The sequence below is a fragment of the Cyrtonyx montezumae genome, unplaced genomic scaffold, assembly GCF_038088225.1.
Source record: "Cyrtonyx montezumae isolate F1298 unplaced genomic scaffold, pur_monq_1.0 scaffold_11, whole genome shotgun sequence".
In the NCBI taxonomy this organism is placed as follows: domain Eukaryota; kingdom Metazoa; phylum Chordata; class Aves; order Galliformes; family Odontophoridae; genus Cyrtonyx; species Cyrtonyx montezumae.
This window is the reverse complement of record NW_027071837.1, coordinates 5,489,166-5,777,523: the sequence shown is the minus strand read 5'-3', so window position 1 is coordinate 5,777,523 and position 288,358 is coordinate 5,489,166. Positions and strand designations below refer to the sequence as shown.

Sequence of the window (288,358 nt, the reverse complement as noted above, 5' to 3'; positions counted from 1 at the left end):
AGTATGAAATTAAATATCTAAAGTAGCACATATTTTCTAATAATCTCATACTTGAAATAATCTCTGTCAAGTTCATGAATCATTGTTTGCTTATTTTAGAAGTCTGCTGGGAAGCAAACATCCATGTGGCATACCTTGTTTCTCACAAATGGTGGAACCAATAAGAGGCTATCTGGGCAGAACAAACTAGATGAACGCCATCAACTCCAGTTTAAAATATGACCTTGCTTTGTGGATAAGTTTTTATTTGATTATCATGAATTGATTCACCTGGTATCATCAGTTCTCTGCCTGGTCACAGTGATATTATTGAACCTTTGTTTAAAACATTGAAGTAAAATTGATTTCATGATTACTGAATAAATATAGTTTTAAGGTCACCCTATAAAATTACAAATACTCTCCAAGTTCTAACGACTATCAAATTAATTTTGAAACAATGGACTATCCTGTTCCAGAATTTTCATTGGTGAGCTCACCTACCCACTTAACTGTAAGATTAATAGCATCTTAATAGCATATATAAATATGATACAGCATATATAGCATATATCAATATAATATCCTCTTAGCATATAAAAATAGGAATTGCTTATCTTCTCACAGTATTGTTACAATAGTTCCTCAGATCTGCTTTTTTTTCCTTCTCCAGAGTTCCTAACTTCTATCAGCTGCCTCTTCTCCTATTTTCATTCAATAGTCACATTATTTACCTGTGGCTCTGTTATTGGCAAGCCTAGGAAGATATCTGAAAAACATTTTGTAGTTTTTCTGATTTCGTAGCAGTCTTCACTGCAAATCAAAAAGAACCCACACTGATTAAGACCACATAATACAACAATCAAGTCAATAAAGCTACTGAAATGCAAGTTAACATTAACTCAAATTCTGTATCATATTGTTCTTATTGCCACAGCTTCTGGCTGGTTTAGTGTTGACCTGGCAGACAATCTAATTGCCTGTACAGCACAGGAGAGATCTGATTTATCTTCTGTTCATTATCTGAAGCCAACTACAGAACCTATTGGTAAAAAAGTTACAAACAAAGTAGACGTGAAAAATTAGCTGAAACAAACAAAATTACAATAGTAAAAATACACGTGGTTCTCATCTAAGCTGTGTTCATCCGATTACCATTTTCATTCATATGAGGAGCTCATTTTTGAGGCAAATCTTCTGATTACACTAGAGTTTGTTGGCAACACACCGGCCTCAACATCATGTTCTAGTCTACATATTTATTATTTCTGCTTGCTAACTGAAACAGTCATTTGTTTTCAGAAAGCTGAGCTCTCATTTCTTGCAGAGTCCCCTGGAAAAAGGTTTTATTATCTATTCCACAGTTCCAACTGCCTAACTACCTTTTTCTCCATCTCAGAGATTTTTTTTTTAATATGTCAAGTTCTAGTCAAGGAGAGTCTGAGAGAAAGAGTTAAACTAAAGATGAAAAATATATATCTAATCTGTAGAAGTCTTGAATTCAAGCCTTTATATCAGCGATAACATCATATATACAATCCCCACATTCCAGATGAGTATTAAGCATTTGATTACATGGAATAAGTCTCTTCGTCTACTGTAGAACCAAAAGCATCTTTAAAGGAGTGCAACGATATTAACTGAAAATCATAATAAAATAAAATCTGTTTTAATCTCTGTTCAGTGCTTCTGCTTAATCAAATCATATAGGAAAACATCCACTAAGAATTAAATGGATGTTTAAGTAATCTAAAAGAAACTCCTCATAAAATTTGCCCTAAAATTTTATTTTGCTTCTGCATCTTGGAATAATTTAAAGTTTCTAGGGAAGGTTCAAAAATCAGGTAACATATTTCTCATTTTTCCACTATATTTCTTCACCGTTCCCCTTGTTTTTCCCCTTAAAACAGCCCTACCCCCACTGTTTGCAAGATGTTGTGTGTGCTCATACAAAGCTTTTGTTAAAGGTCAGGATGAAATTCAAAGGCACTGTTATTAAAACAAAGTGAAATATTGCCTAATTTCTATGATCTAAATTCTTTCATTATTTACTACTAACTTACAATCAAAAGGGCAGAATTATTCATGATAATGGAGTAAATTATGGAAGTCATCTTTCAACTAGGTAAACTAATTTAGGCTTGATTCATTTTTCTTGAAAGAGCTAGAACACACTCCTAGAAAAGGTTAACTGTAATTTCCCCATTTGTGATTTCTAAAGAAGTCTGAACTGTATCTTTATGTCACTCTGCAGGAATGCTGATTTGCTGTGTTTCTATGACTAAAACAGATCATTCCAGGTCCTAGTGTCCAAACGTACCCTACAGCAGGATACATTTACATACTGAGTTTTAAAAGACCTCCTACAACCTGTAAGATGGACAAAGGCTGAAAAACCGCAAAAAAACCTTTTCTTAAAGAAGCTCATTTCAGACAGAATGGTCTTCTAATATATGTGAGCTTTCTGATACAAGAAATTGATAAAATCATAAACGCATTCAAGCATAATTTATTTCCCTCATGTGTTTTCTGATTCTGAATAAGCACTCCCATGTTTGCATGCAAATTTCACCTGCAGACATATGCTGCTCTTTTTGGAGGGCTTCTTTTTCTGAAAAAGCATAAGCAAATTAAATTGAATTTGCTTCACTTGACTCTTCATTCAGTACACAACAAGCATGTATTTGGAGTGAAGTTTGATCAGTATATCAAGACGTGTCATGGATAGATTTGGTTTTGGTGTGACAGAGCAATCTCCACTGATTTTGGAAGGTGGCATTTAGTCACATTCCCTGTGGTTCTACTGCTGTAGTAAATACTGCAACCTGAAGAAAATACCTTTTCATATTTAAATACAACTATTCCTATGTAACTAGTAAATAAAGGCTGATTTATTCTACCTGGAGATACACAAACATGTTACTTTCCTCTCTCATTTTCTCCCTCTAATCTCCACTAAAGCCACTTGCAACTCTTCTAGGTCTCCAATTAAAATTCCTCAAAGAAAACAATGGCTGGGATAAAGCTATTCTCAGCAGCAATTAGAGCCTCAACGTTAATGAGGGCTTGGTCTTGTCTTGGAAGATGCATAAAGAAATGCATCCTGAGACACAACCAATGAGAACAAAGACCAGCAAAATCTTGCATCAAAGCAGAGGGAAGGCATCTGAAAAGGTTTTCTCCAGCATGCATGACCTTGACATCGAAGGTCCCTCATTTTCCTGTATCCTATAATAAAATAGTCCCAAAACAAGACCCGCTTAATAAATTACTCACCACACTAGAGTGCTAAAAGATTAAAAAAATTAAAAAGAAAATGTCTTACTTCCTTGAAAATCTCTCCTAAAATTTTTAGGAAGAATAATCATACTCCAGATCTTTCATTCATATGTACTGGAAAAGTTGCTACAGGAATCATCAAGCAAGAAGACACACTTACATACTTGAAATAGATTTTTATTATCTTGTCTCCTCCTCCAACTTCCAAATCAACCCAATGAGATGATTCTCTTGAACCACTAGTAATTTTGATTTTTTTTTTCATTGCCAAAAACAAAGTAATTTCATTACAGAGAACTTCTCTAGAATCTCCCCAACTTAACTTGAGCTATGACAATAATACTCTGCTCGAGATGGAAAATTGGCTTCTGTAAGGTCTTTACAAAAGATATGAAAAAAAATAATGATACTAATAATGTTTTGTGAGTATTTTCAAGATTTCTCATACTGACTCAAAGGTATGTTTCTCTCATGACTTGACCATGATAGTGGCAGAAAGAACAGTAAAATACTACAAAAAGTACTCCAGAGTTGCAGACTATTGGCCGATAAAACCTGCATGGATCTAACAGTCCAGATGTTAATATAAATGTCATATCTATGCATTTGGGTGCTTTTTCTTGAGGTTCTATTAAACAGGTGCAGATCTGTTTCATCACCACAAAACCAGTTCTGAATCAGCCATCTTAATCAGCAAGTCTTAATATTGCTTTCTTTCCTAACAGCCTTGACCACATTGCCTGTCTTGCACATCTAGGAACACAGATGACAAAGAAATAAAGTTTGCATGGTTAGGGTGTGGGGGTGTTGGGAGATCTTTCACAGCATATTTTTTCCCCTTCAACAAAATTCAGTGCCTGTCTATCATAACAGAGGGGGAAAAAAAAACACTAACAAAAATAAAAAGAATAAACTTTTCATGCTGTTTTTTTTTCAATCTGTCAAGAGATTAAAAAAATTGTATCTCACAGTTTTAAATTCAAGCATTTTGGGACGTATAGGTTACTGTTCCACCACAATTGTCAGCCCTGGAATGGAATTTAAAAGCTCCAGGCAAATAGATACTACACAGTAAGACAGAACTGGCAGCATTTTAGTTACTGTCCGTGTGCCAAAATGACAACATCAGCCAGTGAGTCAGCCATAGGCCTCTGTGTTCCCTGGCATGCTAGAAGAGAGAAAAAACACAGATCTACCATTTTTAGTGCTACTATACAGTGATCAGTAAAAATCTTTCTTATACTGTCTTTGTGCTCAAAGTTACATCAATAGCAGGTCAAGTCTTATATTAATTTTGCTGTGTTTCCTTACTTCACCTTCTGTTGTGTGAGGTAGAGCCAAAGAAAGTTGCAACATGGTTTATAAATTCAGCACAGCCAGCGCAGGCTAATACAATAAAGTCAGCACCACAGTGTCACTTGTCACTTTCAGAGCATGAGATGAAATGATGCCATCTGTGAGAGAAAATAAAATGGGGAAGTGAGTCATCGCACACTCTGGTAAAGTGTTGGAGCTGGAGAGAAAATGATGGAGAAAGGGCAATCAGAAAGCTCAGCTCTAGTGATTACCTCTTAACTCATATAAAGACAGCTTGTTTTAGTCTATACAAGTGTCACTTCACAGAGCTGCTAAGCACACCTGCACTTTTATTGTAGTTTCATTACATCAGCTGAATACACCTGCATTTTTATGACTGTGTTTACCTGAAGGCTCTGTAGTAGCAAGGCCAATGATATATTTGGAAAATTAAAAAAACAAAAACCCAACAAGTTCAAATCAGTGTGAACATAATGGATTAATTAGTATTCAATTCACTTCAAAATATGCTACTGAAAAGGTAGTGAATAAAATCAATTCTTTGCTATTTGCAGGTTTTCTGCATCTGAATTGCCCTGTATGAAGTTCTGTCAAAAATGAAAACCTAGCACAATGTTTGTAACTCTGAAGAGCTTCTGATTTTAAGAGGTCTCCAAATTCTACTCACCATTTTTCTTTTTGGCAATCCAATTTTATGTAATGAAATAAACATTTAATGGTATCCAACATGAGGTATAAAATAGACTCCATGTTACTGCAGGGGAAACCTGGCTTTATTTTGCTTGTTTTAACTAACATACCTAAAAAACATGCTGTCACTGTATGGACCAACTTGTTCACAGATACTGAGTTGGTAAGGTGTTATTAATCCTGTTTATAGCCTACGGAAAGTTGCAGCATTAACCTTTATTCACCAGGACTCCAGATCTCTAAAGCAAACTTCTGACGCACTCCCAGCAGTAGTTCAAATGTACAGAATGGTAAAGATATTACCAGTGTAATAAGTAACACAGTCAATCACCAAGCTCAGTTTGTATTATATGACAGTAATTTTTACCATATTGCAATAGGCTGCCAAGGGAAGCATCAGCAACCTATTCATTGCATAAGGTTACTTATGAAGTTTCCATTCCTATGTTGTTTACCAATCAAGTGTCAAAAAAAAAAAAAACAAAACAAAACAATACAACCCTAAACGACGGGGCATTTTTAGTAAAATCTTACAAGCTTCCAGTAACTCCAAAGAAAAATATTTGCACAGTTCTCACTCAACTACATTCACGTCAGGTGATCAAATTCTGTAAAAATCACCTTCTGCTTCTTGCACAGATATTTTATGAATCACTCAATAGCATAAACAGGAATCAGATTACTATGTCATTGCTCGATATTGTAAAGATTTTCTTTTATGTCACGTGGCATTCTTGGCTTACTAGTTTCTTACACAGAAGCACTGAGAAAGTGCTTCCACTCACCTATAATAACTCACACTAGGATATAATTGTATATCTCCCAAACAGGTAAATCCTCTTTTGTATCACAATAATGAACAGTTAAACGAGTTAACACAGATTCTATTTTTTTTTTAATAAGGTTTAATGGCACTCAGTTTTGTTTTCCTCACTTACACCTATTAATTCCATATAATGAAACTACAGGTTTTACTTGTTTAAAATAAAATCAGTAAAACCATCAGTGTTACCAAATGATTCAATCACCTTCGGTGCCATCACCACAGCTAGAAGAGTTGCTGGTACTCAGCTGAGTTTGAGCCAGTTTGAGCCACTCTTCTGCAGAAAGAAGAGTGCTGGCTGATCACTGCAGTGGAGAGGAGCTGACATCAGCTGGCAAGCTGCAACCTAACTTGCAGATAACATTTTTGACTGATGCCAAGTCCTTTTCAACTTCAGATTAAACGTCAAAGCAACAAGAAATAACTGTCCCCTCTACCCAAGATAGCATCAGTTAAATGTCCCTTTTCAATGGCATTATAAGTTCACATTGGATAGGCAAATAACTCAAAAGAAGTTAAGGTAGAAAACAGGAAGGACAGGGAAGAAGTAATTGCACAGGGAAGGTACTGACATATCACAGGTTACCTGGAGCTGTGTGATCAGCTCCACACAGCCAGAAATGAAGACAACTTGGAAGAATTAAAAGTTATTTGAAATACATTTTGAAATACAGTAGAAAACACCAAAAGAAAAAGATCAAAATGAAGACAGAATAAAATTTTGGATTACTAATAAGATTGTAATAGAGTATAACCTGTCATAGAAGGCACAGGTATCTTCATTTCAGAAGCAAAATACTAATCAACTGGACAATTATTTCATGTAGATTAATAGTTAAAAAGTCCTAAATGTTAATACATACTTGAAATTGATATTTACTTGTTCCTCCCAAAAATAAGTCCCCTAATATCTTCCCCAAACACATTTAGAATATAATTAACTTTATTACCAGACTATTTACATTTATTAATGGAGGAATTAGACTCGCAGTAACATTGTATGAAGAACACACGCAATTAAACCAGCGCCTGAACTAGTGGCTTTTATCATTAAGTTTTTCTAATCTCTATCTGCTTATATTAATTGTTTTCTCCTTATCTATAGAAATTGCCTTGGTCACAGACGAGCATTTCTCATCTTTATACAGTCCACAACCAACTTCCTTCTGGCTGCCCGCACCTCCTGTGCTGTGTGTGTGGACCAAAAAAAGAGTTTGCAGAGCACTATCTGTGCTAAACGTCAGGTCTATGCATTCATCTTACTCTTAAAGATTTACCTAAAAAGTCAATTCTACAGCTACAGATTTCTGTGCGTTCCATAACATTTAAATCAGCTGAGAGCACATAAATGAAGTCCACTCAATACTGTAACAACTGCATGAAACACACTTCAATCTTATTTTAGAAATTTCCAGCAGGATTCTAAAACTTGAACTCTCACCTATACCTATATGCCTATCGATTCCCTTACAAAGCCAAAAAAAATACCTATGCCTATTCATAGTAAACTTCAGTAAGTTTCATCTTTGAATTTGCCAAAACCTGCAATTTCAGACAAAGATTTGCTGAAAATCCTGCAAGCTGTGGCAAGGAGAAAGATTGTTAATGAAGAGCATACTCTTTGAGCTACCAAAATCCTCATGTAATTCAGACACTCGTGCCCCAGCTGGGTCTGTCACATGGCAGTGTCTCAGTAAAAATTCACTTTCATATCTCTTTAAAAAATGCTGTTCACCAGCATTAAACATACAAAAGAGCACCAGAAGCATTGCAGCTGCTATCCCTACCAGTATGATCAGTGGTCCCAACCTGCCTACCCCCTGCCCAGTTCGAGTGAATGATTTTCTAAGCAGATGGCTACTGCTGTTAAACAGATAAATTATAGCCAGCAGAAAACATGGACACTGGGATCACTGCCACGGTGAAAAATTGAATCATCAGAAAACAACATTATATATAAATTAAAATTCTATTTAAAAAAAAATACAACTTAAATTTTTAGAGTCCAATATGCTTTACATGAAAGTAAACTATTAAGTTCCCGTTCTTATGCCTAAAGCTTTGCAATCACTATGTTTCTGAACTGTATTTTTCCTCATTAGTCTTCTGGTTCCAAATATAATCTTCTGTCTGGCAGCAAAGACAGCAAAACATTTGTTCCCTCTCAGTACAGCTGCAACCATTTGGATTTAAAAAAAATGGTATTGGAGATACAACAGTTCTCTATCACATTGATTTTTCCAAGGTAATAGGGATGGTTTTTAGGGAGAAATTTAGAAGTAAAAATGTTTCCTGTGTCTCCTTCTTTACCAATTCCCACCTCTCCACACTGATAGACAAGATTTAATTAAACTCCAGAGTAATATGTTATAACTTTCTAATATATAATAATCTATAATTTTCTAATATACTCCTATAAAACAAAGCCTTTTGTCTCTTTTATTCTCCTACATCCAAATATAGTGTGTACCACACCCTGTACTTTTATATAACAAATGCAAGACATATATACTATAGAAAATATAAACACCTGAAATGCTCTTGTCAAAATATAAAACATTTTCATGTGAAAGTACATTGTATTATTTAAAGAAACAGCAAGAACAAATAAACCCCAAACTGTGTCATTACATTTAAACATGAAAACAATACTGGAGAGTCTGTTGTGGTCTTACATAGAATTTCTGAAGTGAAACTAAGCGTATGCGCTCCCTTTTTCCAGATACATAACAACACACTGAAGGTGGAACAATTTACAGCTGAAATATTGCAATTTTTACTTGAGAGAAACAAGTATACAAAACTGTGTGATAAATTACCAAAAGAGTAATAATAGTTCTAGGCTAAAATGCTATTTATGACAAAAAATGTAGACAATCAGAAGGTGAAAAAAGCTTTAACTTCAAACAGGAGATTATATTTTTAGACAGAGTATCAAAGCCAGCATAGTGCACATATTAGTACAAAAACATAGCACAGTATGTACATAATCACATTTAAGTAATGGCAGAAACTGTAAGTTAAAGAGGGAACAAACATACCTGTTTCACGCAGTTTTCCTTTCACATCATCGCTCTACTTCAAATAAAACATCAAGTCCTGAAGGCCTCTCCTCACCTAAACAAGACAGTGTCCTGACAGGACCACAACATGCTGAATGGAGGACCTATTCTGCGTCTGAGTAGTAACCTATGGTGTGCTGTTTCTTCAGCTCACAGTTCAGTGTCCATTTTGCCTTTATTTTTTTTCCGTAAATCACATTATAGGCGAGAGATTCAAGATTTAGATATCACAGCTGCTTTTGTATAGGACTGAATTCCTGTTTTGTAATTTCATTGCATCATTAGTGTACTCCAGGACATGACATTGTTACTAACACACATTATGTGCTATAAAGAGATGAGCAAAATCAAGCTTTACAACGAGCCCTGCAACCTTTAGAACCTTATTAAAATGACATTATTTACTTGACTGCTCATCACCCTCTGCGAAGCCTTATTGCTTCATTAAAATTATTCTACTGTTTGACAACTTCATACAGTTAAGAATACAGTTATAACCTTTTCCCTGGTCTCTTTTCTTCAATTATTGTATTTTGATAGCTCTATGTCATGATGCATTTCTCAAAAATTATTGCCTAATTTGCACAATTCAAATCACTTTGCTTTTTGACCTTGTTCCATGCCCCATAGTAGGAACACACTTCAATTGTCTATAATCATATTCTGTTTGTATTCTGAAATGACAGAAGTTAAATATATGCAAATGGCAATAAAATCCAGAGTCTTCAAAGTGACTACTCAATCTCCTAATTATTTTCACTTCTTTGCTTGCATCCGTCCCTTCCCCCCAGAACCACACACATTCTTGTGACCCTATTCCCCAGCAGAGTATCGGGTACCTAATGAGGTCACAGCGTCAGTGCTCATCCAGTTCTCCTCCCCCAGCATGCTGTCAACCAGATTGTTGGTGTTAGCAAAACAGTAAGCAAGCACTTCTTCAGTTTTCCAGTCCTTCAGAATTAAATTTACTCCATCACGTGTACAATTTCTACAGAAAACCCACGCGGTCATGGTAACAGTCTCTCACACCCTCATTTTCAGTTAGGTTTACCTAGGCTAGAAATATCTTACTGCTACAATTACTGACAAGTTTGCTGTCTGAGCTAAGGCTCTTAGCTTGAGTAACAGTGTTTCGTTCACTACACAAATAAAGTTTGATTCTGCATCCTCAGTATTGTCTTAATAGAAGCAGAACCAAAAGTAGCAGATAAAAGTAGCAGATTCTATCTTCTGTGCACGTCATAATGCAATAAGTGCATTGAGATATTTTCATACTGAAAAAGCAAACTATCTTCAGATGTCATGCTTCAATTTTTAGACAATGAAAATTCTCCTTCAAAATAAGTCATAATGCATTTTTTTCTAAAAATTTCTGGACTGTTAATTTCATTCTGTGTAAGCAAAAGAGATACTTCACTGTAGTTTTGCAAAGAAGTCCAGTTCTACTATTTGAAATACCAAACCAATGTGTCAGACATGAGTAAGCTAACCAGAGAAGGCAAGAGGTGGGATGACAATTTGACTATTACAGTCTAGACGAGCAGAGTTTAACACTCAGTTGAATAATATATCTGAGCAATAAGCAATACCACTAAAATCTGATCATGCTATAGCTATATTTTGCAGATGTTAATGAAAACATACAATCACATCAAAGGAATGCTTTCTGTTTCCAAGAGATAAGCATTTCAAGCTTTATTCTCAATTCAGAACTCTACATGGCAGACAGGACTGACTATGCCATCCAAAGGCAATATCTTTGGTTTAGTTTTGTTGGTTGCTGGGTTGTTTTTTGTTTGTATTTTTATATACAGTGCAACTAGCTAAGGAATAATTATCACCTAATACAATCAACAGAATACAAGGTTATTAATAAATTCTATACTTTCTAAAACTAGTCCAATACAGTCCACTTGAACAGGTTACTTTCCTTAAGGGTTTCTCCAGGACTAATTCTTGAATGAGTATCAGAACATGAAATGCATCCATATCAGAGAGTACATCCTTTCTCTGATATTACTGAAAAACTGAGTATTCTAGAAACCTTCACGCTGTCCCAAGAAGGACAAACTGTACCAAACAAGTAACAGTTGTTAAAAAAAGATGCATTTATTTTTGTACTAAAACAACATTGAGCATCTACAGTCAGATTGCCTTCATAGAGCTCCACAGGACCAATCAAGAAACCTTCCAACAAAAAAAGCAAGTAACCTCATAAACAAGCCAAATTTATCAGTAAAATAGGCGCTAAGCACAGAGACTTGATGCATTGGAATGGTTTCAGAAATGTGAATTATCTGTGCATGATTACCCTGCAGAACTAGATTAAACAGTCCATGTATAAGCAAGGCAAAAAGCCCATATTTATTTGTTTATAAATCAAAACAAGCATATCCAGAACAAGTGATGCTCTTACTTAAACTGCTATGACAACAGGTTCAGCATTTTAAATGAACTGGGTAACATCCAGAGTGTTAAATTATCCAAACTGTTGACACAGATTTGTACCAGCACAACTTAACAACTGTATTTTCCACAGATGCTTTTAAGCACAGAAAGAGGTGTCTAGGGCACCACAGATATCAGTGCGCTGTGTTTAGTACTGCTGTGCTTCCATTTCGATCACATGGACCACACCTCCTTGATCATTCCCACTACAAAATACACATTGGTTCACATCTTGAAACGATCTCAGTGTAATTAAACTGGATTTCATTTGGATGAAATGAAGCCAGAATGTGTGCTCAAGGAATATACCTGATGTATACTAAACCACTATGTGGGTTTTATTTTTATTAGTTTTTGGTTTTTGAATCTACAGAACAAGATTAGAACAAATTTCAAGTAAATATTCCCTTCCCACCCTGTAAATGTATGGATATCATTTGCACTACATTAATGCACTGCTCCTAACTCACCACTATATAGTTGCTAATGGTCACATAGCCGAACTTTGATTGTCTTCTGGAACACCCCCAGGATTTAATTTACTTTATGAGAAACTTGGCACAATTTCTTAAATAAAAGTTAAAAAACAAAAACAAAACAAACAAAAAAAACCAACAAGCCTGCTTCAGCCATCTGGGTGCACTGCAGCAATACATCAACAATTGATGGTAATGCAGTTAAGAACTAAATTGTTTGTAATGGATCTGCTTCATTCACTAATCCTGTGTTGCTAAGGAAAGGTTTTATTATATTATTCCTACTTTCTGCACAAAAACTAGATTTGCATAGAAGATTATCCAAAGAAATGAAGTTGTTTTACACCTTTGTGCTAACAAACCCTTCTTCTATGACCATATTTTTTCACACTCAAGTGCCCCACACTGGGAGGAAAGCTCTGTTCTTTGGAATTACAAACACAACTTGAGTATTTCTTAATTATTTACCTTATTTCCTTGGTCTTTTCTGGAAATGGTTATATATTTTTCTTCCACTAGAAGAGGTCAAAGAGCATAAAATATTTCTTCTCTATTGTAGCCAAAAATATTCAAATTGGGTTAAAATTTCAACATTGGAATGAATCCCCTTCCTCATCTGAGACTGTGGGACTATCCATAAACCCCAAGTGGCTTGCTTGTCAGACTGAAGTATAAATCCCAATAACTGGCAGTCATAAACTGATTCTTTTCCAAAATACCCCAGCTATTAAGTAAGTCCTGTATTGCCACAAGAACAAATATGCAGTCTTCAAAAAGGCTCTTTAACATAATTCCAGTTTGGAAGCATTTTCATTACTTATAAGAAACTTCAGTTACAGTGCCTCTGATATTTTCCCAGGTTTTTATTTTGTGTTGTCACTTCCACAGCAAAACATAGTCTCATCTCTTTGCTTGGGAAAAAACTAAAATCAGTTCTATCTCATCAGTAACGGAGGATTATTCATGCTTTCCCACTCTGTGCACGTTGTATGAGTTTCATTAAATTTACTTTTCATCACAAGGATTTTTATTACATTTACGGTTTCTGAAACAGTTCAACTTCTGACTGATGTTTGCTGTTGAAGTGTTGATATTTCAGTTTGATAGGTCCATCAGTTCTAAAGTTTGTGACATATCAGAATAGGACTTTTGGATTCATATTTTAATACTTGGCTTTGTGTAGCATTTTTAAATTTGAAAACAAGTGTAGCAGTTCAATCAGAGATCGTGTATTCAGTGCGCACTTTTGAGAAGTGAAAGAACATCAGACTATAATGCTGTTCTTTTTCAATAGCAATATGATAACTATTAGTTATCTTGTATGATATTACTCCAATCATTAGCAAAAAAGGATATTTCAATTCACTCTAGTTAATAAATGATTGTTTCACTGCTCGTGATGAAGTTTAAGATAATTTCATCAGTATTTTTCTTACATCAGAAGTGGTAAAATAGACTTTATCAGGCTTTCTCAGAGCAGTAAACTATAAACAACTATTCTTACATTCATAAAGCTCAAATATGTGTTTCTTTTTCCTTATCTGACAAAATGTCTCCCTCCCTGTATTTGGCACTTGTCCTTGCTGACCTACCTGTAGGAAAGAAAACTGCAATGTATTATTACATTCACAGTTTCAGTGATGAACGGTATTATCAATGCATGCATTTCATACCTATGGCATAAAAAAAGCCTGACCCCTTTCCCAAACCACACTGGACAACTCAAAAGCATACCCTACTGCAAAAAATCCTTCACCCTACAGCTGTCACAGATCTATCCTGCCTCACTTCATCAGTGATGGCAGCACTGTTGCCACATAGTGACATTCTTACAGTCTCTGAAACAGTTCTCTAGCAGTACGTGTCACTTAAATGTGAATTTAAAAGCCCCATCATGTTAGAAGGAGCAAATGCTGAAAGTTTTCATTTATTGCATGTTCTCAGAAGAATACTTCAGGAAAAAAAAAAGAAAACACTTGTCAGAGTGTGCACTACTAACCATTTATACGTAATTTTGATTTCTCAGTGAATAGCAATCACTGAAAAACACTTAAATGAAAGAAACTCAGATTCTGTGAAGAGAGAAGCCACAATATTTTAGTGGAACTTAAGTTACAAAACTCCTGACTGTAAATTTCTGAGAAAAAATGCCTGCCTTCCAGCTGCAAGCATAATCTCTGAAACAAATGCCTGTGTATCACTACAGCTTTATTGCTCTGTTGCTGTTATTGTTGTTATTTTTTAAAGGTTTCTTCAAACACTGAGTTCAAACTGTACCATCTTCCTATAATGTGTAAAGTTACCTGTCAGATGATAACTTACAATTTTATAACTGTCTAGGCTCACAGTTCCACTGCTTAAACGCAAATATAAGCTAATGGCTTCAATTTTATGAAGCTTTTGAAAGCAATATCTAATCTCAGTCAACATGGAATTTTCTGGATTGCATTTTTATTTCATTTTCCTCTATATGCATCATTGCTTAGTTTTTGGGTTTTTTTCCAAAGTGGTTTTGTATCTTGCCTCTGCCTTATTTTTTGTATTTGTTTTCTTACAAGAAGTTTCAAGAAGTGAAGAGTGTTTAGAAATGCTTTAAGCTTTGTCTCTCTGAATGCCTGTCTTTTTTCAGTCATCTTTTTTAAACAAAAACAAGAGATGCAAGTTAAATGCTTCCATTAAAACATAAGTTTTGTCTCAATGCTACTTGATGCTTCCACGTTATTTCAAACACTAACTCTTCCAATACGCCTAACAGAGAGAAACTATTTCCTTTATTTAACTTCTTTTCCCTCCAAAACAAAAGTACCTCTACTTACATGCTGCAGGTTCCCTCTAAGCATAATTTAAACTTAATGAACCCAGTGGTATTCAATAATTGCACGTTATTTTCATATTTCTAGCATAAATTGGTTTCTTGTTTATTTGTATACTTGTCAAGTGTACTGACTTATCAGATTGATTCCGAGTATGTTTTCTCTTAATCTATTTATGTAGCTACAGAGATCTGGGAAGAGTAACAAAAAAGACTGAACTAATTTGGATTGTTTTACAAGAAAGAGAAGTCAAGAGAAATATATAAGTGTCTAAATACATAAGGTACTGCTGCTACCAAAAAAAGATATACCTACATTGCCTTTGCACAAAATAAATAGCAAAAATTCACTGCAGAAGTTCAACTCATTAAGGTTAGACAGTGGACTACCTTAATACTTTCCAATATTAACTGTAATCCAGTCCTCAGACAGAACATGGCAGTGCTTTAATCTTTATTGGATATAAATAACAGCCATAGTCCTCAAAGAGGAAAGGCAAGTTTTTTGAGGGTTGTTTAGTGAAATTGACTGCATACTGCATTGTTCTAGAAATATTACCTGGGAGCTCAACTACAAATATATAAACAGTAATTATATTATTCCTCATAAGTGGAATAGTGAAATTTAAGACACCACATCAAACTGTGATAATCAAAACAGTATCAATTAACTTCCAATCAAAGCACAAATAGTTGTCCAGCAATGGGTCCTTCATTATTAGGAAAAGTATGGTCCTTAGTAAACATCTTCCACTTATTGTATGGAATAATTTCATTACGGTGTCTACTGCACATACTTTGAAATCACAGCAATTATAATAAACACCAATTGGCATAGTTTTCTCAAATATATTTGCTTTCCAAGTTTGATACATCATTTCCACTTAAAATGCTAAACATGACCAATCAAGGCCAATTAAAAAAAACCCAACACAATGGAATTTTTAGTAAGAAAGACATTTAAATGTAAAAACAGCTAGAACAGAGTGAAAGTAATGTACCAACCATTTTATGACAGTCACTAAGAATCATAGTACATATGAGAAATCATTTGAAAAAGTTCTTTTTTAGTAAATGCATTATTTTAAATTATACTCTTTTGTATTTGTTGAAAACCTGGAAAGGCGAGTACAATTACGTGGCTTCCTTAAGGACTACACCCGATTATTTCTTTCCTTTAGCTGTGTGAGTAATTCTTTGGCAATAAGCCTTCAAAATTAAAAGGATGAACATTAAATTCTGTGCAGAACAATTTAAAGACCACTCAAGCAGCACACAGGAATGAGAATCTAAAGTAAGAATTTTATTTGGTCTCAGGATTTTAAGTTGTCAGATAACATTCTATCAATTGTTGAATCTGTAGGTGCTCTGCTGCTAAGTGCTTCGTATTATATCCCTTCCACAGACACTCCCCATATTCAGATTTCCATTTAACAGTTTAAAGAGAATTAAACTCTACAGGTTCTTATCACATCATTTTAAACTCCAGATAGACACAGCTTCCATGACAAGAATACAGCCATTTATTATAAACCCCTAGACAAAAAAAAAAAAAAAAACAAGTCAGTTCCATTTTCTACCGCTGTCCTCATTCTATCACTAAAAAAGAAATACACTTCAGGGCTTACACTGAGCAGAAACAGCGACAATTAAACAGTAGGAAAGAGAAAAATTAACTCAACTTCAACAAGAAAAGCAAACAACAAAACATAATACTTGTACATATGCTTAGATGTACTGGGCAAGCTTTTCACATGATATTGTGAGGCTCATCAAAAACATCAAAATACACCTACACCACCATCTAAGTTACACTGTGTGCGTTCATAGAATCATAGGGGTTGGAAAGGACCTCAAGAGATCATCGAGTCCAACCCCCCTGCCAAAGCAGGCTCCCTACACCAGGTTTGTTAACTAAACAGAAGTTGCCTCATGACATATGATAAGAGAATGGTCTTAGGCAGTGTTCTGTACCACTGCTCATTCACAAACACAAAGACTGTGCTACTTCTACACCCCTACAGAAAAGCTGTAAGACTGCCAGCAAGATATAACAGGAATGGAAGTACTTAGTAACATCACTTAAAGTGACATTGTCAAGTAAAAATGGACTTTAAGTATAGAAATAACCTAGAAGTATAAAATGTAGCCTAGTTGTCCATCCTTAACATCATTAGAAAAGGGGGAGAAATTAAGAATTATGTTTATTAATACAGAAAAAAAAAATCAATCATTTGAAGACAAAAAAAGCAGAAAATTTGAGTTGTACATACTTAGTAAGTCACTTAAACACTTAAAATTTAAATGAACAATCACTTCTGATCTTGAAAGAGCAGAGCTCTTTTTATAGTGAGGGATTATTATAATGTTATAATGAGCCATCTGCAAACTTTCTGAAACTTTTCCATTTCTAGACAGATAAGTCTACTAATGCCAAGGAACCTGAAAGCTGGAGATTTCAGGCAGATTATAACAGAATCACAGAGCTTTCCACTTGTATAAAACTGGCTGTGAAGTCACACCATCACTAGGAATGACAGGAGGTCATTATGAAGTCAGGATGTTTCACTGATGAACATGGAACACTTTGGTGGTCTCATTTGCTTGTATCATCTGTAACTCTAATTGGCTCCTGTCTTGGTAGATTCAAATGAACCCAAAGTAATGAACATGGAGACTGAATTGCATTTCATTCATTTGTAGGTAAAGCATTAAAGTCTTCATAACCTGCCTTAGAAATTCTTTTACAGTTTCCAATTTAAAGAAAAAATCTCAAATCTAACACTGATGAATCACACGATTTCACATTATTACCTTTTGCCTAAACCAATATCCAACCCTTCTTTGAAATTCACACAGAATTAGTTTTACCTTCCTCCTACTCTACCTTCTTCCCCCTTTATTACAGAAACATTTGGAATAGATCAAATTATCCCCAGGTTTGCAGAGCAGGGATCAGGGTGGGTAACACCAGTGCTCCCTGTAAAACTATTAAAGAACGGAAAGTTTGTGAAAGTAGCAGTCTTCCTGCTGTCACCATGAAAAGAAAAAAAGACAGAAAAACAAGTTAAAAAAATCACATTATTTCTCAAACTGTGACAAAACGTTTTCACCACAAATAGGGCTGTAATGTCATTTTGACATTTACAGATGCCCAAGATGAAAAACCCTGCATGAAGAGGCAGGTATAATAAGAGTGCTTGTGTTGGAAGACTAATGCAGGAAGTCAGGTCACAGGGAACATCCATCAGCATTCGCTGAGGGTCTGTGGATTGCACAGAGCAGAGAGTTTCTAGGGAAAAAAAAAACAACAAACATCTCCAGAGAAGGAGACTCCACCTCTCTGGGCAGCCTGTTCCAGTGCTCCATCACCTGCACTGCAAAGAAGTTCCTACACATATTTGAGCAGAACTTCCTTTGCTTCAGTTTGTGGCCGTTTCCCCTCATCCTATCACCACACACTTCTGAGAAGCGTTCAGCCTCATCCCTTTCTCTCTTGCACCTTAGATATTTATAGACATGAATCAGATCTCCTCTGAGTCTTCCTTTCTTTAGGCTGAACAGACCCAGGTCTCTCAGCCTTTCCTCATAAGAGAGGTGCTCCAGGCCCTTTTGTGACCCTCCACTGGGTGCTCTTGAGGAGATCCCTGTCTCTTTTAAACCAGGGAGCCCAGAACTAGACACAGTACTCCAGGTGAGGCCTCACCAAGGCAGAGTAGAGGGGGAGGGAGGTGAAATGGAGGAACGATGTTTGTGCAGGATGATGAAAATTTTAGATACAGGAACAGGTGAGGAGAAAAAACTACTCTGAGCTTGCCAGATCTTGTGGGTGACACTGTACACACTTGTGTCATTCCCACGAACAAGGGACAGAAAAAGGTTCATAGGATCAGCCATAAGAAAAGTGCATCTTCCATTTGATGATCCTTGTACTACAGTGGTAGACCTGGCTTCTAGAAATGTGAAATTTAACTGAACTCATCTATTAACTAACCATAAAGCAGCTAACCTAGCCAGCTCTAAATTGCTGCACTTTGCATTATCAAGAGGTTTGTACTGTGAAGAATAACAGCTCCCACCTTCTCTAACACCCACAAAGTCTGAAAATGAATTTATAAGAACTTGCCATTTAGTCAAATCCTTCTGTGAATCTACCTACCTACCTTAAAGAAGTTAGTTATCTATACTACATAGATAACTTTATATTATTATAATTAAAAAGCAGATCAAATAGCATCACATTCAGATAGTGTATTTAAGCGAGATGAAGCAGTAACTCTTCATTTAGCTGGGGAGAATAATACAAACCCCACCACAAAAAAGTGAATACCCTAAAATACATGAGGATCTCTTTACAAATTCAAGCCTTAATTTCCACATTACGCTGTACTTGGTAAGTATGAAGCTCTACAGACCATTTACAAAATTGCTATCATTCTCAGTATGAAAGAAATTATTTTTAGTTTAATCTAATGCAAATTCAAGATTTTTGAGATCTAATCATCAAGGACCAATTTCATAATCTGTGTAAAGAAGTAGATAATGTTATTTCATCCTCAAATTAGCATGATAATTTTTACACCACGTCATACATTTTTTTTTTCTTAAGGTCTCTCTTTTTTGCCCTTTAAAATCTCCTGAGTCTATAGGTAAATAGTCTACAGCTCCTTCAGAAGTTATAGATTGTTATTCACCAGGATTTTAAGTACAAAGAAATTATTCCTAACTGCAAGCAAGCACACACTTGGTAGTTGCACCAGGAAAAAAAAAGCCTTACTCAATAAAAACTACCACAATGACTGCCTCAATATTTTCTTTTAAATTCCAGTGCAAATATTCTGCAGGAAGTATTTGCAACAGCTAGAAAATCATTATAGGCGCATTCAATTTATGAATGTCCAGAGTTACAATGTCCAGATAAATTGCTATGCAGACCAGCTCATTTTTAGAATTTTACTTGTGCAGTTGTCTTCAGGGCTTACAATATGACTGAAATAAGTATTAAATAGGAAATATTTAAGATATTATGTGAATCAAAGTTAGATATGACCACAGTAAGTCAACGTTTCCTATTATTTTCAAAAGTATTCCTCAAGAAAAAGAAATGAATCCTTCATTTAAATATATATTTGAGTAAGGAATGAACATGAAAGAAAATCAGAATTGTGGCAAAGTCCACCATTAAATATGAATCAAAGTTTCTTAAGAGATGAAAGAAAATCCCCAGTCAACTTCATCTTTTATCATGGCTAATTCAAACAGTGAGTTTAGCAGATCCATTTAAAATAATAGATCCCCACTACATAGAATAGTAGCAATCTTTAAAAACCTATGTTAACCTTTTAAGGTTTTGAGTATATAGTTTGAATTTTGTCTCCAGTACAGAAAAAGAAGCAGTCCAAATAAAGGTACTTTTTTCCTCTTAATTTCCCTACAAATATCATGTAATTAATTTAAGAGTAGATGAAGAGCTTTTTGTTTTATTTTTGCTGGATTGTATAAACTACAAACTATACTTTTGTTACCTACCCATGGTTTTTTTTGTGTCTTATAAAGACAACCCTGATTGCTCATGCATGTCAAATGAAGAAAAAGCTTATTCAAGTTGTATATTGTTGACACCCATTGTTGCAAGCATTTCAGCCTCTTCCTCATATGATCTCAATCCTTAATTTCCGTACTATAAATTATACAGCTTGAAATAACTACTAAAGAGAGAAGATTCACATTAGATGTCAGGGAAAAACTTTCCAGCAAGAAAGTGGTAAGGTGCTAGAACAGGCTGCCCAGAGAGGCTGTGGATGCCCCATCCATGGAGGTGTTCAAGACTAGGTTGGATGGGGCCCTGGGCAGCCTGATCTAGTTCTTGATGCAGTGGTTGGCAACCGTGCCTACGCAGGGGGGTTGGAACTTTATAATCCTTGAGTTCCCTTTCAACCTAAGCCATTCTACAATTCTGATTCAATATGAATTTGAGTTCAAGTAATCAATTGTGACACATTTTCCTAATCTTGACTTCTAGTAAATGTCACATTCAGACCTCTCACTGCTCAGCACATACACTGTTTAAGAAGTTTTGAAATTCCAATACACTTTGTCAAGGACTGCTTTATTAACAAAATGGAGAGTCATCACATTGTTTGAGTTATGGGACCTGTAACATCAATCATCTAAATTCAGCTAAGTAATACAGCTGATGAATCAGCCTTTATTGTTTCCAGTTTTAGCCACCAACATAATAATTAAGAAAAAAAATTAACATCAGCCCAGCTTCAATGTAGGTTATATTGTGAAAATAATGTCTCAATAACATGAAGTTTCAAGATAACACCCATACTGAAAATACATTCTTCTTCCCCTTGCACACACTGGAAAAAAAAAAAAAGCTAACACAGAATCATAGGACACTCCCAGGGAAGGAAGCATCCAAAATCTTCCAGGTACATATAGATTTTTTTTTTTTTTTAATCCATCCTCCACTACAGGGAAACAAAGCTCCATTAAGTACTGTGGAAAAAAATGGCAGCCATCTATAAATATAGAGGTTCAGAATTAAGAAGAAATATGCAAGTACGAACTCCAAATATTAATTTCAACACTATTAAACAACAGAATAACAATGCTCAGTATGACCTCCTCAGATTAGAAGACTGTAAAAGACTGTAAAATACAAAGAATGTAAAGTCCCAAATATTGTTATGCCAAATAATTTATTCATTAGCACTCAATGTCTATTAGACACCCAACAGCAAAATTATTCCACTGTATATATCTTGAATTTGAACTATTCACCAGATATTATTTCTAGCCCAAGCTGAACATCACACTGAAACATAAAAATACCTAAATAGAAGGTTTTCTGCATGTCCACCTGATGCCATATTAAGTACTTGCAGCTGTACAGAACGTGCTGTTGTACAGAAAAATACCAGGCTGACAAACCTATCAGATATATTCACTGAACAAAACAAAGCATACAAGAAGCATTTATCAGCCTAGAACTGTACTGAACAATGAATAATACAGAAAAACATATACTACATCCATTGATTCAATGGGAACTGTTGTTACATACCTTACCACTAATTTTGAGCATTTTTTTCCCCAGAGGGTGAGTAAAGTCTCAAAGAAATTTACTGGAAATGCATACACCGAGTTTCAACATCCATAAGCAGTATTAAGGAATTAAGATAAAATCAGAGATGATAAAATATCAAAATAAACCAGATACACAGACATAGTATAGGACCTAAATTCTTAGTTTGTAACTTTAGGCTTAGAAATAACTGTTTTATCCATTGTATACACCAGCCTCATTAGCAAAAGCTGCGAAATGGAAAGATTAAAAACAGTAATAATAAAAATCAAAATCCCTCTATGTGACATATCTGTTATATCTATCACTGCAGAATTTTCACAGCATCACAAGGAAATGCAGCTGTTTTGTACTCATGAAGTTTTAAATCCATGACTTCCTTGTGTGCTACAGCTTAGAAGTTCTATAGTAGAATCCCCTGTTTCAGTATTAGATCTAATAGCATTTACTGTATATTAGTCTGCAAAAATTCAAGAAACAAGTCTGGAGTTTAAAGAACCTAAATTAATGAACGAAGTGTTATTCAGACACGAAATTATATACAGTTTCTGGGCTCTACAGTCTCTAACTGATCATTTCAGCAGCATCAGTAGAGAGAATATTAATTGTTCCAGGACATTATTATTTTTCATGTCATGAAGTGACAAGCATTGCTTCCTTCATTTCTTTAGATAAGGTGACGTATCCACAAGTATGGTTAATCAAAGGGTTAAAGTATTTAGTTCATAAAAACCTCGATACTACCAATCATGTTATGAATGCTGAAGTCAGCAAAGAGGAAAATTTTGATTATCATTTGTAAGAAAAACAATCTTGATGCAATATTTTATCTTTTGCATAATATTCACTTGATATTTCAACTTCAACAGAATAACAATACTTGTATTCTAGTGGGTTCTTATAAACCCAGTGCTATTTCAGAATGTCACTACACAACAAGGCTTTAAACCTCCTCATTATTTTTTCCATAAGACAGACAAGCAGAGTGACATGCATACAGGCATCTGTTCTATAACTATTAGATGCAAAGTAATGTTATTTTCATAAAAAAAGCTGAAGCTAAGTAGCCTCTATTTCATAAACAAAATGGTCTGGTTACAGCTGCCAGGAAAACTATAATCCTAAACAAAAGAGATTTCAATAAATTAGTCCTGTTCTATAGTGACACAACAAAGAGAATTCTTGCTGCTTAGTAATGTTTTAAAAACAAACAAACAATAAACCAAACAACTACAAAAAAAAAAAAGAACCCAACAGAAATCTTAAAACTCCTGAAGTGCAAGCAATCTAAGTCCAAAGGTCAAAGCATTCAAGTTAATTTAAAACAGATTTTTCACAGCCAAAGAGTGCCCTCAGGATTGCTCATTCTCAGACTTACAAACCCCTGATTGAAAAGAAATTCCATCCCACATACTCAAAACCTATAGTTTGCAGCATTCATTTAACTCCTACATATACAGAATGCTGCCATGACAACAACATTAGATACAGGAAGTGAGTTAAATAGTTCATATTCTGCAGTTAGATACAATGTTCTGACATCCAAATATGATTATTTCAACTTACTTAGTGATAAAATCTGCATCCCTGAGAAAAAAAAAACTAGAAGCGAGAGGAAGTTCTCTTCCTCATGAACCCTAGACAGTTGCTGGCATGCTCATGATGTCACTTACTGGATCTGTTACTGTTATTCTAGAGTTACACATCATATCTCTGTTAGCTTGGTCCAAATGAGCCCAGAACGTGTAACAGTAAAACTTCCTGAGTGGGCTCATGGTAGCAGACATGGGTTGCAGATAAGATTTTATGAGATACCCTAACTTCTGGATTGGAACCAGATCTTTCCAGTTTAAAAAAAGCACATCATAACCCCCAACTCAGAAGACCTTAATTTCTTATTCTTCCTAATTTTAAGCTTTTCTGGTATGAAATCTTAGAAGAAAATATATTTAACAACAAAACAAACCACATCTCACACACTACTTCCACAAAAAGATGAAAATTTCCAGCTTTTTTACTTGCAATCTTTAAGCATTAGAATTATAAAATTATAAAAGCTGTAATTATAATGAGAAATGGAAAGGACTATTTGTCTTCACCATGACCTGGTGACAGCTTGAAGTAACTACCAAACACATAAAGGACTTCTCACAATGGAATTTTTATACCTAATCCTTAAGCGCTGGCTGAAACCAAGGTACACACACCAGCTTCATTACATCCCCTCTGAAAAGTGTATTGTTTACAAAAACAGCCACCACCACCAGAAAATATGACCTTGGAAAATAGTTGTCACTTCTTGTGTTGCAAAGCTTTAGCCAAGAAAAGCTGATATCTGATTCTTTGCATCACAACATCAATGGCCTCAATCTCATTCCATCTTTCTGATTTGGGTCAATTAAAGTAAACAGAGTTCTGGTCCAAATTAATTTACAAACTAAGGTAGACCAAATTTTAAGGGCTAAACTATAAGTTTACACCATTGTAATTTAATAAAGGGTAAAGGGCAGATGAAGTTTATTCAACTAAATAGTAATTGCATTATTACACCTTAAATGTTAACAATTTTTGATAGGAAATAAAATTCCACAGACAAAATTTGGAGACAGCAAAAATTTGGACATCTACTATCCTAGACTTCCCTATCCTTTTTAATTGTTATTTCTAAAAAATGATCAGTCTCAACATCTGTAAAACCTGATTAACTATATTGGCTGAAAATTAAGATACACAAGTACTCACTCATGTTATTAGAAACAGTGGGTTTCTACTCTTACACTGGTATTCAAAGCAGCATTGTCAATAGCACAGAAATAGTTCAGTTATCATCTAGAAGAAAATAGCATTGAGCAGACTCAGTGAGCAATGGTGACCAAAGTAACCAACCATAAATAAATTGCCTGAGCGCCATGTGATCTCAGGAAGAGAGCATTACAACAGTAATACAATAACATGATTAAAATCCAAGCTACAGGACCACATGACTAGCTCCTTAATATTGCATTTCTAGATTATCAGTAAGCAGTAAATCCATAACAAGGTCATTTTTTTACATGTAGATATTAGATATCTGACATTAAAAAGATGCTTTTCTTGTATTCCATCCTCCTACCTCCTCCAGAAAGATATTTTCTTACTGAAAGAATTTTAATTTGTCTCAGGCTTTTCACCACACAAAATAATGAGATATTACTGTTCCTATCAACTATCAGAATTGGTTTCTTACCAATTCAAATACACTTTTTAGAAGAGATGGAAAAGCACAAGGTGCTTCAATGAAATAATCGGAAGTTAATTAGACCATTTACCTTTGTCCCTTTTAATTACTCTTGCGATTCTTTCAAACTTCATACAAGTAAGGTACTGAAGCACATTTATCCTTTAGTGTACTCTTGTTCCCATTAAAGTGAATTCAGACATTTGTAGAAACTTTACTATAGCACTGCAAAACTAGCAAGGTATCTTAGAATCAGTTTATATTTCCTTTAATTAGAGAAAACACAGCTACTTCAGAAAAACAAGCAAAGTGCATGATAAAGGATTAAATGCATAACATTAGTCTTTTCCACCTCCATATCAGCAGATAATGAGTGCTTCTGTGAAGTCCAGAATATGTTCTGAGCTACTAGTTTAGTTATTTACTTCTTCTAGCTTAAACTGGTGTATATACAACTAGCCTGAGAAGAAGACAAATAGAGCCTAAAACTTGAACAGTTTTAATCTTTGAATACTGTTTTTTTCTGCCCTTGCAACTCCTTATTACAATAGTTTTGACCGAAACGAAACCCTCAGATATCACATACTATGTAAAAATCTGATACTGTTGGTGAGATGTGAAAACAACACTGTCTGATGCCAGCAAGACAGTGGTACTCAAGTGGGTGAAATGAGGCAGCTATTGATTACAACATGAATAACTCAAGAGTTAACAATGATAATACAATACTCTTTGAACTTCATTCCATATGGCTGCTCCCACCAAAACAGATGGTGCAACAATTTGTTTTCAGTTTACTCCTGATGAACTGTTTTCTGTTAAAATATCTGTGGCTAAACAGTAAGGATGACAGCTGCCCATTCCTGTTCTTTTCCTTGCTGCTTACTGTCTTAAAGCTCAAGAACACTGCTGAAGGAGATTGCTCATATACTGCAGGCTCCTGATTGTTTTGTTTTTTTTTTTTTCCTTTTATCCAGAGCTCCACATTGCAGCAGATTCCCTGAGCCACATATACTTAATGCTGTTTAGGAACAAAGAGAAGACTCCTGAGAAGAGCTAAGGATCTACACATAGCAGGAACCAACCCAAAAATCAAATTCATGAGCTAAGACCTTCTTAGTAACTTGGATAATTTCTGTGCAGCTTTTTTACCCAGACAAAACTACGTTTACATGTGCATAGCAGACTGCACTGACCTTTTGTTCTACTTTTACTCTTCCCTCTATTACTGATGACACTACTTTTTAAAATCATATCAGAAATTGTTTCAATTTTTTTTAAACAAAAAAGAACAATTTTATTATATCCCTTCATAGAAAAGTGATTTTGGAAATCTACCATCTATAGATAGTTAGATGAACACTTTTGAGCATTATTTAACCGTAAATCTTAGTTTTCCTGTTTCTCTATTACAGTTTTTATGTGGCTGACTGAACTACCACTATCTCACACTGTCTGAACTGTATTTGATAGGGCATGACTGTGAATATACACTTCAGTTCCACAAGTTGCTCATAAACGAAAGAAAAAAAAGTTTTAGCCTTTCTTCCAGAGTAAATCTCTTGTTCCTGGACTATCACCAATAATAATAGTTGAAAATAAACAACAACAAAAAAAGAAAGAAAGCAAAAAACAAAAATTAAGACTCTACAAGGTGTCAAACACTTCTGATGACACATATACCATTAGCAAATTATATCAATACTTATTTAAAATAATCCATTTATAATTTCACCATTTGATATAAAAGGACTGAAGAACTTAACAAGCTTGTGAAAGGATATACATGTAATGTATATAGTACATATGTAATCTATAATAACAGGAACTGAAAATGACTTCTTCCTATAACAAAATACAGCACTGCATTCAGTGCAATACGCTGGAACAACAAAGCATGGAGAGGAAACTCCACAGAATCCAAGGGGAGTGAGGATAGCAAAATGAGATGTTCTTCAAAGAAAAAAGGAATTCTGTCTGGCACAATGAAATTGGATTAAGGTCTCCAGTGCACTCCTAAAAATTTCTGTGCAGACATTCAAAAACTGTGACTAAATATAATAGCTATTACTGTGAATAGAATGAACATGAAAAAAGGAACCATCAAACTAGTTCTATTATTAAAGAGACATTAAAAATGCTATTTAAAAATCATCAAGAATGCCAAGACCACATTCTCTGTGAAGAGCTTACCCTAAACTGCCTAAAGTTACTTGAGTGTTGTATATTTAAAACAGACTGTTCAGTTGCTTCAGATAAGAATCTTGCCAAAGAAGAGCATTTTATTAATGAAATAACACTTCTTTTTACAGATATTAAATAAATGACTTTGATGTTGCTGCAGAAAGCTAGATCATTATGTATTTTTGAATATTTTCTGCCCTATATTCTTAAGTCCTCCAGCAACAAATCAAAGGGCCATAGAAAAAAGATGAATTTTCATGTTTTTGTAAAGTAGGGGATACCTGTGCTACTGACATCAGAAGTCAGACTTCTCCACGGCAAGTCAAAGAAAGCCTACAGCATTTTGCCAATAGTTATAAAGGTTAAAACGAACAGATTTAATACATCACTGATATCAAGTGCACCCAGATTTGTCTATCTCCATTCCACGGAAATCATCCAAACTCAAACTTAACTTTGAAGAACAGATTCTTTAAAATTTAAGTGAACATATTGAATTTAGTTTAAAACTTCATCACAAGCTAATAAATTAGTAAAAACAAGCTCTGCAATGCTTATTTTTGGAGCGGTATTAAGAAGTGCTTTTTATGACAGTACTATACAACTTAAATGCTATTGCATGTTTTACTTGAACTATTTATATCGCTTCCCTTGTTAATTAGCTTTCCGGAGAAAAGCTGCAAAATTTAACAAGTATTGCATCCATATACAAAGAACAAAGATATGCTTTCCTGTGCCTTCCATATGCAAATGCATGTGCTAAAGATTATTTTTGTTAAGTATGATCAAGGTAATTAAAACAGATTTGGGTAATGTCTTAACTTTGTTTGCTATACACAAAGGTAAATTATGAGTCATTAAATATTTATGATAATCATTCAGGAACTGTTTTGTAAATCATATTTTTTAAATATTAACATTTCCAGCACAAAGATGTCAATGCCCAGACCACAAGCACAAGGTAAGGGTAAAAAGTAAGCAATTTGTATTCAATTACACTATAAATTCCCTAGTTAGAAGACTAAATTAAGGTATAAGTTATCTTCTTTTGCCAGTACAAAATTAACAACAAACTCACAGATGCTTCACCAAAGTTATACCACTTGCATTTCATACTTTTGGAAAAAGATACTGTTTTCTGAATAATTTAGTTATAGGTAGATTGTGTGCCTCAGGAAATGCTTTACGATTTAAATCTCAAATTGGCTCCTCCTCCATAAAGATGAGATTCATATTTAATTCAAGCTATTCTCAGCCTCTTCCTTCTCCCCCTCAGAAAGGGCATTCTGGCTGCCAAATATCACAGTAACGCAGCAGCAGCAAGCGTTGTGATCCATTACCAGATCGTACTTGGATAATGGATACAAGCATATTTCAGCTGCTCATAAAATGGAGTGGTCTTCACTGAATTTTCAACATGATTTATTTTATTAAATGAGGATCAACCTAGAAATGTGAGAGAACAGAGAGCAATCATTTAAATAAAATATGACAAGAAAGTACATTAATTGATGGTGTAAAAATATATCTTGGGATTATTTCATCCACTTTTCAATCAAGTCATTAACTTTCATTTCTTTATAAGACTCATTTAAAAATCATCCAAATGCCAACATCAAAGTGAAATAAGAATAATGTACTGTTAAATAATAAAACAATCTCCTTAATGTGTAAAAATGAATTCTGCAGGTGAAATTTGTGCAAGTGTGTGTTAGAAAAGCAAAAAAACATTATTCAGTTTCCTGAACATTTCTCACAAGACCTTAAAATTATCTATCACCTACTTATTGAATTCATGTAATTAGCACTGCTGGCAAATGACCCATGCTCACGCCCTACAGCAGTGTCCTATACACAAGTTGATGTTGCTCTCTTGGAATTGAGAGGCTTTTTCCTGCCTGAAACAAAGCAGTGAGCGTGCACTCTTACTAAAAGATTTTGGACAGACACCTCAGCCAAGCACCAAACATTATTATTTTATCACACATACAATAATGTTGTGACCCTAGCAGCAGTGAGAGATAGAAATGCTCACACCTACTGAAGCTTCACTGTCAAATTCAAGCTTTCACAAACAATTTCTCTGTCTACAACCTGGGCTCTCACAGCCCCAACATTAACCTCCTTCACGAGGTATTATATCAAGTATATCACAACTACTCAAACACTTCCAATATCAATTTGATTCTAAAGCTTTCATCATAGCTAAAGAAGTCACCTGTAGGTTAAGTCACCTCAATTCATTCAAAGCACTAAGGAACACTCAGTTGAAAATCCTTGCCTTTCAGATGTTACACATGGCTCTTCACAAGGCATTTTTCTCCTCATCTTTTAGACTTTAATTATCATTTCAAGAATCCAGGTCACTTACTCTGTTGAGGATCCATCTCGGCAACTTCGCTTAGATATCTCTTTTAAATCTCCCATTATCATAATCTGATACTTTGGAACTTAATTTAATGTGCAAGTATTTTTATATTTCAAATAGATTCTGGTTACTCCCTAGGTCCTTCATAGGGTTTCTACCTTAAATGAATATGGAATTTCTTCCACTCAACACTACCATTCACCCTCAGGCACAAAATAAATAAATAAATAAATAGATAGATGAAGTTCATGCTGCATTTGCTATTGTTACAGAGTTCTGTATGCACAAGTTAAGCTACGCTATAAAACACTGCAAAACTATCTGTTGATGTTTTAGACTTCCTGGGTTGAACAAACTGATTCTGTACTGCATCAATATGCAGCATAAATATAATCCAATTTTTGAGTCTCCAGCAGACTTTACCCCCTCCAAAACGATCTATAGTTAATCAAGAATGGCAAGCTAGGTGCGCACCTGCTGCCTGTTTCAATCAGGAAGAACTGATATCTCACTTTTGCTTTGAATTGAATTGCAACTTCAAATATGAAGTAGTAATGGTGCAGCACATACAGTGAGTACTAATCTAGCGGGGCGTAAGCGTTTGCAATTTTTGCAGACACTGAAAGAAGAATAGATATGCTGAAGTTGAACAGTTATTGTCTGAATTACTTCAGTTACTTATGTGCAATGCATGCTGTCACTGGGAAGGTTATGTTTCCTTGGTAACTATCAAATATATTGTTAATGCCCCTGAAGTATCTCTGATCAATAACAATTTGAGTCCTTTAAAGTTTTTTTTTTTAAACTACCTTTCGGGTTAGTTTAATCCTTTCTTCAGATTGTATTTTTAATTATTATTGTCAGTTAGCTGAACATATAGATTTAAAAACCTTTCCTTCATAAATGTCTTTGTTCTTCAAGATGTCAATGAGTAATAAGAATCTACAAGAAACCTACCCAATCTTTTATGACAGAAATCTAGAATCAAACTGGATTATGGTGAGCACATCAATGAAAAACACTAATTCCCATTTATGTCTTTGTCAGAGAACTGCTACATTGAGAACACAAAGAGCACGTGCAGTTTTATTACAGAAATAAGGACAATGATAGCAGATACTGAAGTGGAATGATAAAGAAAATTGCTTTAAATTCAACTGCTTCCCAAGCAACCAAAGAATAATATCTAGAAATTATGAACGCCTCTAAGGTTAATACAGGCCACAGTCAACTGAAAATTAACACTTCATTTTTAACTAAACAATTGAAGTTCCTTATTAAATTTAAACCAAAAATAAAAATAGATGTATAAACTATGATGTGATTAGAGACTCTCAAGCATGAAAACCTCAATTGTGTATTGAAAAAAAAGATTATTCTTGAGAAGCAAGAAAGATGAGAAAGACTTGAAGGACAAAAAGTATTTTACAATCTTATTTGTGGGTTCAAACTTAAGAAGTATTTAGCTTTGTTAGTCATCAATGCTGAGTAAGGAAAAAAACAGGAAGTCAGACTGACATTAGTATCTGAGAGCCTATGAGCACGCGTAAACTGAAAATAATTGTTTTTATCAAAATTATCACATTCTTTAAAAGCAATTGGGAAAACAACAGATGCAATAGGCAGTAGCCATGCTTTAACACGTTCTTCAGACACCAACAGGAGGGAGTTTCTCTTCCTTCTCTATTCCTAAATGTTATTATTACTGTATTAGCAAATAGCTGGACCATTTTTAATAAATCTCATAACTTTTGCCTCTACATGTTACTCGCCTTGATCAACATGAGTTAGAACTGCCTTGATTCACTTAAAGTTTAAAGACAGAAATGAAAGAGCCTGCATACACTAGTACTTCCCACTGGATGCAATAAATCTCAGTGGTCAGCTTCTTCAAAGATTTGATCATAATTTGCTGATTCAAGACTCTCCTGTCACCCTCTATATTATAGTGTCCTTGAACAATGCTGCCATCCCTGTATATGCTTATCCCTTCAGTTATGACAAATACACCTCAATTTGTGTCACACTTCATCAGTTATCAGTTTCCTTTCTTCAGCATCTTCACACAGCTGTTATCCAGGTAAAACCAAGATCTCATTACCTAACTTTTTTGCTGACTTCCTTCAGGTTTAATTTTGCCAATTGTTACTTTTTTGCAAGGTGCACCTTAACCTACACTGATGCAAACGTGGCAATCTGCACAGCTCTTCAATTGTACTCCGTGCCTTTACTACGGAGAACTGCCTCTTAACACAGCCTCCAAAGCAGCCTTCATAATGAAGTTGACAGTGCCTCCTGGAATATCTCTTCTCATATCAGCACACAAGAAATAACACTAAATATCTTTGCATATGTAATCATGTTATTTCTGCAATTAAATCAGACTTCAGAATTGTCATTATTTTCTTTACAATAAGAGTAGGAATGTATCAATTCTAGGACTCTTACTCAAGATGAGAGCTTTCCTGGGATGTTCAGACTTCAGGATATAACTTATGTCATTTTGGACACATCATACTGACAAAAATAAAAGTCTTCATTCTCCCCACTGTAAGCTTTGGTCCCTAATGGGAAACAGAATAACCACAAAATATTACACAAAGATGGGAATTCATAATAACGCTGACAATGACAATAATAATAGGTATTTTTTCCTGTTAGCATTAACTCCAAGAAAATCATCTAGAGAATATACTGTATGTACATTAAAGTCAGTATCCAGAAAAACATACATCTATTTACAGAGTCGTTAATATTTTCTACTGACAAGCAGTAGCAGAAGAGAAGTGTGCAGTAATACTTGCTATGACAACACAGAAATTTACAAGGGAGTTGCAACAACTTCTGTCTGTTTAGGTCCGTTTATTTACTTAATACTGAAGATTTAAATCTACTACACTTTCTCAGTCAAATACCCTACTAGTTTTATGTAACGTGCTCTTTTTCTGGAGTCTAATAAAATAAATTTAAAATTAACAACGCAAAGGAATTAAACAACTGAGCCATTTATTTTAAATTTAACCTCTCCTTATCTAGTAGTAGATGCCTACATGCTACAGAAAATTATTATTCTTTTTGCCCTAAAATGACTAGTATGATCTGCCTTGCCCATCTCAAAACACAAATATCACATAACTGCACTTTTAGTTGATGAATATTAAGATTTCTTTCTGAGGGGGACATTTTACCAATGGACTGATATGATTCACTTGAAGAGATGAGGGTTTTTTTTTTTTTTTTTTTGTAAAGAGTAATCTATAACTGAAACCAGTAGAAGGCAGTCCAGTTTTTTTTTTTCAGAGCTGGTATTTTTCCCTCACATCTAACGATTTGCTGTATTGAAATCCCAGCCAAAAAAATACTTTATAGTAAAAAATAAAAGGAGCAATTGGTTTTGCAATCTATAAAGGTTAAAATACTTCTCTAAAATATTTCCCTTGGAGAGCTTGGAAGCAACCTTTTCCTCCAAAGTTTTATGACAGCTGGTAAAGCAAGTAAACATATGGTTGTTTTTTTGTTTGTTTGTTTAATATTGCCTAAATAAAAATAGCTGATCTGACTTATTAGCACTGATTCTCTAATGACAGAAACAAGAGTTCCCTGCAACCTTACCCACCTTTTACTATACATCAGTAAGATCTACTTTTCAATCTGTATGAAGGATCATTTAAATAATTTAGAAACCATGCTTTTAAATTTATTAGCTTAGTCTGAAACTATTTTTTCTTTGGATTGATAATGATTAACCTGAGCTTTTAAGGCTAGGGAATTAATAAGAAGATCTGATAAGTCATACTTGTGATCACTTCATTCATAAACCAGATGAGTTCAGTCATTTCTGTTTTGAAACAGATCTTAAGATTTTTGCATAAACCTAGACTTCAAAACCAAGGAAGACTGAGGATAGAATAGTTAATCCATAAAAACCTTAACAAGACTAAATCAAGAAACGCATGTTCAAAGAATATCCAAGTGAAAATACATACAGTATATCCATAGAACTATTAGAACTAGCCAGATATTATATCAAATATAACGGGGATAAGGAAGAATATTTACAGTTAACTGTAAATCTTTTGAAAAACTGAGTCTATTAAGTCCTTCTCTAAAATGAAGAAATACAGCACAGTTAGATGTTTCAATTTACGTAGTAATCCTCCTTGCAGTTCAAACTCATGCGTATGCTGAGTACATTCAGTTCTCTAAAAGATATGGTATGTATGGAAGATTATTGACCTAGAAAACAGGAGAGTGTCCAGGCACCCATCTACATCAATTCTCCCACAGTCAGTCAGCTTAGCTCACTGCTGAGTACAGGCCAGAGCAGTACAGTTTGCAAGAATCCTGAGAATAAACAATAGAGCAGAATTAATTTACTCAGTACTTGCAAGCATCCGGAGAATTCTGTGCACGTGAAGGCTGTTATGGCTTGAAATGTACAGTTAATATTAAATGAGGTACGTTTTCCTTTTCAGTAGTTTAAGTCGTGATCTAGAACACACACAGCACTATGTAGACTAAAAGCTTTCATCCCTGTTCAACTACAATGTCTCCTAGGAAGACTACAGATGACCACAAGCAAGTTCAGCAGTTTTACTACAGAAGCTCCAGTATTGAACAGCTCTTCCAACTACTTTAATAGCACAAAAGCAGGATTTCAAAAGGTAGATGCTGAGTCAAACTACACATAGCACATCTTCTCAGAGCAGTTCAACAGCTATGTTCCTATGCTATTTTTAGGCATCTCTTAATTCTTTCTGAAGAATTTTCAGCCCTCTAAATGCTTTCAGATATCAAGTATGGAATTAAAACCAGCATTACCTTTTCCCAGTTTCTCTGCTTTCCTCAGAGTCACAGCACAAACCACAGGCAACGTCCTCATAATCTTGCACTTTGGCAGCCAGCAGAACATTCTGTACAGCTTCAAGTTAAATGAGATTAATAATGCATGAGATTGTCATCTGACAGTATAGGGGAGAGACTAAGCTATGTAAGAACAGGAGAGAAACTAATTTATCACCCTCAAAATTAAGGGCTTGTTTACTTCTCCAAAAGTTAATCTGTGAATGCATTTATGACTGCAGGCTACCCTAGAACTTTCATTAGTTAGTTCAAAAGTTCTATCCAGAGAGCAGTCTCACTGCTTCTTCCAAGCCATAAAATCCCAGAAGAACCAATAAGACTTAATGAAATATCTGTTTTTCATGCTGCATAGGAAAACAGAAGTAAATATGTTGAGGCTTATTACTAAAAGTAGTAAAATTAAAATTTCACCTTTAATGTCTTATGATGGGATGAAAAACGAAGCAGCAGATTACATGAGAACTGGATTGCCCATACTACAGGTGGATGAACAGAACAAATTTCAATAGTTATTTAATGATAATATTGAATCATCAAATTATCATTAGGACTGAAAAAAAAGGAGCATCAGAAAATGATACAAGCTTTAAAAAAGAAGCAGTAGAACTGAAGATTTTAGAAGAAATTAATTGTGCAGCAAATGATCCCGTAATTTCACAGTTCCACAATGTGAAAGATAATACTTTAAATTAAAAAAAAAAAAGTCAACATTGTGGTCTCAAGAATAATAGAAAGGGAGTGAAGTCAAAATATCCAATAACGCTGTTAATTTTCTACAAAGATTAATCCCAGCTAACTCTGAATAAAAGAGAAGGCAACAGGAGAACAGACCTTAATAGGCTTCCTTATAAGTTCATAAGTTCATAAGTTCATAAGGTTGGAAAGGACCTATAAGATCATCTAGTCCAACCATCCTCCTATCACTATCTCTACCCAACTACTAAATTAAGTCCTTTAGCACCTCATCTAAACGCTTCTTGAACAGCGCTAGGGATGGTGCCTCAACCACCTCCCTAGGCAGGCCATTCCAGTGCCTGACCACTCTTTCAGAAAAGAAATGCTTCCTGAGGTCTAATCTAAATCTTCCCTGGCGCAACTTGTGGCCATTCCCTCTCGTCCTGTCATTACTTATCAGGGAGAAGAGGCCTACCCCCTCCTCACCACAACCCCCCTTCAGGAAGTGGTAGAGTGCAATAAGGTCTCCTCTGAGCCTCCTCTTCTCCAGACTAAACAATCCCAGCTCCCTCAGCCGCTCCTCATAAGACTTGTGCTCCAGACCCCTCACCAGTTTTGTTGCCCTTCTCTGAACACGCTCCAGGGCCTCAATGTCCTTCTTGTAGTGAGGGGCCCAAAACTGAACACAGTACTCGAGGTGCGGCCGTACTAGAGCTGAGTACAGGGGGATGATCACCTCCCTGCTCCTGCTGGCTACACTATTTCTAATACAGGCCAGGATGCTGTTGGCCTTCTTAGCCACCTGGGCACACTGCCGGCTCATGTTGAGCCGAGCATCAACCAACACCCCCAGGTCCTTTTCCTCTCTACATTCTTCAAGCCATTCTGCCCCAAGCCTATAGCATTGCATGGGGTTATTGTGGCCAAAGTGCAGGACCCGGCACTTGGTCTTATTGAACCTCATCCCATTTTTCTCAGCCCAGCTGTTCAGCCTATCCAAATCCCTCTGAAGGGCCTCCCTACCCTCAGGCAGTTTGACACATCCTCCCAGCTTTGTGTCATCTGCAAACTTACTGAGGGTACACTCAATTCCCTCGTCTAGGTCATCAATAAAGATATTAAACAAGATGGGCCCCAAAACTGACCCTTGGGGGACACCACTCGTTACAGGACGCCAGCTGGACTTAACTCCATTAACCACTACCCTCTGGGCACGGCCCTCCAGCCAGTTCTCCACCCAGAGAAGAGTGAACCTGTCCACACCACGGGCTGCCAGTTTCCTTAGGAGAATACTGTGGGAGACCGTGTCAAAGGCCTTGCTGAAGTCCAGGTAGACTACATCAACAGCCTTTCCCTCATCTACCTGTCTGGTCACCCAGTCATAGAAGCACACAACTCAAACAAACCAAAAAAATATTTGCTAAGCTCTCATCACACAATAAATTGGGACATAGAACAAAGAAATGTTCTTACTGTAACAGGAAATAAAATGAGCCCCCTCGTTCATAATGAAATTGCTGGTTCACTGCCAGCCAGAGTACCCTTCTACTTCAGAAGAAGAAAATGAACTGTTTTCCTCTTCTACTGCTGAGAAAAACATAGCTTTGTTTTTTTCAGTACTACAGTGCTACTAAATAGAGTCAAGACAGATTTATGTTCATACTTTGTTTTTCACTTTACATAATAAATCTAAGCAATGATCTGAATTCATCTTGCTATGCTTTTCCACATGCAAAATACTATTGCTTGATATGTGATAGAGACCTCCCACTGTGTTCATCACACCAAACACTATTTCCTCCTTGGCTGAAGCCTCACAAAGCTTCATGAAAACAAAAAGGTACTGCAGATGTTATACACTTAATTTTTTACTCTCCTTTGCAGCTTTATGATCATCAGGTACTTGAACCCCACCCACCACCATCACCCTCCCTGCAAGACAAGGTAGTGCATACTCCAGAAGTTCCAAACAATTAGAAAGGATAATTGAAATGAAACCCATAACATATGCACATACATACACGCACAGACACATTAGTAGCACATCCTCACACAGTTCATTCTAAGTCATCATATTTTCCTGTAAAAATATTACAGTGGAATACCCTGTACAGAAAACTGCACAATAGTTACATAGAGTAACTATGGTAACATACCTACATAAGATCAACAGACCAACATCAAATACTGTGCAAGATGTGACCACCATGGAATATTTAACTGGTAATGTCTCAGTGGATAAGAGCAGTCTTTGTAGAAATCTCTTTTACTTAGTAGATCATCTTGCACTAGTCCTCTTGTAGTCTAAGGTTCTAATCTTAGACAACAAAAAACCCTCAATACAGTATCACTTTGATCCTATTTTTGTCCTAAATCTATTACAACAATGCAAAATTTGAAAATAGTTTTAAGTAAAGTTTAAGCTTATAGTGCTTGTATCGTCATTATAACTGGCTTAAGTTGTTGAGATGACATTCGGGGTCAAGTCAGGGTTTTGTTTTTTTTTTCAAGTGTCATTACTTGGAGGTTATCTCAGAATCATTTCTAACCAACAGCTGTATCAGGTACAATTCCTACCAGTTTGTGTACTTGGCTCTTGCAGTATGTCTGCTAGGTTGCCCCTAAGTTAAGTGACTGCCTCTGACTTCAGTGAATTGATCAAAGTGTTGAGCAGAGACTTACTCTTCTTTAGAAACTCCTTTAAATCCTTGTCACTTGCTCAAAATTAAAACCCAACCACCTTTTGAAGTGCTGAGATTTTCCATGGAAAATCATCTAAAACATCCACTCAAAGCAATTTGATTACACTGCCTTGGCAAGCAGACTACGCCATTTGTCACTTTAGACACTTTGAGCAGGTAAAAAAAAAGTTTGTTTTATGACCTATTAAGTCAGTAAAATAACATCACTATTCTTCAAGCCTCTCCCTTCTATAAAGCTGTACAGTCAGTTAATTCATTTTATTATATAACTCTGCTTATCACCTGGGGAATAACTACAGGTCCTGAGGTGCATGCACTGCTCAGTGTATCCTGAGTATACTGCTCAGGATTTCTTTCTTCCAATGTTTGTTTGTTTTTTTTTCCCCGAACTTCAATCCATTGTAACTTTATTCAGGAAGTCTAGAAATCTAAAGTATCCAAACTCTGCAACAAACATACACTAGTAGTAGCTTTAGCTATTTTGAATGACTAGGTGAAATTCTAGAATGCTATGCAGGAAACAGTATTTTCTTGTATATTTTACAGTTACTCAATTGAGAAGAACTTTTTAAAGAAAAACTAGCATTCTTCAGCCATAAAGGACTAGAACAGAAATAACATTGAACACTTCAAGGGTTTCAAATTAGATATTACCAGCCTCCTGTTGCAGATATATTTTCATAATTCTAATATTACTGATCCCTCCTTATATGGAAGGCTGTTTTGGAAAGAGTTTGAATATGGATTACATCAAATAAACAAACCCCAAACATTTAGCAGTAAATGAAGCAGAAGTTGGTAAGTTGGTTTAATTATCAAATGTCAAGAAATCTTATTTTCAAAGAAATATTCACTTCTGTGCAATGGCCATTTTGTCAAAAGTTTTCAGAGAGCATTACTATCTTTGACTGTCCATATTACTCATCTTCTGATGAACTTCACAAACCCACCATCGGATATGTTAGTGCCCTTGAGAGTTCCTGTCAAAGAAAGCTTTTTACTGTGCACTCACAATACCAGCAATCAACCTTACACCTGTTACTACAAGATAATAGTCACGCAAGGGAAATGCAAAGGAAAAAGCTCAATTAACATACAGTCCTGTATGATGACTTTCACTGGATCTCAAGGTAGTCTACCTAAGCAGCCTCTCAGAAGCTCAGATCAATTTAACATTACATTTTAAATGTGAAAAAGGTCTCTAACTGAACTACTCAGCTACAAAAGTGAAGAATCTGCAACACTACATAACATGACAAAGGCAAAATAGCATCATTTAAGGGAAGAAGAAATTGTGTCTTAAATGTACCATTCTCTTACCCACCTGAAAGAACACTATGATATGTAAATACTTTGACAATGTGAGACTTCCATACTTAAGTCAGACTGTACTAGTGTCATTGAATGTTAACCTTAACTAGACTTTTAAGTTAGTAGCTTTTTTCCCCACAGAGGACCTACTACAACCAAAAGTTAAGCATTTATTTTGTTATCTTGCATAGAGTGACTGACTAGGAACTTTCTGCTTTTGGCACTAACTCAGAGAATAAGATTTGTGCTTTGAAGTTCTTAGAAATTAAAAGAGCACCTAAATTCTCCTTTATTACAATTACATAGTTAAACTGAAAGATAAGCTTCAAATACCATTCTAGATGCTATATGGTTCATGGGTTCTGTACTGGATAAAGCTGCTCATCTCAAAATTCAAATGCTTTACTGCACCCTGTCTGTAATCTACTTCTAATACTTAGCATCAGTGTTACTAGTAGACATGAAATGGCTTAAAATATTAATAGGTTTAGTATCTTTTCACTTTCTCAAAATGAACCATTGTAATTTTAGCCACTTTACCAAAGAAAGCTATTTTATGATACAGGTAAAAGATTTAATCCTTTCTGTGTGACTCTAATGTGAACTCTCTTCAGTCCTAAGCATAGGCTTGCTATTTTTCCAAATATTTTTGTTGCATGCCTCACCCTGTAATAGAATCGACTCCTTGTGAGTCAGCCGTTAGAGGGCAGCATCACATCCCCAAATGTAAAATAATGTTAGCATAATTCACCACCACAATTTAGAACGATTTATGATTCAGTACTTTCACAATTAAGCTTTTTAAAGCTATGACTTACTTATATAGGACAGCATAGATGTTGAAACTACTGAAGAATGCTGCAGTTATCTCACTGAGTGATATTTACCATTGGAGCCTGTTGAAGTACTGCTGCATGAAAAGGGAACGGTGCACATAAGGCATGATACAGAAATAAGGGGGTAATTTTTGCATGAATACTTTAATTCTGATTAAGAGGGGAAAGAATTTATTTTTTTCAAACAAAATGCACAAATCTCAATTCTCTCCTGATCACAGAAGCAATTAGAAACATTCAGTGAAACTAATCTATAACTATTCAGCACTTTACTGTTTTGAGCTTAAAATTGGAATTCAGAAGCATAATTAAGAAACATCTCCCTGCCAAATAAATTAAAGCAATAAATTATACTCAGAAATCACGTTAAGTTAGAATTAGTAGAACATGTCTCACAATGCATGAACTTTCCAAGGCAATATCCAGGATTCAACACTTCAAAAATCTGCAAAAAAAAAAAAAATAAAGATTCAAAAATCTACAAAGAGACAGCTTATTTCCATTCTTAAAGGAGGAATAAGGGGAGAATAAACTAGTAAAACAAAACAAGAAAGCGATATTCATTCCACTGAATATACTGAATGTGATTGGCAACCCTTAGTCCGTCATTGATGAGGAACATCAAACTAATGTTCATATGCAAATGAATCTACTCTCAGCTGCTCAGCAAGTAACTTGCTAGTTTTAGTTTTGTGTACAAGATCAACTTTAGGTGAATTTTCATCCTTCATACTCACTACATAGATATCAAATAAGGCTAACTTCCCACGCAAACACTTTTTTTAAACACCAGTTTTCCCAAGAGTTTAATAGGCTGTTTGTTCTGTCTAGCTGCCCAAGGAAGAAAAGCTGTATTCCCAACTCAAAGGGTATATACTTAGCTGAGGATGTTTTATTCCCCAGTGATCACATTCAATCTATTCACCAGATTACTCATTGAGCTACACCCCACCCCCACCCTTCAAGCATTGTAAACTGAACAGCCTGCAGTTTCTTCCCATGTGTTGATAGGACTAACATCCTTGAACTGCTACTTTAAGGATTCAGCTCAGCTCCTATGCCATTAGGAATAACATGAGAATTGCACATTTCTTCTTCTGGACAAGAAGTGGATTTTTTATTTTTTTTTTTGCTGGCAGTTACAGTAAGAATAAATCCACATGGATTTCCCTCATCACATTCCATACAAACCCATATTTGCCAGGAGACCTTTAACTCAACATCAGATACTTTGCTGTTTTGTTTATTTATTCCACAGTAAGTGGATAAGGAAATCAAGCAGCACAAGTCCATCTTGCTCTCCACCCTATCAGCTTTTATATTACAGTGTGAAGGTCATAGGAAGCCATGGGAAAAAGTTTTGTATATTAATGTTAAAGAGTATATATAAGTACAGCAAAATAAAAACATTTAACTCAGCAACATCTCTGCACAAAGTTTTCTTCTTATGTGGAGGTAATGTCATATAATGATAGCCAAATTACACCTCAGAATAATGAATTCTTGTGTTGAGCTAAAGAACTCTTTCATTAACAGATGTGGATATTGCTGTGCATTTATATGGTTCTTAGTACTGTCTTTAGCAAAGAGTCAAGCGGAATAGCCATAGTCAACATCTAGTCATTGATTGTAGCTCAGAAGAGTCACATACCTGACACTGAATTTAGTTAAGGTATTACAATTGCAGTTTGAGCTACCATGTTCATCTAAGTGAGACATAAAATCAGAAATCTCATTTTACAGAGTAACACATGCACATTTCTCCAAATTCAATGAAAAGCTTCACAAATTCAGCAAAAACGTACCACAAGGAACTGCAAATGCAGTCAAGATCTGATAATTACCGATAGATGTTTTCAATATTTGAACTCCTTGACTATCAAGATGAATTTTATGAACTTGCAATGACAGTTAAACAGGTCGAGCTAGATGCTTTCCAAGACCTACAACAGCTGATATAATATCCACTGCAGTAATTATGCTATAGTCCTCCTGTAAATTTGTATCTATGCAACTCTTAAAAAGTTGTTACCAATCTGGGAGAAGAAATGTGAGCTAAATCAACATTTGAAAGAAAAACATTTGAAACAGACCTCATGTCCCTCAACACAATGACTAAACATTTTTTAAATACCTCCAGGGTTGGTGACTCCATCACCTCCCTGGGCAGCCCATTCCAGCATCTGACCACTCAGATCAGAGAAGTACTTGCAAATACAAGCAACAAAACAATTAACTAAGTTTGAACAATGTTTTATTTGTTCATGCTCATTCTTTTCTTTTTTCTTTGGCTTAAAAGTTATTTTTCAATCAAAGAATGCTGAAGAAATCCTGATCACAGCAAAAGATTGCCACGTGTGTTAGCATGGTTGTTTGTTTTTTTCCTGCAAGTTTTCCTTCCTTCCCTTCTCTCTTGAGTACTTATGTTCAATTAAAAAGTCATGTTTAAATCATAATAGTCACCTGGATTATTATCAACAATTATAGCAACCAGATGGGCACAGTAATAAATATATTTTTATCTTTCATAGATTATTTTTCACAGCTTTTTCCTCTAGTTACATACTTATGTTTTTATACAATGTCTGGTTTCCTGTTTCAAAATCACTTCCTTTCAAACAAAGCTCCTGGGGACATAAATCACAGCGCTATCCGTAAATCAGTGTTAACGCTAATATCATCTCTGCAGAGCCAGGAAACAGTGTGGAAATTTCATCCTACTGTTATCCATAATAGCAGACCAAAATTTAAACAAATATATCCTGGATTTCTACACACAGAAGTAAACCAACACACGAAAATCACCATCCTATTTGGTATTTAATTTTATGCTCCTGAAAAGTTTGGGAATTTCCAAAGTCTGGGAATAAAGAAATAAATGGAAAGCTAAAATAAAGTATATTATGTAGATTTCCTAATTCATGCTTATCTCAGCTGTTTTGTAGGAACACCTATTTTACACTACACCAGTAAGACTGCTTTGATCTAAGTAGTTTTGATGAAGGAAAGTATCTAGTGTCATGTCTATGAATTTCCCTATTTAGTATTCTCTGTTACCCTAATAACCAGCATTTGTGCAATTTTATACTCTTAAGACATCTCTGCTTTCTAAGATAAACTTCCCTGCATGTATTCTGAGACCTTGTGGGAGAAGGCCAGAAGATCTTAACTTTGCCCCTTGCCACTGTATAACAGAAAGAGTACCCATAACTTAAAGGTACTATGGAATCATGCATCTGGAATGAAATGATGATCAGTAAATCTTAACTTCTATTTTCAAGTAGGCACGTACAGTCCTACTTCTCTTCCCTACCTGAGGCTACCTAAGCTGCTTTCTTTAAGTTACATATTGAAACACATAGTGAGATACGCTGGCTGAGTTTGTAAGGGACTTAAAACACAAAGAAAGATTTAACTGATGACAATAAAAATGTCTACTCTTCTCCTGTAGAAAAGCTGCCAGAGCATATGTAGGCAGTGGCCTTTGCCCAGCTTGTATCATAACCTGATTTGTGTACTGCAAACAGCATTCTTACTCACAAGCCCATTTCCAGAACTTATTTCATACGGCTTAAAAACTGGATGCTGGTAAAGATCAAATTCAGAATTTCTTCAACAGAAATGAGTGTATTCTTAGAAGAAGGTAAATCTACGTGGGTGAAACATGGACATACTCCTACCTCCCCAGTACAGATATTTTTGTTATCCACTATTACCTCTCTTCAAAGATACATAACCTCTCCAGAATTACACATTGTGTATTACAGCAAGTTTGTGACATACTCTGACAGCAGTTACTCAGCAGCCTCCAAACACCAGACAGCTTTTATTGGAGTCTCAGCTTAATCTTTGATTACCTCACTGACTTTCTAAATACCTAAAGAGGCATTACTGTTTCATACCACTAATTAACTCTATATCATTAACTTGTCTCATGGCTACTTTAGCCTACAAAAAAATAAAGGTGTTTCTTCATTTAGTTACAAGTCAATATTACATGCTGGAAAACAGTACTTCTTAAGTACAGCAGTTTCTAGTAGTGCGTAAAAGTAAAATTACACTGCAAAATAAATAAATAAATACAATTAGTAAAAAAGCATGGAGAATAATGGTAAATTCATAATGTAACTTTTACAGTTTATCTTTAAATCCAGCTCACAGACTTTGGAGTGCCTAACATAAACTGAAGATGACAGTGATCAATCACTAACAGCAGTTTCAAATAATAAAGGAATAGAGCCCTTAAACTGAAAATGAATTAATGCTTACTACATTTAATTGTATTTAGGGCAATTCATTCTTTAATAGAGAGAATCTCTTTCTGAAATTATTCACATCACTAAAATCTGCTACATTACTGCTAGTCTTGCTAGGAAACATGCAAATTTTTCTCAGAAGTAAGGAAAAAGTGTATTTCACTCTATTTTTGCATTCCAGTGTGAAATACTGGACAAGTCTGGAAACACTTTGTGAGAGTTGTACTTCACAGAATTACTAGTACAGCAGTAATGCCCTGTTTATATTTCAGTGTTTACATACAGAGCAACAACTGATAGCAGATCTCAGCCAGAGAAACTGGAGACCCTAATTCTTGAGAAAACTCCACAAGTAAATTATGGGCAAGGAAATTCCAACTAACCTTCCAGACTTAAGAACAAGCTAAGGTATAAGGCTACATAGTTCTGTTTTCCTTTCTGTAGCCACTTCAGCAGTCTATTTGAAAGTCAGTCTTATTTTGTTTAATAGCAGACTTTCACACTCTTGCCTCATCTGTTTCTGAAGAATTAGCAGATAGCTATCTACCACAACTGTGGGACTTCCTCCAGTTGGGAATAAATACTCCGTTCTCAGTAGCAAGCGATACTTATAGTTTAGAAGTTAAGCAGTTTCATATGTAAAATAATGATTAAGATGTCCAGCACTGTTTCTGTATCCTAGTTAACTTCCACCTGAAATCATGGCTGTTACCTAACATCATCATTGTCCAATGTAAACTCGAGAAAGACCTGTGTATATTGAAACACTAGTAATCCACAGTTGATAACTGCAAAATTACTTCAAGTAGGAAGTAAAAATAAAATATAAAATTGCTTTGCAGAATATTTAGGTATATTAATAATGGTTGCTTACTGCAATTGGTTGCTCTGTACCAAGGGATTACTGCTGCACACGGAATTTGCAATTTACATTTCCATATGGCAGAGAGATCTGTTTTGAAAAATTCTAGCACCTGGGACTTTTTTCCAGTGCAAATTATAAATGCATGATATGAAAGTATAAATCATCTGCTATACCTAGTTCAAGTTAGTGATCCAGTGAGTGAGTGCAATCAACATTTTTTTTCTAATTTTAATTTTCAACATTTTCCATGTCATTAAAACATTTTTATCCTAATAACACATGTGCAAATACAAGGTATAATTAGAAATTATTTGATGAACAAGAGAAGAAATTTCAAGTAAAATGAGCAAGCTCACAAGTGAAACAATTCATTTAAGCAGATGTCATATGTTATTATGTTATCCAGTTTCTGTCACAGATAGTGACGTTAGCCACTTGCTAAAGAAATCTTGGTTAATGTGACTCTAAATATCACTGAAACTACTGTCTACAAAACATATACTAATAAGTACCCTACAAAGCACATGAGGTATCTGCAATTACTTGATCAGTTTGAGTATTTACTACCTAAAACTGTAAATGAAGTACTGATATCTGGTACTATACTGAAGTACTGGTATCTACTTTATAGCATGTTTTTCCACAGAAATAGCTGTTATATAGCTATTATATAGCTAGTTATATGTTCTTTTTCAAGAGTGAAATCCATCCATCTGTACTTTTTATAATCAGTATTCCTTATAATAACATCACGTAGGGAACTGGAGTTAGAGAGCTAATGCTGCAGATCTGCAGATCGAGAATAGTTCCAGGTATACCTGTCTCAGAAGAGAAGAAGAGCTACATACCCCAGAGGACTTCATGTTACTTCACATTTTCTTGCATTTTCCACTCAGAGAGAAAGATAAAACCATTGGTAAGTCACAAGATCCCTCTCTTTTCCCTTTTGGATCATCCCAGCAGGGTGTGAGGCCCCTAGCTATCTTGCTTTCAGCATTAGCGTAAGGCCTTCAGCTGTTAGACACTCTCTCTCATTTTATTTGTTTTATAAGCTTTAATTCCAATTATGTTGTATGTTGTATTATATTGTGTTATTTTGCATTCCTTATTTATCTTATTTAGTAAATCAGTTTTCCTCATTTCCACTGTTTTGGAGTGGGTTCCCCCACCCCATTTATCACAGAACCAGGCCAACGCAGTCCATAAACCTTTGACAAAAGTCAAGCAATCTTCACCTCCCCAACAAAAAAGATTTACTTTTTGCTCTCACTGTTTTGTTGGAGAACAATTATTCCTAAGAAACAACATGTCAGCTACTGCCCTTGTCTTCACCTCCTCGTACAGACCCATGCAGTTGACTTTTCATCCTTTTAAAAACCCAAGCAGTACCCTGGTGTAGAATGCTAGCTCAATTTTTTCTTACCTCAATTTTGTCAAAAATCTCAGAAAAAAATGCATGTGAACTTAAAGGAAAGATGACAAGATTTGCAATATTATCTGAGTATTGTAACAAACAATCTAGAATGTTATAAAACAAAATAGGCATGCAAAATATGTGTATAAATATGTGTTGGCTTAAAATAAAACAACTTGATTTTCAAAAACATGTGGAAGCTTTCTACCTACTCATTTTCCATTCAGCTTTAAAACATAAAAGGAGCCATTTATTTTTTCAAAAGGCAAAGATCCCTTCAGATAGGTAGGATAGAAGACACAGAGCTTGAAGTGTAAAACAAAATACCCTCATCCAGCGACCCAGATCTACCCTTTTAATAAGAAGGAGATCATGTTGCTGTCATAACCACATGAATTGTTTACCCAATGTGTTTATTTGTACTATAAATGATACTGTTCCAATTAAGTACTCAGTATTTCAGTATCTCATAATCTTGTTGTACTTACATGGAGTAAGTATCCATTACTACTTGAAGGCTCATTTAGCCTGCTCAACTGACTGCTTAATGAGGTCTGAGAAGTAAAAGCCTTATCTGTAAAAAGCCAGTGAGAGAAGAAGCATGTATGTATGTTCGTTTTCAAAGCAGAGAAAAGTATTTGTTGTCTAACCATGAAAATTAATTAGATTAAGAAGAGCATTCTGAAGCGCATAAATAAAATGACAAAATATAGGATACACCTTTTTTCTAATAATAAAAACAATGCTGTTTTCCATTTGTTGAATATTTTATGCTTAGAAATTTATTTTGCTTTTGTAAATGTCATTAGGCCCTCAAAATAGATTTTGGAAGCTGTGCATTCTCCAATAAGTCATTTAGGAACCCTACACAGCGATAGGTTTACAGCAGCTTTTAATAGCATTTGTGAGTGTTTATAACTCAGATGTGTCTGTTTCAGCTCCAGGAATACAAAACAGGACATCTTCATTCACAAGCTGTACTGATGACTAGTATATTAATTAAATGTTTAAACAATACTGACAGTAAATACTAGCCACCTCCCTTTCACTCAATACTCATTTGTAGGTACCTGCAAAACTCACTCAGCTAAGTTGTTACTGTTAGTCACTGCTCTACCACCAATACCAAATGCAAGTTAAAATATATTTCAATTCAGAGATGCATGAACTGGATCTCAGATAGAAATCTGAAATTTCCATTAAATCACACACATCGTACCAAGTACCTTCTGTGAAAAAGAGTCACCAAGTCAGAGGTTCTCAGCTGCTACTATTTGTTATCTAAAACATTTCAAACTGGTACATAGACCCAACGTGGCAAGAACTGTGTTGATTGACTGGAGAAACTTGTGTTTCTTTTAGAAGAAGCATTCTATAGAAATTATTCATTAGATAACTGAAAGATGCCACTTTAAGCAGGATATATATATATATATATATATTTTTTTTTTTTTTTACAAAGAAATAATTTCAATGCTTTAAGCTAAGTTGATGTCCAGCGATATATTTCGCTGTTTTAGATTCACTATAAAAGAAAAACATTTTCAGCAATCCTGCAGTAAACAGAGCACTTAACCTTTTCTCATACAGAAGCACTTAACCTTTTTTCATTACCTGAAGATCCAGTATACGGCAGTTCTTATATCTGTAGAAAGATACTGCCACTACTCAATGTTTCCTTCTAGTTGTTGTGGGCACAGAACAAGCAACTGAGTAATTGTCAGTGATTCTGATGGGGAAAAGATCAGACTTCTATCATTCTAACAACTGAAACATTTGTTTGTATCCATTTTCCTCAGTGTGCAAAGCTGGGTGTTGCCCTGAACTGACAAATTAATGTTTAAACTTAGTAAAGTATCACCACAAAGCACTCCCTAAAAAAGGAAGTATGACAAAAAGCTGTTTCCTGATTTCTGCAAACTGTGTGGTCACATTATGAAAAATGTATCAAGTACAAGTCTAACTCTGCCTGCAAAGAAAGCACTTGTGTGTGTTGTTTTCACATGCTGAAAGTAAAAATACAAACAAAACACACCAAAACAAGAATACTTATGTAAAAACCACATCCTTTCTTTATCAATACTTGTTCTTTCCACTCATGTAAGTTCAACATGTGCTTATAATATTTTTCATTTGTTCACTTATTTTTTAAGATATCACACCAATCTTCCCTTGCAATTACTTTCTTATCCTCATGACACTAGTTGAAGGCACTCGGTGTGCCAGTTACATGAAGTGAAATGACAGCAGCAGTATGGAGACAAGAAAATTGGCCCAACTGATAGCACAAAACAGCAAAGTCCTTGACCACATGTAAACAGGTAATGCCAGGAGCAGACAAAACCAGGAGAATCTCTGAGCTAGAAAACAAAACCACTGCCAGGTTGCCTAGAAATATATCTTTTATAAAGCAAGGGAGTTGGAGGAAGCCCATATTCCCAAGATAATTAAACTTTCAAAATATTATGTTTTCCCATTCTCCTTATGCTCCTTCTCCATTCTTTCATCATGATTTAGGAAACTACGCATCTGCTGTGAACCAAGTATAACAGGCAGATCGAAAGCACAGAACCCCATCAGCACAGGTCCATTTTTGAAGTAAGCTGTTTCTTCTCACTGGTGAAATTTAAACAGCTTTTAAAAGAAACAAGTCATTACATTTAAGACAAGCATAAACTTTGAGACAAAAAAAACAACTCTGAGATAGTAAACCAATATAACTGTAAAATGTTTCTCATTGGATATTACTCAGACTGTTAGCCTGTTCACAACTACTGCCTATGGACTACTGGGCAGGAAAAAAAAGTAAAAATGTTCTAGAACATGCTCCAGGTAACACTGTGGTAAGAGGTTATAAACAAGCAGCACAAAACTTTCATTACTAATGTCTACCACAGCAAATGTCTTATATTGGCAAGGATTAACCTGAGGATATAGCAACCTAACTCAATTTCTTAGTTAACTGAGAAAATTCTAAGTGAACTAGCCATTCATTAATACAACAGAAATAACGCCCCATATCTGAATACCACTGTCAGCCATCAATAGAAAACAAATGAGAAAGCTAACTAAGTAATAAAAGCCATGGCCTTAAATAATTAATTACCTAAATACTGATGGGATCAGGAATTTCATTTTTACACTTCACTACAGATATAAAACCAAGTAGTGGGAAAAAAACCCACAGACTTATATCCATTCTATCTAATTGTGTTAGTGTGGGAAGAAAAGCGTAGCTATACCAACTGTTCCTAAATCATAGGAAGTCAAAGAGCAGCAAGTGCTCTCCCTAAGCACTAACCTCCTTTGTGCCAATGTTTAATCAGTAGTGCTGACGGACTGTCATCAGAAATCTGAACTAGGAAGAACAGTTGTCAAAGCAGAGAAATACAAATAGTATCAGGAGTAGCAGGAGATATGTGAACAAGGAATAACATGCATTGGAGAAGATGCATCAGTTTCAACAAAAGCTTTCCCATCTTCAGATGGAAGCATCTGGTACCTGACATTCCTGCAATATGAGCACTCATCTTGATGCTTGAAGACCAAATTCTAGCATTCTACTCAAATGAACTCAACTACATATTTTAATCTCCCAGACAATGCTCTACATCAGAAGACATGGGATTTCTGGCTTGCTTTTAAAAACAGTATTCACTTCTAAGTGGTTGTTTATTGTTTTTTCTCTTTTCTAAGAGAAGATAACTGTGAAAGCCTGAAATCAAAGTAATTGGTCAGAAACAAGCAAAGGCTATTTCCTCTATTTCAGCCAAGTGTACAACTGCTTAGCTATTAACAATTCTTGATTCACATCACAGAGGATATCAAGCTTCTTATTAGGCTAGTTCACTTTAAATAGAAAAATAGTTGCACAGAAATGTGAGATTTACACTCAAATGATCAGTTATTTTTCAGTATCAGCATTAGATGAAGGAATTCTAACAAGCAGTTGAAAAATCTCCTTTTGTACTATATTTTTTAAAAATTAACAGACACTAGAGAAGAACATATAGAAGTGACAGGAAATTAAAAAAAAGTTCCTTTTTCTAAGACAGCTGTTATGAGAATAGTACACTTCATAACTTCAACAAAGTAATAGCGATGTTAGGAAATCCTTTACTTACCAGTGTAGTTTCACAACACACTTGCTCCCACTAAAAGAACCGCAATAAAACGATCTCCAAAAATACCATAAAATTATTTAGCTTTAGATTCAGACAACAGTATTTATTCAATAACTTGCCCTTAACTGCTGCTGTTTGTAATGAGATTCACAACACTTGAAATATAGCACTACAAATTTCCAACTTCACCAGGGATTATACTCCAGAAGAATTGTATGACGTAGTTCTTCACTAACAGACCTTTATAAACTTACCACAGTGTAATGCTGTAATGTGATGAAAAATACAGCAATAATAGCAGAGTAGCTCAACCCTAGTCTGCAGCAAATGAGAACAAGCCCAAATACAGCAACCACAAATACAGAAATAAAGGAAGAAAAACCACATACCTTTGGTAGGTAGGGATCTCCAGCCAGATATCCTTGTCTCACCCCTTCCAGTCACTCAGGTGCACTGCATGCACCTGAGCTCCTCTGGGTTGGCCATGTCCTCCCACCAGGTGCTCAATCACTGTTTCAGGCCATGACTTAGTCTTTTCACTACACACACCAAAGACTGAAAACATGGTTTACCAGATCATCAACCTAGAAAGTAAAAAATGAAGATCAAAGATACTGGTATCTGTTCATACAAAGAACAAGAAAATAGCCAATAAAGTTTCACTTATAGCAGAATTATCTGCCAGACTCCTGACTCATAAGCAGCTTGTTGGGTGTATTTAGCAGCAGATTAATGTTTAGTTGATTAGCTCTCTTATAACAAAAAATAGGACGCTACTGAAGTATATAAAACTACAGTTGAGGAATTCAGGGAGTATGACATAACTGAGGTAAAGCTTGAGACAACCAATTAACCAAATGATGTATTACACAACTTAAAATAATGGCTCAGTTGTAAAAAGCACTTGAATTTGTTCTCAGCTACCCTTATTTTCATCACCCTTATCTGAACACTCATATCACTAAAATATTTCAACCATAAACAAATGTCTATGTGACTACATAAACTGATCTAGTGACTCATGTTGCTGAAAAGTCTGATCTCATAAAAGCTACACAGAACAATGGTGCTGTATTATGAAACCTACTTTTTGCAGAGTTGCTTTATGGTCATAAATGAAATCTGTAAAAAAGGACCTGAGATGTTCCAGTATCTGTATATGCATGATATAAAGAAAACTATTCCTAATGTATAAGAAACTTCAATTTACTTTCAAGACACGCACTGTCAGACCTACTCACATCTGATAAATGTCACTCAAGGCTCAACAAGGAAATGGAACTAGTAAATCATCCCCTTACATGGCAACTGCTGAGCCTGAACCTCTGATTGAGCACCTGAAGGAAAGACCTGGTCAGACCTCAGAGCTCAGGTGTAGGCAATTCACCTGTGCCACTAGAAGGGGTAGGGCCAGGCTCAACCCCTCTTAGATCCCCACTTAAGGGCTGACTACCACGAAGGAAGATCTCCTGTTAGAGGTCCCTTTTCTCTGGTGTTTTCTTTTGTGAGCCTCAATCCTTGGAGGTGGGTGAGCACTTTTTTTCCCTTCTTTTGTAACATCTACTTGATTGCACTAGTTCTATTGCCATTATACCGTTGCACCCCTTAAGGAAGTCTGGAAGACTAATAGCTGTACATAGAAGGTAGTACCAGGAGACAAGTAAAGTAACAGATTAAAACAAATAAAATGAAACAGACCAGAGCAGCATCCACTTCATTTAGCACAGGTGGAAACATTTTAAAGAGAAACAGTAGTCTGAACAAAACTCAACAACTTCAAACTAATAACCCCCCATTGAAAGGACTGTATGAATTATATACAGAAAAAAGTAATCTAAGCCATAACAGCAATAACTTCTAACCTAAATGAGCTATTTCTCCACGTAAGCGCTTATTTTTTACTAGCATACATTCCCATACTCTCACGCTCTTTTACTAAAGGCTAATGCCATTTACCAATGAGGGAGAGAAAAATGCAAAAGTTCTTGGAGGACTTAAAGAGACTAAGTTCTTCATGGAATAATAGCAGAAGGCATTCTGTATGCTAGCAATATGGAGAAATTTCTGCTAAAGGCAAAGTTTGGTTAGTTGTATAAATAACACTAAAATACAGCTCATACCACTACAAATGTGTGTTAGAAGCAAAGGGGGAAAAAAACAGAGGTAGTAAATAAGAAACTAACATGTATATCAGAAACTTCATATATCGTGTTTTTTGTGTGTTTATTTAGTTTCACTGTTTATTTTCCACTTTAGGATAAACTCTAAATCAATAAAAGTATTTCCCTTTTTTTTTTTTTGAGTAAATATAATATTTATGTTTTCCTATTTTTTTTATTATCCCATTCTCTGAAGTAATGCTGGGTGATTTTTTCCTATATGTCTTGTTTCTAGTAAACAATAATGGGGCATGAATGTATTTTTTTCTCTTTTTCTTAAAACCTAAAATCACTAAAGACTTGCTTAGATTAAAAAAAAATGTTCTTTTTTTTTAATTAGGCATACCTAAGTTACTTTAATGAATAAAGTGCCTTGACATAAGTGGTCTCTGCACCTTTAATGTATATATCTTATACCAATGCCTAGTTATAGAACTTTAGGTTTTAAATTAGAGCTAGATGTGCTAAGTAAAGGTCAGCTCTAGGTCTTCTGTGACTGGAGGGATCGTTACATTGTCAACCTATTAAACATAAAAATTTTTTTAAACAATAGGTGGCGTGTTGCTAGCTTCCTCTTCCTATAAATAGCTATAGAAAAAACTTGTAAGCTTACTCAAAATTTAAAAACATAAAGCCTTATCAGTGGATTGTTTTGCAGCCTTTTCATAGTTACAAACAAAATGTAACTGTAGACACAGAAAATTAACCTTGTTGAAACAGCTGTGAAGATGCCTAATTTGTAATCCTTATTCACCTACAGAAATGTAGCATAAAACATCATTGTTTTAATGGTCAGTTATGATGCTCCCATAAGATAATGTAAGATATGATGCTCCCGTAAGATAATCCAGGAGGGGCGATTAGAAAATCTGAAGGCAATCTGCAGCATTACAGGAGAAGTGAAAGGATTGTGGTATGTTAATTGTGGTAGAGTGTTGTGCTCAAAATGTAGAATTCTTGGATGAAAAGCTGGGATATGTATCACTGGGTGACTTAGCATCATGTTTTTTCTTTGTGGTTAAGTACAGTATGTATTCTCTTGTAGTAGTATGCAGAACAATTCCTATTAAAAAAAAATAAAAAAAGCCCACCTCCTTCATGCAATCACTCAGTTTGGTGGTTAGGACAAATATTTCGAGTTTGTTAACTTCTTCAATACTAGAAACATAGGGAACAGAACATTTCTCAAGGATTGAAACCTGAAGAGCTGGTTTAGTCACAAGTTGACTTCAGTTGTTTTAGAATTGCTTCTCCACAAACCTATGCCTTTGCTAGTAGATGGAAATTCTGACACTGGATTTATATAATCTCATTTATTTATTTCCCCCATATATTTTTGGAGTATGTGGCTTCTGGAAACTTGCATAGTTGTCTTATTTTTTTTTAAAATATATTTAGAGGAAGAATGTTAGAAACTTAAGTTTTAAATTTCTGGATCAGCCATTCATCTTCAAAAGCTTATTTTGATCAAATCCTGTTAAGATATAAAACAGTTGAGGGACATAACTACCAGTCTACGACCATTTTATATTAAGGTAACTGACTCAGTTGTTGCAGTTAAGTGTTTGACAGAGATTACATTAGAAACGAAGAGGACAAATATATCTACAGAGCAGGAATCTTTTGCAGCTTCATGTTTTTGTCACTGCAAAATTATTTTTGCTAAATGTTGAGCTATAAATCAATTTACTTAGATATGGAGCCAAGTTAAGAATATTTTGCACAGCTACAATTTGTACCCTCAGACCATACCAAATTGCTCTTGGAGATGGGCCAGAACACTGCACTGCAAACTGATTGCCAAAATGATCTGAGGTTTGTTTGTCTGCCTTAAGCTGTTGTGGTTTTCTGACTAATTTGTTTGTGCTTTTTTTTTATTATTATTTTTAGAGGGGGAGGGAGGGAAGGAAGGAGGGACTGTTCTATTTTAATTTTCCCAATTGAGGTAGCTGCATTGTATCACCTCATTCCTTTTGCCTGCAGAATTTATATGCTTGTAAGTTGTTGGTCCATACGTGGAGTACTTTTTGGCCCTCAAATTTGGGGTGGGGTAGAAATAAGAGCACTACAATTCTGGAGTATAGCTAAAAATTTGTATTATTTCATCTGGTATTGAGGATATTCGTGGGGAGCCTCAAGAATTGCTGGATTGCTCAGTGAATCTCAGGCATGCTTTAACCACATGTCAGTACATGTGTATGGAGATGGGAAAAATTACTGTGCAGATGTTGCTTGTGTGTTGAACAAGAAAAGTTCTGTTCTGAAAGATGTGCAAAACTGGGAAACTCTTCGAGAGGATAATGAAATAATAGGTTTGCATGTAAATCCAGGCTCCAAAGATTTTTGGATTGCTCTCGTCCCCTTACAACAGACTGGGATTGTTTCCACGGTTGCTTGGCTGGTCATTTAAACATATGTTCAGCTATATAAAAAGCCTATTTTTCTCTTTTACATAACAATTTTAGGGATACAGGGATATACATGAGGTCCAGCCAAAGGGACTCTATTTCCGACAGAACCACTTCACGCAGTTTCTTCTGATATTATGAACCGTGGAAGCTCAGATTCTGGGGACTGTTCTTCCCAAACTCGAGGGGTAGAAAAGAAAACAGTAACTCAATCTTAAACAACACTTGTTATCCTGTGCACCCGATGTATTTTTAATTACCCGGCACCAACACGGCTCCCTCACTCCTCGCCTTCCTTACGGCAACTTCTGCTCGCGCCCCCCCCGCCGTTTCCGGCCTCCCGCCCTCCTGACGTCACAACCGCCGCACACGCATGGTTTTTACTGACGCTGCGCAAACGCATGCGCAATCATGGTTGAGCGGTCACGCATGCGGGGAGACGTTTAGCGTCTGAGGCGGTCGATTGGGAGTAGGCGTCTTGGTAGGGCAGCACCAGGAACTGCTTTAGCCGTGACGGGGAGACGCCCCGCTGTGCGAGCCGGCTTTATGGAGCCGTAAGAATACGTCCCGGTAGAAAAAAGGGCTTCGTGCCGGACGGAGAGCGTCCGGGAGGATGGAGGATCAGGCGGCTCCTGGCTCTGGGGGCGGCGACGAGCCCCCGGGCCCTAGCAGGATGAGCACGAAACGGAGCGGGCGCTCCTCGGAAGAGGAGAGCCGGAACAAACCGAAGCTGGTGAGTGAGCCGGGGGCGGTGGGCGTCCTGCTGCTCCCCAGGCGGTGATCACGGGGCGGGCTGGGTGCTGCTGGGTTTTCAGGTGGGGTTTAATGATAATCTCTGCGTTTCTGCGACGGTTTGTGGGTTCTCCTCGCTCTCGGGCTGTTGATAGTGGGAGGAGGTGCGGTACCTGTTGCTGCGGCCCTGCCCTGGGTGCAGGAATGGGGAGCTGTGGTGCACGCTGTGTGCTTCGCGGCTCAACTGTTGAGCTGCGGTGAAAACGTTATCAAACATTAGGGAGAGGAGGAGGTGCGTGTGTGTTGTATGAGGATTCTAGAGTTTGTCCAGTTTCTTTGTAAGGAGCAGGTACGTTTTTGAGCGTGGAAAGCCTCCTTAGGCCTGCACGGTTTGTTAATCACAGCTGCTTTTTGTTTTTAAGCAGTATATTTCTTTTTACAAACCTTGTAACGCGCAGCATAGGTGCATTTCAAAACCCACAGTCCTGTGCTGTGTCTCAAATTATGAACGGGAGAGCAGCAAAATTGGTTGATTGTATCAATGTTTACTTTGTTTGCTCCTGTTACCTATGTTTATTTGGTTTAACTTTGAGTGAACTGTTTTTACCCTTGTCATCTGACTGGCTTTCCAGTGAAGCAGTGGAGGCAATACTTCAGAAAACTGACTCTTCACATTGATAAGAGCACTAGTTACAAAGTTTTGGTGTGACTTGTGCAAGGTTTTTCACAGGCAATAGTAAAACTAAGTTAATAGTTACATGCTTCCACCTTAGGTTCCCCTTATTAAGAACAGTGCAGAAGAACCTTGGACTGATTGGCTGAAAACACACTTGGTGAAAATTAATGTGGGGTGCATGTGGGAAAGATGTTTAGTTCATAGTGTATGGGTCATTACAAATGCAGTGAAAGAGCTGATTGTTTAAAAGGATGACAAAATGCTGAATAACTTGAACTCTGCTTGTGTTAAAGGCAATCATGTATATCTTAACACAGCAAAAACAAATACTGTGGTTTATTTTGTTTTGAGCTGCTATTGGAAACAAACTGTGACAGGATAAATGTTTTAAGTACAAGAACTTTGTTACTAACTAGAAAAGCTGCTTGTTGATACCTCTGAGGGAAGTGATTAAAAAAAAAAAGTCTCGTTTTTGGATGCAGGAGAATCCTTTCATTTGAGGCAAAAATTTGGACAAATCTCCTGTTGAAGAGGACTTTGTCTTGATTGAAAGCCAAAATTTTATAAACTTATGTGAATGGGCTCAAAATTGGTTTGATCAGGCTAGCTATTTTTGTTGTATGCTCTCATCAGTTACTCTAGAGTCAGTAGCATTGAATTTTTTGCTACTTTTAATGGGAGAAATATATCCTGTTACTACTTCAGTTTCTATACAGACATATACTTTTGGTTTTTGAGGAGATAATTACAGGCCAGCAACAATGTGAAGATTAATTGTGGTACCTTGCTTTAACTCAGGGCAAATCTGTCTTTTGGAAGGTAAAGTGACTAGCTTCTGGATGGCTGTATTGACTGTGGCAGGAGCTATTTTTTATTTTGGATGTGATGTATACAAACTTTGGATAAAACCGTAATGGTTTTAGTGGGCTGTACCCACCCGGAAAAGGGTGGAATTAAAGTCTATCTGAAGTTGAGGCAGTGGGAGCAGATGTTTATCACAGTGATATTAATTTGTAAGGAAAGAACAAGACTCATCAGGAAAAGGCATCGTTCATTAAATGTAAGATAAAAAAGCAAAACTTTAAAAGATATTAAAACTTTGAATAAGAAATTGGTTCTGTTGAGTCTAGCAGTTTCTTTTGGTTATTGGAGTGCAATCTTGCATGTACTTATCTTTACCGTGCAATTAAGACAGAGGGGTATTTGAGATGTGCAAGTGCTAAATTGTCAATGAATGTGTAAATGAAACAAATTTTGGTGTGGGAATTTCCTTGGTTCAGCTGCACAGCTTATAGTTTACTAAGTTTCAGTGAGGTTATGTAGATGGATCGAGCTGAGGTTGTTGCGTATAATTCTTGGAACTATATGATACACAGGAGTGTGCCTCTTTTCAGTATTTTCAAATATAAAGTGACATACTGAAAGAGACTTTGTGGGAAAGGGTATATAGCTGCATATAATGGCAGATTTATTATTAGTATCTGGCATCAGGCCTTTGAAAGGAGGACAAGGGGAAATTATTTTTTTGTGGTTTGTCATAAAGTTCAAGAAGGCCGGGTATAAATTCTTGCACATGTGGGTTGGGGCAGTCCCCAGCAGAAATGCAGACTGAGTGGAGAAAGGATTGAGGTTAGCTCTGAGGAGAAAGGCTTGGGGGTGTTGCTTGGTGAAAAGCTCAACTTGCTTGCAGCCTGGAAAGCCTAAGGTCTCATGGGCTGTATCAAGAGAAGAATGGCAGCAGGTTAAGGCAGGTGAGGGCTGGAGCACCTCTTCTGTGGAGGCAGGTAGAGAGAGTGGGGGTTATTCTGTTAGGAAAAGAGAAGGCTCAGGGGAGAACTTTCAGTGTCTGAAGAGGATCTACAGAAAGTTGGAAAGGGATCCATTATCAGGGTGTTGATAGGAGAAAGGGTAATGTCTTCAACTGAAATAGGATAGATTCAGGTTAGGCATTAGGAGGGAACTGTACACTGGAAGTATGATGGGGCACTGATACAGGCTGCCTGGAGAAGCTGTGGATGTCTCATCCATGGAAGTGTTCAAGGCCAGGTTCAGTGGGGCTTTGGGCAACCAGATCTAGTGAGAGCTGTCCCCATCTATGGCAGAGGGTTAGAAACAGGCAATCTTTAAGGTCCCAAACAGTTCTATGAGATAGTTTTCTGTAAAACAGCTAAATTGATGCATGTTCTCACACACGATCAAAGTTGAGCTACATTAAACTCCTAATTTGTTTTTTTTTCTAATTTGGATCATTTTGAGAGTCGTGGAAGTCTAATATGATGTTTTGAACTTGACAGAATTGCAGAGTGACAATTTAGCTTCAGTTTTTGTACAAGTAGTATGTAAATTGGAGTATTTTTATGAAAATTCTGTGTTCCAGGACGCATCACTGCTGGAAGAGCTCTGGTATAATTTTTTTTTTTTTGACATAATTTTGTGCTAGTGCGTGGACTGGAGGTGGAAATGAGTGCCTAGTGTTTTTGCCATTATATTTGTTTATAATGGATTGGGCAGGAAAAAAAATAAATTGTTTTGGCAAACAATCATCTGATCACATGCCAGCCCTGAGCGTGGGTTAGCATGAGGCAGCGCTGAACAGCTACATTCTTAACTTGGTTTGGCAACTACTCGTTTTGACTGTGTAAGAGTATGCCTGCTATACTAGGAGAAACAGGATAAATTTAGTTGTCAGGAACATTGCTGAGATTTGTGGGTTTTAGTCCTTAACTTAGATATTGTTTGCTGTATCTAACACAATGTTAAACATGTAGTAACACTAAAGGAAGTATATAATTTTTTTGGCTGCATAGGAAACAAGCGTGTGCTTGAATATGTTGGGTCTCTTCAGATGTGGTTGTCATAGTTCAGCTGAACCCGAAGATTTTTCAAGACTTTTCAGATCTTTTTAGCTTTGGAGCTGAACCCAGGTTTTTTCAGAAGTCTACGTGGTGAGACAGTGGAAAAACTGAAACAAGAGTGGTTCTGACCGGATATTAGGGAAAAAGGTAATTTGAAAGATGATTGCACTGTGGAACTGGTTGGTCAGTTACTGTGTATCTGTCATTGGAGGTATTCGAGGCATGGAAACATGGACAAAGCTTTTAGCAGCCTGGGCTATGTTCTGCGTTGGTTCAGCTTTTTGAGCAGCAGATAGGGCTAGACACCTGAGAGAACTTTCCGATGTCAGTGATGATATGAGTCAGTGCTTGAAAAGAGGTGATTACAACAGGATATGTGGTGCTCCCTACTATTTGAATGCTGCCAAGCTAGTAATATGTTGATATATATATATATATATATTTTTTTTTTTGTCAGAGTCAAGGTTTTATGGTGTATCCTGTTGATTTTCTATGAGCACAAACAGAAGTATTTCTGTGCATGTAATGGCTAGTGCCATGCTAAAACCATGCTTCATTACACCAAGATAATTTCATGTTTTTACAGTAGTTGAGTAGTGATAAGAACTCCACTTAGCTATAACCTTAGTTTTTAGAAGGGGCTCTGGTATAAGTATGATGCTGTCTTTAAAAGGAGACTGAGAGGAAGGGCTTGTAAAAAGTGCTAAAAAACATTAGGGGTAGGAGAGAGATTAGATAGTTGGAATGCAAGTAGATGCAGTGATGTGGATTTGATGATTCATCCCACAAGGAGCAACTCATACTTGAGTTTAAAAACGGAAGTTGTTTATGCTTCATACTGAAGCATTTTAAACTCTCTGAGCTCTGAAATCAATCAAAAACTATGAACCCAAGATTCTGACTAATGTGCCATCAACTCATGTCCAACAGTGGAATTAAAGCTTTTATCAGTTAGCTTATATACAGAAGTAAACTGACTGTGCTTGGCTGATGGGTGGAGCAGCATACTTAAGAAACTTATGTTTGGACAGGAATGCTTTAAATGAGGTGTCACCAGTATTGTACACAGATAGTGTTCTACAGGTCCTATATCACATGGCCTTGTTTAACTTGGGCTGTTGGATGTCACTTTTCTGTGGGGAGGGAATATGCTCTTTACACATAACTCCTTTAGATGTTTGTGTTCTGCATACATGAACTATGAGTCAGGTTAAGCAGATTTTGGCATGTGTATAAAATACGTTACGTTTGAGCTCACAGCATATCTCAGTAAAATCAGTGAATGCCTCAGAAGATTCTTGCTTCAATTATATGGGTTAAGCAAAAGGTGAAATGAAATAATTGTTTTAGAAAACGCTTGGTCAAGCAACTGAAGTTACAGCACAACCATTACTGAAGAGTGATACCTATCTCTTAAGAAAACTTATTGCAGAAAAGGACAGTGATCTGGCTGTAATTCTGTCCTGCGGAGCAGGACATATGGAGTGCTGACTGCTTTAGCTTTTAATGTGAATTGATACTTTTTAAATGAGGTGACAGGGTGATAAGACTATCTGTTTGTGGTAATTTAACTTCCTGAACTACTGCTTGTAAGACAAAACTGTAGAGATATTCTGGATGATACAGAAAGCTTTGCAAGCAAAAGTGATTCAGCAGAGACAATGTGGAAGAGAATTGCAGAGAGAACTGACAGTATGTTTATTAATTAGGAGAGGTGCTTTCTGAGCTTTAGAGGACAAACTTTTGTTTTTATGTTACAAGTAGCCTGTAATACATTAATGATCCTGATTGCTGATGATCCAGTAAAAGGAAAAGATTAAGAAGGTGTGGTGTGCTATAAGAATACTTTTTTTATACTATTTTTTTTATCAATTGCAATTCTTCAGAAGTAAACAGAAATGACCAGTAAAATTCCTGTTATTCTTTTAATTGCTACCCGTACCTAGAGACAGAGTGGAAGGTGTCTGTTGCTGATGAAGCAACTGTTGATTTCAGTTGGTTGTTCGTCAGTTTACTTGTTTAACTTTAAAACCAAAAGAAATTAGGAAGTGACTAAAATGAGTATTTTTAGGTAGTTCTTACAACATGTGCATCCTGGTTATTCTTTTATCATTTAATAAGTTTATTTTGAAGGAAGTAGGCTCACCACTACAACTTTTCATAATGGGAGAGCAGATAATATTTAGAGACCATTAGCAGTTGAAAGTCTTTATTTTTTTTTTGTGCAGCACTTCCAAAGTTGCAGGTAGACAAAACTAATGTGGACCAACTTCATGTTATTTTTTGTATCAAACTTAGTTTTCCTTATGAACGAAGTATTTTTTTTTCCCATGGTATCAATGGAGCCATCATCCCTTGAGCTCCTACTTTCCTGTGTAACTTTCTAATAGTAAAAGTGATAAGTTTGTGAAGCTTTTTAGTTGATAATCCTTTGTATGGGGGAAAACAAATGCTGAAGCAGTCACCTATGTATTCAATTCAGGACACTTAAATAAAGCAGTGCTTGTGATTTTAAACATACTGTGCACTGTTAGCTTAAAATGTTACAGATGGTCTTAGAAATAATTGCTAATAGACAGAGGAGGCTGTCAGCTTTTCTCGGGCAGTAATGCTGGCCTAGTCTTCATGCCCACCTCAAAGCTTTGGTGAGTTTTGTGTTTCAGTGGGACTAATGAGATCAAGAGACAGATGCAGTCAAATGCTCATAAGCAGATCTGAAATGAATTTGCAGTAGAAATTAAATGATGTTGTAATACACATCTTGATATAATCCACAAGCTCATTTGATTTGTATAAGGAAGAAATACCCTGAAAGTTTATTTCAGGAGCAAGCAAGCCTGCCTGGACAACGTTATAGGATTTGATAGAGCCACTAGAGGTGCTGGACCTGACTGGGCGTGGTAATATGTGCTGTTTTGGTGTAGTGCATGCTGTAATATTACCACGCCTTTCCTGTTACATGAAACAAAGGTAAATTCTTACTATTTACTAATATGCAAATAGTCTTCTTATGTGAGACACTTTATTAGCTAACTTCAGATGATTTTACAGAACAGTGAGAGAACAGAAAGTGCAGGGTAATGCTTATTATAGGTGGCATGCTTCCTTGTAAGGTTCACTTCTTGATCCTTTCAGCAGTGTTCAATGATTGGAGATGAGATGGTATGGGAGATATTTGTAGGTCTGCTGAATCTGATGTGTTTGCTGCTTTTGGTGTATTGCTATCAGTTAGGGACGACATCAATGATAGAAAAACGTATTTATTACTAAAAATGTTTCCAGTCTGTCTTTCAGAATAGTTAAGTGTACTTAAACTTGTTTTGAAGGCGTAGAATGTGAGTGTAAAAGCCTCATAAGCTGATTTAAAAAAAAAATAAAAATAAAAAAAAGGAAGGAGGGAGTCTTCCCTTCTGTTCCACGGGGTTATTTTTGTTTTTTCTTCAACAATTCAACTTATACTCCTAGTTGCAGTGGAAATGTTCTCTCTCCACAACAACAAAAAACAAGAAAGTAATATTCTCACACGAAAAGGTAAATTAAATATAAGTGTGAGGCAACTTGAGTAAAGTGGAACTATCAAAGCAATGTTGTCTCTGTTGTCTCTGTCTCTCTCTAGAACAAATTTTGAGTAAAATTATTAAATATGAAACAGTAGATATATAGTACTCTAAAATGTGAACACTTGGGGCTGCAGGACTGGAAACATGCAACTAATGAAGCTGGAGTTGCAATTTTAAGCTATGTTGGCCAATAGAATTGCAGTAAATGTACTGGTGGACATAGGTTGAGCCTTGAAGGCTCATTCTCTCATTTCTTCAGGGTTTAGGTAGTTAAATGCTAATAACTTTGTCCTGTATGAGTTTGCAGTTACAAACAACATCATAATGAATATTTAGGCATAGAAATGAGGAAAAAATGACCTTAAATATTCCTGATGACATCTCTGTGCCACAACTAGTTGGTTATAAATAACCAGCTGTATAGTCTGTATAGTTTATAACCAGCTCTATAGTCATTGGTTCTTCTGATATTTCAGGGAAGATTGTTGAAAGATACAAAATATGTACTTTGGTCAAGGGAAGAGTTAGGTTTACAGTCTTTTCAGTTAGCATGGCAAGACCTAATGATGGTTATTAGAATACTGACATTCAGAGATGCGTGGTTTTTGTTCCTCACAGAGCTGTGTTCATAAGAAAAGTAAGAGCAAGCACTAATACAATGTGAACTTCACTAGATACATGTTATAATAGTTACTTATATAATGTACTTCTTTGCTTTTGTGTTACATTGTGGTTCTTCATACCGTGCTGTGACTTAGTTTCACTTCTATAGGATTTAAGTAACTTCTAAAATAACTGGCTTCATAAGAGATGTGTGCAGGAATATTTGCATTTGATTGTGTGTGAATAAATGAAGATTTGACATATTAATAGTTCAGACAGTTACATACAGCATACCAGTTGCATTAGAATAGGTAACTATTTGCATAAGAAGAGCATATTGATCTGCAGTGGTTGTCAGTAGTGTAAATGAGGAAAATCATCAAATCCTAATCCTTAATGTACTTGAATCATCAAGCTGAGCCATATATTGATGAAACATAGACTTCATTTTTGGACCATATACCCAAAGAGTATTGCATTTATGTTAGGTTTAAATAATTTCATGTTCATTAAGTGGTTTTTCTTGAACAATGATAGTGGGGGAATAAAAAAAAAAATGAGTTCAGGCTCTTGGGTGTCAATTACATTTCATGTTTTCCTTGTTAAGAAAACTGACTTTGTAAGCTACACCTCCTAAACTTCATTTACTAAAACCTTAGTATATTAGAAGTGCATTGAAATAATTTCAAAAATCCTTTCAGATGCATATACAACTTTTTGTACATATATTTCATGCTTGGTGGAGGGAAAAAAAAAAGGAATTCCAGACAGATGTTATTAGAAAATTGTCCATTGAAATTGCTGTTGTACTGGTGTTGTGCAGGATTGCTTGTCAGTGTCAGCATGTTCTTTTTATTGCACCTAAAGCAAGCAAATGAAGTGGTTTAGGTTTGGACGAAGTTTTTTTCCCTTGAGGACAGATTGAAGTCAATCACTTAGTCATTGAATTAACTTCTGGGACTTCATTACAAGTGAATGCAGCATAACTCTAAAGCTGCTAGAGTGGTAGATGGATTGTTTGAATGCTGGTGGGACTGGCTGTGTATCTGTTGATTTTTCTGCCGCCAGTGCCTGTCAGTACATCATTAGGCCCCACATTTCTGCTAGCTGCATTTTTTTCAAAAACACAACTGTTGTACTTCTGAACATTTTTTTAAGAGAAGTTAAAAAACAAAACAAAAGGCAGTTATTGTGAGATGCATTTGAAATAATGTTCTGGATCTCTTATTTTGGAAAAACTATCAGAACAGTTCTTGACTAAAAGTATAGTTCAGTAAAAGTGGTGGGCTTAGTTTGTAAGTGCTTTCTGTCTTGGTGATAATTCTTAACTGAAGGGCCTTGTAGCTCTGGAACGCCTCTTACTTTTGTGGGTAGAATAGTGAAATAAATGTCAGTCTTACTGAACTTTTCTTACCATTTGAGGAAGGAGTTAAACGGGCAGAAAATAGCTGCTGGGAGGGAATTTTTATAATTTACAATAGAACAGAAGACTCATAATAAGTTGCAAAAGTTAACAATGCCCGTTCTGTACAGAGTTCAATGAAATATTGTGAAGTTTCTTAAAAATGAAATATTTTAATTTTGGTAAACTTTAAGAAGAGTAGGGTATTATTTTTAAAAGCAAAACAAACCACCAAACGGAACCCCACCAGCAAAATCAAAGCCTGAAAGGATCTTCTAGCAGGGGAAGGGATGCAGTGAGCCAAAGGAGCTGGAATTCATCTTGAACAGTATTTATTTCACTTATACCCAATAGTGTTGGAATGTATGGTCACAGTGATAATCTCAACAGCTTCTTAGAATATTGTTCTTTGAAGGTGCTTCCTAGCAGATAGCAGATAACTAGAATAGTGTTTGATCCCTTCACAAGTTGTTGGTAGTCATTATTTTTTTTGGACAACAGAACTTGGACAATTGCTGTAGTAGTGGAATTTGTCTTTTCCTCAAAGAATAGAAATTGTAGGTCCAGAAACATTGGCAGATGTTAACTACAGTGCAGCTTAGTAGTGAGAGCAATGACCTAAACTGAATTTACAGCTGCTGTGATATACACAAGGGCTTTCTCCTCCTTTTCCTGTTCTTTCCTGTTTATAGCAGCTTCCTGTGAAAATTCTTTGTCCTCCAGGCAAGAAGGAAATGAAGTAGCATGTGAATAGAGAGGAATTATATTGTACATGGTAATGAGGAAGCCAGTAGTGTCATTTGACTTCAGTACAGGTGGGAGTTCCTGGTAAATAGGAGCAGGAGTTCAGGATCCATGTGCTTGTAATGGACTATGAGGAATGTTAAATGTTACTAAAGGAGGACTAAGCAAGAAGAAATGTATTATTATAATACTGAAATGTGTACTTTAATTACCCATGAATGCTCACATAAATTTTATTAAGTTTCTACCATGAATTCGTAAAACAATTGTTTCTAAATGTTAACTGATAGGATTACTGCTTATCTCAGAAGTCATCCAGGAATTAGTTTGAACCACAGAGTACTGTAAAATAACCTTAATGGAGTTAGAAAGCCAATCTTATGTGCCCAGGCTTTTTACGAAGTTCAAATGTGAACACATAGATTAGGAATTAGAAAGGTCAGGGTTAAATAATAATCAACTTACATGTGGAAACTTCATCACAGCCTACTGCTGTACTTCCACCTCTGTGATTTGGGAATGGCTCTACCATGCTGTAAATAAATTGGGCAATAAAAGTGAAACTCTTCATGAGGGTCGGAGAATGTCATTTTTGAGGGCCAGTGTACAGTATGGTTACTGTGCCACAGTTTTCTCTCCCATCTTATTTAAGAGAAGTGCTCAGTTGCTCCACGTTCCAGCTCCATGGTTTAAGACTTTGCGCCCTTTGCTGTTATTAGTCACCAACCTTGGTGACCCTCTGACTCTCACGTGGAAGTTGTCTGTCTTCTTTTCCTGGTATTGCTCATTCCTGAATGGTCAGTCTCCTTTTGGATGTGGGAAGAAAGTGCAGTAATTGATGTCTTCAGCAAGCTGGGAAAGGATTTATCTCCTTTCATCTTGTAGTGCTGCGGCTGTCTCATAGGTGGCTGAAAGAATAACGCTAGAGGACTGACTACAAAAACTGTGATACCATAAACTTCCTCTTGGGGAGGAAAACTTTTGGTTTCTGTTCTTACACGAGACCAAAAGCAGTAGTTAAAAGAGTGATTTCATTGTTAGCATAAGAGACTGTGAGAACAGTGTGCCAGTGAGAATCTGCTGCCACATAACTGCTTTGCGTCTGCCTCCAGCTAGTATCACTTGCACCTGTTAAATGCGGTGCTTATCTTGAGTAGCTGCAGGCAGCATTGTTGCTTGTGCACTGTAAGGAGTTTTGAGAAGTGAGCTTGAGATGTCTAGGGAAAAAAAGGGTGTGAGGTATCTTGCTTTCATATTCATTATTTTGCCCAGAGGAGTTTGAATGACAGATGCAATATAAATGTAGAGATGGAGTAGATTATCCTGCTGGAAGTTCTGGGAGAGATTGACAGCACTTAAATGAAGGGTGGAAAAGCATATTTCTGGTGGAAGTGACTGCTGAAACATCCTCTGAGTTCCAGAACTTATTGCTTACATAGCTGTCTCAGGTTTGAAGTCTTGGTTGGATATTTTTTCTATAGTTCTTATTGCTCTTCATTTTAGAAAGCCTCATCAGACTTAGGACATCTTAGTTTTAATGTCAAGATTAGAGTATTTTTCTATTAACTTCATACTAAATTTTTGCATTGATAAGAGATGTAGATGGAAGAAACACGTTTGAGATGCAGTTACAAGGGTAGGAGGTTGGTGTCAACCTCTGGATTAGTAAGAGAAATATTATATTCCAGCTGTGTCCAGGGCATGGCTGGGATGGAGTACCTTTTTTTGTAGCAGTGCATATGGTGCTGTTTTCTGAATGAATGACCAAAACAATTTCTGTAACACACCACTGTTTCAGCTTTGGTTAATTAGCACTTTTCCGTTGCCAAAGACCTTTTGTATCTTACAACTCCACAGTCAGTAAGCTGGGGATGAGCAGGGGACTGGGAGGGGACACAGCCAGGACAGCTGAGCCACTCTCTCCAAGGAAATATTCCATGCTGTGCAGTATCATACACAGCTATAAAACCGGGTGGGATTTTTGCCAAAAGTAGCAGTTGCTTAGAGTCTGTGTGGATATTGGCATGTGGGTGGTGAGTTGCATCATTTCTATCTGTTAGGGTTTCTGTTTGTTTTCCTTCACTCATTTAACTCATGAATTTTGTTTTACTATTGCCTGTGTAACGCTGATTCTTTGGGGTGTATGAGTGGACTTTTCCTGCCAGCAAAGGTCCTGAATATGTCTGTATGTTTATTTTTCATTAAAGTTTTTAAGGGTGAACCTGTTATCCCTCCTTCCAATGTTTTTGATGTTAAAATACCTGAAATAGAGACTTATTTATTCTAAAACAGTAGGTAATTTTTTTTCTTTTATTTGTGTGTGTTTTTGTTGTTGTTTTGATAGAATATCCAAATAAAAACTTTGGCAGATGACGTGGTAAGGTCTTTGGAACGTCTTAATTCACAATGATAACTCACACTGCATGCTGCCTTACTTTAAATGTTGTGGACAGTATAACACATTCTTACAAGGATATTAAGTAGTAGATTTTAGAAAATTGAATTATTTATTATTAATTATTTATTTTATTATTTCTGTACTTCAATTTCTTTGTTTGTAGGAACTTGAAGAAAAATACTTAAAGAAGTTTCTCCTGATTGATATCATTAACCATATTCAAAATATTTTGCCAATGCAATGAATGTGTTGGAACTGTTGAGTTATTTCCCAGGGCCTTCTTTTTGATGGAGGAGAATCTACAGTGGTTCTTCAAAATTAGCTGAATGTTCCAAACGGAATTACTTCGGCTAATGAAAATGTGCTGCATTACAAACATTAAGTTGGTGTTCAGAAGTGTTGGTAGTTTTGAATACTTTTGTATACTTCATATTATTTCATACTTTCAAAATAGATTGCAGTAAAATTATCAGCTTCTGGTGGCCATTTAGTTTATATGTACATATTACTTATCTGTGAGATTTTTTTTGTTTTTGAAATGTTCTTACATTGCAGTCCAATTATATTTACTGTTAATGAACTGTATTCGAAACAGATCATAGTATAATGAAAGTAATCTTAAGTGACTTTTTTTTGACTGCTGAAAGGGCACTTATATATAATTGAATGAAGAATAGAACTGCGTTTGATGGCAGTTAATTGTAAATGTAATTGTTAATTTGGCTCCAGTCATTCCAGCATTATTTAGTATTTTGTGGCCTTTTCAGCCCTGATTTCAATTTCAAACCATAAATAAACTATTATTTTAAGAGAAGAATGTGGTTAGAATGTGTTGACTTTTTAAAGTGTTTAGTAATATCCTTTTAGGTAATGTTTTTCTGTCCACAGATTTAAGACTTACTAGAGGGAGGAGAAAAAAAAATTCAACAAACAAAACTCCCTAAGAATTCAGGGGGCAGACAGCTTATCTAGGGATACTCTTTAATCAGACATTTAAAATAAAAAAAAAAAAATTAAATCTCAAAATAAAACGCACACAAAATAACCATGCAAAGAAGACAGCCCACAAATGCAAATCCCAAAGAAGTAAAAAATAAACACCACTTCAATAAAAGAGTAAAAATAAATGAACAACCACTGTAGCCTGTATTCCAGAGTACTTAATCAAATTTCTCCACTACAAATTGGACAAATTTAAAATCTATTTGGATTTTTTAATTTCAGACAAAGTAAATTTTGCTTTATGTGTTGACAGATGTTGTGATAAATGATATGAACAATACTGGTAACTCTACATAAGCTGCTGTTACGTGAAAGCACATCTTAATAGGCTGTTCTGTGCCTGAAACAAATATGCTATTATTTGTTGATGGAAACAGTTTATTTGCTAATTCTTATGTAGACCTATCATTACCAATGTATGTGTGTGTGTATGTTCATGCATATATATTTATCTGTCTACTTAGCTTCTATCTATTAAAGCAGTTTTACTGAAATAATTGTCTAACTTTTTATCTAACTCTTCCCTGAATAGAGTTAGATTTTAAATAACACAGTGACAATTATCCTTGTAAGGAAGGTGGGCTTCTTGCTTGTTTCTAATATTAACAAATTAACTGAATAAGCATGCTTATTAAAAAAAAATAAGGGGTTTGGGTGTAAGGTATATAACAAGTCAACCTTAACCGGTGTCATTGTATGGTATACTTTTACTGATGTCTCTCACGTAACTATGAATAGCTGCTTCTGTGTGCATAATCTGTTACACTGCTTTTGAAAATTGCCTGTTAATTTCAGGAATCTGTGCTCAATAGCACTTCAAAGAATTGTGAGATAGGAGCATTAATTTCTCTACAAACTTTATTTTACTTTGGCAGGATTTTTATTTTTTTATTTTTACTTTTTTAAATCTTATGAACTTGTGAATTCTTCCTTCCTAGCACTGGCTTTTTCAGTTGTCCTCCAAAGGTTTAGAGCTCTAGAAGTGAAGTAATGTTGGACGTGACCCTTGTGGTACCATATTTTCTCATTTCTCAGGATAATTAGAGGGTATTGGGAAAAGATCAACTCAAGATTTTGGAATTTGACATAGATTGTATACTTTTGAAACTGTGAGTAATGGTCATATGCCATTTGCTAAAGTTGAGTTTTTCCTCTGCTGCTGAAATTATTTAAAAAATGTGTGTAGTACATGTGTTGATCTCTGCTTATTTTCACATGGGTATCTTTGCAGCGTGACAGAATATCAAACTTCAGAAAATCAGCAGTGAGAAAAGAGAAACCTCACATTCAGCATCCTATTGACACTCAACCTACTATAAGTGAAATTCCACTTGTCCAAGCACTTGTTGATGAACGTTGCATGAACTTATCAGAAAAAGAAGTTATGGATCTCTTCGAGAAAATGATGGTAAGATGTTTCATGAGATTTTTTTTTTAGTGTTTACTACATAGTAACATCAAAATGCTATCAATTTGAAAGTACTGGCATACAAACAATTGAGTGACTCAGAATATGTAAGTAATTTAAAGATACAGGGTATCTTACACAAAAAATTAAAAAACAAGCTGGTGCTATTGATTATTGTATTAAGATAATCTGCATGTCTCAACTGCGGTAGTTAGACATTCCTGTTGAGAGCTAGTTTTTAAAAGACTAATTATTAAGATGAAGCACACATTTAGGGGAGATATTAGGTTAGATATTAGGAAGAAATTCTTTACTGTGTGGAGTAAAGGAGGAGTGAGGCACTGGCATATGCTGACCAGAAAAGTGAATGCCCCCATCCCTGCAGGTGTTCAGGTTGGATGGGCCTGGACAACCTAATCTGGTGTGGGACAGCCAGCCCACAGCAGCGGTTTGGAAATGCATGGGCTTTTTAAGATCCTCTGATACCTAAACCATTCTATGAGGCATCTATAATTTACACAAATTTTCTTTATCTAGTAGGATGCTTGAATTTTTAAATTTGGTTTAAATGTATTAGTTGGAATTTTGCATCTACCCTTGTTGCCAATTAATAGTCTGTATAATCTTGTCCTTCTGGTTAGAATGTTGTCAGTTTTAATAAGTTTTTTATCTTTATAAGAAACCATAGGAATATGATAGGCTTACTGAACACTTGTTCAATATTCTAGTTTAATTTTTGAGCCAAATTTCATTAATGGCAACTGCTGATAATACATTCATGATCTTGGCTAACTCAGCAGACACTTGAAGGGGCAGAGTTATAGTTTGTAAAATCAGGTAGATAAGAATTAAACAGATTGAAATACAGATATGCTTGAAGAAGTCACTTCTGTTTAAAAATGAGCTGTTTAAATAGGAAAAGGAGTAGGAAATAAAATTAAATAGGAAATTAAATAGGAAAACAACAACAAAAAAAACAACTCACCCTAAAACCGTGAAATTAGAACCCTGATGTCGTGTGGTCTGTTTCTTTACAGGAAGACATGAATCTAAATGAAGAACGTAAAGCTCCTTTGAGAGACAAGGATTTGTCCACAAAACGTGAGATGGTTGTCCAGTACATTTCTGCAACTGCCAAATCTGTAAGTAGTTGCCTGTCCAGGATAGGTGATGATTACTTCCATTTTTGTTTGTTTGTCTGGAAACAAAAAAAAAATAGGGGTGAAGCTGCAGTTTTCTGAACAGTGTGAAAAATAGATGCTATTCTGCAAACCACGAGAAATTATAAATCTACTCATCTAGAGTAATGCATAGATATAGATAATATTATTGTGCAATTTGTTTAATGAATCTTTGGAATGAGAAGGACTTGGAAAGGGCAGCATGACTTTATAGTTTCAGTAATGACATGTGTACAATTTTCAGAGGTAAAGAACAAAAATTTTGAAAGGATTTAAAATGGAAATAAAGTCAGTATTTTAGCGTAATTTCAATATGTTGAGTAGTGGAGCTGGCTTGGAGATAGTGCTAAATATCCAGTAAAGAAATATTCTGAAGGTACATTATATTGTTCCTTTAGTGAAAAGATTGTCTTAAAATACAATTTGAAAATATTTTTTGACTAGAAAATTATATGTTCAGACCTAATTGTGTTGGTCATTCTGTGTACTGAAAATGATAAAATAACCCTTATCTGATGGGTCCTCCATGATGAACTCTTCAAGTTGATCCACTTCAGAGTAATGGAAATGTAATAGGACCATTGTAAGGTTCAGCATTTGTTGAGATGAACAAACGTAATTTCAAATACTGGAGAGCTGTAATTTATTTTCTGCAGTGGAATATTAGTACTAAATAGACATAAAATGAAATGGTTAATGCCTTTTCTGTGCTTACAAAATTGACTATGACAAATATTGTTATTTCTGCATCATAAAAGAATGTGTCACAAAAGTACATGAATGTTGTATGAAACACAAATGCAAATAGATGTTTTGATTTCACCACAAATATGCTGCATCCTGATTTGTGCCTCTATTTGCTGTATGTAGAACTTTAAAGAGCTCAAGCTTGTACTGAATTCTAAGGAACTGAATGAATTGCAGTACTGCTCAAGCTTATCTGCTCTGGGGGCAAGTGGTGGAGGAGAGTAGCTTTTCATAGAGAAGGAGCAGTAATATACTTTATGTGATGAGATCTTGTCAGCGTATTTCTTGATTTAGGTAATGCATATGGATTTATTTAGAAATTAAGGTGAATATATATTTATTTACACTTAACCTTTTATTACAATAATATCTTACAAGAAATTAAGCCTGTTAAGTAGAATAATTCTTCAAATGCCTAACAGCTGCAGTACTTGTGTATCTACATAGCTGAGTCTCCTTAGCAGAAACAGATAACTTTAAATTAAATAATATCTGCTTCTTGATTAAATGAGCTTTTAGCTTTTAAAATCAGCTGGGAGGAGTTAAATTTCAAGAAAAAAAATCAAAACTAGAATCTCATGCAATTATTAAACCTAATTGCTTTGCATTAAAGAATATAAAGTTATATGAGGAAAAACTTCTGCAAATGATGTCTTCTGAGAGTGGTGATATTCCTGCACGTAATTATCTTAAAGTCAGCAGTCTTTTACTCTGTTACATGAGTAATCAGCTGCTTCAAGCATGGTATAGCTAAACGTACAAGTGACTGGAAAACTATTCGAGTTTATGCAGCGAATCTTACAAAATTTTTAATTATTGTACTTTACGATCTCTGAGAACTGTTGCTTGTAAGGTTTTTTATTTATTTGCTAAGCAGTGTTATTTCTCAATTTTTTCTTCATAAATAAATAATTTTGTTTTTAAGCACTAGAAATTTTCACAATGGAAGTACTTGCAATTCTTTCCAAAAAACAGTTAGGAGATGGTGCTCTCTTGTTTGTGATGGTATTGGAATGTAGGCTCCTTGATTACCATGTTACAATAGTAGAGTAAGAAAAGCATGGCTACCATTGCATGTCTAACTGCTGAAAATTTTAACAGACTACAATACTACTACCATGTGAGCTGCAGCATGGGAAAGGTAATAGAATAGAGTATGCCAACTCACTAACAATTGAAGTGGAGAGGGAAGAGGGGAGACAACCAGCTCAACTAAAAATCCCAAATACACAAATATATGCTTTGATCTTAAGTCAGCTCAAGTGCGAATGTTTTATAGATATGGAAAATATTTTTTTCTAATAGAAAAAGGGCTTATATCTAAATTTGTGAACTTGCAATTGAAGCATATTCAAGACTGTTTGGAGACATGAGTGACCTTTTTTATATAACATCTTAATTGAAGTGCAACTTGAGTGTAGAATGTTGATTGGTATCTTATAACAATGCAGAGCTTTGTTTTCATCATCAGTTACGTCTTCTATTGTAGTGAAGCTGCTGTGCTGACTTAGTTGAATTCAAGCCCTAACCTGTTTATACGACATCTTGATTTGGCAAACCTTCTTTTCCTCAGGCTGTCTTCAGCTTTGTCTTGTATGAAAATGCTGACTACATAAGAAATGATGTTTCTTAAAATTTCTCCCTTTCTTTGGTCACAGATAACTATTCATCTTTCTTCTTTTCTGTACTGAAGTTACTTTGGCTTTTTCTTTTGCTTAGAGCTCATGGCTTGTGAAAGACACTGGACAATTTACATGAGTTTTCAGTTCCATTCCATGTTTATTTCAGTTAGAGCTGTTAAGCTCTCTCCACTCATCTGAAATATCATTCATTTGCTCTGGTTGTCTTAACCAAATTTAAAAGTCAGTGCTTCATATTCTTTGCCTTGTATGCCATCTGCAGCACGTTGACCATGCTTTTCTGAAACACTGTGCTGTCCTCAGAGTTCTGAGTGAGAAATAAACTTGATTTTTTTTTTTTTTGATGGATGAAAAAAGCTTTCCTTTTCCTTGGAGGACAGAGGAAACAGGGAAGCTAATAGACTGGATACTTCGATGTCAATACTTATCTGTGGTTGTGATTTCTTCTGTCGTTTGGTAATTGTACTTGGGAAATGGTGAAGGCTCAGAATTCTGTTTCAGAACTGAACTTGTTGACATCTCATGTTGTATTGAGTGACTTGAACACTGATGAGAGAACTCTTTAAATTAGGAAGAAAGATTTCCTGTCTGGTGATGACAGTTCTTCTTGTGCTTCTGGAGGAAGCTTCACTAGCATGAGGAGAGAAGAGGTGATTGTGAAAGACTAGCAAGGACTCTGTTTTTTGAAAGGGTTCCTAAATGAGTAGTGGAAAATACGAGTAGAAAATGAAGCAGGTAGAGGCTGAACAGATTCCATCAAATTCACATCATAGCTAACAGCTGACAAGACCTACAATATTTAGGCAGAAGTCTCTAGTGCTAGATTTTACAGGAGTGTGGTCATTTACACGAAGTGGTATAACAGGGCAGAGATGTGCTGCTTTTCTGCCAAGTGTTAAGTCTGTGTGAAGTCAACTTCTTGTTCATGATTATGCAGAAATGTTGTTTGATGGTAAAAACCAGAAAGTGTCAGTTTGTAAATCACTGGTTAATTATCCATGTAATTAAAAGTATCCATACTGAGTATTTGAAGAAAAATGCCACATGAGATTTTCTGAAATGTGAGTTAGATGTATAACTGTAGGCTATGTTTTTGATTATGAAAACTTAATTAAATTCAATGACATCATCTAAATAGCTCAAAAGTAGCATTGCAGATGAAGTGTTGTATGTACAAGGAAGCCAGTATGGCAATTTTTTCTATCTCTTTCTCAGTGTCATATGTAAAATATCTGACCTGATCATTTTAACAATATGGCATATCTCTTAATCTCTCAAGATGTTGATATTAAGCTATATATTTAGCTATTTGTTTATAAATGTGTAAAATACTGGCAATTCATCAGTGGAACATAATTTCAAATAATTTCTCCTGCAGAAGAAGTACTGTTTTCCTGTTGAGGATCTGTAACTCTTAAACATTTTTATTAAAAAAAAAATAAAAAATAAATATATATATATGTGAATGTACTAATAAGTAAGCACTGAAAAAAAAATTGTGTGATGTTACATCCTACTAAGTACTTTGCTGTTTTTATTTATTTATTATTATTATCTTTTTCACACAATAACTTCTCTTGGCTGACCACTGCATTCAGATAGTCGGAAATAAAGTTCCGGTGAGTATAAACATGATAGTTTTGTTTCCTTCTTACGTTTTGATTTTTAGAGACTAGGTTAGAATAATGTGGACTTCTGTCATGGATTTAAAAGTTCAGTGGGCATTGATGCGTCCTTATTTCATCGAAATAATTATCAACTACCAAAATCAGATTGGCTTTACCACTATAAATTAATTTGTTGCTCTTTGAGGGATCGTTCTCAAGTTTTTAAGGATCTATTTCCAAAGACATGAAACTGAAAATTCATGTTGTTCATCATGAGCAACAAACACAGTTTAGCCTTACCTTGCTTGTTATTGAAGGCAATCATTGGAAACTTTAAGGTAGTCGGTGGCATATTTCATCTGTTTACATGTGGATTTTTGTGATGTTCTAGTTGTTAGCAGTCATGGGTTGCTGTGAAGATGTCAGCTGCTGAATATGAGTGTAAATAGGATTAAAACAGAGGATAAGTAGTTGAAGATGAGGTCACTTGCCACATAGCTTTTCTCCTAATAGTTTCTCTATTTTCTATTGTTATTTAGTAAGATTTCTCCATTTTATATTGTTATTTAGTAAGATTTAGGTTTGTTAAGAAATTGATACTTTGCTTATAGGATAAATCCAGGAAAAAGGATCCAAAGGACTTTCTGGGGATGATTACATACACGATTTAAATGATACCTGAAAGTAGGGGTGGATATACTTTATTTTTAATTGTAGCCAAAGCAGGCTATTCACATGGAGCAGGGTTTACTGCATAGGTCATATTCAGTACTTCTGTTTTACAGTTAACAGAAAAAGTTCCCCAAAAACCAGAACAGCCCCTGACAGAAAACTGCCTCTTACCTCAGAATTTGTTATTAATGTGCAACCAGTTTCAAGTAATTCCTGCTCTCATGTCATGTTCTTATAACATGAATAGATAGGAATAGCTTCTTTGTGACGAGATTAATGAAGAGTGTAGGAGAATGTTTTCATCTGCATGCCTGTTCTTGCTCTTTGTCAGACCTCAAATTAATAGTTACACATTAAAAGCATGTTCTTGCACAAATTTACAAAATAGAAAATAACAAATGCACCTTTTAGTGTATGGCTTCTGCATATTATTCTTTAAATAATGCATGTATCTTGTGCATCTTCTTAGTGTGGTTTTGTTTTATTTGTTTTTTATTGGATTAATCTGCTGGAATCTGAGTGCATCTGTGAGCATTAATGTTGTACTCTGGGAACTAGAATGATAACATTAAAACATAACAGTAAGTAAATACACCTACTGTTTTGTAAGGGTGTCCAGAGAGACTGCTGGGTGACTGACAGCTATCTTGTTCACTTCATTTTTTTTGTTGTGTATATCACGTGTAGTTATTTTCCTGAAGATTTACAGTTCTTATTTTTAGGAATGAGAGGAACCTTGGACTGTTGATGCTGTTACTATTGCAGAGATTGCAGTAGTAATTTTGTGTGACTGCTACAGTTACAGAGAAGAAGTTTGCCTGTTTTGTGCAGAGCACAGTGGTTTAACTTAATTTCAGTTACGGCCGTCATGTGCTGCTGCATGTTTTCCATTGTAGCTGACTATTTAGCTATTTACCTTTCTTGTCTTCTCAGGACAATGATAATTCCATTGAAATGGTGGCTGTAAATACTATGTCTATAAGATACTTAATCTGGAAGTTCTGTGGATGTGGAGTTATAGTGGTGCTTTTTGTAATAGGTTTTCGTGTTTGGCTAAAATGTAAGAGATGAAGTGGGCATGCACTGCATGAAGTCTCAACTTCCAGTATAAGAGATGTTTAGTCATACTTGAATAAAGTTTTTCAAATAAACAGGGCTGCCAGAAAAAAAAATCTTACATAATCTGGCTTCAGTGTTGCATTCTAATTAAAATTTGTTTATTTTCTTACCATATTAGCAGACAATATGTAAAACCTCAATAATTCGCTGTGAGATGGGGGAGAAGGGGAAGTATAATCTACTACTTCTATTTAATTAATTATGCAGGTACCAATTGTTTCTGTAACAGGTATAGTAATTTGAAAGATGCAACAGTTACGACTGTGATAGTTCTGATCTGCACGATCACTTAAATAAACTGTGTCTTTGTAAGCCAAGTAGTCAAAACATCTTGTTCTTGAGCTGAACTCAGCTGTGGTTTGAGATATAATAAGGTCTTAACTCTGGTGTCCCAGAGAGGAGCAGCTTATGCAGTTTATTCTGGTCTCAAACTTCAACTGTTAAAGTCCATCCTTTTGGTGCAGGTTTGCTCCATGCTTGTTTAGCACTGAGGAGACAGAATACTTGCTTATTTCTCAAGAAGTTCAAAATGCTTTTGAGTTCCCCTTTTGTTAGACAGTGGTTTTCAGGCTTGTTCCCAGGCCTCCTTTGGTGACATATTTGAATAGTGTATAAAGTTGGGCACCTTGCAAAGACCCTTCTAATATTTATTAAGTTACTGGTTGAAGAGCTTTTGTGTAGCTAACAGCCTTGAGATCATTTGTTGCCAAAGAGAAGAAAAGTTGTAAATAAAAATTTTACGTCTTTAATTATATTGCCTGATTTTCTAAAGAATAAAAAGTTGTATGGAGACAGAAACATGCTTACGTGTTTCTCAATATGTTCTGTGCTGTAAGCTGTCTGTCCTGTCATTGTTGTCTCTTAAAGCATGAAATATATACAGCACACATTTGAGGTGGTTAGGTTTATGCTCCTTGAGAAAGTAAACTAGGTTTTCTTTTATACATTTGTTTTTCTGTGATACTTCCTTAAATTCTTTAAGCTTGTTTCTTTTCCTTCGAACTTCATAATTTCTAACTTCTTCAAAGAAGTTTTAAATGTGTGGCCCAAGCTTTCATTTGGGTGATTGTGCATGAATCGTGATTTACAGTAATGAATCAATTACATACCTTCATTGTAATACTGAGTGGCTGTAAAGTAAATCAGTGTGAAAATCAGAAGTGTTAGAAATGAATCTCTCCAAGTTCTAGTGTGGGGCCTAGCCATCCGAGTCCCTTTGTACTTCATTTTGTCCTTGATCTTATCAGAAACTCACTCATGGAGCCACATTACTTAACAGAGGCTGTTCTCTCTTCTCCTGCATTATGTTCTCTCTTATTTAAGCCCTTCTTAAATAAGGAAACAGAAGAAAAAGTGCCTGGTTGTAGTACTTCCTTTAGCATGTCTAGAGGAAAGAAGGGTGGAGTGAGACTGAGAAAGTGCTTTCAAAAAATAATCCTGTTAAGCAGCTGAGAATTCTCTAGCATAATTTGGAATATTTGAATGAAAGGCTTTGAGAATGGATTTTGAACCACCTGTTCTGAGGAGGAGGGGGGGATAGAAGAGGAGAGATTTCCTATTGTTATGCAGGTAAAGATGCTTAGTCTTGCCAAGACTGGAGAAGAATACTTGTTCCATACAACGTGATAAGAAGATGTAGAGGATCCTGCTGCCAATTCCTGTAACATAACCTGTTGTTAAATTGCACCTCTTTTTGAGAAGAATCTTAACTATTCTGGGGAAAAAGGAGATGCATAGAAGAGAGGAGGCTACTGATGTCCCAAGTGCCTGTCAAAAGAAAACAAACAGATAAAGCAAACAGGGGTAGCAAGAGCACATCCTGGTTTTAGATATTGAAAGAATCTTACCATTTTCATCTGCACTGGAACTTTCTTTGTGGTTTGTAGCAGAATACAGTGGGAGGGCTTGGTGCAGGAAATAATTTTGTAAAAGCTAAATACCTCTTCCTGTTTCAGGGAGCTTTTTTTAAGTCTAATTTAATATTCATTGACATCTGATAGAAGCTTGTGTTATTTTATTTCTTTGTAGATTTGTGTGACTTACAGCAGTGCTTTTGTGTTGTGATTTTATTTATTTATACACTCTTAGGATTTGGGGAACATCATCTGTTTTCTGAGGTGACAAAAACTGTGTATAATCTTCTCTACGTTTCCATACAGTGGAATGAACAGCATAAAGTTATTTCTGTTTACTAGTTCTTTACACTGTAGTTTTTCAGAGTAATGGTTTTTCTGTGCTATTATGTTTTTTAATATGTAGTACTAGTTCTTCTCTAATTTGAAGCCAGATTTATCTTTCACATAACAGCATCTTTTCATTTAGGAAATTGATAGTGACAGACTGTAGTTCTTTTATATTCCTTTTCTCATCTTTATCTCTATTCTGGTCCTTTCTTGCATAACTGGCACATTTTGATTAGCTAAAGGCACTTCGCATGTCTGCAGCAAACATCTTCAAAAGCTGACTCAAACTTGAGGGCACTCTTGGCTTAAGACATTCATAGTGTCTGCCTGACTGTTTTTGTTAAAATGTTTTGAGAACATTTCAGAGACTAAATTATATGCACTAATACTGGAATATATATTTCAGAATTTCAGTAAAGCAAAACAAACTTGAAATTTTTAGTTCTGTGTGAGGGTCGCAGGTAGATCAAAGATCCTGACAGAAATAAAACCAAATGTAAGTCCTGATTTAGGTCTGAAAGTTTCAATATTGCCTTTACACCCATGACACACCTTTATCAGGTTCTCTTTTGTCAACCGTAGAGAGGTAAGGGGCTTATGGACTGCGTTTACACTTAACTGCTTTTCTTAGATAAAGCTCCTTTTCTACAAATGATCAGAGCTCTACAAAAGTTTAGTTGTAGCTTTTGGTAAAGTGTTTTGCACACTGTCTATGATTTTGAATGATAACTGGTCAACATATATTTTAATAATTTTGTTAATGGTTAGTCTTATGTAACGGCACTACAGCAGGGAGGTGAGCTCTGTGTAAGTTGTTTTTATTGTGTATAATATAGTGTTCTGAAGTAAATGCTACATAAGGTTGTGTACTAAACAGTCAAACGTATAAATACAACTATAAGATAGGAATACATTTTTATATCCAAGATATAGTAAGTGGACTTTGCTCAAAAAAGTAAAAAAGATTCCAGAAAGCTATTTACCCTTATGATGCAAAAGGTAATATTCTATATTTTACAAAAATCAGTCAGGTTTCTTAAGTAGTTGTACTAGGAAAAAGAATGATTTTTGAAATTCATACAGAAATATTGACCTTATATGTTGCCATATTCTTTAATGTTAGCATGATTTACAAAATGTTAAGGAGTATTCTGTCTTCTCTGATAGGGTGGACTGAAAAACAGCAAACATGAGTGCACGCTGTCCTCACAAGAGTACATTCATGAATTGCGGTCTGGGATTGCTGAAGAAAAGCTTCTTAACTGTCTTGAGTCTTTGAGAGTGTCTTTAACCAGCAACCCAGTTAGGTAAGTAATAATTTTTTCTGTGATTTTCATCATGCTGCTTTTGGTTAGCAGTGTAGAGAATTCTGTTGTTTTTTGAAGACAGACTAATAGCAGTAATGCTTAAAAACGATTGTTTTTGAAAGTGATCACATTCCTTGTTTTATTCAAGGAAGGAATTGTATCAGTAGTCTGTAAAGCTGCCAATTGTGATATCTTGTGACACACCTGAAGAATGAAATCTTGTCTTTACCCTGCAAGTGACTTGATTTGTAAAACTAGAAAATTTCTCTTGAGTATGATTCTCAAGATATGTGCTGATGTTTGTCATAGTGCAGTTTTTTAACGTGTAAAGAATTGGCTGCTGGACAGACTTAGTATTTTATTATATCTTCTTGCTTGCAAGAAATATTAGCTGTTAGGCCTTTGTCATATGTGAGAGAACTTAAGGTTTTGATGATTCTGAAGTCATTCAACTTACTGATACCTGGTAAGTTCCGTGATGTTGGGAAATCCTGCGAAGTTGTAGAAAAGTTTTCCTATTTGCATAAGAGGCTTCAAATGAAGATTTGTCTCTCTGCCAGAGGCTTTTTTTAGTTAATGGTTAATGATGTTTTAAAGTGGTTTTATATGAGCTATTGTAGTGTTGTTTTTTTGTTTTGTTTTGTTTAAATGTCCTATTCTGTTACAGTTTTCTGCAAACACCCATTTCTCTGTTGCCCTTTGGCTGTTATTTTTTTCCCATCTTGTACCTATGTATAACAGTTCTAATTAATCCATATTAATACTGATAACTTGTTACAGCTTTAATTGCAGATTGTTTTAAAGTTTCTGCAAAGGAAAATCATCATGATTAAGCTTTGAGTTTTGTGTTACTTTGAGAAGCAATTATTTTTTTCCTGCTTTTCAGTGTTCTACTTTTTCTGAATACAGCATTATAAAATATGCTTCCTCAGAATATATTGGAAAAACTCCATTTGCAGTGGCATAAAACACACCTGTAGTTTAGGCTTACTCTACTGCTACTTCACAGTTCCTTGCATTATGTTCCAAGAATGGTTGCCTAAATTATTTCTGTGATATGCTGTATCCTGCTACAAAGAGTAATGAAAAGAGTACAACTGCTCTATATTAAGAGATGAATAATTGCCTGGATGGTATCTTGACAATCAGCTGCTGTGAAAAGCAGTTTCAGTTAGTAAACCTGATAGTAGAAATCTGTCTCCCTGGTATAATGGATCTCAAGAATGAATTTTATATTGATTGTAATAAATTTTGTTTCTTCTCTGGATGTGAATGTTACAACAATCATATTCAGGCTAGAAAAAAAAAAGATTTTTAAGATAAATTTAAGTTACGAAAATATCTTAATTGATCAGTTTTATTTGAACTTTTTCAAGGTCATAGAATGCATGGTTTAGGACCTTACAGGGAGTGACGAGTTTTAAAGTGATTTTTAGGGGATAGAGTACATTGAGATATGGGCAATTTAAACTTGAATAATTAAGAGAATTTCTTTGAATGTGGGATTACTTTTTCCCATTATTTGCTTCCTGTGAAATACCCATACATGTGCTTATTGGCTCCACAAAGTAGTTCTCAGCCCACTGGGAAACAATAAATGAGTTGCTTGCAGTTGTCTGAAGTATTTTTGTGTTTTGTGTTGGCTCTTAACACGGTTAAAATTTTGGAACTAAGCATTGGTCTTAATGATTGACTGGGTCATTCTGTAAAGTGAGACTTAAAGCACTGTGCCCGAGGAGATGTACTGGCAGTACTGGAGACACAGCGGCATGGCTTTGCAAACTTAGTGTTTGATTAATAAATAGTGAGAAACATTTTTCCTCCTTTTTCCAGCTGGGTTAACAATTTTGGACATGAAGGCCTTGGACTTCTGTTGGATGCCTTGGAAAGGCTTCTGGACAAGAAACAGTAAGAAATTGGATTGTTTGAAGGGATAGCTGGGGTTAGCTAGTGAAGACTGTACTTATGGTATTTCTCTCCTCCTTTTAAAGGCAAGAAAATATTGATAAAAAGAATCAACATAAACTTATCCAGTGCCTCAAAGCATTTATGAACAATAAAGTAAGTAATAGTTTTAATTCAGATACTTTTAGTATGATAGCTTTTCCATTTCAAGATGAATGTAGTATGTTGAATCATTGAAAAGAGAGGAAAACTGATATATCCTTTGTCAGCAGACTTTTTAGGAATGTGGAACTCAAGTTAGTATAACTTTGTTGAGTCTTGTTCACAGACTTGTTGACTTTGTTCAAAGTCTTCCTATTAATTATGGATTGTCTTCATTTTTGTTATTCCTACAATATAAGTACTACTATGTGGCAAATGTGATGAGAGTTTGCACTGAAAGTAAATGGATTTGGAAATTAATTTCCTTGTGGAAGGAAGGAAAAACATTTTGGAGTTACAATTAATGTTTTTGTTAATAAAAAAGATACTTTTCACTTGATCTGAAGTTAGTATAACAACATACTAAGTACTATTTCTAAGTTGGGATGCAGTGGATAAAGAATAAAACAAAGGTTTACAGTAAGTTGAATCTATTTCTAATGTGATTTATTCCTGTTTGAAGTATGACAAATGGTTTTAGAAGTTTACATGTTAAAATTGAGGGTAAAGTAAAATTATACAGATGTTATTGCAATGATTTGTTCTACATCCTTCCATCTTCCCCATAATAAATGTAACTGTGTGTTAATTTTAGTAAGCTGAGTAACATCAGTTGAAATTAAACTCTCAATCACTTACAGATTAGCTGGCTGTATATACTAGATCTTTACTTTTTTTTTACTTTATTTTTTTTAGCCTGTATGATGTAGTGGAAATAGTAAACTTAAATGTCCATGTTTCTTTTTATCCTCATTACTGTTCCTGCACGTACACTGTAGCATCAGTTTGAGATTTGAGTTATCTAACCTGTAGTTAATGAAAATTGAATAATAAAAAAAAAGCCAACTATTTTTTGAGTGATGCTGATCTATAAGGTTTGGGTTGTGTGTTTTTTTTTTTCTTATTCTTATTTTGCTGGTATACAGTAAGTAAGAGGCTATTAGTATTTTACCTCTAATTGTGTGTTGGATGAAATATTTTGACTTAGCCAGAGACTTGTATACTTTTGGATTGCAGGGGTGTGTAAGAGTAGTAGAAATGTAAAAAAAATCAACTTTTTATACTTTTTTCAGATGTAGATTAAAAACAACAACAAAAAAACCCACAAAAAGCTGGTCCCTGGTTTTTATGAGTCTGAGTATCTTTCTTAAGAATTTTTTTTTCCTTGGGGAAAAAGCTTCAAATATGAGACTTGAAGTCGAATTTGCATCCCAAGCAGTAACAGCTAGAAGGCTTTAGTAGAATATGATCATCTTTCATATGAATGTGTGTGTTATATGTGGATACCTAAGGTTCTGAAATCTGATGATGATGAGAATTTGAGGCAAATACTTTCTTTTCACTGTAAGCTTTTTGTTTATTTAAGTATGGATTGCAAAGGATTCTAGGAGATGAAAGAAGTCTCTTACTGTTGTCAAGAGCAGTTGATCCAAAGCAACCACACATGATGACAGAAACAGTGAAAATACTTTCTGCTATCTGCATTGTTGGAGAGGAAAAAGTGTAAGTAAGATATTAAAGCATCATACGTTATTTTGAATACGTGAGATGTTAGTTAGAATGCAGTGAGAAAATTTGTGTATGAAACAAATGTAATCTGTTATATGTTTAGTTTTTTATGCTACTTGTAGTTTAGACTTTCACCTGTTCTGATGCATTAATTCAGTATTAAATCAGAGAAAATCAAATAAGTAGAGAATGAGAAAAAAGACCTATGTGAAAGGTCACAAAGAAATATAATTGCTTACTGTAGAGGAGACTTACTGCACCATAAGTGTTCATAAATAGCTGCTGAAAATAAGCAAATGTAAGTAATTTCATATATCCCTGAGGAATGTGGTCAGGAACTGTAAACTTCCCACAAGGAAATCTATCAGATTTAAAGACAGTTAAGAGCAATGCATGTTTTGTGTAGACAGTGGGCTATATGCTTTTAAAATGACAATGTTGATGGTTATATGTTTTTTGACATTTTACCTTTTTTCTTAGTATAGACAAGCTCTTAGGAGCTATAACAACTGCTGCTGAAAGGAATAATAGAGAACGCTTTTCTCTGGTTCTTGAAGGACTGGAGAATCATGAATTCTTACAACTGCAGGTGGGCTTAGTTTTTGTTTTTTGTTTTTTTTAAATGTGTGCTCACTGATACTTTTGCTGATACTTCTGTTGTTATTTTGAATGAAGAAATCGGTAAGTGTGAGGTTTTCCTTAACCTTCAAAATACTGTTTTTTATAGTGACATTTTCTAGGAACTGCAGCTGAAAGTTTAAATAGCTACAAAGGATTTAGTTAAACTGATAATGATAATTTCAGTTAAACCCTGACTTGTTTCTGATAAATTTATGAGGATTGTATGCGTTGCATTTGAATGGGGATTTTTTTGAGGGTAGTGCAGAAGAGTGGCATTGATGCTTCTGTCAAAAAGAAATGTGGTCTCCCAGGTGAAGTAGTAATTTTATGATACTGATTCCTTTAGTATGTCATGTGTTAATATGCTAATATTTAAGCACTGATGAAGGCTTTTTCTAGTGTCTGTATACACTTGACTCTGTATACACTTGAATAGCTCAGGAATTACTATTAGAATATTTTATTTTCATAGAAATTTCAACTTAGTTCCTTTTTATACCACAGTATTTATATATTTCATATTGTTGAAGGAATGTGATAGAAAGATAAAGAAAGCTAGAAGTCAGGAAGTGCACAAAATTAAACTACAAGGAAGGTATCCTCCATTTTTATAGACTGTGGGTCATCTAGAGTAGTGCTGTAAAAGTTTGGTAAAGCTTTATTCTAATAATCAGGTTTCTAGGGTTCAGGAATGGTGTTTCCGCTCTGCTTCAAAAATTGCCAATTTTGAAAATATCAAACCAGAATTTTTTTATGGAAGTTTGTTAAATTACTCAAAGGTTAGCAATTAAAAATCCTTAGCCAGAAATGTTGTAAAAAAAATTTGCCTATTTGGTAATATAGAGAATCCCACACACAACTCAGTTATACTGGACTCAGTTAACTGTTTATTTCTATTGTTGAAAAGTACAGGAGTAGAGAAGTATGTTATAAAACACTCACATTTTTTTCCCCCAGAGCTTTTAATTATGTTGTCCTAAATAAGCAAATTGTTTTCTAATAATAGCAGTTCAGAAGAAATATAAAATATAGGTGGAAATGCTTGACAAACGCCACCGGTGCATATTGATTTAATGCTAATGTTGTTGCAAATGGCATTTGGTTTGGTGTCACTGACTTTTACCTTGCTATTTTAAAAACAAAACAACAAAAAAAAGAAACATAACTTAGAAACAATACTGGAAAACATCCCAAAATAACAAAAAAAAAAAAAAAAAAAGAAAATACACGTAATAAATATACAATTATATGCAATTGCAAGTCTCATTAACTTGTTTCTGACAAAATTGTTCTTTACATCTGATGTATTAACATAAGCCATTAAGCTAATATCTCTTCAGGGCAAAAGCAATCACAGCAGATGGCACCTTTTCTCTCTGTTTGGGTTGGACACGTACTTTTGGCTTGTTAAGTCATGTCATAGTAGTAGTGTTACAAGAGTCATTCAAGAAGCATGATGATACTACATTATCTGGAGATGTAGCTATTTAAAGGTAGTGCCTTTTAATAGAAATTAGGGCTCTGTAAGGTGTTTCATTAAAACTGAATGGTGAAAGTAGTTAAAATTAGAAGGGTGCATTTATCTGACACTTTTTTCATTGCAGCTATTGTTTGTTTATTTATTTATCTCTACATTAATGCTACTTCTGTTTACACTTAACATCTTTTACTGAACTTGGTATTTCCCTGGAGTCCTATTTTAGTCTTCTAATGTGCATCAGTGCCAAAGCACTGATGGTATTGTCTACCTGTTTTAAAATTAAAGTGCACAGCTGCTCAATTAAAGTATTAGCAGTAGCATGAGACTTCACTCATTTTGCAGGAAATGCCGTAAGAAGTAGACATCTGCTGATGTGAAATAACTAGTGATTTTTTCCCATGATTTCTGATTACTGCAAAACCGGATTTTTTCCTCAGTACTTGCTAATTTGAAAACAGTGCGAGATAAAAGTTTTCTGAAGTTTTATCCTTTACAGCTTAGAAAATTTTGAAGTAGCAGAAGCACTAACATGGAAATAAAATAGTATTTGATGTAGGTTAAACTCGCTGAAGTGATGTGTTGCTTGTGTATGACAGAATGAATAATATCCATCACTTGATATTTGATCTTTACAGAGTAAACTGCTGTAGTCAAAGACAGAGGTACATGCACTCAATACATGCTAAAAGTTTATGCCTCTTTCCAACAACAGGTAGCCTGCATGCAATTTATCAATGCCCTTGTTACATCTCCAGAAGAGCTTGATTTCAGGATTCACTTGAGAAATGAATTTTTACGTTGTGGCCTGAAGAAAATACTGCCTGTAAGTAGTTTGTGTGTAGGAACGGATCACATTGAACTGATTGTGATTGTTGAAGATAACAATGTTGTTTTATGAATGATTTTGGGTGGGGGAGATCCAGCACAGAAGGCCTATCAAACCTCATTTGCTTTTATTCTCCATAGTTGCTCATAGTGTACTTACCTTCAATTATGAGTTAAGATGCCGTAATGTTTTGAAACATGCTAATTTTACTTTATGTGAAAAAGATGATTTAGGCTCTCATTAGCTATGTAAACCAGAATGATAGTTAAAACAAGTCCATATATTAGAAATTAAAGTAGTGATCAGACTGAGCATAATTTGTAATGTATAAATTACAGTATTTACTTGGAGCTCAGATCATTAATTCTGAGGGAAATTACTGTCAAACGTATAGAAGGATTGTTCATTCTTTGTTCCTTTCTGTGCTTAGGGGTTATTTTTCAAGAAACATAACTGTACAAAGATTCTGAAATAAGAAAAATTTAGGAGTATCCGTGTTTCTCTGTATGGATACAGAGTATTCTTCTCTGTTTTTCAAACATTAGTATCAGTATATATTCCATGCAAAATAAATTTAAAACAAAAAATGACATATATAACCGGTTATGATGAATCTGGCACAATTTTCACTTAAATCATGGCGTTCATTCACAGTAGTGCCTTTTGAAATAGTTTTGTTTCTATGATTTCCCTAGTATAAAGTTATACTTGACAATTTTTCAGTGAATTTGTATGCTTATTAAAAAAAAAGTTTGTTTTTTTCCCCCCAACTTAACTTAAGTTTTATGTGTGTTTTTTTAACATGTAAATATATTTTAGTGTACCATAAGTGTTTTTATGCCATAGGTTCATAGGTTCATTGGTTCATAAGGTTGGAAAGGACCTACAAGATCATCTAGTCCAACCATCCTCCTATCACTATCCCTACCCAACTACTAAATCAAATCCCTTAGCACCTCATCTAAACGCTTCTTGAACAGCGCTAGGGATGGTGCCTCAACCACCTCCCTAGGCAGGCCATTCCAGTGCCTGACCACTCTTTCAGAAAAGAAATGTTTCCTCAGGTCTAATCTAAATCTTCCCCGGCGCAACTTGTGGCCATTCCCTCTCGTCCTGTCGTTATTTATCAGGGAGAAGAGGCCCACCCCCTCCTCACCACAACCCCCCTTCAGGAAGTGGTAGAGTGCAATAAGGTCTCCTCTGAGCCTCCTCTTCTCCAGACTAAACAATCCCAGCTCCCTCAGCCGCTCCTCATAAGACTTGTGCTCCAGGCCCCTCACCAGTTTTGTTGCCCTTCTCTGAACACGCTCCAGGGCCTCAATGTCCTTCTTGTAGTGAGGGGCCCAAAACTGAACACAGTACTCGAGGTGTGGCCGTACCAGAGCTGAGTACAGGGGGATGATCACCTCCCTGCTCCTGCTGGCTACACTATTTCTAATACAGGCCAGGATGCTGTTGGCCTTCTTGGCCACCTGGGCACACTGCCGGCTCATGTTAAGCTGAGCATCAACCAACACCCCCAGGTCCTTTTCCTCTCTACATTCTTCAAGCCATTCTGCCCCAAGCCTATAGCATTGCATGGGGTTATTATGGCCAAAGTGCAGGACCTGGCACTTGGTCTTATTGAACCTCATCCCATTGAGCTCAGCCCAGCTGTTCAGCCTGTCCAAATCCCTCTGAAGGGCCTCCCTACCCTCAGGCAGTTTGACACATCCTCCCAACTTGGTGTCATCTGCAAACTTACTGAGGGCACACTCAATTCCCTCGTCTAGTCATCAATAAAGATATTAAACAAGATGGGCCCCAAAACTGACCCTTGGGGGACACCACTCGTAACAGGACGCCAGCTGGACTTAACTTCATTAACCACTACCCTCTGGGCACGGCCCTCCAGCCAGTTCTCCACCCAGAGAAGAGTGAACCTGTCCACACCACGGGCTGCCAGTTTCCTCAGGAGAATACTGTGGGAGACTGTGTCGAAGGCCTTGCTGAAGTCCAGGTAGACTACATCAACAGCCTTTCCCTCATCTACCTGTCTGGTCACCCAGTCATAGAAGGAGATGAGGTTGGACAAGCATGACCTGCCCTCGGTGAACCCGTGCTGGCTGGGTCTGATCCCCTTGTTGCCATGCATGTGTCGTGTGATTTCCGTCAAGATCATCTGTTCCATAACTTTCCCTGATACCGAGGTCAGGCTGACAGGCCTGTAGTTCCCCGGGTCTTCCTTACGGCCTTTCTTGTAGATGGGAGTCACATCGGCAAGCCTCCAATCTTGTGGGACCTCTCCAGATAACCAGGAATTCTGATAGATGGCAGAAAGTGGCTCGGCAGTCACCTCTGCTAGCTCCCTCAGCACCCTTGGGTGGATCCCATCTGGCCCCATGGACTTGTGGCAGTTCAGATGGAGAAGATGATCTCTGACCGTCTCTGCTTGGATCACAGGGGGTACATTATGCGCCCCGTCCCGGACTTCCAGGTCAGGGCAGGTACCCTGTGGACAACTGTTCTGTCTATTAAAGACAGATGTGAAGAAGGCATTGAGAACACATTCCCTGCCTCGTCGAGTAAAGGAGAGAAATTTTCCTTAGTTTTTCTCTTGCTGTTAATATATTTGTAAAAGGGTTTCCTGTTCTCCTTTACAGCAGTAGCCAGTCTAAGTTCAAGCTGGGCTTTAGCATTTCTAACTTTCTGCCTGCAAATCTTGGCCAGTTCTCTGTAGTCACCTCAAGTAGCCTGTCCCATCTTCCAGAGGACATAGACTCTCTTTTTCTCTCAGAGTCTCAACAAAAGTTCCCGGTTCATCCACACTGGTTCTTTTCTCCTCCGGCTCGACTTACGGGACTCTGGGACAGCCTGCTCCTGTGCCTTTAAGATTTCCATCTTGAGGAGCATCCAGGCTTCCTGGACCCCTTTACCCCTCAGGAGCAAGTCCCAAGGGACCCTTGCAACAAGTGTCCTGAACAGGTCAAAGTCTGCCCTCCAGAAGTCCAAGGTAGTAGTTTTGCGAGTCACCCTCTTGACATCACCCAGAATAGCAAACTCCACCATTTCATGGTCACTCTGGCCAAGACAATCTCCAACCTTCACATCTCCTACTAGTCCTTCCCTGTTAGTGAAAAGTAGGTCTAGCAAGGCATCTCCCCTGGTAGGCTCTTGCACCAGCTGTGTCAGGAAGCAATCATCCACGCATTCTAGAAATCTCATGGACTGCTTCCTCTGCACAGTATTATATTTCCAGCATATGTCAGGGAAGTTGAAGTCCCCCATGAGAACGAGTGCTGGCCATCGTGCAACATCTACGAGTTGTTTATAGAACACCTCGTCTATTTCTTCCACCTGACTAGGTGGTCTATAACAGACCCCCACCACGATGTCACTCCTAAAGACTATCCCCCGATCCTTATCCATAGGTACTCTACTTTATCATTTCCAACCTCAAGCTCTTCAACATCAAAACTATGCCACCACCCTTTCTTCCCTGTCTATCCCTTCTGAAGAGCTTGTAGCCATCAATCCCAGTATTCCAGTCATGGGAGAGGTCCCACCATGTTTCCATAATAGCCACAAGGTCATAGTTAGCCTGCCTCACAATGGCTTCAAGCTCTTCTTGTTTATTGCCCATGCTGTGTGCATTGGTATAGATGCACTTCAGCTGAGATATCTGCCTCACCCCTTCCTCCAGCACAGCCTCCTTAGGCTCTTTACTGGTGAGCCCTGTTTTATCCCCTTCCCCTGTCACAGCTAGTTTAAAGCTCTCTCAATGAGTCCAGCTAGCTCCTGTGCTCGGATTCGTTTCCCCCTTTGGGACAGGTGCATCCCATCAACAGATAACTGGCCAGGAGCAGAGTAAACTGCCCCGTGGTCAAAAAACCCAAAATGTCTGTCTCTACACCAACCTCTCAGCCAATTATTCATCACCTGTGTTCTACTAGCCCATTCTGTGTCCTTCACTGCCCCAGAAGGTATGGAAGCAAACACCACTTGTGCTCCCACCCCTTGAACTAATCGCCCTAATCCCCTGAAATCTCTTTTCATAGTTCGCAGACTTCTCTGAGATATTTCATCGCAGTCTGCCTGAACTACGAGTAACGGGTAGTAGTCGGTGGGGCGTATCAAATCCGGGAGTCTTCTAGCAATGTCCCTGATCCGAGCCCCAGGGAGACAGCACACTTCCCTGTGGTTTGGGTCTGGTCTGCAAATGGGGCCCTCAGTTCCCTTTAGAAGGGAGCCACCCACTACAATCACCTTCCTTTTTTTCTTAGTAGTAGCAGTCTCAATGCACGGAGTTGACTGCCTTGCCATTGGTGACCTCCTGCAGGAATCTTCCTGCACTTCACCCCTTATCACCTCTTCAACATCCAATGCTGCAAATCTATTGCTTAGGGGTATCTGGGGACACTGGGGAGGCAGAGGGGGAGATCGCCCACGGTACCGAGCAGGGAATCTATGCCAGCCCTCCCTATCCCTCAGATATCCCCTTTCTGCCCTAGGGGACAGGTCAGGGAGTCCACCACCAACTGTGGGGGATCTCCCCGGTGCCTTTCTCTCTGGCGCTCTAGGGAGCTACTCCACCAGTCAGTCTCCTGCTCACAGTCCCTGATGGCCCTCAGTCTCTCAGCCTCCTCTTTCAGTTCAGCCACCATGCTAAGCAGATCTTCCACCTGCTCACACCTTGCACAGGAGAACTGCTTAGCACCCTCATCCAGCAGTAGCAGGCTCTGGCACTCCTTGCAACCAGAGACCTGTGTAGCCACGCTTCTAGGCAGACCTTCTGTCTGGGTCGCCACAGCCTTTTTAAGGAAAGCCCTCTGTCTAGTAGAGACCATGGCAAAAAGACAAAAAAGAATAAAAACAAATAAATGAAAAATTGAAAGTAAATAAAAAAAATAAAAAATAGTTCATAATAATATATATATATAGATATGAATTGTAATAACTTAAATTATTATTATTTTTTATTTATTTTTATACATATATATAAAAAACCCAAAACCAAACAAACAGTGGGTAGTGACACTTTGCTACCCTCCCTGAGCCCTATTCAGCTGAGGGGTGAGGGCGAGGGTGCTGAAACCCTGGCAACGCCTACACCTCGTTAACCTCTTGTGAGAACAGAGAACAGCCGTAGGGACTGGCCGCTCTCACTCAGTTCCCAAGAGACTGGAACCTCCTGAAAACCCGCCCTGTACCTCAATCAGCCACTGCAGCTCCGGCTGTGCCGATTTCAAAGCAGTCGATCATGACTGAGTGATACTTCCGGGTTCTGACTGTTTTAAATCCCCCGCCGTTGCCCTGGTAACGCCTACACCATGGCAGCCTCTCCGAGAGAGAGCTGCCGGGTTCTGTCGGGACCGGCCGCTCTCACTCGGTTCCCAAGAGACAGGAACCTCCCGAAAACCCGCCCTGTAGCTCAATCAGCCACTGCAGCTCCGGCTGTGCCGATCATGAGGACTCGTCCTCGTGATCTACATGTAATCTACATCTACTATGATGTAGATTAACTTTTAATAACACAAGTTGTAGGCAAGTCTTCTTTTTGTATATTTAGGCCTCCTAAGTTCACTTTCGTTAATAATATTTCAAAATATTATTATGCTTCAACAAATCTGAATTTTCAGCTATGTCCAATTAGAAGAAGTCAACTCAGTGTGGTTTCATGTTTCTGTAGTCTGTACCTGCCACATTGGCTTATACTGTGCCTTCCACGTAAGAAAATGTCTGGCAGTGTGCAGCTTGATCCTCTTTAAAATGTATTTGTTGCTCCAAAGTTTCATGCTTTATATTTTGCTGTGATGTGGTTTCGAAGGAATGATGGTGATGGAATTCTTAAGGGAGAAAAAACAAAATTAACATGCACTATCTTGTAAATTAGGACTTGAAGGAGAAGGAGAATGAAGAGCTTGATATTCAGCTGAAAGTGTTTGATGAGAACAAAGAAGAAGACTTAATCGAACTGTCACATCGTCTCAGTGATATCAGAGTTGAAATGGAATATCCTTTATAAAAACGGTTATTGCGTAGATTAATAAATTTATTAAATATAAGGTAGGATACTTCATGTACAGCCATTTTGTCACAGTTATGTATTATACTTGTAGATGCTTTCTTGGGCAGGTTTCATTCTAATTTGTTTTTAAACTTTATTCAAATTAGTTTTTAAATTTATGGGTTAGATTGAAGTCATTAGGAACTTAATTTTCCACAAATGTAGTTCTAGTTTTTCAAAACTAAATTCTAATGCATGAAGATATAAAATAGCAGCCATTAAATAATATAATATTTTAGAATAACTTTTAATATCCAAGATGAAAGAAATTTTTTACAGTAGATTCTGAAGCTTTAGATGCATGTCTTTCATTACTGTGAATAAGCAATGGATTTAAATTTAAAATGATGCATGTTCAGGGTGGTTTCTTGCAGTTTAAATTGGAAAAGATAATGGCTGGTAAATATTTAAGAAAATAAGAGGGTTGATTAGAATTAGTAATTATTTGCCAGTATCCTGACACACTTCATAATGAAAAAGTGTTTTCTGTGAAATATGCTTACAGTATTCTGTGTAAGCATGTACTATATTTCCTGTTAGTAATGGAAGGTGTATTGATGGTTAAATGAGGAATAAAGTTTCTGTGAGAAGTTTTATCAGAAAGATTGTCTTTACTAGTAAGGGCAGCATTTCGGAGTGTTGACAGGTTTTACTCGAGCAGTAGGAATGGTCACTTAAAGGAACTGGGTTGTTTGTGGGGAGGCAGGACTTAATTTGTTTCATATTTTTAGAAAACACTTGTATTTCCTTAACAATGTTTCTACTGATGTGCATGAAGTATTCCATCTTTTGTATAATATGTTGAAAGATACTTCTTCTGAAAACCCCTTTTTGTCAATTCTACAACACTTCCTTCTCATCAGGAATGATTACTATATCCGGTAAGAGTTAGCTCCCAGGATTGATGTTTTATTTTTTTATTTTTTTTTTTTAGGTAAGAGGGAAGAATAGAAATTGAGTTTCTCATAATTGCATATCAATAGTTGCTCTGAAGCTGATGTGTAATATGATATTTGCCTTTCTGGTCAAGGTTAATTTTATTAAGATCACATTAAGTATAAGAATGCTTCTTTAAAAAACTTGAGACTTTTTCTGTCTAACAACTTCATCCTCAAATTTATTAATTTGCTAAGCAGCTTTTTCCTTCAGTCATGTTTGATTCCTTCTTGACTTCACTGAACTTAGTTACTTGTATAGATAATAATTCAAAATTTTCAATGATACCTTGTACTTCGTGTTTAAGCTTCTTTTTCCTACATGTATGCCTCATAGTGTCCTATCAGTGCAAGAGTACTGTGTATAGAATTTTATGTATTATTTTTTGTTGTATGTCAACTATAAAAACAATTGCTGTGCAAGATAAAATGTAGAAATTATATTTAACTTGAGAAATCTTCAATTTACATGTGTATGTATATGTTTATATACACGTACATAAATATGTATATGCATATACACATATATAATTTTTATGTGAAAGTTTGGGATGCCATCAGTTTAGACTTGAACATTTCCCACTTTGCAAAATTAAGAAGTATATTACCTTGCACTGGTTAGAAGTATCAATTCTGAGCATAGAATCATTTACTATCAGAGGTTCTTGATATTGTTTAGAGAATTATATTGAACAGCTAAGGTAACTATAAAGTAATTTTTTAAGTAGTTGAATATTGATACTTTTTCAAGTGGTGGAATTCAGTGTATTGACAAAATGATAAGGAACTGCTGTAGCAGGTATCAAAAATGCTAAAGTAGTCATTGTTCTAATAGTGCTTTATTAGCCCCACTCTGATGCATAAATTATTGTTCATGTTCTTGTCTTGTAAAATGTGTGCTTTTTGTTCTGTTCTTAAGACCTCAGTATTACAAGATAATCGAAGAATGTGTATCACAGATAGTATTGCACAGCAGTGGCATGGACCCAGATTTTAGTTACAGAGGAAGAATGGATGTGGATTTTACTCACCTTGTTGGTTTGTATACTACAAGCAATTTTATGTCATCTTTCTAAAGAGTATTTTCAGTTTTCCAGGAATTACAGGTGTACTTGTAGAGAAGGCTAGATAAAGCTCTGTAGCCTTGAATAAATTACTCAGAATAAGTTCCTTTCTCTGGTGCTGTATTGATTATATATCTGATTTTGGTAGTAATTGAAAATTGCTTGTCCATAAACTTTATGAATTTCATATCTGTAACAAATGTCGAAAAATTATATTAACTGTTAATGGATTTGTGAATTGCTATATGGTTTATTCTAAGAATGTTTTCCAAGGAATTGAGTTCAAGTTAAACCAGTCAGTTTAGCATCTACAGTCATTTGGGAAAGAAGTAGCTGAATAAGTACCATATAATTTAAATGGCAGTTATTAGCTTTGAAAAAGTGTTATTTTATGTTATTTTCTTAAGATTGGAATAGGCTGCATTCTTGAAATAGAATGCAACATTTGGCATAAATATATACTAAAAGAAAGTAGTTAATCTTTGAGAATGTCTTCACTTAAGAAATATATATTTTTTTAAAGTAAAATGAGCTGATAAAAGATGTTGTATGTGTTGACTTGGGGTGCAATGGGCAGGGAAGAATTACTTCCTTAAAAGTATCATGCATATCTACAAAAGTGCATTGGTCTGTAATTTTATTCTGTTATGATAGGAACTGCATTCTTTGAGCTTAACTCAAGATCATTCCACTGACCTATTAGTTTTAGGAATATAAGTGATTTGTATATCAGTGCCAATTCCTATCTGTAATCTAGTTTTGTTTACCTTGCTTATAAAATGTTTTTGTTTAGCCTCCATGGAAAGTAAGTAGAAGTGCTATGTACCACTGTTGAGTGAAGAAATCCATGCTTTACAATCAGACCAAATTGTCTTCACCTCTGAATTTTATTAATAAACTCTTTGATTTTGTATTATTAATCTAAAAAAGTTTGAATTCTGACTTGAAACTTCAGAAGTAATTATTGCTTCATACTAGTGTAAAAGTCATTTTTCATCACTTAATTAGTAGTAAGGTTGTTCTGAAAGAGGCGGGCAAAAATGATTGCATGCAAGCCCAGATCTGTAAGAGACAGAAAAACTGTGAGGATTAATCTTTAATTTGATTGGTCACATGTTTTTCTTCACCACGTCCTTTTACAGTCACAGATTTTGCTCATCAAAATCATTCATTAAATGTTTGGGCATATCAGCCTAGTCATTCATTGTTGTTTTTTTTTCTCATAATTTTGTGTCATGAGGTCAAAAGGTAATTATCTTAAGCAAAGGAACTCAGAATTATGTATTACCTGACTTTGTTTGGTGATTTATTTAACTTTCAGATGCAGGTGTAGACAAAGCTAAATTAGAAGAGAGTGAGAAAAAAACAGCAGAATTGTCCAAGAAAGTAAGTACTGTTTGCCACTCTTCTCAAGCTATAGAACAACCACCTTACCAGAGCACTGTAGGCTTGTTTTACCACAGAAACTTAGTGGGAACTGGGAAGTAATGAATATCATAGGATGGATGTTATTCCACAGTTCAGAGCTCTGCAGGCCCTTCTGCACAAAGCTCTGATTCCAGCTTCTTCCAAAATAGGAAAGAGAATAATACAATTAGCTGCAAATATTATTCAGTTGAATTCACCTACTGTACATAACTGATGGGAAAAATTTATACTTGATGCTATTTGAGTAAAGTATACTTTAAAACAAAAAAGTGTATGGGAGAGGAGAGAATGTGACAATCTAGTCCAGTGGATGGTGTCCCTGCCCATGGCAGGGCTTTGGAACTAGATAACGCTTACGTTTACTTCCAACTCCATCCACACTATGATTCTGTGATTCATAGCTCTTCATCTAGTACTGGCTTAGAACCTGAGGAAACTTATCTAAAGGCAGAGTGTTGACAAAAACAGACAAACATCTTTCTGGTTGTTAACTTCACAGTTTGATGAGGAGTTCACAGCTCGACAAGAGGCACAAGCGGCACTTGAGAAACGAGAGGAGAAAATCAAAGAACTTGAAGCAGAAATCAAACGATTACGAAGCCAGGTAATAAAACTGACTTGAGAGTAAGTTCAGTATTTTCTATACTGTATGTTAGAATGAAGAGTAAAATGTCTTAAAGAATATTGTTTCTATGGAAAGCAAGAGATGCTGTGTACCAAGCTGTCAACACATTTATTGGATGTCTATTGTCAAATGAGTTGGGCTATAGGAACCAGTCTTTGGTACCAGCAGTTACTATGGCTTGACTATTTTGCTTCACTGAGTCATTTCCTACTCCTTGAATCTTAGCCAAGGTCTGTCCGTTGACTTTTCTTCTAATTGGAGCTATCTTAATGATTGTCATCTTCCTATTTGCATAATGGGAGGAACTTCATGTATTATTGTATAACCTCTTTGCCTTCTTTTTCTGGTCAGGATGCAAGTCTTTCGCTGCCATTACGTCATATGTCCTTATCAATGCACAGGCTTTCTTATCTTAATGTAAACATGTAACACTGTTTTTACAGAGGAATTGCTGTATGTTGTGTTCTTGGTTATCGACTCAAGTCATTCTTGTAACCTGTGGTCCCTTATGGTTTTTATTTCTGTTTTCATATAAACTTATGTTCGTAACTAATTCATACCCATTTTAGTGTTTGTTACAGATCTCTATGAGAAAGCCAAGAGTTTATTGTTGTCTTAATCAGTTATTAAACCAGCTATGTTGTTGTTAACACAGTTAAAATTATCTAGACATCCCAGCTCATGCATAGTAATGGTACTATTAAAAGTCATATACCTTAACTTTCTAGTACATCTTTTTCTCTCTAGTGTTAAGCTCCCTGTTTCCGTTCTGAACTCATTTATAACAGTGACATTTATTTTTAGATGCACTCAGATTTCTCTAAGCATTACTTCCATCAAACTAGAAACAATAGATAGTTGTGTAGTGAAGAAGTGTGAAAATTAAATTCCATAAAGAACATACTACACTAAAAATTTTGCAAAAAAACCAAAACAAACATAGTTCAAATTCATATTAAACCTCTTTCCCTTCTCAGATGAATAAAATTCTTTAAATTTCAGGGTCCTCCTCCAGCAAGCGTGACTGTGCCACCGCCGCTGCCCGGAGGGGCAATTCCACCTCCACTGCCGCTGCCCGGAGGGGCAATTCCACCTCCACTGCCGCTGCCCGGAGGGGCAATTCCACCTCCACCGCCGCTGCCCGGAGGGGCAATTCCACCTCCACCGCCGCTGCCCGGAGGGGCAATTCCACCTCCACCGCCGCTGCCCGGAGGGGCAATTCCACCTCCACCGCCGCTGCCCGGAGGGGCAATTCCTCCTCCACCGCCGCTGCCCGGAGGGGCAATTCCTCCTCCACCGCCGCTGCCCGGAGGGGCAATTCCTCCTCCACCGCCGCTGCCCGGAGGGGCAATTCCTCCTCCACCGCCGCTGCCCGGAGGGGCAATTCCTCCTCCACCGCCGCTGCCCGGAGGGGCAATTCCTCCTCCACCGCCGCTGCCCGGAGGGGCAATTCCTCCTCCACCGCCGCTGCCCGGAGGGGCAATTCCGCCTCCACCGCCGCTGCCCGGAGGGGCAATTCCGCCTCCACCGCCACTGCCCGGAGGGGCAATTCCGCCTCCACCGCCGCTGCCCGGAGGGGCAATTCCGCCTCCACCGCCTCTGCTGCCTGGTGGAGGAATACCTCCACCGCCTGGTGCACCTCCAATGGCACCATCTTTTGGAAGTTATCCTTTTGCTCCCATTCCAGTGAGGCCAGCGTTACCACATGGAATGAAGGCAAAGAAAAAATATAATTTGGATGTGTCTATGAGGAGAATTAACTGGTCCAAGGTATTACAATGTTTGGTTTTCTCCCATTAATTAAAAAGTGACTTTTGAGATAGATGGTAATATGTAAGGGTTTATACTAGACTGTTGGTAGTACTGATGAAGTTTGGGAAATTCTCTTCGTTCTTTCTTCAAAATAATTCTAAATCATTTACGATGAAGCTGATTTTGGTTTTCAGAGATTCCTTATTTAATGGAGATACTTCCAAAGATTTAATCCTGCCAGGACCCCAGAACATTCAGAGAATACCAATAGCTATCAGATGTCAAAGTATTTGAGTAGTACTGTTTTGTTGCTTTGTTCTGCATGTTCAGGTGTATCTGACAACTACCTGCCCTGGCAAGCACTTCAGAAGGTTTATGAAATAGTCACTTAACATGTAGTTAATCATGTTATCTCTGCTTTCAACACATTGAGTTAGTTCAAGTGTTTCTAGGATTTAGGAATTTTGGAGTTTTCCACACAGCTCTCAAATGGGCAGACTTGTTTATGAACCTTGACAATCTGACAGAAGAATCTAGAGTTAAGGGATGACTACAGCTCTGTTTGTGTAATTGAAGCAGATACAGCTGAGTCATTAGAAAAAAGGGAATGAATTTAGAGAATTTACTTGAGTCACTTGGAATAAAATCCAGAGAAACTTGGTATTATACATGGAATTTTGATGGACATTGCAAAGCAGAGTTATGAATGTATTTTTGTCTGTTAGGGCATAAGCAATCTGTAGGATCCCTAAGTTATATTTTGCCTGTACAATAAATTATTTTTTTGATTGAAAGTTGAAAGTGGACCAGGCTTTTGGAGCCGGTAGTTTTAAGTTTGTTGTTTCAGCTCAATAGTGCTTTGGCTATGCTTTCTAGTAGCATGCTATTGGGGGAAAAAAAAAAAAAAAAAAGTGAATCTGCTATGCTGGCATCTACTGTAGGTTAGTTTTCTATTTCCTCTTAATTTTCTATTTCCTCTTAAGAGCCTTGCTTGAAATGTAAGAATATGACTTGTCCCCACAAAATAATGAGAAGACACCAGAGAAAGAGTTTTTCAAAGTAAAAAGAAACATCTATACTAGCCATGGTAATGAGTATAAATACTGAAACAACTAAAACGTTCTGTTAGGGACAGATGCCTTGATGTGAAGTTAAGTACTGATTTAACTAACTTAATTGAGTGAGATTATTTCTTTACACAAGAGGTTTCAGATGATGTATTCTAGAATTAGGGGACTTAGGCAGCAACAGGCGAGTATTTTTTCTGTTTTGGCCATGTTGTCACAGACCTGTCCTCATGATATGGAATCAGAGAATTGTAGAGATTGAGTGCAACCCCCCCCCCGAAGCAGCTCCCTTCAGGAGATTGCACCAGTAGGCACCTAGATGGTTTCTGAATATCTCCAAAGAAGGAGAGTGCACAACTTCTCTGTGCAGCCTTTTCCAGTGCTGTCACCTCTGTCACATTTTATGACTCAGGGTGAGAAGAGGAGGGACCGTTCTATTAGGTGCAGTTAAAATTGAATTGTAACATTGCATCAAATTGCACAACTGTATGCATAACTTTTTTTAAAAAGATTTTTAAAGTAGCTTGGAACAAGAAGTTATCTAAGAGTATCTCGTTCTATATAGAAACCTATTAGACTGATGATATTTAATAGTTACATGTTCAGAGAATATTGATAGCTGTCTTTTAATGATACCTAAGTTACTTATCTCAAATGTTTGTTGTTTTCAGATTAGTTTTGTGCTTGGGCAGGGTTATGGCCACTGGGAGGAGCTATGGGGCTGCTCAAGTGAAATGTTTGGGTACCATAATTTTGTGCAGAATTTGAACCTGTGTAGTGTAATATGTTTATATTAAGCAAACTTCATTTTTAAAGGGAAAAAAAAATCAAGTTATAAATACAGACTCGAATGTAGCATGCTTTAAACCAGTTTGGAAAGCTAGTGGAATCAAAAAAATCTTGATAAAAATGGTGTAGGTTGAAGGCATTTTCTATTGCTGTGTTCTGTTTAGGAAACTTCCTTATGAAATTGTAATACATAAAACTTAACTATATTCAGTCTAATTATTATCTCAGCAGTCTTTTAGAGCTGACATTGATTTGGCCATTGAAAGTACTAATTATTAACTTTGAAAATGATGTTTTTATTTCAGATTGAGCCTTACAAGATAGCAGAAAACAGTTTCTGGGTAAAGGCTGAAGAAACTAAATTTGAAAGCCCAGAATTATTTGCAAGATTGGCAGTTACCTTTGGATCACAAATAAAACGTACGTTCTTCTACTTTGACTCATGCTTATATTAAGTTGGAAGCTGAGAAAAAGTAATGTTTCATATTCTTTGTACAATATTACAGAATCATATAATACTTTAAAGCAGGAAGATGATGTGCAATGTGTATTTTACCGTAATGTCTGTTACAGGAATTGTGCCTTGCTATTCCGTATGTGTTCTAAGTAGATTTTCTGCTAATTGCTAATGCTTATAGATGTTTAAAAAAAAAACTTTGCTCATCGCATGAGAGGACTACATAGCTTTGCCATAAGGTTAAAATAACACGGAGTTTGTCACCGTTTTTGGTGTGGTGACAAACCAAGTAAACCTTCAAGGAAAAGATCCTATGACAGCAGATAATATTTACAATAGATTGAGAATGTAAATGACAGGGTTCTGCCTTGAGCTGAATTCTTTCATCAACAATCTGAGGAAATGTTTCTGAATTCCTGAAGAAACATCTTCATTAAAAATGCTGGGGAAAAAAAAATTCTTGAAATTTTGACAGTTTTAGTTTCATATGAGAGGAAGTTCTTGTTGACCTAGTTGCACAGTTATAAAACTGTGGGGCGGGCGGAGGAAAGGGTGTTTTCTCACCCTTTGCTTTCACAGACACAAGCTCATTTATCATCATATTAATCTAATTAATCTAATGTTAAATTTTTCTTTCTGTTAGTCCCGTTTTTGATGTGGTTTCTTAGAGTATCACAGGGGCGATATACTATGAGGATACTATACAGGATATGTTCTCTAGAGAGCAGAGTCAACACATAAGCAATGCATGCATAAGTGGGAAAAATCTGACCGTCTTCAAAAAATTCTTCTTCTGATACCTTAGTGCTTATCTTGTGTTCCATGGGAATTCAGAATGCCAGTGTGAGTAGCAACTGAAGTAAGAGGCAATATTCCCTGACTGGTAAAATAATTTTTACTTTAAAACAAAATTTTGATCCAACTATATTTAAAGAATAAGCATAGAGTTGCTCCTTTATTTGCTGTTGTGACATGAGATATTTAATGTGGATGTACCAAGTATGTCTTATTTTGGTTTAAATTAGTACTACCATTCAAACTGCAATATTTAGTCTTTAAAATAAGTTATTGAGCATGACTATGAAAACGAAAAGTGCTGAGAGGTATTCTCTGTGATATTTCTGAAGATTTTGAGATCTTTGAGTTTGAAATGAGTTAAATGACATCTAATTATTACTGTCTTAGTACAATCTTGAAGGATTTTCTTCTGATTTCTTCAAAAGAAATAATTTGGATACCTTTAAAAGGCTTGTGTGATGAATGGACTTCAGGGCTTCAGATTTTCTTTGAAGATCTTATATGAATTGAACTTGTAGTTGTCCTTCCAGATAAAGATATTGAAATGGTGATTATAGTCTCACAGACCATTTTCAGAAATAAAGGATATTTCAGATCAGATTTCAGAAATAAAGGATATTTCAAACCCTTGGAAATGAATGGATGCCTTCTGTTTCAAAAGTTGAGTAATATTAGAAAGTGAGACAGTTACTTCACGGTAGGTGGCAGTGTATTTGTTTCCTTGTGTAGCTGTGCAAAGGAAAATGTTAGAGATGGTTGGAAAATAATACTAGTTGCTTTTTCTTTTTGATTTGGTTGATTGTGAAAGATAATCTAGTATCATCCAGAATTTTGTTGTAGTAAAAGTGGGTATAAAGAGGATGAGACATACATTTATAAATAACATACATAAATTAGCTGGATTAAATAGTGTTAAGCAATATTGTATCCTATAGTGTTAAGCTTTATTCTACTTTTTAAAAATAAATGAAAACATCATACTTTTCTTGGGAAGAACTAATAGCAAATCTTTCAAATCTTTTAGGCAGCTCATGTTGTTCAGCTAGAAAAACTGTTGGTAGATTTTGCTTTTGTGTCCTTAACTGATATCAGACGATCTAGTCAGATACCTACTTGAAGGAGAGCACTGTAACGCCATTGGCTGCAGCGTAACTGGTGCTTTGTGAAATATGATCTCAAAAGCTGTATGTTGGTGTTCAATTTTCCTGATATTGAGGACACCTAATTGTGTCTGCTGTTAAGTACAAGTGAATGATCAAAATGTTATGGCTCCAATAAGTTTGTTATAATGTGACAGTATCCAGTGTATCTGGCCTGCTGCTATCAAAATCACTTTTCACTGTTTGATTGATAGTCTAATTGCAAAACACTACAAAGCAAGTTAATGCCTTCTCCCTAAAGGATCATGTTAATTTCTGGCTCTTGTAATTTAGGTTGTGTATTTTGCCAGTCAAGAATGATAGTGGTACTCTGAAGAAATTAATTATGTGTACAGTAGATCTGTAAAGGTAGTAATTAGTACATAATAGTCTGTAACTACTGGGATTGTTCCAGTTCAGAATTCATTATACATCCAACTTACCTCAAGGGAAAACTTCTTGATCAGAATTCTGTTTCTTCTTTATGATTAGACTTATATAATTCAACAATAATTTTGATGCATGTTTTGAAGAATGAAGTAAAATTTTAATATCTAAGTTCATACATTTTTTATTTATGAAGTCTGAGAATGTGAAAATATTTATATTAAATATATTTCATTAGACATATAAAATATAAATATATTAAATAGATTATTTTAATATGCTGTTGTTGCTCTTGCAATTAAAATATGAAATTTGAGGTGGCTATCCAGTCCTAGGTTTAGTTTCTGCCTCTATGGGCAGTTTCTAAAAACTCTGCAGTTTTTAAATTAATAGTGATCAGGAAAAAATATAGAACATTGATTAAAATATTAATATTACCAATTATACAACTGAATATTAAACAGTAATACACTATTTTACAGTGTTCTACTTTATTTTTATTTCTGTAGTAACTTATGATCTTTTCCTGTTTACACACCTAACAGATAATGAGGAGAGGGAGGAAAAAAGGAAGACAGACTAGTTACATATATATATATAATTTATTTTTGAGGATAGGTATGGATGACCTAAATTCTGTTATTTGTCCACCTCTATTACACATTAGAACTAATGTTTTGGCTTTGGTCATTTGTGCTGAAATCATGAAGATTGCATATAATAAAAGCAAATTTTAAATGATATAATATTTCAAGATGACTTTCACTTCTGTGCAGTAATCTTGATTGAATATTACAAAGCCTTCTTCACCGTTGTTCTTGACTGGCAAATGAAAAAAAACCACCAAAAAACATTGTTTCAGCTTGGAATAATAATACATTCTTAGAGGGGGAAAAAAAGTTTTTTTGTAATTACTTCTAAGCTATTATTTACTGAAATGTTAAGGAAAAACTAATAGTAAACAGACCTTATTATTTAAACTTTGAGGGATAGCTGTTTGCATTCATTTACATTTCTTATTTTTAAATGAAAGGAAAAAGGATTCGAATTTTTAATGAATGCATAGTTTTACTTCCAAAGTAATGCCTCCTATTTTATTGACCCATGACAGCAGAGGCGGATGTTGATAGTATGGCAGTAGAGGTTGCACCATTTTGTTCCTGTGACAGATGGCAGAAGAGGGGCACTCCTGACAAAGTGACATCTGACATAGAAATGTGTATGAAGCAGAGGTGTGTCACTGAATTCCTTCATGTGGAAAAAATGACTCCTGTTGATGTTCACTGACTGTTGCTGAAAGTTGGTGGAGACCAAACAGTGACTGTGAGGACAATGATATGGTGGGTGGTGTATTTCAGCTGTGGCAACAGCAACAATGAATCAGCACAGCTGGTACTGATTTGTACTCACTCAGTATGCAGGCTCTTGTTCATTGCTGGTGAAAATCCATAACTCATGGTGGTGACTATGTTGAAAAATAGTGTGATGTCTGAGAATTTCCTCAATCAGATAGTGTTACTGAGCTCTTTGTATCTGTTGCAGTTTCCATGGAGATAAATAGGAGGCATTACTTTCATAGTGACCTATGTATGTTAAGCCCAGATCAAATTCACTTAATTCATTTAAAGCTTGTAAAAGTTTTGTCCAAAACTCTTTTAGCGAACATCTCTTTGTAGTTGTGAGAGAGCTAGCCTCAGTTCAGTACAGAAAACAGTATTAAACGCAAATACTTCGTGCTGGGTCAACTAGGTGTGCTCTCTTGGTGAATTAAAAAGAAAAAAGAATTAAAGTACCTATGAATTTGTTTCTGAGTTACAAACTGTAGGTGGCTCCCTTGGTCTACTGGTTAATTCAGCATGTCTTTTTCATTCCCTTCCTTACCCTCTTATTTTCAGAAATCTGAATTCAAAGTGAAGGGAAATACTGTTTTGTGGTGTAGGCAACCCAGCACTTCTTTGTCACATAGGAGTTGCAGTTTTCAAAATGACCTTAAGAGTGACGAATGTAGTTTTACTGCAGCAGTGTTATTGTTCAGGAAAATGATAGATGAAGTTTCTTAAGAATTGAAGTTTAGCACATGTAAATTCTTTACAATAAGAAAGCCACAATGCAAATGGTAACTGTTCAGGAGCACACCCTTTTTTTGAAGGCACACCTCTTTTACTAAAATGAGAGGAGCACTCTGAAGGGGCTGCAACAAATGAAAGTTTCCAATTAGGAAATGTTTGCTAACTTTAGTCCTTCATTTTTGATTTTGTTGATGAAATTTAGACTATAGAGGATATCTTGTACATATGTGCTTGCTCTGTTTGGTTAGGAAACCTGTAGAACACAAGCTGTTTTGGAGTAATTAATTTATTAAAATAGTGAAGAACTAAACTTCTGCTTAGCTGTACTATGAGTCAAAATTAGTAGTTTTCTCAAAAAGATTTGGCAGTAGAATTCAAGGAGGGCTGCTTTCTTCTTTTCTAGTGCATAATAATTTTTTAATCTGGATCCTTCTGTATAAAATATAGTTATACTGCATGAATAATTTTAGGCATTTATTGGTACACATCCAGTAGGGCTTGGAAACTGGTAATTGTATAAAAAAACTAATGATCTCCTTTCTGTATTTTCTTCATGAAAATCTCATTTTGGAAATGGTAAAAGCAGATTTTTTCAGAAGGTGATTGGTGTGGGTGTTACGATGTACATGTGCAGCAGGGTTTTTCATGTTAAAAATTTGGAAGAGAAATATTTGTGTGCAAGTAGCCAAGTGAGCCAAAATGAAACCTTAAATAATCTCACTTGTAATGATGTAATAACAGTGTTGTTTTAGTTATACTGTCTTAAAGTTTGGGTAGCACCATTCAGAACGTATGCATTCATGTGTTAGACTAAGGTGCTTGGGAAGTAAAAGTGGTCGTACTGAAGAGAAGTGGAAGAAAAAAGTCAGTTTTGACTTAAGGAAAAATAATGTCAAAGGAGAAGGGAGGAAACACTGAAATGCATGTGTTTTTTGTTTTTTGTTTTTTCTATTTTTCCTGCATATGTTTTTTCAGAAGTCCCTATTAGAAAAAAAGTAGGATTACTATGCAGGGAAGTGTATGTTACATTTGGAATTCCAGTCCACTATATGGTGACGCAGCTAGTATGAACAGAACATACCTCCATATACCTTGCTTCTCTGAGGGAAGTCCAGCTTCTGTTTGTAGTGTTTTATAAAATACAGCAGAGGAGGAAAGGCAGGTTATGTGTTCTGAAATGTCTGTTTCAGTTTCAGTGATGCAATGCTCAAATGAACTATAGCACATTTAACGAGCAGTTGAGGACAGAGACACATGTACTAAGCACACCAGGGAAAGGGATTGTGTACAAGGACTAATTAACATGAAATATGAATACATTCATGAAGTAGTCTTGATCTATAATGCTCTTATGGAGTATTTTTTTTCTATGAGTTCAAAGAAAAAGTCAGAAGCTGAACTGAAATGAATCTTTTAAGTGTTTGTTTGCAAAAAAAAAAAAGTCTGTTCCTCGAACTAAATTTGTTCTGTATTAATCTATAAAAAAAAAATAGACTCTAAAGAATGTATTTTCTAATGTCAAAATAGGGAAAAGAATAAAAAGATTCTATTTAAGATTTTTTTAATTTCATTTTTTTTACATAGGAAATTAAGGCTGATAATACGAAAAAAATGTAAAACTTGAAGCTAGGTACTGAGAATATGATTAAATAGACTATTCCATGCTGTTTCTAAGATAGTTATTTTCCTTAAATGAGTTGTTAATGTTATCTGTTACAGAAATTTTCCTAAAGTGTGGTTTATCTTTACCTGAGCGAGTATATGGGTTGCTCTGAAAGTTATGCCTCCTATTTATTTCCACTGAAACAGATGCAAAAAGCACAATAACAATATTAATTAGCGAAAATTCTTAGCTACAAAACAGTTTTTCAGCACAGTTGCTGCCCAGCATGAGCTTAGCATTTCTACCAGCTATGAAGTGAGAGCTGTAACACTGGTTCTTCAGCAGTTCAGCCATGAAGCTGGGTGTTCACGGACCAATTCCTTTCAAATACTTTGAGAAGGCAACCAATCAAAACCAATTTCTCCCCACATCTGCGTGTTACTTTTACAAACAAAACTAATTTATTTTCTTGTTTGCTGAGCCACCACCTAAAAAATCTTCACCTACTTTTGAGATCGTTACTTGTCTGATTGTTAGCTATTGCAGCTGTAATGCTGTGAAGAAGTACTTTGAATAGAATATCTTCCATTGGAAACCTCTGTTATATATAAGTAGACTAAGGTAGATCCATTATCTAAATGAATTAACGTTCTTTAGAGATAGATACATTAAAAAAAGAAAGCTATCTAAGGCATTAAAAGTGAACAATCATGCTATTAACATTCTAAATTCATTGAGAAATTGAAAATGCTAGATACATAGGCAGATAAAAAGTTAATTTTGTTGAGTTATTGAATTACTTGTCAATGATCACTCAAGGATATAAAGATGAAATTAAACAACACATACAGAATCTGAAGGAATTGGTGTTTTAAAATAAGAATATATATTTTTTAGAACTAATAAAAATACATTTCCCAAGGTGGAGAAGTGGGAGAAAAAGGAACTTAGGACTTAAGCTTTCTAAAAGCAGAATATCAATGTGATAAACTGGCTAATTTTTATAAATCTGTATGAAAGTATCTGGAATGTTCTGGACTGTAGTTCTTGTGGATTATGTTTCGAGGTTTTTTTCTAATGTTTTTTGCTTTCGCACTTTAGACTTTTTCGTAGTTTGTGCTAAAATGTTGCCTTTTTAATAAATCATTTGGCTTATGTTGCTAAAATGAAGGGTGGCAAAGCATAAATTGCATCTTTTCAATTTAGAATCCAATACAGATTCTGATGTGTATATGATTTAAATGTGCTCAGAGTAGTGAAGTCTAACTATTAGTAAGGTGAGGGACAGGTGCTGGTGTGTGATGTGACTACCTTAACTTCTGCAGCATAAGTGGCTTAATTTTGTTGTTGATACAGACTGGTCTAGCAATAGGGATCAGTGTATTAGTTGAAGAACCGATGTGTTAAGTTTAGTGAGTGTGTGAGTGCTAGTTCTAAAACATTCAATTTCAGCTTTGCTTGGTGTGTGAACAACCTTGTTTTTCTCAATGATTCTGCTTCACAGGAAGCATCAGAGTCATAATAGACTACTTGTGTCTTTGCATCCACTAGGTGCAAGGGTTTTTCCCTCAGATTTCACATATATTCCTTTGGGAATTGTTCATTATGGCCCAACAAGCAGTGGAAGTTTGCCAAATTGGAGAAAATCAGCTAGAGGTCAGCAAAAAGTCTCTGTGATAAAGCTGATGATGGAAAAATGAGGAGAAAGTAAGAGGTTGTATAACTACCTTTGATGCAGCAGTGCATGCCTAGGGGCATGGTAGCATATACAGTGGGTTTTTAGAAAAGACTGAATATGTATGCTCATGCACAACATATGTATGTCTTAACTGCTTACATTTAGAACTTGAGCTCTGAGAATGTGTGCTTGTTTTGTCAAGTCACCTGGTACATATCTTGAGCAATAAAGGAGTACTCCTTTCTAACACCACACAGGAATTAGAGATTTTTCTTTACAGATTTTGGATGGTGTTGGGTCCCCTAAGAGTAATTCTTTAATGTGGAAAAAATTTATCTTTTTACCTTTTGAAGGCATGTATGTTGGCTGAATGTGTGAGTGTTTTGAATACCCTTTGAAATACTGGGACTCCAAGAAATCTTTTTAAGGTCAGATCTTTTAGAAGGTAATTATATAGTCTTCAAGCCTGGTGTTTTGATTTCAGTGGGTTACCAGGAGCAGGAGCTTAGGTAAAAGTGTAAGAAAAGGAGAGATATGTTGTTTAGTATATTCAAAAAATCTGTTTATCTGTGTAGATGAATTAAACTAAATATATTCATTCTTCCCAGCTTTCATCATTTCAGTTCTTTTTACGGAAGATATTTCCCCAGTTGTTTTTAATATAATCTTTCACCTATGAATTTAGGCTGACAGCTATCCAAATTTGATATCTGTGAAGGTATCCCTTTTAAGGTTTTTTTTTTTTTATTAATCCATGTAAATACAATAGTAAATTTCACCTAACTACCAATTATATTCATAGTATTTTCTTTACAACATGAACTTAGTGGGAGAATAAAGTTCTTAGGAATCATTAAATCAGAGTTCTCCAATTTCTCAACTACTCGGTCCACAGAAAGGTAATGCTCTGTAGTTCACTCATGGGTCAGACTGTAGTCAGGTCATGCCATATTATGCTTAAACTACAGACTACAGAAGATCTTGAAGATGATAAGCAGATGTAGAGATGGGAGATACAAGTGAAAGTTTTTTGAGCATATTTGTTTTAAAACCTGATAGTAGAAAAGTATGAAAGAGAGAGGATACTTGAAATATGCATCTGGAAGCATATGATTTCTAGCATTTACATTCAGGAAATTCACAGGTCAAATAGCACAGTGGGGGGAAAAAAAAGAACACCTACCACTTTGTTTGTGAAGCTTTACTTAGTGCAATTAAACACCAATGTCTAACTTGGTTGTATAATTAGATTTTTGGATCTTTGGATTTTTTTTAACTTCATTATTTCTAAAATTTGTTTGGAAAATGAAATTCACAGCAATAATCTTTATCGGGAAAGATACAGCTTTTAATAAGTCTGGTTAAGTCGAACAACAACTGAACTTTCCATTTAAATATTTTTGCTTTTAATAATAACTGCAATTAAGTTTATGAAAATCTTGATGAAGTGTGATAATTTTTTAGCATTTTATTTTACTTTGATTTTAGTTATTCTTTGGTCAGGAAAACGCTCAACACTATGGTGTTGAGCCATAAAAACAAAAACCAGTGTTTTTCTATGGTGGTTCTGTAGTGATGGTGGTCTGACATCAAAGAGGAGGGGAAATAAACTGAGACATGTGACTACCTAAATTAAAGCTACTGCTGTAGGCAATGTTTTAGTTTCTTGGACAGTTGTTTTCTCTGTCCCACATAAAAACTTGCCGTTTCTGCTAAAATGCATTGGCTGGTCCTGTGACTGGCAAAATGCACCAAGGCTAAATGGCTCCTCTTAGAAATGGAGTGGATAATTCTGAGGCTTTGTGTCATGTAAATGTTCATGGAGAGAATGTGAGAAAAGAGTTAATGGAAAAGACTGCTAGCATTTGTTTCAGCTTCCAAAGCACATGGTACAACACAGTTAAGAAAGCCCACTGAGGATATTTTCAGTTCAGTCAGTTTGCCTGCTGTTTGATTTCCAATGCCCAGGATGAATACTTGCATGTATTTCTGTGACCATTTGCGTTTTCTTAATTGTTGCTATTTGCTCAGTCCTCCAGGCATGTGCTGATAGAAAGCTGGAAGCAACTCTAATACAGAATGTTTATTAAAGTATGCTTTAACTATGCAGCTTAACTGCATGAGTTACTAATGCAGTTTTTCAAATGGCAGCTGAAAATTAGGTTACTTGCAACCATTTTAGGGCAGTGTTAATAGAATAAAAATATTTAACATATTCCTTAAATGAGATGGAGAAATACAGTAGCAATCACTTGCAGTAGAAGAGTAAATAAGAAGAATACAGTACCCTTGCTGATTTTTAACAGAGCTTATTTATAAAACTATGTCAGGAATTTTTTCTTCCATGGAGCAGAATACGTTAGGTTGATGTCACTTCCTCCTGCTTGATTACATTAATTAGGCAAAGACTATATGAGATGTCAAGAGATGTTCCATGCTTTTTCTCCTGCTGTTTTTTTTATCTTGTGATCTCAAACTTAGAACTACTTTTGTATCAGTGCTTGCTTTCTTTGTGATAAAATTGTTTACTGTTTTGTTTCTTTTTTAATGCTGCATTAGCTGTGTGATTTTTCTGATTGCAGAAAGGACAGAGTGACAGCAGGAGTGCTTAATTAATTTCACTTGAGGAATTGATAACTGAGTGATTTTAGGTGAACTGAAAAATGCCAGGTGGCATTGGGAATAAACATGAAGCCACACAGCTGCTGATTGATTGACGAGAAGGTGTGGCCAGCATCTGCTAATGCTCCTGCATTTGTCTCTGGATGTATGGGAAAGTGATTTGTGATTTGTCACATTTTCAGTCCAAATGACTGTGTTAGAACCAAATATGTTTGGATACCAAACTGCTTTAATCACAGTAAAGGTAATTACATGTATAAAAGTGTGACATTCTACTTAACATGTTCTGCAGGAGAGGTGGTATGCACTCCAGGAGGGGAGTTGTGGTTTCAGCTGTGCTGAGCATTATCCAAAAGCAGGGCCCTGGCATCTCCCTGAGTCCCTTGAAAGTATTTCATTGCTCCCACTTGAGTTCCATCAGTTACAGGGTTGAGTAAAGATTATCTCCTTGGTGACTGCTCTCTTAAACTTGCACTGTTGTTTTCTAATTTGCTGTTGCCCTTGTCAGATCTCATTCTTACTAGACACATTTGCACTTATTGCTGATCAGTAAGTTCTTTGCATAGTTTTGTTTCTTTGAGCAAACAAAAACTTGTCAGAGTTCCTTCTGTTTTCTGGAACAAAAGGTTGGTCATATTTATCTACTCAACTTTTGAAACAAGTGGTTGTTAGAAGTTCCCAGGCTGAGCCAGCTGTGCTAACCAGGGCCTCAGGTACTTTCTGAGCTTCAGTTTGATTGAAGAAATTGTATGGTGAGAAAATAGAGGGATTTATTATTGTGTGTCAGCAGGGGGAGAGAATAAGTGCAAGTTTGAGATTACATTATGTACAACTTTCCTTTCTCTCTCTTCCTCTCTTTGACTTTTATCAACTTTGACTTTCATTGACGGCAGGCTCAACAAGATCCAGCAGTGTGCCCTGACACTCAGGAAGGCAAACTGCTTTGTGCTGTACATTAAGCACAGCACAGTCAGCCGGTCAAGAGAGAAGATTATCCCACCATATTTAACATGTTTTTGAATATTGTATGCAGTTCTGGATTTCACAATATAAAACAAATGTTAAGGGCCTTGAAGGGATCCGGAGGATGGCAGTGAAATTAAAGGACTGGAAGGCATGTCCTGTGAGAATAGGCTGAGGATGTGGGTTGCCTATTCCTTGCATGAATAGAGGCCAAGAGCAGTCTTCATGGCTCTGCAACTTCCTGAGGAAGCGTGCAGGAAGTTTTAGTCTCTTCTCCCTGGGAACTTGATGAGAGGAGTGCACAGAGTTGTGCCAGGGAAGGTTCAGAAAGGACATCTAAGAAAAATACCTTCCCTATGAGGGTGGGTCAGACACTTGAGCAGGCTTCCTAAGGGAATGTTTGGTGCCCCTTGTCTGCTGGGAGTACAAGAGGTGTTTGGATAATGCCCTCAGTAATGTACAATAACTTTTAGATAGCCCTGAATCAGTCAAGCTTGAACTTGATGGTCCTCGAAGGTCCCTCCCAACGGAACTTGTTTGTTCTTGTATTACCTCTGCAAATAGCACATCTCTGGTAACATTGTTGGAAATGAAAAACTTATCAGTAGTTTTCCAAGGTCATCAATTTAGTCAAGTGCAAAGAAGTTCTAGTAAAATTAACTTATCTTTCCATGGCTTTCAGAATAACACTGGATACCCATTTACTTGCCATTCTTAGCTCCTTATTACAGCATTCTCCCATGTTTTTTCATGGGATATTTTTTATTTTTCCCAGAGCAAATGTCTCAGTGTAATAATAGCTTCAGTTGTTCAAGGTACTCCTATGTTTTATAGATCTCACTCTATATTTTATTTATATATATGTGTATATCTTTCATTTTGTACATATACATAGAGAGAGAGAAAGAAAGAGAGAAAATCTGTTTTGGCAGTTAATTTTTCCCCATATTCTTGCGCCCATTATGTTTTCTTACTCTTTTACCAGAAAAAGATGCAATTTCTTTTGTATATTTTCCTTTGCTGTCTAATACAAGTAAATGCAGCTGGTAAGCCATCTACCAGGTGGAAATAAGATGAACTTAGTCCATTTCCCATGACAATAAAAGGGCTGTTGTTCTCTGTAAGGACAGACTTGAGAGAAAATGGAGAAATTTATGGCTCAGGTTCTGACAGACTGAAGTTTACTTACATCACCTCCATCTCTGTTTCCCTCTTCCCCTCCCCCGCATTTTATTTTTAGTCCCTGGTGCTCCTTTTCAGGAAAACTATAAAAAAAAAAAAAAAGACTTCTGATAATGAAAATACAAAAATATAGACTGAGAAGGTGCAGCATGACACTGAAATGGTAAACATGAGTTCCATTTACTACTTTTTGTCTCCCTTTAATTTTGATCCTAACCATATTCATGAATGAAGGTTTTTTACTGTTAAGCTAAGCAGTGAATAATAAAAATAAATTAGGAGGTTAACACAAACTGAAAACTTGAACATGAAATAAAATGATTTAACAGCTCTGGAAGCATTAAGTACGATTGTATGGATTTCTAAACATTTGTCATCACTTAGTGGCATTCAATAGCTAAATTAATGAACAGGTGTGCAATGATAATTTTGAAGAGCCATGTGTGCTTTTTTCTTTTGGTACAGAAGTAAGAAGTGCTACTGGTAAGTTGTTTTGGTTTTTCTTTAATTAAGTCTGAAGTATTTCAGCATCTTTGTGTACGTTCTTTGCCATGGTTATCGTTAGTCTTGCAAAAAATATTTTGGATTCATATAACAGTTTTGTGTCACTTTTTTTTGTACAGTCCCTGCATGATTTTCAAGTAGGGCCCTTTTTGAGGGTTTACATTAGTTCCCAGATGAAGGTGTTACTGAAGGTACCCACTTAAGGTGCATATGTGTTGATCGCATAATACAAGAGGAACAGAAAACAACTCCTTTCAGCAAGTTGCATCAGCCTTTTCCCTGTAATGCTGATAAACAAATATGCTTTTAATAACACAGATAGATTCTGAATGTAAAAAAAAATTGTAACTTATATAACATGGGAATTTAGACCTGTATTTTCTTGTATTCAGAGACTTCTGTCTGTGTTTAAATTATCTTATTTCTCTCTGATTGATCGTATTGGCTCTATTTCCCTTCTCTCAGCTTTTGATAGATAATAAAAAAAGAAAAAGTAAAATCAACCAAAACGTGGTATAGGTGTAACCAGTGTGAAATAACTGTGCAATAGTAGGTGTCTTGTCACTGATTTATTGTTAATGCTAATTTAAAAGAAAAAAAAATCTTCCCATCTGCAGGGAGAGTTGGTTTTTCTTTCTTGGAATCAAAATTAAAGTCCATACCTGTATGTGCACCCATTTGTGTGTGTATTATTTTTACAGAGAAATCTGCATACTCACTTGTATCTGTCTGTGAAAAGAAATTACTTTCAAGATGAAATAGAAATGTAGAGCAGGATATTAAAAAAAATACTTTGCATCAACAGAAGTACAGAAGAATGGTATACATTAGCATTGTCAGTTTGTGGTCTGGAACAAGGACTACTTGACAGGCCTTTTTGAGTCTGAACTCTGCTGTGCTGACATGTAAGCCTCCTTCACATAATGCTATAATACTTGCACTTCTGGACTCTTTTATTGAGAATTGGTAAAGCAGATAGTGGGCTGCTAAAGGACCTGGACAGTGTTAATCATGTACGTGGAGGATCCAGCTGTCATTCCACATCTGTTAAGGCAGTCAAGCAGTTATGTGAGTTTGGTTAGTGTATTTTGGGATGAAAAAGAGTGAGCTTTGCATTTGCAAGGCTGTTGGATCAAGCTTGATGTTAAAGTAACAGAAGGCTGGTAGTGTGCTTAAAAATTGAGAGGCAGAGTTCTCCAGAGTATTCAGAAGCAGCAATCAATCTCAGCAGAGATTTAAAATGAGGATGGACCTTGTGTAACAAAGCTTCAGGTACAGTCCATTTGAGTTCTGAAGGATGTTTTCCTATAGAGGCAGAAGAGCATTATGTTGGTAATCTGACCCCTTTCTTGCTTAAGCAGCTGTGGCATTTTCACTCTAGTATATCTTCTTTGCAAATTACTACTCAGTTTGTTATGGAAACATGGGTGTGTGAATGTCATTAGCTCTAGGTACTGTCTGTAAGACATGTTGTCTTGAAAATAAGCCGATTTCAAACAAATATGCAAGTGATTGCCTTTATTGGAGGGCTATGATGAATAAGTAGTGCACAAAACCACGGTGTCAAAATGAAGTGAAAGGTGCTTTAGCTTCTAGATTTTTTAATCTTACTTTTTTGAGCTAACCTTATTTTAACTGCTATAAAATCCTTATTCAGCTCTTCCTTTGGCTGGATCTCATGTTGAAAGGAATTTTTGAAAAGGTTTGGGATATTGGCCAGTAGTAGTATATTGATTCTAAAGTGCATCAAGTAGTGTTATTTTATTCAGTTATTTTTCTGCATTCTGTAGTTCGTGGTTCTGCCACAGTCAAATCATTGCTAGTGGACCCCACTTCTCAGAGTGAGAAAGAGGCACTAGAACAGGACAGGAAAGGTGTGGCTTTTGTTAGCACTCTGATATTTAACGTACTTTTCAGCATAAGTCAAACTCATTCGCATTCCTTGTGTAGAAGAATTTATTAGAAATTTTATCACTCTTGTAAGTCTTAGGTTCATGAGATTGATGTTGAGGCTGAAATGCAATTTTGTGGTGAAATAAGCATTGATTAAGGTATTTCTCCATGTTCTTGTGACTTGGTGTAATGGTATCTAGAAATTCTTAGCAGAATGCTTGAAAAGATTAAAACCTTTGGAAAGAACTTCTAGTCTTTTCTAAGTGGAAAATTTTTAATCTAACTTACGTATTAAGTATTTGTATAGTGGGTGATTTACAAGTGATTGTTACAGGTCTTCAGGCTGAAGGACATAAGAGTGGCTGTTTATTACAAAATTGTTGAAGGTTTGCACTTGGGTGTTTTAATTGTGGCTAATAGTTTCACAACCTCTTGAGGACTGCAGTCTGGAAGCAGTTGATAAGAGATTTGAAAATGAGTTATTTGATGGGTACTGTTGTGAATTCTGGGTCAGCCCATCCAATGTGTGTCACTTTTCAAAGAAAATACTAAGTTTTCAAAACCAAACCTGTCCAAAACCAGTGTTCATTTGTTTAGTTATTTAGTGGGTCTATGTAACACCCTTGTCATTAAATTCTCATTCACAAATCTGTTTCTCTCCGTATTTCTGATCAGATATATGTGAACTGTTACATGTTAACAAGTGTTTTATTTCATTGGTTTTGTTTATTGAATACTGAATATTTGGGTAATCCTTTGTGATTTTTCAAGAATGAAGAGATGAATGCTGGCTTTGAGTATTTTGCTTTAGCTCATTAAAGAACAGATTTGTAGTCTTTTGTACACCAGTGACCAGATTGATTACAGTGTGTGTTCTTTACTGTGTTTCCTTAAAGACTTGGTTATGTATGGATAACCAGAAGGCTTCATTCTTGAACAGACGAAGCTATGAATAGGTCGCTTAACTCCTGGAGTCATTCCTCCTAACTGTCTCACCAGACACAAATTCATGCTTTTCAGTATTTCTGTTCATATAACAGAACTCATAATGTTTATTGCATTGTAATGGGAGAACTCAATTTTGTTTTTATTTTATTTTTGGCTTTTGATCACCTAGTTTTTATTTCCTTGTTTAACTGAGGGAAAAAGTAGTGGTAAGTATTTGATTAATTCATGGAAGGTCAGTTAAGGATTTTGAACTGTAGCACATAATAGTTAACAGATCAGTGCTGGTGCTAGTTTTGAGTATTGTCTGTATGTGAGATTGCAAAAAAGTTGATGTGTAGTTCTTCTTTGTTCAATTATATATCAGGTTTGTCATACGTGCTTGCAGAATAATAGCAGGGAAAGCAAGAGCAAGCAGTGCATTGTTGTGGAGTTTTCTTTCTAGCTTTTTCTGCCTTAGGCTTTTTAGAGGTAGCTGGAGATGAGGGAACTGTCTTGGACTAGCTTAGTTTATGCTGGTATGAAAATGCCCAAGGTCAGCTAATTATTCAAGTGGTATAAACCCCGTAGTATTACTTTATCAGATGTTTTTGTGCTGGTAATATGTATGAGGAGAAAATAACTTCCTTTTAAGAGGTTGAAACTGAAGCTTTGGTGTTATTCTTCACTCCAAAAATAATTGTGATTTCATAGGAGGCATGTATTGAAACCATGCTGGTGAAATAGTGCAGCCAAAAAGCAATGGTCTGAGAAGAATGGCACATTTGGTCTATTTAAAACTTTACCTTAATCATACTAGAGGTTTTTCAATTCTGAATGACTTAGCATTAATTAGCACATCTTTTAGTTACTTTGTTACCATGTTTGTTTTGTTTTGCTTTTTACCAATGTCAACAAAGTAACCAGTAAAAACCTACCTCTACAGATTTATAGTGTGATAAATCTCAATTAATTTATCTTACTGGTTTTGGATGGAGAACTTCAAATGATAATTGTGTTTCAACAGAGGGCACTCATGTGCTTTGAGGTAATACCTATTCATGCATTTTTAAAGATGTTTGCAATAACTGGAGCTCAAGGTAGCGGAAAGTAAGTTAAAGTATAAAACAATTTGATAGGCCACAAAAAGAAATTGTTATTGTCACATTAAAATTTTCATTTCACTTCTAATTTTATAAATTGATGTAATTTGATTCTGTAGATATTTTATAGTAAATCAAGGCAAAGAGTTCACTTTGCTTGAGTTGATTTCTTATAAATGCATTATTATGGCTTTCTGGATAAGTTGCTGTTAGTCTTTTAAGTCTTGTAATATTTACTAAATACCTTTTTTTTTTTTTTTTTTTTTTTTCAGCTAAAAACCCTGTAGAAATACCAGAAGAACAAAAGAAAATGGACCAGCCAAAGAAAAGGAATAAAGTATTAAGAGTTTTGGATGCAAAAACTTCACAAAACATATGTAAGTGATGTCAAATGTTTCAGGTATATGTATGTAATTATCTTGTCTGCATGGCTGTTCTTAAATCTTCTTCCTTTGTTTACAATATTTTTCTAAAAACATGCAATGTGAGCCAATTTTTCTTTTCAGTTCAGAAAAGTTGTATAATGCATTTAAGTCATACATATATAGAACTTTGGAAAGCCTAAATGTACCAAAAAATGATGTAGACTTAAATGTTAATGAATTATATTGTCTTTGTACTGAGAAGGTCAATTCCTTCTATAATTACTTTAGACGAAAAGAATAATTAAATTATAGTCACTGATTCAGGGAATCGTTCATAGGGTTTATGTTATGGACTCAACCCAGAGATCTGACAACTCTTTGGTTAGAGCAGTGCAGGAAAGGCATTGTGGTCTCTGGACTTCTAAAGAGGATATTGTCAAATGGGATAAATTAGGAACAAATAATACTGTTACAAGGAAAATAGCCTAACCTCTTTAATTTCAATTTTTCTATTTTTAAGAGCAGTACTGATTTATTTAAATAGGAAATATCATAAAATGTCACTAGTTCATGTATGCTTGTGGCAAATCAAGTATGTAAAACCAAATCTGTGCATTGTTTATTACCACATTTATGAATAAACTTCCCTAAGCAGAAAATGTGCTATGACTTGAGTGATATAAAAATTCAAACCAGGAATTGAAAATATGGTTGGAGGAAATCAGCCATAGTATTTGGGTGGAATATAAAGCACTTTATGGAAAACAGTATGTTAATCTGTTAGAGATGTTTTGATGTTTTTAAAACAGGGTTCTGTTGAGATGATATAACAGCCTGAGATGGAATTATTTTGAGAAATCCATCTTTTAAGTGTATACAGTATACTCTTTTATAAGCCTAGTTACTTCAAAATGGTACAGGTGTTAGGTTTTGTTTCTTTGCTTTTGATAAAGAATCTTATAAAAAACCAATAGTATGTGAATATTCTACAAGTTATCAATTCTAGGAATTGAGTATAGCTAGACAAACATAATAGCCACTGGAATCTTCTAATGGATGAACAAATCTCTTTTAATAGTAATACAAATAATGTTGCTATTTCATAACACTGGGACTTAATTCTGATACCACTTGAGCAACTGAGATTGCTTAAACAGTTAACTCTTGTCATGATTTCATTTCTTCAAAATAACATGTATTATACTTTGAATAGAAATAATATTTAATGTAACATTTTATATAGAAAACTTTCATTGAATTATCTTAATTTGGATCAAGGTGATTGTTGTGAGTTGTTAGAATTGTTGCATTCTTGCATCTGTCTTTTTGACCCTTTTGATTCTAATTATTTATTACTGAATTTCAGCAATATTTTTGGGTTCTCTCCGTATGCCTTATGAAGAAATAAAAAATGTCATTTTAGAGGTTAATGAAGAGAAGCTGACTGATGCCTTTGTTCAGGTATGTAAACAATGGCTAGTTCTGTTCATAGCTTATTGTACACATAGTAATGATATAAAAATATAAGAATTCATAAGTAAAAGTAATGTGGAGTTTTGTGGATATCAGATACAAATGCTTCACTTGAATGTAATGTTTTGTTTTTGTTCTACTTTTGTATGTAATTACATGTAGCTATAAAACTCTTTCTACTTTTTGTTAATAGTACCCTCTAATTTCTCGCTTCATGAAGTTTCTTTTTCAAAAGGAAGTCTCTGATACTAACTTTTGAGCTAGAGACAGTCATTTATTTAGTTTAAACTAGCCATTAATGAAGTTTCATCACAGTTCTTTAAACATTTGCTCGTCTGTAAATCAGACCTGCTCCTGATGTTACTTGATCTTAGCATAAGGTGAAAATTTCTCAGCTAGAGAGAAGAAAATTTGTGGTACAGCTTCTTAACATCTCTTCAGCTTCCTCACAGCAGGAGAACAACAATCTTTTGGAAGTGGCAGTGCAGCAGAGAAACAGGCAAACCTAAAACAATGTATAGATGTAATACACCGATGATATTAGCTTTAAATTAGTGTCTTTTAGTATCCTGTGCAGATTCATGATGTTGCAGCTATTAGCTGATCAAGTCTTCGCTAAATGACGATTTTCTAGCAAATGTACTGGGCTGCTGTTTGTCCTTTCATCCTTCACTGCACCTGCTTGTGTCCCCATTCCTGTTCCCCTAAGGCTTTCTAAATGAGTGTTTTCCTCCTGTCTTGGTTCTGGAAAATGATCGTTCTAGGGAGACTGGGCTAAACTCAGTTGCTGTTGTTTACACAGTTAACATTCATAATTTAGGAAAAATTTAGCATGGATTATTTTAAAAACAAAATGAGCACTACGGTATTAAATTTATCAAATTAAGTTAATCTGTCTGTAATTTCCAGTTTTATCTCTCGTCACCAAGGTTCGCCTACATTTCTGGAGATATCTTCTCCTGAGGCTCTAAAGGAAGACCTGTCTCTCATAAATCCTAACTACTGAGGTCTGAGTGTACAGTACTGTACACTCTGAAACTACTGATTTCAGAGTGTACACAGGAGTCCATACAGTTTTATTTTCTCAGTGTCATATTCTGAACTATATTATCTAACACACAAAACCATACATTGAATATCAAAAAATCTCATTCACATTTCATCTGAGATAACATTCTTAGTATAATTAATGTATTTAGAAATTGAATAAGTAGGAAGTCTTGTAGTATGATCCAGGATATCAGATCATTTGAGAAGCCTAAAGGATTACTAATATTGAGGAAGTCATCAGGGACTGAAAAATAACCTTGAATACCTCTAGCCCATCCTTGGCCTGATGTAGTGTAGGCAGAGTGAGAAATCAGAAAGACCTTGAAGCTAGAAAAGCACTGTTCAGCGTTAGCTGCTATATTGGTGCATTAGTTTTTAGTCAGAAGAAACTAAACTTCATCTCCTGCCGATCCAGTACAACATAAAATACACAAATGTAGTCACAGGTGTAAGGTGTATCAGATAATTCCAGTACGTGATTTTTATGTTTATGAATAATGCACATCTAAGACATTAACTAAAATACTTGATACATTTTGAGAAATGAATTTAAAACGGAGAAGCTGAACTTTAAAACTACTTAAGATGATTGAGCAATGAAGAAACGGTTTAGAGAAGGAAGCTGGAAAAGACTGGCTTGATTAGATTAGCAATATAAATAGCAGAGAGGGAATCTGACTAAATTATAAGTATATTGGGGAAAGAGAGATGTATATGTATAAGCGCTGTGGAGAAAAATGACGATACTTAAGTAAAAGGCAGTGATAGAATAAATGGGTATGAATTCATCATGAATACAGCCATGCCAGTAACTTGGCAGCTAATAATACTCCAAAACATGAGGCTTTGGATTCACATAGCAAGCTTTAATTACTTTTGCTTGGCATTTGGTCCTTATTTTTTCTTTTTCTTTTTAATAATTGGTCTGTCAGATTTACTTTTAAATGCAAGGACTCTTACCTGATAATCCCAATGAGGTTGCTTCTGTATTTCTAAAAACAGTTTTAGAAATGCATTGGAGTAAAGGGACTGTATCTTCTATTTGATTTTTGTTCTGCTTTGTTTTTGTTCTGATCTTCCAATTAAGTGACTTAGTAACTAATTTACCAGTTTAATAGTCTTCAGTATTACTAATTGGAAAACTTCTTCAAAGCAAATCTTGCTTGCTTTCATGCTTAGCAAAACTTGTACTTTGTGAAAATGCACATGTAGAAACTGCTTTATTCTGAGAATCAGTGGTAAAATCCAAAGGTTTGGGTTGCATATTAGAAAAAAATTTTCTCAGAATGAGTGATTGGCTCTGGAATGGGCTGGTTGTCCAGGGAAGTGGTTAAGTCACTGTCCCTGAAAGCGCACAAGAAATATTTAGGTGTGGTATAAAGGGATATCGTTTAGTAAAAAAAAAAAAAAAAAAAAAAAAAAATTGGTAGGTTGGACTAGGTGATCTTGGAGGTCTTTTCCAACTTTGGTGATTCTGTAATTCTATTATTGCGTAACTGAGCATACAGAGAACTGTTCTCTCCTCTGAAGTACTTGTTTCTTGCTACTTTTCAGTCTTATGCTACGATAAAATTGATTGGGTTATTGGATTAAGTAGACTGTGTACATGGTCAGTGATGACACTGCAGTTCTATGAGAAAGGCATGCTAGGAAAATTCATTCTTCAGTCTCACTGTGTCTTTGAGAGAGTACCTTTTCTAAGTGTACGCATGTCAAATACCATTTAGGAAATTGAGGGCGTTTTAACTAAGTAATAATTGAAAGTGTCAGCCTCTTTATGTCAGACTTAAATATATACATATATATATTCTTACATTTGTAAACATTTTTAAATTTATTTGAGCTCACATTGTGATAAGTATGCTGTGAAACCTTATTTCTTAAATTACTTACAAGGATTTGAATGTGATCATTAAATGCTTGTTTCATTTTGAGTTATTCATTACTATTAAGTGAACGTAGATATATTTAAATATGTTTGTGAGTATCTACGTATACTTACATATACACTGTTTATGTCTGCTGATGTTTATTGCAAGAACCTTAGAAACCTAATGACTAGAAGTCAGCATGGAATATGGTTCCACAAGCATGTTGTTGAAAGTTGCATAGTTTAAATGAGTTTTGTTCTAGAACTAAGATATAGCTAGTCTGTGACCCCCTTTGGGGGCGGAAAAAAAGAAACAAAAACATTTTCTTCCCTTTATGACCCCTTTTGGGCAGTGCTTTTTCTTTGATGTGTGTTTGCCAATGCATGTGGTTTGCGCTGCAATGATCATTTAGCTATGGCTGAGTTTTATATTGAGGAGAACAGTGATCTGACTTCAAGCCGTGGAAGTGTAATGGAGCACATCCTCTTGGAATTCATTTTCAAATGTGCAAGGAACTAGAATGCAGTCAGACCCACTCCTTTTCTCTTGAATCTCTGAGGACCATTATAGGAGGGACCCAGGAGTTAAGATCATGTATCAAAGTAGACTTTTGGGAATATGGAGTCTGTTGAGTTCATGTGCCTTTAAAAACATTGAAGGTTGAATTCACCTTCCAGAATATTTGTCCAATTTTGAGATGGTGTTCTGGTTTTATCATGTACAGGAATTTAGAATAAGAACTAAAGATTATTTTAGGTGGTTATATATGACTTGACACAGATCATTTTTTCTTGTTTATTACTTAATAAGTAGTATGAAATTGTGAGGGCAGAAACTTTAGCAGGTAAATAATGGTTCTTCAGCGTCTCATGGTAGCTGAGATTTTTTTCTGTAGATTTTTAATGCAGAGAGGGCATTCTTCAAATTGAAGACTGTGACAGAGGTATGTATTAATTACTGGCTTGATTTGAAGTTTACATAGTGTCTAATCTGTATAAATAAATAAAAAAAATCCTTGTGCATTTCCATGTTATGTTATTTTTAGCGAGTTATTTGAAGTTCATGGCTCATTCATTATACCGTGTTTAATATAATGCCTTTTTGTTTTAGAGTATAATGAAGAATCTTCCTGAGCAGGAAGAAATTGACGCCATAGCTGCGCTTCGGGATGAGTATAATGATCTTGCTGAGGCAGAACAATTTATAATTGTGGTATGTATTTTTGCAGTAATTAACTGGAGAGAATTATTGTATCACATACATGAAAAAAGTAGATTTAAAGTATTTTGGTTAGTGTTATTGGGCATTAGGAAGATGTTGATATATTTATTGATCAGCAACAATATAAAATATGCACTTCTATTTTCTAATAGCAAGTATTGCATGTAGTGGAGAGTAACATGCTTTTCTGCCAGACACGGAGTCTTTCATCTTATTTTTATACAATGTCTTGTGTAAAAGGCTTATGTGTTTATTTAATTTGGAGTGTTCTTCATAGCTTTTTAAGAAGTTGAATTTTTAAGGGTTCATAAAAGATCCATTTACTCTGTGGTGCTGACAACTTTGATACATTTATTTTGCTATATTGAATACTGAATGGCTAAAAGAGATAATATGCCCATAATATCTTGCCTCAAGTTTTAACTTTTGGCAAAACATATAAATACATCACTGTTAAGGGAAGGAAGGATTTTTTGGTGTGAAAAGTTATTAAGTTGATACATTTAAGTCGATTTTTATGTCGATAGAAAGCCTTTTCAGGAATTGAACTTAATGTTACGTCTGAGTATCTTCCACTTGAGGGTATTTCATGATATATTTTCATACTATATGTAAATATATGTGTATGTATATATATATTGTGTGTATATGTATATATACACATACAGACTTTTGAAATGGCTCTAGAAGTGTGAATTTGTATCATAACTGAAACTGAGGATCACGTTCTGTTGCTTTTACTGGTGTTCAATACATAGATTTATTCCAAAAACAAGATGATGAGGTAATACAGTGGCTAGAACCAGTCTCTGAATGCAATTATGCAGTTTGCATCAACTGCCCAATATGTGCTGGTATGTGATTGCATGATGCCAAGCAGGACATGGAAGTCTGTATAAATTATTGACTACGCCTTGGTAGGTAATTCCTTGTAACTGAGTATTAAGCTAGGACCTGAAATTTTACTCTTTTTGCTGCTGGTCTTCCAAAGACATTGTACAGACTTAATAAATTAGTTGTTCTTTTCACTTCAGTTTTGTTATTCTAATAGAAAGCACTGAGGATGATCAGCTCTGCAATGCCTTTAAAATGTACTTAACGCAGAGGAATTCTACCTGTAAGGTAAAACACATTAAAACGGAGATAGAAGTCATTGAAAGAAGTGAAATAGCTTGTTGTTTTTAAGTGCCTTATTTATATTCATTTAAAAGGCACCACTCTGAGTTGGCTTTAGAAGTGTCTTTGGAATAATTTGTTTGAATGCAGGGAACGTGATTTTGACCTAATCAGATTTTTGTTAGATAAATTAGGTAATGAAAAGGTATTAAGAAATTCTTTTGAAAACTTTGAGGCTGTTGATTTTAAATTACTTATGAATGCCATAAAGTTTTTAAAAAGTTTCTGAACGAGGATAAGAAAATTTAGGAAACGTATTTGTTATGAATATGTTTATATACTATGCAGTCTCCTCATTCTTCTGAAAAAAACATAATAAATATAAAAAATATACGAACTTTTAAAACCTCTGGAGGAATACTTTGTTCTCTTCTATCATGTAGCTGACACTTCTATTGACTAAAACAATGTGATGAAATAACAGTAATACTTTAAGCCCTGCAAGAGATAAGGGATCTTGTTCTCTGGGAAGAACAGAGGTCAAAGCAATTGTGCTGTCTACTGTTTGCATCATACCTAGTTTTGAAATGGCAAAGAGCAGCTCTTAAGAGAAAGCAAATATTCTTACTCCACCCTTGCATGTAATAAAAAAGCAGGCTGAGCCACGTTGCACATTGCATAGATTTTGTACAAAGGGAATATCTAAAATGCTTAAGGAATATGCTGGATGGAAGCATGCAAGTTGGAGGCACTGGGGCTCTGTCTGAGTACTCCATTCAGTTAACTAACTAAAGAAGTTCAGAAAATTGTGATTAATATTTAAAGCATTACTTTAGGCATTTCTCCTTTCAGTGTTCTCAGTTCCCTACTGCAACATCCTTGATCTTTGTGATTGAGATCTTCTCACAACTTGATCCTTCCTTTTGCTGTAAATTTCTATTTATAAACATAATGCCCTCCTTGTCATTTCAGCTTCAACCTTTCTCTTGTATTCAGTTTAACTGCATTTTTCTCTCTAGCTTGTACATAATTATATTTTTGGAGTGGAATGCTGTATATGTTCATCCTCCCATCGTGTTCTCTAATGTGGAATAGTAAAATTATCGTTGGGGCTGTGCTCGGTGTTTACCCACCTTCTCTGTCAAATGTTTTCCATGCATAAAGTCAGAAGATTAGATTGTGTTCAGGAAATTCTGCTGCTTCTCTCTCGCCATCCACCTTCAAGGATCATTTGTTTTCTTTTTATCTGCTTCCTTCCTTTATGGAAGTTAGAAATGACAGTCAAGCAGCTATGGACAGAAGAACAGATGCTGTGGGTTAATGTCGATAGGGACACAGAAAGTAAAAAAGGAAAAGTGAAAGCTGCAAAATGCATACAAATGACAGTACAAAACCTTTTTCAGTTTCATGTTATCAAATGTAATTAATAATAATTGAGTGCCTGAGAACACTTGGAGACTTTTTTTTACTCTTTTTTGGAAGTTTTTTTTACATTTAATTCAGAAGACCAAAGTTTGCAACTTGTTCCCTTGTTTTGTCTTGGTGTAACAGTAATCCAGAAGCAATTAATGAAGTTGCCAAGATCCAAGTAGTGTATATTAAGTATATGTAGAAAGTAGATATTCTTAATATACTTCTTGTCTGAGCAAGAACTTGTCATTTTGTTTTGCTGATAGATAGCTGAAAACCACTTGAACTGAGAAAGTGGCCCTGAGGTTTTTGCAGTTGAATAGTTTTTTTTAATCAAACATCCAACAGATCTAGTACTTAGTGCTTTCTCATTGCTTTCATCTAATAGTATGATTTGTTTCTTACGTCAGTGTTTGACTGCAATTCTGCATGCAGGTTTTCTCAGAAAACTAGGATTGAATCTGAATGGTTCTTGTTTTTTCCACTGGAGTGTGTTATCAAAATCATAAAAAATATCCTTATTTTCAGGATTGTTTCTTTACAATTTGGAAAGTTTAGAAAAGTTTGTAGTAATATTTGGTAGCTTGTTAACTAGAAAAATTTGCCGAATGAAAATGGTGATGTTTGTCTTAGGAAAGGACTAAGTTTCCATAAGCTTATTTGCATGCTTACCATCTAGTTTAGTTGAAATAATATAAAAGTAGTATTAATGTTCTAAAGCTTTTGACAATTTTTTTAGTCTCCTTTTGAATAAAAATAAGAATTAGAGATTGTCTGATGAAAGTTCAAACATATTAAATGATTAATTTTGACTGTGGTTACTTCATCTCAGTGAAGGTAGATTCTTTTTGAGGCAGTTTTCAGAGTAATGTTTCTGAAATACAAAAATGTTTAGAAAAATGTCTCAGGGCTGAGTGTTGATGACTTAAAGGGGCTCAAATAAAAATTTCTGGTAATAGAGATACATTTAAAGTATAAGAAAGGCTAGTTGTACTGAAACACTTCTGATTCATTTCTTCCTCACAAAAATAATCTTTGTTCCTCAAGGAGCTGTGATAAAGCTTTGCCCGACAGAGACAAGAGCACATAAAAATCCTTGTTTTGTTGATAGCCAAGTTGTGTGATTTGTCCCGTAACCAAGCTTTTCTTTCAGGGGTACAAAGTCCTTCAGGAACACCACTGGTAGTGAATGCATTGGGGGAGAAATCTTTCTGTATTCTGCTAATTAGAATTAAGATTTAGATTTGGAAGGTAATCATTCTTGCATTTAAATGAAAAATTTTAAGTGGATTAAAATTTTTCAGTATATATTTTTATCTTCTTAATGTCTCTTAACAATTACGGTCCATTGCTCAGTAAGAAAATCACAGAATCACCTAAAAATGAAAAATAATTCTCAAGTTTGATTGGTCCGTAACTATTTACATTTGTGCTGGTATTAGCACAGACACTTGAGAGATTGTTGTACTGTTTTGGAAAGAAGAGCTGAAAAGCTTATTTTCTAAGGATGACATCATTGGAGCTGTGATTAAAGAGTTTGGCATGTGTATCTTCAGGCTAATCTTGATGGAACTGGCTTACATTTCCTGCGCTGTGTGGAGGGGTTTCAGTGGTGTTTGTTCCCAGTAAATATGTGCAGGTACCATTTCTTGGAAAATACATGATAAATTATGGAAACATACAGAAAGTGTTATCTTCTAATTGGCTGCCCCATATTTTTTAGTATATGCTATTTTACACAAGTAAGCTTTTGTTCTTTTATGTTCTGATTTAATATTTCTTGTTTTGTAGATGAATTCAGTGAAAATGTTGCGGTCACGTCTCAGAGCAATTCTTTTCAAACTTTCATTTGAAGAACATGTGAACAATATCAAGCCTGGCATTATATCTGTTACACTAGCTTGTGAAGAAGTGAGGAGGAGTGAAAGCTTTAGTAATCTTTTGGAGTTAGTGTTGTTCCTTGGAAATTATATGAACACTGGAAGCAGAAATGAGCAGTCTCTTGGTTTTAACATCACGTTTCTTTGCAAGGTAAGATTAAACTATAAACCTTCTGAGTGCAAATTCATGAAACTTGTAGTGCATAAGAAACTATCTTAAGAAGGGAAAGCAGTCAATATAGTTCATTATTTTTAATAATAAAAGCAGAAGTACAGTATAAATTGATAGGGTGGTCTCCTGCTATAGCTGACTGGCTCAAGACTGTTGTTAAACTGTAACCATTCTGAGTGTTTCTGGAGTATACAAGTGGAACACCCTTTTTAATTTGAAAGTTTGTCTTCTTTTCAAGAAGAACACATAGAGCTTGTTTTAAGTATTCTAGCTACTTGTCTCTTATTTCTGTCTTCCATCCTACTATCCACCAAGCAAGAAATAAGTGTTTGGAATTAAACAGTCATGTTGTTATCCTACATTAAAATTCACTTGTGGTTTCAAAATATAAAGATATAATGCCAATTTAAAATTTTAAATAAAGAAATCCTGCTATAAGTGGTAAAATGTGTGTAAGACATTGATATGAGCTTGGATATTTCAGTTGGAGAAATATATAATATTTAGAAATACAATGATGCAACATCTGTAAACAGATGCAAAAGAAGTTAACATACATCTTGCCAAGGATTTTTTCTGTTATATTATAATCTTGAGGCCTGTTGTTCAAGTCTCTGTTTGGAGCTGTGCGGTAGTCTGATGTGTACCTCTAGGATTTGTAACCTTGAGGGAACAGTAAGGTTTTGAATATGTAACAAGTCTGATCCGACATGACAGTGGAGAAAGAGAGTCTCTGTTTGCTGTAGTTTAGTACACAGATTTTGCCAATTTTAGGTAAAATATAAAACTTCACCTGTTAAGTAATTTCATTTTAATAAATTCATGTTTTAAATAGTGTCTAAGATATTTTTATAAAACCAATGATGCCTTTTCAATAGCATCTGAATCTAAAGGGAAATTAATGTGTTAAGTACTAAACTATTTCTTTATATATTCCTTAATTGAGGGGGAGGGTAAGTGATGAGCTTGTGAGGTATTATTTTAGCATAGCGTAGCTTTGAGGTATTCTTGCACTCCAGGTGACTTATGAATTGCTTTCAATGCAAATTCTACAGATGTTGACACAGCTAATGTAGATCCTGCAAATTGTTCTTTACTGAACTGAGTAATTGCTGAAGCATAGCTATCTGTGCTTACAGCTAAATTCCATTTGAAGTAACTGAGATAAAAATTTATGACTACTTGTCTTGCCCTCAGAAACTGAATCTGTTAACTTCTTTTTGTTTTCAGGATATGTTTCTGTAGGAAGTACTTTTTTTTCTTTGCTGTGAGATTTAGAGTAAATATTTAAGACATTCTGTTTAATAAAATACATTGCAGTGCATGTGGGTATTAAGTATGTTTTGTCCACTTCAGTGGTATTTCTGCTTGTCTGTGGAACCATTAACAGAGCTATTGGTTACAGTTTTAAAACCAGAATTACAACAGGGCTCTGAGCTGGGAAGAACGTGTGTCTGTGTACATATTTCTCTGTATAAAATATATGTAGAAAGCAGAGTTTGCTGTAATGATGAGGTATCCTAACTTTATATATTCACTTTTCAACAAAACTCTTCAACAAAAAGCCGTTACAATTTTGTGGCTTTTCTTGAATAATCATAACATTAATTGTCTAGTAGTGTTTTAGTATCTGATCTGAAAGTAAAAGCAACTTAGAAAAAGGAAAGTAGTAATCTGGGATTTTTATTATTTTTCAGATGTTCTTAAAATAGTCGGAGCTGGTCATTTGATATATGGAAATCTTAATAGCAACTTTTAATAAAATATGATGGAGGCAAGAAAGAAGAAAGAAGTATTTTAAACCATAGTTAGCAAAATCATAGTCATAGTTAGCAAATCTTTCTGATGTTATTTTGCAGACAATATTGGTAAAAGCAGTGTTGGGTTTTTTTTTTGTTTTTTTTGGGGGGGGTTGATTTTGAGCAATCTTTGGCAAAACACAGATAACTTAATTTTATTGAAATAAAGGAGATCTACATTAGGACTCATGCATTAGAAATCACAATTGCAAGCAGTAGCAGTTATTTCTGCCTGAACCCCCCTGCCCCCCCCCCCCCCCCCCCCCCCTTCAAAAAATAAAATAAGATAACCTGGTCACGATACAATTTACACATTTGAGATGCTTTATCAAAGTACTAAATGAAAAGGGAAAATTTATTATATTAATGTTATTTTTGTGCTGAAGACCTGGAAACTCTGTTACATGATTTGAGTGGTTGTGCTTGCAAGTATAAATTTATTTGTATTTGTCTTAATCCCTTCCAAAACAATGAATATGATAGCACTGAGTACTCAGATTCATGCTTTGACATTCACCAGGAAGTTACTCCTTAGAACCTACACTGATCTACTCACTTGTTTAACCAGATGTCATTTCCACATTTTCTCTGATAAAGAGAACAGAATAAAAATCTTTTTTTTTTTTAATTTTAATACCTATGTTTGTGTTGTCTTTAAAAACAAAGTTGGAATACCTTTAGTCTGTGATACGCATTGCTGATAATTTACAAAGGCAGTATGTATGAGCTCTGCTTAAGATCTGAATGACTGCTTACTAAATGTTTTAAACAACTGAGCAAATACTAGTATTAACTCTTGAATGTTATTGTTGGTGACAGTACATGTTTATTTTGTAATCTGAAGGTAAAACAATTTTGTCCTTTTAGGGGAAAGAATGTTTCATCCACTTAATGTCGTCATAAAGATGAAAGAATGTAAATCCCATAGTTCTTGTTCACAGAAAAATTGAAATGTAATTTTTTTCTACCATACAGATGTTGAGACACTAAATCTTTTTTTTTTTAAGTTGAAAAACCCTTTATATATGTAACATATTAAAACCTTTTAACTACATACCATTACTGAGCATTGTTTAATCCTTAATCACTGATTCAGTATGATTTAAATTGCATTCTTAATTGCCTAAATACCTTATATTTTTAAAAGCCTGTTTTTTGACTGTACTCATTTATTCTTAACAGGGTAATCCTTAAAGCTGAAAGGCCTGTATTAAATTGAACATCAATGGCAAGCCTGTCATGAGGATTATAGAATTAGAACTTCTAGTGATTTACAGAATGAGAAAACAAATAAGAGATTTTATACACATTTGTGTATACTTCTTAAATAAATCCTTGATTTCATTTGTTGTGTATGTTGTAGCTTGTTTTTGTGTAAGAACTGTGGTAGATGAGTTAATAACATTTGGTGTAAAGGTCTTTATAGATACATTTGTAATAGTACTTCTTTGTAAAAAGTGAAGTACACTTAGCTCATTCTTCCATGCACCTACTCTATTAACTTTGAATAAAAAATAATCTTCTTCCACTGATTCTTCAATCAATTCATACATTCATTATTTATATATGCCTGAAAATGGATAAGCTAAACTTAGGTTAGGTAATGACCTTAGGGTAACAGAAAGCAGAGTCATATTGCCTTCAAGAGCACTTGTTTATCTGAGACTGCTAGAAATTGCCTGCCCAGTTGAGAGGAGGGTGAGAGCAGTTACCTCCATACAGTACACAATTCTTATGCAGCATTTCCTAAATAAAAGTTGTCTAACTGAATTCAGTTTATGGGCTGTTAGGATTAACTTTGCTTGACTTTTGTCATTTGGTATTCCTGTAGGGTTTATTTTGGATAGAATTGGTCAGAAATTCCAGGCAAGTTTGAATTCATAGATTAAGATCAAGAGTTATTCTCTGCTTTATTTGCTTTAATAAAAATTAATGGATTTACACTAAGTTTCTTGAACATGACTGGTGAAAGAGCAAATACATGGTTGTATCCAACCATGCAACATTTCTGAGGCATCGTTTTAGAAATCGCAGTGAGGGCACTGATGGAATGAAGTAAACTCTCTTCAGTTTAATCTCTGTTCAGGGCTTTTTGTTCTTTTATAACAGCATTCTGAACTGCCATTGCTAAAATCTCAGGAATTCACATACTGTCCTTGGGTTTAAGAAATTTCACCAAGAACAAAAACCATTCAGCATGGACTCAGATTCCCCATGTAGTCCTACAACAAAGAAGTGCAGAAGTTGTTTGAAATTTATGGGCCACTAGTTTACTTAACTTTTTGCTAAAGTATTTAAATTAAATGAATCTGGCAGATAGCAAAAATGTGAAAAAATATAACTTTTTTTCCTGTTGTTTCCTCCTGTGTTCACTTTTTAGATTATTGATACTAAGTCAATAGATCAGAAGACAACCTTACTGCATTTTCTGGCAGAAATCTGTGAGGAGAATTACCGAGACATCTTAAAATTCACAGATGAACTGCAGCATGTTGATAGTGCAAGTAAAGGTAAGCTAGTAGATGAAGCACTTAGTGGTATTACTCATTTGCTTTGACATGAAATACTTGCAACATTTCATTTTAGATTGCAGGATTATGTAACATGTAAGCATTGATAATCCACATGGATTTTTCCTGTTCTGATCACAGAATCGTAGGGGTTGGAAGGGACCTCCAGAAATCATTGAGTCCAACCCCACTGCTAAAGCAGGTTTCCTACACCAGGTCACACAGGCAGGCATCCAGGAAGGTCTTGAATATCTCCAGAGAAGGAGACTCCACATGTGTCATGCATGTGTCATGAGTGCAAAGTATTTCTATCTTTGTGTAAACTCTCAGTGAACCATGGTAGTGATAATAATGTTTATTTTGGTAGTGTTGGTTTAATAACGCATGCAGATGTACTTATTTATTATCTTATTATTTATTAAGAAAAAGTGAGGGGGAAAACCTATAATAAAGTAACTGCTCTTCTTTGAAATAGATTGTGGGAATAAGACAACATAGTGAAGAGATTATGAAATCACATATCAGAAATTGTGTAGGCAGTATAACCATAATGATTAGTTTACTGTTAGGTCTTAAGTGCTTTATTGCTTGAGAGTAAACACGTGTGTGCACGTGTGTGTGTGTAAGCACAATATGTTTCTCATTTTAACAATTGATTCTTATTCCAATAGAGAAAAATAAATATGCTTTCAAATGTTCACAGATTGCATGTGAAAAATATGGTTCAATTATGTTGCCAAGTCAACAGTGCCACTTGCATTCTGGTCAGTCGGCAGTATGTCCAGTGAATGCGTTAGAAAACTTCATTTACTGTTGCATAGCTTTTATGTATAACATGCTGAGCTTTTTAGTACACTGGTTGCCAAGCTATGAAAAGATTATAATTTTTTAAATTATAAATAATGTCTACCATAATGTTTGAATAGTTATCATATAGTCTATATTGTAAGTAATGTTTTAATTTACTTTGATAGAAATTGAGTGTAGAGTTACCATCTTTGTGATGTAAATGTTATGAGAAACATTCCTCTGGAGGTGGTTAGGGCCTGGTTGAATGGTGCCCTTGTGATCTGATGTGGTGGGTAGCAATCAGCCAGAATCTGGGGGGTTGGAACTGGATGGCTCCCTTCCATCTCAAGCCATTCTGGTGATGGATTTATTATATCAAATCCAGCTTCAAATACTAGATGCAATTAATTCACCTCTACCATTCTTTGTCATACTTTTTTTTTTTTTTTGCAGTTAATTTGCAACATTTGTAAGTACTTTCCCATGCTTTTTTTCCCCTGCATATAAAATCAAATTTGTATTGTTTGTTGTTGAAAAAAAAAATCTTGATCATTCTGACAAAGCAAAACCCTTCAGTGTGTTGATGTCATCTTTTCAGGGGTTAGCTCAGCAGTTACATGGAACATCTGAAAACAGCTGAAATCCAAGTGAAAGCCAGAACTTAATAGTGAATTTGTTACAGATAATAAAGTCTCTTTCAGAAGTTGTTTGTTTTCCCAGTATATGGCAGAAGAAATTATTTGTTTGAAACCAAGGTATACCATGTAAAGTAAAAAAAAAAAAAAAAAAAAAAAAAAAAAATTGATTTGATTTAAACAGACAAAACAAACAAACAAAAAAAGAACCAGAAGATTCTGTGTAAAATCAAGTGGAAGGGGACTTGAGGGTGGTAAGTTATGTGCATGTAGTACTAATAACAGGAGCACAAATTTCTTCTTCATGTGGACATACAAAATAGCTTGTCTTAATTTGCTAAAATCCATCTGCCAATTGATAGATCACTAGTAAGGACATCAGCAATCAGAAGCACTGTGTAATGCAAATATTTATATACTTTAAATAATATGCTATTACAGATACTGCAAGAAAATTCCATTTTTGAAATTCTGAGAGGTATTTCACTGTTCACTGAGATCTTTTAGAACATTTTAGAACATTGTGTCATTGTTGTTTTAAAATATAGCAATTTGAAACATAGTCATAAGTACTAGTCATTTTTCTGTCAAGTGGAAGTTTTATAGTTTGTTGCAGTAGAAGAAACAGTCTTTAGGAAGAAATCTGCATCATTTTCTACCTTGCACAGTTTAAATTGCTGAAACAGATTTTGCCCAATCTGGCATGTTAGTGGATATGAAACAGACAATGCCTTCTGGCATGATAAATTTAATGCCTGCATCTGTGACTGTTCTCTCCGTAATAGAATCTGAAAGCTGGCGCTTTGCATCACAATCAAAAGTCAGCCTTACGCTGCATAGTGACTTCTGTCATTCTTTTCATTCACATAAACTGTAATAATGAAATGTTAGAAAATCTCTCAATGTATTTTCCTGGATGTGGGTGCATCAAATACTGGAAGATTCATTTTCTCCTAGAGAAGTGCCTGTATTCACACGTAGCATTGCCATATTGATAGTAGTCTAGGCATCATCTAATTAAAAGCTTTTCAACAGAAGTATTCATCCTCATTGACAAGATGTCAGTGAAGAAGACAGAGAAGCAAAAATAAATAAATAAATAATAATAATAATTCACAGACTGACTACTCTGTGTAGTAGTTCCAAGATGCAAATTCTGAGAAAGATTCTGTTAGAGATTCAGTGGTATTTGGGATTGGCTTGAACTCTGCTAGAACATCAGCTACGTTTTCCCAGTCTTCTTGGACTTCCAGGATTTATTTGGCAGTTATCTTCTAATAAGTAATAATTATTATGCAAAGTCATGGAAGCTACGTTTTAAAGCAACAATTTCAGTTCTGCTTTAAACAAAACTGTTTAAAAAACTTTGTTACTTGTTAAAGAAATTAAAGCATTAAAGAGTTTCTGTAGTTAACTAATTGAAGTTTGAAGACAACTTTTCAAATTAAATAATCTATTTCAAATTCCTTAATACAGCCATTATTAAGAAGTTGTGTTGTGAAAGCTACAAAACAGTCCCTTAATCTGTTCTTGAATTTGCACACTTCTCATTCTTCTACAAAATAAATGGAAGCATGGTTTGCACTTGACTTAATGAGAAAGACCAAACTTCTGTCAGAAGATGAGAGCCCATAGGAGATCTGTTAGATCAAATTGTTCAGTGCTTTGTCTAGTCACTTTCCTTAATAACTGCAGTGGTGGTTAAACCTAAATTGTTAGCAGTTTTTTGTTCCTCTTTGCGTTCCTTGCTCTGTGATTCCTGTAGAAATGTATCATGGTATATCATGTGCCATAGCTGTTGGGCAGTGATTTAAGATGTATGTTTATGAATACCACATTGTACAAACAAGCCACGCAGAGTTGAACTACAAACTAATAATGCAAAATATGGGCTTTTGAAATAAACAGAGCAGAACTTAGCATGCCCAAAATAGATTGAAAGGAATTAAGGAATCTAGAAGTTCAGTCATTTTGAGTCTGCCTGACTTGTGATCTAACTTTACCTTATGCCTTTGCAAGGAAGCGTTGCTTCACTACGCTCATCTCCTAGATAGTGAATTTATAAGATCAGTTTCCAAAATTTCAGCGTTTGAAAAATATTTTTAATTAAATTACTGTCCAAGTAAAGACAATTTGGGGAGTGTTCTTGAGGAGATCCATATTACCAGAAGAATGTTTCTGGATACACTGCTGTTTTCAGTGGTCACTGCTGATTCAGTTTCTGAAACTGAGACATCACTGTGATATACCTGTTTTCTAAAGGAATTTTATTTTTAATACTCTTCATTGGTTGATTTTCAACTGGTAGAGATTATCAACAGAGAAAGGGTTATGGAGGTGGTTAGATTTTAATCTTACTTTTTATTTGCCTCATTTCTCCTGTCATGAAGTCATTTTGCTTTAATATTAAGATCTGACCAAGGACTACTCAGCAGAGAGTCTTACGTTTAGTTCTGGAATATTCTTGAATTCCTCTGGTATTGTATTGTTTCTATTGTGACATTCAATGGAGACTTTCTCATTTAATGATTTACCACTTTGTGGTTTTTTAATACAAAGCATGAAAATACTGGTTTATGATAGAATTGCATATTACGAAGCACTATTTTTCTGGGGTAGCCTTTATTTGTTTTTTGTTGCTTTATATACTATGAGTCCTTTTTTTCTTTTTTGAATTGTCGGTGGCATTAATTATTTAGAACTACTTTTATGTTAACAGAGGGTTTCACAGACTGTAGTTTATAGAAATCAGTTCAATTTCAATAAAAGAAAAATATTTGATCTTTTTAATGTCTATTTCTTAAATCATTTCTCTAACCAAGTACATGCATTAATAAGGTATTCATTTAGGCAAGTACATGCATTAATAAGGTAAAATCTCTTTGAACCATAGCAACTTCCTAATCTTTGAATTAGATTTAAAAGAATGAAATATTAGAATTTTTACCAATAAATTTGAATAGAATTTGAGTCATCTGAGCTAATGGTAGAATTAAGTGATGACACTTCCACATTAAGTACGATGATTTGGTATATTACAGTAGATATTTTTACTTATTTTTATGAACAGTAGATTTTTTTATAAGCAGTAATTCAGAAACACGTCTGCTTAATGGAATAGTTCTCCTTAAGATTATACTGTTGTTGTTTCCCCTTCTGATAGTCTTTCTAACCATAGTCTGAAATCCTTTTACTTATTAACTATATTTCTTAGTTTCAGAAAAGACTCTGAAGAGCAACCTTGACTCAATGAACAAACAGATCCAGAGCATAGAGAATGACATTAAGAATTTCTGTGAAACAGATGATGAGCATGATAAGTTTGTACAGAAGATGAGCATATCCTTTTTATGTCTTTATTCCTGTTTTCAGTGTTCTAGTTATCTGGTAAAGTATTTACAATATTTAAAAAGAAGTTTTAATTATGTTCTTCTTTGCTTTTATTCTAGTTAAGAGAAAAATCTCAGAATAGACTGAATGGAAGAAAACAAAAAGCCACTAACAAAACTGAATCTCGTGATTTGTTCTTTCTCAGTGTATAACTTAAAGCATTCCAAGGGAGGATAACAATTCCTTCTTGGAAACTATAGTACTGTGTCATAAGGATGGTTCTATATTTTTATATCAAAGAACAGTATTTAATGGTATTGAAGCCATTTTGGTCAGTTACCAGACTTGTAAGCGTTACTTATTTTAAATCCAGATATGTTGATATTTATTTATTTACTTACTTGCTTATTTATTTGAAGGGGGGAGAATGAGTTTTGTTTTTGTTTTTGCCTGATCAATTTAGAGGAAAAAGTATTTACATGTTTTTTATGTAAATAAAATGTGGTTTGGTTTCTGTAGGGAGTGTAGACTGTGGGTTCCTTAGAATTGATAGGTAAAATCTAGAGAACACCAAAACATGTCTGTTTTGCCTGTGACATATTAATAATTATTTACTGTAGTAAAAATGTAAATTAACATACTTAGTTTTGTTTGTACAATCTTTTGTCTACCAGAATAATAAATTTAACTGCTTTTTGTTTTAGCTGGTTGCAATTGAAAAATTAAAGTATTTAAAACTTTTGGAAGCCATAAATGATCCAAAATTCACATTGCTGATCTTGTTTGTAATTGAGAAAGGGCTATAAACAGTGGAACCTTAAAATTTGTTTGGGGAAAATTGCATTACTTAAAGCTTCACTTAACTCTTTTAAAGTTTTAATTCACAAGAGGATCAAACGTGGCCATCTGATCTTTTTTATATTTTCACCTGTGAAATAATTATTGACTCAAACTTCCCAAATAAGCATTGATGCTGTGTTTCCTCTGCACGTATAAGATTCACTGGAATGCAATTATTGAAAAGGGAATCAACAATATATCACTCTATGAGAGGTTATTTTTAAAAGCCTTTTCTCTCTTTAATGCTCATATCATATATGAATGGATGTGCTAAAGTAACCAAGGTATACTTGATTAAACAGATCATGCTTGTAATTCGTAAAAATTAATCTGAAGTTCTGACGTATTTGATCAGCAGAGGCAGAAAATCCCACTTCTGAGAGCTCTGTGATAGAAGATGGGAAGAATTAGTACATACGTGTAATCTACTTTTCCAAATTGGCAGCTTTCTGAGAAAATTCAGGACATCAGAGAATAAACAGCATTTCCTTTGCGTTTCTAGTTGTTCAAGCACATAGCATCTCAGCATTTTGAATCCCGTTGATGAACTGGCCCTGAAAAGATCAGAATAAGATTATAACTAATTTGTGCTAGGTTTAGTTATGTTTGAAATATTGGTGCTATTAAGCTAGTATGAGATTGAGGACAAAAGGACTACTATTTGATATAGTTGAGCTCAAATACTCTGCAGTTGTTTTATTTAGTTGTTAGAAAGAGTATTTTTTCTATATATAGATTCATCAGTGTTCACAGCTTTTGGGATTATCTGTATCATTTTATTCCATGTTGTTTCAGTGACAACCATGATACAAACTCTCTTCTGTCAAAGAAAGAAAGAGGTTTAAACATAGTTTTTGTCTATATTTTGTGTCCTCTTGCTTAATTTCTTATAGTTTAATGATACATAAAGTATTATGTGCAAAACAGTGGTTGAAGAAACTGACAGTTCTATAGAAAAAAGCTTTTTTTTTTATAAAGAGCAGGTGTGGATTTATAAGGGCTTCTTGTGAGGCATATTGAGTAGTGAGTTTGCCATGAAACAGAGTGAATATGCTATCTGTTGCAAATCTAAATCCATCTCCTTTGCTATATTACCTATATAAGGTGTTAACTATATAAGGTGTTAAACCTTCTGGAATAAACATGGATGGCTTTCTTTGTATGTTTTCTTAAACAAAGAAAGTGTGAATTTTAGTGAAGATATCCTGAAATTAAGTAAACTTAATTATTTTATTTCTTTTTCCCTTCAAAATGTTGCTTAAATAGAAGATTGTTAGTTGAATAAAGGGTTGGTTTATTTTAGAACATACAATATTTCATAAAGTTATTCAAATTGCTGTCAGTTTTTCTGCATTTATGAAAACAATTCTGTACAAAACAAATCATCGTTCGTCATAGTACAATTCTACTTTCAAATCTTCATTCCTTTGTAAAAAAAGAAATCTTGATGTAAGGTCACAAATGATTACATGGATTTATTCATATATTTTTATATTGGGCTAGACAATGAATGTGAACAGCAGTAGCCTATACAGATAATATGTGAAGTCCTTCACGGGATTAATAAGGGAAGGTACTGGAACAACAATTTCAAATGGGGGAATGTCATGATAAGCAACAGGTAGTTGTGTGGCAAACGAGTACTTCAAATGACTCAATTTTCTGAGTTTTGTTTATTGAATTACTTTTATTCTTTTGACTCTACATTACAAACTTCTCTAGGTCATCTGCTTCAGATTAAGTCCAGATACTTGATTATTCACAGCGCTGTTCCTTGGTTGGTTGTTTAATCCCTGAGATTATGTAGATGTACCACACGAGGGAGCTCTGTTCTGTTCTGCTCCTGAAAGATCACATCTAGAATTGTGCTTCATAAAATGGAGAAAGCGTTTAATACCACAAAAAGGGCAGAGATTGAAGTGCATTTTGGTATGTACACTGGCTAAGTAGAGAGAAAATGATTTTGACAGCAATCTATACGGACTTTAAAAAATGTATTTGAGGAAAAGCCTGGCTGTTTAGGGGAGTCTAAAGAATAAAATTGTGAACAAAAATCCATTTAAATACATGGAAAATCTAGACTTGCCTTGATTGTGAATAACTGCCTGAGGGTAACTATGCTTTCATCCTTAATTGTCTATTAAAGCAAGTTGTCCAGATCACTGAAATAGATTTTTATTTTTTAATGAAGAATAGTGCAATACTGGAATGATAATTAGTGATCCATTTTCTAATTGCTGTATGTTTACTTTTAATCTGAAATTAAAGGGAGAGCGCACTTAATAAATTCCTGTAACTGTAGAATTGGATACCAAAAATAAAGTGACATAAACTGTTCAAACTGGGACTTTTTGTCCTGTCCTGTGTCTCTAACTCTGAAAAGGAAGATTCCTATCTGGGAATTCTGAAATAATTCCTTTGATTTTGAACATGTAGGATTTTGAAATACTGTATGGTGTGATTTTTATTTTTTTTTCCCCAAAATTCTGAAAAGGGAGAAGACAAGAGCTTCCTGGTGTCGCTGTATTAAAATAATTCTAGTATGTCAGTTAGCCACTTCTACTCACTGCTGCTGTTCTTCCCCGCACCTTAGCTCCAAAAACTTTTATCTAGGTGAAGTTACCATTAGGTTTATTGGTGTTAACTTTTTAAAACAGGATATACCTGGCAGCTCAGGCATACCTCTCAATGACATTAGGAAGAGTAAGGGAAAATGGCATGATCAAAGAGAAAGCAAAAGCTGCAGATTCTCTGAAAGATTTAGGGCACACAAAGCTGTAATTATAGTTTAAGGCATCTCATTGTATGTTCCAAAGCTAATAGAGCATTTCTATGAATGGCTACCTAATTGTAGCATTGCTGAAGTATGTAACTGATTCCTTTTGTTTGTTTTTGTTGTTGATAGAACTTCATATGTCAGTGCTTTGTGTTATTTTCCAAGTCATATTTTATTAATTTGACTATAATATGTTAATCATTTTTTTTCAGCATCATTTTGTTTATAGTAGCTGTGTTTTAGTTTTGTTCTTTCTTGTTTTTATTCCTTTAATTGAATTTTCATTTAATTATTCTCAAGGAGATATTTTCTGAACTGTTACATTTTCTGTGTTGCTTTCTAATTAATGCATAAGTAGTGGATATAGTTAATTGCTTACCACCACAAAAAACGAGAGAAATCTGAATTTTAGAAAGTTATAGAGTAGATATCTTCACATTATTTCAAATTATTTTAAAGCAGAATATTAGCAAACGTCGTTTTTAACCTAAATCTCATTTTTGTTTTAAAAGGTACTGAAAAAGCATAAAGTCTTTTATAAAGACTAAAGTCATAGAGACTTTTTTTAAGTGCAGAATTTCAGAATTCCAAGTAAAAAAAAATAAAAATCTCCGAAGGAGATTTAATGAATGCAGATTTTAACAAATTCTGCACAAATTGGAGATGGAGGAGAGAGGAACACTGAAAAGTTAAAAGAAAACTGTTAGAAATCTTTTTTTTTTTTTTTCAATTTAAATACTTCGAATTTCAAACTAAAAAGCAGCACAATTTAAGAGTGTGGAGTTGGGGATTATTTTTTTTATTAGTTATGGAAAAAAAATTAAAGACCAATTAAATTCTTAGGTCATGAACTGTATTTTCTTTGGGGAAGGTTGAGGGGGGGGTGGTGGGGAGAAACGGGAACCAGTCATTTTAGGTTTAGTTTAATACCTAACCCTAATTTTGGAGTTTTTCCACCTTTTTTTCTCCTCTCTATTTAAGACAGCCAGGATCTTCTATCTTCTACTATTTATTAAGATAAAAAATTTATATCTATTTCAGGCAAAGTCAGAAAGGCCTCATGTTAATTAACATCACTTAGGCATGGCAGCTAGCATTGGTATCAAATGATTATGATCTTCATGCTTCTTTTTCATGATCACAAACACTGAAATATTGTCTATGCATACAGAATGCAGTTGTATTAAATAATTATCATAGTTAATGACTTCATGTACTAATGAAATGTAATTGAGGACAGGATGAGGTGTAGAGCCCTCTAGTATAACTGTGGAGGAACTGTTGCCACTGTTCCCTTCAGACTATTCCATTAAATGATGAGTGATGAAGTAATTTGCTTTGTAGTGAGAAATAAATTCTCAACTGAGCTCTTTATGGATATTTTATTAATTAGTGAATCTATAAATTCTCTGCAAGGACGTGATTTTCTGTAAACAGAAAAAAGTGTTGTTTCTTTTGTTTTTGATTTCTTTGGTTTCTGATTTGGATAGAAGCGTGCATTGTAATGAAGATTCCTGCCAGACTTTTTTTTTACTTACAGAAAAGAAAGGCTTTTTAGAGGAAGAAAAGATTAGATATATAATTGTGATTCATAATTATTTGTGTATGCTCCAGAAGTCATCTTCTGTGCAGTCAAAGAGATGCATTATGTATGTAGTGTGAATGATAAAATTGTTAGCATCTGTTTACATACTGATAGCAGGTGAAAATAAAGCTATCAGCATAAATGACTTACTGTTATTAAAGCTGAATTTGTCTTCAGCTAATAAGTTCTGTTTGTGTTTCTGCAGTTCAATTTGAAGATGCTCTATTATGGATGAGCTTAGAAATCAGAAACTAAGAGCAATGATGCATCCTTTATTAAAGATTATGACAGTATAGTATCGAACTTTCTCTTCTAGCTAGATAAAACATATTGTTAGCTTACTTTGGTATTTCCATAATCCAGAGCCCTGTTCTAAAGCTATATGCGAGAGTTTGGAAATGATGATATGTTCAATATATACTTGAAATTTTTTATTAAAGTTTGACACTTAGGTGTAGGTGTTTGGAAATCTTTTTGTAAAGATTTATATTCCTATTGAGTGTATTCTTGTAATAGTAGTAGATAGTTCTACCCCTGGAAAACGCGTTTAAGAACAGTATGTAGCAGTATACAGATCAGCAAGTAGTCTGTATGGCTCGAATGTCAAGTAATGAGAATACATCATTTTCACAGATAGTTTTGAAACATGGGTGTAGACGTGTTTGTGGTTGCATGTTAAGTCAGACAGCTGGCCTAATTAGGTACAGATCAGGTAGGAAACTAAATCAAACCCAGTGCAGATAGCTGAATTCACTTATCTGGCCCTTGTGCTTGCTGTAACTGGATTGCTGATATCTTGTGGAATTCTGATCATCAGAATAATTAATGTTGTTCAAATAGTAAAGACTGTGATTTGTTGAAATAATTAACTGTTAATAATTGTAGGACTAAATGATTATAGTTCATGGTGAATGCTCTAGCGACTGATATGTTCTTAGTGTTTCATGTTTCTCTTCAGCAGATCTCATAGTTTGATTTCCTTCTGGCAAGCTTGGAGTGGTAAAAAGCTTTGTTTGTGAAAACCAGTCCATAAAACTCTCCAGACTTGGGATATTTGAATGAATGACTTCGAGTTGCATTATGTATCTAGCTAAAGAAGAAGAAAAAGAATTAAGATGTTACTGTTTGAATTTGAAATACTTTACAAGATATTGGTTATTCTGATTATAGATTTGGATTTCTCAAAATCATAGAATTATTGCGTGTGAAATGGATCTCTGGAGGTCATCAAGTCCAACTCCCCGACTATAGTAGAGTCACTTGGAATAAACTTCCTGGGACCGTGTCCAGATGACTTTGAGTGTCTTTAAGCAAGGAGATTTCCATAGTCTAGGCAAAACGTTTCTGTGATTCTAAGTGTGATTCAGCACTCAGAAATATAGAAGGTCAAATACAAATTAGGTTGTAATTCCTCAGTGAAGTACCTCTAAGTATGAACCCAGGCTCTTCTGTGGAGGTGCAGTTTTCAAACTGTTTCCTGATCTGTTGTCTGGTCTACTGTATAGTTAGTGTCCTTTTGTTGCTAATTTCTTACTGTCAAGGAGTACAAATGCCACCAGTGAATAAGGTCAGTTTACAGGCAAATCTACCAATCACACATTCATATTAGTAGCATGCAGTATTTATAATTAGTGGTGAAATGTTTTTTATTTCCCTCATGCTTTATCAAATGTATTATGAAGTCATAGAAACAAAAATCAGCTACTTTGTGATTGTTTACATAATTCTTATTGTTGAATTAGTTCTCCCCTCACCTTCTCATTGTGGGCTCCAGCAGATTCAATTAGGCACTTTTTCATTTTGTATATTAATTTTCATTAGTGTTGGCAGTAACATGAGACACACTGAGCTGACAATAAGTTAACAGTTAAAAGAGTAAAACTACCTTATTTTTCTCCAAAATAGCAGATTTTGCAGTACAGATAATAGACTATTTGTATATTATTAACATTTATGTACTTTGCATTGATTTAATAATACAGTTGTAATTTTATGAAAAACTCAACTGTATGACCCCAGATATTCCAACTTCATCTGTCATTGTGTGTGCATCTTCAGAATAATAAGGTGGTATTATGTCATGCAGCTTCATTCCCTTCTACTTTAAGTACTGCTGACATTAATTCCATAGTTCATTTCAGGACAGGAGAGAAACATTCAAACGTGGTTTCTAATGGAAATTTTAATAAGCTAGTTTAATTAAACTCTGTTATCTGAGACACAGAACATTCTGATGGAAATTGTCAATTTCCAGAGTAAGAAATGTAGTGCTTGGGAGTTTGGAGCAACTGACAACAATAATAATAATGATACATTATTATGAAATTCCTAATAGGTGATTGAAGCGATAGCTATCCCTCCAATCAATTCCAAGTTTTTAACCTTCATTTCAATGTTAGTTGGTTTGGTTGTTTTTTTTCTAATCTGTCTACTTGGAAGAAAGCAGTAGAAAGCATGAAAGCATCATAGTTTTGATCTTTTTATAGATACATATAGAATTTAAATCTATTTTTGACAGCAACTGGGGATTCATTATGTCTGAAATAGTGTGGTTGTGTAGTGTCACTTTTGTGGTGACTTTTGTATCCACTGCTTGCTTAATTAAGTACCAACAAACTGTTCATCTGTTCATGTTTCAAAATTTAAATATCATTAATATAATGACTGAAAATGTGTTTTTTATAAGTACCGCAGATTTAGATGTAAATGGAGGTTTGCAGCAATTGTAAAAGCAAGCAGATAATATCATTTATTGTGGAGAAAAAAAACAAGTTTATAAGCTTCCCAGCTTCTCTTCTGAGAGGAATAAGGGACTTTAAAAACTAGAATTGGTTTTGGCAGAAAAAGTTAGCATTTATTTTCTTCAGGGTTCTCTAGAGACATGGCATATAGAGAATTTTTCAAGGTTATAGGATTAATCAGATATGTTGTTGAATTTTTGTTAACAGCTACTTGAGGGTGATTTTCTTTTAATTATTTTGTTTTCAATCCCTGGATCAAGTATTTAGAACCAGTATGTTGGATGGCACATTTGGAAATCATCCATAAATTGGAACATCGACAATTTAAAAAATTCAGGCTATGTATATTACTGTTATTACTGTAGATGTTTATGTAATGTTTTGTAAAATATGTTCTAGTTTCAGCATCAGTACTTTCTCATTTTGATGTTCATTGTTAATTCTCAAGCTGAATGTGAAACTTAATGGGGAATTGGACTTTGAGAGCTTTGTCTCAAAGAGTTAGTTTCAAATCAGGAATGTTTGATAGCTTTTTCTTTCAGACTTCCTTGTCATCTCCACTATATTAGTTTGGTTTTGAGTATTTTTTTGAGAGAAACCACAGATATAATTTGTATAATTATGTACCTTCTTATTAGTGCTTCCCAGTATTTTTGGCAAGTTGTTCAAGACAGTAGTCTGCTGACTGTAAGGCAGTTGATGTTTTTCTAAGAACTTTTTAGACTGTGCTCAATAATTCAGTAATGTGCCATTAATACCTATTTAATGTATTCCTGCCATTAAATTTTCATTTTGTTTTATACAGCTAAATGTCATCAAAGATTGAACTATACCAGGTTTGTCTTGTGTTAAGATGAGGGATACATCAGTATGTGCTTGAAATTCTAACTAAGCATGTTAGAATTCATCAACTATAATGCAAATAAAGTTATTACTCTGCTGTCTTCCCATTGCTATGAAACTGTAGAGATAGATACTACTGATTTGAAATCTTGCTATTTATATATTTGAGAGGATTGCTTGTAAAATGTATTGCTTGGAAATAAAATTTATCTAATATTTTCTGTCATACTTTAAAAAATGTTTTTTAAATGACCACCGAGATACCCTGTAATTAGAGGCAGAAATCCACATGAAATACTAGGCCTGCGTGCAATGAAGTGTATTTTCAGCCTTGATACTCCTTTGCAGGTGGATTGTGAAATGACAATACTCAGTAGTATCCAGCCGAGAAGATGTTAGGACTAAAATATCTACCTGAATTTCCTTTCTTTATTATGTGATTTGTTGGTTTCAGAATTGCTTGGGGATTTAATCCAGTCTCAAAAGTGTTTTTATATGCTGTTGCTTTAGGTCTTGCTCCCCTAGTTAGTTTCCAGATTACTTGTTGTTTTGCAGAGGGATAGAGATCTCAAAGATATTATGTAATTAGAAATGTGGTACAAGGCAGACTCTTGGATTAGAGACAGAAATATGGGGAAAGTTTGAAACATGAGGTCTGCTGTATTAAAAATCAGAGAATCAGCATGTGAGATAGTTGTTACAAATAAATGCTTCAGGAAGCTGAGCTGTATTATTTCTGTAGCTCAGGAAATAATTTGTATCTTTTGTTCTTAGGTTCATATATGTGTAGCATAACACTTTAATCAGCTTCAATTCACTATCAACAGAACTAGTTTAAATCATGTAGCAGCTGTTTTCTCAGAGTGATTTGTGACTTTATATCTTTGTGGATGTAAACAACCACAACAAAATAAAATAGACTGAAATTTAACTTGCTTGAAGTCAAAGTAATTTTATTTTATTTTATTTTTGAAGCTAGTGCTGTTTCTGCATTTGTAAGTAAATTGTTCTGTGATTAAGTTTTCATATAGGAAAAATAAATCCCGTTCTATTTAAGGTGATTATGACAGTTTTAATTACAACTGCTGAGTTGGTAATCAGTCTCTTATTTGTACTCTCTGATTACTAATAAAAATGTTTAATATATTGCAATCTTCTAACAGTATCACTTTATGGAAGTTAAAGAAAGGAGAGCTTACTTCAGTGTGGGAAAGGGTGAAAGACATGGTGTAAGAGGCAATAAAATGGACACCAGTCTGGTTAACTTCCTTGGTATTTCATTTTCAAGTTAAAGTTAATTACATGTTTATTGTTAGTACTTAAGGAAACCAAGCATTAACTTTTTCTGTTTCTGATTTAGTGTTGGTGAGAATTTCTGATTTAGTTTGAGTTAAGTGATTATTTGTTTCTGTTGTGTTTTGTTTTGTTGTTATACATTTGAGTAGCCAGCTTTTTACTTCTGTCCCAGCAGACAAGTGTGCAAGTATTCTTTAGATAAGAATGATTATTCTTGTTGTCTTACGTTTCCTGTTTTTTGATAGCTTTAGAACTCCTGAATTTATGTTGGCAAACAAATTTGGAAGGTAGAAAATACAGTTCAGTATCTTGTATGGCTGTATCGTCTTCATACATTCATAGGTTCTAAGTTCACGTGTGACCAAATAACGTAACTGTATTAAGCATACATAAATACAAGGAGTCTAAGTGCTCTTCAACTATGATAATCTAGATAATCTGCAAGTTAAGATAAACCTATAATAAGCCAAAAGGATCAATGTCATTTTCTTTCTTCTTATGTTGGAATGCACCAATAGATTTGTACTTGAAAGATAACATACTTGAAAGGAGAACAGTACTACCAAGTTTTCCAGTTTTGCCCATTTTTTGTTCTGTATTGTCTTACTTGTGCTTTGCTGTTAGATTTAATTCCAATTGAATCATTTTCCTTAACAAAATCTTACATCTTTGTTAAGAATGCACGAGAACAATATGACAAACTGGTCTGTGCACACAACAACATGATGAAATTATACGAAAATTTGGGAGAGTACTTTACTTTTGATGCCAAATCATTAAGCATTGAAGAATTCTTTGGTGATCTGAATAACTTCAGAATTCTTTTCTTGGTAAGTAATGGCTGTCTTAACATTATTTATATTTTTATTTCTCCTTTTGGTTCTACCAAGTAAGTTTAATTCCTTCTTCCTTTCTTTCTAGTGTTATACTTATTTTTTTATTATTTATTTGTGCTGTGGCAGGGAATCAAATGAAAGCTTCCAAACTTATTTTGATTTTGGTCACTGGTAATTATAATTTTATAGTTTGTAACTTCTAAACTCACTTGTCAATGTGATAAGATATATGGATAATCAGATTTTTTTTAATTGCTTGTTGCCTGTCACATAACAAATAGACATAATATATAACTGCAACAAAACCATTGCAAAGCCTAAGCATAAAAGTATGTGCCTGCACTCACACTGTTTTGGAGTCTGCTTGATGTTTTAATGTTCTGAACTGATGCTTAATCTTCCATATTGAGCTCTGCATTTCTGACATAACTCCTGATATTCATTTAGGTTCTTATGTTACTCTTTCATCATACAACCAGTACGGCTGATAAAAGGCCTTGGTTTTTCTATGTGGAGGAACTTATAAATTTTATTTAACAGGTCAATTTTTATATGACTTTGACGTCATATTTCCTAGTTGCTGTCTGGGAATCATAATCAACTGTGCCATAGGAAGTGTGCAAGCAAAACAGATGCCTGGAATGTCACGTTGCGTCTCTTGAGAATATTAACACTGCTTGGAAATATCACTGTTTACCATGCAGCTGTTGCTCCCCAATCTCTCTGTTGTCAGTAGCTGTCTTAATTCATTCAATAATCATAAAGACTTTCAGTTTTAGTATGAAAGATGGATAACTACTTAAAATACCTAAATTTAGTGTAAAGTTTACAGTATTAACAAACTTTTCCTATGATATATCTAACTACTCATTTTAATTTGACTGAAATGTTTTTTGTTTTTTTTTGAACCATAGGCAAATTACTAATTATTTTAAAATCAGTAGGCATCTCAGCGCATCTGTGTGAAAACATGCAAAGAACAGAAACAGTTGTTGTGAGATATTTCAATGCATTTACTTTTTCACAAATCCAAGGTGTAGATTTTTGAATATAGATAGCTAAATTTGGAGATCTGTTTCAAACAGTTGCAATAGATCTCAGACTAGCAGTGTCCATATATTGTATTGAAAAATCTGTCATCACGTACTTATTTGAACGACCTTGAAGATGAGCTGGAAAACACATGCCCATGTTTTTTAGAAGGCATTTTAGAATGAATGTATTTCCAGTTGCTTAAGTAGTTTTGTTTTCCTTTCCTTTTACTACTTGATAGTTTCTTTTTACTGCTTTTCTACTGATAACCTGTTGTTTTTCAGTGATGGTAATTGAATTTGAAGGTACTGAGTAATAAAAGAAAGAAAAGATCAGAGGTGTTTAAGAATTTCAGTGGGTAAATGTGAGAAACTAAATGTGAAGTGATATAACTAATCTAATAACAGAAATGGAGTATTTATATGGAATAAAATAAACTTACATGTGTATGTTATAACTGTAAATAAAATTGCTAGTGATGCAGATTTGGAATGAATTTCTATAACAAGCTCTGTGGGAGTAAAGCGTTAAATTCAAGGGTAAGTGTATTACTGACTTAAAAGTTCTTCATTCCACTGCAGAAAGCTCTACTGAATGCTCTACAAAATCATAGTAATAACAACTTGGCCTAGTGGCTTTTCTGAAAGAACAGAGAGTCAACTGAAGGAAAATGTAGGGTTAAAACCACTAGCTATGAAGAAATTACCAGAAGGCTTGTGTTGCCAAAATTTTACTTTGTGAACAGGCAATAAACAGAGCACAAACTGCAAAGACATAATTCAGATTATTTTGTTAGCTTTTTTTTACTTTAATACATCATAACTTAATGAATTCAGACTTACACGGTCACTAATACAGTGATGTTTGTTGGACTTCCAGAGATCATTCAGTACAATTTTCAGCTTAGAACAAATCCAACATAGAACAGATAGCACTGGACCTTGTTACCTCAAATTTTGATTTGGATATGAAGACCCTACAGTCCTGGGACCATTTTCTATGTTGTGCATTCAGGCTTCTTTGCTGCAGTGCACACTGCTGCATCTCATCCAGCAGATTGTTCACAAGTACCTTTTTTTTTTTTTTTTGCTGCAAAGCAGCTGTCTAGGATGGCTTTTCCATTTTCCATTTAGATTTTTAGGGTTAAGTATTGTAATTCAGACCTACAGTATCCCTAAACTGCAGGGATTTCAGGTTTTATTGTTTTTTGGGGATTTTTTTGTGAGCTTCACTAAATATTTAAGGATAATTTATGAAAATACTGTGTGTGGATTTCAGTTTCAGTTCACATCTGATAGCTTTAAGTTTAGTGATTGTTATTTGGCTTTGAATAATCTTTACTGTTTTTTTGTTTTCCAAGTGTTTACTACCTTAAGCGACTTAACTGAGGTCCAGGAACGTTTATTGAAATACATTAATCACATGCAAGAATGTTCCACTGATTTTGAATATTTGCAGTTTAGTTTAGAAAGCAGATAAACATAATAAGGCTTGTGAGGAAGGAAACATATTTAGTCAAGAAGAACTTTAATTTGCAGTGAGAATAAATTATTTTCTGTATGAATTCTATTTACTTGTACTTATAACAGTGTTCAACAAATTCTCACTATTTTACGAAACTTAAATCACTGAAATAGCTGTAACATTCAGAGTTATGTTTTAAAGTTGCTTGTTTGAACTACTGTTAATATTGCCAATTTACAAATAATCCTAATTAATTCTGAGTGTCTTCTGCAAATAATTCTCAATTGATAGACAGAAGTAGTGTATATTCTATAAACTATCAGTATAATTTATACCATGAAATGTTATCTAGGTTTTATGTGTCAGAATCTCCTTTATTTTCTTTTTATATATGAGAGTACAAATACTTCCTCTCTTACGATTACTAGATAATGTTCAAAGTAGTCAGCAAATTTGCCTTGATATTTATTCCTTTTTTTACTTTTTTTTTTAACTGGAGACAGTAATATACTAGCATGCTGTTTTAGTACTGAATATTGGTCTGAATAGTCAATTATCTGTGTGATGCTAAGGTCTTGAAAAATTTTTAACTGTCCTTCTGTCATCTAAATCTCTTTAAATATTAAAGCTTCAATACAAAAAAAAAGTGAAGTCTGAGACTTACATAGCTCAAGGAGATGCTTTCGTTTCCTAAGCATCATTTGTACTGTAGTCAAATTCACTTGTTCAGATATATGCAATAGTCATAGTAATTGTAATTAGGCCTTCTGAGAATTTCTTATTTTATCCACTAGAGCAGAACCTTGTACACTTTAGTGACATAAAGGTTCTTGTTTAGGGATTTAATTTTTTTCAGAAACTTGAGGAAGGCCTTGGGCAAACAATGAAAGTTCACAGTACAATGGTTTTATTTTCTATATGGAAAATTATTTTAAAGAATTAAGGTTCTCCGCATCTTGATGGCTGTAAGAAGTATCTCAAAAAAAAGACATCAATCAGTATTCAAGGACAAAAATAGAAGTCAACTCATTTAATTGTGTAATTTACTATAAAGCATCATAACCACTGATACAAATTTAGAAGCAAAGAGAGAGAACGTAGGATATACAACGTAGAACATCAGAATATCCTGATTTGGAAGGGACCCATAATGATAGTCAAGTCCAACTCCTGGCTGCTCCACAGAGAACCAAATAATCCTAGAGGATGCATACTTATCAAATATATCAGTTTCCAATCAGAGTGATGCCTGCATGCTGCTTTCAAGTGATTCCTGAATTGCTTCTTTGGGGATTGTTTTTTTGTTTGTTTGTTTTATTTATTCGGTAGTGTTTTGATTATCTCTCTGAAGTGACATTGACTGTGAAGGACTGTGCTGAAGACTTTGCTAAGGCCATGGTAAACAATATTCACCACCTTCCCCTCATCCACATAGCCTGTTGTTTCATTTTAGAAGGCAGTCAGGTTGATAAGGCACAGTTTGCTCCTGAGAAGTCCATTCTTGCTGTTCCCAGTCAGCAGATTTTCCTTTTCTTTTTTTAACTGGAAATGGCTTCTAGAAGGGATCTCCCTGTGATCTGCCCGCATTTTTTTTCCATGTAATAGAGGCCGTGCAGTGACATCAGTCAGCTGAGGATAGCCTCTGAGACACTCCTGGTTAAGGATGAAGTTAAGAAGGAATCGAGTACCTCAGGCTCTGCAGTTAGGTTCCATGCTCCATTCAGCAGCAGACTTACCTCTTCCATAATCTTTCTTCAGTAGGCTCTGTAGCTATAAATGTGCTCATTGCTTTTTAGCTCCCTTAAAAATTTTATCTCCCAAGTCTGAGCTTTGGCTTAGTTCTTTTCCTCCCTGTGCAGTACTGCTATCTTCCTCTTGGGTAGTATTACCACACTTCTATCTCAGAGTTTCCATTGTATGCCATTGCTGTTTGGAGCTCCCCTTTGCCAAACCTCCTCAGCTTCCTGTTTGACAGGGTGGGTACTTTTTGTGCTTTGAGAAGTTTTTCCTTCAAAATGTTCTGTGATACAGCATATTTTATTTTAAATTACAGCATATATATTTCTATGAAACTGGTTTTAAATGACTGACCTCTACAAGTGCCTAAAATTCAACACAGCCATTCAGAAAATCTTGACTTATGTATTACCTTTGCATAACCTTTATAACCTTTGACCATTCCTTCCCTTTTCCTACTGCGTGATTCTATGTATGGTTTTGTTATGTGAAAGGAAAGCTACTCATTGAATAAACAACTGTCTTTATGATAGCTTTTTTCTTCATTCATTTGCAACTGCAGATAAGAATATATGATTCTTATGTAGTCATACAGTTTGGCTACTGTATTTTTAAGTAGACAAAATATATATACATCTTCAAAGATGAGCCAGAAATAGTTGTCAGAAATATGTTCTGAATGGCATATCCTATGATCGCAGACAGAATTATGTGTATGTATGTGTATATATATTTGCATGTCTGTCTTCTATTTCTCATATCAAGGTATTTTAACACTGAGAAAACAAAAACAGTGATAAGAACTGTGATGATTACTGGCAGAAATCCCGTACATCCAGTGGGAGAAATAAGGCCAGTGGTTGATTTCTTAATATAAACAATATTTGCATAGAACATCATTTCTAAGTGTTTCTTTGACAAGTTGGACAGAAACAGTATTTATTAAATGCCCCTCCAGAAGTTCTGAGCATTTAGAAGTTGTTTAAGCTGAATGTTAAGATGTAGAGCATAGCAGAAAAAGAATTCTGGAGCAGTCACTGTTGCTTTTTCATCTTTCATTCTTCTGATCAAAGTACATCAGCAATACAGTGATATTCTTTCTGGTCCGTAAGTTTCTCCTCGCAAATAATTTTTCAACAAATTTTTCCACATAAATATATTGTTATTCTGCTAAACAACAGGGAAAGAGGAAATCACCAGGAGGCAATGTAAGCAGATACAGTAGCTGACCTTTCTCAATTTCTGGGACATATTGATTGCTGCTGGAATGTTTTCTGTACTTGGAGGGTTAGAGCTGACTTTTATTTTAGGAAAGTGAATGTGGACTTATTGAATAGAAAGTGACTTTTCAATGACTATTTCTCATATTTTATGTCTATTTTTATATCTTAAGACTTCCCTCTTAGTAAGTTTTAGTCAAGTACTAAGTTAACCTCTCATGCCTAGTTTTTGTTAGTATCTGCCTAACGTTGTGTGAGAAAATAATTTTTTCACTGTTCTGTGATAATGGGAGATGAAAAAACATTACATAACTAGGAATTTGCAGCTCCAAAAATGTTGATTGTATAATTTTAAATAGACAAGGCAACTTAGAGCACCTCTGTCACACCTAAACAAGCATTGTTTGTGAGCCATTTATATTAATCAAGGTGCAAAATAGTGAATCAGTTTAGAGGTGTAGATAGGAAAAAAATAGAATTGTGTTATTTATATATGCTTTATCTGTTCCCTTTTTATACCCAGGCTTCCCTACCCTTTTTGCAGGAAATATGCCAAGAGTGTGGTGGGAGGACTGAATAAGTTTGTGTATCCTCTTTACCTCTCATCTTTTAGAAAATCAAAATCTCATCTTTTTAGAAATCCTCTTTACCTCTCATCTTTTTCCTAAGATTAAGTAGAATATTTACACCTTGAATGTGATTTTTTAGCCAGGTTTTTTACCTATTTCTTTTGCTTCACCTCTGCATAAGTCTATTTCTTTGGTTTCATAGTTAGCTACATCTTCATATGCTCATTTTATTCAGTGAACGTTACAAGAGCTAAGTAAAATACTTGAGTGTGAGGACTTTAATTGTGCTCTATTTATAAGTAAAAATCAAGCTGTTTTTGTGGTGGTTTTTGTTGCTTGTTTTTTGTGGAGAGTGGAGGAGTATGTATGCTTTCTGTCAGAGCTGACAAGAAGGAAATCAAATCAAAAGTGCATCTACTGAATAGGAATATGCCTTTCATATGCAGGACTTGTTTTGAAGCAAGATTTTTTTTAGATGATATTGATTTAGACCTTCTGTTCAGTGAGAGTAAATACAGATTTCTACCATCCCTGATTAATGTAACCTTGGGACAATTGCAGCCTGATACATTTGGTTCGGTATAGTTCTCAGGCTCCTAACAGATAATGATTAATCGGCCTCCTGAAGGAAGATGCCTGTTCTTTTCTGTTTCAGTCTTTATTTTAAATAGTTGTCTCAAAAACTTTATATCAAAATATCTGAAATATGTTTAAGATGTCAGTTTCTGAATGTTTATTTTATTGCTAAAGTATTTAAAAATATCTACCAAATCTGTCACGCCTGCATTTAAAAATGCACATAAACTCCCTTTTGAGCAAGTTATGTGCTTTATGGAGGGTGTATGAAATACAGACTTAGAATGATGGAAAATTTTTGTTTTGCTTATGTAACAGTTAAATCTTTCAAGTCTTTCCCAGTGGATTTCCTTTTAGTGCACTTAGTCCTAAAGGTGAATTTTAAATAGCAGGGTGACATTGGGGAGGTAAAATTTAAGGAGGTAAAAACAGGCATTTATAAGCATTTATTTATTACAAAATGCAGTGAAGCTTCTTCCTTAAGTGGTATTTTTGTTATCTGGTGGAAAGTTACTACTTTGCTCCCCTAGAAGACGTTTGTACAGACGCAGTTCTTTGAATAAGGAAATCTTCTAATCTTCTTTGTCTTATAAATGTACTTGGGAGTAAAGGGTCTTACTGTAGTATAAGGAAAGTAGATAGGAATAAGTGATAAATTTCCAGTATGAGAAATGGTTCCTTCTGAGAGACTTCTGAAAGAAATCGCCCTTTTGTATCAGTAGTGTCTGTTGATTCACATGTGATTAGTATGTAGCTAGAATATTTTACAGTAACCTTGTGATAAAAAATCAAGAATACAGAACTCCCAAGAAGATGATATGACACATTAAATGATCAGTAAGATGGCACATTTTATTGGGCAACAAGTATCAAGATCTTTCAGGCTTTTGTAAGATTTAAACTCAGTACTAGGCAGGAAACAAAACTTATGTTGTCTTCGTAAGTAAAACATTTTTCATTACAGTATACTCAGCAATGAGAGCATAAATGTCCATGTAACCCCTTTTCTTTGCAATATATATTTGCTTATAATATGCTTCAGAACAAGTTTTAAACTGCATGATGCCGGAACTTTTTTTTTTTTTAAGTATTCCCTAAATAAAGTGGAACACTGGCTATCAACAAATATAGAGAACATGGATTAATACCTCATTATATGTTATGCAATACGTAAGATCAGGCTGAATTCTCAGGTTTCAAGCCAAGTGAGTTTGTAATTCAGAAGTGTCTTTAAAGCAAAGGTTGTTTATTCACTCTTCTACCTGACTGTTTGCATGGTACTGCAACTTCTCCCTTATGCTTAAAAAAGAGCAGTTCCTTAATGTGGTCTGAAAGACAACTTCTTTCCTCTAGCTAGAAGAAAGCTATGGAAAAAATAATCAACAAGAAGTGTTTTCTCTAACAAAGTATCCCAGGAGGCAATATCAAAACTGAAACATTGTACCTGTTAGCAAACTCTTGCTGCCCCTCTCAAAGAAGAAAAATAAAAACAAAAAAGCATAGCCAAACAAGCAAAGAAAACCTTTTATAAGGTCTCTAATTTCTTGTCTGAAAGCACACCCACTCTGTGTTTAGCAGAATATTTTTATTTGTGATTTTTTTAACGTGATAAATCAGAAAATGGATGTAGGCCAGAAAAGTTTTTAAGTAATGGAACTGGAAACAGAAGGATTCAAATGAAAGTGTTAATAAACTTATTGACTTTATTAGCAAGCTGTTAATACTGTTAGATAATTGGCCACCTCATACATTATATAAAAAGGAAGAATGACATTTATCATGAAAGACAGTAATAATAATAATAAACTGAATTACCACGCTCTGCCTTTGGAGAACTTAAAGGCAGGCAAGTGTAGGCTGTTGTAGTTGCCAGTTAGGCAGTATAGATGGGATTAGAACTTGTTTCTGGCAAGTCAGACTTATTTGTGTGGTAGTGTTACAAACATTGTGGATGGAGAAAAGCAACAGCTGTCATGTTTCATGATAGTGAAGCTTTTTGTTACATAAATTTCCCTGAGGTAATGTGGGAAAATATGGTCTTAGAAGAAACTGAAGTTAGGCTTTCTAGGTCTTGAAAATGGGTTTAAAATAGGGCTTTTTCCATTCGAAAATTTTAAGCTAACTGTCCAGTCATTACTAATTGCAGTAAGTCTAATTGAGTCACCTCATTATTCCTAGGCGTTATCTTTGAAGCTTATAAAATTTAAATGAGGATTTAAAATCCTCATTTTACTCTGGATATCAAGCATAGTTCAGGATTTTGAGTATCACAGTACGTAAGTTGTGACTCTAACCCAGATGTTGAGCTCTTGTAAACAGTAGGCTTACACCCCATGGCAAGCTTTTAAATCTAAATGAGACCCTTCCACAGAAAATGGTTGAAGTTTGCAGATGCTTATACCTGTGCTTGTCATTGTAGCTAAGCAGCTGTCTTTGAGTCTTGGGTTCATAGGGATCTGAGCTCTTCAAGTATTCGCAAGGACACTTAATCTGGATTCAAGTTCATTGTTCTGCTTGTTCATATCTCATATTAAGATAATAATTTGATAATTTGAACCTCCTCGTTTGTCTTGTGATCTGATTGATCACTGTTACTGCATTTTCAGTTAGCTTGCTGATGTTGTAGTAAATCAGCATATTTCTTGAAGCTTATATTTGCATATCAAGTTTAGAAAAATACAGAGCAAGCTAATAGAATTGAATTATTCTATCAAAATGGAGTATGATGCAGAAGGTAAGATAAGCCTCAAGAGAAAACTGAAGATGAGGTAAGTGCATCTCTTCAGTAGTATCAGTAGGGTGCAAGGAGACATTGTAATGATGAAGTAAAATTGATTGGGCCCTCGCCAAACCCTGATTTCTTCGGTGAAGAACTGTCCAGTGCCCATCTTTCTGGCATAGACAAGCCTAACAGCAATAATGATAGGTAGCAGCTGCAAACAAGTGGACTGTACTTAATGAGCAACATAAGGTGGAGTGCACATCTACATACATTAATATGTGTGCCAAGTAAAGTGCAGTAAGGCAGGCGGGTGACTGTGCTTGGGGCAGTGCTCCTCATGTACCTTGGCTTTGCCCTTCTTCCCAGGCACAGTTGTGGCAGTGTGTCAGGACCCTGCTGCTGCAGACCCTGTCTTCAAGGAAGCACCATGGTCCTGCAAATGCTGGCCTTGGTCCTGGGCGATCTTGATCTGCAGTGACAGCATCCCAAAGATGTTTCATGTCAGATGTAATGGCTGTGGTACACGAACCATAGGGCAATATCCTGTGCAGTCTTTTCTACTTGCTGTTTCATACCTGCTCAATCAGGAAATCCAGTGTGTCATTGAACAAACTGCTGTATCCTTGCTCTGTTCTTACAGATTTTAATCTGAGTTCACTGTGTTATGATTGAGAAAGTTTTGTGTATTTTTCATTTACTCCTTGGAACTTCAGATCACATATTTTGCTGGTGCAAAGCAAATTTAGGGAAGGCCTGAGGGATCACAGACAGCCTTCATTAGCGGTGCATGACTGCTTTGTAGCCAACTGCATCTTTAATATCCTGGGCGATATCTGCATTACAGTTTGTTTTCTTTCTTCTCATTTTTAATAATTTACCTTTGAGAGTCTATTTACAACCATGTTGGTGTGCAAAGATCTGTTTGTCTGTCAAAACTTAAGATATGTACTGAGTATGAGATGCATTAATATTTCATTTGCTTCTTAAGGAAACCAAGTTGTAAACTGGCTGTCCTGGGTATCAGCCTTACTTCAGCAAATCCTAATAAACACAAGAGGGAACATCAAACTTGGTGCTGGGAGGCAGGGGGAGGGCTCTCAAACTGCGTGCTCTTCTGTACTAAGAAAAACACAGAGGATCTTGAATGGCCTACAAGAAAAAATATTCTTTGGAGATTCACTCGGCTATGATTTGGGGTTTTCCATACTATCAATTTTTTTTGAAAAGACAGTATCTAGATTAATACTTTTCTAGGTCTTTTCCAATGCTGCTGGAAAAACATACAAGTCTTGCTTCTTACTTTGTGACATTAGTCTGAGTTCTCACTGTTAGGCTGGTTTGTTTTCATCCTTTAAGCAGGCTAAATGTAATTACTTTGTAAATACCCATCACTCCTTTTACATGCTTTGTCACTGTTGAGCTTCATTACTGTAACAAAAATAGTGATTTTTCTTTTAAGAGCAAAGTAAATTACAGGATTATTTTTTCCACTATTACACTGATCTCTGCCATTTAGTGATCAGGTAATTTATCCTGCAAACCTACACAGAGAGGTCATCTCTTGCGCTGATTACTATAAAATAATATTATATAGCTAGTAATGTGTTCTTCTGCATTATAATAATTCCAGTAAAACTCAGGAGTTGGGAAAAGAACGGGGATAGGCAGTTATGAAAGTATACTAAATAAAAGATGCATGAAAGTGTGAGAACACCAGGTATTTCTTACTGATATCTGATGTCTACATTCTACTTAAACATGAAGGTATTCGGTCTCACTGTAAAATGTGTTTAGCTTTCTGTACATGCTGTGTACTCAAGTACAAGTACAGTTTGAATCTGAGAAAAGTTTATGTACAGAAACTTCTTTATATGACCCCCAATACATTTTTCTTGATTTAAAAAAATAATTGCATTTCTGTTGTGAATAAATAACTGTTTAGGAGGCAGCAGCTGTGGAATCACAAGCAAGCAAATGCCATAATTGAATTGTTTTTCTATTACTATCCAAATGGCTTAATTTTCCTACTGGTGGGAAGATACTATAAGTACACTTACTTTATATATATTTATATATATATATATATATATATATATATATATATGTTTTAATTTGAATGTTCCTCAACTGTAATCCATGTTTCTAGTGCACATACTTCCATGTTTGGACTGTTCTGAAATAAGCAGGAGATAAGCAGGGCTTCTCTGCAAAGTCACGTTTTTTAAAAATTGAGTTCATGTGACATTTTATTCTCCTTTGCCGTAACAGTGAGATTAGAGAAAGCATTGCTGTATTATACTACTGGTATTCTGTGCTGCCCAGATTAGTTTGGTGGAACATAAACACTGGTTAAAACATGCTTGTCTTGTTGTTATTTGTTAGGTGTATTGGTGGATACCATAAGGGGCCAACTTTTCCTAAGTGGTGTTTGTTTTAATCTTCTAGGGATGAAAGGGAATTTTTACCCCCAACAAGTAGCTTACATACAACATTTTGGGAAACATGCTTTCTCTGGTTTATGATACATAAGTAAAAAACAAGGATGAGGTATAAAAGATGAAAGTGATAAATTGTTGAGGAAGACTTAGATCTGGTAGTTAAAGTATATTTTTTTGCTGTTAAATTTTGCTATCTGCAAGAACATTTCTTAAGGCATAAAAATGCATTTCTGTGGATGCTTCATGTTATGCTATTGAAATGGAGTAGAAACTCAATTTAAAGTGGAATTTTTATACATAAAAATAAATAGGAATATTATCTTCTGTGACTTCACAGGATGAATGGCAATTAGTTGATTAGATTGTCTTGTATAAAAGCAGGTGAATATGAGTGAATATCCTTTTAGAACTCATCCTCTTCAGTTTTATCTGTACAGACTGTGAGCGCTGAAAAAATTTTCATTTTTTGTCAGTTTTACTTCTTATTTCATAATATCAGTATATTCCTCTTATGTCACTGTGTTCATAAGTTTTGTAGAACTAATTTGTTGTAGTTGTTTGAAACTACTAGCCTCAACATTTGTTCCATACATTTCTTTCTACTCTATAAATAATGCCAAAAAATTAAGTACCCCATTTTAGTTGTGTAACATGACTAATTTCTGAAATGGTAAGGCCTGAATTGCTGAATGGCATGTATGGAATTGTTTTACCCTTATATTCAAAATCATTGTGCTAGTCCACCATTTCAAGGACTAGAAAATAAGTAGAGTAAATTATGAAATACTAAAAGCTAATGAGAAAGAACAACCCTGTACAAAGAAACAAAAGGGATACATAAAGAATTTGTGGTATAATTCAGGCAGAGCAAATTATGTAGACAACACCATGCTTCTGAATCCAATTTCTCTTTACCTTTATTTAGAGTCATCTTCAGCCATCTTTGAAAAAGCATGATCAAATTGGTTATCAGTATAAACTCAAATATCAGGTGTGTTTACAAATAATGATTAATATACGCTTGTATTGCTTTCAGCACTTGAACGATCTGGTGATACATTCTTGTGAGTGATATATTTCATAGATTTATCCGACTCACTAAATACAGAACCGTCAGTGACATAGGAAATATGAAACATGAGTCAGACTGGCTGATGGAGAGTAATTATAAGGAAGTACATTCTGGGTGCTTTGATTCTGGGATAGTTTTATGAAGTCTGTATGGTGTTACGAAAATTAATCCAGAACTGTGTAAGTGCAGTACTCTACTGCACTGTTAGTTTTGAAATTGACACCATAAGGATGAAGAGCTGTAGAGATTTGTTAGTGTTATGTTCTTCTGTGATTCCCCTGTGTTGAATGGCTTGCGTTTCAATAGCCATTGGTAGATATTTTATTGTTTAAACTGTATATATTTTGTATTTAAGAAACTTATGTTTACATTTGCTCTCCTCTAAGCTAGGATGCTTAGAGCTTGACAGAAGGTAGCTTACCATGTATAGTAAACTTACAGGTTATATGATTCATTCTGTAGTAGTCTTCCTGTTAGAAGAAGTGGTAGGATCTATGAACTAATCACAATCTGCCAATGGCTAGTGGGCTACTACTAGTTCAGACATGACATCTCTTAACTGCTTTCTCTTTTCAAGTTATGGGCATTTACTTTCATTACAGTGTGTGACATTTCAGTAAAGTGAAATCTCTGTCAAGTGTGGTTGAATGAATAGAGATAGAAATGTCCAAAATTAAAAAGGATCTAACACTGATATTTTATTTTATTTTATTTTTTCAACTTTAATTCTCTTCTTTTGGAGGAAAATGTGTTTTTCAGGATGATAGTACAACAAATACAGTTCTTAGACCAGTTTTCACATTCTTGAGTAGGTTAAATATCATTGGTAAGTGTGATTTCCATCGTCTCCACAAAGCAGCATCCCTTGTTAAATAACTATGAATAGTATCATATCACAGTGAACTCTTGAAATGGCATCTTCACTCCTCCTAAAATTAAGATAGTAGTTTAAAACTAGACTTAAAACCAAATCAACCAAACAAAACCAAGTTGCAGTTTTTTGAAAAGTTTTTTCTGGAAGTTTTCTGAAGCTTTTTAGTCACCCAGAATCCAAAGCTATTTTAATTTTCATTCTTTTGCATATATAATAATGTCATTATGTATTAGTAGTGTGGTAAACTTTCATCTCTTGAAGATTTCTGATCATGCTTGGAATTTTAGTGCCATTTCCTGTTTATTTTTTCACCTATGGGGCGTGAATACAGCATCTGTATTCAGTGCAAGCAAGGTTATTTTTGCTATTTTTTCTAGTCTTACTTGGAATTTAAAACTCCATGTTAATTTTATCTAATGCAGGAGGTGTTAAAAGAAAACAACAAAAGAAGAGAAATGGAGGAAAAAATGAAGAGAGCCAAATTGATAAGAGAAAAGGCTGAGCGAGAGAAACTGGAGAGACAGAAAAAGAAGCAGCAATTGCTTGATATGAACAAAGGTAAGACTTCATTTTTAGTAGTGCAATTTGTTAACAGAAAAAAAAAGGGAGTAACAAACTGAAGACTGCTCCAGGTCAGTATGAAAAGTCAGTCTCCAGGTCAGTTTTGTAAGCAGAAAAGAAAAGCTAACTTTTTCAGTAAAAACTATTTTTTTGGCCTACCTGATCTTACAGTTCTGCCATTTGTCATTTAATATGTGTAATGTTCCTTTCAAGCCATTTTACTGTGAATTATTGGCTTGTTTTCCTTTGTTGCAGTTAATTGATTTTTTTCATATGGATTTCTTTCTGAGAAGTAGTATCTTACTTGCTTTGTTGTTAATCTCATTCTGTAAACATCTTTATAGTCAAGATATTGTGGCAATTAACATCTTCCTTTTTGAGCTTGCAGGCTTCATGTTACAATGGATGTTCTCCCAACAGTCCTATTATGAGCTAGAAAATCTGATTGAGCTCAGTGCCTAAGTAGAGAGTGGCATTTCAGCATGATAAAATGCAAAGTGTTGAGCTTGCGAGGTGTGAGGAAATTGTTTTATGTGAGACCACAGAGCAAAGGAAAAAAAAAAAAAGCTAAGAGAGCAAGAGCAATCTGGTGGTCCTGATAGATTTCCACTAAGTTGTGAAATACCATCTCTGACTCTAGAATGCAAGCAGAGGTGTTAAAACTGTAGGTTGCCTTGTTTGAGAGATCACTTCAGGCTGCAGTTGGTTTACATGAGTCTATGAGCTGTTGTGAAACTGCTGATCAGTTGCAGCTTTAAAACACGGTATTCATGACTACAACTTGTCCTTTTTATACACTCAACAGTCTGACAAGTGTATAGTCAGGGAAAAATACTGTTTATTTTTGGTTAGGATGTCAGTAAAACACGTGATTAGAGAAGAGTGGAGTAACACTAAACCAGGTAAACAGGCTCACTTGAACACTTTGAAAAATGGTTATGGATTTGTACACAATCTGAGTTACGGAAGGCCAAGACAAATATATTAATATATTGTTACCAAATGCATTGAAGCTGTTGATTAACTTACTAATACTTTGACAGAGTTATTCTAATACTTATAAAATTGTTCTGTTTTGTTTGTTTTTTCCCCAGCATTTAACCAGAGATATATTGAAATATCTGGTTTGCATATTGCATCTCTATCTCTGTGGTAGGAATAGTGGAGTGGGATGATAGCTCAATCTCCATTAGTTTCCTGGACATGGATGCTCAGTTATTTTGTTTTATCAAGTGTCTAATTTTCCTTGATATACCTATGTCTGTATCCTCATTCCTGCTTATATAAATAATCACAAATTCGTTTAAGCAAATGTGACGTAAAAGACTTAGAGGAAGGAGGCAGATGTCCTCTCAAGCTGTCATTTTGACAAGGTGATTTTCACCCGAAGGGTGTTTTAACCTTACTGTGTATCAGTTTATTTCTTCAACTGTATCTTTAAGAATTTGTTTTTTTATAAAAAAGGAAAAAAGGAGAAGAAAAAAAAAAAAAGCATTTCAGTTCAGTGCAGTAGGGCTTCTAAATTTTTCAGCCTTTTGTGGTACAGTTCTGTAAGCATTGTCTTGCTCTTACCTAGTAATGCAGATGCAGCTTTTTTTGTTTTGTGGCCACTGAAGCATCCAGATCAAAATTAATTGTTTTTCTGTTTCTCAGTGTGAGAAAGCAGAAAACTACAGTGTGGCCAGGGTCAATATCTGTCCTGTGTAATTCCTAGCTTTAACAATAACTTCAAAATTGCCAACATTTTAAAGATCCAGTTGCTCAGTTAGCTAGAGCTTTCTGCTTTGTGGAGAATCTAGTCTAATTGAGATGCCTTATAAATACTGAGTCAGCTGATTGCTATAAATCCTGCTAAAAATTCCAAAATGTGTAAAGAAATGTAAAATTAGAGAAAATCTCTCAACTACATATAAACTTCAAAGTGATTCATACCGGAAAACATTACACAAGCTACAGTGATTCTACATCTTAATAGATATGCGCATATCTTAATACAGGTATTTTATACAAGACCCAAAACAGACTGATAGGTGACAAATATACCATATACCTTCCAAAGTAAAATAAACAGGAACTTACCCAGCATGTATCCAACTTCTCTTTGCTTCACGAAAACTTCATTATATGAATGTGTATTATTTCTTCTATTCATGGTAATGGATACAGAAATGTTAAGTGGGTTCTCAGTTAATCAAAGATAAACATTAAACCTGTCTAAAACCTATGATTTATTTCAAGTTCAGTTCTAAAGGCTTTTTCAGTAGGAGTCAGTGTTTTGGGCTTTGTTAGGGAATGAATATCTATACAAATATGCTGGTTTAGAGAGGAAAAAAGATTGCAGTGTCTTGAGTTTATGGTAGCTTTTGTCAGTTTTTCTCTAAAGGCAGTATGATGGGAAATTGTCCTGTCCATTGAGCCTGTTGCTCAGTGTTTAGGTAAATACTGTGTTGCTATCACAGAGAAGTCCATTTTTTCATTATTTGCTTTTGTAATTGTCATTCCAAAATGAATTTTAGACCAAAGTTTGTCATTTCTTGTCCTGGCACTGAAATCTGAAACTTTTTGTGACATTAAGATTCGCTAGGAAGAGTCTTTAGAAATCAGGGTATTTTACATATTCATTGAAGGAGATCACCATTAATTTGAACTGAAATAGTTTAAAAACAAAACACACAAAAACGGACAAAAATGTGCAAGAAATCCCCTTCTCTCCATATGTAGTCCCAAGACTGGTGGTTTCTTCCTGATAAAAACGGTGAATGAAACTGAAATTGAGTGTGGTTTTCTGATGATAAAAACCTGAAGAGTGTGTGGTGTGTATCTGCTAATTATTTCAATTAGAAGTTACTTAGTACTGTAACATTTTAAGCAGCCAAGTAATTTAGTTGTAGTTATTTTTAATAGTTTAGGTATCATTTGCCCCTCTTTCTTGCATGTTTTGTGGCCATGCAGTCTTTTCCTCCTCATATAGAGGCAAATCTGTGACTTAACTAATCCACTGTAAAGCTTTGTGTGTGTGTGCTTGTGAAGATCATCCTCTGCAAGGGCCAGAAGTCCATTCAGAATGAACCTGAGGGAATACTGGTAATATATTTCAATTAAATATATTCCTGTTGAGGTAGACCTTGACTATTATAACATTTTCTGAAAATAAAGTGTGCGCATGTCAAAAACATTTGTTAGTAACTTATCAATACAACAGAGCATATTTTTCCCATACCATTAACTTTACATAAGCCTGAGGTCAGATTATCATAAATAAGCTCAATTGGTATGTAAGAGGGGATTTGAATTCTGTTGTAAATTGACATGAGATATAGGTCCACTTATCAGTCATACTGTCCTAACTTGCTCTCTTTTTAATTAAAAAGTAAATAACAGTCATGAGACTGTTATAGAGGAAAATGCTGAGGAAGTCTGCTTCCTGAAGATACTTATTATGCTTGCAAAATGATTGCAAAATGATTGCAAAATGATTATAGCAAATGAATAAAATGCAAATATATGAAAACACCAGACACTTGCTAAAAGATGCTGAAAATTGACCTTTTTAAGTGAATATCTTGCAATTTAGAATTTTGGTACTAATTCTGAGTAAACAGTCTTTTGTTTCAAAGTTTGTGCAGAACATACTTTTGACCCTTGAATAGAGGTGAACCTTTTTGGTGTTTCTGCAGTTGAAATGTGACTCATTAGGAGTACTAAATCAGTTTAGAACAGTATATAGTGCAAGATGTGATTAGAAGTATAATTTTGAAACCACCTGGAGAAGAAGACAGGGAGGCAGTATGCATTACCTAATGTGGTATTTAGAATCCTTTTCCTTAAGAACAGTAGCCATGAATGTGAACTACAGAAACGAAAAATTCAGGAGGTGGGCCATGTTTTGGATGCAGGGATTAAGATCTATTGTGGTTGCAAGTTAAGAGTGCTTTCTGTATTCTGTTCTCTGGAGTTAGTCACTTAAAAAACTGCCCCAAAACAGTAAGTCCAAGAATGTCCTACTGAACCAGAGGCTATCAATGGATTAAATACATAATTCCCGTTCTTATGTAAGAGCTCTGATTTTGTGTACAGTTGTCACTCATGGTTCAGGTTAATCTCCCAACAGAACACTGCCATGTGTTTTCTGTCATGCTCTTTCTGTAGTGCTTTTTTAATTTCAAGAACAAAACTTCATAGGTTATAACAGACAAAACACATTTCTCTTTTACAGCATGGTATTTTAGCAGCAGTTAGTTCAAAACCAAAATATCCTGTTGCTCTGGCTCAGCTGTAGCTTTTTTATTGCTTCTCAGGCTAGCAAAAGAATGATCACTTATCTGTATTTTTTTTTGTGAACTTTAATCATATAAGCTATAAATAAGAAAGAAAATTACTTTATACTTAATTGTGGCAAGTATGCATGTCAGGTTCTCTTTTGGAGGTGTAGATGAGATTTGTCAGGTAGCAGTAAAGAAATGTAATATTGACCAAAATGATAGTAAAATATTTCAAAGGTCATATTACAAAAGACTCTAGCAGTGGTAGCAAATGCAAATGTTTTGTCTTCATCTCTGAGCAGAAATGGTTCTCTGTTTCAGAGAAAGACTATTGAAATAGATAATGGGTATAGGAGCTGGTGAAGGATTGCAAATTATGGTAGAAAGTATTAAAAAAAAAAAGTAAATCAAAGCGATAGCTGATGTGTGGGGTATCTCAGCAAGAATTATGGATCGAGTCTGAAACTTCTACAGAATCTTTTTATATATGAATTTTAATGAAGTCTGACTAAAAATGCAACTCCTTGTCCACTTAATCACCCCACAGCTTTGATTAAGATGTGGTGGTGAGATCAGAACTAGGTATACTGTGTGAGGAGTTAAAAACCTCAACAATGTGTTCCAGAGCTTCCTTAATTTGTGTCTCTTTGAATTGTACATTTGATATTCCAAAAATAAGGTGTTTTTTAGCAGTCGCGATAATTAGCAGGTAGAATGACACACTCAGCAGAAAATGAGGAAGGCTGCATAAACATCTATGAAGTATTGAAGGATTTTTTTTCTTTTTGAATAAATTCTGCCAACTTTTATTTTTAAGGTTGAATAATATTCTAAGTTTTCTACACATGAAATATTCTAATGAACTAGATGATCTTTAAAGTCCCTTTCAATCCAAAGCCTTCCTATGATTCTTCATCCTATGAACTAATTCTATATGTATGACAGTCATATTTACTATTCATTAAATGTTTTAGACCAATTTGGAGTATATTAGTTTGGTCAAAAAATATTCACAGATCTTTGATTCAGAAAATAAATTTAATGCAGAACCAAGAATATATCAATAAATGAACATCTGTAGTATAAAGCACACAAAGAAAAATAATTATGGCATATGCTTTAGACAAGGTTTGGCCTTCTGTAGTTGAGTGTGAACCAAGAGAAGCTAATTTACTTATCCATTTTGGATGAGCTTTTTCTTTTTTTTTTTTTTTAAGGGTTTTGGAAGAAATGTAATTAAACCTGGTATTTCTGTCTTCTGGTTGCTACTCTTGCTCTGCTTCCTTGTGTCTGACATTGAAAATAACTTCGTGGCATATTATATGTAGCTGTTTAAATTGCATTGATATATAATTTAAATTTACTGAGTAATTATACTGTTGATAATCATGTAGAAATTAGAACCAGAAAATCATTTAGAATTTGCGTGCTCTTATATCAGGTCTAGGTTTAGTCTAATAAATCTAAATGTAACAGAGAACTAGGGAGAATACCTTTTGCATTAATATATACTGCTTTTAAACTTCAGTACTTGAGAGCTTGAATGTACATTTAACCTCCTACCATTTGTGCAAGTCAGAAATGTTTTAGTGTAATATAAGTCTTTTGCATGAAATAATGAGCTTCTCACCTTGCGATGGTGAAATCTCTATTAGCTTGAAGTCTGGGAGGCATGAACAAAATACCCACCTATCTGCTGGGTCTAGTCTATATAGAGGAAAAGGACCTGGGGGTGTTGGTTGATGCTCAGCTTAACATGAGCAGGCAGTGTGCCCAGGTGGCCAAGAAGGCCAACAGCATCCTGGCCTGTATCAGAAATAGTGTAGCCAGCAGGAGCAGGGAGGTGATCATCCCCCTGTACCCAGCTCTGGTACGGCCGCACCTCGAGTACTGTGTTCAGTTTTGGGCCCCTCACTACAAGAAGGACATTGAGGCCCTGGAGCGTGTTCAGAGAAGGGCAACAAAACTGGTGAGGGGTCTGGAGCACAAGTCTTATGAGGAGCGGCTGAGGGAGCTGGGATTGTTTAGTCTGAAGAAGAGGAGGCTCAGAGGAGACCTTATTGCACTCTACCACTTCCTGAAGGGGGGTTGTGGTGAGGAGGGGGGTTGGCCTTTTCTCTCAGATAACTAACGACAGGACGAGAGGGAATGGCCACACGTTGTGCTGGGGAAGATTTAGATTAGATTTGAGGAAAGTTTTTTTTTTTCTGAAAGAGTGGTCAGGCACTGGAATGGCCTGCCTAGGGAGATGGTTGAAGCACCATCCCTAGCGCTGTTCAAGAAGCGTTTAGATGAGGTGCTAAAGGATTTGATTTAGTAGTTGGGTAGAGATAGTGATAGGAGGATGGTTGGACTAGATGATCTTGTAGGTCCTTTCCAACCTAATGAATCTAGTCTATGTTTTAGTTATGAACAGGAAAAGGGACACTTGTCAATCATTCTGTAAAATTGTGGTTCTTTGACCTCTATTTCTGAAATGCTAAGGAAGATTTAAATACATTAAAAAAATAATCTTTCTACCAATTTTTCATAATGTTTGTGAAATCTAGCACTTTAAAAACACCCTGTAAACGTGGACAACATATATATAGATACAGAAAGAGGATGATTTAGAAGTAGAGTTTTTATGGAGCGGTGCAGCTCTTGCTTTCCCTGCATGAGTATTTTTTGTTTGTTGTTTATATAATTGTTACATGTGTAGGCATGTGGTATGGTGCATACGTATTCTAGCGTATCATAAGATAGGGATTCAGTACATCTTAAAAATAGAAGGCAACACAAAAATATGTACAGCACTGCAGTATGTAACTTCATGACGTTGTTTCATCAAGTTCTCCATGTACGTTGCTTAAATCAAAAAGTGACCCGTTTCTGCTTCGGGGAAGTCTTAGAAGTATTTCGACAGTAAAACAGCAGTCATTTATCAGCAGCTCATTGTTTATGTGCCGAGGATGTCATCAATAATGCACTAGATAACATATCTTAAGTTAAAAGAGCAGTAGGATTGGCATAAATTTTGCTTAATAAAGCATCATACACAAACTAGGTAGTGGGTGACTAAAGGACTGACAGCACCCATTACATTAAAACACTTCTGTTATTTGGAAGTGTTACATAGAAGTGACATTTTTTTTTCTTAACAATCTTATTTCTATTATATTGAGGTTAATACTATTTTTCTCCTGTTTTCAGAAGGTGACGAGACAGGACTGATAGATAGTGTCCTCGAGGCCTTGCAGTCAGGAGCTGCATTCAGAGATCGCAGGAGGCGCGTACCACGAGGTAAGATGCTTTCTAAAAACTTCTGGTTATGAACTGAGTGGAGAAAGTTGTTTGACATCAGTGTGCAAACTGTTCTCGTGGACAGCTATTAAGCCAATGTGAAAACTCAATGGACTTTATCTTTGTGACTGTGGATTTTTAAGTTTATAGCACAATCTTCAGGTAAGAATAAGCTCTAAAATATAACAAGAGTTCCTGGTATGTTGGAAACGTCATTTAAAAACATTACAGCATGTTTGTCTTGATCTTTAAAAACAGAAGTAAAATTAATTATGGGTAATGACTATGAAAAAATATTTCCTACAGTGAGAATTCAGATGTATAGCTGATCATCAGTTTCAAGCACTAGTCTTAGATATGTTCTAATTTTGTTGGATGATTTACCGGGTGTAGTCATAAAAGTCAAATTGCAGTAGTGTAGATTTACTTTCTTGGGTAAGATAATGTACACTAAGCATGTACTGTAAGCAATTATTGCATATCCTTTACGTTTGGTTTTGAGGAAATTTGATGAACTGAATAACTGCTATTTTCTCTTTTCCCTTATAGTGTATTTGTTACGTGTAGTTTTAAAAAGCATTCATAGTCTGTTTTCCAGTTTTTCTTTTCAAATGTCTTAGAGATTTTTTTTTTTAATACCGACTTAAAAATCATAGTTGATAGATTAGTTATTTGTCATAAAATCAAATACTTGTATAGGATGCATCTTTCTATTTTATAAACGAGCTAGGTTTAGGTCTGCATTGGCTGATTTCTTTTAAATTTTTTGAGGAGCTGTGGAAGCAAATTCTGCTGCTCTCTTAGATTTAGCTGGCTGGGATTATATAATTTGGAATAAACTAATTGTCACACGCCTGATATTGTGAAAGGGAAAGTTTCTAATTTGCTTATAGCCATAAACAAATTCTGCTCCTTTTCCTCTATCATTCTTAATTCCAAGAATGCTTCTGCTCTCTGAAATGAAGGAATTCCTCAATCAAAATATATTTTTTCTGTATAGATCTGTGAGAGATGGTATGTATGTGTTATGGCTCGAGGAGAAATCTGTCACCCAGTGGTGACAAAATTCCTAGAGACCAGAGGAGACTGCAAAATCTACTTAAGCTGGGAAATCCAAAGGGATTATTAAAGCCAGATCTGGAAGCAGAGTTGCCTCTGAAACAATATTGGGCAGAGCTACTTAGAAATACCTTTTACTTCTCTTTTAATACATAGTTGCTTTGATTTGTATTTGTGTGATTTTTCATTGTGTCAGTTTGTATTCTCAAGGGGTCAGGCTAAGGTATTTGATTGACTTTGAGGAAAAGGTCCAGATAATCCATTTCCACACACTGGGCATCTGTAAGTCTTTCAAGTGGACAAGACTATTACGTGAAATTTTTTGAAAATAGCTAAAAGTTTGGACATGTAAGACAATAAATATTTTTCCCAGATGAAAATCTGGTTGAAGCTATTACATAAATTTACTCATGGGATTTAGAAACATACAAGTTCAAGTCTGTATGTATATGAAGCAGAGGACACACAAAAATAGACCATTAATTATAACACCTAGATGTGGTACCTTACATCAGAGAAACTACTTTTATATGCAGAGAAAGAAAACTCATGCACTCATTTACCAACTGCATGAGTACTAATGAATGAAATTATTATATACAAAGTTAGCTTAATTTGCATTTGAACATTGGAATATTTGCCTTTTTTTTTCCACTGCAGCATTATTTAGTGAAGTAGTGCACACTGGCTTTATTATTTTAGTATTTATATAAGGAATATAAAGGAAAGGAAAGCAAAGAGGTGAAAATCATTGTTGCAGTGTGACTTTGCAGCTGGCTAATTAAACTGACATAGATCTTCTTCAAAATGGTGATTTTGCAGATAGAGAATTCTGTCTGTTCCATCCAGTTATAGGCACGTATTTTACAATTTGAAAGACCTGTAACCTCAGCACAGAGACCATCATAGGTTCTTTCTTCATGGCTGACATCTTAACTGTTACAGTTTAATTAGTTTAGTTTATGCAAAACTAGTATTCATCCTGCTGACTATAATGTAACGGAACAAAGCACAGAAATTTTAACTGTTGCACATTCAGGAGAAAGTTGCATCTTTGGCCAGCATACCAAAAGCAATAGTGTTTAGTTAATATGCTGGTAGTAACTTAGTAGGCAGAGATGTGTAATTAGGCAGTATGTCCCTGCGTGAGAAGCTAGAATCTCATTGCCATGGCTCTCTTCATTTCTTTGATTATTATTTTTTTAATCTTTTTAGATTAATACTCTGACATATTAATTTAAGAATCCATGCCAGAATGTCCAGCAACAGAGTTACAGGTAGAGGGTAACAGTCCCTGCTGGAGAAACAGTCTAGATGAACTTCCTATAGGTGTTCAGTAGAGTCCACCAAGAGAACAGAGTGGGAAACACTTTGTGGACCTGACAGTGTAATTCAAGATATTTGTTTTATTCTTAATACTCTCTAATGTTCTCTTCATTTGTTTCCATTTAAGTCCCTGATTTTTATTTTTTATTTTTTTATTTAAAGAGGAGTTGACTTGAATATACTGTAGCATTTTTGACTAATGCTTTTTTCAGTAACTTGTTCACAGACTTGACGTACTTTCTGAAGTATTTTTTGCCCTGAAACCATACTCTTTTTCATTTAGTATAGATTCTCAACATTTTAAATGCGTAGAAATTCAGTGAATTCATTCTCCCCCCCCATATTTTGTTCTAAAGTCAAATAAGCAACGGAATTAAAAGAGGACAGTGTTCGTAGTGGTGGTATTACTCTGTGTTCATTGTATTCCCTCTTTATCTAAAAAATGCAAGAGCTCTTTCAGGAAGTAGACACTTCTTCCCTTTCCATCATTCAATGGCTAAGTAAACAACTGCTGTATTTCTGCAGTTTGTGTAAAGTAGCATACACCAACATAGCTGCTGAAAGAGCTAATCTTTTCTCTGGCAAGATATATCAAGATTGTGACAAATTTAGTATCTTTCATTTTATGGCTAGCATGAAGGTAGTACATTTCTTATGGAGTCAGACAACATTTTTAACACAGCTTCGTGTCAGCAACTCCATTACAGTTCTGAAACTAGCATAGGTGCTTCCCCTAATGATTGCACATTATTGCCTCAGTGTCATGTAGTCGAGCTGTTAAGTTGGTAGTACATATAGTTGAGGAATTGGTTTTACATCCTAAAAACTATCAGTGATAGTTGATCAGTACAAATATGCTGCTGGATTGCTTCAGGTTGAATAATCTTGTAAAGAAGTAAAAGGGTGCTACCAGTAGCTTGGAGTTAGTTTTAACGATGAGTAAAAAATAGATGCAAGATAATTATAATAGAAATATATTTTGAGTAAATTCATTTCCAAGCCTTTGAATTAACTATACACTATTTAAATAAATAAAAAGGAAGATAAACCTTGAAGGAGTTGGTTTTGCTTAGTCCTTTTAAAGGTGTAGTACAGAAGAGGATGACCCTAGATATTAGTTGTATTGTACATACTGTGCAATATATTCCAGATGAATGCCTTAGAATAAAAAATGATACTGGTCATTTTTGTGTTGGAGCTGTGGTCTTTTTGTTTTCCTTTTGTGTGATTTCTCTATTTTTTATACATTTTCTTTCAGTCCGTTAGGGATTTCTTCTCTTGAAGATGATTCTGTCTAAATATGTCAATGTATAAAATTGTATAATAATGTCTATGTGCTTGTGACTTCATGAATATATTACTGGAGTGAATTCTCAGCCTTTCTGTATTTTTTTCCTACAAAATTAGGTTAGAACAACAAGCACATCATACTGAAACAGGGAAAATGTCTAATTATTGTGCAGATTTCTTTTTTTGTATTTCAAAGTGAACAGAATTCTACAATAACAACAGATTCAAAAAAGTCAAATTGTTGACAGTTCTTCAGGAACTGTTCTTCCTCAAGCATTTATACTGAGTTTTCTTTTGGTTTGTATGTTTTAGAAATCTTTTAACTACATTGATATCATTGATGGCTTGTGAGACAATGCCCAAGGTAAAACTTCAGTTCACCACTTATGGGATGTGTGAAGGCTCTTGGGCTGAAACACTCATTTGGTCAGTCTGTAAACGCTGTCAGTCAGACTAAGCAGACAGAAGAATCTTTAAGCTTTGCAAGCATTGCGGATAGAATAGAATTGAACAGAGGATGGAAAATATGTTGGGGTTATTTTTTCACAGAGTAGGTGGTGAGGTGCTGGAACAAACTGCTCTGAGAGGCTGTGGATGGCCCCTCCCTGGTGGTGTTTGAAGCCAAGTTGGCTGGGGCCATGGGCAGCCTGATCAAGTGCTTGATCTAAGAGCTAGTAACTTTGCCTTTGGCAGAGGGCTTTATGGTCCTCGAGGTCCTTTCTAACTCGAGACTTTCTGTGATTCTAGGAAAATATCTTCATGGCTTTTCCTAGGACTTATCTGGAGTTTAAATTAAGTTCATTTTATACATAAGGAAAAAAAAAATTGAAATTAGAAACATTTGGACTTTCCAGAAAGACAGATATAGAACTTCTTAAGATGATTAGAATTGAGGTCACAGTGCATTTGCACATTCTTGTTTGTAACTTTATTAGTATTTTAAGGAATGCTGTGAATCCAGCTGCATGTTGGGTAAAATGTTGTCTTCACCTTCCATATTTTTATGTATCCTTATTCTAGTGACAAAATACAGAGGTGTCTTTCCCTAAAGTATCAGACTTTTGCTGATAACTGAGAATGTGTAATCTTACTACATGCAGTCTGAAAACAAGGAAGAATGAAAAATTGCAGTTCCAGTAACTAAGTGTGCATTTAATACAGAAACAATAACTCTTCAAATTTAGTCACCATTGTCACTTGTTTTGTAATCAAATGAGTTCAGGATTTCAGCTATTTCTAAACATCACTGCAAACTTACAGTTGAAATACTGAGATATTTCTGATATATTTTTTCTCAAAAAGAGCTCTCAGCTTTAGTATATTGCACAACTTTGGTAGTTGTACTGATGTAGGTTTTGAGGGGATGTGATCTCAGGTGGTAATAAACAGTAAAACTAGGTACTTGAAAGACAAGTAATTGTCAGACAAATAGATCATTATCTTCACAGGGTGAAGTGTGCGTGCAAGTTATGATGCTTTGCTCTGGAGTGACCTTTGTGCTTCTAACAACATTTCGCTTAAGCACTGTTGTTTGTGATAGGAGAAATAAGGTTGTCTTTATTTTGAAAATATTATACATATATTTTTCTAAAAGAGAAAAAGAACTGGAAAGTGTGTGTTCTTTCTACTCCCGTCTGTACTTTTAGGAATAATCATGTAGTATTCTGTTAGTCTAATAGCTATGTGGAACTCTTAAATTAGACGAATATTCCCCATGACATATTTTGTTTCAAGTACAATCTTGGAGCTTTCTCTGCTTAACCAGAAAGCAGCCGCACCTCTCCTGTTGTATTCTCTGCTGCTCTTAGAGTGCTGGTTTTGCAAGTCAGTAACAATGAAAGGAGGATAGTCAGAAAAGTCCCAAGACAGTTGTAACAACTATGGTTACAAAACTCAGAAGATCTGTTATTTGGAGTTTTTGGTGTTTCCTAGATTTTCTTGTATATGCTGTATTCCAGCAATAAAAAAAAAAAATTGTGCCATTGTGAACAGGTTTTGTTTTTAAAAATCAGATTTTCCGTAAGTTTTAGCTTAATTTTTTCCTCCAAATTTCTCTTGTAAATTTGAATGTCTTCATGATATCTTCTTTCTTTGAGTGAAATTCCTCTTACCAAGTACTTTTCATCAGTTCAGTGCTTGATAAAAAATGCAAAAGTGGGAGAATAAGATGTACATAAACTTTAATTTCCACTCTGTACTCAAGTGCAATGAAATTTTTGTATCTATATATAGAGATATGTAATATATATTAATATATATATATATTGTATCTATATATATATAGATAGAGAGCTTTTTTTGAATATAGTCTTTTTTAGGTTTGGTCTCAAACAATTAGAATTAAGACTGCATTTGCTTTCTTCCTTTTTTAGTCCAAAATATTCAAAATATGGTAACAAATATAATAGCTTGCTCTTACTATCATTTTTTCAAGTTAAAAATACGTAATAGAGAGTCTTGGTTTACCCTTCTGAAGAGTATCAATACAATTTTACTATTATGATGATCTAATTAGTTAAAGTTCACTGAGTTTAACTAAACAGTAAGTGTTTGATTTAGAGAGAGAAATCTGTGGTATGTCAACCTTTTCAGACATAATCCTACTTTCAACATTATCTGACAGGTAGTCAGCCCATCAGGCCTGAGGATGTGCTCCAAAGCGGCTCATCTCTTCACTCTTGACTGGTTATTTATCTTATGAAGCATATTTCACAACTGGTGCACGGAAAGTTCTTGTTCAGAGTGAACTTGCTCTGTAGCCATAGAGAAGTTATTTATAGTCTTTTCTGCATAAGGTTTGATACTGTGTGTGGGGGGGGAATAACAAAAAAAAAAAAAAAATAGAAAACCAGAATGAATTATTTCATCTTCTTCAGCCCTAAAGTAATAAAGGTATGTAAAACCAGGGCTCAGAAGAAGTCATGAATAGTTCCGAGATTCAGCAAAAACTTGCAGGAAGCTTTCCTAGTGCTCATCCATGTGATGGATTCCTATGGTCCATGGATACCACTAGGTGGTACCATTAAACCTTCAATTTTGAGAATATTAATACTGATTTATAATCCAAGGATTTTTGAAAGGACCTAAATAAGAGTTTGAGTTTGGTTTGGTTTTGTGTCTGTGACTTTTGAAATAAATTACTGCCTTCTTGGCTGAAATTGCTTTCCCTAGAATAGCCAATGCAATCTTTCCTATAATGCTAATGAGATTATATATCCTGGCAATTAAGAAAACTTTCAGGTGAATTCACTCCAAACTACTCTGAATGTGTCCCAGTTGCTTTTTTTTCATAGAATGTTTTTGAACCACTTTTGTTAATGGAGGAAAAAACAAAATATTTTTAATCTTTGTTTTGTAATTTAACTCTCTTCTTAAGAAAGCAATGAATCTTCTATGTAGACGCTAACAATTTCAAACTGACCGATTGACAAATACTAAGTAAGGAGTAAGACCTCGTTTTCTAACTTACTGTTTGCTCCCATTGTCTTGTACTTTAGATCTTATATAGAGTAATTAATTTTCCATTACTGTCACAAGGCCATGCTATAACTCTATCTGGAAAAGAAAAAAAAAGAAAACTTGTTACTGCAAATGGAGATCTGATGTTAAATGGTGGAATGACAGTTTAAAACAGTTGCTTCTTGAAATTGTGGACTCTTAGTAGTGGAAACAGGTAAAAAAAAATTTTGATGCATTTTTTTCATTGGTAGTAATAATTTCTGTAGGAGCGTAGCAGAAAGAATCTCTATATTCATAATGGCTCCCTAGCCTGTATTTTTCCTTCTTTGTGTCTTTGACTTAGCAAAGGTGAAGCTTTTCATCTCAAGATCTACGCAGTGCCATTGCAGACAGCAGGGGGAAGCGTTTGGTCAAATTACCACTATAACAAACATCTATAAAACAAAACAAAAAAATTTACATTACCAATGACAAATCAAAGCTGAAAGTTTGCCTTGCCTGTTGTCATTCATTGCCATTCATATTTAGAAAGCAGACTGCTGTGATAATTGATTTGATGGTCCAGCTTGAGTGGAAGCACTTCTGGGCATAGCAGGCCTCAGAGATGCCAAAAAAGAAGAAAAGGTGGGAATGAAATAATGCACTACTTTCTCCTCAGAGGCATGTGGCCCAGTTTTTGAGAACAGAAAAACATTGCTTTAGAAGAAGGGGAAAAAAACAACTCAGTACTAAATACAAAAATGACCATATAGCCTCAGTCAGATAAAAATAGGCATTCAAGCAGAGACAATGAGTGTACATATTTTACTGGCAGGTGAATAATAGGAGAATGCTGTGGAAATAATCTGATTTTTAACAGACTCTATCCATGGCTGTACCTTTTTTTGTTGCTTTTTTTTTTTTTGTGTGTGTGTGTAAGAACAAGAAAGGTTACTCCAAAAAACAAACAAGTAAATAAATCAACTTAATTTTTGGAAAGTTTTCAAAGAGGAATTGATGATTCAGAATAGAGGAAAGAAGGCAATTATTGAATTCAAAAGGCAATGTATATGTATTTGAACTATCTGTGTTCCTATTGTTTGCTTACTTCAATCACAGGTGATAAATTTGTCTCTGTATTTTTGACTAGGGGGTAATGTTCGCCCATAGCTCCCTGCTGATATGAATAACTTAAGACACTGAACTGCTAGTTGAGGAAAGAAGTAGTTTTAAAAAACTAATGAATTCAATGTTTGACCTCTTAATCACAACTGCTAGCTCAACTGTATACCCTGTCATCTATTTAAAGAGCCAAACAAAGCCAGATTGAAGATGTGAGCTATCAAAATACAAAATTGTAACCCGAATAAGTTGTCTTTTGAGGGATGCCTATTTACTTGCAAAAATAAATGTGGTCTGTCAACTTTGCTGAACTGTTTGTATTCACAGTCTTAATCTCCTATATACAAAAAGAAGTAAATCAAATTTAACAGTAAAGATATATGCAAAAAAAAAAAGTTTGAAGTCAGTAGTCAGAGTGTAAGTATGCTGATCCAGTCCACATATAAATATTATTTCTCATTCTTAGACTTTTTTTTTTTTTTTTTTTTTTACTTTACTGGATATATTTCCCTTTATATCTTCCAGCCCCCCCCCCCCCTAGTTTTTGCATATTTTCTGACTAAGAAGAAAGAGCTCTAGCTCAGGAAAGCTTATTCCTTTATCTGTCATCAACCTGTCTTGTAAACATCTGTAATTGTTGATTGAAGAGGTATGATAATGAAGGAATTAAGGCTTTGTGAGGCACTGTACTTCAGCAGTATCCAGGGGTATGTAGTTGGTATCACTGCACAAATGAGCCGTGACTTGTAATCAATCTGAAATTTTGTCTATGCCATTTTTATATGATACATTTTGATAACTTCTGTATTTCTACCTGCAAGGAAACCACATAGTGGTAGAAATCTAGTCTGCATTTTCAGTTTTTGTTTATTTATAATAGTACAGCTCTAATTTTAAGACCATCTAGATTTTGGTAGTGGTTAAAATTGGTTTCAGGACTCAGTGAAGTAAATTCATAGTGTAGAGTTAATTAGTTACTGCATCCACAACCATGTAAGTACCTAGGGATGAAACTTATATTGTTGTAACATGTCCAAGGAATGTTTTGAATATTTCTTCATAGGGTTTTGTGTTTAAATCTTATAGACAACTTCTTTTTCTTAAAATTTGAAAGTCTCCAGGTATATACATAACAATGTTGGTTCCATGCCTTCATAGAAGTGTGGATTTTATCATGAAATTTTTGTAATACTACAAGTCACACCCTGTTTTCAAACCTTTCAGTTCAAGAAAAAAGGAAAGCTTTTCTTCATTGCATGAAGCTATTGAGAAGTTGTATTTAATTCTCCAAAAACATGTTAACAGTGAATGAGATGTTCCATATAGAGAAAAGATACGCATAGTAATTTTTTTTTATTTATGGTATTCTGTTTCACTTTTAGGTAATACGTATAATAAAACAGTAGCAAATAATTACTTCCAATTTCTGTGTTCTCATGGAGATAAATATGCAGCTTAGATAAATACAAAGAGACTGTAACTGACAGTGGTAACATTTCTTTGTAGTTGTCTGCAAGAATTGTTCTTCTGTTTATCTTGGCAGAAGACTTCTCTGAGAGGTCTTAGTGAAAGCTGCTTTGTGCTGTTGCATGGTAGTGGTGTGTGCAAGGAGCTAGAAATTGTGTTGGAAGGGAGGTGTGACAAGTGAGAAATGAAGAGCGCTGTTTTAGTTTTGAGAAGAAATTCACACAGACAGCCAGGAGGTGATGTCAGGGAGCATACTTAGCTGGAGAGGAAAGTATCTGGATTAACCTAAGTTATACATCAGTGTTGAGTTGGCCTGGATCTGAAATACAGATGAATTTTATGATACTCCAAAGTGTGTGAATTCTCCTTTGTACTTGTAGGAAAAAATTATTTACTTTACTCTCAATTTGATGAGACATTTGTGGCAAGGATGCACAAGCAACCTCTAGGGAGGTCATCCAGTCCATCCTTAAGCTGAAACAAAGTCGTTAAATTAGAGTCTTATCATTTAGGTATCCAAATAATTGGCTGTGTTAGGTAAAGCCTACTCTGATGGCCAGCTGTCAGAACATTTCAGAAAAAAGCAAAGTGTTCTGTAACTGGTTAAATGTGCTTTCCATACTGTCACATCCTTTTTAATAGTCACATGGAATTGCTAAATCATAAAAACAACCTGTCCAAAGCTCTTCTCAAAGCAAAGGAGAGATCAGCACAAAAGCACCTTATTTAAAAAGGAAGAAAGCTATTGGAAGGTGACAGCTGGAATCCCAGTGCTTAATCTGTGTAATTAAAACTTCTCTAAGGAGCAGGAGAAGCAGGTTTGAATTGAGGTAGTTTTAGGAGTTAATTAGCAGGGTCTTTTTGAATATTAAGAATGCCTTTGAAGGATAAAGTTTTGAAAAGTAGTTCAGACCTTTCAAACAGCATAAATTAAGGCAGAAACTTTTTTATACATCTTCAAGATGCAGACAGATCCATCCTCCCTTACTGATCCATATGCTTCCATCAGAAATATAATCGTATGTACTTTCACGATGTCTGATTCTCATTTGTTGATATACAGTTTGGATAGTCCTTGTCATGTTTCTCAGTGTCCCTTGCTCTGATTCTAGCAGTTTTCAGGAGTTGCAGAAGAATCCTTCATTTAACATTATATATAGGAGTACCTCAGACAGTATTTGGATGTAGCAGACAAATCTCTGTGTAATATGCTCCATGAACAAGAGTAATGTGTTTAAAAACAAGCTATAGACAACCTGTCGTGCAAATTACTTGTGAAAGATAAAATCACTTCTACAGTGAAGGTCAAAACTCTTTTACCGATTGAAAAATGGTATCTTTTTATCATTTGCTTCATCTTGATACTGTACATTGAAATATGCAGGACTTGAAAGTCACTTCTGCTGTGCAGAAAATGAGACTAATACCTGTATACCATAATATAATGGTAATATACATAATATATTATCTAGTATGTAACATAATATACACGTAATATACGTCAATGGAAACACATGTACATGCATAAAAATCCAGTGCAAATCTTTTAGGCAGGACTGAAATTTGACATTCAGCTTGTGTAGACATCAGATTGACTCTGTTTGCAAAAACATTCAAAATGTCAAAATTACATAATTCCTTTCTCATTCAAGTTGTTTCGGTTTATCAGTTTATAAACTTTGCTTCTTACTAGTGAATTTTGCTCTCAGGCTGATATCAGCTAGTGTGTCATCATAATTTACCTATTCTCATGCTTCAACAGAAAAGTTTATATTTACAAACAGTTGTAATTATTTTGTAATCTGAAAATGTTGGAATTTATTTTTATCTGAAAAATGTTTTCAAACATGGGAGTGGGAAGCTTCTTTGCTGAGAATAATTAATTATTGTTACCAATATAATTGACTGAAAATGTGTTGCACATTATTCACCACAAACATGACCAAGACAGTGTTTTTTATAAATGACAAGGAATAATTTTAAGCATCTGCACTCTTGGATACTCCTGATTCACCACTGTTTATCTTTTTTGAAGCTTAGATGTAGGCAAAATAGTGTTACGCTGCATATTTCTGTAATAATATCCGTGCATTATTGTTGTATAAAGTTTTCTAAAACACTACAGTTCAGCTGGATCTGCATGAACTATCTACAGACATATTCCACCATTTCCTGGAGAAATGAATCTCTCCAAATTCATTCGTAGCACTTTTTAATAGCAAAGCAGAATTTAACGTAACCACGAAAGAATGAAGAGTATTTGCATCTTAATTTAACTGTCTGATTGTTGACCTGCAGCGTATGTTGAATAAATAGGTGACAAGTTTCATATCTGGCTGCATGATTCCTAATCAAAGCACAGAGAAAATTAACCTAGATTTTAGACTTCCTATTTGAGGGATTTCAGTTTGGAAGTGATTTCTACAGAGGCAAATGCAGTTAGTAGTGATTTTTATGGTACGTATCATTTTTATTCCTATGTAATCTATATTATACAAAGAGCGAAATGATTTTAAGATGCTCTTGATTTTAGAAATATGACCTGAATATAAGCTGAAATACATCAGTTAACATTTTCACACAAATTCTAATGTAGACTGAAGTCTTCCAATTCTTTACAGTTGTTTTTAAAGAAATACCATTATGAACAAAAAATGTATATTAAGTATTAAATTCAGTTAGTGTTTGGGGCTTTTAGGGGAAAAGAGGTGAAAAGGAGCAATATGAGTGTGATAAGGGACGATCCTGGTGGTTTAGCTGTTATGTCAAACAGCAGCTGCTTGCAGCTTTAAGCAGAAAGTAGTAAAGTCAAGGTGACTTACCATTGCGAAACCCACAGGCATCTTGAATTTTCCATCTCTTCAGTAGTTGATGTACAAATGAAAAAAGACAGTGTTGTGGTATTTATGGATTAGAAAACAAAGTATTTAAAGACATCCTAATAAACTTATCTTGAAAGCACTGCTGTGCAGTAGGCGTGGCATCATGACAGTGTCTCTACAAACGTTTCAGATCCTGTGCTTTAGTGTTGTGATACCTCAAATATTATACTGACATTTGCAGCCTTTGCATTGTGCATTATTCACCAATATTTGTGATATGTGACATTCTTGCTAAGTACTGTCAGGTACAATATATCATGAAATAGTTCTTTAGAGTATACACAGGGGCTCGAGTCTTAAAGCAGGGACACTTGTCCTTGAGATGATATCCTGAGTTAAAAATTTTCTGTGCCCTAGAGAATTAAAATTATTAGGAAATTCCATATAATAGGATAAAGTAAAAAACATTATCAAAATAGAAGATTTAACTTCAGGTGCAATGCTGCCAATTTAAAATAAGCTGTATGCTTCAGTGTAGCAGATTTCTTACGTGGCCTTTACATGACAGTTCTTTCCCACTCAGCTATGGTAAATCCATTTAAATTTCTCTGAAGTTCTTCAGACAAAAGAAAAAATTCCCAAGGCTTTAGTTGTATCAACTGTGTACCTATTGATAACCTTCCTACCTACTGAAGCTATGTAGAGAAAAGGTGCATGGTTTTGGGGCTGATGGAGCAATTTTTAGGTTAATTCACAGTTCTGGTTTCCAGGAGCGTGGGCAAAAAAGAGTTTATTCATCTGTGCCCTTTGAAAAAGAGGGGTGAGGTCATGGATTCTTTTGCTGTGAAATAACTGAAGTGGATTGCACCCAAAAGGGTTTTCATAATCTTTCTAAATCAGATATTATATTTTGGTTAAATATATACCTTCCGTTTTCCTTGTAAGTATAAAGAGATGGAAAACTTCATACAGAATGGAGGTGAAGTCCTGACTCAACTGCATTCTTTAGCTTATGCTCTCAGGAAATTATTAATTTCTACATAAGAAGACTTATGTACTAATTGCACAGTCACAATTGGATAAATTCATTTTGCATTTGTGACCAGTTAGGGGGAAGGTGCACAACATAAGAATAGCTTTTTACAAGTTCCATGCATTTGGCCATGTAGTTGTCTTTGTAATAAGTCACTAGAATGCTTGTAGGTTTAATGCTGAGGCAACAAGTCTGGATTGCATGTTGGTGTACATTTAATATTTTTAATGTAATAAAAGTACTGTGTTATGTTATTTATTCTGTTAAAACGTTGCAGAGAAAATTAGTACTTTTTATTAGATCATCATCTTTTGGAACGGTTCTGTAATTAACCACCAAAAGTAATGAATTCTAAATTACATTTTCAATTACTTGCAACTAAAATTATATTTTAAAAAAAATTGGTTTTGTTGAATGGAAAGCTTCGCTTCTTTCCCAGTGTTGTTGCAGTAGATCTCCAGATTAAGGTAACCTGCTTTTTAAATTAAATGTCAAATATAATTTGCCATTAGAAACAAAGTGTATGCACACAATCTGAAGGAGAAAAAAAGACACTTCAGTATCATTTAATAGTGATTTATATGAAACATCAAATTTTCTTAACCAGTTTGATAATGTCTGGCAGAACAAAAATGTTAAAGGTGAGGGTGTGTATGTGTATGCATATATGTATAGACACCCCTACTGTTGTTTTCTTTCGTATTCGTACATACAGTGCCATCAATAGGGCAATCTAGAGGTTTGTCACAGACCTTCTAGAAATAATGGATTCCATAATTAAATGTTTTTCATAAAATATTAATGATTTTTGAAATGTGAAATTCCTGCTTTGTTGGTTCTGGACATCTCAGGATGATGTGTGTATGAGCCGATATGTGATTGATGGAGAAGAGCAAAAAGCCGTAAAGTGTTTCTGCCAACAAAGGAAACTCTGAGGCAGAAGAAATTGATGCACAGGCTGTAAATTTGTCTCCATTTTTCCACTGCTTTTAGTTTTAATGTTACTTCCCTGCAGTTATGATCTGAAAGCTTAAAAAATTACTGTAAAGTCACAGCATATCAGTTCTAGTAAGTTGAAGTCAGTTTCTCTATAAAATTTTGCAAAGCACATTATTTAAACAATGTGCCTTGGTGAGTTGACAGCTTGATCTAAAACATGATGCTGTCCTTAACTAAGTACTGTTACTGCTACAAAATCACTGAGTTAAAGTTTTTGCATACATTTTCCTACTATGGGCTCTTTTCAAGTTGTGCTGTTCCTCTGTTTCATCTAAGCAGAGAATAGCATGTAAAAATGTCCACAGGTAATAATAGTCCCCTTTTCACTTACACAGTAACTGCATAACAAACATACATTTGTACTTAATTTTCAAAAAAATCGGTTACTGCACTAAAGAGAATGCATAAATGGGCATTCTGTATTATATTTTTCTTTATATATAAAATCATTTTATTTTGTTTGAATTATCGTCTACGTTTACTTAGTAATTCCTAGGGGCTATTAGATGATCATTAAATCTTGATTTTCTGTCAGGAGGAATTAATAATCTTGACTTCAGAGAGAATTTAGAAGCAATAGGGGATTGGAGTCAAATATTTGAATACCATTTCAGTGTTGCATTGGTTATTCACGTTTCAACTCAGACTTGACTGGTAGATGGAAAAAAATAAACACAGTTCATAAATCCCTCTTTGCATTTTAATACTTGTTTTTGTGGGTTTTTTCCTCTCAGCTGGGTTAGAATATACATGGTTCAGGATCACTGCTTGGATGTCCTCTTTTATGAAAACCTTCTCAGTCAATTTCTAATGAACAACATACGTAGCTGTATGCATAGATTGCGTGTAAAGCTGTCTTCAGAAACTGAACTCTTGATTTTTGAGTTGATTTCTGAATGAATTGGTCTCTTTTATTTTAAAGGAAAGCTGAACTTAGAGCAAATACTTTAATAGCCTGGTATTACCTTCCAAGAAACTGCCACTTAACTGGGAACGCATTAGAAATGTGTTCTAGACATAATCAAATTAGGAAAGTACAGCAGACTTGTCTCCATTTTTCTGTTCTTTTTGCCTTCCTTTGTTGTCCTTGCATAACTTGTTTTCTGAGCTTTTAGCAGAATATGATGGGAAAAAGTTCTGAGCTTTTTATGTATTTACTTTTACATAATACAGAAGGCTTTTTTCCCCCATCACAGCGTTGACTTAAGTCCCTTTGCTGCGTCCGTAGCATGGGCAGATGTTTAATGGTGTATTTTAGAGTCTTGATCCACTTGTGCTCACTGCATCTGCATCATGGTGTTCCTCCAGGCAGTTCTGCAAGGAAACCCATATGCACACACAAAAAGTGACCTGACATTCTCTGCTGTGTGCACCAAATAGAAGGATCAGAATATCTATGAGTTTTGTTTACTTTCTCTGCATATATTTTAGCCTATGGGCCCATAATAACTATTTTAAAAGCTATGATAAATAATAGATGTTAATTTATTTTCATTATATACAATTACTTATGAAGAAGTCTCACTGAAAAATTCTGGCTTAAGCTTTGAATAAATTAAAAATGATAAATTGGCAAAGGGGGGAAAAGAAACAAAAACAACAACAAAAAAAACCCACAAGAGTCAGAACTTTCCCATTTGAAAAATAGCACTGAAATCACAGCCTTGATATGTAGAGCTGCCGAGTGTATGGGTATAAATACTAATGGTGAGCCCAAAATATAGCTAGTGTTAATATTTATTATTTCTGAATCCCTCATATGTGCTTGCTGAGAAGTAAGAGAATTGATGATATATTTAGAAGGGACTTCTGGAAATCATATAATATAACCTCCAGCTTTTGAAGCATAATTGTCATGTACTAGATGAAGCCAGCTGTGTGTTGTCAAACCAGGTCTTCACATCTTGCACAACTGCCTGATTACCTCATTCTACTGTTGCACCACATTTCTTAGTGAAGATATTTTTTTCCTACATTTAAGCTGCAGTTGACTATTACCTCTTGTTATACCATCTACATAACAGAGAGGAATTTAACCTTATTTTTGCCTTCAGGCAGTCAAAGGTTGCAGTTAGATCCCCCCCCTTAGCCCTCCTCTTTGCAGTACTAAACAAACTCTAAACCCTGAGCCTTTCTGTAGCTTGTGTGAATGGCCATCTCATAGGTCATCTAATAGAAAAGGCAGGACAAGGCATAGTGACAAAATGAACACAGAATTTCATAAGGGAGAAATATTGCTACTACATGATGTGAATCAAAGTGTGTTTTAGTACGAAAAGTATATTTTGCAAAGGCAGGAGGGATGGAGATGCAAGAATAAATTGTTCTGGATAAAGTCAATTAAATATATGTTCTGTAGGATATGAATTAATAGTTAGTTACCTCAGTTGTCAATTATAGGCAGACGGTTGTTTGTATTTAATTGCATGAAGTCAGATTTGATGGTTAAGCTGTTTTTCAGGAAGAAAGAAGGAAAGAAAGCTTAGCTTCTGGGTAAACTACCAGGAGGAGACCCAGAAAATCAGAGGTTAAGTGGTTTGCTTAAATGGTGACTGTTTGACCTTGAATTTTTAAAGATACTGAGATTTTCAGCACACTTAGACGTGTAGGTAATAATTCTACTAGACATTTTATCAGCTCTGGGGGTTGAGGGAGTTGAAATACCTTCCTACTCTTGTCCTTAATTATATGCTACAGTGGAAATAGCATTATTACTTCCTAACAGTGTTTTTGTTCTTGTAAATTTTTGTTGTTGTCTTGGCTGCATATGTAATACCACATACTGGAGTCATGAAGTAAAGATCACGTTTGTTTCTATTTTATTAATTTAGATAGGAGTCAAGCTTTTGGAGAGCTTATTCATAAGAAGGATATATAACTCTTCTTAAATGTCTCTGTTACTTGGTACGTCTTAGGATTGTACTTCTAAATAGATTATACTTAAGCAGTCTTTAGCATAGCATTCCTTTTTCAGGTTGAACAAAGCAACTGTATTTCTGGTGTAGTTTCATTCATACAGAGCTGTTAAGTCACAGTACTACATGGGTGCTGTTACAGGATGCTCATTGAACTTGCAGGTCAATTTATTCTGCTGAAATGCAGGCTTTTTTATTTACTGTTGTTTTCCTTCCTATTTTCTGTTGAAATATTATGTAGGAAAGTTTGAAAATTCGTTATTTCATTTGTCATACACAGCTGACAGCATTGTTTAAAGGACAAGTGAAATTTTAGTCTTCTAAGGTTGCATCATTTCCATAAATATCATATGCAGAAAAGTAAATATTTATCAATAGGAATTATCAGTGTTCAGAAAAGATACGTCTCAGTCCTTTCTCTTAGAAAATGCTACCTAAAACATCTGGTTAAAGAGAATATCAACAAAGTAACTTATCCTTTGACAAAACGTTTAATTCAATAAGACAGACTTGGCATTGTGTGTTCTGCAGTTTTACTACTCTGCTGCCAGACAGTAGATTTTTCATTGCTTCGGTTTTAAAAGCATGCAGGATTTCGTGGCTTTCCAATTATTAGAAAATCCAAGGAAAAAGTGGGTGACAGTTAAAACACAGTACATTAAATTCACGTTAGCACACTGACTTTCTTATTTGTGAAGATGAAACTAGTTCAAGTGTTTTAAAAAAATCCCCACATGAAATTGAAGGAGCTTGTAGTTAGAACTGTTTACATGCACCAAAATATAATTCTAAGAGGCATTGCCAGCTTTGGGCAAAAAATATCTGATGGATTAGTCTTATTTTTTTGTCACTAAGGATGTATTTTCCTAATCATTTTATCTGGCAGCCAAGTTCCTACTCTCTTCCACCCCAAGCAGAGGCTCCTGGCTTTCTTTTCTTTCACCTAAATTCATCCTTGTTTGTGTGGTAAATCTGGATCTGGAGTTGTACTGTAGAGTTCTAAAAGGTAAAATAAATAAACACCTGAAAAGCAAAGTTTTTTGTTTAACAGGAAGTGATTATTTCCAAGGCTAGAAAGTGTCTTGCAGGACACAGGATTCTAAAATCTCTTCCACGTGGCAATGAAAAGGAGGATTATCAGACAATTTTCATCCTTATTAACGAATCAAGTTCTCTGCATTCAGGAGATGCTTAAGGCCACGATTTGTCCCTGAATGACTTGCTCATTTTTCTGCGCTCTCAGCAGTAACCTGTTCTGACCCTCTTCTGCTACTTTGCACACAGTAAAGCTAACCTTGCCCTATCAATCTTTTCTGCATTTTCAGTCTGGGGAAACTTGAAGAGCAGAACTTTCACTCCAAAATCTCCCTGGGCATCGTTGTGAATGGTGTCATTCCTGCTTCACATCCAGTTGATGTGAATATGGATATAATATTTCTTCAAGTTTTATAGTCACATATGATATATTAGCTGAATAAGTGGGATAATTCTTAGTCATCTGTGTTATGGTGGATAAAAAGCCTTCTTTTCTTATGATACCAGAGTGGCATAGAGAGCAGTGGGTACCAGTCAAAATGCTTGTAATGGCTTTATAGTCACGTTCTGAATATGCAATTCTATGTGAATCTAATTCAACTACAAAATAAAAACAAAATCAGGTAGAGTGGATTTGCTATGGAGATGTTGTTGATGGAAGACTCCAAAAAGACTTGAACAGTATATGTAATAATTTTATGTTGAGTGATGAAAGGGGCTAAGAATGGAGGTAAACAGTAAGCAACATGAGGCTTATCTTGTCATTCCTACTAATAAACTAAGGAAAAGTATGTAAGATTGTGTTTTTTCCTTTTGTTCTCATCACAGCTGAAACTAAGGAAGTAGTCATGGGAAATCATTTTCTCCCATAATGTAATCAGGAGAGAGAACATATTTAACCAGTTCTTCATTGCATATTGTGCTTCAAATTTGTGATGTTGGGACATAAATAAATGACTAAAGCATCTTGTGGCTGTTTACTAGATAAATAAAAGGTGAAATACATGTTTGTTTGCTAAACAGCATTTTATTTTTCTGGTTTGTGTATGAGTGGAAAAAGTGCAGTTGGTTTGCTGTTCTTCAGTGCACTTGGTAGTTCTCAGTTCCCCTGCTCATACTTATGCATGCTGCTCATTTTCAGTTATCAGTGCAGAAGCTGCAATATTGTATCAAAGTGTTAAATAAAAGAGAATTTTAACATAGTGTAAGTTTAATATGTCAGGGAAGAATAGCTAGTAGATAATGTGTTAAGGAATTTAATAACTGACAAAGAGGTTAGAGAACACAGGAGGATTGTCAGCAATTGATAGGAAGTAATTTAACTTTTAGAATCAGTGCAGTAACCAAATGAGACTTAAAAGCATAGAGCAACAGTTTGCACTACTCAGTGAAGCTGGTAAAGTGCTTTTTTTTTTTTCAAGCAAAATATATACTGTCCTTTAGGGAGCAGGAGGGACAGTAAAGCTGCAGAGAAGACAGTCTGCATGGCACAAGTCAGCAGACGGGTGGGTGTGCATGAAGTGCAGTCCATGGAAGGTGAGCTGAGCTTCATGTTGAATTCATTTTCCTTCACTTTTTTTTTGTTTATATATATAAAAGCAGCATTGGAAAGCTTTGCATGGTCAACTAAATTTTGCTGTAGGACCTCTTGAAGAAGTAAATGCCTTTCAGTGAGCCATGGTTTTGAAGTTCCTTTTCTGTTGCTTCTGCTGGTCAATAGATAAATTAGTATCTATTGATTTTGTGCAGGCTTCTTACATTGTGTGAATGTGTTACAGAAAAGACCTTCTAATCTCTAATTTTATCTAGATAAAATTCAGAAGAAGTAGGATGGTTGTGCTCCTTTCCTTCTACACATGCAGAAAACTGTTTTTAAGTTTGAAGTTTCACAGGCGAGACTTACAAATGCAAAATGTTGATAAGGAAATGCAGAACAGGTATTTATTAAAAGCAGCAATTGAGAGAAAAGGAACCCTGTAGAGAGTGGGAATGGTGTGTACTGATAAAAGGCATTTAGTATTTATTCAGTACTGTAAAGCAACCTTTCAAGTACTTTGATCTGATGATCTTTCATGCAACAAGAGAGAATGAGAGAATCACAAAAGAGCAAAAGACAGTAACTGACGTGATCTAGGATATTTGTTACTATATTAATTAAGGTGAGGTAGGAAGATAACCAACAGCAAAAGAGAAAGAAGAAAAAAGACAGGTAGAATGGAATAATGGCTTTTTCATGAAACTCTTTGGATGTGTATGCTATTCAAGAGAAGGTGGTCATTTCTGGTGTACTCAGCACATTACCGCCATTTTACTATATTTGCATTCGTTTACATAGAAGAGTTTTTATTGATATTATGAATGTCAGCATTAGCATTTAAATACAGATATTTCTAAATCAATAATTAATTCCACATGCTGCTCATTTAAATCATACATCTCTTACCTAGCTTTGAGTTTTAGTGCAAGTTAATTTCAACTAAAAGTGCTTAGAAGACAGCATGCAATCATTTAACAGAATATTAAAAACAAAAAAAAACGTGTAGGCAATATTAAGATTTTATCACTGCATGACAAAAGCGATGTCAGCCTTCACATTGCTTTCTCCAGAGCTCCTTTTCTAAGTAGTAATTAATTTCATAAAAATTTCTACTGTCAAAAGTCTACGGCTCTGGTATTGAGAAGTTGAAAGATGCCAATTAGTTTTCCATTTTGTCATTTGTCCAGTGCAACACTTGTGGGTTTTAATATAAGTATTGTCTGTTAATTGGTGGCCTGGAGAGCTTCTTCAGGAGAAATAGCAGGATGAGTAAGGTTTCTAAACTCAGTCAGTGGAAATAGCTTAACTTCTTTTTAGCTTGGATGTGTTCTTTGATATCTGTCAAACCACATCTAGTCTTGCATTTTGTACAATTTTTAGGAGCTTTTTTATAATGTATAATACAGTTTATCAGCATTATCACATCTCATTGTTTAATAAAGAAGGGTATACAGTTCTACATCTTGGAAATGTTGCGTAGCTTGACCTCAGAAAAGAAGTTATTGTGCTTTGTGTTTTGCTTCTAGAGCAGCTATGTCCAAATGTTTGTCTATATATGTATATATAATTGCATTTTTTTAAAACAGTTATCAATTTAGTCAGACTCATTTGGAAGTAGTGTTCTGTTATAGGGTCATAAAAAGCCTTAAATGTTAAATCTGTTTTTGACTATTCAGTGGTAGTACACCTAGGCATTGTTTTCCCCATGTTATTTGTAAATGGACTGCTAAGGCTGTCATAAAATACTCTCCAGCTCTTAGGAACTTTCTGAAATACATGTACATGTGGTGTAATGGCATGCCACCTTCACTGCTTGTTCTTTGAGGTCCTTGCAGATCGCTGTATTGATGGCGAGGAGATAAATTGCTGTTTTTGCAAGTGTGTTTTGAATCAGTGTGAAGGATTTTGTTTAGATCTTTGTTCACACAACAGATCCAAAGTTTGGGTTTATTTTTCTGATAGTCTAAAATTACAAAAATAACATTTTTTTAATTACTTCACTAAACAAGAATTTGATTCTGCGCCTGCCTTTGTTGCAAATAATGTATAGTAAAAGGCACATGCAGTGTTTAGTTATTCTCTCTTGTGTGTAAGGAGGTGACAGGTAGTGATGAGATGATCTTGCCAGGCTAAAACAGGACCCCTTCTTTAATGTTATATGATGAAGGTGCAGATGGGCTCTGCTGACTGCAGCCTGTGCCACCCAGTCATACAGGAAAGATGTCGTTTTAAGTTTTCTCCTAGCATATTCAGTTCTGTTTAAATATTGCAAAATGCTGAATTGTAAATGTTAACCTATCCATGAATAAAAAATGTTGATATTTTATTTAATCAAAAAATAATTATGGATGGTCTGCCTTTATTGTATTATTTAAAGTATTTCATTTTACATGTAGACTACAAGTTCTTGCAGAGTTATATTTTTATAAAGAGAATTTGTTTCTGATGCATAAAAAATGAAAGAGGCAGAGTTCTGCAGGATTTAAAACAAATTGTTTGCTTTTGACACAGGCTGTCAATTGTGTGGGTATAGGGGGAAAAATTGGTGACATTTTGTGTGAAACAGCAGGAAAGACTTGCTTTATTAGAGTGTTACTCTCATTCTCAAATTCCTTTGCAGAAAAGAGAGGTTCAAGTTCATTGCTTTCATGTCCTATGCAAAGAATAAAGCATTTGTGCATGGGAGATGTAACTTCCAGTATTTAAGCTGCTAACTGATAAAACTGAAGAGTGTGGGTGGGAGTGATCCTACTGAGGCAAATGTGTTCCTATGCTGCTCTTTAATAAAAAAAATGTAAGGAATAGCTGGAAAGCTTCCCCTTTGACTTTCATCTGGCAGTTTTTGGTTGTAACTTTGTAAAGGAATAGATATTGACTACTATCAGGCAGTTTTGGGGAAGAGGTGAAGAGCTTTCTCTCATGACTCTGTATGTTTTGTCAAATCGTATACTTATATTTGAAGTGCAAAGTGAAGGCTGATGTCAAGAAATGCCTTCAGCACAAGCTGGTGTTGGTCTCTTGTGACTTTCTTCTTTCTTAAAAGTATCAGATTAGATTGTAAAATGATGGCAATCTGGCTGGACATAAACACGTTTATTGCAGGCTCAGCAGCCATTACATATCATTACTGAAAGGAGGCAAGGGACAAGGGGACCACTTTGATGTCAGTTTGATTCTTTTTAAGGACGTGCATTTGGATGAGAGGATGCTAACTTTATGACTGCTTGTATACTTGAAGTTTAGAACCTATTACTGTCTTTGTTTCTTTGTCCTGTTTGTGATGTTAGAGTCAATTTCAAAACAAATACAAATTGTAAGAACAGTTGTGTGAGTAGGGGAGCTGGGAATATCAAATTTTGGAAGCCATTTTGAATTAAATTATTTATGAAAAATATGGTTTATCAACATCATATCAATCTCTTGGAAATGTGTGTACACATTTTTGCTATGTCACTCTTTTTAGCAGTAAAATAACAGGTGCAGCTGAAATAGGGAAATGTCTTTTAAATCAGCAAATCTGTCATCTCTGACATTAAATGTGTTTTTTATAAGATTCTATTTTTAATTTTGAACAACTGCTGCAAGTCTGTGTGTACTCATGAAAAGAGATGCCTTCTGTATATGGGAGCTGAGGTTTCTTGCTTACCGAAGGAGACATGAGTTATTTACTTTCTGAAATATGTTACCCTTCTAATTTATAAGGTATACTTATTTTACTGTATGTGATATGCAGTAAAAGATACTAATTAAGAGTTCAAGGAAAGAGAGGTCGTGGAGTCTCCTTCTCTGGAGATGTTCAAGACCCACCTAGACAACTACCTGTGCAACCTGCTCTGGGGAGCTGCTTTGGCAGGGGGTTGGACTAAATGATTTCTCGAGGTCTCTTCCAACCCCTACATTTCTGTGATTCTATGAAAGACGTGGATAAATTTAATTTTATTGCAGCACTTCTCTTTTGATGTTTCTTTGTTACTACTACTTGGACCTGACCTTCTTCCAGGGCTTGACACATCACGTCTATCCTGTGGGGTTTTGTATGTTATTTTATGTAGTACTTTCACTTGTCTCATTCGGTTTAAAACAAATCATATATTCATGTCCTAAATGTTTCACAAGTCAGAATAATTAAGTTGATCGGGTCTGAGTGCATTGGAAGGAAAATAATAGGGTCATTGAAGCATTCAAGCTCTAATGGGAACCTGAGTTCATTCAGATATCAAATCCAATAATTGCTTTACACCTGTATACACAGTCCCAGCGAGCAAGTTCACATTAAAGGTTTAGTGGTACAGTTTCAATGCTGTGCTTCAAGGGAATCTTAGTAGTTTTCAAAGGACTACGTTATTTTGAATTTTTCAACAGTTTGTTGTTTCTGTGCATCAGTTACAGTTAGCTTTGATTACTCATCTTTATGCACTGAAAAATATTTCCATATATCATACCTCCAGTAATAAACTCTCATGAGTAGTGTATTATAAAGTTCACCTAATAGCAGTTGGAAAAATCTGAGGGCTATCACGAGTTCCACTGCTTTGAAAGAATTATTATTAGTCAAGCTAGTAGGATGAGGAGCAGTAAATTTAACTGAATTCTAAGTCTGAAACTCAGAGTGTGTATATGATTGCATGTAGTGCAGCCTGAGGATTTTAGGGATGCTCATAGCCACAACTGTTATTTGTAAAAGACAATTTCATAAGGATGAGCTAAAAGTCAGCATTACTTAGTGAGATTGTAATAGAAATGAACCAATAATTACAATACTGCAATTTGTGCTGAATTCTGTGACAAAATATCTGTGAACACCAGTGGTACAGGCTGTCACTGGAATTGAAGAAAATTTCATCACAAATTAGAAGTTAAAAATACTGTCAGCTTTTCTTAGTAGGTTTCAGTAAATTCCAGATTCAGTTGCTGGTCACAGTGCTGATTATTGCTGGATATATTCAACCTGATGCAATCATTCCTCTCTTTCTTTGTTTTCCCACCTTTTCTTAGTTCTCATCTGAGAATTAAAACAGGAAAATAAATGGAAAACGGCTGTATGTGGACCTGCACTGTACTGACATGAAGGCCTTTTTTCCCCTGTCATTTTAAAAGTCAATTACCCTTGGAGGGATGGCAGAAAATAGATTGATTTGTCTTGTAACCCCTGAGGCAGGCATATGTTGTCTCAAACTAAAGCTTTTCCATCACAACTCTTGTAGAAGAACTTTCATTGCACGTCCCAAGTGGTACTATTAACAAAGAAAGCAAAGTCAAATTGAAATATTAAATAGACCAGTTAAAATTTTAAGGAATTTTAGCTTATTGGGCTTTTTCTGTGAAATCATTAAGTTGTAAGCTAAGCTACAGTAAAATTTATTTTAAACATTACTTGAAAATAAAAATATCATTTTTTTTCTGTAAATGCTTAAGTGTACTAGATTTTTTTTTCAGCTATAAATAGGATGAGTTGACAGAATTGTGATATAAAAGGTCAGCATCACAGACCTCCATTGCAGAAGTGTTACTTTTATTGTGTTCCCATACCATGTTGTGCTTACAGCTGGATTATGGTGAGCTGCAAGATGTCATTACGTGTACCATTCAACATTTACATTTCTTATGTTACTCATTTTTAAAACATTTTATCTGTTAGACAGAGAACATAAAGAAGTGCTTTTTTGGAGTGCTGGTATGTGTCTTCATACAAATCAAAGTCTCCATTTACCTGTGCCCACCAAGCCAGCTGTGAGTGGCAGCAGTACCATGAGATATATCTGTGTTCCCCTTTAATCTGAGTGGGAGAAATTGTGCTTTTATATTAAAGTATCACTCAGCATACACATGGAAGTGTAGGATTGGACCTAAGACAAAATACAACAGGACTTCACCGGATTTCACTCCATTGCTACTCAGTTTGCTTGAAATCTCAGAAGTTTTCTTTGATGCTAAAATAACCATTTTAGCTGTCATTTGAATTTGACAAGAATTTGAGATTCTGTTCAGAAAGACCCAAGAACATGGAAATCATCACTTGGTCTTATCTCTGTTTTAGTTACAGAAATATCAAATTGAGCAATGTACAAAATAGCCCACTAATAAAGGGTCTAGTTTGGATTTTCCTAGGTATGTGTAGTGTACCTGTTAGAATTGAAAGAAGCATTTTATATACTAAATAATAATAATAATAAATATCGATAGTTCCCTTAACTCTGTTTTAAAACTTATTTTCTTGTATAACCACTTGCAAGAAAGATCTTTTGGACAGTGCTATTTCAGACTGCTTTTTGATGTGCTATTTTGGTTTCATTTCTCCCATCACTGATCTTTACCCCATTTAGTGGAGCTTTTCTGTTTGTCTATTTATGTTTTTAATGTGAGTGACACGAAAAAGAAATTCCCAAAAATTGTCACATGTTGTGATAGTTCATCATTTAAAACATTAAGTGGCTTGCATTTTCCTTTTTAGTGTAGTGTAGTCATTCCATACTCACATGAAACTTTCTTGATCTTCTGAATGATTTCAGTGTTATATTGTTTGTGGTACTTTCTGAATTACCAGGAATTGTATGAGTGTTTTCCCTTGGGCTGCTCATGAAAACAAGATGTGTTTCAGTTGGATTTCCCAGTGAACAAAATTTTACATGAATGAATAAATAAATATTTGATACAGATGCTTTCATTGATTCCCAAAGGTACAGGGGCCTTTCAGATTCCCTTACAGGATGCATTTCTACATCCTTTACAAAGTCAGAATTCTTGAAAAAATAAAATGTTAAGTATTTTAATCATTGCTGGGTTCCTTCCTTGTGTGATTTTTTTGTTGTTGTTTTTTGGGGTTTTTGTTTGTTGAAGTCAACGTGGATAAGGTACCCTTTTAATCTGAACCTTAAACATCTTTTTTATAATCAACTATGAGAATGTGATTTTTTTTTCACGTTTTGATAGGTAATTAAGAAAAAAGTTTGAACTCTAGATATGCAAATTAATAGAATGGATTTTTAATAAAGTTAATAAGGGGAATTCTGAGATGCTGAGGCTCATGCCCTCCAACATGTTCTCCTACACAACAGTTCCTAGCTGAGCATCCAAAGATGTACGCCACTTTTTTTCTGTATTCAACACTTTACCAATGTTTTAGGCTTTTGTTAATGTGATTAATGAAGATATTTTTTGTACAATGAAGATATTTTATGTACACTGTTTGGGTTTGAAATGCCTCTGACTACTGTATTTGAAGAAGGCAAAATAGTTTTGGTAGTACTCTTCTGTCAAAACTGTAGTATATTTTTATCTAGATTTCCTTCAAGTTACAAGATACATTGCCTCTTCCATTTAGCAAAACGTTCAAAAAAATTTTTTTAAATAGACTGTAGTTATCTGCACCAGTCATGTCTGATTGTTGGCATTGTTTTGTTTCTATTGCTGAAGTAAAAGTGTTAACTTTGGTTACATCTGGTAGTAACTTGAACACTATTCTGATGAGTGTTATTGGAAGGTCTGAAGTAAAATAAGATTTTGAATACAGTCTAGTGTTTGAATTGGTAGCTTTTAATAGTGCACAACAACAGTTCTAATGCTCTTAACTGAAAAAAAAATTATGATGATGAACTAACCAAATTATGTTCAAAGCTCAAGATACAGCAGTTTATAGTACATTTATAATTCTAATATAAGGTATGTCAGAAATACTTCTTGTGGTTTTTACCTGTTAATACAAATTCTAATTGATTGCCTTTGGAATATTTTTGTACAGTCTGTCTTTCTGTGTTATCAGATATCTCAGTTGTATGACTAGGCAGTTTGATTGCGCACCGCCTATATGATTATTGGCATTGATTGCTCATAAAAAAGTTAGGTTTATAATTAGTAGAGCACAAACGTACTACCTGGCAAAGTTAGTAAGTAGAAAGCAAAATGGAAAAATCATTTAATCTTAATATTGCAGTTCTGCAAAATATCATTTATTTTTCTCCTAATATAACTGAGTTTCATGCTGATAACAAACTACTGAGTTAATAAATCTGTTGCCGCTATTGAGACTTCTCTTTTAATAACAGAACTAATGCAAAAGCATTAAGGAAAGGAAAGCCTAGTTTGGAAACCTGATTTTTTTTGCAAAAATATTTTCCTCTTCCCAACAAATGTGTTTCTAATTGATTTTAATCTAGTGTGTTCACACATAGAGTATAAATGAGAAGATCTTAAGGTTGAAGTCATTGAATGACATCAATTTGAACCATACTATCTAAAAATTATTTTTTTTATTGCGTGGCATTTATTTATTAACTACGCTTATTATGGTTTTATTTTCTTATATTACTAGATTCATATTAAAGGTTCAATGATGCTCAAGCACCTTTACAAATATTTTGTACATTGTAGAAGCTGTTTATTCCCAGAACAGTTAAATCAGCCATTGAGGGCATTTATCACTGGACTATTCGCTGTTAGAGATGAGCAGCAGCACATTTGAATTGGTAACTCTCTTTCTTGGGTTTTAAACAGCATTTCTGTGCTTGTAATTTCCAGTGCCTAGTGACTGCAACCAGTGTTAGAGATTTATTCCCATGCAAAACAGATTGACTTAGGGTAATTTGAATACTTTATGCATGGATAAATTCATTAGGAAGAGGAGGCAAAGCAGAACTATAAAAAGAACAAATATCTTTCTAAAGGAGCCTTAATTCCCTATAGCATTGGAGGAACTTCTACTGAACAGGGAAAAGGAAGTTTGATTTTGCAGAGCTCATGCAGTCTTCACAATATTTTCTGTTGTGGTCCAGAAATAGTTCACTGATCCCTGACTATTCCAGAACTTCATTTAATGTGCTTAGGCCATTTCTGACTTTGTTAGGTTATAGCATGGTGAGTCTTTTTCAAAGAATGTATTCTACCCATGAGACGGGACATGTACTGGGATGCCCTGATGCTGTAGCATGAGGGTATGGTACTGATACAAAGAACAGTAACCCGAATGTAAAACAAGAGAATAAAAGAGGCTCTGTCAAAAATAAACAGTGATCTAAAAAAATAAAATCGTGCAGCAAGACTGCATTTTAAAAAGATGAAAACCTTCAGAAAATTAAGTGGGGGCATTTAGTTGTGGTTGGTAGTTCACGATTGTCTTCCCGTGAAAGACATATTTATTATTCATTGCAATAATTACTGTGTAATATTTCATATTAAAAGTTCACATTGTACAATCTTATTGTAGGAAGTGCTTAGGAAGTGGCTGATTTGACTACTCTATTTTTAACTCTGCATTAAATCATAGTGAATACTCTAGCACTTGCAGCATTTTATGGTTGGCTTTCCAGCACCAGATTGGTCAGTACAATCTGAAGTCTTGAAAGGCATTTTTCCAGTGATTTCTGCACAAAGATTTTTGTAATATAAGGATTTTGTTAATTGTGTGCTATTTACATGGGGACAGTGTTTCAAGGTTCTTCTTTTATCACCTGGCTTCTCTGATCAAGAAAGTAATTTATTGCTGATTGCAGAACTCTTGAACTCAGTCTGGCAGCTGTAGTGTGAAATTTCTGATCCAATCTCCTGGTTACTTATTTACATGTCATTTGAAATGTTTTCCAGAGCTGTTAGAAAACGTCATGGTGTTGCACTATCTGTGTTTCAAATCCTATAGTGATTTGTTTTTTTTTCTCTTTATGTTACAGAAAACAGACAAGTAGGTCTGGAAGACTCTCGTACTCGTCACAGTGGATCAAGAGGAGCTCTATGATTCTTCTGATGCCAAAGAATTTAGTGAATTATTTTACTTACAATTACATGGATATATTTTTAAGAGTTTATCATCCAAATTGGCAATGATCACAACAGAATACTGATGTTGACTAAATGCAAAAGATGTTTAAATGACTTTTGATAAATAATCCACATACTGTATCTTATTACCCCAACTAACAAGATCAGTAAACAGTGTTTAACAGCAAGGTCTTATGTTCTTTTTTTTCCCCTTTTTGATTTTCTTTGGTTTTCCTTTGGTTTTCCTTTGGTTTTCCTTTGGTTTCCTTTGGGTTTCCTTTGGATTTCCTTTGGATTTCCTTTCAGCTTTTTTTTTTCTTTTTTTTTTTTTTCTTTTTAACGCTGGCAATTTAAGTGAAGGGAGTTGGGGGTTCCTAGAAAGTGTTTTATGTGGATAAGAAAATAGACCTTTGTTGAAAGAATACAGATGTAGATTCCATTTGCAGTTGTCATTGGACCTGAAAGGAAAAAAGTAATAATAAAAATGTATGTTTAATTCAGAGATGAGCTGATGCACAGAATCATTTTTGTAACCATGAAAATGCAATGCATAGCCCCGGTGAGGTTGCTGGAAATCTTTATGAAAAGCCTGGTGGATACAGCAATTTTGGCTGCAAGTAATATATACCACATATCTACACTTTTGGTGACTTTAATGATGTATAATTACTTATCACTGCTAAAAAATAAAAATTAAAAAAAAAAAAGGTAAAACAGAGCATAGGATTTTACCAAAATTAAATGATACTATGGGCAGAATATGTTTTTAACTGAATCTACAGAGAAATTTTCTAATTATGAACTTATATTCTTTATACAGATATTTGGAGGAAAATGTGATTGTCCTATTTTAATTATACTAAAAATACCTTTGTGTAGGTTTTTAGATACAGGCTACATTATGAAGCTATTCAGAGCTGCCTCTGAGTTTTTCCTCTGTTTCTCAGGTAAAACATGTAGCGGGATCTCTGTGGTGGATTTTAGTTCAGAGGGTTTAGCAGCTAAGAATAAATTTTTTACGTGGAGCGCTGTCTGTCAGAGAAACAATGATTGCAGCAGTCTGATTTCTTTGGGAAGCTCCTCCCATTCAACTTGGTATACAGGCCCCTGCACTGCAGTACCTCAGGTGAGCAGTCAGCTCGGTAGCTGACGCTGTTGATGTTCTGCCACTCAAGAGGGAACTTAGCAGTTCTCTTTTCACCCCAGACTCTAGTTAAATGTACAGTGTGTTTTGGTGTTCAGATCAGTTTTCACCATCCTTTGTACTGAAGACTCAATGCTTATTTGGATGAGAGGGAGGATTTTGAGTGGCAGTTCCAGGGGCACTACTCGTATGTTGTGTTCAACTACGGTATTTTAAAAAATGGGATACAGTGTAGAAGATGGCACTTATTCTCAAATTATTACTGATGGATGAATTATTATGAATACTTTTATTGCCTGGGGTTATGGGGAACTTTTTTTTAATGTTATATAAAGAATATTTGGAAGATAAGGTGTCACATTATTTTCTGTGCACAAACTGCTAGCTCTAGAGGAGCATTTGATACTGGGGCCATGTAATTTTGCACTACTGCTTGAGCCAAGCGTCTTTGTACAGTAGATTCTTTTTGCTTATCTGGTGAAATACTTTAAAGACTATCCAGCTATATTGGAATAAATGCTTACAGTTTCAAGCTGTGTTCATAAATATACAGTTACTGTAGGAAAAGATAAAAGATACAGCTCCTTCTCTGTCCAGTATTGATTTTATATATATATATATATATATTATTTTTTTTTTATAAAAAGGTCTTCAAAGATACAGTTTTTGCCCATTGCTGCATCACTGAACACAAGAATGCAAATGAAGCCTAGTGGAATGTGTGCTGTCAACTAATACTCTACCTAAACTGGGGCTTTTTGTGTTTTTAGTAATTAAGCAAAGACTTGTATGGTACTTCAGAAAAAAAAAATGCATGCAACAGGATTCTATTCTGTCTTTCAGTTCTTTCAATAAGAGATACAGAGAATTATATTCTGTTTTGTGTAGGGTCAACATCAACCTTGTACTCCACCATATTAATTTTGCAGTTATAAGAATGTGCTTAATGTGCATAGCCAGTTTAAAAGGATTAGGTGCATAATGTCAATATAAATTTGTACTACAATCAATAGAGTATTAAAATTCAAATTTAGAAATGAGCATTTTGGGATTTGGAAGTATTGATATCTTTATATGTGAACACTCAGCAGCTCAAAACAGAATCTTCATACTGCAGCAGTAATCATTAGTGCACAAGTTTTTCATTTCCATGGCTGTATTTTTTAAAAGGTCTGTAAAAGCTGACTGCATATTCTCAAGAACCAAATCTTAGCAAAAAGCAAATACAAAATAACATCATCATCTAATGCTTCTATTTTACTACTATTTTTTTCATATTTGAAACATTTATATAATTTAATGGACATATCTGTTAGAACAAAAGTGTCTTTCAAAGGAAAACTAGTTTAGAAGATAATTTATGTAAATATAGGGTGCTCGTATTTATGAAGTCTAAAATATTTTCTGAAATTGATGCTGGTCACTTTGTCTTTTGATAGTTTTTTTCAGTCTATATTAAATTGCAGCTATTTTTAATGTTTTTATTATTGATCTGATTTTCAGAGTTGTCACGTGTTTCTCTAGAAGTGTAGAGTAGTAGCACCTTTTTCAGAAATGCACTTGCCTTATTTTCTAATTTTAAAGAATGAGATATATCAGTTAAATTATATTTGTATTCAGAATAATCCCGGAAAGAAAATTGCTGGAGGCTTCATACATAAATTTCTTGCTAATTATTTTTCACTATATGTCCTCTGAGACATTATGTTAACAGTATACTATCATATCTGCTTGCATTCACATTTTACCAGTTACAAGTACTGAAGGTATTTTTTTTTATGATGTTACACTGTTTACATTTCTTAGTTTGTTTGAGAGGAAAATAATCTTACCTTTGTAATGAATTAAACTAAATTTGCAATTGACTTGGGAATTAATTGTTTAACTCATATACAGATATACATTTCTGTCACTTTAAACTACTGGCTGTACAGATCAGAAATGTAAAGACACTAGACATTTTTGCTCAAGTTTGATGCAGTTTGCTGAGAAAAAGTGCAAGACAATTTGTCATGTATGTTTGTTTGTGATTGAGCAAATATCTTTTCCCAGCCCATAAGTGATGTTTGTTTTGTGTTAACTATATTCTGAACTGATGTTAATGCCAAAACAAAATTAGTGCCTCAGAGGGCATTGACAAACATCTTCAGGAAGCATTCCTAGAAATACTGTTACATTATTTGTTCTGGTTTTAAGCCATCACGATCAATATGAAAAAAGCTATCTGGAATTAGTGATTCTTCTCTTGAAAATTCAGACAATTGCAAACATTCCCATAGTTCCCTTCTGTATTATGCAAACAGTTACGAATATATGTATATTTTTGCATTTGTATGTGTGGTATATGTACTACCTCAGAAAAATGCTGTAAAAGTAAACAACATTTTCATGATTTCTATCCAAACCACGGTTCATTCGTGACCTAATTCAAATTCACTCACAATATACAAAGGGTTTTCTAAAACGAGAATCTGGCTGCGTTTTAGGTTTGGCTCTGGAAATCTTCCTATAGCTTTCATTAAGAAATCTTTGCAGTGTTTTGCTTTTGCATCCCTCAGGCAAATCATGCTTTGATGGGTGAATTTAGTACTTCCTATATTGAGAATATAGGAAATATTTAAAGTTGGTAATAGTTGGCTGGAAGCAAACTTAATGTAAATTGCTTCTTATCTGTTAAACAAAGGCTTGGCTGAATTACACTTTAATGTTTGCCTTCAAATTGGTGAGAGGTCACCATAATAAATGCTAAGACAGAAAGCAGTGAAAAGGTAGCTCATCTCTTATGTGCCATAATGTTACTCATTTTGATAGAAGTATTTTAAGAAACCTTCATGTCTCACACAATGTAAATAATAAATCTAAAATCAAAGCAGATAAAGCCAAATCCCTCAGCTTTTTCAGATCACATATTGCTTTTGTGCACAAGAAAGAGACATGTGTAAGCCTGTGTATTCTGCAAGCTGTCACTAGGCACCCACTGATTTTATAAGAAAAATGTTAAAGGAGAAAGATTTGTTCTTGTAGTGCTTCTTCTAGTGCTATTTGAGGTGATACATATGCCACAGAATGTGAACAGTAATTGATTACGGTTTAGTCAGTATCATGCGCCATTTGGTTTCCCTTTTAGAAGTCGTATGACTCCTGATGCCAAAAAAGTAAAAGTGACAAAACTCATGCATTTCTATTTTTTAATCAGCTCTGTGTTTGTATGTAATGTTTTAAATAGGAATTTGATGACATTACAGCCTGGCCATTGTTTATCCATGTATTCTGAAAACTGTAATAAAAGATTACGTACATGATCTTGCTAGGTGCAATGATGTTTTACTTGTTTATAATTATTATTGCCTACTGAGTTACCATCACCCCAAAATCTGTTTTTGCTGTGTAAAATTATCCTGCTGAAATTGCTCACTGGCATGTTTTGGCTCCCGAGGGCGTTTGGATATCTGGATTTCTTCTCAAAGGTCTCGACTATTTTTGACTTGAGCTAAGGAGAAAAGGTTTAATGAGGGAAAACTTTTCCAACAAAATAACCAGTAACGTGCGTACGATTTCAAAAACAAATCGTGGTGATACCAGGTTGTTTTTACAACAGTAACAATAAAAGGGAGTCGCTAAAGAACTTAATGTGAGTCCTTATTTATTTTAAGTGACTGTATTCCAGTAAGACAGAACACAGCTGCATGGCTGTTGTTGTTTTCCAGGTTATTTACTTAGCTCAGTCACAAAAATGGTCTTAACAGAAAACTTGGCTGACTTTAAAAACTGTCTGTTGCACCTTTTATTAATGATGTTGCCATAACGAATTGAACTGTGCCAAAGAATGGATAGAGCACCTTGAGTTTCTGGAATACAAGCTTAATATTCAAAGTGAATGCAATTGCACTATCAGCCACGCTGATGTAACGCTCCTCTAGTATGTTTTTAAACAGGGAAAAGATGCAGTAAGGGGTTGGCTGAAGGCACTGCTTTATTTTGATGAACTGGAGTTAGAATTTTATAGAGAGCTTTATTTTCTTATGGGATTAAGATGAAGTAAAATGAAAACTTTTAGGTGCTAGCTATAACTGTAATTGTCATGATTAAGCAAACGTAGTAATGATATGTGTGCATGCTGCATTCCTCTTCCTTATATTTAGGTTAATGCTTTTGACTTCCATGAGTGTCTGGAATTGCTTTTATCCTTTCGTTTTCCTTCTGGGAGGTTAGCAGGCAGAGTTTGCCCTGAAATAACTAGCTGGCTCCAGAATACTTCTCTCAGTGGTAATTATGGCTGTTGCTCCCACACACGTGGATTGCAGATTGATAGCAAGTTCTGGTGCTCTGCCATTGAGACAGGCTGACTGCTTTCTTACATTTGGATACGTTTTGTAGCTTTGAGCTATGTTCTTCCCTCTTTTATTTCCTCTAGTCATGGTCTCTAAATAATTAGCCTTTCTGGATTTTTTTAAAGACGTTTATCCTTGGGGCATGGTAACACTATTAACAAAAAAAAAAAAAAAGAGATTTGCTTCAAAGTACTTTGTAAGTCCTTCACCACAACAATTAATCCTTTTATATAAATACAAAACTGAGATTGACCAAAAAAAGGAAAATCCCATTGAAGATTTGGTCCACTTAAATTCAAAGGTTACCAAAAGCTGTTTGTGTTAAAGCAGTGATGCAACCTACATAAAAACCCTTCTGACAGGTGAGGGATGTTGCTTTGTGCAGTAGCCTTACAAAAATATATATATTTTTTTTTTGCCTGTATGCATTGACATGAAGAGAAATGAGGTTAGAAAGGGAAAACATAGTGATGGAAATGTAAGAGAGGCCTTTGTTCCACATGCAATGAGTCAGTTTTAGTAAAAACCAGAATGAAGAAAAAAAGAGTGGCCTGTGTGTGTTGGCACTGTACGTAATCAGTAGATGTCAAAATTGATCTGTTATACTTCAGTGGAGACAGTGGAATTTTTTAAAGTTTAATTTTTTAATTTAAAAAGCTGTGTTAAAACAGAACGGCCCAGTGAAGGCTGTGCTTTCACAAATACTCCTAAACTCTGTTAAGGAAAGTGTGATTTCATCTTAGGCTATGAATATATAAATGCAATACTCGTTTTACCTGGAAGTAATAAAACACCTCTCAGTAAATTGTACCTTTAATTCCAGTGAATAAATACTTTGAACGACAATTTTGAATAGTATTCAAAATAGCAGTATTTTGTGTAGCTTATTTACTTTGTGATGGGTCTTAGAGGAGCCATAGCATCTCTTTCTTTAGAGGGGATGCATTTGCAAACCTTAATAAAGTCATTTTTATTTCAGAGAGCATAAGGGATTCAAAACTATTTGAAAATGTTCATACTTTTCACTGGAATATATCTGTTTTGTTCCTTGTGGCTTTTTGCTATCCAGAGTTGTGCTCAGAAATGAAGGTTAACCTTGCAGACTGCTTAACCACTGAAGGCTGCAGATGTGTTATTTATGGGGCAGGAGAGGAACGTGCCCAGCTCCAAGCAGTCCGTCGGATGAATCGCCTGTTTTGCTGAGGTTTGTGAAGCCTTGATGAACTGATAATGATTGAGACTGTGACTTTTACTCTGGCAGTTTTATCTCATCACAGGATATTGTTGTCGTTGAGGAGTGAAGCTTAGTAGTAGCTATGGCGTTGTAATAGGAGTCAGTGATCGTGGCCTCATTAAGTCTCAATAAGTATTCTCACTATGAGCTGTGTAAAATCAAAAATGGGTAACTTGGAAGAGAGGGGGTAGGCAAATTATGCTGGGGTGATGATAATGCTGTCTTTTTCAGAAAATAATTAGGTGACATGAAATGCATTGAGCTCTGTCTTAATTTTTGGAGAAAAAATAAAATTGATTGAAAACATCTCATCGTCAAATTCAGCATAAAAAGCAGATGGTAGCTAGAGATGAGAAAAAGGATGTGGAGAGATCACGTCGGTACAGCGATGTTACTGGACTGTAGTTTTTGTCTTTCAATCCACTCCTCCCAAGTGGAGGCCCAAACCACAGGCACTCACAGCAGGCTGGCTCAAGCACTGGGCTTCTGCTTGAAGCAACCTGAGCTGACAGACCTGTCTGCTCGTCAGGCTGAGTTCTGGGAAGCGCTGTTCTCTGCCTTTGGAGCAGCACAGGAGGCACGTGTTGCATTTTGATTGATGGCTCTTGGAAAGGAGCTTTAGAAGGGAGCTGCAGCTGCAGGCCAGTGCCCAGCAGGGCAGGAAGGCGAGGCAGGACAGAGAGCTCTGCTGCCCAAAAGCTGGGAGCTGCTGCCTGCTCAGTTACAGCTTTACTCTGCAGGCTCAGGCATTGCCGCCGTTTCTTTTCGTCTTCTCTTTGTGCTGTTAAAGGTTAAGAACAATTTAAAAGAAATGAAAGCTTTGGTTTTTACCCGCATTTGTACTAGGTGGAGAAATTCTGTACAACATGGATGATCTATTTACAAGTGCAGCATAAAACTGGTGGTAGTGGTTCTTTGATTCTGCTCTTAGCCTAGCTACTCACCTAGTGCAAGTCATTTAAATGCTCTTTCATCTTTTCTAAACTGAGGATAAAGTAGCAAAACCTGTACTAAATTGTGCTGTTATCAGCTTGATTTTTTGAAAGACTGGCAAGGTGGCTGCTCCTTGCAGTAGCTGGATAAAGCAGTCGGTTTGTTTTCCATCTCCAATGCGATGCATTAGCAGATTTCTGTAGTCAGTCTGCTGACCAATTCGCATTCATTACTAACACCTGTGGAGTTCTCAACACTGAATTACAGTAGAAAGGAGGAAAAAGCCTGAAACTAGAAGTGCATGCAGATGAAATTAAAATATGTTCTGTCATTGCAACCAGCGTGTGTTACATGTTGGTATTCGTTCACCTTAGCTATGGAAGTATCTCCGTCAAATATGTGGCATGTTACATTATGTTAATGCATTCTGTATTGATTGACTCAGATCCCTGTTCCTCAGCAGCAGGAGGAAGTCTTAAGTAAAGCCTGATGCGCATGCTGGAATGTGTTTCTGTTATGATAGAATGGAGCTTATTCAGAAACCCAATCACAATAAAGATAATGAGGGTAATTTATAGCCTTTTATGACCTGCTGGTACCAGAAGCTAAAACACAGAACTCTGGTGTTAAGGGAAACAAAACCCTACTTCAAGAGCTAATGGGCACGAGAACGCATCAATTTTTCCTAGATAGTGATGAAGTACAGCATGTGGCTTGTGTATAACTTACACAGAGCCTTAATTGCTTCTTATTTGGATCTTTAGGTTTGGTTAATATGCCAAGCCAGACATCCAAAACACTCTTCAGTTTAGTATTATTAGAGCAGTTACCTAACGAAATTATCATAATGTTTATGTGTGCTGTAGTCAGTCATCTGGATGCTGCTGTGTAGGTTGTGCATTTTGAGCCTGGCTCTGCACGCTTTAAGCTGGTAGTCTGAAAGTGAATGAAATGCTGTGGATTTCAGAAGTCTGTACCCCATCTTTAACTTGAATTACATATATCCGTATCTTTAATTTTAAAGAAAGCTAAGTTCAAGAACAAGAAAACTGTTCTTTCATAGAAAAGATTTCTCCCAAACCATCTGTTCCAACTAAATATTTAGATATAAATGTTTTTGTTCTTGAGACATGATTAAATTACTTAAAAATAGGCAATTAACTGAAATGCTTTGCTTTCTTTAGCAATATCTTTTGGAAGCTGATAGAATGTGTGTTGATTTATTACATGAAGTTTTCTATCTCATTTACTGCCAGAAGTAGCTAGTTCCCAAAGTTGAAGTGTTCACGTGCTGAAGTTTAAAAGTAAACTTAATTGTATCAGATAAAAATATTTATCAAATATTACAAAACTGAACATCAATTCTATCGGGGAAAAAAAGTTTCCAAGTTCCCAGTGAATTTAACTGAAACTGGAAATGCATTTTCAGTCATCTGCATTATATTTAGAGCAGCATTCCTACCCATCTGGTTATTCAAAGTATATATTTGTAGGGACGAGCTGTCTTCAGTGGCAGTAAGTGGGAGACAGCCATCTCACTTTGAAATACTGAAGGATTGCCAGAAAGAAACAAAAAAGAACTGATGATCAGCTGTCAGTCTCGGCTCTCAATCTTGCTGTTCAAAACATCTCAAGGAACTTTAATTTGCCCTGGAAAGCAATGTTTGACACAGCAAATAATGCCAGAAAGCTTAGGGAAGAGAGAATGAGGACAGACAAAATATATATGAAATAGTGCTACCAAGTGACTTTTGAAAGCTGGCCTGTCATAAGGGAAAAATGTGTAAATGTCTCAAATGACAAAACACGTGCACTGCTGGTACAGAAGGAAATCTGCAACACTGAAGAGGAAAAGGAGCAAAAGCACGGCATATGGTTGTTTTTATTGTCTAACACAAGGTGTTGCTCAGCTCTCATCCTTCAGTTTGTGACTAAAAAGCACCAGCATATTTGTCTGTGAGATTAATACTGTTTTACAACCCACAAGAAGTGCCAGGCTGGGGGAGGGGTTATAAGGAGGGGTTGATTCTGTTGCCCATCACTGGCTCACTACTGGCTAAGCTGCATTTTTATATGATAGCTGTTATTCTCCTGCTTGATGTGATTTGGTGCTCGTCTTTATGTGTTACTGCCTCACCACTTCACTGACAGAATTCAGTCCCGCATCTCTGTAAAGTGATCCACACACGTAACATGAGTGGTCCCTAAAGAAATCATTTAAGTGCCATAAAGAACCACACATAGGTTGAGAAACAGATTACACAAATGCCGTTTTACAGTGCGTAAAGCTAAACTCACTTTAAAAGACTTTTTTTTTTTCTTTTGATTTGAGGTGTAAGTCAATTCTGTTATGCATGGAAAAGTAGAGACTACTTTGCCACTGAAAGACCTCCGTGCTGTCAGACTGCTGTGCAGCTGACAGCGCTTTTTGAGTTGGAACTTTTCCATAATGTGATGATGATAAGGAGGAGGAGATAAAAGTTACATCGGGGGCCAAGAGCATAGCTATGCTAAATAACTGCAAAACTTATTTTTGGTACTTTTGGGGCCTTTTTGATTCCTAAATAGTTCCTAAACCATTGCTGTGATCTTAGTTTTCCAACAGCAACCATTTAAAGCCACTTTATCATAAGGAAGTGCTTCTTCATCCTTCCTCCTATCGTAGAAGTATAATCCCTTTCACACAAAGGAACAATTTTAAAAGGATGAACTTCATTTTTATGGGTTTTGGTGGACTGTATCAGCGAAGATTTGTCTATTCCCATTCATTTACTTTATTTGTCCTGCGCTCACAGTGTATTTTTCTGTTCAAAATCTTGCATGGTTTTGATTCCTGTATCTGGCAAAGAACTGATGCAGTAGATAAAAGGTGTCTTGATCTGTTCCATTGTTCTGTCCAAGTGATTCAGACTAAAAGCTACTTATCCATCAGCTACCCCAGCCCAAAGGTGATGTTTAAGCACAATTTCTTGTGAAGCAGAGTGTTAACACAGAAGAAAGAAGAGAACTAAATATATAATAACACTTCAACTGTTGAATACTATCCCTGGTGGGATAGTTGGTGGATCAAACTGCTAGAAAACAAATATTTGAATAAAGCTAAAACCTCATTTCTGCATGTTATTAAATACTTGATAGAAGTGTTATGCCAGGATTAGTCTTAAATATTGCTGGCTGTGGGGGCTATTCAAGGAGGCGTTATTTGTTGTTGCTCATTCACTATTACCAATTTCAAGTTAGAGCCAGATGGGGAGAGGTGTGCCTTGCTGCTTTCTGCTCAGGCATGGCATTGATCAGCTAAGAGACATCAGTCCCTACTGATGTAAGCAGAGGAAGCCTTTAATTAAAGTTTTGCTGTGTCAGGAAAACCATATTTTTACTGGAGTGTATTGTATAATGGAGAAAGCAAAAGATATGAGACAGATCTGTCATCGTGAAGTTTTTTTTCCTCACAAAGAATACTAGTTTTCCTGTGTTAATCAAGCACTCCTTCTTAGGGCAGACAGTCTGCTGTTGGTGCTATCAGGTAACAGTGCAGTCATCCTTTTCTTTTGTTTGGATTTAAATCAGATTTCTTTCATGGAGGTGACTGAGCCTTAAAAGATCAGGGAGGATCTATGTGCTAATTTGAACCAAAATGTGTCTGTTCATCTTCAGATTTGTTTTGCACCTTCAGAGCAACTTTTGAAATCCTTTGCTTTCAGTGTTTCATCCACCGTTATTTATTGGAATCAAAAATTTCTGTTACCTTTTGGTGGTGGCCCTTTGCAGAGCAGAACGTTGTAGTTGTCAGAGGGCATGTGCTCTACACAGACTGGAAAAATAAGGAATTTAGAATCGCGAATCATTGAGGTTGGAAAAAACATCTAAGATCAGCTGCCCCTCCACCCCCACCATGCCCATAGCCGTGTCCCTCAGTGCCACATCCCCGTGGTTCTGGCACAGCTCCAGTGATGGTGACCCCACCACTCCCTGGGCAGCTGTGCCAGTGCATCATTGCTCTTTCTGAGAAGTTTTCCTGATATCCAGCAGCATTTGTGGGAGAACTTTCTAAAGTGATTCAGCAAACTGAAATGCTGAGGATAGATCCTCAATAACGATTTTCATGGAAACAGCCATCTTCACTCACACAGATGGCCTTCACCCCGATGAAGTACCAAATGTTAGCCTGGACTTTTGAAACATATTTGTCTTGCTGAAAACCAGCTGACTTCTGGGTGAGCATTACGCAGAAATAACTAGGTACCTCAACATGATGGAGATCCTCTCCATACAACTTTCTGTGCTTGTTATTTTCTGCAAGCTGACAGTCTTTTACAGTATGGCTATTTGCCCTCTCAGTCTTTAAAACTGTTTTGTGAACTGGTTTTTAGATACAAACAGTGCAGAGCAGTATTTGCATCTTAGTGGACCTCTCTTGAGAAGTGAGAATTGGCCACGGGAGGGACAGGCAGAAATACCATTAGTTTAATTAGCACTCTAAAAAACAGAATATTTGATCCAAAATGTGGAGAACGTTTTACTTAGTGGGGCAGAGACAGCAAGGTAAATGTGCAAGGAGGATGAGAAGATGTATATTCACTGTGCCAATGAGCAGTGATGACAAGAATTGTACTTATTAATGATTCAAGGGTAAAAGAAGCAGAGGATTGTATTTCTCAGAAGACATTGCTTATTCTGGCAAAATGTAAATACATCAATCTGTGGCAGCCCAGCAGCATGTGATGCAAATAATTATTATGGTCCCAATCCGTTTTTAGTGTAATTTAACATTTATGGAATTAAAAGTGAATCCTGTTTGTCTGCTCCCCCTAGAAACAAACCCCTTGTGTGGCTGAATGTCCTTCTTGGAAAGTTGTAGCAAAAGTGAATGTCATTCTGAACAAGTTGGTGTTAAATGTATTCAAAAGCACTGTTTTACTTTAAAAGTGGTGTTTGTATATTTAATCCTGGGCTGGGCATTTTTATTTTCTTGCCATGTTTGCCATACAAGACAGTGTAAGTACCCAGCACAGAGACTGATAAAAAGTTTTCCATATAGCTTCTAGCTCATTGCAGTTTAGAGTGAGTTGCTGTACTGAGAGGCTGAAAACAGTAAACAATATTTGCATTTTGTTATGAATATTTTGCATAACTTTAAGGATGTTTTCTTTATCCTCAAGTGGGTCTGTTTTGAGCCCATAATGTACTGTGAAGTTTCAGTAACACAGAAAAATTTGTCGAGCACAAACAGGCTGGTATCACAGCAGACGTAACAGCACTCAAGCAAAGACTGTTTTGCATCAAAAATGTGTATGTATTTGCATTTTTGATGCAAAAATCTACTTAATCAGCACTGCAAGCCCATAACTAACGCGGTGCAGAATTCTATGAAATTGAGAAGTTCTATGTAATTTCTGGAAAAGACAGACTTTTTCACAGCTCTGACTCCAGTCAGTATTTAAACCAATTTTGTCATCAGTGAACCAACATGGCAGAAATACTCCAAAGTTCTTTATCGCTGTCAGTTCCAGGAAAAGTTTTTAATGTCCTCAGACCTGTGAGTTGTGTGTTTGATTGTTATTGTTTTTTGGCATTATTAAGTAAATGTTAATCCTATTCCTAGATAAAGGAAAATCTCAGAAAACAAATATTGAGATCCAAATTTTAAGTATCATCATTTCAGTCATGTCAATTTTGTTCTTAGGTTTACATTTGTAGGGATTAAACGGGGAATTTCAGCACACAACTGCAGGAAGCAAAAGGTGCTGCAGCTGTTGATTGCAGGCAGTTGTTGGTGTCATGGTTAAGATGTTCTTATTCTAGGGATTTCTTCAGCAACGAGGAGCACAGCTGAGTGCTGTTTGCACGGTATAGCATTAATGTCACTATTGCACAGCAAGCATCAATTTATTCAGCAGGGTCAGGAGACCCCAGTGAGAGAGATTGGTCCTAAGCAGAAAAATAACCATCCTTTCGGGAGAAGGAAGTGATCCATGTCAGGGGGTTTTCGCTTTGGTCGGTCTCTCCAACTATAAGGGCTATGGATAGAAGGAACCAGCAGGGGCACAGGGAGATTTAATATGCACCACCAACAAAACTTCTTTATAGAGGTATTCCACAGATTTCAGTGCACACACTGATGGTGTAGGGCTGCACGGGGAGCTGCTGTAATAGGGGTAATAATTAATTCTGCATATAATCATTACTAAATATCTTGTGGAAAGTATGCGTGCTCCTTTGTGATTTTATGTTCTACCTTTATGGACTTTCCATAATGATATGTAGTAAATGTGGTCTATTAAATATATGTCAAATTATTTGCATTTATAATGTCTATTGACAGAATTAATTCCAGCAGCTCTACTTACTCATGTATGAGAGAAAATAATATACTATCTTGCAAAGTCTACATCTGATTTTATTCCATTCTGCTGCCACATAGCTTTAGTATAGGGAGTAGGAGTTACTTCATTCTATCAGAGCACATAATCATCCCAGGCTAATTCAGAAAGTCCTCCTTTTTCCCAGCACTACCCTTTTACTTCCATTGCTTCCTTTGTTTTGGGTCACTGGGCCAGGTTTGCTGCCTTGTTATCAGAGTTCTGCAGTTCAGTCTGAAACCCCTCCAGTTCTTAACACAGATGTTGCAGACGAGATACTTAACCACTCATGCTGCACCGGTAAACAGAGTGATCGTGGCAGAAGGTGAAAAATTGCATTCAGGAACAGAAATGACACAGTAAGACATTTTGCCAAGGCTTATCTTACAATTATTTGCTGTTTAGAAAAACTACGGTGTGCGTTGTTTGCCTTCAGCTATCTCTGGGATTTCAGTCCCACTGCTTTTAGAGGCTCTCACCAGATGCAGCGCCTGACTAATAATGCTGCACTCCTCAGTAGCTCTCTTCTTTCAAAAAACCCTGTGCATTAGGCCTTGATCGTCAGCCTGAAAAAAATTACTGTGGTTACAATGCCACTGGACTTTGGGGCTAGCACAGGCTATCTGACAAAATCTCTTCTGTAGAAGGTTATTCCAAATCTTGGCATCGGATTTGAAGTTCTCTACAGCTATGGGAAAGTTGATGAGCTCAAATCTAGGGAGAATTTATGACCAGAACTGTTTATAATAATAGAAGAAAAGAGCCATTTATTTTTTTTTTCTATAAAAGTAAATGTTACGACAAAATTTTGTAGAAATTTAACAAAAAATTGTGGTAGAAACTCCCTCCCAAGGGATGCAAGAGATCCAAAGCAATTCATTTTCTCTTGGTGTTGTCTCCTGAACCCCAAACTTCTATCTTTCTACTCCCTGTGCTGCATGTTTGGTTTTTTGGGTTTATTGGTTTACATTTATTTTTTAATCACAACTACATGTTATGTCTCAAATGTCAGCAAAACTAAAACCTTTTTTTTTTTTTTAATATGTGGACAAATATTTATAAGGATTGATAGAGAGAATGGAAATGTCAAACAGTTTTCATAATCATTCCAATACAGTGTTTTCCTGCCAGTTATGTTTTTCTGCTCCAAGTGTTCAGTAGGGGATGTTCACCATATGTTTCTCCGGTGTTTAGCCAAGTGAGATCCTGACTAGAGCCTGTGAGCCATTAATAAAATATAAGCAAATACTGGTAATAAGTAATAAGGATCATCCAGAGATGACCTTCCCTGGCGGCAGAACTTAGCTATTCATAACCTTCTGGTAAACACAAATGTTGAAAAGAGGAAAATGATATATGAGAGACAGGTGTAGCATCTGGGCAGCACTATACTCTTGAGCTGTTTGACATGCTCCTTACATCTACATCTAATGGAAGAGTGGAAATTATTTCTTATCTTGGCAAATTGGATATGAGAGGTAATTAAAACTGTATCCCCTTGGAATTTCATGAGCTTGTAGAAGGTGACAGAGCTTTGTGTTTCCAGTTCATATGTTCGAATATAGTTGAGATGTGCCACCATCATTTTAGTGGACTAGTGCATATGAACTAGAAAACATGATGATCTTCAAGATCCCGCTAGAGTTGGACTCGTTACCAGTTTCCTCTGCTTTCTGTTGCATAAAATGCAGGCAAGTGGGATGCAGCCTGAACTTCCTGAGGCCTGGGCTCAGTTTGCTGCAGTGCTGTGGCCTTACAGCTGGATCCATGGGCTGTACTGATGTGTAGTAACCTGGTGGTAAGCACTATGCTCCTGTACAGTGAAAGGAATGAGGCTTATTAGAGTGGAATTTATAGTAGTCAACATACAGAAGGGGCACCATCCACAACAATGAATGGGAAATTGTGAAGAGGAGGGTGAGTATTAAAACTTAAATTACTTTCCAGTTTTTCTAGGAGTCTGATCCTGGGCTGAGGTTGCAAACTAACCAATCACAGCTGAGTAACTCTATTGTGTATTTTAATAACGAACATTGTCATTTTCTCTTAATACATAGTTACAGAAAGACATGTATCCTAATAACTGTGGCATCATCATTTTCTTTTCTGGTGAAAGTGAGCTTCTCAAGTGTAGTGAGGTGCATTATATGAGCATTCCTCTGTACTGTCTTGGTTTCAGGCTCATGGTCCCTTTTCCACGGAATACTCAATGATTTCTTTTTTTTTCCTCTGCAGAATGTACGAACAATTTTTTTCAACTACTGAACTGCTGTATTACAAAGAACCTTAACCAGCTTTTACTTTGACAAGCTGCTGTGCTTGCTTTGTTTCCTGCAGAGCATGATAATTCATGTAAAGCATGGCCAAAAAAAGCCCAATGGGATGCAGTGCAAAGAAAGGATGTGCAGTCTGAGTGGGTTTGGACATGGCACCTGTGCTGAACCTCTCAGCCCAGAAAGAAGCAATCCTGAGTGTGTGACTTTTTCACATATGAGAAAATGCAAAATTTTATGGACTATAAACACTGCAGTGCTCTTGAGTAGAGATGGCAAGGTTATCTAAGACTGTTTGGTGTTTAGCGCTTCCTTAGTTCACCATCTGTATAAGAGAATAGCAGTATCACACTGTGTCACAAGGACGTTCTGAGGATAAATATAATAACATAATAGATGTTGTATTTTAATTATATGAACAACAGCAGGCTTTTATGTTTATTTTGGTTTTTATAACACCTTCTTAAATTCAGGGAGGTGAAAACTGATGCTGTTGTTTCAGTGCTCTCTGTTCAATGGATAACTTCAGATTCCAGTTCCTCTACTCTGGCATACTTCACCATGGAAAAGAGATGAAATTTAACTACATTTTCTAACACTGTTCTTGGCTTTCTTAATTACCCAATTGCCATTATAGTATCATTAGAAAAAAAAGATGGAGGAAAAAGAAAAAAGACCATACTATTCATGCTTAACATTCAGAGTAAAGCCTAAATGGTCACAGAAGGGATATGTTCTGCCCATTGTCCTTTTTCCAGTTCTGTGTCTATTGTTCCATTAAATCTTTAATGAAAAAGCTTCATATGCTTCTTTGCCTGATTAAGTATACACTATCTTCTTTTGACTTCATCATTAAACTGACAGTAATTACACAGAATTGAATGCCTGACCTCTAAGTCTTTACCCCAGTAAGTATAGCAGAGAAGGACTGGTTATTGTCTCTAATCCACTGTCATCAAAGCTACAAAGATTTAGTTTCCCAGTTCAGAGACAGCGATTCACATCAGAAAAAAGGTGCAGATAATTACCATTTATTACCTGCAATACAAATCAGATCTCAATCTTCTGTCTGTACTGGCATGAAAAATAACCACTACTCAGTGGAGTGAAAGGTGACGACCCACTGGGTAATGAAGTGTCAGAATGAAGCCAGGAAAAATGATCGACTTTCAAAGTCAATGAAATTCCCAGGGAAAAATAAAAAGGTAAAAATATTATTTATTTTCCAGGATTAAAACTACTTTGGTTTCTTAATTTTTTACTTACTTTTGTAATTTGGATGCTGCAGAATAGACTCAATCTAAAAACATTCATTTTTTGTTGAAAATTGAACTGTGATAGGAAGGAGTAAAACTATGCAAACCCCAAATCATTCAAATAAAGATCCTCACTTTCTTGCCTCTGTGAGATTTGAAAATTGAGATGAAACCTACTGTCTTTTAGATTAAGTAAGACAAGGCTGCTTCTGTGAAATCATCCCACAGATTTTGGCAGTTTGTGTAGTATTACATCACACAGACCCAGTTCTAGTCTGCTCTGCAGGAATAGAGTTACACAATATTGGATTTTTGCACAGGAATCAGGAATAAATGTCACCCTAATATCTTGTAAGGCAAATGGTTATTTCAATATTTAATATTTTGACCCAGATTTACGTGGATCTAATCAATCGCTAATTATTTTGGACTTAAATGAAGGCAATAATGAGAACAATGAAGAAAAAAAAAGTAAAATCATGTTATCTAATATTTATCTGAGATAACAGCTTTGATTTATTTCAAGAGAAGCTTATCTTGTGACTGATCAACTTCTAAGCTACTTTTTTATCTTTGGCTTGAAAGTGTTTCACTACTTTATGCAAAAGTTTGTGTGTGACAATTTATATCTTTGGTAGGTGGCATGCAGCTGTATACATCAGCTGACATGTAATGAGTTCAAGAACAGCTCAGCCTAAGCTGTCTGTCTTTATGCATGTTAGCTATTCTGTCATAGAATGGGAAAGAAAAGAGCAGCTTGGGCAGATCTTTTGCCATTGTCATTTCCCTCTATGTGGGGAGTTTGTTAGAAATATCTTGTCAAGGTTAGGCTTGATAGCCGCACTCTCCACGAATGATGAAGTATCAGTTATCCTCTCAGCTTCTTCTGACCAGTCACTGCTTCCTGTTCTGCAGAAGTCTTCCCATTCATTTTAAATAGTTAAACTCATGAGAAACAGTGAGAAACTGCACCTATGAGTGCTTTTGTAAGGGAGCTGAGTAGTTAGCAGAGCAGAATACCTGAAAGCACTGCATCGAATGGACCATGGTTTCTAATGAGGTTGAGGCAAAAGTAATGCAACATCAGATTTCGTTCAGCAGGAAGTTTGTAAAATGAAAATGTAGAACAGAAATCATACAGAAGAATAAAATTCCACCTCTGCACAACAGTGAGACAACTGGATTGTGTCACAGGACTAGAACAGATGTGAAAATTGGAGCCTACAGTACTGTGCAAATATTAGCTCGCATTTTGATATTTTAGTGTGTATCTGAGCAAATCAAAGCTTCTGTAATTTAAATGGTGACAGTCATCCACAGTATAGCGCAATGACCTCTTATTTTTGTGGAGCTCTATCAGGGATTATGCAGCTTACAGTAGGGCTGCGTGACTCAGGAAAACATCAGGTGATTTTGGGTTCTGAGCAACAGCACCACAGTCTGTTCCAGCGGTCACATGAGCTGTGACTCATGGGTTCTTTTAAAAACCTTCACTGCTTTTAAATTACATTGGTTCAGCATTTGCAGAAAAGACTCTGAGGAAACATTTCTGCTAAAAGAGATTTCCCTTAAAGTTGTCACATTCTGACTATCCTGATCCAAACTATCAGATCTTGTAATGCTTCCCTTCCCAGTTATTCTACCTTTAAACTCTTCTGTTAGAAAATATGGAGTTCAAGAGCTTCTGTTGACAGAAACTAAGACCAGTGACATGTCTTCTGCAGTTAAGTGGGCTTGTTATATACCTGAAATCATGCAGTTATGTATCAGATTGCTTATTCTGTAGCCGTAGTGATTCCTGGTTATTTTCCTCAGAATGACTTTTCCATTCCCTGTAAAGTTGTTAGGGAGTATGTCGGGGAGGAGGGAACAACCCTGATTGAAAGTTTCTCTCTCTATTTCTGGCAGTTGGAATTCAGTTCTTTAAAATGTGATTGCAAATAGTCATTCAAGATTTCCTAGAAAACAATATTTGAGATGGCATTTCTGGGCATAAGATGTTTTCATTCTGATTGAAATTACCTTCTAGTTTTGCAAACACATTAACTACTAATGAATTAAGACTAGAGCAAGATAGAAGAGTATACTTCAATACCAGAGAGTTATGGAAATATGAGTTTTGCTATAACGTGTCTGTGGCTGAGGCACACAAGACTGTTTACAGAACAATGTCTGTTGTGACCCCTTCTTTTCCAAATGGCTGTTTTACATGAGCTGTCTGAGGGGGCTGAGTGAAGCCATGGTAGCTAGTTGGCCACGCTTCCTTTTTGTGGCTATAGTGGAAACTTGTGGACTTAGGTGATATTTTCCTTTTATTTGTAAAAGGAAAAATCAGGATTTGTTCAGTTCAAATCTGTACATGATGATGAAATGTGATAGCACTAAGGACGTTTCAGCATGGTTAAGCAAGTAAACATCTCTGAATGGAAGGATCTGTACCTCTCAAATACTCCTGAATATTTATAGTTGACCATTTTTCAGTATGAGGTATCTGAAGTATGAATATTTCCTCCAACAATAACAGCATCTCCCAAGCCCACTCCAATATGTCAATCCAGAGCTTTGCTGAGCAGAGCCCGCCATTCATGTCAACATGCAATCTGATTTTGAGATGTGACAAACAGGCACTGAGATAAAACCTCCCAACTTATCACTCACAAGTGAAGCTAGGGCTGAACATCAGACACATCAAAGCATTTTTGCCTGTGTCATAAATGGAACAGACTTTTAATTCTTAGAGGGTAAAAATAAAAGAACCAAATCAAGCAGAAATTATATATTAAAAAAAGTTAATGCAAGAAATGAAATAAAATACTATAGCAGCCAAAACTTGAATGTGGGTGAATAGGAACCCCTTTTGTACTGTATAACCTGTGTATGAATAAGATGAATACTGTCTTGCAATTCATGTGTGAAGTACTGGAGAAAATTGGAGTATTTCATTTAGAATGGTAGGGTACCTGCTGCCATTTCTATAAATAGCAGTTGTAGAAGCCATTGTCTGCCTTGGAGCTATAGTTCGGGTTTGTTTTGTTTTTAATGCTGTTATGAGGGGAAAAAGAAAAAACATATTTCAATCTGTTACTTCCTTTTTTCACTGCCCATCTAAAAACAGGTTGGAAATGTTAACTCCCGGATGAAGCCCCAGCATTCCAGGGTACATGTTCAAGTCAAACTTGATAAGCATATGGACTTTAATGCTAAAGGTCAGCAATGAATTCAGAGATGTTAACCCTGGTTATTACTTTATGCCACTGTGGGGCTCTATTTTATGATTTTCAGAGAGAGCTTTCTGGCAGCTTTATAGAAACAGAGGATAACCTATATGTTTCTGTTTGAAGTGAGATTTTTTTTGTTTGTTTACTTAATTTTCACTAAGCCTGTGAAAGAAAAGGAACATATGGACACTATATGTAGAAGTTATTTCCCTCGGAATAAAGTGGAGATACCTGTGGGAGTCAACAGAGCAGCTGTTTAGCAATCACACAGTTTTTTGAGAAAAAAGTGAAAAACATGATTTCAGGATCACTGTGCAGATCAGTGACATCTGTTTACTGCAGCAGTGTAGCAGCAGTTTGCTTTTGCATAAGTGCAGAACTCAGTTTAAACCCAAGGGACTTAAAGCTAATCAAATCAAGTACCAGTTCCTGTCTTGATCTTTCAAGACGGACGCTGTTATCATTTCCTTAGTAGAACATCGTTATGTTTGAGTGGAAGCAGTGAGACACACTCCATGGTCATGTTTTTATTTTCTCTTTTTACAAAAAGTGTTTAAGGGACACAGACCACTTTAGCAGTTTGGGGTGATATGTGAAAATATCATGAAATTGGGAAATATGAACATGGAAGTCATCCTGAGGTTGGATGGAGTGAGTCATTTAAACTTCTGATTAGTATTCAAGTATCTCCAGCAAAGTGGGAGCTTTCATTTGTTTTTGTTATTTAATGTCTAGTGATCAATTTTCAGCTAAATTTGGAGTGTGGAGGTCAAAGTTGGGTAGAACTGATTTATTTGAAGATTTTATTTGAATATTTTAAAATAAATGTATGAACTCTTCTTGAACAAATACACCAAGGCTGGCAGGGTTTAGCTGCTATCTCTGCATGCTGCTTTGTCCACAGATATATCTGTGAATGAGTACCTTCAGTAATGAATCTTAAGTGACTGATGATCTCAGTCCTTGTAAGATCTAATTGTAGCATCAGCTGAGAAGGCAAAGTAAAACATCACAGAATGTCCACGAATCTTTCATTACTCTAGTGATATAAAAAGCAAACAAAGCCAGAAGTTAGAATTTACTATGGTAATTAATCCTGCCCTTGCTGATTGTGTTGTGTGCCACCATCCAGAACAAAAGTAGCCACAGTTTCTCTTGTAGGACCCTGTACCTTGCACCTTATAAGTAGGAATACAGCATTAAGGAGTGTGAAATAGTTTTCCCCCTTGGTTTTCCACTTGGCATAGATCTGAAAAAATAAACTATGCAAAAGAGTTTTTTCAGAAAGCAGTACTAAGTCTCTGTTAGAAACACTACATTCCCTAATATATCTAACATGTGGTACAACATATATTCCCATCAGCATTGTCTGACCTAGCCAGCTGATTCAAAATAAATATATATTATTTATGTATGAAGAAGACAGAAGTTGTAAGAAAGCATTAAAAAAAGTCCATTTTGATTAAATCAACTGATGCACAACAACATTTTGGTAGTTGATAATGATGTTTTATAGAGAAAATTCTATTTAGCTATCTAAGTATTAAAGGACATTTTCACAGATGTTTAATATTTAACCATGCCATTAAGTCTTATTAGCATTATGTTTTTATTTTTAATTTTAAAAATTCACAAGTCTTCCCAAGTCTTTCATCTTGATGAGGCTATGTATTTGTCTTAATAAACATTCTGTGAATATTTAATGTTCAAAAATGAAATATGCATATGTTTTCCCTTTTGGTAAGAGCTTTGTGCAGATAACATTGAAGTTGCTATTTTATGTTCTAGCTAATGCATGTTTTCCTACAAGCCAAAGAGTTCATTACTATTTGTACAGTCACATAGTTATAAAGGTGATTCTGGCATCTGCTTTGCAGTTATCTGAGGATGCAGGGCTGTCTTGCATTTCCAAATAAGCAATATTTGTGAGTTAGGAAAACATGATTCTCACTGAAGATTAGTAAGAATGTCTTCCCTTAAAAAGAAACTTATAAAAAGAATGTGCTCGGAGCATGTAATGCATGCAGCTCCGTGAGATTAAGGTGACAACTTTGCAAAGCCAGCAGATAGCAGCACCTCTCCCTGACATGTAATGACTTGCTTTCACTATAGAAAGGACTGGAAACACTGAGTAATGGCCACTTTTACATTTGGATGTTCAGTGCTATATAAGTGATGGCATTGTTCTTATGTAGTGTAAAGGTGTACAGTACGTAGAGTAATAGGATGCAGTGACAGTATCCACAAGCCAATTATTTTCACTTCTACTTTTCTTATGTTTCCTATTCCATAATGGATAAATAAAAAGGGCAAATAAAATTTTGTTTAGTTGCTGAATAATCTTTCAACTAAGAGAAACTATGCTGCTTGCCAACATGAAACAGTTTTTAATATCTAAAGATGACATTCTAAATATATAAAGAATGAACAAGCACATTTGTATGTGATTTTTTTCTTTAGAGCATCTTATCTGTCTGTTTATTAGAATATGTAGCAAAATAATAATAATAACAAGGTTCTTGCTGCTCCATGACAGTTTTAAGAACTGATTTGAGTACTTGTGTTCCAGCCATTATTGCTGAGCACCATTTCAAGCCCACCGGGTCAGACCTGAAGAGACTCTTGAAACCCTCAAGTCACTGTTTTGGACACATTACAGCTTTTGCCTCTCTCCCATCCTACCTATTTTTAAATGCCTGGATGCACAAGTACTCACGTGGGAAGGTGTTAAAAGAAATGTTCATCATTGTGTCTTATTGAAGAAAAGGAACAAACATTATGAATGCTCACTCTGGTATTTTCAGACTTGCAGAGCGGTGGTATGTCTAAAAGATTTGTACTGCTCTTTCATTGCTATGTTTGTAAAGCACAGTTGAAGTTTTTCAGAATTCAATTTTTAATAATAAATTTTGACACAGGCTTTATATTCAGTTTCCGTCTTGGACGAACTATTCTGCAGCTTCTTAAACAGGGCTTTATTCTGAGTGGGCATGAAGATATGATCCGTGTTTTCTGGTGAGATTTCCATAGTCTTTAGTGGATACATATTGCTGAAATGTGCCAGTTAGGTCTTTTATTCATTTGGCCTTGAGCTTGTTCCCTTTTTCTTTTTCAGCATTCATTTATTTATATTTCTGGTTTCATTTCAGAATAAAAGAAAAGTATTTTGAGGCCATTTTTATAAGCCAGTTGTGACACAGGAAGACTGAAACAAGATTAGATATTAACTATATTGTCATTCAAGCAAAGACACCAGGAAATGAAAATAAATATTCAATAAACTGAACTCAATGAACTTTTCTTATTGGTTCAAATATGATTTTCACAATTGTATGTACATATATCACAGTTGTAATCACAAATATATAGAAACAATTGTAAATCTTATAAATTGTAAATCTTTTTTCTGAAAAAAGAAAAAAAAATCATTTAAGAAAAAGCATTTCCTTGAAAATGAGGATGTTCCTTTGGATAGTACTGTAGGTGGTCAAGTTTTTAGTTCATACTGTTGACAGGTTTCATGTAGATAATGTTGAAATGTTTAATCTTCAGAGAGTGTTCTTGATTCATCTCAGTTTCTGTTCTGCTTTATTTTTAGTTTTGTTTTTTTTTTCTCATTACCTATTTCAATATTAATACTAAACTTCTAATGATCCAAAAATTATTAAAATGTTCAGATTTGTTTCAGATTTCCAGCCGCTCTTATTAAGTGAACAGCTGACATAAAATCTTGAGAAATTTTATTTTATTTTAAAGTACTTTTTGTGGAGGTACATTGAGACTTGCTCTTGCTGAAGGTTACTTGCATTTAAATTCAAGATGGAAATTCCTAATAATCACGGAATTAAATTGTGTAAGTCAGTTTATACATACCTTCATACACCAAATATAGAAACAGCATACCTTCAGCTCCTGGCCTCTTGTCAATACATTCCTATCACAGCTTGTGATGGCCTTGTTTAGTCCATAGGAAACAATACATAGTTCTGGAGTTGATTGAGATGCATGAATTTCAACATAAGGCAATCTCTGTGCTGTGAAATCATGTTATTGCTGCTGAGATCAAGCTTATCTCACAGCCTGATTTAGTGTGGCACTGCAGAAGAAAAAAAGTGAGATAATCACTGAAGTTAATACTTAAAATTTTAGCACAACTGTTAGTTTAAAACATCTGCCCAAAATTTTTCTGAGTTGAAGTAATTTTTGTACGTACTGTATAAAAATAATGGCTGTTTTTTTTCAAAGCAAGACTGATTTTCTTTTAATTGCTGTTTTACAGTGTTGTTTTAACAGCTAGTTCTGTAACACACAATGTTGCTGATAAAGGCAAATAAAGGAAGGAGTATTTTGCTCAGATTGTTCTAGAGATGTGAGATGTTTAAGCCAGCTTCTCATTTAAAACAAAATATAAACAGACCTCCAAGTTCATGATGAATTGAAGTGCTTGCATGTCAACAATAGATACTAATTACCATTTCATCCTGTTAAAGGTACTCAAGCAAGTAGTTTTTGACACAAAGTCCGTTTCTTTGACTAAGTGACGTCATTTAAAAGTCTTCCCTCAGTCTGAGTGTTTAACTCCTTTTCTGAGCATTATAGAGCATGACCTTGTAATCCTATATATTTTAATATTACCAGCATCAGCAATGAGAGGAACTTCTGACCCAGTGTGTAGCTCCTTTCCAAAAAAAAAAAAAAAGCTTTTACAAGTGTGAATTGGGAATTCTTTTAGAATAGATGTGATGAGACAAGTGGTGAGATTCTTATTCATTTGTAGAGAAGCAGCATTGTGATTCCTACAAATTTTCAGAGTAATAGAGAGCTGTAGAAATACTCAGCCTTTCCAGTGTGCTGTTTCTTCTTTGCCTTCAAAAATGCGACTGTGAGTAACACAGATTCAGGTCAGCAAAATGTAGGAAACGACTCTCTATGGAAGAATTTGGCCTAGAAGATGAAATTTCTTTGCCCTTCTCCCACAACAAAGAAGATAGACAGCTGATAAAATGTAAAATTTCTTTTTAAGGTGAGTTTGGATTTTTTTTTTTAAGGCACTGTTACCAATTTTACAAATCTCTTTAATGAAATGAGATTACAAAAAAAAAATCTATTCTAATTTAATCAAATAATATGTAATTAGGTTTTCAATTTTTTTTTCTATGTCAAATTTATTACCTTTAGGAGGATTTGTAATACAGTGTAAATTGTAGCTCATAACGAGAAGCTGGAGCAATTGCAAAATTAGTTTTTATTTTATTAGGCATTACAACTCTAGGAGTGATTGATTTCTTCTTTTGAAAAGATTTGTTTCTTTACTTGACAAGCCAGCGTATGCAAACAAAACTTTTCAGTTTATTTACCATTATGTCTCTTGCAAAATGACTGAACCTAGGTTTTTACCATTAATGGCTATGCTGGTTTTCTTCTTATGGGACAGAGAAAAAAAAATAAAAAGGAAAATTGATATGAGTTTGCTCTGTTCTGCTTCACTTGATGAAATAGAAATTGCTGCCTGGTCCTCAGTGTACTCATCTGCATAGAAATTCCATTTGTTAGGAAAAAAATCTTCCCTTTATAACCACATTTTTAGGAAGTTGGCACAAAACCAAATATAGATCCAGTGAATGTTGGAGCATTTTTCCTGTTTTTGTGTACTTAATGGAATAAGTTGCATATTCTTGTGCGTACATGCTGACTAACATAAACAAGATTCACTTGCAACTGTCCTACCCATGATCTTGATTTCAGCTGCTTTTGTACAATCTGAGAGTGAAACAGACTTTTATCATAGGAAATTTCAACATTCCCAACTCCAGCTCTTAGTATGATGCTAATGATTCATTTGTTTAACTCAGGTCTGGTTATCAAAGAAGACAGATTTTCAGTGAATTTATTTCTAGAACAGGGAAGAATATTTTTACTGATTTTCTTCTATAAAATTTTTAACTACTTGAGAACTTTAAAAATTGTATTTACCAGCTCTTCTCAGGAAATGCATTACTGTGGATGATTAATAGATGTTTCCTGCTACCAGATTTGCTTTTTTTGTTGTTATTTCCTTCCTAGATTGGGCAATCTCCTTGTTCACCTGGGCTTCAGGCTGGCCCTGCTTCCAAGTGGTAGCACCACACAGTTTTTTCAGTTTGTGATGAAAAGTAAATGGTTGACAAGGTGCATCAAGTGTACACATTTATCATCTGTTTTTACATTTCATGAACATCCTGTGTTTTTGAAACTGTTGTCCTTACATTCAAAACCTGGAGGTTGCTATAGTAATAATAGGAGTAGATTTTAGTAAACACTATACCTTTGTGAAGAAATAGCTGTTATTGCATTCATAAGCAACCAAAGGATATAGTTTTATTGGTTGTTATTATTTTTTATTCCAAAAGATTTGTTTCTTTATAAAAAGCAATTTAAAATTTAGGGGACTTTCATCCACCCATTCTAATCTAAGTCATGATTTATCTGTTCTGAGTAACCTTCTATGTAATTAACAGTCTCTAGAGATGTGTCCATTGTTAACTAGCAGCCTCATAGTGCATCCTAAACCACTGTATATCTCAGGTCAGAATCATACTCTACAGATGAGTAGAACTCCCACCTGTACTTTAAAAGTAGCAGATTTATTGGAAGAAAGGAACTCAGACATTAGTTTGGAATTTAAATTTGAATCCCACCTTGTAATTTAAAGCATTCGCCATCAACAGGAACTGAAGATTGAAGAAAAGCACCTACATCTTGAAACCTACACAGTAGAATTGGAATTTTATGCATTTGGGGTACTTATGTTACATATAAAGGTATGTGAAAGTGAATCAATGTTTATGGAAAGTTACATTTTGTCTATAAATGTTAGTGGAAGAGCTTCAGTGTTTGGTTTCAGACTACTTTAACTGCTCTATGCAGTATCATAGATTCGCGTGGAAACGTAAAATAGCATATAAATTAATCCATTAATATTAATTTGCATATTTTAGGCATTCATAATTGCATCAACATCTTTTCATGTAACTGGATATTGATGAAACATACCCTGAGTTTCTTCCTAAAGCTAAAATATTAGTCTATAAAGGAAGTGAAGTTCCTACAGTGACTAAACGTTAAATGGATACAATAAATGTCTTCTTTTTAGACAACTGATACCACCATGACATGGTAACTTATTACTGCACATTTCATGGTATGCTGAATTTTCAATCCTTCAGAATGCAAAGCTGCTGGACATTTTGCTAAGTCAAAGACCAACTTATCAAGTGGTATAATTTCAAAAGCTTCATAAAGATTACAGTTTAAAAAGAGCAATGTTTTTTCAGTGATTAAACATTAACCATCCGTTGAATTTACTGACTCAGATTTTATTTGGTGATAATAGCAGAGGTATTATCTCTAAATCAATTTTCTTTGTTTGCTAAATTTGATGATAGGGCAATCAGAAGACAAAATGTTTGGAAATACAATTTTCTTGATAAGGAATGCAAGTTATATCTGACTTTTTTCTTACAATAAGGTATTCACAACACAAAATGTTAAAATGGTCTATTTAATCTTCTTGTGTATGATTGAGCTGCTGACAAATATACAGTGTGGTGTTTAGGGCTAAATTATAGTGGGTCTTTAATACCTCTGATCAACTGTGAGACTTCTATCTAATTGCTACAACTATTCCAAACCAAAGAACGATAATCTCACAAATCCAATAAAATCTCCTTCTATATGAGCAAACATCTCTATCAATAGTTACGGTAAAAAAGCAGAAAAATTGTTATTAAAAAACATGGCTAAAAGGCAGAAAGACAGTCACTACTTTTGCTTGCACAGTTTGATTGTTATGAAAACCTAGGAAATTATTTCATGTGGTCTTTGTGCTGAGAAGTTTGGAGACTATTGAATTCTCTTGAAGAATCTTGGGGACTTCTGTGTTTGAAGTCAAGGTGTAAGCTTATTCACTTCCTACTTTATATGACTTATGACATTTGGAGAGGATAGGAGACCCTGTACTGCTAGAGATATTGTGAGTTCTTGCAGGTTTATACCAATACATGTCTTTGGATATGTAATGGAGAATAAAAGGGATTAATGAAACTGCAGGGCTTCTTATAACTTTGTGATTATCAACAAAGAAAGTCATTTAAATTCATCAAAGAGGAAAACATAAATCTGGAGTTCTACTCAGAAAGATGCAAGATTGTTCCTTCCAGTATTATTAAGTAGACTCATTTTTCATTTGTTTTTGGTAAAAAAGAAATATTTTTCTATTTTTTGAAAAAAAAATCCATCCTGATATATCTAAAATCCTTTGTGGAAACAAAATATCTAGAATAGGATGTGTATAGTAGTTCTCAGTGAAATTCCAACTGTGCCACAATATGTGAAATGGAATTCGAGAAGAAAGTAAGAACTGTACTGGAGTTGTTCTTATAGAAGCAATTTTCTAGCAGAAAATGCAGATTTTACAGGTGAGATTTATATTTCTGGAATTTGTTTCTGCAATTTTTTTTTTTTTCTGGGGATGCAATTTTCTAACTGCGAACACAAATTTCACAAAAATCAGTTTTTTATATGTTAACATGTCCTATGAAAATGCATGATCTTTTCAGTAGAAGTCAAGTAGTGGATTGCCCTGATATCCTTTCAGTTCTTTTCCAGAAAGATTGAAAACTCTGGTGTGGTTGAGAAGGCAGGATGCTGGCCAGCTTGTTATCCATCAGCTTCCCCAGCTGCCAGCTTGACCAGAGGGTTGTACCATCAGTTGACCAACCAGATTCAAATATGTTATTGCACTCACTAGAAATTCCAATACAATGATCCAGAATTTCTAATTGAGTGGAAACACAGCCACTGAGTGTCCCTGTTCTGTATTTGTGGGCCATGTTTATATTCACACCGTCTGCATGGCCAGCTCTTTTGCATCTGATTGCTTTTTCATAAAAGCTGGCCTCGGTTTCATATAAAAAGTACAAAGTGGATTGGCAGCTTTTAATAGTCATTCAAGCTCGTACATTTCTCCTGGGCATCATTCACTTATCCTACCCACATAGTGCTCTGTACCAGCTGCCTGAAGTTTGTTTCTGATTCCACTTCCTCTGCAGCGTAGAAACAGTTTGCACAGTTGCGGACAGCAAAATGAGCTGGCCACAGCTGTCAAGATCAAAAAATACTTATTGACAATTTGTGTGCTGTGAGACAAAGTCATGTATTTCAAACCCTGTTATCTAATAAGAACTGCCTGTCTTGTCCCTAACATTATTGTCCAGAGGATTTGATCGTGTTCTGCTCTGCATTTAATTACATTTGAGAATACTCAGCTACATTTTTCAAAAGGATGGAGAGCTTAACCATAGAAGTTTTGATTTGGTCTCTCATCTCTAACTTCACGGTGTTTTCTTTTTATCTTTATAAAGTTTCAAATTATAAGTGTGTGAACACCTGGGCTTTATTTCCCCAGGAATATCAAATGTGCTAAGAGTAATTTAGATAAGAGTTGATGAACACACAATTTGTATCACCGACACCAGCAGTCTCAGAGGAACACACACTGAACAATTACACTGACCTAATCCCTGCAGGCACTCAAGGTGTTCCTTTGTTACTTTCTTATTTTCTTCTAGTACCAATTCAAACTATAAGCAAGCAATACGAAGGCACACCGCTTTAGATGACACCTCCTGTAATTGATGCTTTACGAGCAGACCAAATGAGAAGTTCAGATTACCACGCTATCTCATGTTCTACGTTTGCCCTTCATGTGACTTGCAAAATAATCTTCATTACCCAGGGCATCTGTATTTGCAAAAAAAGACTTCTCATGTTGCCAAGCTTGGACAAATATGCAAGGACAAATATAGGAAGGAATTCCTTCCTACAGAGATTTCCTAGAATTCTGCTTAGCACTCATTAAACCTCTGTATAAAAGGGAGTTTCCAAGCTGATATACTCTGGCAGATATATTTTCTACATATACAACCATGATCCTGTTTCTCTCCTATGCAAAATTCTTTTTTTTTTTTTTTTTCAGAAAAGAGATGCATCACAAAATTTTATCTTTTGATGTGGTGTTCCAGTGTGTGCTGTTTTTGGGAAAATATACCACATTTTTTACAAATCAGTAGTTTACATAATAGGAAAAGTGAGTCTCTGCTCTGCTGATCATCTAACTTGGTTTCTATTGAAGTTAGAAGATATTTCTGTAACTCTCAGTGAATTAGACCAAGATTTTCAATATTTTTTTCCCTAACTGTTTAAGGATTTAAAATAAATGTCTTTAAGCATTAAGCCACATCAGCAGCAAATTTAGTTTGTCTCTGTTACTTTTTTTTTAATCTAGAACTCCTAGGTGTTTATACTACAAATACTAATTTTACAATTTGGCACCATGAAGTACAACAGTACTACAATGTCAACATTTTCCTATTCAATAATTGATTTCATTTTTTTCCACAGATGATGTTACTGCATTTAATTTTCAGTAACTTTTTGCTTCTTTCACCCCCCCCCCTTTTTTTTTTTTTTTACTATTTTTCTGTTTTAGGTCCTTTTTTTAAAGAAATAAGTTCTCATTTTTGTTTGACTGAATATTCCTCTTCCATTATATTTTATTCATTAACATACCTGGCAGTATACACCTTTCTTCTTCTTGTATCTGATCTGCTAAACATTGGCTCTATACTTCTATGCTGATTTTTTGTACTAGATGTATTTTATGCTCTCTCCACATTTTTGTGCTTACTGCTGCCTTCAATTAGAGTTGTAGCACAGTTTATTCTTTAGATTTTGTATTTTATTTTCTAACTCTAGTGCTTTTTTCTTCCCCTCATACTTTTTTGTCATTGTGATTATTGTACTGATGTGATGGAATCTTATTAAATGATTTCCATATTATTTTGACCTGTTTTAGCTCTCATTTTCAGTTTTGACTCCTACTAATGACATTTTCCTGCTGTTCTAAAAGCACAAAGGCAGGTTACAATTTAATACATCTTTCCCAATCTGCTTTCTGTGTTTCTACTTCACTTTCCCACTGCTATTTCCTAGTAGATACTATCTTGATGAATAAATTATCAAGATTGTTCTACAAGAAAGCTGTCACATGGTATATGACCTCTCTTAAATCTGAGATTTAGCAATGAATTCCATATTAGTATTACATGAGCTGCTCTTATGTAAATGTATATGTATTGATGTATGGCAATTTATTCTGAAGACTTCCTGCTTTAATTCTGCTTTTCTATCCCTCTATAATTCACCATTTTTAGGGTGAAGTAAGTGACTTTTAAAAGAATGTTTTGCCCCAATTATAGCTTGATGGAACTAGAGTTCAAACAGATGTACTTAAATACATAGTCTTGTAAGGAAGATAGCTATTACATATTAAGAAATAAACACACATGAACACACAGTTTTTCACCTCCACCTTTATTCTTCCATAATTAATAAAGGGTAGAAGTGTCACATTATGATTATGATAAGCAGTTCTAGGTTTGTAGCTCAGTTAGGAGAGGTTAGTATGTGAAATCTCACTGAAAAAATTCTCCTCCAAATAGCTTTTCAAATGTTCTGGGTAAGTGAACTTTCATACTGTTTGTCGCTTATTGAAACTTAGGTGAAAAAATATCTTGAACTACATCGTTTAGGAGATAAGGAGAAAAACCAGTAGTAGCAGAATGAACTTTCAAGGAGAAACATTTTTTAGTGTTTTTCACTTATGAAATTGGTGCAATTTCAGACTTCGCATAACTGTAAGAAACATAAATAAGTGACAAAGAGGAAAAAGAGGCTGGAAGATGAGTGAAAAAAGAAGCTTTTTGGTTATCTGGCTTCTCTGTGCTGAGGAAACGGGCTGATCACAACAGCTTTAAATGAAAGAAAAAGATAAATGAGGGCTATTGAAAAAATGTTGTATATTGTTTCCTGCTGCTTGTAAGGCAGGAAAATCTTCTGCTCTTATTTCATTAGGAATGTATGAAATCTACCACTGGTAAGATAAATGCCTGACAATATCTGACAGAATCTTTTTCAAATTCTGGCTGCTAATGTAATTAACTTCAGCAATGCCATCTTCCCTAAATTTAAAGGTCCACATGGAGTGAGAAATTGTGGATCCTTAAAATACAACCTCAGTGAGAAATTTTTAGCATAATAATAAAAAATGGAATAATAATAGTCTGTCTCCCAAAACAATACAATTTTTTGATATTTGAATATATTGCAAAAAGACAGAAGCATAAAACATTGTTCTGCTGCAAGCCAGGTTTAGTTAGGGGAATACGCTTCAGTAATCAGAACTATAAATTACTGAAAAGTCTGGATGCAAGTATACAGTTTGATTTCCAATTTTAGCAAAGTATTATCCACTGTTTCTTCTTTCTTTCACTTTATTTTCTATGTATTCAACCCTAAAGAATGACATTTCACACAGCACAGAGCTCGGAAGCTCAGAACTGAACTAGAAGAGATAATGGAAGGTATATGCAAAATGTGGCATTTCACATAAAGAATCAAAAATACTCCAAGAGGACAGAGAAATGGGTAAGTGTTTTGTTATAGTTATTAGCTGTAGTATGATCAGATAATAAGGTAAATAGAGGCTACAGTAAACGGTATGGTGCTACATAGTACAAAACTGCCTATGTTTCTTGGTGTTGAAATATTAATTCGAACAGAAGGGTATTCTCATTTCACAACAGTTTGCATGCAAATCCAAGAAAATATTAGTTAATCTGTAAAAGCAAATATCTGTAATTTATACAGCACTGTAGAGACATAATCGATGAATTTTTAGAACCCTCACAGTGAGCACAGAATTGGAATAACAATAGAAAAATGATGACTTTTGCCATATTTAAACCAGATTGTGCAGTCTTCCAACATCCACAGTGAAAGAGAATAACAGCTGGGAGGCAGAGAAATGACAGATTCTGCTGAGTGAAAACTCTTACAACATTTAATTCCTTCACTGCACAGCACCTGCTGTGTTATTGCATACCAGTGCCATCAACGTGCTAGAACCAGAGTACGCTGTGCTCACCAACACAGTGGGTGTTTCCTATCTGCAGTACTTGGAAGTATGTAGGGTTTTTTTTGGTCTGTAGAATGCTCCTTCCAAGCTTCATGTCCTAGTTTCATACACAAGTCTGTTTCAGTTTTCATCTTATAAGTTCACTTTTAGCTCATTTCCAATGCCATATATGTTTTTTCCTTTGATTCTTCAGTATGTCATATTTCACAACTCATACCTAGGCAGCTGTTCAGTAAATCTTCATCAAATCGTTTTTCATTAATAGTATACAGTCCAAACCTAAAATGCAAAGGTACACATCTTCTCCATTAGGCCTACTGAAGAATTCTGTGATCTCACAAACATATCTTTGACATCTGATGAGCTCTGTTGAAATCTGATGACTATATAACCATGTATGCATTTTTTCTTTCTTTTTTTTTTAAATGTAGCCTGGGTGATCACTCTTCTCAGTTCAAGGTCCATTTCTGCAGGTTTTCCCATCTCAGAATGTATGGCAAGTCACCTGTGGCTGTACGAAGATTTAAGTACATAAGGTCTTTCCATTCAAATTGGTTTCTATGTGACTTTTATTCCCCCATGCTCGTTAACAGAATGAGGTTATTTATTTTTATTGTACCTTTTTTAATTTGTCTTAAATTACAAGGCTGTTTTGTCTGCCTCAGAGTTTGAGTGTTTTAAGAAATGAAAATGTTAGAAAGATTTACCCAGCAGAAGCATTTTTATATAGTTTTCTTTCTAATTCAGGCTCTGTTTTCATTGTAATGATGCCAGATCTATTTGTTATTGGAATTCACACAAATGCAACCATACATACTTGTATTTCTATCAGACTTCCATAGGCTTGAGCAAAGGAAAAAAAGCTTGCTAGTGTAAAGGTATTAGTCAGATGTTTCAAATAATTTTGAAGGAACTGAGTGAGTTCAAACTATTAGAGTATCAAACTACTAGAGTATTTCTGATCTGGTACCTGGCACTTACACTTACAGATTTACTTTCAAGACAGATGGTTGTCATATGATGTTGTAATAAAGTGCCTAGGCAAAATGTTCAGTCTATACTATATGTATCTGTACATCAGTAGAATATAACAAAAGAGGAGCTAGGAATGTTACAATTTGCTTAACTATGCTCTTTGATAAAATTGCAATAGATTAGCAATATCAGTCTAATATCTGTTGTAATCTATTTTGTGAAAATTGGCCAATAAGGGGTACAATAGATGCCAAATAAAATGTACAAAGGAAAAGCATTTAAAAATAAGTTTTACTGCCCTAGACTGATCAACTCTGCCCTTTTCAAGTGACAAGAATCAATACCATCAATATCCCCTGTTGAAACAGCAACAAATAATTTACAACATAGCAAAAAATAGTTGTACATTTCAGTTACATACAAACTGTGAATAAGCCCATTTGAAAAGCTTGCAAATCTGTATCAAATACTCTAGTTCCTTGTATATCATGTGTGAAAGTATATGAATGAATTTCACAGGATTATAAAATGTCATTTATTTCTTCAAATGGTCATGAAAGTTGGATCCTGTTGGTGTATTTAATCTCATCAGTACTCATCAATATCTTTAATTTACAAAAAACACTTTTAGACCAGTAATTTATTTTAATTTCATATAAAGGGAAGCATTAAGAATCTAGTGGTTGCTACACTTATTTACAAGTGTCTACAAGATGTTTTTGTATTTTTTTCCTTTTCTTTTTTAAAAGGAAAAAGGAAAAACTTAAAAATCTTCTCATATTATAAGTGAGATTTCAGAAGTAGCTCATACTGGAGCTCCAATTATTATTTTTTTTATACAGAGAGAATAAAAGAGGCATTGCCCTTTGTTTTTAATCAACACTGATGAACTCTGTGAACATATTCTGGAGGCCATACCTCTTTGCAGTGAAACAGTGACAACAGATTTTACTGAAACTGCCAAAAAGATTGCTGAATTTCTTGATTGCGTAAGTGTATTTATCATTTTAATGTACAGTAGCTACTATGGTGTTTTCCATCTGTCTAAGTGTTTTGGGGATGAAGAGAAAGTGAATCCAATACTTATTTCTATGGCAAAATCAATTTTAGCTAGAACCAATGCATTTTATATTCCCATGTAACTCAAGGCTAACTTAGTATTCATGATATTTTCTTCATACAGTACTCATAGGGTGTTTCATTTGCAAAGTGGCATGCACAGGAATAAAGACCCAAAGGAATATAACCCTTCTACTTCACACAAAAAGTAAATTAGGTTTTCTTAGCATTCTGTCTCTTCATCATCTGGTAAACCTGCTGCCAGTGAAATTTTCTTCTGATGTCCAATGCATTTTCTGATAAATCTGTAGCTTGTTTAAAAGGCAGCTGCAGTGTAGTTTTAATCAGTAAACATCTGCAGTAATTCAAAAGGAAAAGTAGAACATTAGGAATAAAAAAAAAAAAGATCAGAGATGATTAGGTAGAACAGATGCAAATATTATTAATAATTGAACAGCAAGCGAGCTCAAATGCTTTAGGATGTTCAGTAGCATTGTTGTCTGTCCTGCCAATGAGGACAAGTGTAGAGAAACTGCAAAAATGCTACTGGACAATGTCTACTCACAAACCCCAGTTTCAACTGAATAATAATAATAAAAAAATCCTTGCTTTATCTAATAGCATGTATCTACTAACTACTGACTATAAATGCAATTTTATATGGTATGTACTTTGTGAATATTGATAAATATTGAAATTGTCCTTGAGTTGTTGGCCTCCCATTGATAACATGTCCCCAGGTCAAAATTTGGCAACCTGTGCTTTTGCAAGAGAAAGATAACTGTCCACACACCAAAAAATGTCTGTATTTTGTTCATTGTTTAAAGTGTATAATGCTGAAGATAGCCAGAGATTGTCAGAGTTTACATGTTCAGAGTAGTAGACAAAAACTTGTCTTCCTCCTGAAAACTTGCAGAGACTCAATCTGTTTTGGAAATCCATTACTGGAGGTACAGTAGCTTCTCAGTGAAGGTGAGTGACTTTCCCTAGGGCATCACAGCTGGTAGATGAGACATAGAATTAAGACTGGCTTTTCTGGCTCCCAGTTTCATGTTGTTAGCCATCAGATCAAGCCAGCCGTACACTCAGCATGTTTCAAACTGCTTGCCTGAGAGGATACCACTAATGTAAAGGGTAAAATATGTCATTTGGGTGCATGCTGTGTTTAGCCATCAGGTCTATCACACCATTTTTAGAAGAAAATGAATATCACACAAATTCACAGCAACTATAAGTCACTTCGTAAAATTCACAATGGATCCAACTCCTACAATTCTGCGATTATGTGGTTCATAATGCATGTCACCATGTCCACACCATATTTTTTCTTCTCTTCTTTCGTTCCTTCTCCTCAGCAGGAAAGCAGACGTGTTCTGTGGGAAAATATGTCACAACAGACTGGTAATCATCGAGCAACCGAAACAATTTACTGGCAAATTCCCTCTGTCAACTTATTAGAAAACACTACAAACTTAACTATGGTGAATATAACAGTCCAAAGACAGACCAAAGAAAATGCTGAATACCTGGTTCTAAGGTGAGTTAAATGAAAAGAATTAACTGAAATCCTGCAGAGAAGAGATGCTGAATCATTTCACTTTTCCTTTTTAAACTTTAAAGTTCATATTGAACTAATCATAATTGCCTTTATCTTGCATATGTAATTCTACAGTCTAAACCAGTCAAAAATTACATTTCCTTTAGTTTTCATGAGTATCTAGTGGTTAGGAGTTAGAGCATTGTAAAGGTTTTGTAGTATTTTTCAAGTGCAGATAAATATTTTGATTGCTGGATAAATAAAAATTTATAAGGAAAGGAAAGCCTAGAGCTTCTACAGTCACACCTGCAATCCAAGAATATTTCATGCTAGGACCAGCAGCAGAGTCCTCCAGTGACTGACATTTCTTATCCCTGGAGCACATTGTTCTGGAAATCTTAAATTCTTCATGAAATAAAAATGGGACCATTTAATTGTTTTCAAAATGGGAGATGGGAGTATGTTATGAAAAATATTTATATTGGACATTGGCATATGAGTCTGTATGAAGAGATTTTTATGCCAGGGCCGTTTGAATCCAACAGAACAGAACTTCAGTGCTGCCAAAGACAGAATGTTAGTTGGTCAGCAATTGGCCTTGGTCTGGAGAAATAATTTCATTAATTGGTACATCACATCCGGTGTTTTCTATGGCAGTGAAACTGTGTCCTGCCTGCCTTTCTCTTAAGTATCAGTGGGAGTTTATAAGCAGAGTAGCAGAGCTAGGAAAATGGCAGGCACTATCCCACTCAAACTAAAGGGAGAAATTTAGGTGGGTGGAATGTAATTACGAGATTGGAATTCAGCCAGGAGCTGGGCAGGAGAAGTTGTGGGTTTGTCAAGCAGCTATGAGACGTGTCTTGAAGTTGTCCCCAATATAGAGGCAAAAGTAACTTTTTGTCACCTCCACACTATTAGGCTAAGAAATCTGTGTTTTTTTTCCTCTGCTCTTAATGTTTGGAAGTAAAGGGGAAAAGTGAGAAATAGAAAGAGATGCTTTGCAGAATGTTCAAAGAAAAGCAGAGGAAAATGGCAAAGAAGGGGGAAAATATCAGTAAGGTTCTCAGCAAGCATTTCATTTTCCGTTCCATCCTCTTAGCAGGTGGTAAATATAGGCAGGTTGTCTAGTGTTCACAAAAGCCAGTCAAACATTTTGAAGTATGCAGTGCGAGTTTGCGTTCAGGCGGTACTTTATTACATGGTCCGTAGTAGGAATGCATAGAGAGATGAAATTAAAGTGGAGAAACCTCATCAAAATTCAATTTTCAGAAGTAATAGAATTGGCTAAACAGAACTCTGTGACCCCTTATCATTAAATTATGGTAAGGCCTTTATTACCACTCCTACTTGTGTACAAGCTTAGAAATCCTGTTTAGTGAAACTGGCATTCTATGGAACCAGGCAGAACAGTGCAGAAAGTCAAGAGACTTTTATGGTTCTACTTTGTTGTAAGAAATGATAGATTTTTGATGCTTGCAGTCAGTTGACAAATTTGTATCACAGTAATTAGGAAGTGGTTTTCTTGTTTTCTTTCTTTCCCTTATCACTTTAGTCTTCCTAGGCAGTAATATTCCCCAGAGATTTAAGTGACATTCTGTAGTTAAGTTAGAAAACAACACATCCAGACATAAGTGCTGATTGCTGGACTGGTAGTGTAGGACTCCGAGAAGACTCACAGAAATAAATGTCAGGAAGTGGGAAAAAAAAAAATTAATTTTCCCCTGACCCTTCTTTCCTTCAGTAGAGTACTGTTTTGAAAGTTTTGTCTTTGTTCATCTGTCTGTTGAAATAACAAGTTATTTAAAATATTCATGTATTTTTTCCATTCCTTATTAACTTTTTTTATTTTTAATTTTTGTCCTTAAATCCAATTTAGTTAAGAGTCTGTTAAAAACATCAGTTTTTTTTCTTTGTTCATTTTGTTCTGCACAATAGTACTTTTTTTTTTCTCAATAAAATATGACATTTATATCAGGTACATGTACATTCAAAATAAATGACATTCCCTAATCAGATTGCCAGGTATGTGGACAAAATTAAAGCACAATTCTAACATTTAGAAATACCCCAGCAGAGATATTATTTGGGGAAGAAATGAACTATGAAAAAAAAAAAAAGCAAGCAAACCCAAACACAGCCCTGTTTAATTCTTTAAGAAATAAAATTAACTGTTATAATAAATGTTGCTACTAAGTAGCTATACAGAGAAGCATCAACTTAACACAGAATGCAAAGTATTCTTAAGGAACTTACAAACAATTCTTTTATTTACAGAAAATAGCATAATTGCATATATATTTTATTTTTGTACGAGTAGGTTTAGTATTGAACTCTCACAATATGATGAGTCAGATGAAGCTAGTTATTTCCTGGTGAATAGGAAGAAGAAAACAAGTATTAATATTTGAGTATAAGAATCTGCGAGTACAATGTATTAATCCAATTTTGCAGTAGAACCAATGGCAAAAAATTGTTCTGCTTATGAAGTGGTATGAAAGGTGTTATCTGGAACATATGAAGGCCAAACAGAATGTCTGTGAGAAGCAACTTTAAGATACTCCTTTCCTGAGATGTGAGAATGCTTTCAATCACCACCTTCAGATGGGTTCACTCCTTCAAAGATTTCATTTCTTTGCTGGTATATTTGCAATAAAGTAGTTGTGAGAGTGTTTGACTTTATTATGCACTGTGAAAGGTGAACATATTGTAGACATTTAACAGGTTTCTTATATCAGGTTGTTAAAAATGGAGAGCTTAGTGGATGCAAATGTTGCCAAACTGAACAGATAACTTCTGTGGGTATAGAAATTATTATCTTAGTGTATGTATATATAGGCAAAGTACAAGTATATATGGTTAGTGATATACATATGCTAGATTGTAATGATGAAGGATGTATTTCTGTGGTAGGATTTTGCTGATGTACGTGTCATTTGGTAATGAAAAGAAAGGTTTATACTTCATTATTTTTTACTTTTTTTTTTACTTTTTTAATTTTTTAATTTTTATTATTTTTTTACTTCTTAAGAGTTTCATTTTCTTTTATATACACTTAAATTTTTTCCCTGTATAAAATATTCCTACAAATGGGTCCCTTTAAAAATGACATTCCAATTTCAGCAATGCCCAGGGACAAGTTGAGAAGTAAATGGCACAAATTTCAGTTAAGAAAGTCCAAGTCAAATGTAAGAAAAAAGACCATTTTTCAATTAGGATGATCAAATAAGTATGCCCAAATGGGCTGTGAAATATCTGTTTCCGCAGGTAATAAAAATCAGCCTGGACCAGGGCCTGGGCAACCTGCTTTGATTGACCTTTATTTATGCATTAAAATTAAGCATCCCTGTATTAACATAATTTTTAGAATAGAATTGTTTTTAGAAACACATTTTTTTACAGTGGATTCTGACTGGCAAGAATGTGTTGTGCCATCTCTCATCATTAGCATATACATGACATGTTCAGAGGACCAAACCAAGTGCTTTTTGCAAGACATATGTTATGTGACTTGAGACACATAAAAAGATAATTAAGTATATTAAACAATAATTTGATTTATTTCATATTTGTTTTAAACGGGGATATAAAACTGATTCATTCCTAATTCATTTCCCAGGCAATATCTTTTCATGGCACAGATGTTTAGCAAGCATAAACAGTGCTGTGTCTACCATTTAGTGTCAGAGAAACACTTGACCAGTTAGTCTGTAATTGAAGAAGCAATCATATGAAAAAGGCCAAATAAATCTGATTGCTTTGAAACAGAAATAAGAATCAAAGTCCCTGACTACTTTTAAAAGAGAGTATCAGCCAAATTTTGATCAGGACGAATAAAAACTGCAAAAAACAATTAATTAGTTGAGAAAAATTAACCCAAATTCAATTGCCAGTAGTATGTATGAATATGACGAATGATAAATGTCACTTTTAATCACATGCAAATACCTAAAAACAGTGCTAATTACTCTCTTACTTTTTTGTCCATGAGTATGGCTGCTTCAATAGTTGAAAGCTGAGCAATAAACTTGAAGTCAAAAAACTGTCATGGTTTTACGATTTTTTGTTATCATTATTCCACATCATAGCATCATGTAGTGCACTGGGAGACAAAAAGCTAGTGCTCCAGTTCTGTGGATAGCTGATTGTTCCAGGTATACCTGTCTCAGAAGAGAACAACTACGTACCCCAGAGGACTTTGTGTTACTTTGCATTTTTCCGTTTTCCACTCACAGGGAAAGATAAAACTGTTGGTTAAGTCATGAGCTCTCTCTCTTTTCCTTTCAGATCATCCCAGCAGTGTGTGAGCTCCCTAGCCATCTCGCCATCAGCATTAGAGGAAGGCCTTCAGTTTTCAGACACTCTCATTTCATTTGATTTATTAGCTTTAATTACAATTTTATTGTATTATATTGTGTTATTTTGCATTCTTATTTAGTAAATTAGATTTCCTCCTAAAATCATTGCCACTGTTTTGTTTTTAGGCCCATCTCCCTATCCTCTCCCTTTTCCCCTTCCCCTTTCCTGGTGCATGGGTCCCCCCACCCCATTCGTTACAGAACCAGAACAATCCTATCCATATACCATTGACAAACAAGCAAACAAGAAAAAAAAAAGAAAAAAACAATTATTATTTGTCAGTCTATTTCTTTTCCAAACAAAATTATGGATTTATTATAACAGTACTGTTCTGTGGCTGATGTGGTCCAGAAAGACGATGCTGATCATGAGCTAAGGTAGATACCATTCTGTTAAAATTGCTTATATGTTTGTTTTTTAAATACAGTTGTACAAAATCCAGAGCTCAACTTTTCGAAAAGCTCGTGATTTTTCAGGCTCCAGTTCTATGGACTGGAAAAGCAACAAATTTTGTATTCCAGTCAGTAAAGATGGAAAACTAAGCAGATAGGACAACTTCTTGGACAGACAAATGTACCTTCAGCTCTGGTCTTGTCTGGAAAGAAAGGCATTCCTTAAAATGTACGATCAACCAGCGTAAGATAATTTCTGATGCTGCTTCTCTTGAATGACTCCATTTTAATTCAATTAAAAACCAATTCTGATTTGTTCTGTTTACTGCAGGAGTACTGAAGGAGACTAATTATTTAGAAACTGAAATAAAATGTTAAATACTCAAAATCAAATATGAAGTTTCTAATAAGGTAGTGGAATGATTTTCACCATATGAACTGGCTAAGAGTTCAGGGGATATGTGTCTGGCACAGTCCACAAAGACGATTCAGATGTACCTGTAGATGTACACATGGACTTCAGAATCTTCCATTTTATGTCCCTTATCATTTCATCATTTAAAAATTCCAGGGTTTTTTTAATTATTATTATTTGAGAACTTTGTCGGGAATTCAGAAACTCAAACTTTTCTTTAATGTTAGAGAAAAACATTTTGATTATTGTGGGATAGTGGCCTTAGTCTTGTTTTTCACCAATATTCTGCAAGAAGTTTGTGATATGTTGAATGAAATGGCAAATATATTAGAAGTTATGATCTTTGTTTTACAAGAAAGACTGACTGTGTCTGGAGATCAAGATGCTTATCTGATCAGGAGACCAATCTAAGGAAGATGAAATGAGAGCAGTTCTGAACTACTCCTGTCTTCCCAGCCTTGGATCTTCCTAGAGGGCAGGCAAATGCCAGCTCCTAGCATGACCTGAATTGAAACAATGGCTGAGATGAGGACCTTCAGACTGTAGTTATTAGTATTTGACACTTCTTTGCCAGCTCCAAAGTAATTAAAAATAAGCCTTAATTATAGATTAAGTGTATGTTTTGACAATGACCAATTCTAAATAAAATGGACTCATGAAAATTGTTTATTTGGGGTCAAATTTTGCAACTTCTTTGGAATTCCAGCATCCATTTTAGGTCTGCAGTGATCAAGGCACTGAAGCACTGCACAATTCTTCTTCAGTCTGCTTCTGATAAACAGCTTCTTACTTTTTTTGTCTTTTGTCTTTCCATCCATCTTTCTTTCCTTCTCGGTATGATTTTGAAAGGAGAATCAGGAGATTTTTCTGATAATAACTGCAACAGACTGTGTTGAAGTAGTTTTTAAAGATTTGTTTATCAACATGATTTTCTTCTGCTTTATTTTTAATTAACAAAATCAGTATTTAGTATCTACTTATCATCTCTTTCTGTTAAAATGTAAGTGCAAGAAACATATTTCTTCATTAATTTGTCTGCTATTGCTTAACCCCTCATTTGTAGATTATGGCTTGGTTATGCAAGACTCTCTGCAGACCTATAACAAAGAAACAACTTTTTACTCCAGAGAATGTACATTATACATGAAAAAAAAAAAAGGAAGAAATAACAAGGCTGGGGAAGAGCAGGAATTAAAAATAAAACCTGAGCAGTATTGAGTAGAAAAACGGAAATCACTGATAAAGCTTGAAAAATCAGTACCTGATAAAAAAATGTTCTGATATGCAAAGGTGTTAGAAAAGAAAATCATAATATTGATTTCAATGATTTGTAATTAATTTCATAGGAGAGTTACCACCTCTCTGTTTTGGTTATTTTTAAAAAGTCTTTGAGAATGTTGAGGATCTGCGTCCTCAGGATTTTTGGGGCATCTGGTATACTTCTCAGTACTTTTTCTACTGTCTGTGGACACTGTATTACCGCAGTAAATTATTCATTTGAGGAACTGATTTTTCAGACTGCAATTTCAGAAATATTAAGAATTCAGATGCATTCTTATGCTGTATACAAAATATACACTAGGTCAATATTGTATATAGTCATATTCAATATTTTCTATATTTTGAAGTTTTTCTATTTTTTTCTCCCAGTAATCAGTATTCTCAATGCTTTCTCTTTGAAAGTAGTCAAATCTTGTCCAAAAACAAGTTTCAAACTTCAAGAAATGTTGCATTTTCCTCTTGTCTGACATTCTTCTCTGACTAATTTTGATATTTGATTTCTTACTCTTTACCTTCTCTATTTTCTGAAAGATTTCTGGAATTCTTACAACTTTAGAGCTAAAAAAAAAGATCAAATAAATAAGCAGAAGTTAATTACCATTTCAAGATTGTAATGACTCTAGTTCTTTGGCTATTTTTCATTTTAGACTGATAGAAACAAGATAACTTTGCATTCTAGATTTCTCAAATCCCTTAACACCTGTTTTAAGGGCATACAGTTCTGCTGATGAATGTTCCATGCTTTAAGTAGTGATTTGTCATTAATCACATTAAGAACTAGACCTAACGAATCATAAATTAAAGGTTAGGCTGTGTTACCAGCTCTCTTTTTTGTAAGTATGAAGCAGTCTATTAATAACTCTGTATTTGAGATAAAGGAACATCTGGCTATGTTATTGCTATGATAGATCCTTTTTCAAAGCAATATTTCAAATCAGTTTGTGACAATTCAGTCTTCACTCTGTACCAGGAACAGTGACAGAACTCACTAATATGTCACTGCAGTTTCTCATGTAAACTTCCTCTAAGGATTGAGGTCTTTATTAGACAGTGCTAACCACTATCAGAATATGGGACAGTGGCAGAAATCTAATCCTGATTAATATGTTCTGTGAATAGAATTACTATTTCTATTAGAATATAAAACTGTTGGTGTTATAACCTGAAGAACTCTCGAAACATCCACAACTGGAGATAATTTTTAAATGTCCATGCTGTAATTGTGGTTATCGGAATTTGCATTAGTTCAAAGGTAAGTTATGGCAAGTGAGAAATATAATATCTTAAGTAAAATGTGCCTGTTGGTGCATGTTTTTTAAAGAAAATCATGGCTGATTTCATCTTTGCATTTTTACTGATGCCAATTTGATTTTTTCCATGCCACTTTGTCAGAGTAACACAAACTTGGAGTTGGAGTGGTCTGGGTCTTCAAAGTTCTGTTCAATTTTTTCAGTTTTCTTATGTTCTTAAGAATGACCTTAAGCCCCAAAACTTCTGCTTGCTTTTCCTTTTGTAAACTTGGGCCTCCCATACTGTGTTGTGCAGTGGGGAAGAGCAAGGAGAAACTTCAGTGCTCTTCCTCCTATTTCAGTGTTCAAAAGGAAGGATGTGAGCCTACAGAATCTCTACAGAATGAGGCAAATAATGATAAGATCCAAATTTAGAAATCCTTTTTTGTCTGTTTATGTTATGTGTGCTATAAAAAGCACATCACCATGGTATCCCAGTTCTTTCCAATTAAAGAAAACAATTTCTACCATTTACTTAGCAACTTTGACAATAGCCTGCAGCAGCAGTAGAACAACTTGACTGCCCGGCATTTTACAAGATAAATTCTTCACTACTGTCGTTTTTTTCCTTACACTGTTTCTTACAGAGCCTTAAAAAGTTACTGCTTCTTCAACTACTGAGGCTGGGCTTGTTGCACTCACTTGAGCTACGGATCACTGAATACACTTTGTACCTTTACATGCCAGTTTGAGAAAAATCAATTTTAGTCTTGGAGAGATGAAACCAGTGTTGCAGAAGATCAGTGCACATTTCCAGGTGCTGCAGGGCACTGCCATCTTGATGGGGATTGAACAAAACATGACATAGGTATGGTGCAAAATTGCTTACATTTATGCTAAGAGCTCTTCTAGAAAAAAATATAAAGAGAAAATCACAATAATATAAAGGAGAGAAAGTCACACTATCTGCAGTAAATATTTCTACAATAGTTACTATTCTAACATCAAAAATATAATTTGTTACTACTGGTAAGTCTCTCAGTGTCAATAAATGTGAAATATATACATTAAAATGCATATGTCTGATGATGAACAATGAAACAATTTGTGCATGAAAGAATATAAGAGACTTCTGCTCAGATTGAGCTCAATTGTCACCTAACAAGTATGTTAGTCACCTATCAATATCAAACCAGCCATGTTACCTCATTTGTATTTTAAATATACACACTAATTGTATACATGTGCAAAACGTGAGAAATTGACTTTTTTCTCTTTGTTTCTGTGCAAAATGTGAGAAATGGACTTTTTTTCTCTTTGTTTCTGTGCTATATTTCTATTCATGTAACATTCAATTTTTAACTTTCTGTTTGTAGATGAGAATGGGTATACATTCTCTTTCCTGCGTTGGAGGACTCAGATTGCACTTCCATGGAATATTAACTGCATTTTCAGTGAGCACAGACCAGAACTGCTGAGTCCAAAGGAGACATTCTGCTGAACTCATGTAAATGTTCTCTGCCAGATCATATTTATTAACATTTTTGAAAGAATATCTTTTTCTCAGAAGAGGTTATGCTAGATCAAGTATCATCTGTTTGTGAAAATCTAAGTTAATGCTAGGTCAGATGTTGCCTATTTTCCTGCAGCTGATGTAAGTCATATTTGTTCTACTATAAAGAATATGCCAGTATATATATATTATTGTGCATTCAGGCTAACCTGATGGAAAAATGCAGGTGTATTTTTATTTCTGGAGTCACACCACCTTCAAGAGTTTGCTGCTCCCCAATCTATCTACTGCCTCATGTCAATATTCTCTGCAGATGGTAGATGTTTGTCCAAGGTCTTATTTAATTTTTTAGCAGCAGATTTTTTCAGGAAATCCAATTAAACATGCAGTGATGATTTTGAAATATGTTCTTTACCCTTTTTAAAACGAGTATAGATTTGTGCAGAAACAGACAAAGCTGATCATGCCTAGTCATACTCATTTCATTTGCGCTCCATTTTGAAAGAAAAAGAGTTCACTTCCAGACATCGGTGGTGTACAACTAACTGGGTAAGGCAACTATAAAACAAGTTTGGTTTATGTACTTCCAAGTGTATAAATAAGTTAAGTTGGCCATAATATTTATTTTCACTGAAATATGAAAAACATGGTGCTTTGAAGTGATTCATAATGAGAAGTCGGGCTTTTTGCTTTTTATTCCCCATAAAAACAACATCTGGTGACTGTGACAATAATTTTTTGACAAATTATTTTGACATTTAAATGATTTACTTAATGCTACTGGACATCTCTAATCTATAACAATGATTTATGAGCTAAAAAAAATTACTAGTGTTTAGCCTTTTATATCACTTGTGTAATGTTGACAGAGATTTTTCTGAGAAATAATATTCTTTTTATTATTTTGTATTTTCTGCAGCACATTCAAGATCATGGTTTTTTTTTTCTCCTTACAGGAAGAATCTCTCAGTAGCAACACCTCTACTTTGCCATCTTTATTCTTTTTAGAGAATACATTTAAATGTGATGCACTGATTTTTACCTTTTTCCTAGCTCTGTGATAATGCAGTATACAGGTGTCTTACCAGAAATGATTGTATTTGCAGTCCATCAGGAACCATCTAATTTCCTTTGTAATTTTTAATGAACCCTTATATTATAGTCCCATTTCCACATCTAGACTTATTCATTATATGAGTTGATAAGTAATAGTTACATCATCTCCACTTAAAGGGAGCAAAACTCAGCATTAATTTTGGAGGTTTTAGTTAACCATCACCATGAATGATGTGTGCTGAAGGAAGAATTCATCATCTATTGTCAATTTTTCACTGTTTTCTACTTATTTTATATTTTCAGAGGAATGCTGAGGGAAGCATTACTGCTCATCACCTTGCTTAGGATTTACCTGTTTTCATTAAAAATCAGTTTTCTTTCTTCCTTTCTTCCTTTCTTCCTTTCTTCCTTTCTTCCTTTTTTCCTTTCTTCCTTTCTTTCTTTTTCTTTTTTTCAAAAACCTACCCTTTTCCTTTTCTTGACTGTTCGCTATTTCTAAGCATCATTTTTTTTCTCTCTCTCTCTTTCAACATTATGTTTGCAATACAAAGCTCTAATTATCTATACTTTGATTTATAGGTGAATTCAAAATTATGTAATTTGTGGGAAATATTCTTGAATGTGTATCTCTAAAACAATCCCACCTCTATTCCCTTTCCCGCACTCCTGGGCAGTAAACAAGTAGAAGATACTGAGAACACTTAGGTTAGGTAATCTGCTTCCTTGGCTAGAGGTACTGCACAGACGTTCTGCTGTGGGACCCCTTCCAACTCAAGCCATTCTATGATCCTACATTTCTATGATTTTAGTAGAGGCCTTTGTTGTTGTTGTTGTTTTTGACTTGTAGTGGCTACCTACAGCTTTTACTGTTGGTGACCAACTGAGTTCTCTGTAACTCTACTGATCACCATTTTTCTTGTTAAATCCTAGAACAATGATACCAGATGCTCATTTGAACACCTGAGTATTAAGTATTCATTTTAACTGTTGACAAAAAAAGGCAGTAGATCATGGAAGGCTAGAAATCCGAAAATGCTTTTTCAAGTTATTTTGGTCTAGCTTTTCACCATTCACTGCACCTAGTATTTTTCCTGTTCTGTAAACAGTAAATGGATTGGATACTGATTCAAAACCAAATTCAACCTGTAATTACAGCTTTATAAAGAGCATATTAACTTGTCAGAAATTCAGTTAAATGATCATCTACGTCTGTTTTAATGAAATCATTTTGACAGATAGATATAAGAAGTGGTAGAAGAATACAAGAAACTCTCAGCTAATTACTTGAGCTTACAAACCACAGCTGAATTATCACATAAGCAAATGTTTCGTATTTTTGTTTCAGTAATGGTAACACCTTACACAGATATATATTCTTTTCCTATGGTATTTTAAAAGACCTCCTGGGGACATGAAATACTATGAGAAAAACAATTCTTTTACCATAAACTTATTTGTTACTATGGATTTGGAGGGTATTGTTTCAAAATGTTTTGAATGAAAAAAGTACAATAAGAATTTAGAATGAACATGAGAAGTAATTTTTGCGGGATTGACACGTCACTGAGAATTCACATTTATTCAAATTGAATTTCTTTTTGGAAACCTTATGGCCATTGATCTATTGTAAGACAGCAAAAGTGACTGTTATTCATTTAAGTTGTTTTATTTTATTTATATATTTCTTTATATTTTATTGAACCTGGAAAAAGTATGCGAACAAATGCATTTCTAAACTAAGTTTGCAAAGATAAAATGGTTTGACCGTCATTCTTAATATGGAAAGAAAAAAGCCTTATTGCAGTTTGTATTTTCTCATTTTTTTCTGACATGTCTGATCTCTCATCCCCATCACCTTTCTTTTCTCACTTCCTGGTTTCTATTGCTTTGTTATAGTACTGTTTATAATCTTTGTTCAATTCTGAATTGAGTTGAGGCAGTGTGAAAGTAATGGTAGCAGTGGTGTGGTATTCATCATTAGTTTAAGTGGTTGTGTTAAACTAGCTCCCTAACATCACACTTGCCACAGCTGTAGGTGGCCTTCAGCAGGATGGGAAGGCAAGTAGAGCAGAAGGATAGAACCGGATAGATGCAAGATTTACTCTTGAACAAGCAACACAAGGAGACCAAAACTCTGCAGGGACATTTTAATTGCAGCAAGTGACACCCAAGCTCAATACGAATATACAACAATATAAATAAGCAGAACCACACCTTAACATGTACAATTAAACAGCATTTCACAAGTGATAGTACACAGTTGTGTCAGATTTTGTGGAGGAGTGAAGGTATGGTTATAAGGCATTTCTTCACTGTCTGCAGGCTTTACTCCATTGACTGATGGTTGGGTCTGCACTGTACTAATCTCTGTTCTGTGTCAGTGACAACTTCCTTATTTCAGAACATCCATTTTATATCAATTTTATACATAGTGTTGTTTTACTCCCCATCTCCTCTTAAAAATAATTATTTGTTTATTTTGCCAAGAAAGGTTGCTGGGGAAACAGTCAGGACCAGTAAAAGCAGTAGATATGCATGACAGTAATGACACAGAAATAGTTTTGGTTATTTGTTTTAAGATGTCTAAAATTTCTGTATAGTGTAAAGTTAAAATAAATCCTTTTCCCAGTGATATGTAAATGAGGACAGGTTATTATTTGGAAAACTATAGTAAAACCTGTAGCCTCATTAAGTTATTTTGATGTAGAACCATAGTAATCAGTGTTGCTTGGGGCTGAAACATATGCCCAGTATTATCATCCAGGATATATTTATGCATATGTTTTGGGAGAAAACTCCAGAGAAAAGGACACAGCAAGGTTTTAAGTCCAGGCAGTTCTTCCCGAGTAGGCTGTCAGGTTACAAGAATGACATTGCTGACCTCCTCCTTTTTTTATAAACAATACTTTACAGAATAAAAATACAAACAAACCAGCAGAAATCCAGCTGAAAAATAGCATTCTGAAAATGTCACAGTGGAAGCACCACTTAGGTAGATTCAGTGTTACATTTTTCCAACTGATAGCTGTATCATTAGGATTCTGCATGAATTTCATACATTAAATATAATATTGATATAATAACGTGGAATGATTAATGGTCTGTCTTAGGAAATGTGTCATGTCAATAAAACTGTTTTTAATAGCACTGTTGCAATTCTCTGGTTGAAAGAATTTTAAAGATTAGTTAAGACAAAGCATATTTTTTATTGTAGAAATTCCTTAGCACATTTGCCACCAAGCACAGATGACAGAGTAGACTCTGTAACTACTCAGAGTACTGTCACTACTCTGTTCCCATTTCTTCATTCTCTATCACTGAAAAGGCAGCACAAAAACATTTCTTTCCTATACATTCTACAAATTCACTATCCAAACATAAGTCTGAAGCAAAAAGGGACAAGAAATATTACTGAATTCAAGCTGCTGGCATGCATAAGTTATATCCCCCAAAATGCTAATCTAAATGTTGAAAAAAAAATTTGTTTCCTTTGTGTTTTTTGGTATACCCACGCCCACCAACACTTGGAGGTTCTGGTTTCCTTTATCTTACTTTCTTAACTATTTTTAATTGTACTTATTTCTTTGAAAGATCTGCCCTGGGTCAATCAGGATACCAAGGGCTTTATTTAGAAGGGAGTTTTGCTGAAAGACTGTTGAGAAATCTACATAAAATCTAGATTAATCAAACAAACTAATTCAAGGACATTTTGGGGGTCCATAGAGTTGAAAAGAGCAGTAATGTTTCTTATTGAATCAATACTTTCCATTTTCTTCTGGGGCATGGCACGTACCTGCTGCATTCTCATGGAGAGAAGCCAGGAGCTGAGCAAGGTAACACAACAAAGGCCTCATCCCACAGTCTCCAAGCAAGGTGAGTGGGCATGCATGCTGATGGCACCAGGTCTGACCAACAGTCCATGGGGTCAAGCTGGGCACAGAGTGAATCAGAGTCAGGATCAGGTCTGCTGTATTTGAGCAGGCTCAGATATGTGCCAGTGACTGAGTGACAAGTCCATAGTGAGGAAGCAGGCCTAAGATGGGGCCAGGAAATCAGTCTGTGCATCGAGATCTGGATCAGTGTGGCACATGGCTAGCTGCATCCCTGTCTACTACACAGCTGGTCAGGTTGGGGCCAAGCATGAGAATCTCAAAAATAGATTGTGCAGGAAAGTAGGCTCAGCTTGGTTCAGGCCTCCCAGTAATGCTGTCTGGAGAGGGGGAGAGCCCACTGCTGCACTATCACAGTGTCATCTCTGAGCCCTGGCAGCAGGAGATCCTGGAAGGGGGTAGCTCTCAAGGCCGTTATGCTCTGATGCATTGATGTTTAGGAGGAATCTGGTATTTCTCTACTTAAAATGATTTCTTTACCAGCAGAGCGGAGAAGCTCTTTTTCTTTACGTTTCTGTCACAAAACAATTGGTGTGTCATGTTACATTATGTCATGTCATATAGTGAAATGCAATCTGACATACTGTATCCGAAAGGTGTTTGAACATATCATGTTAGAAACTGGAAGAAAAGATATATACTCTCTTGCTCTCTGTCTTATCAGTTGTCTTCTACTCTTGTTTTAATTCTCCTGGATTGTCAATTAAAGAAAAAAAAAAACACTACAAATGCCCAGTTCTCCAGCCTGTATTCAATATACCTCTAAGATTACCTTCTTTTCCCTAAGAAAAAATAATGAGAAATTATAGGGTAAAAAGGGATCAAAATACATCAGTGTGTAAGAAAGAAGAGACATGATGCAAGACATCCTCACTTTATGGGATGGTACATGTCAAAGTTTATAAATAAAGCATTGTCAGCATATACAAACTAAATTTGTCTGGCTTCTCCTATTCAATGAAAAATTCAGGTGAATATATGTTTTTCCAGTATTGCAGTATTAAGGACCAGCCCTCGGCATTTTGTTGCTCTTGGTGAATTTGAGTCCCCGACGTTTGCTGATTTATCATATTCATATTGTAAACTCATCCTTTCATTTAACTTCATATCTTTACATCGTCATTCCCAGAAATTTAATATATATATATATATATATTCTAAATGGTATCCTTTCTCCTATCCCTTGGTTTTTCCGTTATTCATTCACTTTTCTGTAACTACAGTGCTTACTTTTCTCTCATTTCTGTCTTCCTCCATTTTGCACTTTTTTCCCTCTCTTTCCCTCTCTTTTGGTCTTGTTTTCTGGTAGTGGTTTTCTTTTTTATTTTCTTCAACCAGTGTATGACCTCCATTCTTTTTCCACATTACATCATTTCTCATAAATATTTTTTTCTTTTGCTTTTTTCTTTTTTATTATTCTAGAGTAGAAACTGAAATCTTGCTGGAGAGTACTTTCAAAAGGATGTTGCTTCACCTGCATTCTTCTGCTGTGGTAGTTATCCGAGGTGAGGTTGATTCAGCTAAGCATTAGAAGAAATTTAAATCTGAAGTTCCACAGGTAATGAAAATAATCCTTAATGGGTAAAAACATTCTCCAAACTCTTACAAAATTGTATCCCTTCTCAGTAAACTTCAGAAAGTCTCAGGATTTGAAATAACAGTACTTCTTTTGGATAGCCAGATGATAAATATACCAACTGTCAGCATTGCATACGACTTCCTTTAGAAATTATAAAATCCATATATTATGAAATTATGCAAACTAAAAGTGACTTCTGTAGCAGAGACCACCTTTATGAATTCCACTGAAACTTGTTTTGACATTTTTAATTGCATTTTCTAAACCTTTTCTTAGAAAAATATGGCCTGTCTTCGTTTTATAAAATACATTTTTTGGCACTAAACGTTTTTGTCTTCTGCGTAATAAAAGAAAATACTTTTCAATGTGAAATAATGAAACATAGATTTACTTTCTATACACACTTGAAATAGACATTTTTGCTTTAAAATATTTTCATATTATGAGTAAAACATTAGAAAACATTGTTTGATGTCCTTTTGTAGTTGAGAATTTCTACCAGTCCCAGCTGCAGAAATACTGTGCTTTTAGGTCAGTTGGTAGTATCTAACTTTCTTGAATGACATTCAGAGATGTGAGTGTTGTACAGCTAGTTCACAGTCAGTTATACATTACAACTGCATCTTAAGTGGAAGACTTAACACATTTATTGCTTTGTTGACAAGAAAAGGATAGGAAAGAACTAAATGTATCTGCCACACAAACTTGGTGTTTAAGAAAAAGATTTGTTTTTTTTGCCAGCAGCTCTGAAGAGGTAAGAAAGAAGACTCACGAGGACTGTACATTGGAATAGTCAAGGACTTTGCTTCCCTTTTGTGTTATCAGTTTTGTGCTAGAAAAGAATGAGTTGAAGTTCAGGGTAAGGCTGGATATGTACTTGAGTAATATGTACACAGATGCTCCCTTCTACCTGCATATTTCATTTGGCTCTAAAAGCAGGCAGAGCACACTGGTTTCCTTGAACAACTGTCAAAAATATATCAGTGAGGCAATTACCCAATCACAATATTTTAATATTTTCTGTACATTGTATTTCTTTTATACTTTGTTTATTTGGTTTCTTCTCATCAGCTTTCATCTTGCATATGTTTTATAAAAATTTAAAAGTGATGTACATTATGCAATGAAGATTGTAAAACTGCAAGACAGTTCAGTCTGCAGAAGGTCACACACTATATTAACCCCTCACATCAAATGATGCTTAGAAAGTGTATGTCACACACACACCATAAAACAAAACAAAACAAAACAACACTGTGGAAACAAATTGGCATTTATTCTAGATGGAAATGTATAAAAGTCTTTTGAGAGAAAGTCTCAGAGGGCCTGTGTGCACCTTCCCTTGCTTTTGAAAAAAAAAAAAATGAAACCAGGAATAGAGTGAGAACAAAACTGAAAACAGGTACTTGTATGTGCTGTGTGCCATGATTGTATCATCACTCTTAATTCCAGGAAAATTGGTGCAGAGATCGATAAGAAAATCAGATGGCAGACTTGACTGTGGGATAGAAATTAGAGTATTAGCTCTATTCCAGCATTGATGGAAATTGAGTATGAAAGAACTATTTTCTAGCACCTTGCATTGTCTTCTTATCAGAATTTTGTGTTTTGTAGCAAGCAAAACACTTGCATACCAATTTTGTATGGCCGTGTACTCCGTATTGATCAATGCTGCAGAGCATGTTTCATGCCCAAAACAATTTCTTAGTAGTGAGGGTTAAGTAATGAAGCTAGAAACATAATGCTTTGTAAATTTTAGAAATGAAAATACAATCCAAACTGCAGTTTAGTTCTGTTTCTACATTCTAAGCAAATTACTGGCTAAGTTTTGGAATAGAGCACAGGATATAAGTAATATATATGGCTGCAGTTGATTTCCAAAGTGTCATGAACATTGCTAATCAGTCAGTGCAAAATCAATACAACCAGGAGAATCCTCCTCTTTCTTATTTGGCTCCATTTTCCGATTTCAAAATCTGTGTTTTTTATCAATATTCAATCAGTCAAACAATTCCATCCCATCTTGCTCTGCTCAAACCCACCCTCCCCTTCTTCCCACCACCCCCAAGAAAAGATTAAAGGAATCTTTTTACTTATGGAAAACAGATCAACATTTTTGTTCTGTTTTTTCTTTTTTTTTTTTTTTTGAAGTAAGCAAAGAATAAATTCTTTTATATGGATGTTTCAGATCCTATATTGACTTATTTAAAATGTGTCTGTCTCATGGAAATATATAAAAAAAGCATTATACTAGATCACATAATTTATCTTGGAAAAGAAGAGTATCAGATTAAAAAAAGATGTATTTGGACCCTGCCTGTAGGGTTATGGCAAACAAACTTGCTGGGAGCAAGAACGCTAAAAGGAGAATATAGATGTCCTGTTAATCAGAACATAAAAAAGAAAAGAGAAGTTATGATGTGACATGACTGGTGGAAGAAAATCTAGCAAACAACTGAGAAAAGCTTGTAAGAAACAGCAATTCGGGGAATACATTTTATAAATTTAAACTTATTTTCTGAATTTTATGTACTACTCTATTCCTCAGTCTGTATTTAATCTGCTACTTGCTGGCTGGGGCTATGCCATAGATCACACACTCTATCTAAGAACAGATACAAGAGTAATCTAAAAAGTGATAACATTTTATGCTTTTTTTTTTTCTCTCAGTAAAGCACTGAGTATGCTAAGTAGACTGGTTAAATTAAAGAAACAGATTGTCTTAGATGGTCTGCTTCTAAATTAGAACAATGCAATTGTTTGGTGAGGAAAATAGATATGAAAAGGATGTATATTCTCTGAGCTATGATGTTATCTGATTAACTGGGAGATGCTCCTGAGCAATGAATGAAAGCTTCCTGCTGTAGGTTGATGAAGAGGACTGTGAGGCTTTAATACCATGAGAGAATTGTTCTATACTTCAAGGTTTTACAGGATGTCAGTAGTCCCAGAGAGAAGGTTTTATTTCTTGTATTTTTGCTTGCCGGCTTGTTTTTTGTTTGGGGAGTTGTAAGTCAAGGTGCTTTCTCCATTACTATGACATGTATAATAATATGAATTTATAAAGTCTCCACTTACTCTCTAAGTACTGTGTGGCTTCAGAAGATGAAACTATAAACTACAGTAGTCAGGAGGGAAGCTTTATGCTTGAGACAGCACAGAAGCCACAGGGAGATTAGAAATATCCTTAGGGATCTTGACTGTTGGCTCTGAAGGCTGCACACTATATGTTGCACATGGTCACATGTGTATCATACAATGTTCAATTACAAACCATAGCAACAAGGTCATCATGTACCACATGTAGATGTGGCACTGAGGGATATGGCATAGTGAGCAATATTGGTGGTAGGTAGATGGCTGGACTAGATAATCTCGATGGTCTTTTCTAACCATATGGCCATGGCCAGACCAGTGATAAGAGAGCAGGGAGATTCAAGTAACAGTGGAAACAGAAGAAAAGAGAGAACTAGGTAGGAGACAGTATATATCATAGTGAAGTTAATGCCTGAAGGGAGCTGTAGGTCAAGATGGAAGTAAGTTATCTTTAGCAGCCTTGGTGAAGAAAGAAAGAAAAGCTAAAGATCAGAGGAGTTATTTTTGGCAGAAGTTTCATGTTCTCCAATCAGTGGCAGAAGAGGAGGGAGTATGCCATTCTAGTTCAACAGTAGAGAAAAGTACTACCAAGACATCCACCTCAATAGCTAGGAAGCAGCTAAAGCAGCAGTGCTTCTGTGATATCTCCAGTGCTGGGGATTAGAAAGTGAGGTATCTGTATGATGGATAGCAAGCACTGTCCTTTGAGACCTAACTGGAAATAGTAGATGAATGTTTTGACCTCTGGTTTTGCATAAATTCGGTAAGTATTCCTGCATGGAGACATAATACATCATTCACCAAAAACCAGCTTTAGGATTTTTTTCTGCCTTAGGCAAAGTGTGAAACATTTTTCTTTGCATTACACAAGTCATAAGAAGACGTGCTGCCTGCTGCCACTGAATGCTCATTCTTACTTACAGGCACAGCTTGATTACAGAACACAGTGCGCTGGCTCATTCCTGAATGCCTACACAACCAGAGAATTTTGTAGCTACTTAATTCTTCTGTCAATCAAGTTGGAACAGTTGAAGGTATATTGTAGAGGAACTGCTACCTAGAACCGTATTTCTAGTAATATTTTGTTATGGACATGTTCACAAACTCAACAGAACAAGTATGCACAAGGAGTAGATGGTTGGAAGAGAGAAATTCATGTTTATTTACATCTAAAAAGCAAAAGGTAACAAATAATATGATCATATGATAAAAGGGAAAACTTTTGATACAGCATTCCAAAAGCTGAAAGGGAAACAGTTTATCTCTTCATCAGTATGGTTTAACATACAAACAGCAGTTGTTTTTGTACTGTCTCGTTTATTATCTTTTTACATGGTGAATACTGTCATAAATTTCAATTGTGGGCTTTTTACTTAATGTGATTTTAAACATTTTGACTCACTTGAAGTTCTATTCCTGTGATCCCAAATTTCTGTTAGAATACAAATATCTTCTAAATACAAACACAGGACAAATATGTTCTGACAATAATATGCACATTAAGTGCTTCACCCTGGAGCAACCATCATGAATTGGGAGGCTATGCCTCAGAATCTGTATCTGAATTCTGGGTTGCAATGGCCAACCAATTAATGGAAATAAAGTGTTTTTTTTTCAGCTTGTTGCATCTGATCAGTCTTTATACATACTGGAATGTTCAGAGCATGGATGAAGTTACTTCTTGATAGCAATTTTTGCTGTCTGCATTCTGTATCCCACATAGCATGCCTCAAACTAATGAGAATAAACTATTTGAAAATGTTTATTACTTCAAGGATAAAAAGCGACTTCAGTTCTAATCTTTCTATAAACTTAAAGCATTAAAATAAGTTGGCTCTTTGTAATCTGCTTCTTCACTAGAATAACATCTGTAGCTGACCAGGAAAAAATAGAAAAATTATTATTTGGAGAGAAATATTTCTTTATAAAGAAATTTATGAAGATCAGTCTGCATTGTGTGTCCACCATATATATGTATCTATATGTCTTTTTGCTAATATTCCAGGTTAGTTTAGAAGGCCCCATGAGTTTCAGAAGATCACTTTGTTGAAGAGTTAAGAATTTAGCTTTCTTGGAAGTGAGGGATTCACAGGGGATTTTCTGAATTACAGCTTTTAAGCCAACTGAACATTTCTCTTCCTCAGGCAGTATATCCCAACTCCTACTTGTGCAAAACACAAAAGTTATAACAGAGAACACAGAGTGTGTTCATTTTGACAGAAATGTCAAGTTTAAGTTTTTGATTGTCCTTATAACATCCCTGAACCAAGCATATTAAGAGGATGCATTTTAGAGTTGTTTTTTTTTTCCCAAAAGTTCTTCTGGCAAATTAAAAAAAAGCATTTGTTCACAAAATAGTCAGATATATTTTTTTAAACCTTCTTGCAATGTCTACCATACCAGTTTTCTTTTTTTTTTTTTTTCTCTCTCATTAGAATGAATAAAAGTAAACTTAAATGAAAAACATTGATTTCTGTTAAGCCTGGACCTGGTACTTGAAGGTAATTTCACTCAAGGTTCCTTCTTAACCAAGTTTAGTGAAATTGTTCTTATACTGATATCTTAGAGTAGTAACAGCATATTGTGTGCCTTGTTTAGACTCATAAAACTGCAGTTTATGTCAGTTTTTGTTATTTAGTTATTTCGTATTCATGCAGCATCCATTTTTTTTCTTGATTTTTCTTTTTTAAAGTTATTGTAGAAGGTGTCTTTGTGTAGATTTTATTTATATTAATTGTTCCATATACAGGTATAAACTTTTTTTTTTTTAATTTGGCGAATGTCATAAATTATACTTTCTATAAAATAGAAAATAATCATAGGTAAGTATCATGCTTTACTAGTAGGAACATAAATTTAAGATGCCTTTAGGCAGATTGATGCTTTTGACCTAGAAATCAGATTTTGATGTTTTTAAAGTAAAAAAAAGGTTTATTATAATGCAAGAACTCTTGGCTACATTCATTAATGCCCATTTTCATCAGATATCATTAATTCATTGGATCACCTCACTGGGGCACAGACGCCAAGCAATAATAGCTTCATATAGGCACTTTGCATAATAAGGTGAGTGGCATCATTTGCAGCTGGGAGACTCATCACAGTGATGTCTTCAAAGCACTAATGCTGCACGTCTTTTTAACACTGAGGTACACCTGTTGGCTTTTCTGTGCCAAAAAACATCCCTGGTTTGTAAGGGGAAAGGAAGTTGTAGAAAACAAGATGATTTGGGGTTGCCAAAGGAGACTGGCTCTGTTGCAGCTGGCTGTTTGGACCACTTGCAGTATATCCAACAGGAAAACTCTGCTTCATTATGGCTGGAAAGAGTAAATTTAACCACTCGAGACAGAGGTTGTGGCCTTACTCTGCAAAATTGGCTGATACTAATGGAAAGGCATAGAGCGGAGGAGGAACAATATTGTTCAGTCCAGGTGGTGCTAAAATTCCTGGGACATGTAATGTGGAAGGGCTATCTGTGTTATTTTAGCTTTTGCAGCTAGTGGTCTGAGGAAGCCAGCCACAAATCCTGGAAGTACAACTTCGAACAATTTTTTTTACTGTTTGTAGAATAGAATCCTGAATTGTTCAAAGAACTGGATGTCTGAGAGAGAATATGCAAAAGAATAAAATGATAATATAACTCAAACATGCTCAATATCTGCTTATTTTCAGACCACAAATCTATTTAACTGAACTAATGCCACATTTTTATCACTCTCATTAGCGTAAATTTTCATGTTGCTCTGTGCAGGCAGCAACCTGACTACACCTGTTGTGTTACTGTGGAACTATACTGCCATTTCTGTGTAGAGTGGTGTAATGTAGATATTCTTTTAATACAGTTGAAATCTCTCTAGTCAAGGGCCATTTTATGCTCCATTTTATTTGCAGTGTTAGTTTTCATTGGCATATTTATAGGGATATTACCTAGGTCTGATCATCTCAGTTCTTTTCCAGGTGTAATGATTATCAGAATAAAGCTGTTAAGCAGAATTCAACTTTTATATAAGAGACAAAAATATCTGTAACTATTTAAGAAAGCTGCAGCTCTATCAATCCCTTCGTTTCATGAAAATATAGACCTCCCTATACACACACCTCTCTTAGAAGTACCTTTTTCCTACTAGGATTTCCCTATTCTTTCTTCACAGTCATGTTCTTCTGAGCAAAGTACTCTTTTTCCTTCTTTTACTGGACAAACATTGCTCCAGTGTTCAGCTTCAGGTCATCACTAGATCTTGACAGTAGCCCAAGATAATATGTACTTAGAAAGCACATGATTCAGTTCTCAATGGATACTTGACAGGTGCTGTAGGCAAATGTTGCTTTATCTACCAAAAATTTTATTTGAAAGAGTCTTTGGCCTGAGGGATACCTAATCCTGAACTTGGACATACTTCAATTCAGTATAGAGTAGATGCATTGCTTAGGACATTTTATGTCCTGTTTTATTATACATTTGTCCATTTATATTAACTCTTGGAATTTGAGGGGGAAGATGTCCTCTGTATTTATTGATGTAATATGTGAACCCTGCTGTGGATATGTATTCATTCTTTTTTTTTTTTTTTTTTACATTATTTATATCCTACCATCATGTTAGTAAAGTATATTTACTACATGTTTTGTTGTCTTTAGATGAACATCTATGATAAAAAGGAGACAGCATGTGAAAATCTCGTATGTGAGAGAATGAAGGTAAAGAAACTGGTAGTAATTTCAGGATTTTAATTCCCCCTATTTTCCATGATATAGACACTCAGAAACTTCCCATATTCATTTAGGTTTGTGTGTGTGTTCCTCCAGAAATTTAAAATCATCACACAATGATAGAATGGCCTGAGTTGAAAAGGACCTCAAAGATCACCCAGTTTTACAACCCCACTTCTGTGGGTGTTGTGGCCATTGTTTTCCATGACCCATATGCACATGCTCTGTTTTACATTCCTTTTGGCCACTGCCCATCTTGATTTTAATTCAGTTAGTCAATTAATGATTATTGGTGGAAGTTTTTCTGTACTATACAATTTTCTTTTTTTCTGACTAAGGATTCTACATCACTCAATCAGTTATACAGTGATGCTTTGTGTCTGAAGTAAAACACAGTACTAGCTCCCCAACTGCTTTATGATATACTGCTACTAAATGTTATTTGCACAGAGCAGTATAGTGCAGGAACATCAAAACTAGTAAATTGAAGTCTGCAGTGTAAATACATCAGAATAAATAACATTCTCAGTTGTAGGAATCACAGGATTACAGAAGTGATGAGGTCATGATGGACCTCTTTAGACCACCTAGTCCAATCTCCTGCTCAAGAAGGACTAAACAGAGCAGGTTCTGAATATCTGCACATAATCATTACCAAGATGTCTCCTTTTCCTGAGCTGTGCTCAATAACAAAATTGAAGATCCTGTACAAACATAAAGCCATTATGCATCTAGCTCCATATTTTACTTATCAGCTCCTTCCCATCTCTCTAATCACTGTTGGAAAATAGGAAGGATTTAGTAGGAACAGAACTGGACTCTTGAATTGTTAAAAGCTTTTAATGTTGTCTCATTTGATGGCTGTATCACTCAAATATCTGCCTATCTATGTTTGTCAGTAAGCTTTATTTATTAAAAATAAAAGTAATACCAAGTCTTTGTTTCCTGCTTAAGGGGCAAGATAGATTACCAGTTAGCTTTTTTCTGCTTGTTCTATTTCTGTTTATCTGTTTGCATTTTTTTTTCACTATAGTATTGGTAGTTTGATTTGAAATACCTGATGGAATAAATTTCTTTTTCAGCGATGAGGATGAAAGAAAGCACATAGGTGCTGGTCTACTGAGTCAATATTCCTTAGTGTTCTGTGTCAAACATTTCTGAAAGACATGCATGCTTCATGATAATTATATCACTTACAATTATATCTCCTTGTCATAATTCCTTCATGACAGCTGTTTGTATTTAGAAGGTGTAATACAGTCAAGAACAATTTTTCACATTACTCTTCTTTCTACATACAAACTCCCTAACAGTAGGAAAAAATAGACCTTCCAAGCAGAAGTCAAGTTAATGTGTCTGGCAGCTTACAGAACAGAGCACATTCGTGATCAAACTTGGGCATTTCATGCCTCAGACATCTTTTTCTCTAAGAACCTTAATTCTCTTTATCTACTCATTGACATGTAAAACATAAATCCTGAGAATATTAGTGATCACAATTTTAGTAATGCTCAAATCAGTGTTAATCTTACTGTTATTTTTCCATGACAATTAAACAGACTACATTAGAAGTTCTGCAAAATTAGTATTTCTCAAATATACATCTTTGATATTTGTACATGAGACATTTAAAATAAACAAACTAATGTCTTTCAGAAGCAGAAATTTGTTTTTGCCATTTTTAGTGTGTTTACTATAATAGTTGGCACTTCTCAGTGAAATTTAATCATTATACGGAGTTGATTCAGGGTGACTTATCCGAAATGACTTGGCCTATCTCTTTAAAACAAATGTGTCACATATTCACAAACAAATATAGAGGTCAGGTAATGTTAGTTGTCAGGTCTGTCTATGCTTTGACTTTTATTTTAAAGTGTAGAGAGCAGTCTCAATAAGAAAATAGAACTACTGGATTTAAATTACATGTTTTCCTACTTTTTCATACTGGATAGTCCTACCTGCTTTACTTAGACAGTAAAATAAGCACCAGTGTTATAACTAGATTTTCACTGAGACTGATAGAAGGTTATCCTGGTTAAGAAGAAATAATTCCAATGAAAAGGTGTAGTTCATTCATCTTTAATTGAGGTATATGACTATGCATTTTGATTTATCTTATTTACCCAATCCCATCTTATCAAAGATAAGTATTTTATGATGCCTATAAAAATATGCCTTGATTTGCATATTTCTTCTTTCATTTTCTTTAATGTTTATCACAAAGTCAACATGTCTTATCCATGCTGCCCTATGTCTTTGGTGATGAGAGAGGAACTGCCGTTTGGAGAACTGGGGTGCACTGAATGCTGTCTGACAACTGAAAAGGCATAAGGCAGGTAGCAGACTGAAAACTTTTCAATTCCAAATGTTTTCTTTCTGCAGTTATCATTTAGGAGGAAGATGGTGTCAAAGGCAACCACTAGAATAACGCTTATCAATAAGAGTGCATGAAGTAGAAATGCAAATAGACTGCGAATCTCTCTGTCAGAAGATAGTCCTTACATTAAAGTCTCTGTACAGCATTAGAAAAAGATGTATTTAAGTAAAAACATAATTATTATAATAGTATTACAATTACTATATATAATAAAGTTAAGATAAATGAGCAGTATCTCAAATAATTTTTAATATTTAGAATTCATTTCTGATCAGGAAAGAAAAATTATTTAATAATATACTTTACTAAAGCTATTCCATGTCAGCGAGTATGATTAACAAAGATTTTTCATCATATAAATTATATTTTAAAATTAAGTTTAAATAATGCAGTACTGCTGTCATTTGTGTTTCCTGTCTTTTAATAAGTAAATTGGGTGCATTTATAATCTATTTTGCAATCTGCATTTTTATCCTACGACAGAACTGAAACTATTTTTTTAATGAATTAGTTCTAATTGTAAAAATAGAAGGAAAATTTCTTTTGGATTTAATTTTCACTGATATCTAACATCCCTATTTGTGCTTGTAATTTTTTTTCCCGTTTCTTTATTTTAAATTGATAACAGAAAAATGTCATGGCACTTTGCATGGGAGGGTGTTAAGGGGATGTTTACGGACTTCATATTACAGCCAGGGGTTGTGCTGTCATGGGGTCACTGAGGTGTGGTGCAAACTTCCTCTCTGAATAACTCTTCTCTGTTAGTGCTGAAGTACTGATTGAGAGATTTTGAAATGCCGTTGACTAAGCTGACTTCTCTCTAGGGGCTCATTCATTCTTGTGCTGGAATTCAGTTCTCTTTTTGAGACAGGATATGTCAAACAGACTATTCATTGAGAAGCTCTCATTTGTCCATACTTCTTGTGAAGGATGGATGCTGCCCTGAAATCATGCAAATGGAGTCCATGATTTTTTGAAACCATAAAGGTTGGAGAATTACATATGTGGAAAAGTAATTTCAATTCCAGGAAAAACAGTAAAATAAATGTATAACTTTTGAGCACCTACAGGGTAATAGGAAACCAGCAACAAGAATTTTTCAAGAACAATTTTTATAAAGCCAATTAATTTTCCTCTATGGCAGGCTAACAAATTTTATGGCTAAAAGAGAAGCAGTAGATTATGTTGCTTGATTAAAAAAAAAATCTTATGAGATTTTGATTCTCCTGAGTAAACCAGGAAAATTAACCTAAAGTAAATGTATAGCTGGATAGAAAAAAACACTCAGAAACACCTATCTGTGTTTCATCTGGGAGGTTGAATTAAGCAAGTTTCTTTGGAAATCTGAATTGAGATCTGTTTCTGCTATGTTTGTTTGTTACTGATCAAGGTTATGGAAAAGATTATGTGCTTGTCAGAATTCAGACAACAGTATTGTGGGTGTGGTTGCAAGCAGAATGGAAGGCAGCATTTAATTCTTGATAACTTAGAGGTGAAGGTACCTCTGAAAGAACAAAACATTCAGAAAGTTATTATGTGTGGATAGGAATGACCTACATGACTACAAAATTAAGGACAGTTGCCCAGTAGTAAGTTCCTCCTGGAAATACTTTGGATTGCAAGTTGAACGTTAATCAATGTTTTTATGCTTTTTCATGGACGTAAATATTTTGGGATTGTCAAGCAGACCTGGCACTGTTTTTTGTATCTGAGGGTGTAACATCACTGATTGGATTATCACCAATACATGGAAGGCAGAAATTGTTAGCAACTGCAGTTAGTAACAAATTCACACATTCAAAAGAAGCACATTGGATGGTTCTTCATACAATGTGATCAAGTTCTGAAAGATACTACGTTATGATACAAATGCTGAAAGCTTATGTGGGTTTAAGAAAAGATAGGAAGGGTGGGAAGGGAATTCATGAAAGGGAAAAAAAAGCCAAAAGCATCACTGCTGCATCAAAGTCATTGAGCTATAGGTTACTGAGGATTTGGAGCATTTTCTAGGGAAGTATCATTTCTGATGTCTCAGAGATGAGATACTGAGTTAGATGGATTTTTGCCTAATCATCTGCTAGTCAATTTTTGTGAATATTTTGAAAATTCTATCTACTGTATCAAGTGAAAGACATATACTAATATATCATTGCACATACTATATGTTTCCTTTCCTTTTAAGGGAGAGAAATACAACAAATATTGTTCCTCTGGTAGATCCTTCATCCTTCAACAAGAAGGAAAAACACTGCCCTGCAGGAATTGTCCATCAGTAAAGCTATCTCTTTAGTCTATGGCAAAAAAAAAAAAAGCTTGTCATTCATGCCAGAAGTTTATTTAGGCATTAGTAAGGGCAGGCTTAGAACATCCTGAATATATTTAAACAGTAAATGTGAAAGCAGTACCTTGTGAGTGACATTTGGAGAATTGTTAGTATACCTTTTCATTCAGACTGAAATTTTTGAGGAGCGTGTATGGGTCCAGAATTCATGGTCAGTCTAGTCTTCTTTCCAAAGGATTTACTTGTGGAAATATAAGAAAGTATATTGAGAGCAGAAGCTGTGGAGCAAGATAAACACCATGAGAAAGGAAGGCAGAGAATAATGGACACTCGAGAAGAAAAGGAAAACAAGTTCAAGTAAGCTGTGTGATGGCAGACCCTGAGTAGAAGAGTGTGTAGCTTGGCATGACTCAACCCTGACTGGATAAGTGCCTGTATGCACAGTTAAGGACTGCTCTGGGGGTATTTTGTTGACATGTAAAGGTGGGTGGGGAATTTAAAAGATAAAACTTGTGAATGTATATAAGGGATGTTAGAACATGTACTAAAAAATTTGGGTCATCCATATCTGAGTCCATGCTTCAGTCACTGCATTTACTGGGCCTTTACTTCTAAAATGGATAGAGATTAATACATATACAATGGTTATTAGAAAATTAAATCTCAGTGTGCAGCATCTAAGCTGTAAAATCATATCGATTTGGTGGGGAATAGTCTGCTTTTTTGTTTGTTTATTTTTAAATAAAAATTAAGATTGTAGCCTCTGTTAAGGTCCCCTCCTATTAAGTTCTGGGAGTAGTTCAGGTTTGGATTTTGCTACTTTGGAAATCCAATTAAGTATGGTCTTAATTTAGAAACTTGTCTAGTTTTTCTTATGAAAGCAACTTTCTAAAGACTATTCCTTACAAAGAAGAGCATGTTTATTGCGGATTGTCATTACAAAAAAATACTTTATAGTTTAATTAGCATTTTGTGCAAGAAAGAAAATAGTCTTGCGGGGTCTTCTGCTCTGAGAACTGAAATTTACAGAATGTGTATCTGAAGTATATATCAGTGCTTGGATATTACGTTTTTTCTAAACCTGGAAATGTTTCATGAATGTCTTTAATTTTGCACCAGTTTAGAAAAAGCAAACATAGTACTATGATCTTGTGAAGAAAAGACTTGAGAACCACTTTGATTTAAATATATTCAGTATAGTTATATAATTCCAACTTTCCAGCTGCTTGCAGAGGCCACTAATTTTTCTTTAGTGGACTCATTTTTCACTTTGAGTTTTTAAGGTTTTTTTTTTTTAGTGGAATGGTCATCTTCATATCTCAATAAAACAAAAACTGAATTACGTGCACCACTAGGCAAGCATGACACAACTTTTGCTAGTAGGTGTAAGGTGTGAAAACCTGTGGGAAAAATCTATTCATTTTAGGTTCCACTTGAGAACACTGCAGTGTACTGAAAATGGATTCAGTTTTAATGGTACTGAAAAAAGTAGAAGCTGGGGAACAGTGGAAATCAATGAATTGAACCTAATTAAGAAGACCTGATAAAAATTCAAGAAAGCCAGATGGCACATTCAATTTCAGTATATTATTAGGGAATAGATGGAATATGATTATTTGTTGACATTCTGCAAGGATACAATCATCTTATCAGCATGGAATTTAAAATATTTCTTCAAAAATACTATACTGCATTTGTAACTGTTGTATCACTATGTAAAACTCAGAAGTTGGATATCTTGGCACAAACTTTAGACCTTTACTACTACAGGTTGGACATAGATATGACTGGAACATCAAAGCTGAAGTCAGAGAGCATTTACAGGTGCTAGAACACAGGAACACTTGAGTGAGTATTTATATCTGTATTTGTGCATAGCTTTCAGCTAGATCTACCAAACTAGAAATAAACTTTGAAAATCTATGTTTCTTATACATGTGTATAATAAAAGCATGTGCTTCAGGTTTTTTAACTAACTCTTCAGTTTTTGTATAAAATTAAAATGTAAGGTTGTGGCTCAATGCCTACAGCAATAATACTGGAGAAAGCTGGATATATGGGAATTTTCATGGAAGGTAAAAATTCCAAACTCAAATCCTTTCAGAGAAGTTCAATCCAGGTCCCACATATTCCTGGCAAAAGTGGTCTTATTCAGTAACTAATGAATCAAGAAGAAATTACATTCATACCATCATTTTCCGCTTGTCTTCCTTTGAATTGTAAGATAACTTGTAACAAAGGTTTTGAGTTAACTTATTGCTATATTCAGAGATCTAGAGGGAATGCCAGAGCTAGAAGGATTAGAATCTCTTTAATTTTTGTTTAAAAAGTTGTCACGTTGGTATAACTGATGTTAGGGTTTGGGTCTGGAAAAAGATGAACTGGAAAGCTTCATGTTCACTGCTGAACCACCCAAGCTGGTACACTGCTGGGCATTCCAAATCTCAGACAACTGATGACTGTCATGTACAAAAGCTATTGGCTTGTTCTAAACCTTTTGTTTCAATAGCTCTCATGTATACTCAAGACCACAGCTACAACCGTGTGTGTAAAACTGAGAAAAGTATTTGCTAATTGAATATATCACATATGAAGTGGCCAGGATTTCAAAGAGTGATAATGTCAACTGGGATTAATGACTGATGCAGTTTTTCAGTCTGGATAATGGACAATTAAGTATGTTCACACTAGTTCAGTGTGTTCGGTCCTAAACTAGATTTTGCATATTTTCAATTTTCGCTGTGCTAGATGAATAATTTATATTGTGCAGAGTAACAAAGCAATGCTTGCTTAACTTTTCTAGAGTGTTACTAAACGTGTAAGAGTTATTTTTTATCTTCTCAAAATAAAAAACAACACAATAATCTTCATTAACTGCTTTATTTCAAGTAGCTTGTATCAAACACGTCCCATTAATGTATGTGAATGAATATTAATGTTTCTAACATGACCATTATACATCCAGTTTCTTGAGTGTAGATGATATAAAACGTAAACCATAGATCATAAAAGATATCCTAAATAACTGAAATCCAGGCAATTCAGGCACAAATTTAAGAATAGGTAAATCCTTAAACTATGCAAATTATTAATTTTTGAGGATTTTAAAAAATGTGTTTTTGCCTTTAAGATGTATTTTGTACTACATAGGCATTAAGATCGTTTTCTAATGCCATTAAGATATTTTTCTAATGCAGATCACTGATGCAGTTTGTATCTTGAAGCTGAAATTATCATAATATTGAGTCCTTGGAGAGAGAGACAGTTCTTAGCCCTTGTTACTTTAGCCTTATTTTTCTTAATCACTTTGTTTATATGGTTGTTCTAGATCTGCATTTCTTGATGTTGTGGTTAGATTTTAGTGTACAGCACATCTATGAGGCTGCTGTATCTGTGAAATGGGGGTCACAACCACTGGTGCAGATTTTTAGGAGCATGGCGTAAAAGCTCTTGTTCAGCAGTGATGAACATGCATAGCTAGTGGTGATACCTATGTTGAAAAATAGTGTTCTGTAGCTGAGCATTTGCTCTATCAAATAATGTCATTGTGACCTTTAGATCTGTAGTCGTTTCTATAGAAATAAATAGGAGGCATTACTTTTGGAGCAAAACACTTTTTTGTGTGTGTGTGTGTGTGTATGTTTTTTTCTTAATTGATATCTCTTTTCTGTCTATCTTAAAGAGTAAAGAAACCTACCCATGATGTGTACACGTGTTCCCATTGGAGATAAAGCTATCTAGATCTTTTTATTTCACAAACTTGCACTCAGACATATAATTAGCAACATTTTGCTTCTTTTTAACTACTGCAAAGGTCTTAAAACAGATGGGTAGTTGCAGTAACTAAGAATGAATAAACCGTATCGATCTCAAGGCTATTTACATGTTGCAGTTGCTTATATTCTGTAATCAATAGGTTCATTCAGTGTTTTAGGAGCTGTGGGATGGCCATTAGGTAGGTTTCCATTTGATTATTTTCTTCTTTCTCATTACATTTCTGCTCGGTTTTTCACTATCTTTAGCACTGGCAAATCAACAGAGTTGAAATAAAATCTCTTCTGTTTATTCAACTAAATAATTGCTGATTAGCTTTCTATTTCATTTGGTCACAAATATGTGATAATAGAATGAACATATCAGATCCAGTGCTTTCATTTTCAGAAATTTTGGATTAAGAAGCCTATAATGCTATTGTCAAACACTTTTAACCAAAACACTTAGAGCTAACATAGCACACTGCTTTTGGCTTGAGGAAGTGCAAAATGTTCAGTCCTGAAAACAGTGCCAAGCTTCTTCCAAGATAAAGGATGCATGGTGTGTGCTGGAGAAGTTTTATTAAATAAATGAATATGAATCCTATAAAACAAACTAAATGTTTTTGAATGAAATGTGGGAATTATCAAATATATCAACCTATATCAATTTTTCCTTCTGATACCATTCATGGGAGGACTGATTTTTCCCACAAGAGTACCTTTTTGGGGTTGGTTTTGAAATCTTAATAGGTAGTTCACTGCATTTTGTTAAAAGCATGGACTGTAAAATTTCTTCTTAGGCACAATCCTTCCAGGTCCAGTGCACCATGCTTCTTTAATTCCTCTAGTTTTGTCTATAACTAAAGGCCAGCCATTGCTTTGAAAGCTTGTTTTTTTAATTTTGAAAAACTCTGAATTTAATATTATTTTGATGTTTTCAATATTCTGTGTTTAGAGTGTTCACTATGATGCAAATATTTTACAAAGGGAATAAGTGACTACAGTTTTAGGTTTTGAACTGGGAATTCAAATGGGAGAGAACCAGAATAATTTTCTTAAGCTATAGAGGAGATTGTTTAAATAATCATTGTTTCCAGGCTGTAATTTTCTCTTTTCTGCCAACAACTATTGCTTATATAATTTTGTCCCAGAGATCAGAATTCTTATTTAATTGGGGATATTAAGACAATGTGAAAAATCTTGTTGTGTTGCTGACATGCATATATTTATGTCATCATCTGAGTGGCAGGATATGCTATTTCAGATCTACTTCTGATACTTCCACTTGCTTTTGGAGTCAGTCAGATTAACTTCCTAATATTTATAATTATAGATGGTTTAATAGGACAATTTGCAGTTGTAGTTTGGAAATTACACCTAAATATACACATATACCCTAAATATACCTGAGCTGTGTGTATTTAGATTTGTGTGTCCTATTTCTTAGTCTTCATTTTTACCAGTCTTGTATATTTAATTTGTAAGTTTTCAGGTTTATTTAGATTCATTATAGATTTATTTATTTATTTATTATTTGACTGTATTTTCTTGAATATTTGGTGGCAAGATGTGCTCAGAAGTGTACTGTACAGTAAACTACATTATAGTTTAATATGAAAGTGAACAATGCAAAATTACTTTAAAAATGTTTAAACAAGCATTTAAATTGCTTTTGATGATTGGAGTGATTGGGAAAATATCTTTTAATAAGTAGATATGGACCAAATATGGACTAAACTAACTATTCCAATTACTAATGCTTTCCCTATGAGATATTAACGCAACACAAGTAGATTCTGGGGTTAGCAATTATTAGGGAGTCACTAGAAACTGATTGCTGACTGACCTACGTTTTAGTAGGAGCAAATAAAGAAGGTCATAAAAATGGCCCATCCTCATGCTAGAGGCTTTAGGGGATTATCTCATCTGTCTCACTACTGAATAAATCTCATCCCTTTTCCAAGCAACAAAATTAAATTAAATTATATAAATTATTTAATTATTTAGCCACACACTGAAGCCTTCAATAGTATTAATATTTGCGTTACAGCCTTTTTTTTTTTCAAGGTATGTAAAATATTGTTTCTTTATCATAAATCAAATTCCAACATGGACTGAAATTTTCTATTTTACTCTTTTAAGAAATATCAGTTACTTACACGTGGTCTAAAAATTGAAGTATTTTATAATACTAGAAAAACTTTACACTTATTATATGAATTGCCTCAGGAAAATAGGGGTTTATATCGCATATTTATTAGTCCATGGCAACAATTTTAAGAAGAACTTTTAAAACTTCAATGCTGGTAGGTAAATTACAGTCTTTTAGTTCAATCCAGGTAGAAAGGATTTTGAACAATGTCAGAAACGTTGCTGGAGGATTTATGTCTTTAACAAAAAGGGTTTCTCGTCTGAGAAGATACACTGGTGAGATTGGCTAAGAATAAAATAGAATTAACTTATAGACAGGAAGATAGGAAGACTGCAATTCATAACTGCATTGAAAAATTTAAAAGTTTGTCAGTGCTTCAGTCACTTCCTCCACTGTTTGCCATATGACAAGAAAGATCTACTTATCAAATTTGTGAAACAGGAATTTGAAGTTTCATCGAGGCAATTAAGATCATGAAAATATCTGTTGCAAGTAACCAATAAAGTTCTTAGACAGAAGGGCTTGGAGAATGAGACTTCAGAGGCTAGTTATTTAGCCACTATTATCAGTGTTGTGACAGGATGAAAAGTTCAGTGTAACTTGGCCACCCATCCATTCAAATGGAAGGGTGATCATGGGAGTCTGCAATAAACTTCATGTTGCTGTGTCTACACTTGTATTTATTACTGAGTTAGGGTCTTTGCATAACTTAAAGTTAATATCAGTGTGCATGCAGAAACTAGAATCAAAACAAGCTATTGTGTAAAATGCATCTCTAAAATATTTATGTAAAGATTTGTCTTCTCAAGTATTTTTGCCTTTTCAGTTATCCTGTCATCACTTCTGCATGTAAATGAGTAACTTAACACCTACGAACTCTGCCTTGATTGAGCTTGGGCAGTATTGCACAACATCCTTTCTTCTTGAAACACTGTGTCCTTCACCATCAATCAGATATTATATCAGACCCCGATTTCACTTGAAATGCTTTGGGCTCATATAATATTAAATTTTACTATGATTTCTTACATTTTTTAATTGACTTTAGTTAAACATCTGAGCCTTGTGGATCAGGATAACTTATTAAAAATAATAAATGGATGCTTCTAATAGATCTGCTGGTAGTCCCTCATAGGTTCATCAAAGCCAAAGACAATAAAGGTAAAATATGGTTATATAATGGATGGCAAATCTGAAGACTTGAGAATTTGATGTGAATTTCAAATGTAAATTGCTATTTTTTTCTTAGGAAAACAAAGTGACTGTTACCAAGAAAATGGGAGAACTTTTCGAAACATCTTAGTAAACTGTACGTGAAGCTTAACAAACATGATTGGGTAAGTTATGAATTTTCTTAAAACAAAATAAACCAACAAAAAAACACTCAACTTTTCTCCGAAACTTAATGTGTTGGTTGTACATGTTGAATAATTTAGATCCATCAGTGTTGCCTGTGCTAGTAAGACAAACCAGTTCCTAATAGACAGATAAGTCATTCAGTACCTTTGGTTTTACTTTCTCCTTTTCACTGCTTATCTTACTGAAGGAGCAGTCTCATTTTTTCACTCACAGATAGTGAATTAGACTTGGAACATATTGTACTAAGTATCAAAATGATTTGTGATAGAATGGCAGTATATATCATATTTTAAATGTACCTCTGGGAGTTCTTTGTTTTTTGCAGTACTGTTAAGATAAGATCTGAAATTTTTGGTAAATAAATAAATGTTCAGACACATTATCCCTTTCAATGGATTTTCTTGCATTATGTGAAAAATAATCTTAAAGGAAAAATTGTTTAACATCATAATAATTCCATCTTTGTGTGGCATTTTCATTCAAATAGTTAATAAAAATAGCTGTACTTATATTAGCCATTAAAAATACCATTATACTTTGAATTTTTTTTGTTAATTATTGCAGATACTTATCATTCAGATATACTAAAATCAAATTGCTTCCTGTTTTTCAGCATCCTTACATTTTTCTCAACAGTTTATAACAACTTTATTTAGTGTTTAACAAAATAGATGTTATAAATGTTAGAAGTTAATTAGCAGGCTTCCTGCGTTGAAATGCAGAGTGACCGAAAATCAGCAGAGAATTTATGAGTTCAGTTTAAGCAAGAATGTGATTTAATCAACATATTTATTTTTCACCAGGAGGGAATAGAGTGACTTGCTTATGCAGCCAAATCATGCAACAGACACAGAGATGTATGGTTTACCACTTCCCTAAGACCTGTCTTGTTTTGATTTGATTGTTTCTTTTCTGGTTTTAATTATCTGATTTCTTTATTTTGGTGGATACTATGGCTAATAATCTATTCTGTTCCAGAGTAATGTTGTATTACAAAAAGTTATGGATGCTTACAAAGCATGACAACAAAGAAATGTTGATCATTTTATCCCTGGTATCGTGGATAGATTTTAAATGCAGTGAACTAAAGAGCATCAAGGCTATATATTGGAGCTGGTGCATATCAGAAAATAATTGTCCAATAAGAGAATAAAAGAGAGTTTTGTGGGAAAATGAATATTTACATAAATTAAGATATTATCAAAATCAAAATTCTACACTTTGAATGTGTGACATTCAATATTCATTGACTATTTTTGTGAGGCTTTTATCTCATGTGACATTCCCACTGCTTAAACTAGAAGTTAAGTAATTGCCACTTGGCCACTACCAACTGCTAAAACAAGCTAACAACACATGACAAAGAAAGGTAAGGTCATCATGAAACTTTATCATCTAAAAGAAAAAATCACAGCTATAATGCTATCTAGTTATACGTGAGCATAATATCAGCTGGAGTAAGTCACACAGTGTTGAAATTTGTTAGTTTGAAGACTGTGGCAAACAATTGAATTCCCATATTTCTCACAGTCAACATCACAGTGCAGTGAGGTAGGTATATGTCAAGATTAGGAAGTTATGAAAGGTTTTGTACAGAAGCAAGAATTTTCTTTTGGTGGTGGTGGTTAGGCAATTTTACTTCCTGACTGTAATTAAGATTACCAACATAGACAGTTGCAAATTTGAAAAAGTAATGGACTCTACACAACCCAATTAAAACAAGTTTTTGAATAAAATAAAGATGTAACATGCCATACATGCATCAGAAGACACAGCAAATTTTTGTTAAGATCATATCTGCAGAGCAATAGGGATTATGAGATTGTCATGATACAGCAAATGAAAGAATTCTAACACTTCTTAAGTAGTAAATTTCAAAACAGCTAAAGCAGTTGTGAGCACTTATTTGAGGAATGTTTCACAAAACCAGATATATATGGTTCTATTTCAATCTTAGCTAAGCAGGTAACAACACAGATACCATCCCCTGAGAGAGGGCCATTTCATGTTCAGTTATTTGATTGTGTTTTTCTGGGTTATTGCATGACATGAAAAACAATCTTTCAAGGAAAGAAACAGATTTTAGAGTAATATAAACTTTAAAAATTTAATTTTTACACTAGAGTGATTTATTCTATTAAATCACTTTAAGCAGTTTAAAATGGTTTGCTCAAAACACATTTAGCTGTCAGAATATCCACTTGAGGTAAGTAATATCCCTTTTTTTCCAGATCAACAAACAGAAGCATAGAACTTTAACTAGATTTGTGTATTCTAATAGTAGATTTCCCTCCCTCCTGCTTTTTTAATTATTGTTTAATTTGCAGTAATTTGTAATTTTATAGTAATATGGCTGTAACTGCTTTGTCCTGGCGCTCCAAAAGGTTTACTTTCCCTTACTGTCTATATGAGTCTGTAATACTGCTCTGCAGATGTTAATACTTCTGGTGCAGAAACTGTAATGATGTGTTTATCTAAAGTAACAGAACACACAGAAAGTTTATCTAGACTATGGATTAATACTCGGGTTTTATTAAAGAAAAAAATCACATACAGGGCATTTAGAACATTATTGGGCCTGTTTTATAAACTATTACCCACTCTCTTCTTTGGTATAAAATATAATTCTGTAAGTTACAGATGGTCACCAAATTGACAATGCATTTACTGAAGCATAAATTTCCAACCCAATGAAACTCTTCCCATGTGCTCAAGAGACTCTTGGAATAACACAAAGCGACAATATGCATGGGTATGCAGGCAAACATATGATGCATACAGCATATGTTATACCTTAGCTTCATATTCAGCTAAAGGGAATTTATAGGAAAAAATGTTGCTCTTAGCAAAAGATCTTTTCTTTTTGGTACCATAAAAACTCAGGTTAAGACGACTGAAAGATGTAGCTATTCAGATTTCATTTAAGGCACACTGCTGATAGCCCCATACCTGCTGGAAGTCTCTATAGTTTTCACATAGCTACTTGTGCTGTCAATATTACTCATAGAATCATAGAGCCATAGAATTGTTTAGCTTGGAGAGGACATTAAAGATCATCTAGTTCCAACCTCTAGATCAGGCTACCATATTAGGATCAATTTCTTCATTAGCATAATCACCACCATTCTATTCTAAATGACACTCCACGTTTCTGGTATGTTACTTTAAAGTAAGCAAATGTGTACTTGCTCTCAAAACATAAATTCCTATTTACACAGTGCATATGGAACTAACAGATATGCTTTGGACTGTAAATGAAGACATATGGTTCCTAAAGCCAGTGCAGGTAAGAGAATATTTTCCAGTGTGATGTCAAAACAGCATTCAAATCCATCCACATAATGAACATGTAAGTCTAGGACATGAGAAATGCACCCACTGTTGCATCTCTATATACACTTATACACAGTCCAACTGTGCTACTTTTACAATAACGTGAACATGTGTTTCCAAGATCTACACATCTTTTTCTCCTAATTCTTCTGGAAAATGGTTTAGAAATGTGTACTCTGCTGAAAATTGGGTGTTTTAAACAACCATCTGTTCATAATTGTCTTGTTTTTTGGTAGTTATTGCATGGTTATTATTCCAGTTGTTATTTTCTTATGCACATTCTTTGATCTTAAGGCTGTGAGAATAGAATGGGAACAAATCAAGTTCCTGAACACAGCTGTGTGGTGCCCTTCACATTCTGCTCCCAAAGTGCAGGAGTTTATCTTATGTCCTATTTCATATCTGCTAGACCTGTTCTTGTGACTCACACACTACAGCACTGGATGCTCTATTTACAGGCTAGTGTTCCTTATGCAGTATCAGACTTACTGTCTCATAACTTCCAGTTGATTTATCAAGGGCTGCAGCTGTTACTCTCACCCTCAAATGCTCACCTCTGAGCTACTGCTTCTGGCTACCTGAAGATCAAAACTAAGGCAGAGAAGCAGATCAAAGCCAAGAGAATGAAGACTCAAAAATAAATGGAATGCATGGATGAGGGAAATGAGGGAAAACAGCCCCAATACGATAAAATGTGATGCTTTATAGTGACAAACTAACTCCAAAAGCTATTTTTTAATAAATATGTTTCCTGCATTAACTTTTCTTCCTCTGGAACTGAAGAGAAACCTTACAACTTTGAACAAATCTCTCAGCTGTCTCAAAATTACATAGGCCATAATCACTAAGCAGTTTCAACTGAAAGCTATTTCTATGTTTAGAGACGCAACATTGTTGGAAAATGAGATATTCTTCTCTGGAAGGCCAGTAGTAAAAGTACTCACACAAGATGTGAGAGACCTAAGTTCAGTTCTCAGGTCATAAGAGATTCTCTTATCAAAATTATTGGTTCAAATCCATACTATGAATCAGGAACTAAGTGGATTTATTTATGTGTATGTTCACTACCTAGTTAAAGAAGATGCAAGTAATTTGAAATGGATTTTTCTGACTTTTTGCAACTGGAGCCAGCAAATATATTTTTATAAAATATTTATATAATCTCCAAGCCAGAAGGGAAATAAGTCACTAACTTGATGTGTGAAACACTCATCTAGGAAAATGGGTTATCTAGCTATCTGTATCTTTTCCAGTCCTTCATGATTTATGCAGGTTGGAATGGTTCTATATAAGAGAATAAAAAAAGCATACCTCAATAGCCCATATAGGAAGTATTATTTGTTTGTTTGTTTGTTTTTAAATAAATGGAAGCTCAGATCTTTGCAGGCAGAAATCTGAAGGAGGGGCTGAGTATGTTACTTTCTGGGAAACAACTGAAAAAGTAAGCTGTTAGAAAGAAAATCAATAACAGTTTAATAAATACAATTTTTTTCTTTTTTTTACGGGAGCCCAAAATGCATTTATCATGTAGATTCAGGTGTAAAGGTTAATTTATTTTATTATTTGGTGAAGTTATTTTCCATTTTTCTGCTCTGACTGGTTTACCTGCACAAGAGTACTTTCAAGTATGTTCAGCTTTTGAAAAGAATGGCCTAAACATGACCTGGCTTTTACTGGACACTAACTATAAGGGTTCAAATTCAGGTGAATATTGTCATGATTAATAAACATCTGTTTTCTTTGTCTGCTTTTAATTTATTTTTATTTTTAATGGTAAGATAAAAGAATAAGATTGTGTGTCTTTGACAAACTGTGTCATGGTGAAGCATAGTTAGCCTATTCTCCTGTACATGAGCTTTCTCATATGCATTTCTAGTTACCATTTGAACAAAAGAAAAAGATTAGGAAAAAAAAGCAATTATGGAAAAAATGCAGTTTTTCTATTTTTGACATTCTAATAACTGCTTTTAGAACTATAGTACAACTGCTTCTTTTAATAAATAATGCAAAAGTAGCAATATCATAATACACTTTGTGCTGGAATAGACGCAGCATAACTTTAACACTTTGTAGTCAAAGAAAAAGCATCCATTCAGCCTCTCCAGCATTTCTACATTTCTGGATCATCTGGCAGAAAGTGGTGTATGAGGAGCACAGCTGGGTCATTTTCTCCCAGGAGAATCAAATTCAATACCCTGGTGTCAGACTCAGCTGGCGGAAAGCAGTGCATACGCAGTGATGTCTCCCAGTTGCCTGCAAAGTTGTTTTTTTTCCATCTTTCTTGCACTATCTGAAATGAGTTGAGCACTTCAGATTGATTAGTAAGTATTTTAATAATTTTCAAACATACATCACTTTATTACACCTAATAAAGAACAGTTTATTTGAGAAAAAGTTTGGTACAGGTAAAAATGCATCATTACGTGATTCTAAACCACAAGAGCCTAAACTGTCATTCTTCTGTTCTTTTCAATTGGGTATCAGCAATTTACAGATATCTTTTGTATACAGGATTTGAAGTTAATTTTGGAACCAAAATGGCCCAAAGCTCTCTGAAAGGACCTGTGGATTTCCACGTCCTCTGATGAAAGATATAATCATTAAATCGGATTGACAGACATTGCTGTGATACCATGGCAGAATTTAGCACTTTCAGTCTCAAAGACAGAAAGAGCCATTGCATCTATCATACCCAAGTCTTGTGACTGTATTTGCACATCCAGTAAATTCTGTTAATTAAGAAAGAACAAGTGGAAATTGGGATATAAAGAAATAGTATCATGATAATATCCAGCAGTCCATTGTCAGACTGCCAGAGTAAAGCACTGATTTGTACATTAGTAAGGATATAAAGTATGTACCGAACTTTTCTCACCATTCTGATTACAAAATAGTATCCACCACTTACCAGCTCAGTGCACAACATGACTGTCTGCTCATGTGATGGCAAGAGCACTTCAGATGTATCAGACAATGGCAGATAAGGAAACTGTGAATAGTACATAGTAATATATTGATTCTGTTTGTTAAAGATCTGAAATCCTCACCTTTGCCTCTTTATATCATGTCAATGTATAGAATAAGTCTCAAAATAGACTGAAGAACTGAAAATAAGAGAATGTGGAGAGGAGAAGCAATAAAAAAGGCAATTAGTTTTATAAGTAATATTATTTGTCTGATTATAATTATCCCTGTGTACTGTAATGCATATTTTCTGCCCATTAGTTTCCTGTATGAGCTTCAGTCTATGATTTTTGTCTGGGAAGTTTTAGAACACATCTGTGAAATATAGCAGCTCTTTCTCTCACTGATAACAGTAACAGCCAAGTGGAAACTGAAAAAGATATGAATTCCAAGGTTTCATAGAGAAAAAGAACAAATAGTCTGGCTTTTTCAAACAAATGAATTCTTCCCTTGCATCATTTTCCAAATAAGTTTCTAAGCAAGAATTTGGTTACGTGAAATTATATCTGCAGAGTTTCCAGATTTATAAAAAACTTGTGTTTTATTTCACTTAATATTGATCAAAAACTAAAAATTTCCAGAGCTCTCATGAAACATGCAAAGGTAACCATTAAAGTCATATTTTTTTTTAACTCCCAATACACCACATGATGTTATGATGTGGAATATCAATAATACAACAGAAATCATAAAACCATAACAAGTCTATTGCTCATTCATCTATTAAACATAGAACTAAATAGCTACTAGGTTAGAGAGTATGTGCAACATTTAGATGCATTCTTTCCTGATATATCAATTTATTTCAATTAATGTGTACTTCTCAGGACAGGGCATGGTAATACTGAAGGGACTGCTTTGGTTTGTATTTTTGCTGTTGACTGACGTATTTTGTTATCTCCACAAAAATCAATATGTTTTTGGTATAGAAACTGTGTTTTTTATTTTTCATCTTTCATTAAATACTTCTATTGTTTGTCCCAGTAAAGCCATTCAAGTTTTGTTTTGTTTTGTTTTGTTTTAAATAGGCTTGAGTCTTACCTTGTTTTCCTTTGTTTACCATAGAAGGTGGAAAGGATTTTACGCTGTAGATCAATTATTTAGTATTATCTAGCAAAGGACAAATTATAATGGCCTCTGACATTGAATTTAGTTTGTATTTTACACCATGGAAGCAAGAACACTTTGAATCAAACTTATTGTTAAAATACATCAGGCATGAACTTGACTTTTCAAATACTCCTAGGGCCTTTAAGGAAATACGTAACAGATCTTTGTCCTTACCTGAACTCTCTCAGTTTAATGTGCTTATTCTTCTGAGAAGTTGGGTTTTATGGAATGTGTCTAGATATAGCCCTTTATTGAAATGGAATAATATTGAGAGATACCTAGGAATATATACTAGTCATTGTAATCATACCAGTTACAATCTATGGGAATATGTGAACATTTTTTACATTATCAAATACAGGCTTATTGGTGAAAATATATGGTTAAACATTCTGACATTCAATGTGGAAATATTTGCCTAGTGTATTCATACACAGAGAATAATATCCTCTCTTTAAAAATAGACCATTTACGATTCAGTTATGATTACTTCTTTAGACTGGTTTCAAGATTGCTGTATCAGTTTGTATGACATTTTATTTCATGATTAAACCATTCTACTAAATCTTCAGACTTCCTCTTTCTCCCCAACCCCTTCCATTCATATATTTTTTCATAATATTGCTACAGGATGGTAACAAAATCGATGCTTCACAGTGTTCTTTTTATACTGAAGTTAGTTGTGTTGTCATAGATGTTTACATGAGTACATCCTATAATTAAGTATAGAATACCACTATAACCACATTCTCACTGTAAGGGGGAGGTAGATATATACTTTCTGGAAAAGCAGATAAAAACAGTACAGTTTGTGTGCAAGTAAGTTGTCAGTTTATACTGAACTCAGAATGCATTACCTGTTCTAGAGATACCAGAAGCCTTTGGGGGATAAGTGGGAGATCTCCATCATTTGATAAGACAGTGGGATACAGTGTACTCTCAGCAAGACTGCTGATGACACCAAGGTGAGTGAGTTTTAATTAAGTAAATAGAAATAAAATTCATAAAAAATACCACAACGCCTTTGCTGATTTTACCAATGAGTTGCATATGTTGCATTTTTTTATGAATTGTCTGAATTCTCCATCAGTTTCATATGCAGCATCTTGCTATGGTAAAAAAAAAAAAAAAAAAAAAAAAAAAAAAAAAAAAAGAAACATGGCTTAGTTCAAATTGTATACAGTTAAAATGAATACAGAGAAATATTCTGGGACATCACTTTTTCATGGTATCTTAGATCAATGTTTTGGTTTAGGGAGTGGGCACAGGGTATGGAACATCACAAATATTCTGAGACCATTCTTAGGAAGATGTTGATGTTGATGCTTACTTCCTTGTTATTGTGGGTTCTACATTAGGTCATTTTAATATTTACTAACATGTTCTATATCTTGCTGTTTCTTAATTAATCTGGAATTACACGTCACATCCACATAGATTGCATATGGTTTATTTCACATATATTGGGCACCTGCTTTTTTCTTCCTTCTTGTCTCTTTTTTTTTTTTTTGTCCAGCTATGTTTCTGATGATTAGTAACGGACCACTGAGTTAACTGAGTTGCTTATAGCACTGAGGTCTCTGGTATCATCCTGTGATTGTAATTTCAAGGCATATGCTTTCATCCCATGTCTATTCACCTCTCTGTGGCATTTTGTTTTAGATAGCTCAAACTGCATGGAGCATCTGTTCAATATTACTAGATATTTGTTTCAGAAATATGTGTATATAACAATAAGTATTAAGCTATGCAATAATAGAAAACAAAGAAAGAAAGTAAAAGTTACCTTCCTGTAGTTGTTACAGAGAAGACAGGCCCAGGAATGTCCAGAAAAAGCCTAATGTGTCCCATGGCCCGAGGTTTAATAGAGCTGGTAGCCAATCCAGGCTATAAAACTATACTAACAAGAATTAATCCAGAAATTTAAAGCAACTATTGTCAGATTGTTTTTTTCTTCCTTTTTTTTTTTCTTCTAGCTGAATATAATCTGAATACAAAGTCCTGGTGTGTCCATGATTTAGGTCCATTATTTAGTATCAATGTGTTTTGATCAGAAAAAATGAATGGCATTTTTCCCCACTGGATTATCAGTAAACACAAATGGTTCCTTTATTACTGAATATCAGCAATGTTGATCTTATATTTTACTACATTATGATATTCCAGATCAGAAAAAATGTATGAGAACTGGATATGCATTAATTGTTAATACTTATGCTTAGACAGGTTCAGTAAAATCCATAGCATTTAACGTAATTTAGAGATCAAAAGAAACACTGTAGTCTTACTGGTGGTAAGTATATTGCAAGCTCTATGTCTCTGGTATCAGTAGAATGGTTGAAAGAAGAAAGACATATGTTGTCATGGCAACACTGCTTAACTAATATTTGTTAAGGTCAGTGTAATTACCTAGCAGGAGATATAGGTCAAAAGAAGAACATTATCAGAAGCAAAACTGTTCCACCTTATTCTCAACTTTCAGGTAAAAGATTTCTACATAATTGAAGGAGTGGAATTTGAATGGAGGAACTCATTCTCCGTTGCCTTGGACTCAGCTAAATTTCATATTAGGACTTGTTGGTTTTCAAGTGGGAACTGTAAATTAGCTTTTTAAAGCTACCTTTCTCCTTTTTATGTGATAAAAAGTCCAGATACATAGAAAATTTGTTTATTTATTTGAGAAATTACTCTTGAATTAATGTTTCAGAAGCCGTTACTCAGCAGCTGAGACAACACAATTTGACAGTAGGCATTAGAATATATATTAGTGTTGCAAAAAATTGTTTAGAAGAAAAATTGTTTAGAATTAAACTACAGTCTTTTTCGAAGACTTTATGAAGAAAGGTTGAAGGAATAATTTGGGGGCTGAACGGATTTGATCATGAAAAACTGGAAAGCCAGTAGATCATGGCTGTCAGTGGAATGTGGCAAGTCTTGAGTTGGATTGTGGTTAAAACTCTCCCACCATCATTAATAACTCTAATAATTGATAATGTCAACATAGAATCTCAAGCTATTGAATCAAAGTATGAATTACCTGTCACCACTAAAGACTGTTCATTGTTCAAAAAGATTTAAAATTTACTCTTGCAGATGCTGTGCTGTTAAATACAGGGATTTTATGTTGGTTAATAATATTCCATCATCTCCAAATTCATTTAACTTGCTCACAAAGATGGATCAGTAAAGCTTTCCAGATTAAACAGTGATTATTTATTTTATAATTAACAGCCTAGATAGTGTCTACAGAACTAAATATTTATTGCCATTTTTTCTCTTTTTTGTGACACTTAATTTACATTTTTAGACCATTAAAAACACTGCTTTTTCTTAAATTCAAAGCATACAATTGCCAGTGATACATAGGGTAACAGTTCAAGAAATTACTTAGATGCCTGTTTAAATTCTATTCAAAGCTTAAATTTAATTTATTATTTTCCTTATCATTCTAAAGCTGTGCACACAATCTTGCAAAATTACTCACACAGAGTTTCACGTGTGGATTATAACATCCATGTTTTCTTATGGATGGTTTATAAATGGAAGGCATTGTGGATTTAAGCTACATTTCTATTTTCTTCTTGGATTTGTTATTTTCTTCTTCTATTGATCCATACCACTAATGCACATGTATGCTAAATTTACTTTCTGAGATTAATCACGCTAAGCTTGTTTTGTTCCCTTTAACTTGTATGCGAATAAGGAGAAGAGTCTGATAGCAGAAGCAAATACTCTTTGCAACATAAAAGTCTTAAAAAAGAAAAAAGAGGGAATGTTTCTCCTACAGATTTTATGTATAACTTTGAGTTATCATTTAAGTTAAATCTGAAATGAAAAATTTTGCCTTGTTTCACAGGAATACAGATTTTCAACTGGTACAAGTAATCCTAAAACTTTCAGTTGGAATAGACTTCATGGTGCCAATGTGTATAGTTTCTGATCGTAGGAAAAAATACCACTTTCATCATATAGTCAAACAAAACAGTAATTTACCTGTGTAACATAACGTAAATAGAATTCTCAAAATGTTCTTGCTGGAGCAGAGACAGAATAACAAAGCTGACTGTGTTCATACTTTTCTGGGAATGCTAATTGAAATTGAAAAACCAAAACAATTGTAATCAAAGAAAAAAAACAACAATGACAGAATGTAATGATAATGAACTTTACCTCTTGGAAACTTTTTTATTTGTTTCCCAGAGATCTTTAACAATTAAATTTACTAGGAACTGTTTCTTTTGTAACTGACTTGGAGCTGTGTATTAGAGTTCAACCGTAATATTTCACTTTATATAAAATATGTTTAACATAAGGTAGCACAGATTTTATCCTTCTGTGTTGTCTGGTCAGATCCATGTACTGCAAATACAATATGTGAAATCTGCAAGTAATGGCTGTTGTTTGTAGCAGAGTTTGATGAAAACAGATCTCTAATATTCTATGCAATTTTCCATGCATACCGTTATAAAGGACAGTACCTTTAAAGGACCCAGGTATCCCTCAAGAACACTGGCATTATTTCTGAGCAATGAGGATCTAGATGACCTTTGGACTAGTACTTTCAGTGGCTACCCACACTGCTACTTTTGTGTAAAGGACATTGAATTGTTTCCAGCCAGAAGCAATTTTTTTGGAAAAGTCATAGCAAGATGAAGCAAGGTTCTGCAGTTTTGCTTTCCTCAGGGTGAGAGTCTTATTTCAAAAGACTAAGGTCCCTGTAACTTTCTCTTCACATTCATGTTAAGAAAGAAAGGCTACTTCTTCTTTCGGTGTTTAACATTTAAAGTTTCATTGACTCCTTCAAAAATTGTCAAGTTGTTGATAAACTAAAACCCATAAATTTCTTACTAATTTCAGTTGCTGTCCGATTTATAGGTAAGAATCCAACCAAAAAAAGAGAGTGGTCTCTCCTGGAGATGGGAACTAAAGTTTTGGACAGTTTTCTGGACACTTTCAGGAACTGAAACAGACAGAGCTCAAAATTAGGCCTTTAAGCCTTTAAAAGTGTCTCTAACTGTCATAAGTAAACTACAACCATTTTTCTTCTTGAACCTGTGTCCTGTTAGTTCTTTCTACAAAGCTATACCCTGTCCTTTCTTTCCTCCCAGTGAGAAGTACCAGGTCAAATGTCTCTCTCCAGCTTCTGCTTGATAAAATTTGGCTTTCCTTGTCTGTTAGCAAACAGAACAGAAATCACACCGAGTCAGAATTGAGAGAAAACAAATTCAAAGGAGTAAGGTTTTAGCAACTAATTATTAGAGGCTAAGTTGTTCTTTTGTAGTTATATGTTACTAAGAGTTTATTTTTAGAGTCAAACAACTGGGTTTGTTGACACTGTTAGGTCATCCAGGATGTCATGAGTTCTGGTGTCAATACTGTTGCAGGGAGTATAGAAACTTTTAGGAAATCTCTAAATATTAATGGCATTTACTTTCTCTTCTTCTTGATTTTATTTCAGAGCTCTTTTTTATGGTTGTTGTTTTTTTTTTTTTTTTTTTTTTAATTATTTTCAGAAACATTGTCTATTATATGTTATGGTCCTGGCTTTTATATATACTAATCAGCAACATCTCTTATGGAAGCTGCAATTGGTTCACTCTTAAAAATATATATATTTTTAATATTTTATTCAGTTTAGTAGCAGAAAATGTCCAGAACAATGTTTGTTTTCTTGACTGACCTGGAATCACATAGCATGAGAAACATGTAATATAAAACGGGAAGAAGAACTATGTTCAACTGAAGAAATAAATGCAAATCATCCTGGTTACCTTGAATTGAAATGTGCTCTCCTAAAGGGTAATTTGAACAGTGGTTGCATTACAGTGTCAAGTGCAAAACCTTTAATGGAGAGAAATTGTCTCAACTAACCTATTTTTCATAGGAAGTGGAAGTAGAAAACCATATGTAGCTTAAGAGCTGGAAAGATTTGCCCTTCTCCAAAAGAATAAAATAATACAGTATTGAATAATGGTTTTGATTCTAGTTTTATATTAGAAATTCAATTTCTTCTTACAAGTTCCCTACCAAGTTTCTTACTATTCTTTCAATTCTTTGGATGACTTTGAGAGATAAAGTAGAATTTACAAGATTTTAGTAGGTCGAATTTTCTTTAAGTTAGCCCGAAACATGTCCAGAACAATGTGTATAACTTGTAATACTTTTATTAAGTGTCAAGTATTCCCATGTAGGATAATTAAGTTTTATGCTTAGAAGTGTGTTAAAAGCAGATGCCAAAATCTATATGCATTCTATTCATTCCATTGCCCATTGAGGGAGCTGAAATACAGAATTTTTAAACGATCTGAATACAGGACTGTGTTGCAACTTAGTGAATGTGAATTGGTAGAAAAAAGATACTTTAAAGTGATTTAAATCATTTGGAAATGCTCTCAGAAAAAATGATGAGCTATGCCAGTGCTACTTTGTAATTAATAGCTATGTTTAAATTGGGATTTGTCTGTTTTGTTACAGAAAAGTGCTGCATGTTCAACATGCCCTAGGGTGGTAGTGGTGAAATGAGGCAGGTCGTTATCTAGGTTATGAAGAACTGTGCCAATTAGCACAAATATAGTTTAGCTTTAATGAACAAGATATCTCCTCAAGTGATAAAGAAAATTTAGTGAAAATAGTCGAAAATACTTTGTGAATCCTACTCTTACTAAGCACATGGCAAGCAGTCAAAAAGTAACTTAATATTAGGTGGTTCTATTTGCAATTAGCATTAATATATTAAAGCACAATGGTAAACTGTAAACAGTATTTTGAAAACTGTAAACCTTTATGTTAGTTGAAATATAAAGCACAAACCTTAGAGACTGGTGTGATACAACGTTTGGATCAGAAACCTTTATTGGCCCGTATGAAAATTGAAATATTTTAAGGGAATATTCTAGCAGAAATGTATTTGATATGTTTTGTAGGAAGAGAGAGACTTATCCTTTGTTTCTAAATAATTCCTACTGACTTCAGTGAGAGCTCAGAATTTACCATATTTTGAAGATAATTGCAGTGTTAAGGAACTGTAACCAAATGAACAGAAGTAGTTTAAAGCTGAATGTTATTTGTATTTTAAGAAGGCTTGTCAGTAATTGCTAACGTTTTTGTTGGCTTCCTGGTGATTTGCTGTGCTACATGGCACACTGGGATTAGGATTAGCCACTAGGGGAGGCACAGGAGTGGCACATACATTCCATGAAAAAAACAGATCCAGATCCAAAAAACAGATCCTTTATCTTTCCAAGATTGATGATTTAACTAAAGGTG

The 288,358-nt window shown here is 35.0% G+C and overlaps 1 protein-coding gene across 1 annotated transcript; it reads left to right on the top strand.

Moving 5' to 3' along the window:
• The first annotated feature begins 55,944 nt into the window (after positions 1-55,944).
• Positions 55,945-201,131, top strand: DIAPH2 (diaphanous related formin 2). Its single transcript, XM_065729493.1, has 27 exons — positions 55,945-56,097; positions 68,281-68,313; positions 70,568-70,744; positions 71,782-71,886; positions 81,061-81,200; positions 83,034-83,108; positions 83,192-83,261; positions 84,673-84,809; positions 85,296-85,404; positions 87,629-87,739; positions 93,615-93,733; positions 94,553-94,669; positions 95,643-95,761; positions 97,109-97,173; positions 97,715-97,819; positions 98,843-99,610; positions 101,754-101,868; positions 119,043-119,147; positions 120,502-120,596; positions 124,640-124,741; positions 129,068-129,307; positions 133,508-133,637; positions 138,276-138,400; positions 149,138-149,302; positions 163,435-163,570; positions 171,028-171,117; positions 200,820-201,131. Exons 1-27 carry the CDS (start codon positions 55,978-55,980, stop codon positions 200,882-200,884), a joined length of 3,738 nt encoding a protein of 1,245 aa, XP_065585565.1. The 5' UTR covers positions 55,945-55,977; the 3' UTR covers positions 200,885-201,131.
• Positions 201,132-288,358: the final 87,227 nt, after the last annotated feature.

Excerpts from the sequence above, each read along its gene's own strand:
- DIAPH2 (XM_065729493.1), top strand. The coding sequence starts at position 55,978 with ATGGAGGATCAGGCGGCTCCTGGCTCTGGGGGCGGCGACGAGCCCCCG. Across the intron at positions 97,820-98,842 it reads TCAAACGATTACGAAGCCAG|GGTCCTCCTCCAGCAAGCGT; the intron begins GTAATAAAACTG and ends TTTAAATTTCAG. Across the intron at positions 133,638-138,275 it reads TGTTGATAGTGCAAGTAAAG|TTTCAGAAAAGACTCTGAAG; the intron begins GTAAGCTAGTAG and ends TATATTTCTTAG.